This window comes from Suricata suricatta, chromosome 15 (genome assembly GCF_006229205.1).
Source record: "Suricata suricatta isolate VVHF042 chromosome 15, meerkat_22Aug2017_6uvM2_HiC, whole genome shotgun sequence".
Taxonomy (NCBI): domain Eukaryota; kingdom Metazoa; phylum Chordata; class Mammalia; order Carnivora; family Herpestidae; genus Suricata; species Suricata suricatta.
The window spans coordinates 22,069,285-22,357,642 of NC_043714.1; the positions used below are offsets into that span (position 1 = coordinate 22,069,285).

The 288,358-nt window shown below is 38.4% G+C and overlaps 4 protein-coding genes, 3 long non-coding RNA genes and 2 pseudogenes across 12 annotated transcripts in view; 4 read left to right on the top strand and 5 right to left on the bottom strand.

The window, feature by feature from the left end:
* Positions 1-12,145: 12,145 nt before the first annotated feature.
* Positions 12,146-14,597, bottom strand: LOC115279060. The gene is made up of 2 exons (XR_003903178.1): positions 14,349-14,597; positions 12,146-12,962 (listed from the first exon to the last, which is right to left on the bottom strand). It is a non-coding gene; the product is annotated as an uncharacterized LOC115279060 (long non-coding RNA).
* Positions 14,598-19,215: 4,618 nt separating this feature from the next.
* On the bottom strand, positions 19,216-90,637 carry UBE2W (ubiquitin conjugating enzyme E2 W). Of its 2 annotated transcripts, none has more exons than XM_029923413.1 (6): positions 90,536-90,637; positions 51,849-51,940; positions 46,305-46,407; positions 36,114-36,269; positions 32,148-32,223; positions 19,216-24,583 (listed from the first exon to the last, which is right to left on the bottom strand). In XM_029923413.1, the coding sequence occupies exons 1-6, from the start codon at positions 90,635-90,637 to the stop codon at positions 24,570-24,572; spliced, it is 543 nt and encodes a 180-aa protein (XP_029779273.1). In that variant the 3' UTR covers positions 19,216-24,569. The 2 variants fall into 2 exon arrangements, with proteins under 2 accessions (XP_029779273.1, XP_029779274.1); XM_029923414.1 differs by lacking the exon at positions 90,536-90,637 and adding an exon at positions 65,869-65,893.
* Positions 90,638-90,740: 103 nt separating this feature from the next.
* Positions 90,741-113,451, top strand: LOC115278902. Of its 2 annotated transcripts, XR_003903108.1 has the most exons (4): positions 90,741-90,848; positions 95,356-95,400; positions 95,556-95,742; positions 113,377-113,451. It is a non-coding gene; the product is annotated as an uncharacterized LOC115278902 (long non-coding RNA). The 2 variants fall into 2 exon arrangements; XR_003903107.1 differs by lacking the exon at positions 113,377-113,451 and having other exon boundaries at positions 95,556-95,898.
* Positions 113,452-126,635: 13,184 nt separating this feature from the next.
* Positions 126,636-147,624, bottom strand: ELOC (elongin C). Of its 3 annotated transcripts, none has more exons than XM_029923373.1 (4): positions 147,535-147,624; positions 139,597-139,650; positions 134,998-135,141; positions 126,636-128,482 (listed from the first exon to the last, which is right to left on the bottom strand). In XM_029923373.1, the coding sequence occupies exons 2-4, from the start codon at positions 139,598-139,600 to the stop codon at positions 128,292-128,294; spliced, it is 339 nt and encodes a 112-aa protein (XP_029779233.1). In that variant the 5' UTR covers positions 139,601-139,650; positions 147,535-147,624; the 3' UTR covers positions 126,636-128,291. The 3 variants fall into 3 exon arrangements, with proteins under 3 accessions (XP_029779233.1, XP_029779232.1, XP_029779234.1); XM_029923372.1 differs by lacking the exon at positions 147,535-147,624 and adding an exon at positions 147,359-147,481; XM_029923374.1 differs by lacking the exon at positions 147,535-147,624 and having other exon boundaries at positions 139,597-139,667.
* On the bottom strand, positions 136,072-138,403 carry LOC115279425 (annotated as a pseudogene).
* Positions 147,625-152,462: 4,838 nt separating the features above from the next.
* Positions 152,463-161,015, top strand: TMEM70 (transmembrane protein 70). The gene is made up of 3 exons (XM_029923371.1): positions 152,463-152,786; positions 153,952-154,057; positions 160,366-161,015. Exons 1-3 carry the CDS (start codon positions 152,580-152,582, stop codon positions 160,821-160,823), a joined length of 771 nt encoding a protein of 256 aa, XP_029779231.1. The 5' UTR covers positions 152,463-152,579; the 3' UTR covers positions 160,824-161,015.
* Positions 161,016-166,573: 5,558 nt separating this feature from the next.
* LY96 (lymphocyte antigen 96) lies at positions 166,574-195,893 on the top strand. The gene is made up of 5 exons (XM_029923830.1): positions 166,574-166,797; positions 179,625-179,714; positions 186,792-186,920; positions 194,553-194,605; positions 195,765-195,893. The coding sequence occupies exons 1-5, from the start codon at positions 166,635-166,637 to the stop codon at positions 195,861-195,863; spliced, it is 534 nt and encodes a 177-aa protein (XP_029779690.1). The 5' UTR covers positions 166,574-166,634; the 3' UTR covers positions 195,864-195,893.
* A 12,811-nt stretch (positions 195,894-208,704) lies between these two features.
* LOC115279203 lies at positions 208,705-209,691 on the bottom strand (annotated as a pseudogene).
* A 15,579-nt stretch (positions 209,692-225,270) lies between these two features.
* Positions 225,271-288,358, top strand: part of LOC115279000 — a 163,844-nt gene continuing 100,756 nt past the window's right edge. The window contains exon 1 of one of the 2 annotated variants that reach the window (XR_003903154.1): positions 225,271-225,355. This is a non-coding gene — a long non-coding RNA (uncharacterized LOC115279000). Of the gene's footprint in view, positions 225,356-243,785; positions 243,835-288,358 lie in introns of those variants that run through there. The other variant, XR_003903156.1, reaches the window with a different exon arrangement.

Consider the following 288,358-nt stretch of genomic DNA (forward strand, 5'->3'; position numbering starts at 1 on the left):
CTGTAACCACTCTGATAGGTTTCCCTTTGTATGTTAGTGCCCTTTTATCCCTAGATGCTTTCAGAATTCTCTCTTTATCTTTATATTTTGCCAGTTTCACTATGATATGTCATGCCAAAGGTTGATTCAAATGAGGTCTTAAGGCGGTTCTTTGTGCCTCTTGAATTTGAATATCTATTTCTTTCCTCAGATTCAGGAAATTCTCAGTTATAATTTGGTCTAGTACCCCTTCAGGACCTCTCTCTCTTTCTTCCTCTTCAGGAATTCCTATGATATGGATGTTGTTCCATTTGATTGTATCACTCAGGTCTCAAATTCTTTCCTGCTCCTAGATCAATATCTCTTTCTTTTTTTTTTTCAGCTTCCTTTTTTGATATAACTGTGTCTTGTAATTCACCTATTCTTCTCTCTGCCTCTTCAATCATGAGGTGGCCGCCTCCATTTTATTATTCATCTCATTTATAGCCTTTTTAAAAAAACGCACCACACCTATTTTCAAAGACCCTAGTCATTGTGTCAGTAGTTTCTCTGATGCTTTTTTCAAGCCCAGCGATTAATTTTATGACAATTGTTTTTAAATTCTTGTTCGGTTGTGTTGTTTAGAACTGTTTTGAGCAGTTCTGTGGCTGTGACTTCTTCCTGGAGATTCTTTAGTGGGGAGGTCTTTCGTTTTGTCATTTTGGCTAGCTTTCTGTCTCTTGTCGGTTTTAAAAGCTCATTGTACAAGTGCACCTGTTAGTATTGCTCTGTTAAAGGAGGCTTATTGACGGTCCAGGGTCTGTCATTTCAGGAAATGTTCTTTTAATGGTGTCTCTCAGTTTCTCTTGTTGTGCCTTTGATTATTTTATTTCCCTACTGAGCGATATTTGAAACTCTCCATCATGCATACTTTGGCTTGTTTCTTGGGGTAGCCCTGAAAAGGAAAACAGGCAAATACACAGGGAACAGAAGCATGCAAACGCACAGACAAATCAAACAAACAAACAAGTTAAAAGGGGATATGGAAGAAAAGAAAAGGGAGAGGAAAGAGAAGAAAAAATAAAGGGAGGCAGAGACAACAACGGACAATGGACAGTCTAAAAGTGTATAACCAGTTGAGGGGAGAGATAAGGATGAGACAAAAAAGTATATCTGGCTGGCAAGAGAAAAAAAAAGAGGGAGAAAGGAAAAAGGAAAATAAAGAATAAAAATTTTAAAAATTTAAAAAAGAGTAAAAAAGGTAATAATAGTAAAAAAATAAGTACAAAAATAAAGCAGCAGCTCCTCCTCTTGGATAGGCTGGTTTTGTGTATAGGTAGGTCTGGGGGCTGCTCTCGGGAGGCCCCACCTTGGCAGTTGTGGAGGATGAATGGCGGCACCTCAAGCTCCGCTGGAACTAAGCGCTGCAGGCCACTCTAATGAGTCTGATCTCCTTGTGCTGCAGATGAGCCAAGCTGTATTTTCCAGGCTCACCTCACTTCAAAATCCTAGTCCATGCACTTTTATGCTACCACAGATAAGATATACTGGCTTTGGCAGATCCTTAGCCAGGATCTCATAGAGGGAGGGAGCAGTTTCTCTTGGGCCGCTGGGATTTGCGCCTTGGCTGCCGGAGGCGAGGTGCACTGCAAGAGGTGAAGTGTGCATCCCTGTAGCCACCACCACCGCCGCCATTGCCACCAACTCCCAGCCAGAATCACATAGTGGGAGGGAGCTGTTTCTCTTGGCACTGGCCAGAATTTGCGCTGCTGGAAATGAGGTCACGCTCCCACAGCTGCAGCTGAAGTGTACGCCCCTGGGGCCACTGCCACCCCAGCCGCTGACTCCCTGCCGGGATCGCGCAGGGGTGGAGGCTGTTTTTTCCCTTGTGCCACTGGGTTTGGGATTCGTGCTGCCCAACAGTTATACATGGAGTGAGAGTTTTTCTTTCTGTGTGGGGTTATCTCTTCTCTAGAGACAGTACTATCAGCGTTTTCAGTTTCTCTTTCTCTTCCCTTTGTCTCTCAGGGGCTCTGCGCTTTTGCTGTGTTGGGCTGCGGCTCCCACCTCCCCTGTTTTCCAATCTCCCCAGTTCGCACTCAATTACTCAGGCATATTTGAGGTTGTCTTCTTTCTGGAGTCTGTATTTCCTCCTTCCACTCTTGCAGATAAGAGTAATGTCCTTCTCAGTTCAATAGATGGGGCAGACGAAGTTTACAGAACTCCCTTCTTCTCAGCCACCTTGGCTCCTCCCCGCCTGAATTTTTAAAGTAACATTTTTTTTTCTTCTTGAAAAAGAGAGAGAGCACGCACGGGAAGAGCAGAGGCAGAGGGAGAGAATCTCAAGCAGGTTCCACGCCCAGCATGGCACCCAACAACCCTGAGATCATGACCTGAGTGGAAATCAAGAGTTGGATGCTAAACTGTGTGAGTCACCCAGGCACCCCCATTTACTGAATTTTTTACTTAACAGGAGGCAATATGCAAAAAACTTGGAGTAAAGAAGTTAGAAAGCATACTTTTTAAAATTCAAGCTCAAAGTTAAGCAAATTTCTATGACTTACGTAAAATTTCCAGTTGTATTGTTTTGTTCATGACCAATTGTATGTATTGACTCTCAATTCTTCTCATGAACTGCAGAAGGCAATGTTCTCCAAAAATTCTCTTCTGAAAAAGAATCTACATTCGTATCTAGAAGTTATCACTAAAGAGCTTTAATAATAATACAAAAATAACTTTAATATTTCTTCTTGGGGGAAAATATGCTCACGAAAAATTAGAATGTATTCTTTTAGTCTAAATCCATAAGAGACTGCCTTGGGTCTATTTGCGATTCCTGGTCTGGATATCAGGGTCAATTATGCCAGCCAAGATGGCCTTCTTGCCAGCCTGTTCCTGAATACAAAGAATCCAAAGCACTAAGACAGTAGCTATAACTTAGAGAATCATGGGACTCATGCTGTGTTCCTGGGCAAAAATGCAACCCTTTGGATTCCAGGACCCACGTATTCTTCCTATCAGAGACGGATCCCCATACAGAAGTCTCTGTTTCAAGCGCATATACAAACATCCTGGAAGACGGCTCCCATCTTTGCAGACAGACCATTGCCTCCAAATTGATACACATCAGCTGTCCCTCCAGGAGGCTGCTGTAATGCACTCTCGGGTCAGTTACCTTTGGATGGTGCATCTGTGATACGGCCAGTTGATCCCACAGTCATGGGCCCATTCCCATACCTCCTCTGCTGTGAAGTGGGTCTCCTGATCAGATACCACGTTATCGGGAATCCATGCCTGTGGATCAGAGACTCTATGAGACACAAGGTAGTGATGCTGGCTGCTTAACTCTGCTGGCAGAAAAGGTAAACCAATACCCAGAATAAGTGTTACTCTGGCGGGAACAAATTCTTGTCCTTTGTCGCAGTTTGCTAGGGCTGCCATAAAAAAGTGTCAGCAATTGGGTAATTAAACAAGAGAAGTTGTCTCACAGTTCTGGAGACCAGAAGTCCGAAATCAAAGTGTCTATAGGGTTGGTTCCTTCTGAGGGCAGTGAAGGAAGGGCCCCTTCCCATCCTTTCTCCATGACTCACAGATGACTATCCTTATAGTCACATGATTTTCTTCCTGTGTCTTCTTTTAGTCTTCCTCCTTTGTGTGTCTCTCTGTCCAAATTTCCCCTTTCTCAAGAACATTAAAATGACCCTACTGTAGTAATCTTGATTACCTCTGTAAAGGTAATTTCTAAATCAGGTCACGATCTGAAGTACTGCAAGTCAGAACTACACCATATAAATTTAGACGGGACACAATTCAACCCATAACATTCTTCCAGGATGAAACGGGCCCAACTTAGTGATTTTCCCACCACTGGATTGTTGAGTGCTGGAGATATACACATACACACACATATGTACACACACACACACACACACACACACACACACACAAATATAAACATAACATTTATTTCTATAAATATTCTAAAGCTTTGTTCTGCAATGCAATTAAGTTACTTGGGAAGAGTTTGATTCTCTTGAAACTTACTCTATGCTTTTCGAGGTGGGTCCAGAGCAGTGTTCAGTCCAGTATTAATTTTTCCTCACTACTTAGGCAACATTCCTCTGAATATTCTATCCTATGTCCCATGAATGACAAGGCTTTCCACTCTTACTGGTGGCAACACAGACTCTTCCCAACTTTTTGTGATCTCTGCACATTGCTCCTTTTGGGTTGTTCTTTCCCCAGCCTGAGCATTTCCTCACATGCTGAAGACTTGTTGGACCCCAACTAGGGCTCCCTGGCATGCTCTCTCTGCAATGCTCTCTACGCACCAGTATTTGTACCTGAGAACGCCAGCCAATCCGGGCCTCCACGGATTTCCAGCTTTGTCTCCTCAACACAGGAAGATGGTCAGGCTCCACGTGGCTCCACCTCCGGGCACAGCAGCATGGAAAACCACACAGACAGGAAGTTCCAGCAATTGTAGGGCTCACCACATGTTTCCCTTCTTCCGGGGACCACTGTCCTTCCTTCCCTGATAGCCAATGTTTTGGAAACTGTTGTTTCATATATTTCATGTAGCTTTTTAGTTCTTTCAGTTCTTTTAATTCCTTAAATTGGTCCTTGTTACTCATCTTGGCTAGATATAAAAGATAGTAATTTAAAAAATATATATTCTGTTTTGGCAAAGCGGTGGGGACAGTATCAGAGGCTTCTACTTGGCTTTACCTAACATGATGGCTTTGGCCCCCAGTAGGCAGACTCAGTATGAAGTTTACTTCAACTGCCAAATATGTCAATCCCAGTCAATATCTGGATAGGGAATATCTATAATATCTATAATATCTCTCCACAGAGTGCAGACCCATGAACCCACTGTAAACTAGAAGTTGCCAAGGACCCTATTTATTGCCTGGCTCCTCATCTGTCTCCTCCCTGATAGGGGATCCAAGAAGACATTTTAGAACCCTTGTGTTCAACAGCCTGAGAAATGTACGACTATTCTCTTTTCTTCACTGTATAATCATCAGAGTAAATAATGTCATCTGAGTATGTGCTTGTGGGGCATTAGTGGGGAAATCACTATAGTATATAGTAGCCATGGTACTGCAGGGTTCCCTCTCCTGCAGTCAATGAGTCCTGGATCTAAATACTGTTTCTTGCCTAGAAACATGGCAAGATCATGTAATTTTGCTGAGCTGACCACACAGCCTGTTGTTCAACCATTCTTGTGTTTATTTCTTTACTGATATTAAATAAAAACTGTATAAAGTGTACAGTTTGCCATTTTGATATTTATATACATTGTGAAATGATTAACACGATCAGACGGATGAACACATCCATCACGTTTCACACCATTCGCATATGCATATGCATGTACACGTGTATGTGTGTGTGGTAACAACACTTGAGATCTACCGTTAGCAAATTTCAAGAATATGATACACTATTAACTATAATCACCATGCGGTGCATTAAGTCTAACTTTGCTTTCTTTTAATTATATATGCTGAGTACTATCCTCATTGGCTGCTTCTGTTTTGCCCCTTTGGGACTCTGTCCTAACCCTGTCCAGAACTCTCTGCAGGGCAAGACCCCTTGGGTGCGTCTCTGATCTAGAGTTATTACAGTTAAAACTCTAGCTTCTGGCAGTTATGCACTACCACCTGCTTTCTGTTGCTTTGGGGTTGCTTCTTTCCCATTGCCAACAACAAACCAAGTTTTGGGATAGCCTTTCCAAGGGCTTACCCTGGCCTGCAGAGGACACACCACTGAACTTCCTAATGATTCTAGTGCCTCCTTCATCTGCACCTTAAGATGATGGCCTTGTGATCATTTGTCCTCCAGGATGTCTCACGGAATATAATGCCCTTGGGAGTCTTCTGATCTCACATAACATCCACTCCACTTCTTTTTTATTTGTATTTATTTTATGCTCACTTCTTTTTTATTTTTATTTATTTTGAGGGGGGGAGAGAGAGAGAGAGAAAGAAGAGGTGGGGCAGAGAGAGAGGGAGACAGAATCCCAAGCAGGCTCTGCACTGCCAGCACAGAGCCTGACAAAGGGCTCGAACTCACAAGTCATGAGATGATGACCTAAGCCGAAATTAAGAGTCAATCTAATTGATTGAGCCACCCAGGTGCCCAAGCAGGCTCACTTCTTTAAATCTTTTACTTTCTTTCTCTACTAAATACTATAGTAATTCAAAGGAGGGCATTAAAGGCAAGTGGATCCTACTAATTGCAAAGCAGACCCCATCAAGAAGCCTGTCCATAAACAGCTGGGAACACCTCACAAGGGGTTCCCTTCAGCTGGACCGTGGATGCCCCCATACTCCACATACCTCTCACAGCCTCCTCCCTGCTGTAGCTGGGTCCTGCTGCACACTCTCAATGGTGGTGGTAAGAGCAAACTTTGGAAGACGGCTAATGAGCACATACAGAAATCTGGCCTGAATCGGATGGCCAGGGAGACACCACAAACTAGAGCTTTTGCTCCAACTTAGGGAAAACGAAAGAAATGCTGTCAGCACTGTCAGCATGGTGTACTGCAGGACTGAGAGAAGGCACACAAGCTGAAGAATTCTGCCACATTGCGAGCCAGAAGCCCAGAAGCGTGGAGCAGATGTATCTATAAAAGATCTGACAAAGCCTTAAAATCCCTAGGAGGGCTGATGGAAGGTATTTCTCTTCCAAGGAAAGTAAAGACTACAGGAAGTGACTGTTACTTCAAATACAAAGATGACAATGCAAAACTTAAAAGAGAATGAAAAACCAAGGAAACAATGTACTACCAAAGGATCACAATACTCTTCTAGTTACTGGTCCCCAAGTATTGGAGATGTGTAACTTACCTGACAAAAGATTTAAAATAGTTGTTTTAGGGGCACATGGGTGGCTCAGTTGTTTGAACGTCCAACTCTTGATTTCGGCTCAGGTCATGATCTTGCAGTTCGTGAGATCCAGCCCTATGTCAGGCTCTGCACTGACAGTGTAGGGCCAGGTTGGGATCCTCTCTCTCACTCTCTCTCAAAATAAATATTTAAAAGAAAATAAAATAGTTGTTTTATCCATTTATTTTTAATATTTATTTATTTATTTTGAGAGAGGGAGGGGGAGAGAGAGAATCCCAAGCAGGCTCTGCACTGTCAACGCAGAGAATCTCTCAAACCCTGAGATCATGACCTGAGCCAATATCAAGAGTCAGAAGCTTAACCCACTGAACCACCCAGGCGCCCCCCAAACAGTTGTTTTAATGAAGCTCAGGGGCACCTGGGTGGCTCAATGGATTATGCATCCGACTGCAGCTCAGGTCTAACGTCAGCTCAGGTCCAATTCGGCTCAGGTCATGATCTCACTGTTCCCGACTTCATCCCGCATCAGGTTCTGGGCTGTCAATGCAGAGCCCACTTTGGATCCACTGCCCCCTTCTCTCTCTGCCCCTTTCCCATTTGTGCTCTCTCAAAAATAAATAAACATTTAAGAAAATAACTAAATAAAGAAGTTGAATGAGCTACAAGAAAATACAGAAAGACAATTCAACAAAACCAGAAGAACTATACATGAACAAAATGAGAACTTTTACAAAAATGGAAATTATAAAAAAGATCCAAATAGAAATTCTGGAGCTGAAAAATACAGCAAATGAAATGAAAAAAAAAATGCAGTGGATGAAGTAGAAAAAATAATCTATGAGTTAGAAGACAGGAATGTTGAAATTATGTACTCTTGAGAACAAAGAGTGAAAAAAAGTGAAGAAATCCAATGTGATCTATCAGATGCAGTAGAAAGAAACAATTTGTGAATTATTGGAAGAGAAGACAGGGAAAAGGGTCAGAAAGCTAATTTAAAGAAATCATGACTGAGAACTTCCCAAATCTGGGAGATTTACATATCCAAGTTCATGAAACTCCTAGGTCACCAAAAAACTCAAATTACAGAGATCTTCTTCAAGACACATAATAAAACTGTTAAAAATAAAAGATGAAGAGAGAATCTTAAAAAGCAGTGAGAGAAAAAAGCTTCTAATTTACAAGAGAGCCACCATATAATCAGATTTGTCAGCAAAAAACTTATCAGGCAAGAGAGAGTGGGATAATATATTCAAAGTGCTGAAAGGAAGAAAGGAAGGAAGGAAGGGAGAGAGAAAGAAGGAAAGAAGGAAAGAAAGAAAGAAAGAAGGAAAGAAAAAAGAAAGAAAGAAAGAAAGAAAGAAAGAAAGAAAGAAAGAAAGAAAGAAAAAGAAAGGAAGAAAGAAAAACTGTCAACACAGAATAGTTTAGCTGGCAAAGTGGTCTTTCAGAAATGAAGGAGAGACACCTTTCCAGACAAAGAAAAGCTGAGAGTTCACCACCACTAGACCCGCTTTCCAAAAATTGCTGAAAGGAGTTCTTCAAGCTGAAATAAAAAGATTCTAATTAGGAGCATCTGGGTGACTCAGTTGATTAAGTATCTGACTCTTGATCTCATCCCAGGTCACGATCTCATGGTTTATGTGTTCGAGCCCCGCATCGGGCACTGCACTGACAGCAGGGAACCTGCTTGGCAGGAATTCTCTCTCTCTTTCTGTCCCTCCTCAGCCCGTTCTTTCTCTGCCCCCCCTCTCTTTCTCAAAAAATAAATAAATAAACTTTAAAAAAAGATACCAGTGATATGAAGACATATGAAAATATACAACATGCTGGCAAAAGTAAGTATATAGTCAAATTCAGAATATCTAATACTATGAAATGATGGTATGTTAACTCTAGGATAGAGGTTAAAGGACAAGAGTATTAAAAATGCCTATAGCTACAATAATTTGCTAATAAGTACACAACACAAGAAGATAAATTCTGACACCAAAAGCAAAGGGGGAGAATAAAAGGGTAGAGTACTCGCACTGACTGAAGTTGTCACCAGCATAAAACAGATTATAATATCTATATGATATTTTACGTAAGCCTCATGGTAATCACAAAGCAAAAACCTATAGTAGATTCACAAAAGATAAGAATGGAATCAAAGCATGTTGGGAGCCGCAAAGATCTCAGCTGCTTGGCCTTTTGCTAGCCGGATATGTCACTCCCTGTGGGGAGTTGCAAATAGGCAGGGGAGCGCCACTCCCTGTCAGAGGAGAAGCCAGAAGATCAAAGATCAACCGCCCGCAGGCAGGGTGGCATCAGCCCCTCAGGCTAAAACACTTTAGTCTGGTTCCTCTTTTACTCCAGTCTTAATCCCTTAACCCTGTTTCCTAGCAACCGACCTAGGTCAGCTGCCTTGTTTTCCCACCTTGAAACCTTTATAAGATAGGGTGTTTTCTCAATAAAGGAAAAGAGGCTTAATCAGATACCATGTGCTGTCTTCACTCTCTGTGCTCCCCTTTCCTGCCCTTTCTCTCCCTCCCTCAGGAGAAGAACCCATGAAGATTTTCCGCCCTGCTGGCTGGGGCAGGACACGACAAAAGCATACCACTATGGAAAATCACCAATTCACAAAGGCATCAAGAAAGGGAGAAAGAAACAAGGAAACTACAAAACAGCCAGAAAAGAATAAGATGATCTCAGGGTTCAATAATTATTATAAATGTAAGTGGATTACATTTTTCAGTCAAAAGATAGAATGTATTTAGGTAAGTAATAAAAAGAGACGCAACTACAAAAGATCAGGTACAAAAAAGAGCCACCTACAAAAGGATCATTTCAGGGGAACCTGGAGGGCTCAGTAGGTTAAGCATCTGACTTGGTTTTAGCTTAGGTCAAGATCTCACAGGTTTTGGTTTGAGCCACACTCCCCCCCTACCCCTCCCCAGGCTCTACACTCTCAGTACTGAGCCTGCTTGGGATTATCTCTCTCCCTCTCTCTGTACCTCCCCTGCTTACTCCCCCTCTCTCTAAATAAATAGACTCACTTCACCTTTACAGACACACAGAGGCTGAAAGTGAAGAGGCAGAGGGAGGAGACACAGAATCTGAAGAGGCCCCAGGCTCTGAGCTGTCAGTATAGAACCCAACATGGGGCTTGAACCCACAAACTGTGAGATCATGACCAGAGCCAATGTCAGATGCTTAACCAACTAAGTCACCCAGATGCCATCCTCAAGGCTCTTTTAAATGCTGACTTTGGTCTTGGGCTTTTCCTGCTCTCCCACTGCAGGAGGTAAGACCTCCTTTGGCAGTCACCAAAGAGTCCCTCTGGTGTTCAGAAGCAGTTTTCAATTGTCATCTGCCCTCAACTTTGCATTATCCCTTTCTAGGATATGCGATGGATTGAATTGTTCATCTTGCCCCCTCCCAATTCATATGTGGAAGCCCTAACCTAATGTGATGGTATTTGGAGATGGTGCCTTAGAGAGATGATTAGGTTAGAGGAGATTATGACAGTGGGGCCCTCATGAAAGGACTAGTGCCCTGATCAGAACGAGCTCCCAGGTCCCACTTGCACTCTCTCTCTCTCTGAAGTGCTGTGAGAATGCATTTCTGTTGTTTTAGCCACTCATGTATGGGGTTTTGTTATGCTGGTCCAACTGACTAAAACAGAGGATAACACAATTTATTAACAATCATCCAATTTCATTGTCCTTGTATTCATTGTTCCCCCATATTTTTCAAATGCTTGAACAATTGTACTGACCAAGGGAGTCCCCTCCAATGGAGCATTCTTCCAAATCACTTGTGTAAATTTTAGCCTCTGGGCCACATAACACCTGTGGCAGGGCCTGTTTAGACCCAAATGCCACCTAGGATGAGGTCCTCATTGTCAGGGAGACAGTGAGTGTGACTGGGCCTCAAAAATGCATGTCCTCAAATTTCTTCTTGACCACACTCAGTGCCAACTCTGTTGACTCTAGTGGTGAGAATCAACACTAGCATTAGGAGGGCACTATGGTTTTTGTGGCAAAGAGTATGTGTAATGTTTGTGAAAGATAATAAAGGCTTAGGCTAGGGGTGTCTGACTGGCTCAGTCAGTAGAGCATGCACCTCGATCTTGGGGTCGTGATTCCGAGCTTCATGTTGGGGGGGGAGTTTACTTAAAAAAAAATCATGAGAGGTGCCTGGGTGGCTCAGTCGGTTAAGCCTCCGACTTCGGCTCAGGTCAGATCTCACGTTCATGGGTTCGAGCCCCACGTCAGGCTCTGTGCTGACAGCTAGCTCAGAGCCTGGAGCCTGCTTCCGATTCTGTGTTTCCTTCTCTCTCTGCCCCTCCCCCTCTCATGCTCTGTCTCTCTCTGTATCAAAAATAAATAAAACATTAAAAAAAAAGTTTAAAAAAAAATCATGAAAACCAAACCATGGTGTAGATCTGAAACCTGTGAAGGGAAAGAGGAGGAAACAGATGTGAGTAGGCGGAGCTTCAGACCGAGATGCAGCTCTGTCAGGATCTCACTGACCTAATGGAAAAATCTAGACCAAGGATTATCTATTGGAGAAATCCTGCACTGGGCAGCAATGGCCAGTCCATGTTATTGGCTGGAGGCTGCTTAGGAAAAGTGTGATTTGGGCTCTATCTGTGGCAGATCCGGAAGAGCTACCATTGGAAAATACCAACCAGCTAACTGTACCGCTTGCAGCTGACCAGCAAGTTATTTCATGAAGGGAGATGGTACACTCCCACAGCAGCCACGCTCACCTGTGGTTACTGGAAAGAGAGAGACAGAGACAGAGAGACAGACAGGGAGAGGGAGAGACTGGAATGTGTTCAACAGATAAGAAATCACAAAACAATATGTAGAATTCAGTTCTTCAAAATAGAAACCAAAGGAACGACCATTTGGAACCAGCATAAATTCACCAAGAATGAGTCGCACCAGAATAACCAACATCTCCTTTCTTTGGTAAACTACATAGAAATATCGCCCGAGAGAGGATAGTTTGGATATTTGGTAGAAAAAATAGCAGATAGTAGTTAAATGGTTTAAATAACACACTGAGCAGCAGACAGGATGCTGTCAGACAGGATGTAAATAGTGTGCTGTAGGCTTATGTTTTTATTTGCTTTTTTAAACCTTGAAAAGGTGTAGAAAGGCTTTGAGGTGGTACTGAAAAGGAGGGAGAGAGAATATGGTACACAATGGAATAAAAAAAACAAAAAAGCACAAAGCTCAATAGAATTGCAGAAGTAAACAAAGTAAAATCTCATGGAAATAAGTAACATACTTTTTACATGGGACCCCCCATCCCCACAAACAAACGAACAAAAACAACCCTGTCAGAAAGGGTATTTTATTTACATGAAATACAGTCAAGTGTGCCCCTGGCATACCTCCAAGGAACTCCTAAAGCTCTGAGTAACAGCTTGAAAATCCCTGACCTGAACCAGACAGCAAATTCCATTATTTTTTGTAGATCAAACTGTTTCAAATAGATCAGTTCTGGTTATCACACTTTAGAGCATCTTTGAAAATCTTGGCGCTACAAAAGAATATTGAAAGGATTTGAAAATGTATCAGGTAAAAAACCAGGGAAGGAGATATTTTCCTGGAAAAAAAAATGTGTTCTCAAAACATCTGGAAATATCTGCAGAAGGGACCAGGACTTTTTCCATGTGTCTCCACAAGGCAGAACGAGGGAAAAAAAGAGATGGAGAGTGGATGATTAGTTTCCTAGAGCTTTTGTAGCAAACACCCACAAACGGGGTGGTCTGAAACAACAGACATCGATTCTCTCCCAGTTCTGAGCGAGAAGTGCAGCAGCAGGCCGCAGCAGGGTCAAGCTCTCCAAAGGCTCTGGGGAAGAATGCTCCCTTGCCTCCTCCAGCTCCTGGTGAGTCCGGGCAATCCTCGGTTTTCCTTGGCTTGTAGATGTATCACAGCATTGTCCCATGGTGCTTTCCCAAGCGCCTGTGTCTCAGTGTCTTCTCCAATTTGTAAGGCACCACTTATATTGAATTAAGGTCCACCCTACTCCAGTGTGACCTCAACTTAACTAATTACAGCTTCGACAACTCCATTTCCAAATACGGTCACATTTTGAGCTACTGGGAGCTAGGACTTCAACATATATTTTAGGGGGACACACTTTAATCTAGAACAGATCGTATAAGCAGACTTTAGTTAAAAAAAATAACTTTCTAATAATAAGGTTTGTTCAAAAGTGCAGTAATTCTCTGAGTTAATTCCCATCAGTGAAGGTGTCAGGGGTGATCACTGCAAAGATGCTGAGAAATAACTAATTCATTGGTAGGTTATTAGACTAGAAAATATTAAAATTTTCAGCTGTTGGTCAATAGGCAAGAAACTCATGAACTAAGTGAGACTGCATCACTTTTTCATTAATGTTGCCACATAAGACTTCAGTTCACATCTCCAGTCACTAATTGACTAGGTGAGTTACTGTGTTTGGTGCTACGAGGAAGTACAAACATATCCCTTCCCCCAAACCTGTCCCCCTCCTTGTGTTCTGGTGAAAGACATCAGCCTCTGTTCAGTCGTCTAAGTCAAAAATTCGGGGTCAGGTTAAATATAAGCATATTGACTTAGAGCGTGGGCTTTGAAGTCAGTCAGACTCAGGATTAAACTCCAGCTCCATCACTTTTAAGCTGTAATTTTGGGCATATGGTTGAATTTGCCCACTTTCTTATACTCCACTTTGGGCCATTATTATCCTTTGCCTTTATTGCTTAAAACCTCCTAATTTTGTTTGAGTTATAACATTCAGTAAAGTATTAGTATTTAAAGTATGGAATTAAATTTTTTAAAGTTTTGTTTTAGAGAGACAACACATGAGCAAGGAAGAGGGGCAGAGGGAGAAAGAGAGAATCTTAAGCAAGCTCCATGCTCAGTGCGGAGCCCGACTTGGGGTTCAGTAAACTTAGGGCTCAGTCCTACAACCCTGAGATCGTGGCCTTAACCAAAATCAAGAGTTGGATCCTCAAGCAACTAAGCCACCAAGGTGCCCCTAAACTGTGGAATTTAGTGAGTTTTCATATACATATACATCTGGGAAACCAAGATAATCAAGTATCTATCACCTTCAAAAGTTTGTTCCCACCACCCCATATCTTCAGGCAAACACTTCTGACTTTTGTCACTGTAAATTTGCAGTTTACATAAATAAAACCATACAGAGTATTTTTTGCATGGGTCTTTTCACTCAGCATAATAGACATTTGTCAATGTTGTTGGATACATTAACAGTTCACTCCTGTTTTATTGCTGAGCACTCCAATGTACGAATATCTCACATTGCCTATCCAATCACCTACTAATGGACATTTGGGATGTTTCCACTTTGGGTATATTACAAACTTGACACAAATCTTTATATACAAGTCTTTGTGTGGACATATTCTTTTTCTCTTGGGTAAATACCTTGGAGTGAAATGGCTGACTTGTATAGTAGGTACATGTGTAACTTTTTAAAGAAGTTAGATCAGTGGAACAGAAGGGAGAGTACAGTTTTCTAAAGTACAGCATTCTCCATCGCCGTCGGTTTTGTAGGAAAGTTCCCATTATGACACATCCTTGCCAAAACTTGGTATGGTCAGTGCAGTGACTGTGCGGTGGTATCTTGTGGGTTTAATCTGTATTCCCCTGATAGTCAGCAACTTTCCATCTATTTATTTGCCATCTCTGTATTTTCTTCAGTCAAGAATAATAATTCAAGTAAAGAAAAATCACTAAATTTGCCCATTTTTAAATTGGGTTATTTTGCTTCATGTTATTAAATACTAAGATTTAAAAAAAAAACTACATTCAAGTCCTTTATCAAGTTATATATTTTGCAAATACATAACCTTTACAATCTGTCTTTTTAAAAGCCCAAATTTTAAATTTGTTGAGTCCAATTTATCAATTGTTTTTAGTAATTTGTTTCATAGCTAAGAAATCTTTGCCTAATCCAAGATCTGTTTTCTTGAAATTTTATAGTTTTACTTGTTAAGTGTATGATTCATTTTGGGCTAACTTTTGTATAGAAGATTTTTATTTTTGTTTCTTTACAAATAACTTTCCAAATGTTCTAGTACCATTTGTTGAATACATTATTCTTTCCCCCTCTAAGAACCTTGGCCTCTTTTAAACAAGACAAGTTCTGTACTCTCCCTTCTGTTCCACTGATCTATCTTTATGCCATACTTTATAATAAGCCCAAGTCGTCGTCATCATTTGGCTCTGATAAGGGCTCTTATTTCCCCTACGGTGTGACCCTTCCAGCTCTCTCTCCAGAATATTAGCCAAGGTATTTTTCTTAAGTACCAATCTGAATCTACCAGTCCTTGTCACCCAGGAGATAAAACTAAAACTCTATTAATTTGGCCTTCTGCATGCTAGCTCTAATCTTATATCGATTTATTTTTACCACTTCCTCATCCACATTCCATGCTGTAGCACTGTTCTCTATCCCTGGGCTTTGGCCCTTGCTGTGGGCCTTATCTCAGGTGCCCTCACCTTCCCACTCCCACCTCTGCCTGGCAAATACTCACCACTTCCCCTGGGATATTTTCTTGGACTCCCTTAGACAGCTTTAGTCTCCTCTTGATGCTCGCTCAACACTCTGTGACTAGCCTATCACACCAACTGTCATACTATTTTAATTACCCATTTGTTTTCTCTGCCAGATCATAAGCTCCTTGGGATACAGAAAGCACCTGATATTTGAATGAGTGTAAAGATGAACAAGACTGTTCTTGTTCTTCTGAAGCTCTGAACACAATGTTGTATGCAGAGCAGTAAACTGTACCGGATCCTGCCGCTCCCCACCCCACACCTCCAGTGCTTTCCAGGTGTCATTTCATAGTGTCGTTTCCTAGAAGGGATAACTTATCTTTGTGTATTGGTCACTGTATTGAAATAAATCACGTTATGGATAATTTGAGACCTAGGAAGAGAATAGTTTCCTTCAGAACTTTCATTTGATCCTGACCACCTCCTGAGGACACTGCCAGACAGCATACCTCAAAACCCAAGTTCAAAGCTTCACATTCCCTGAACCACTCCAACATGCAAGTCTGATTCAGAGTTGTTCCCTCAGGTGACCTTTACTCTGGGGATGGAGCTCTGCTGGCTTCTGGCTCTAGTTTTAATGGGTGGGATGTTGGTATAGTAGCTCAGACTCCTCACTTTATTTTCTTGGCAACATTTCCTGTGATATTGCCTACACAGTGACTCAGCCTTGTAATCTCAATAAATGCCCCAAGGACAAAAAGAACTGAGTGCTAGGCTCAGCTCTGTTTAGTGGAAACTGAAAGATCAATTTCAACCTTACTCTCACTCCCAGGCTCTTTGGCCCTTGGCTGCTGCTCCCCGGCCCCTTACTCTGAACCAGGCACACCAATTCAGGCAGGCCCTCATACAAACTCTGCCCTAGGGCTTTTGCACTTGCCTAGAACTCACCTAGCCATTAGTTCTTTTTGCGATCAACTTGCTTCTGTGATTATCAAAAACTGCTATTTATCTACACCTTTTTGACATTTTTTCTTATTCTGCGGAGAACACAGACTCTTTGAAGATACATGCTTTGTCTACTTTTTTAAATCCTTTTAAAAAATGTTTATTTTTGAGACAGAGTGTGAGTGAGGGAAGGGCAGAGAACAAAGGAGACACAGAATCCAAAGCAGGCTCCAGGCTCCAAGCTATCAGCACAGAGCCCGACGTGGGGTTTGAACCCATAAACCATGAGATCATGACCTGAGCCAAAGTCGGGTGCCCAACCAACTGAACCACCCAGACACCCTTAGACATGCTTTGTCTTATCTGCCATCTTCAGCATACGAGGTACTAAGTAGTTGCTGAATGTCTGTTTTTAACCTTAATGAGCATTAGGTTTACCTTTATGATCTCAGGTCTCCTCAGATATATTTAGCTTAAAACAAGTACATTATTATTTTTTAATAAAATTTCTTAAATGTCTTATTTCTGAGAGTGCACCTGAGCGTTTGTGCATGTGGGGAAGGGGCAGGGAGCAAGGGGGACAGAGATCAGAAGCAGGTTCTGCACTGACAGGAGAGAGCCCAATGTAGGGCTCAAACTCACGAACCATTAGATCATGACCTGAGCCAAAGTCGTACTCTTAACTGAGCCACCCAGGCACGCTAAAACAATTATATTCTTGATTTGTAAATATATTCAAGGTAACCAATTTACCTCAGACATAGGGCAAAGACCTGAGGAAAAAAAATTTAATAAACTAAAGTAAAACCAGTCAAGAATGGTTAATGGTTTACTGCAAAGCGATTTTTTTCAAACTCTAGATAGGAAGGATAAGGTGTTCTGTTGTGATACTTCACACAGATGGTAGTTTAGATGTAGGTTTCAAAACTGTTAGCACTTGCATAAGTTTCTTTGGAAAGTTAGCATAAAAATACAACTACAATCAAGTTACTGTAACAAACATTTATTAAAGGCTTACATGATGTGTACTGTGCGCTACATGCGGGGGACATGTGCACCACTGAGACACCGCCCCTACTGTTAAAGAATCCAGGACAGAAGACTAGTACGGGGTGGGAAGAGAAGGACGCTGGTAATCTTAGAACTACATTTGAACTGGACCTTTCAGGTAGAAAAGCAGATGAAAAAGTCTGGGGACATGGGCAAACATTAGCAGCGTCCGGGCAGTCTTCTTCTGCTACCATTAAGGAACAAGGCATGTGGAGGGCTGAAGAGAGGCCTGGGAACACAGGACACAGGCAGGGAAGGGCCAGAATATGGCAAGGGCACTGGGAGAAAGAAGAGATTTGAGATTTTTTTAAGGAGAGGCTCAAAAGGACTTAATGATGAAAAATGTCAGAGAGGACCAGTAAATAGTGGTTAAGTCTTCATTTGGATAACTAGATTGGCTAGGAATGCCAATTATGACAGGAAAGAAAAGAGAAACACACTTTCTGGGGTATGAGGGGGGACAAACATTTTTTAAAAGAGTTTTATTATTATTTTAATTTGAGAGAGAGCGTGAGTGGCGGAGAGGAGCAGAGGTGGAAGAATTTTAAGCACGCTCTATGCTCAGCTCAGTGCAAAGTCCCAGGGCTCCATCTCACGACCTTAAGATCATGACCTGAGCTGAAGTCAAAAGTAGGAAGCTTAACCAACTGACCCACCCAGGCACCCCAGGACATAAAAAATTTTAATGTTAAGTTGGAAAGCTTTTCTGCAGGATATAGCCACCCTTATTAAGTTCTTGCCTGATGAGTTATATTTACAATAGGTCCTTGAAGGTCACGTACCTATGAGAAGATTTTTTTCTACCTTAGTTTATTTCAACTTTCCTTATTGAAATATTTCCAAACTCCACTCAACTGGGAAGAGCACACAGTACTCCCACTTATATATTTTGCCTTAAGCAAACATTAAAAAGAAATCTCATAAGCAATTTAAAAGATTTATTGACATGAGTTCCCAACAGGATAGATGTTGTAGAACCACTGTGGCCTTGGACCCTATTATCCAAGCACAGAAAACTCTAAGCTGTGTCATTTGACTTCTCTTCAATTCACATTTAATTTTGCTGTACGTTAGTTTGGAAAGTACTAAGGAATATAGAGAAGACTTCAAAAGACTCACTTATCCACAGTGGTTTAAACCATCTAAGAGAGGGAGAAATTATAAGGATTATAAAGGGAGGAATGTCATCAAAGTACAAAGAAAGATGGATCTTGCCTGTATGTAACCAGCTACTCGTCTATTACTGAAGGATGCAGAAACAGCATGTTGAGATAAGGCAAGTTTATGCCGTAGGGAGGAGTAAGGTGGTCCTGGGGCAGGCAGATCCCCCCGAATAGAAAACTTAGATTGTCTGCAGAGCACTCTTCCTGCTACGAATAACTGAGATTCGGAGACAGATCCCGATTCTTCTGCTTCTCCTCTGCTCTTCCCATAGCTTCAGGCATCACTCATCTACATAAGTTAGTTGATCTGTGTGTCTATTCAGGGAAAGTATTCCAAAGTTCTCTACAGTATGTCCTTATTAATCGAATACAACTTAAAGTTCAGCAGCACGAGACTCATGGTGGAACTCTAAGCAAGTGCCTGGGTCTCAATTTCCACCTTTTCTGAAGATACCCGTCTTTTAATCAGGACTTCTTTAACTAAAGCATGAAGAACCACTAAAATACACTAGGCTACACTGCTAGGTAAACATGATCCATTAAATAAACAAGTGGCGTTAGTGACTATCTTCATTCTGTTGCACCTATTTTTGGAAATGGACATGTCACTGTTTCCACAAACCTTTGAAGATCACAGTCCTTTGTAATGAGAAATTAGTACATAAGTAAATTTTTACATTATAAATTACAAAGAGATTGAATTACCCAATTTAATATTCGAGTCTACATAAAAAAATCAATGACAACTGCTTTATTAATAAAAGTTACTGAATTCCATAAAGCACACAATGTAATTTATATTCAACTAACAAAAGTCTGGTACATGTATTTAAAAATATATAATATATAGATTTATGTCTTAACATTTATATTCTATCCAAAAAGCAGCAGCTTTACATATTTTACAACTTGAATTTATAAAATATATACATCCACCCTCCATCCACAAATCCTCAAGCATGAGCTTCCATTCCTATTAATAAAATGCACAATCTGTATTTCTGAATATTGAGAAAAATGGTACCAACTAAAAAACAACAAATCCATTTTAACTTGAACATGGACTTAATTCTTGGCTACCTGATAACTGAAATGATAATCTATTCAGTTAATGATTTTACACCAAGGCTGACAATCAATTTGCATTTATGTAAATAACCTATGGTTAATTATTAAGAGACTTGCATTTATATTCATGGTATCTGATATTCTACCACATTCCTTGCTAGTCTTGTTTCAGGCTTTAGAATTAGAGAGGTGGGATAATTCAATCTTTCCATTTACCAGGAAATTTGACAAGTGAGGTCACACCAAGCCAAAGCCAAAACCTAGCACCATGCTTTGCCTTTGGGAAAACTGCTTAGAATTACTGCAGAAGCAAACTTTTCACAAAACCCTGACAAAGTATGCACCAAGAAATAGAACAAGAACCGTTTCTCTTTTTCCCTGTCAACTGCACTCAACTTGCACAACTACAGCCCATCAGGTAAAACATACCAGCTGCTAGTCAGGCATTCCTTCTACATATTCAAAATGTCTTCAGATGTTATATTGTTTTATAATTATTTTTCATAAAACAGTCATATAACCATTCTGGAAATTCATCCTCAATTATCAGTCCCAATAACTTTGAGAATTAAAGTCACAAAGAAAACCTCAATCATCAGGTCCATAGTCAGAACCAGAACTTCAACTTGAAGGATAAAGATTTAAGTTTGAAGTACATGTTTAGACTCCACAGGCCTCGAATGATGATGATGCATAAAGCCTGTCGTTAATGCAGTTTATGCTGAGAAAACAAAAGACTCCCACAAATTATTAAAAAAAAAAAAGTTCCAAATCTCAAAATGTCTTAAAAACTTAAATGAAAAAAAACCACTTTTACCAAAACAATTAATTCAATTCATTTGGACAATAATTAGGCTTTGGGAGAGTCATCATCCAAAAAGTAAACAAAGCTTCCTTAATATTAGTATTTCAGAACTAAATTACAATTATCATTTATCAAATAGCCAATTATTCAACAAAGTTAGCCACCTACTGTTGAACCAAAATAAACTATCAGAAATTCTACATATTTTATTTGTAGGAAGGAGTCTTCTTATTTAAGAAAATTTTCTGATGTAATTTCAATTATCTTCCTTCTCTGGATTCCCTAACCTCAAGGAAAGGAAAGAGGAACGAAGGAAGGGAGAGGAGAGGAAGATTTAGGGGAACTGAAGACTGACATACTGGACACCTGTGAGAAGACAGGAAGAAAGAAAAATAGGAGAGATAAAAGCAAAAGATGGCAAAGAGGATGAGGGCCAAGCGGTGCAGATGCAAAGCCACCTTCACAGATCTAAATCATGCAAAGGCATTAGCATAGCAGAGTCGTGCAGTAGCTGATTTTGGGGACAGTGAATCCTCAGAAAAGATCTGGGTAAGCCTCAGTTCATTTTGAAAACCAATTTATATACACTTAATAATCCTACACATTCAGCTAAAATATGTACCAAAAAACTAAATAAAAGTAAGATTAAGAAATATAAGCAGCAGTAACCATAAAGGCTTAGAACTAGTGACACTGATTTCTTTATTTAAAAAAATTTTTGAACACACAGTACCTCCTCTTCTCTTCTATTTTTAGGAAGAAGTTTTAACAAGTTTTAAATATCTCAATTTTCAAAAACAATAGGCTTTTTAAAAAATAAAACTTGGTTACCAGAAACAAGTAAAATATGTGGTTACATACCATTTTCATATCACTACTCATTTCCATTATTTGTCAATTCATCTTTGATGCAATCTGGAAATAATTAAGCAGTCACTAGATACCTGTTTTTAAAATCTGAAGAAATTATTATTCACCACAGGAATCTAATGATAGGCATTTGCATATATTTAAAATTTCAGAAGGGAAAAAGTAATAAACTATTCTAGTTATTTTATACCAAATATTTATATACCTAGTCAAAACAATAAGGATTAAGATCTTTCTCCAGATGAACCGTATATAAAAGGTATTATTTAGCATTTTCTGTTGGGGCTTAAAAAATGCTCTATTTCCCTGCTAGCTAAAAGGAGGAATTCATACACTACAAGTCAGTCCTTTAGAGGTGAATATTAAATTCCTTAAGAGAACAGCCATAAAATTTATTTTAAAAAATTTATCTTAAAAAACTGAAAACCATTTCTCTCTTTAAAATCTATGGCATTAATACCTACTTGACATAATATTTTTTTGAAAGGGCACCAAGTTCATGATATAAACATGCAAAATAAGGAAATGAATGTATCACTGTCTTAACAGAATTTGGCAAACTAGAAGAATGGCCTTAAAATAAATAAATAAATAAATAAATAGAGAGTACATATTGTCTAAATATGAAAGTATAATTCTGTAGGCCTATGTAGCAGACAGTGCCCCATAGAGCAAGGGAAGGGGGAAGTAGCATATTCCTATGTACATTTTCTTGGTATTCTTGTTGTCATTCAACATTACAGAGAAATATTGTTTATTATTACAAAGTCATTAAATGCTCTCTCTAGAGCAATGACTTAAGTAAACATCTTATGTCTTTTAATAATGTAACTTACATTTAAAATGAACTTAATTAAATCTAAGTGCAAAGGAGTTTCCAAATAGTTCCTAAGTTCAAGGGAGTAATGTAACGAATAAGGTGTTATCTTATTGCAAATTTTGAATGGTTGGTATTTCTATATTTTAGGATATTTCATTTTCTCTTTAAATCGTAAAATGTACTGAAATTATTTGGTTTCCTTTACTTTCCTCTACTTCGTTTTAATTTATTTTACGGTATCTCTATGTAGAGAGAGAGAGGTATGTTAAAATACTGCTATTTTTATTTTTAAAAACTCAACTGAGGCTATATATGACCTATTAATCTACAGGATAGCACTGTTAATCTTTGACGTGGTATATTAATTCCTTTGGTGAATAAACGCCACAGGTCATTTGTTTATAAAATAATTTTAGTAAGAGGACCAGCATTATGGAGAAAGATTTCCCCCACCCCCACCAAGGATCAAGTCAATCAGTAGTTTAGAGCAGTTGTGTAAAGTATGAAAAATATATAATTTGTCACTGCAATTTTCATATTAAAAAGCAGTTAAAAATAAAAACTAAGAGTAGCTGAAAGCATTCCATAAAACATTTTTTGTCTTGGTTAAACAGGGCAACTAATAAGACTGATAGAGACTATGGTGAGAACTTAGGTGTTAACTAGTGAAGAACAAAAATGCGTTAAATTTCAAAAAGTGGTAGTTGCTAACTATAGTATAAACAGTGTCCAAAATTTGGTGGCTGGCCATAGTTTTAATTTGTTTTCAAGTTATTTCTACAGCAGACATATATTTGAAGTCTACCCACCCCTGAGTTCAGCAATTATACTTTTAGAGTGTAAAATTATATGCCCTTAATTCACATGTACAAAGCTACAAAATGTCATCTATACAGAGATTAAAAACAATTTTGAAAATACTCCTCGCCAATTATTGATTGGATGGTTTTGCTGGGGTACATACTTCAAACCTTTCAGCCCATTGGCTCTTATTTTTAAGCTCAAATCGATTCATATATTCATTCACTGCAGGATATGTCAAAAAGAGTGCAACAACAGGCATTAGTAAAAATAACATTGTAGTAGAAACAGATTTTTGCATATGTGAAAAGGTAATTTATAAAATACATAATCGCTTTTTAAAAAGAGAACCTAGTTGCAGTATCATTAACTTACATGGTACTGAGAATTGGACGTTCCAACAATTTTTTTCTATAGAAAAACTTTATCTAGCTATAAGCAAAGTCTTTTAAACAACAAGAAAACAAATCAAATCCCTCCAGGAAAAACTGTATGATTGTGTGAGACAAATAAGCAAACATACCATTCTATAGTGTACTTTTGCCTAAATTTTAAAATAAAAATGTCCACACTCTTTTGTTAAAACATTAAGCCTCTGTCAAAAATGTATTTCTTATTTTAGGGTACAGGATTAAAGGACAAAAAATGATACTTACATGTAAAGAAAATTTACAGGAAAAAAACTTGACAAAAGTTTTCCAATTGAAGTGTTGTAACATTCAAACTTGACTTATAACAAAAGAAACAAAATTGCAAACAAAAACTGTTTATGGATTTTCCAAACATAAATAAATGAAATAGTGTTTAGGCAGTAGGGCTCATGCTGATGGCTAGCAGGAAGTAACAGAGTGTAATCTACTTGGAAAAACTATTAATGTACAAATAAGCCCAAATTATGGACTGCAGCAGTTGAATCATCACTGCCATTTTTCTTACTTCCAAAATAAAGCCTTGATTAAATCATTCATACCCTATATTACTTATACCTTTACTTCAGAGATTGAGGAACTATATACAACAAATGAATTTATTTTCACCATAGGGATAACATATTGTACCTCTCTGCCAATGTTACTTGAAAACCTTCCATGTCAAAACAATTTGACAGCAGATATAAACAATTCAATAAATACGCAATGATCTTTCATTACAGTCCTTTAAAGACGCATGTTAATTCATGCTTGTTAACCTTAGGATCACAGTGCATAGAATCCAAATATAAACAATTGGGGTGACTTTCAAAGTAATGTTGGATCCCTCACTTTACTTATAATCCCACTATAACCATTAAGTTCATTTCATAGGCCCTATCATGCATTAATCATTGGGTGGCAGGAGTTAATGAAAATTTTTCCTGTTAAACGTCCATTGCCGGCAATGAACGTCCGAAAACCGCCAAGGAAGTCATTGTTATTGCACAATACATGAGGACCTGGAACTTTTCCAAAAGCTTAAAAAAATAAAAATAAAAAATGGAATTATATTTGACATTTCCTGACACCTGCATTAATACTGTATGACTAATAAAAGCATGTCAGTTGCCTGGACTGAACCAGCGATCAACATGCGCCCAGAATGCACACAAGTAAAAATGCAGTAAAAGGAAGTAGTCTTCATTGCCTATAGGTCACTTCCAGTCAAAGGTTAAAGTTCAAAGACTGAATGATCAAAGTGCTCATTCTCTCAGTAGGACTATCTTCTGCTAGGAGGAGGGTAACAGTGGCATCAACAAGTATCATCTTTAAGAAAAGAAGAAAAAAGATAATTAAAAAAGTCAAGCACGCATAAGTAAAATCCACAAGTCAGTCTAAAATATAAATAACTTCAAGTAGCAAGAAGAACATGGTTTATCTGACTAACCTGCCTCCCCCAATCCTTGCAAATAAAAAGTCCAATTTGTGTTCAATTATATAGTGACAAACGTTATCAAATTCTATTCTTTCATGGAAATGTAGTTCACACAGATCTTAAATGATGTATTAGTGTGTTAGTTCTACTTAAAATAATAAATTGATATATGTTAGCATATATTCAGGATTTATCAGTCTCAAGAGTTCATTTAAGGGCCACAATTTTAAATTATAAGGAGACAGGAAGTAAACTGAGCAACAGTGTCATACTGTTTAACACACGATAATACAAGTTGTGCCTTTAGTCTATGAAGGAAATAACTTCACAAATAAGGTATGATCTCCAAACCAATTAATACATAGTTATTAATGTCTCTCTAGAAAATACATTTTTAAGCAAGTATAAATATATATGCAAATGAGGTTAAAAAACTAAAATAATTTAGTAATGACTTCTGGTAACTTCAACACATTATATTTGTTTAAGACATAATTTGGGGGGGTTTATAACCTATTTTACAAATTTTATTTCACAAGACACATCTGAAGGATTTATTTTGAGGACTCGTTACTCTTCAGAAAAGAGGCTTTAGAAAGAAGTAAGATTAGTACCAACTACCCAAGAGTTGTGAAAGCTCTCAAGGAGAACATTTCTGAAAAATTGGCCAAAATATTTTACAAAATATCCCATGTTAGCATCAATAAACTGCTAATAAAATCCTCATTCCCAATGATTCAATGAGAGCTAAAAACCAGTAAATCTGACTTCAATGCTAGGCAAACTTGTGGAATATTCCATTATCCTATATATTAAGGATGATCTAAAAGGTGAAATACAATGATTTTTAAAATATATCTTATCTAAATCATTAGAATTCTTTAAAGAAAAAATATCTTTAAGAAGGAAGTTAATTGGACAGTTTAATAGCTTCTAAGTGTCACATGAAAGTATGTTTCTGAAATTACTGTGGAACTTGGAATAGAGAGGAGATATAGATATCATGGATGCAGAACAAATTTAAGAGTATAAAAAATATTAAAACATCACTTTTCCAACAGAGTAATTTATAACATAGGGCTTTTGAAATTAATACTCAAACTAACAGCCCTTATATCTCTAAGCTAAGGGATGGCACTAAATTCTACCCTTTAAGTATCATACCATATGACAATGTATACAATAAAAAGGTCAGACAAAATTCAACTTGAGCATCTTTACCTAGTTAACAGCCAAAAATAAGCTTTTATTTCCAAAGACATATCATCTTCGATAAGTGATACTGTAAATGGATCTTCATCAGGTTGTTCATTTTGGAAGTTTTTTGGTATAGTAGGCTGTTGTAGAATGTGCTACAATCCACCAAAATGATTAAGAAATCCAAATAAAGCTATGCTCCCTATCCTAATCCCCATCTTGGATCAGAAGTTTAAAAAAAAAATTTTTTTTGAGGACTAATATGATACTCCCTGCCTTAAATACTCTATCTTTAGAGATAAATTTACTAAATAAGTTTTGAAAATGGAGATCCATAATCTGGTAGCTGGACCCACAGGGACACATGGACTTAAACATTATAAATCCATCCTAGCTGTAATAACCAAAGAGTCTATGAGCAAATACTTAAGTATGGAGACAATATGAACCAAAGCCATGGTTAACTTTTTCCTAGAAAAAAAAAAGACCATCACTAAGAAGCAAAAAAAAAAATAAATAAATAAAATCAAAAATCACTTGTTAGCAAAAGGAACACAGTTTCCTAGCTAGATGAAAAAGATTACTAAATACCAGGATGACTTATTAAAAAAAGATTGTTATAGTAAGATCAAGACAAATATAGGTGTATAAAACATGCTCAAAAAACACAATATATCTAACCTCTTGAATAAAGTATTTGTAGCAAGATGAAGGCCTGGAAAGAAAATCTTAGATTAATTCTTTAAATTTTCTTCTGGAACTGTATAAGCCCTTATTAAAACTATACGCTTAAATATAATACACAAATCACCAGTTCGAAAGAAGTGATATCTACCATGGCTAACCTCACTGGGCTTCTGGGAAATATGAGTGAGAGAGAACTGTATTAGAAGAAGGCCATTTCGTTTTCCCCAGAGTATAAGAACCATCACATTATATTGGAAACCACATCCTGAAATATTCCCAGGGACAAAAGACTAGAAGAAAAGGAACACAGTAATAAGTCAGTAGATATAAGTGGGATCCCAGTTCCAAAAAAGACAAAAATAAATCTTTACAGGTGGGTTTGTGTCTCAACAGTGTAAGGAATTAAAGTTTTCTTTTGATGAACCAGTTCAAGAAAGATTTGACAGTAAACAAGAGAACTGTTATCTAGCAAGAAATAAAGGGCAAAGGCTGTTAAGCGCAGTAAACATTTGGACTTAGGAATTCAGAAAATGATTTTGTAAGGTAGCACAAATAAAAAAAGTTTACACCTAACATCAGTAGTTCTATGGACAGCCAAAAGGCAGGAAGAAAAAGAGTGTATTAATATAAGTCTGAGACAATTTTATGTTCCTATCCCCTTGTAATTCTTAAAATTGTACAGAAAATGTTCCAACTGAATGGAACCAGAATGTAAAGTTTTATTAAAAAGAGAGAGAGAGAGAGAGAGAGAGAGAGAGAGAGAGAGAGATTCTTCTACTCCTCCCCAAATTTATAAACTCAACAGTTTATTGACATAACATCGAAACACTGTGCCAATCTATTTCCTGTAAGCCTAGTTTTCTGAAGCCAATACTCAGTACCAGTCTTAAGATCCACTGCTTGACTCTCTATCACCTATCCAGGAAGCCTCCTCTCAAGTGCAGAGATATTATGAAACTAAACCCAAACCTCTCTTGCCTCTGGGTTATAAACACTGACAAACACTCTGACCCATGTTGACCCAAGGACTGTGGAGCATGTACCTGAGGCCCACAATTCTGCATGCTTTCTAGAAATTGAAATGCTAAGTGTTTCAGTGAATTCATCCAATTCCAAACAAGTCTTTATTCAGTCTCTGATCTTTTTGTTTAGGTTTGCAGGTCATGTCAGGACACTGGCCTGACCCTGTAGCCCTTTCAGAATTAGATGATGCTAAGAAATAACAAGAGTCCATATTTCTTGGCAATGTGGTGTTATAAGGAGAACAAGAATGATCAATGAGCATCTTTTGGAACTAAAGCAGTAAAACAGAAAAACATATAAGCTGACATCTGAAAAACTCAAAACAAAGCTGATGTGTTCTGCTTTATGAGTGAATGTATGATTACCTTTTAATAAGATTTTTCCAAATTCAACTATAAGGTCAAGGTGAGCTATTTCTCACACTGCTTATAACTGTCACTCTGAAATACATAAAGGCAGAGATAATATATGCTACACTACTGAAAAGCTTTAGCTTATAAAGGTGAAGGAAAAGTTCAAGCAAGACTGTCTACACCCACTCGGACCTTTACTCAAAGCAGAACTAGTATTACCCTTTCTTGATTTCATATGATGGTCACTCATGAAGCAAAACTGTCGATTTAAAGAGAGATTCTGGGAGGGGAATGATTCAGGTATGCAGGGTTCAAGCATGAGAAAAAACATATTGAGATAATAATAGTCACTGTAAGTCAATAATCTGAGGATAAGTTGTAAACAGAATTATCTGTAAATGGAAAAAAAAATGTACCTGTACCTGGGACTGGAACTTTAACTAAAAGTCATAATTTAGTTGAAATACAATCCAGTCCTTTAAAGATGGCTAATTTGTATTTTGGGGACAGGAGAGGAGAGAGACACTTTTACTCTGTTTATTGGGAAAATGAATTCCTGGACTATTATACATTAAGAAGTTAATTTAGTTTGAAAAGCCTCCCTTTCTTAATACTTTCTGGCTAAGGTGGAGAATGTAATAGTTCAAGCTATTAAAAGACTTTTTCTACTTTAGTTATGAAAAGTATGAATTTCTCAGTTAAGAGATAAGACTATTCACTATGAAAAATAACTTCTATGAAGTGTATTTTATTTTAAATAATTTTATATTCCTATTTTCACAATGTGACTTTTCTTCATTTATTTTAAGTTTATTTATTTATTTTGAAAGAGAGTGGGGGAGGGGGAGAGAGGAGAAGGAGAAGGAGAATCCTAAGCAGGCTCCGCAGTCAGAGCAGAGCAGGACATGGGGTTCAATCCCATGACTGTGAGATCATGACATGAGCTAAAACCAAGAGTTGGACGCCTAACTGACTGAGCCACCCAGGCACCCCTCTCCCATGTCTTATTCAAAAGTACATAATGAGAAATTCTGGGAGTATTCTTAGATAAAGGGCTTCTCCTAAGTCCTTTTATCTTAAGGCAGCAGCAGCAGGCCTGAAAGATTGTATCTTTTTGAAATTTCCCTTCCAGGGAGTAAGGAAGGGAAAATATAGGAATGTACTTTCAAAATATATGTATTTTTAAAATTCATCACTCCAAGGCAATTTCTTCTCAAGTTTTATTAGAAAACACAAGTGGCTTAAAAACACTATGGAAAAGACAATGGTGCATTTTTTTTAATGATTACTGAATTTGAGTTTGAAAAAGGACTATAGTATCTGTAGAACTTTGACACCTTATAAAACGTCTGATTTAGTGTATTTGTCAATATTGATTGGCTAATCTTAATTTTTGGTGAATCTGGGATTTTCTAGGCTAAGATACAGGGTCTGTGACACTCAAGAATTTTTTTTTTTTTGGAAGGGCTCCAGAGAGAAGCACTTTGGTGTTTGGTCCTAGGTAAGAGGATGAAAAAGAATGAGAAGCCAGCAGTGTAAACTGAATTAAAGGGCTATTTACTTAAAGTAGGGTCTTGCTAAATGTTTTAGTACACCTTCAGTGCTCAGAATGAATTCCTTGTCTGATTTTTTAATTCATTTTATATGGAAACCTGTCCTTTTAGATCTCAGAATCCCCGTAACGATAGTCCTCAATTGACAAACTATCAGAATTATCTGGGGATATCTTAAAAACTGACAACCAGCATTCTAGGTACAGTAATAAACTTTATTAGATTCCTTAAAAGAGAAAAAGTAGTCAACAAGACTTTGCTGAAGGAGTTCCTGAGGGTGTGTGTAGAGGAAGGCTTCACTGAGGCAGGTGTGTGTGTGTGTGTCTGTGCCAGAATCATTCCAGGCAAACAGTACATGGAGGACAAGAAATGGTGTGTATTGTAAATAATGCTCCACTGAACATTCCATGTATAAGCACTTCATGTTTTAAAGATGGTATTCTTAGGACTGGGGCACCTGGGTACCTTAGTTAAACATCTGACTTCGACTCAGGTCATGATCTCACGGTTTGGGAGTTTGAGCCCCACATTGGGTTCTGTGCCAACAGCTCAGAGCCTGGAGCCTGCTTCAGCTTCTGTGTCTCCCTCTCTCTCTGCCCCTCCCCTGCTCACTCTCAGTTGCTCTCTCAAAAATAAATAAACATTAAAAAAAATTTAAAGATGATTTTCTTAGGATGGATTCTTACAAGTTTGGTAACTGAGACACAAGGCCTGATCTTAAACTTTGTTAAGATCTGGCTATAAACTTTGCTGAACTTGTTATAACTTCAACAAATACAAAAGCACTATTTTTTTCCTACTCTTTACTCTTTTCCAGCATTGCACTCATTTTATACAACTCTGCCAATTCAGTAATTTCCAAATATTAAACCTATAGTTATTTTACTGTGATGTTTTTGGGCCTATGCTTTTAATTAATTTTATTTATTATGTTAAGCAACTCTCAAATGGTCTTTATTTTTAATAAGCTATAAATGCTTTACACATTTTTAAATAAAGATTGACTGTGCTTTGAGGCTTTTCTAAAATGTTTTCTGAAAGGTTTAAATTTTCATATAACTCTATTATTTAATATTAATATTTGTGATTCCTCTTAATTTCATAAATTCTTCCTTCCTCCAGAGTTGATACCTACTTTAAAGAAATACACTTTCTTGTGTTAAAAAAAATAATTTTAATCTACAGGAAATATTTTATGTCTGAAGTAAAAAATGTAAATTTTTTTCACCAAAAGGATTACCAACTTTCTAACAGGATTACTTACTAAATAATTTTTCACCTTTTCAGTGGTTTGTGACACCTAATTCATCATATACTAAAATCTTATGTATAAAAAAGCCTAGGAAAGAGTAGTTCTATTTTGATGTCTATTCTCATATTAATATGTTTTGGAATCTGGCAGATCAACCCTCCTTCATTATCCTTTAGTTCAAAATCCAAACTGCTCTTCTCACCTATTATTTTTTCTAACTTTTAAACACCCACCCATCATTCTACCGGATCTTTACTAAATCATATTAAACCTATAATTTGAAAATTATATAATACTGGTGTGCCATCAAATATCTCTATTGTTTTCATAGCTCTTACAAGTTTTGCCATTTTTTTCTTCTAGGTCATCTATAATTGTCATTAACATTATCCTGAGTATTTGTCCTTCCATGACTCTCAGGAACGGCACTCCTCTTTCATGAGGCCTTCTAACTTGTAATTGTTGGCACAGTGTTATTGTACTGATTCTAGTCATCACTTATCTCAACACCTGCAGAACTTCAGGATTTAAAAAGTTTTTAATTGACTCATACTAACTCAGGTAACAGAAGGTTTCACAATGGATATAAAGGTAAGGGGGGAAAAGTCATATTCCTAGTAACTCGAATCAGATCTCATTTCTTACTAGGCTAACATTAAAAAAAAGAAAAATAAAGGAAATGCTCTGATGGATACAAAATCATGGGGTGGTTTTTGTTCATTCCCTTCAAAAAGTACACTGAAGAGTATAAAAATTTTGTTGTGAATTTCAAATACATACCTCTTTAAGGAAGTAGTGAGATCAGTTTAGAAAAGACTAGCAGTTTTCAATTAAAAAGCTACCAGCAGTTTCCCAATAAAATCAATAAAACAAAATAAGGGAAGAGTCCTATATTCATACAATTACAATCAGAAGAACCACAAATTTTTGAGGACTATTAGAATAGAAGACTTTTCCTTAATTTAATGGGTCATCTCTTACAATGTGATCCCATCTCCCACCACTAAGAACAGTACCAGAATTAAGAAATTACAAAAGACATCAAAATTTCCTACTTCAAGTAACAGGTTTCCAAATAACGAATCCCAACTTCACTTTAAGATTATTAAAGACCATTTAAAAAAAAAAAAGACCATTTTTTAGTAATAAAATGGTAGCATTTTAGAATGTTAAAGCAATTTTAGATTTTACTTATATGATAGCTATGATTTTATGTGCCCCATTAAAAATCTAGTCCTATGTGTCCATTAAATGTCTTAAATATTTGAAAGACTCTTCTCCATATTACAAAATTACATCAGTTATGTAATCCCTGCTTTTCCCCAAACAGATACATAATCTTTCAAATCAAAATGCTAAAATGTTAAAATTCTAAAATATAACTACTTACCATGATACCACCATTTTGTTTTCTTTGGATTCTTGTTACATGTTCGAACATAAAAAGAATTATCTGGTGGTCGTCTCTGAAACCAAAAAGAATTTAATAAATAAGAAGCTGTAAAATAGAAGACTTAAGGAGACAGTTTTAATAAAAGCTTTAGCAGAATTATTACAGAAAACATAAAAAATATAAATGCTTATGTGGCACAAATGAATATATTCCAGGAAAAGTAGATTCTTAACACTGAAGTTAAAAAATAAAATAAAATAAAGGTATGCATGTGTGATTTGGATTAGGTTCCAACTATTAACCCAAAGTGGTAGCATTAGGTTTTAAAGAATTTTGCTTTCATTTATTTTATCTCCCTAGAAATAATTTAGTAATTACTTTGCGAACTAATTAAAAAAAAAAACAACAGAGACATCTACCTAACTAGGTTTGTCTGAGAAACTAATAGCTACTTATAAACCTCCACAAAGAATTATGGTTTTCCTGTAAGGTAGTATCACCAAGGACAGACCAAAGGATTCAGTTTCCAAACAATATGTAAGAGGAAAAAAGGGGGAAAGCTATATTGGCATTTCTGCTATACATATGTCCTGACTAGCATAATATTAGAAACATATGGCAACTCTCCCAGGGAGGTATAGCAGAAAAACTGATGCCAACACTAAAGACAGATTAAAGAAAGAAATTTCCCTGAAAATGGTGGATACTGATTATACAAAACAAATATGTGAGTCTCTACACAGAAATGGAAACTCATCAAATTTGTACTAAAGGCACTAAGGGCAGGTTAGTAGGTAATACGATAGGTCCAACGAGAAACAAATGGTGAGCAGGACTGCCTAGACAACAGGAAGGGAGACAGGCAGTCCCCTTGGCACTTCTATCACTCAGGTACAGAACTCTGATCTTAGCTGAGTCTTGTAAACTTCTGATAATATAGTTAATATTAATGGTAATTTAACAAGAGGTAAGAGTAGAGCATAAAATGTTAAAGAGCTTTCCCAAGATTACTCTTAGAATACAGATGGAGAAAATACCTGAAAAATTAATATTATGAAATTAGATGCCTGACTACCTCAAAGAATAATGGTCTGTTGCTGTGTCCTACGAAGTCACAATCTGTGTTCGTTTGGAATAAACTATCAGTGCAACAAATTTCATAAATTCATTTTCTCTGTATATTGATAAAACCCAATCTTCAAAAAATTATATATATGTGTGTGTGTGTGTGTGTGTGTGTGTGTGTGTGTGTGTGTGTGTGTGTATATATATATATATATATATTTAAGGAAAAAAACCCACTCATTCTATTTGCTTAAGTCAAGAATATAACCAAACTGCTAAGTGATCACAGAGCTATGATTCTTACAAAAATAACTACACAAAAAGATGGATTACTAAAATTGTTTTAGAAATTGAATACAAACTGGAAAAATTTTTTTTAAATGGTATGTGGATTTTTTAAAAAATGTTTTATTTTTGAGACAAAGAGAGACAGAGCATGAGCAGGGAGGGGCAGAGAGAGAGGGAGACACAGAATCCAAAGCAGGCTCCAGGCTCTGAGCTGTCAGCCCAGAGCCCGATGCGGGGTTCAAAGCCACAAACATGAGATCATGACCTGAGCTGAAGTCGGAGGCTTAACCAACTGAGCCACCCAGGCGCCCCAAGCTGGAAAATTTGAACGATCTATATTGGAAGGGCATTGAAAACAAATGGTAGAGTACTGAAAAGTTTATCAATCTCATAAATTATCTTTAATCTACTAAAATCTACTGATATAATGGATTTAAATGTCCTCAGTGTAGGGAACCAATTTTGACTGTGAAAAAGAAAATGGAGTCAAAGAATTATGACTAAATCAAAGTTCCCAAATGCTAATAGTAAAACTTAAAATTTGTATTCAAGTCAAATAAAGTGAAACTCAGAGTACCACTTGACCACAGAGTAAAATTCACCTCTTTTAAAAGAAGAGCTTTGATGATGAATAGTTAGAAGACTTTTAAAAACTTGTTTGGAGGCAGATCCCTTCAGTGCCAAAGCAAGTTTCCTCTTCATCTTTGTAACCTCGTACTTAGCACAGCAAAAACAGCACCTAGTAGGTACCTACTAGACGGTTGCCTAATTTGTCTCATATTTCACAGAACTGATGTGGTTAGAATTCTATCTTCCAGATTATCTTATTTAAATATATTGAAGTTTAGTTTATATTATATAACATAGCTTACCAATAATTTAAATGGAATAATTAGTCATTTACCAACTATGCAAAAAAAAAAAAAACTAGTAATAGGAAACTGAAATGTGAAGGAAATGATGAGGATTTAAAAAGGATAAAGTAAAGAATATATTCATTTTCTAGCTTTTAATAGTAAATCATTACATTTATTTATTTTAAATCATTACATTAAAATGTAAAAAAGTGCTAATTAATTCAAGGCATATGCTAGAGCTATAAGCACACATCACTGGTGTTCATCTCAACTTTTCTAATTAAATTCTATACTTACTGCTTCACGCTTCTGAAGACACTAAACATTAACAAGGACGCAGAAACCCTTGTAACTACAAACTGCTCTGCTCTACAACCTAAAAGTCTTTATGTGTGCTGGGATTGGAACTGTGGGCTTTGAGAAAATATGGAAGCAATAAATGAGTAAGAACTGTTTCCAAAGCCCTTGAGGTTAACAAAAGCTCAAGTGTTGCCTTTATGTGCAATGTGGAAAAGTCCACAGGCAAAGAGGAAACTTAAATTAAAAAGTCATACAATTAGATCACATGTGCCTTATTTCCTCTCTTCTAAGATGTACACTTTTCTGCACATTTTAATATTCCTGAATGGGAGACACATACCTTTTAAGTAATGGGCTCACAGTTTTAATTGCCAGAAATTTCCTTCTTTCTTATATTAGGTATATGAAACTATTTATTAAGGGCTCATAATGCCATAATTTAAAAAATACAATTAATCCACTATTTCCCATACTTCTTTGAACAAAAAAACCTACTGGTTTGTTTTTTTTAAAACTAACACCAAGAAACATCTTATGGAACTAACATTCCAAGAAACTTACTTTGCAAACAGTGTCTTAGTGTTTCAAAGTCTTGAGGACCTACCATTTAAAAATGAACTACCATGCCTGAAGTTCTCTAAACACTAATTTAGTAAAAATGATAGTTGAATTTGGAGAACACAAGAAAAAATATGCTGAAATAACCCCACGACCCTAATACATAAGGTAAATTTGTTTCTCCTTTAAACTGAATACAATGGGAAACCCTTAGGAAGAAGAGTCTTTAAAACACAGAAATATCAGAGTATTGTGCTACACTAATCCTCAGCAGTGACAAGAGGGCCAGAAATGCACGTAGGATTTAGATACTTTAAAAGGGTATCCTAAATTTGACTCATCTGATTTTTCTTTCTGGTAATTTCTGCCTTTCCATCAGACACAGAATCTGTGGATTAGTAAAGGAGAATTAGAGGAAAAGTCCTAAAAATTCTCCTGGTAATCCAATCCGCTTCCTTCAACCTAGTCATTACGATGATCCTAATGATAGGAAAGCTCTGGCTCCTGGGAAATTCCCCTAAAAGAGGCTGACAGGGTGGGGGCCAGCAGAGTGGAGAAGGGAGCTGTGAAACTAGTTCCTGGGGCTTTCCACTGTGAAATCCACAAGTGAGAATTTCTTGTACACTTTTGCCCTATGCATGCTTACAGAAATAAAATTCAGATTATTTAAGAAAATTTGCAGAACTTTTCTGTTTAAGAAATATAAAACAATGTCTGACTTCTATGTGGAATGGAAGATAACCACAATAATTTTCTAATCTATTATGAAACATGATTATTACCTATAACTTCATAATAAAAGGTATTAAGTCTTTCAAATAAATTATATATTAAAATAGCTTCTCTACCTAAACTAAAAGGAGATATTACCTGGAATAATTCTGAAAAGTCCTACCTTTTCTTTGCAGCTGGAAAGCATGCTAATAATGCTAAGACAAACTGATTGAACTGAGAGCGCTGGGGACCAGTCTTCTGTTAGAATGGATAAACAGATATGACCATTGCTATAAACATGAGGATGGACAGGAATATTTTCACCAGTAAACATGACCTAAGAAAGAATAAAATTCCATTAACACTCAAATATTCTGTTAAAATAAAATATTCTCCACAGAACTTATTATTTTAAAAACCATTTAAAAACCAACAAAATCAGTGCTAGAAACAAGATAAAACAATTGTTTACTCTCATCAATTCATAAAGTACTGGTTTCGCTTTATGAATGATCACATAGGGAATGGTACATATGGGGGAAAGGCCCAGATCATCTATTTTTTATTTCAACTATTTTTCACAAATTTCTTTTTAAAATTCATAAATTACCATGCATTTTCAGTCTAGTGAAAGACTACTATGTTTATAAGAATGTTTTTTCAAATTCTACTCATTGCTCTCTGCATATAGAAACCATATGAAAGTATTCAATTTGGGGACAACATGAATGCTATAATGCTATCACCTAAGGTACTACATGCAAAAGGAAATCACTGCTATATATATATACCACCTACTCCAAACTCACTTGTCCATGATGACGAGTACACCATAGTACTTATTAATCAGCAAATAACTATGTGCCTACACACACACACACACACACACACACACACACAACGGTTGAATGAGTCTCCCAATCACTTGTTTTTCTCTGCCTTTTCTTCTACTCAATTCTAAGTTTCTCATTTCTCTACCTTTCCTTGCCTCAGCACTGTTTTTTGAAAGGTAATAAATCTATTATTCCTTCCTCTGCCCTAAAAATTCATTAAGTATCTCAGTAGTAATGCTTCTTAAGTGTATCTACACTGGTGCACCTGGGTGGCTCAGTTGGTTGAGCATTCAACTCTAGATTTTGATCAGCTCATGATCCCAGGGTTGTGGGATCAAGCCCCATGTGGGGCTGTACCCCGAGTGTGAAGCCTGGTTATGATTCTCTCTCTCTGCTCCTTCTACACTCACATGTACACTCTCAAAAAAATAATAATAATAAATATATTTTTAAAACAAAAATAAACACATAACTCCATACCTTCTGAAGAATCTCTAAGTACAGCCCAAAGTAGAAGAAAGCGGAAGTCTAATATTTAAGAATGCTTATATATGTTACTTCATAAAAATTACTTATTTTGGTATAAAAATTAATCCACCAATCTTTACATTAACTTTACGCTGCAGTATGATGTACCATTTTTATTCTGGTGTTTAGTAGTAATTGCTAATTTCTGACCTGACCTTAAAAAAAAATCACCTGAAGATCTGGTTAAAAATAAAAACTCAAGAGTCCCACTTTCACAGATACTGATTCAATAGGTCTGAGGAGATTTTTATAAAGATAAAATATAAACCAGTAGTTCCCAAAAGAGACTTACAGTATCTCTCTCAGCCCTACAAACTGCTTCACCCTTGAATAAAGCAAAATCTTACTACAGAAACCTTACCTTCAGTTATGCCAGAAACAGATGCAGTATTTATTACTCTAGGCATAGCCTATTTTCCCTCTGATAGAAAGCCAGTGAAATAGTGTGGCTAGGGTAAGGTATGTCATTATTTAATATGGGATGTTATGGAAAGTTACCATAAGCTGGGTTTTTGGTTTTATTTTAAAATATCTAACAATTCTGACTTCATTACAATTTCAGAAATATTTACATTTTAACAAAGCATTCTTTCATGAGTAGGAGTCCTCTAACACTTCAAATATGCTACTAACATATGGAACTCATTGCCTGGGCTGAAGCTAATATAAGACAACAGGAGGAATTTTTTTTTTCTGAAAGGAAAAACTTAACACATTTGCATATTTTTATTTCTTTAAATTCTGGTCATGCACCCTCCATTTCCACTGAAATGGAACTTTACTAAAGTAAAGCTGAAAACTAAAAATAAGTCTCAAAGTAAGAGACACCAAGTTACTTTTCCTGCCTGATTGCAGAAGACCACCCAATCCTGGACTTTGGCACAGCTGTGTTTCAAGTGTCTCAATTTTAGCTATCAGTGCTATTACTTTTTGCTAAAAAGTGGTGCCCTGAATAAGGAAATGACTGCTTAAATGGTCTTGCAGCTCCATACTTCTTGAGTCTATCCACAATTATTTAAAATTTTATTTTTTATAAACATGTAGTTCATTATACGTATTTTATATGCCCACAACGTGTTGCAGATTTCTAGAGTGGGGGTTTACAATCTCACAGAATATGCATCTGGTTTGGGGTATTCATTCTGCCACAAAATCCCATTTGACCAGTAGGGTATTTTCAGTAAGAACACAAACAATGCCCAAGACCTTATCCCCTCGCCATGAAATATTTTTTAAGGGCTATTTTTTTTCCCAGTAAGGTCTCCTTTCTAAAAAGTCACACAGAATAGTGCTCTGAAGATGCCAAAAAATGAAGAACTGCTAAGTTATCTTCTTTGGCAAAAATTAATCAATGCATCAGCAACCATCAAGGAAAACACACAGCAAAATACAAAGGTTATCACATGTTCCGAATAGCCAACCCACAAGTCAGAAGGAAAGCAGTATTCCTCTTAGAGAAAACGGATTACAAACTAAATCACTTGGCCTGAGAGCCAAGAAGTGCCCATGAACAAGGAAATTAGGAGAGAAGAGATGAAACGCAGAAGACACCTACAGCAGAAGCAGCAGACACTGATAAGCACAAAAGAGAGCCAGAAATCAAGACAGAAAGAGCTCTGAACTTTAAGGGAACTGAAATAATACAGTTAATCAGATCTCATAAACCTTAAAAAAAAAAAAAAAAAGCTGGGGCTTTTTAATATGGCAAATGCAGCCAGCCCCCAACTCAGCAACCCAACAGGGGAATCAATAAGCTGCACAGATTAAGACAGCCCCCAGGACCTAACCTGCCAGATCAGGACTTCAGAAGCTTGCCTAAACATGGAAAGGCTGACTTTACATGCGAGAGATGAATCCCTGAAATAAAAGAAAAAACTTTTTTCCACAGCTTACTCATGTAGAAATCTGGTAAGCAGCTTCCACAGAGAGTTTTAAACTTTGCAATTCTGGTTCTTTGCATGTGATGGGGAAAGTAACTAAGACTGAATGTCTTAAAGATGATGCTCTTAACCATCCTCATTTATTTAACACAGTACAATCCAAAGGAAGAAGGGGACATTTCTGTTATTTAATTGCAGCCAAGCAGGTTCTGAATGCTTAAGAGATGAAGAGCTGTTTTCAGAATTAACAAACGTTTTGTGGGGAATCCCAAGTAACTGATAAAACTGTAACAGATTTAATAAGACAACTGAAAACAACGAATTTCTTTATTTTAAAAGCTATTTTTTAATTTACTCAAATTTAGCATATAAACAGTTAATAGCCAAAGACTGCATACACTCCCTACTGTACAAAACAAACAAAAAAAATGGAACTACAAATTTTAAAGAATAAACTGTTTCATGGAAAAGAAAGACACAATTTTAGATCTAATGCACGTGAATCACATGAGAAGTTCTGAGTCTGCATGAGAAATCAGATGTCTCTAAATTTCCAAACATCCCTATCATTAGAGTGTGCAAGAGTAGGTGTGATCTAAGAATCCGTATAATTTCGGAGGTAAGTAAGCATATTCAACCTGAAGTTTTAAGCAAGCCAACCTCTGGGTAACTTTTGGTACCAAATGTAGTGTCTTTCATAAAACTACTAATCTGAGAATGAAAGCCATGGACAGTGACAAAATATAGAATGGACATTAGTATGAAATTCACGGTACTAGCATATTAGGATTTCCAAACATCAAGCCCAATATTGAATGAGCACACAATAGTTAGGTATGACCACAAGGAAGGCATACTACTGTGTTCAGACTAATGTTCTGCAACTAATTAGAAAGTGAGAAACCTAATATAGTGTCAAACTAGGTCAAAACACATATTATAAGAATAAGTAGTACAAAACAGGCTAAAAAATATAAAAGCCAATCTATAAAATAGATACCAAGATTTCCTTAGGGACAATATAAGAAAATGTATTCTCTTATTAAAACTGTAAGTAGATGATAACACTTAATGGGCAACTACAGAAATCGAACATAAAAGCAAAGTCTGTTGTAATCAGGTATCTAATTATTAAAAATGTATGATATAGGCAGTCTAGCACAAATGGTAAATTTTCAAAAAAGTAACTGGGAATTGGAGTTTTAGCAAAGTTTTTAATTCAATGCTCCTCTTTTAGCAATTTAATATGTATTAGTGGCATCAATATTAACAGTTGTTCTGGCCTTCTGTAATTACCCTTACTATGCACTGTATAAGTATTACACAGACAAAATTCCTGGATACAATGAAACTATACTTAGGTTCCCTGGATGGTACATTCTCTCTCCTTTACAAGCTGTGTTCTTCTAGCCTACCAGTCTTCCTCTTTATCTGCCCTCTGCTTTACCCCCAAGGCTTCAATGAACAGGGTTCACTGTTCACTTTTTCCTCATCAGATGTCCTAGATGCTAGACAATTTAAGGCAATAAAAATGGTAATTTAAGACTTTGGAAAGCTTAACCACCATCACATGAAAAAGCAAGGAGAATCACACTATGAGAACACTACAAAAATAGTTTCTGGATCTCTGCAACTTAGGAGTATTGAGCAACAGAAAGAAAGGGTCCATGTTAAGGGGGCATGAATAGGAAGGGGGTAAGGATGAGGAGAAAGCGACCTGCCACCAGTGTTTCTAAAGCTTTGTAATCAAGGCAAGTGTATTTCCAGCACCACTTTTAGCATCAATATGGTTTTAGGACTAAGTATAATGTCTTCCCTATAAGAAAATACTTCCCCACTTATTTCTAAATGGCTAAAATTTCTTCAACAAAAATTAGAGTTAAAAAGTTTAAAAACAAGGTAAAACCAGGACATTTACAAGATAATACAGATGTGTTTCAGTTTTATTGCATTCAAATGGGATGTTCTGACAGAGGAAGGGGGTATAAGATCATAGATATTTGGAAGGGAGTAGAAAGGAGAAGCAGCAAAATTGCAGACACTAAACTTGAGGACTTCACAGTTTGGAAGAAGAGGTGACTATACCTCTCAATACCTTTGAGATAAATCTCCAAATCCTCCATACTGCAAGACTCTTCCTGGATAAACCCCAAAACATTCTTCCTTTTTCATCTCCTCCCACAGTCCTCCATGTATCTATACATAAAACTATATTTGCTCAAAATCTCAGAAGAGGCCATGTCTTCTCATGACTTGCTCCACTTTTGAGGTAAATTCTTCTGTGCTTTAAGTCCCAGACTGGTTTTTCTTTGCCTTCTCATCCTAATCTAAATTGGTCACTGCTTTCTCTTTTGTTCCAAAACATACAATTTATACTTCAATTTATGGTCCATCCAGTTGCCTAGGCCAAACATTGTGGAAGTCTTCCCTGATTCATTCATATTCCTCATCAATTCATGAGCAAATCCTGTTGGCTCAACCTTTAAAAAAAAGGTCCAAAATATGGAAGGCCCACCTTCCATAGCCTCCACTGCTATCCTTCTGATGCAAGCCACCATTAACTCTCACCTGGATTATTGCAATAGTTGTCTGGTCTCCCTGTCCCTTGTACACCCAACAGTCAATGTGTCACAAAATAGCCACATTTTTCCTTTTACGAAGGATCACGTCATTCCTCTGCTCAAAATATTCAAAGGTTTTTCATATTCTGAGTAAAAGTCAAAGTTCTTACAATGGGCTATAAATGTCCTACACAATCCATGATGGACCTTCCAGCCCAAATTATCTCTCATACCTATGCCCCACTCCCCCCTGCCCCCCACTTCTATACCACTCCAAGACCTGCCACATATGCTCCAGATTCAGGGCCTTTGCGTTTTTTCTTCACCTGCTCTTTCCATACTTCTTTCACATGGCTTACCCACTCACCTCTCTTAGACTTCTACTCCAGTCTTCTTTTCAGTGAAATCTTCCCTACTCGTGCATTTCCATACTTCCCTACTAAATCACTAACAGTGCAGTGTCTGTTGTAGGACATGTGATAAATACTTACAGAATGAATTAATCTGTGTCTGCCTATCCACAGACCACACCAATTATTAAAGGCAGGCCCAATACCTTTCAACTTCTGTGCTCTTTTTTATCTCTCAAGTACAGAACACAGTATTTGGCATATAATTCATGTTTAAAAACACATTAATTCAAATTCAACCAATCATTTACCTGTATCCTAGCACCGAAAAACATCTAATACAGAAAGATATTTTATTTTCTGTATGGCTGATGGTTAAGTGCACATTAGTAGAAAACAGTCATGGGAAAGCGCCTCATCTCTGCTTCCAATATTAAAAGATTTTGTTGTTGTTGTTATTGCTTCTTTTAAAGCAAATGACAGGGCCAAACACCTTGTTTAGATAGGCAGCTTTTTCACTATAGTACGAGATACATGAGAAGTTAACTACAACTAGTAGGGAAAAGAAAACATAGCGGACTATAAAGTTTATTATGGTCTTAAAGATCTAACTTACAGATACAAAAGTACAAAGCTCACAACAAACTGGTCTATTTTAGGTTTATTTTCCCAAGTTCTACTTTTGTAAGTAGTGGTAAATTCAGTACTAATTACTGCACAGGAAGATCAAAAACTAATTTTCTAGCAAGTAACCAGTGTTGCTGGGTCTCATCAAATAAAATCTATAGTGAATGAGGAATTTTACTGCCCTTGAGTGGTTCTAATCCAGGGCAATGGACCAACGGAAACTTTCAGTTATTGGAAAAACTTCAAAGTTGATAATGCACAGCAAGCAACTGACTGTTAGACCATTATTATTATTTTATAACCATCTACAATGTGATTAATAAAAACTAAAAAATAATTTTAAAGTATTACTAGACTTAGAGCAGCTCTGTCATTTTCTCAATCAAGGATACCAGAATATACAGCTTATATACATGTACACACACACACACACACCACCCAGGACTACTACTCTGCAATCAAAAAGAATGAACCCTTGCCATCTGTAACAACGTGGATGGGACTAAAGTGTACTATGGTAGGTGAAATAAGTCAGAGAAAGACATATATCATGATTTCACTCATATGTGGAATTTGAGAAACTCAACAGATGAACATAGGGGAAGGGAAGGAAAAATAACAACAGAGAGGGAAACAAACCTTAAGAGACTCTTAAATTCAGAGAACTAAGGGATGGTGGAGGAGCGCTGGGTGGGAGGATGGGCTAGGTGGGTGATGGGCACTGAGGAGGGCACTTGTTGGGATGAGCACTGCATGTTCTATGTAAGTGATGAATCACTAAGTTCTACTCCTGAAACCAGTATTACACAATATGTTAACTTGGATTATAAATAAATAAATAAATATATATATATATATATATATATATATATATATTTTATAAATTGTTGTTGAATAAAAAACATGGGCAGAATGGGGAAAAAAGAAAAAAAGGAATCCTCTTAGTCTAAAAGATTGGGAACAACTGGCCCAGAGCTTTCAAAGTTATCATTCCACATATAATCCTTCACTTTTAGAGATAATATTACTGTCTGGATAAATAGGCATTTTCTCCTTTCTAGTAATCACACCTAACTGGCAGTATGGAAAGAAGTAACTTGGGGTTTGAGCCTTGACTATCCTACAAGCTAGCTTTTAAACCATGAACAGGACATTGTACTTCTATAAACTTCAATTTCTTCACTTATGAGAATGAATCCATCTCCCCTAACCACTTCATTAGAGCTATTACAAGAGAAAATCAGAACGGAAGTTACATTAGAAAGTACGATACAAATACTGAAATGGTTAAGTTTGTACTGGAACACTAAGCTATAGAGTTTTCAGACTTGACTCCACAGAAAATAAAGAAGCATTAGAAGTTTTATGGAGGAGGACAGGGATTGTGGTGGTGGTGCTGTAGTGTGCAAACCAAAGAGGTAACTGTGCCTTCTGAGAAATCTAAAAGCACTGTGAGAGGATGGTTTGGAGTGTAAAGAACTAGAGGCTATGATGTAATAGTTCACGTGAAAGAGAAACTTGGGACTACAGCACTGACAGTAAGAGTGGACTGACTTTAAGCACTTCAAAAGGACCTGAAAAGCTACATTTAACAGTGAAGGAAAGAGTTTCAACACAAGCAGATAGATGGACAATAACCCAATGGGAAAAAAAATATATTTTTTTTATTTTCTTATTGGAAAAGATTGAGTTTGGAAGTGTTAAATTTGAGACATCCAGAGGTATTCAAGTAGCGATATCCAATGAGGGTGTGAAATTAAACCTCAGAAAGAAGAGGCTGTACACGTTTACAGAAATATTATTTTCTTTTTAAAAATTTTTTTTTACTGTTTTTATTTATTTTAGAGAGAGAGAGAGACAGCATGAACAGGGGAGGGTCAGAGAGAGAGGGAGACACAGAATCTGAAGACAGGCTCCAGGCTCTGAACTAGCTGTCAGCACAGAGCTCGACGTGGGGCTCAAACCCACGAACCATGGGATCATGACCTAAGCCGAAGTCGGACACTTAACCGACTGAGCCACCCAGGCGCCCCCAGAAATATTACTTTCCTCTGACAAAACAATCTGTGGGGTCCCAGAGTAAGCCTTCTCAAACATTCCTCTAGTCAACATTTCAGAGTTGGTGAGTCACATTCTTCCATCATATACCTTCCACAAACTTAGCTGAAGTGAAGCAGAACAGGTTGAGAGTGGAAAAAAAGATACCTGAGACAATAATGCTTTTAAGCATTAACAATCTGAAATGATGCTGATAAGCCAAAAGGCAACAAAAGGTGAAGATCATTTTCTAGAGAGAGAAGATGTTTGCTTTGGTCTTGGTTGTAGTCTACAGATGCTTTTAAAAAAAAAAAGTTTTTTATGTTTATTTATTATTGACAGAGACAGAGCATGAGTTGGGGAGGGGCAGAGAAAGAGGAGACACAGAATCCGAAGCAGGTTCCAGGCTCTGAGCTGTCAGCACAGAGCTCGATGCGGGCCTGGAACCCACAAACCATGAGATCATGACCTGAGCTGAAGTTAGACACTTAATCGACTGAGCTACCCAGGTGCCCCTATCGGTGCTTATTATAGAGGCCTAAAGGCCATTACCTTTGGCTTTATTTTTATGAAAATGATAAAAATAAGTTTCCTAATCTTAATTTTCTGCTCACATAAAAACTGCAGAACTCAAGGAGTCCATTTCCATTTAATTCTGTGCCTTAAAACAATGACCTCTTTATTTATAGCATAATACAGTAATTGGCTTCCATCTGTACCTCTACAGGGCCAAGAGCACCGTTAGGTATATTTAAAGTGGCAATGAAATATGATTTTCCTCAAAAATAACATATTTTAGCACTTCAAATTTTAGGTATTAGGGAAATTTCATTATCCAGATTACCTAGCAATATTAGACAGAGTTGGCATTAAGTCTTACCATTTTGCCACTCATTCACCCATCTTCCAAGCCAGCAGAGTGGAAGTCATCCTAGAGGCTCCTTTTCTCTAACTTCCAATCATTCATCATTCACCACAGTTAAACAGCTTTCAAAACAGTTCCTCTACCACCATTGTCATTTGTCCGAGTATTAACCCATTACCTAAACTAACTGTGTCTCAAATTATAATGTTCAGATTTAGGGCTTGTGTTTTGATGTTTAACATCTTGTAACATACTACAATATCTTACAATACTAAAAGGTTGCAAAGACAGCATGTTAATGCAAAATCAAAAAAGTACTCCTTTCAACAAAGCACTGCCTCCTAACAATTATTCTATCATCATATCTAGGAATAATTGCCTCTTGATATTCCAAAAAGCTAAATTCTCCCACAACCCCTCAGCCTAGGTTAGATTTCCAGCCTCTTTTCTGCTGACATCTATGGATAAGAAATAATGTTAAGTTTTTGGAAGTACAAAAGCAAACCCCTAATTTCAATAAAATAAAATGTTCCTAAGATCTTGATTATATTACAAGTAACATAAAGGAACAAATCTACTCAAATAATTATAATGGATTTCTTTTTTAAGTTTGTATTTAGTCAAAAGTCACTAATTTAGTATTTTGCTATAACCTAAAAACAAGTAAAATGTTAAAAAGCAAGGCAGTTACCTGAGGAGAGTCAAAAGGATATCGACTACTAAACTTAAATAGAAGTTGAAATTTTTCTCCTTCATATAAGGTACCTGGTGCACCTTCCATGTCTACAATCCACCTAGAACAGGAAAAAAACAAATAAAAAAACTTCAGATAAGAGGAATTGGAGAAAGAGAAAAGGGAACACCAAAAACTTCCTTTATGCTGAGCATCAGGCTAGGAGTATAATAGCAGCTTCATCCTGCCACTAATTGTAAAAGTAGCATTGACGCCTTCACCCTATTCCCTTCTCTGACACTCAAGGGTTATTTAACCAGACCAAAGTCAAACGACTAGCAGAGGACAGAGCCTAATTTTAACCCAGCTCTAAAACACAAAATAAAACCCAACCCAATAAAGCCTGTGCTCTTGCTATTCAAATTATGCCATCTTAGTTTTCCAAAACACTATTTCACAATGACTGAATAGATTTTATAGATAACATTTTCTCATCAGTACTCTAGAGAAGACTAAACAGGAGAAACAGAAGTTAGGCTGACATCAGTCCACTTACTCTAATGGCTATTTAAAGGCTCTATAATGCCTTTCCTTTGAGTCTCATGTTTCAGCTGTTTAATGAAACTTAGAAGAGATGTCTATGGCCTCTTTACAAGCTTACTTTGTTTCCACATATAACAGTCATGAATACAAATCTGTTTATAATTATAGTCTGCACACCTATCTCTTGCTCTTTTAATTTAGTTTTAAGTAATCTCTACAACCAACACAGACCCAGAACTTACAACCTGGAGATTAAGAGTCGTATGCACTACCAACCAAGCCAGCCAGGCACCGCTATCTTTTGCTCTTTAAAAAAAAGGGGGGTGGGGTAGGGGGAACAGGAGTAGAGCAAGGATTATGGTGGCAAAGATGATGGGGTCACACTGAGAAGCAAAAGTGAACCAATCATAAAAATGAGTTCCTAATTATATCTCTGGCCAATTCTTTTCATCTTAAATTTTTTAGGTATAAAAATTTATTACTTTAAGTACAGGGAAACAAAAGGAAGTAATATTGAGAATACAGTGTTGGGGTTCTAGTCACGATTCCATATACTATGGACTTATGAGTATGTAAAATAATAAATGTGGCTACTCTCTGAAAACAATCAGCTCATACAAGCCCTTAAGAGCATAGTTATTCATTTTCAGAATGTGTGCTGAATACTGTACATGATAAAAAATATAAGCCAAGAGCCAATATTTTATAGTGAAATTACGCAGGTCTGTCCTTTAGCAGTGTGGCCTTGAATAAACTGCTATACCTCTCTTGTTTTAACTATTTTAATTGTAAAACTCATATTAAAAACAAGTTAAAATTTCATTAAAAAAAGATATTCACCTCAAAGTGTTGGGAAGATAAATGGCATTACATATGCAACATATAACACTTTCCTGACATCAGAACCAGTACACGGTAAATTAAATATAATGCATAAACTGTATTAAAAACAAAAACCTATTCTCTTTACAAACTGGGTCCTTCCTCTCTAGCCATCTATATCTCCTTTTTTAATTCCCCCCTTCACCCCGCCCCCACATCCACTATGCACAGTGATTATTCCAAGAAAAATCAGAGGACATCCTGGTGCCCTTTCATTCTATTTAAAGGCAAATTTTAGGACATGATGTACCATAAATTTACATGTGCTCTAACCAAACACAGCTTTTAAATAATAGCTAAGCAAATATCTCATTAATCCTTCTAATACCTGGGTGAAACAGGTCAAAGAAGGCATAATTTTCAACATTGTGCAGGGTCATTTTAAATAAACTTTTTGCTAATTAAAAAAGTAATGTGGGGCGCCTGGGTGGCTCAGTCAGTCCAGTGTCCGGCTTCGGCTCAGTTCATGATCTCATGATTCCTAAGTACGAGCCCCGCATCGGGCTCTGTGCTGACAGCCAGCTCAGAGCCTGGAGCCTGCTTCAGCTTCTGTTATCTCCCTCTCTCTCTGACCCTCCCCTGTTCGCATGGTCTCTCTCAGTCTCTCAAAAATAAACAAAAAACATTTAAAAAAGAAAAAGAAAAGTAAGGTATGTTTGTTCACCATACAAAATTTAGAAAGGCATAAATAAATAAATAAAAATCACCCAAAGATAATCACTGTAGAAATTCTTGGGGTTCATTACATTCTAGTCATTTTGTAGTTTATCTAGGATATTGACATCCAGTTGTTGAATTATGTGCACACTTAAATTGTATACATTCAAATCACCAGTGTTTATGATTCCAATTATGGGCACATGCCCCATAATATGGGAGAAGCTTCAGTTCTTAACTTCCCGTGAGTAGCTGCTGTTCTAGAATTCTAATGTTTAAACAGGTATTTTTCATGCATTCATAGCTCCTACTCATCAAAGAAACAACCAACTATTTCCTTCTGAAGGAAAAACCAGCTCTGTTGGATATATTTAGGTAGGATACATACCAATATTGCCTCTCTAAGGGATTTTCACAGGTAACTATGACTACAAAACTTTTGTGTTTCATGCTGACTATAAGCTATAACTGAGGGATGCCATTTCACAGTCTTACTTTGAGAAACCATTTCCCTATTATTGATATTTACATTGTTTCCAAATTGTCCCTAGAAATAGTAATGTTGAAATGAGTATAGTTAGTTCTAAGTTAAACATTTTTTTAAAAATAAGCTCTATATGCCCACCAACATAGGGCTTGAACTCATAACCCAGAGATCAATAGTGGCATGTTCTACTGGATGAGCCAACTAGGTTAATCTTTCTATATCTCTGTTCCTTCCTTAAGACAGCATTGGAGTTTACTTCTTAGGTCAAAGGATATGATACTCTTATTTTTAAATGTCTTAATATAGGCTACCAAACTGTCTTCCAGAAAGCTCTATGTGCTTTCCTTATAATTCTTATCCCATTTAAACACCTATTTTAAGACTGAATTTTTTAAGAGTACTTTTAGATTATGGAAGATAGACAAAGTTAATAAACTTCTGTGATTCATTTACAATAAATTATTTTAAAAGAAAAACTGCCTAACAAACAAATCTGCAGGTTTATCCTGCAACAAAGACAATACTGTTTAGGTAGTTATAATTTATGGTATAAATACTTGACAATCTATATAAATGTTTCCGTTTATAAAAATGTAAAACATCCCTTTAACATTTTATAAATCATTGTGTTGTATAGTTCCCCCACCAAAAAAAATAAAGATTGAAAGAGGAAGCACTTGATTATTACCACTGAAAATGAAACCTATTCTGTTTAATTATACAGGGCAAAAAAAAAAATCACTCAATTATACAGAACAAATGCCATACACTCCATTTTCAAAATTTGTTTGATAAAAACGAAAAATCAACTGAGAATCACAAAAAGAAACGAAAGAACCTTAAATGCATGTTACTAAGTAAAAGAGATCAACCTGAAAGGCTACCTACTGTATGATTCCAACTACATGACATTCTGAGAAAGGGAAAACTACAGAGAAGTTAAGAAGATCAGTGGCTGGGGGAGGTGATGACTAGCACAGGGGATTTTTAGGCTGATGAAAATATTCTGTATGATACCATAATGATAATACAGGTCATTGTACATCTGCCCAAATCCTTAGAAACATCAAGAATGAATTATAAACTACAGACTTTGCATGATTATGATGTATCAATCATAATTCACCAATTATAACAAATATATCGGTGGGAAGATGCTGGTAACAGGGGAGACTGCATGTGTGAGAGCAGAGGATATATGAGAAATCTCTGTATCTTCTGCTCAGTTTTGAGGGAAACCTAAAATTACTCGAGAACCCAGCAATGTTTTAAAAAGACTGTTATAGAGCTGTCGATCTATACTACATTTTCAAACATCAGTATCCATCCAACCATCAAAAGATCCATTCTTCATATCCCTGTTCTTCAAAAGTTTCACTTCTGTCTTAAGTACTGACTCAAGTGTCAAAGTCAAAGGTAACCAAATAAGGATAAATATGTCCATGATTTTTTTTCCATGTTTGTTTACTTTAAGAGAGAAAGGAGGCAGGCTCTGTGCTGGCAGCGGGGTTTGATCCCACAAACTAGGAGATCATGACTTGAGCCGAAATAAAGAGTTGGACACTTAGCTGACTGAGCCATCCAGGTGCCCTAGTCCATGAGTTTTGGTCACTTTTGCTCTCTGGACGTAGAATATCACTAAGTATTTGCCCTGTGACTTGGTCTATGGTATACTTTTATCTTGTTGCCCCCTATCTCTTCTTTGGTTTTAGAGGTTTTGTTTTTTGTTTTTAAGGAGAGGGTCCATTATTTTAAATTCCTCCCCTCCTCCCCAATTTCTGAACACTTACCCTTGTCTAATAAAACTATTAAATCAAGGAGTGGTAAAAATAGACTATACAGGGTTGTGAGATCTTACGAATATACTCTTGAAAATGTTTCAAACTAATTCAAATGCTCATTTTTACGAGAGAGGACACATCTCTCTCTACTCTTCTTGGTACTGTATCTGGGAAGAGATTTAATTTCTTTACCCCCAAGGAAGGAGCTGAATTAGACTACTTCTGTGTCTTCCTTCCATTCTTCACTTTTTCATCCTCATGAAGAAGTTTCTTATCTATTAAAAGAGGTTGCTGAAGGTCTGATATTCATTTAGATACCCTTCTGTACAGGGCAATTAATGTGTTTGTGAGATCGAGACACTTCTTGACTATTATTCTCTTTAAACCTTCACATGTAGTTTTGAAAAATGTGATAAACAACCTCATGCCAAATTGCTCTAGTTGAGATGAAGATCATTCATAAACAAAGTCAGACTTAAGTTTTTAAATGCTGCCTCCTTAGCAGGAGACATTTTAAAATGTTACTAATCAGAGGCACCAGGGTGGCTCAGTCATTTAAGTATCTGACTTCGGCCCAGGTCAGGATCTCACAGTTTGTGAGTTTGAGCCCTGTGTTGGGCTCTGTGCTGACAGCTCAGAGCCCAGGCCTGATTCTAATTCTGTGTCTTGTGCTATCCCTCTGCCCCTACCCTGTTTGCACTCTCTCTCTCAAAAGTAAAAATAAACACTAAAAAAAAATACTAGTCAAATATATGGTTTTCAAAAAGAAAGGGTTACAAATCATATATTATACATAATGTATGTGATACTATTATAAAAAACAAAACTGTATACATAAATGCATAGAATAAGATCTATTCATTTGCCTCTTGATGGAAGAGTGGAATGAAATATGAAAATTCTACATTAAAAAAATAAGTATATATTCATACATTACACTAATAATAAAAGAAACACATAATGCTTCAAAAATTAACTACCAGGGTACCTGGGTGGCTTAGTAGGTTAAGCATCTGACTTCGGCTCAGGCTCAGGTCATGATCTCACAGTTCATGAGTTTAAGCCCCACATCAGACGGTCAGCCCACTTCACATCCTCTGTCCCCTTCTCTCTTTGCTCCTCCCTGGCTTGTGTGCATGCATGCTCTCTTTCTCTCTCAAAAGTAAATAAACATTAAATAATTAAAATAATAATAACAAATTAACTACTTACTGTGTAATTGAATTTTGAACACTCTTTTCATTTAACGTCATTCCAGGAGGTGGGTCATTTTGCAAAGCCAACAGTTCTTTCTGCAGTCGTTTCTAGAAAAGAATATCAAAAATAATTTGTACTTTAAAAAAATGATAATAGGATGAAGGGCCTGAATGTGAGACAGGAAACTAACAAAACCCTCGAGGAGAAAGCAGGAAACAACCTCCTTGACCTCAACCGCAGCAATTTCCTACTCAACACATCCCCAAAGGCAAGGGAATCAAGAGCAAAAATGAACTATTGGGAAGTCATCAAGATAAAAAGCTTCTGCACGGCAAATGAATCAATAAATCTAATAGGCAACTGACAGAATGGGAAAAGGTAATTACAAATGACTTATCGAATAAAGGGCTAGTATCCAAAGTGTATAAGGAACTCACCAAACTCCACATCTGAAAAACAAATAATCCAGTGATAAAATTAGGGCAGAAGACATGAACAGACACTTCTCCAAAGAGGACATCCAGATGGTCAACAGACACAAGAAACAATGCTCAGCGTCATTCATCATCAGGAAAATACAAATCAAAACCACACTGAGATACCACTTAATGCCAGAGTGGCTAAAACGAACAAATCAAGAGACTCTAGATGCTGGCGAGGATGTGGAGAAATGGGTATCCTCCTACACTGTTGGTGGGAATGTAAACTGGTGCAGCCGCTCCGGAAAACTGTGGAGGTTCCTCAAAAAATTAACAACAGAACTCCCTTATGACCAAGCAACAGCACTGCTAAGGATTTACCCAAGGGATACAGAAGTGCTGATGCACAGGGGCACATGTACCCCAATGTTCACAGCCACACTTTCAACAATAGCCAAAGCATGGAAAGAGCCTAAATGTCCATTAACTGATGAATGGATCAATAAAACACTAAATGTTTAAAAAAAAAAAAAAAAAAAAAAGGATTCTCCTAAATTCCTAAATGGCTCTTCAAGTAGCCAAGAATGAAACCTTTTCTTAAGATCTTACAGTATCATAATTGCTAGTAAAATAAAAATAAAGTATCAACTACCTGCAATTTCTGATCTCAGCTGCCTTCCAAAATGCAAAATAATTACAAATGAACAGTAGTTAAGAAAAATGTTGTCTAAAATATAGAAATGAAGCTGCCTAGGTGACTTGTTTTGAATAAAGAAATATATTTGCAATAAATTTGTATGTTAGAACAAGGTTTTAATTCATTCCACTTATGTTAACAAATGCAGGTTATATAATCAAGTAAATTTTTTCAAGTTTTTAAAATTTAAATTCCATTTATTTAACATACTGTTAAATATAATATAAATACTGTTATATTAATTTCAGGTATATAATATACTGATTCAATGATCAAGTAAACTTTTAATATTTTTGAAAGAGAAAGAGAGCGCACCCACATGTGTGCACAAGGGGGAGAGGGGGAAGTTCAGAGACAAAGGGGACAGAGGACCCAAAGCAGGCTCTGTGCTGAGCAGAGAGCAGAGGGCTCTGTGCTGAGCAGAGAGCCCAATGTGATGTGGGGCTCAAACTCGTAGCTCAAACTCACAAACCATCAGATCATGGCCTGAGCTGGCTGACTGAGCCACCCAAGTGCCCTGATCGAGTACATTTGTATTATTTTTTTTAATGTTTACTTTTGAAAGAGAGAGAGAGCACTCAGACACAGGGGTAAAGGGCAGAGAGAAGGAGACAGAGGATCTGAAGCAGACTCTGTGTTGACAGCAGAAGAACCTAAAGCAAGACTCGAACTCACAAACCACTGTAAGATCATGACCTGAGCCCAAGCTGGATGCTTAACCAACTGAGCCACCCAGGTGCCCCTCAAGTAAAATTTTATTTTATTTTATTTTTAAATTTTTTATGCTTTTTTTATTTATTTTTGAGAGACAGAGAGAGATAGCTGGAGCAGGGGAGGGTCAGAGAGAGAGAGGGAGATACAGAATCTGAAACAGGCTCCAGGCTCTGAGCTAGCTGTCAGCACAGAGCCCGACGCGGGGCTCGAACCCACGAACCATGAGATCTGACCTGAGCCGAAGCCGGATGCTTAACCGACTGAGCCACCCAGGAGCCCCTCAAGTAAAATTTTAAAAGCATTGGGTGAAACAAGGAAAAACTAGTATCTTCAATGTAGGACTTCTCAAAGACTTCCAACAATGATTCTCCAAGGGGAAGAAGATAACAAAGAGGTTTCCAAAAAGTAATGGAACCCCATTAGTGTAGAGCATTTCTGAAATCTTATTTCAATAACCACGTTTTGGGTAACACTGCTGTAGAAATTCTCCAGATCTTGAGAACTTTACTATAAAACAGGGAAGGCAAGCCCTATTAGCAAATCAAGGATACATAAGAAAGTCAATTTGCACAGCTAATAACTGAAACATAAGGATATAAAGGTAAGCTAAGAAGAGTTTTATTGATATCATTATCCCTAGGTCTCATGAACATAATGATTAACAGTTCTATGAAAAAAGAAATGTTTTCCCCACTCTGACACTAATTCTTACATGTCCACAAAGAAAGAGACCTGTGATGACCAAACTCCCAAGACAATCTCCAATTAACCCTGCTTCCTTGTATTCACATCTTTGTGTAGTTCCTTCCCACACTGTCGGAATATAGCAGAAATGATGGTATGTTATTCCTAGATTAGGTTATAAAAGAGAATGGTTTACATTTTGGTCATTCTCTTTAGAATCACTTGCCATATTGTGAACAGCCCAATTCAGAAGCCTGCATGCTAAGATTACTGGCCTCCTGCTAATAACGACATAGGATTTGGAAGCATATTCTCCAACCCTAAGCCAATCTTTCAGATGATGGCAGCCCAGGCCAATACCTTGCTTACAAACTTAACAGAGACTATAAGCCAGAACCATCCAACTAAGCCTCTGATTCCAGACCCTTTGGGCTGCATAGGATTATACATACTTGTTCTTTTAAATTACTAAATTTGGAGATAACTCGTTATTTAGCAACAGATAATGCAGGATCTCTGCTCTCCATACTCCCCTCATGAGAAGGGGCTATAACCTACAACCAACTTTCCATTTTAGTATCACATTCTGAGGGGGTGAGTCACTACATAAAAAGACAATTCATTCCAATCCCATACTGTCTTAGCTACTAGGCCTTAAACTACTTTGACACATCCATATAGCCTCCAATAAAGACATAAAGCAGAACCAACCTTTTGGGGGCTAATGAATGTACTAAGCTCAACTAATAAAAGTAGTAATTCACCCATGCACTTAAAATCAAAACATAAATTATACACACACACACACACACACACACACACACACAGAATGGAAGGTCAAATGGTTTCTCTATTTGGCAGGTTCACAAAACAGGGTATTTACCCTTTGGTATATTCTTCCCAGAATAATAATTCACCGGAGAAGGCAGAACATGTCTTTAAATAGGCAATCAGTCTCCTCAAGGGCCTTTTGGATCTTCTAAGAAGTTAGTTCTAATGATGTATACTCAAAAACAAAACAAAACAGAACAACAACAAAGAAACTGGCCCTAAGCTAAAAGAGAAAAACCTAAAAATGTGATGTAAAAATAAACAAGAATTCACACTTACTTGAGGATGTATAAAGCTAGTGATCTATTTAGAGAACATACCATGTAGCATCAATTAACAGAAAGCTATTATCACATGAGGAAGCACTCAGCTCCTCCTATCATTGAAGACAAAGTATTATAAAAGTAGATGAGAAACACTAGCAAAAGCAATAATACCACCAGCTGTGAAAATCATCATGGCAACACAGCTTGCTTTCCCAGACAGTGCTGAAAATGGCAGCTACAGACCGAAATAACTGAAAATAGAAAGTAATTGCAGAAGATAACTGCCATAACTAGAGAAGCAACTACCCAGAAACCACTGGGAGGGGAAAAGGCCAAGAAATTTACAATGGTTCTTGGCCAAGTATCACCCTTATCTGTACCTAAATTGGTGAGGTATGGAAAAACTAATGATATATATTGCAAATGTATCATCATTCTCTAAATCTAAGAAACACCATCAATCTTAAGATGCACCATTATTTTATGTAACACTAGAAAAGGAAAATTGCTGCCAATTGAACAATAATACACCACTGGTAAGATATATCTTCATTTCACATTAAATATGAAAAAAACTGCATTTTAAAATCTATGACTATATTAATAAAAGTTTAATTTTCCTAATATTTAAATACCAAAATTACTTGCATGAATTACTTGCTAAATAAAATTTAATATGCCTAAGATGATTCTTATCTCAATATTTAATACCTAACCAAAAATACATGATTTCAGTCACTCTTTAAACATGCATTTTCTTTCCAGAATTTGCATAGCAGTGCAGACATCTTATCCTACCAGACAAAAAGGCCTAAAGCTACAGGCAAAAGAATTTCTTTTTCTCACCTCATTCATCAAAAATGGTCAGGCCCAGAATCTAAATGTTTGGAAGAACCACAAATCTAGAGTAATCCTGAAAACTCCAAACTAAGCCGTCATCTTATGTTGGCTCAAGTCTGGAAAACACCACGAATTTGAGCTCTGAAGAGATCCAGATGAATTTACATAATCAGTAAGAAAGATCCTGATACATCTAAATACCTTGAGAGAGAAATGATTAAACATTTTGGGAACTGGTTTGGCTTAGGGTACCTGGCTGGCTCAGTGAATCTTGATCTCAGGGTTGTGAGTTCAAGCCCCATGTTGGGCATGAAGCATAACAGATCTGGCTGTTCAGTAGCCCAGCTAGCACCTCCCTTTCTTTCCTTCCTCATAAAAGCAAATGGTTCAAAGTGATATGAGTCCATTCTAATTTATTACCTTTAATGGGGGGAAGGAAAGGGGAGTATTAAGAAAACCACTGATAAAATTTGCAACTATTATCAATGACAAGGTATTGGAACACACCACAAAACTGAAGGACACTCCAGTTATTTCATAACACTGTAGATGGGATCTCTGCTCTAGATTACTACTACAGCCTAGGACTTGTAATCCGGTACTTATAGTGACACCCGTTCACTTTTTTCCAACTCAATGCATGTGAGGGATTATTCTTGAGATTTACTCTTCCCTATGCCTGGGGCTTATAACTACAGGCCTGGGTTGAAGAAAGAAATTAATACAGTATGAAAAGGCTGCTCTGGAGCTTAACATACTCTCTCTCCACTACTACTTCTCCAAATATTACTACAGTAAGCTACATCACACCAAAGGTGAACTGTGGAAACACAACAGACACATTTATTATTACTCTTAACTTTATGAGATGTAAAGCCCTTGGAAGGCTCAAGTCACAGTTTTTATATGTAAGAAAGAAAACAATTGGAAAAATAATCACTTTAAAACTGTCATCACTGTATTCTAATCAGTCCTCTTCCATTTCCCCCAAATCAAAATGTAAAAGCTATCCAAATATACACTCATAATGTTAAATTAAGCTTGAATATACCATATGCCTCCTTGGCATAATCAGGATATGAGATAATGGATACATATAAATACTAACACTTTTAAATATTAAAAATTTTTAAATAAATGTGGGGATTGAGGGGATGGGTTAAATAGGTGATAGAGATTAAGGAGTGCACCTATGATGGGCACAGGATGATATATGGAGGTACTGAATTACTATCTTGTACATTTGAAAGTAATATAATACTATGTTAATTGAATTAAAATAAAAACATAAAATAAATTAGAGAGATATATAAATACACACATATATAAAATTTCAGACATCCAAAAAACTTTTTTAAATCAATGTGGTAAATCTCTATCCTAACAGAGTCCGGCCATTGTGTACTGAACATAATGTAGCCTAACAATAATGACTGCATTATTGTGACAGCCTTAAAGAACAATGAGATTATAAGCCCATTGACTCTGTAGCAAATTGTGATAGTTTGATATCCTTGTTTTCCACTTTTTTTTACTATCATCTGCTTTTTCCATTGTCAATAAATGATCACAACACCTAACTTCTACTCACTGATAATCTTCTTTTTCTTTCTCCTCTTTTTTCTCTCCTTCATCTGCTGTTTTCCCCTCCACAAGACTACCCTCATTACCTAGCAAAAGAGTTTATTTATTTTGGTAAATATATCACTTTATTTCTGTGTAACCATACTCATCTTCAAGGCTAGCATTAAGAGTGTCAAACATTTATTCCTTCACATGCTCTTAAACCATAATAAACTGTCTCAATGAAACCAACTGGAGAAATTAGGAGTAATTTCTCCAAGTCTTCATTAAATGAAAAGCATGGCCCAGTGACAGGTCTACAGATCACAGTGTGTACCATAGTGCTAAACCATGGAGTTACATCCCAATGATGTGACCTCTGCATCTTTAGCTACTGTCATTTTCATCAATGCCCATGGTCATATATTAGTCCCAGTTCTTCTTTTTCACACAACTAAGGATGATGAGTATGACAGTAATAAAAAAAGGTATTGTTACGGTTCAATTTTTATATTGAACATTACTCTTCAAGCTGAAGAATATATCATCAAATGAAACTTGGTGCCAGTTAGCCAAGTCGTAAATGCAACATAAGAATTCTTAAAGGAAATTAAAAGTGCTACTCCAATGAAAACATGAATGGTAAGAAAACAAAACAGCCTTTTATTGCTTATATGGACAAAGTCTGAGTGGTCTGGATAGATCAAACTAGCCACAAAATTCCCGTAAGCCAAAGCCTCATCCAGACCAAGGTCCTAACTCTCCTAAAATCTGTGAATTCTAAGAAAGGTGAGGGAACTGAGAAGAATGGTTTGAAGTTAGCAGAGATTGGTTCATGAGGTTTAAAGAAAAAAGCCGTCTCTGCAACCGAAAATGGAAGGTGAAACAGTAAGTGTTGATGTAAAAACTGTAGCAAGTTATCCAGAAGATCTAGCTAAGGTAATTAACAAGGGTAGCTACACTAAATAATAGATTTTCAGTGGAGATGAAACAGCCTTCTATTGGAAGAAGATGCCGTCTAAGACTTTCATAGCTAGAGAGAAGTCAATGCCTGGCTTCCACGTGTCAAAGAACAGGCTCTCTTGTCAGGGGCTAATGCAGCTAATGACTTTAAGTTGAAGACAATGCTCATTGGCCATTCCAAAAATTGTAGAGCCCTTAAGAATCATGAAAATCTATTCCTCCTGCGCACTGTAAATGGAACAACAAAGCCTGGATAGCAGCACATCTGTTTACAACATGGCTTACTGAATATTTAAGCCTACTATTGAGACCTTCTGCTCAGGGAAAAAAGATTCCACTCAAAATATTACTACTCACTGACAATGTACTTGACCTGGTCCTGGTCACCTAAGAGCTCTGAAGGAGATGTGCATTGAGATTGTTTTTCAGGCCAGCAAACATAGCATCTATTCTGCAGGCCACGGATCAAGGAGTAATTTTGACTTTCAAGTCTTATTACTTAAGAAATACATTTAGTAAGGTAAAGCTGCCATAGACAGTGATTCTTTGGATGCACCTAGACAAAGTAAACTGAAAACCTTTCGGAAAAGATGCACCATTCTAGACTGCATTAAGAACATGTGTGATTTGGGGCATCTGGGTAGGTCAGTCAGTTAAGCAGCCAACTTTTGACTTCAGCTCAGGTCATGATCTCACAGCTCATGGGTTTGAGCCTCACATAAGGCTCTGCACTGACAGTGCAAAGAGGTCAAAATATTAACATTAACAGGAGTGTAAAAAAGTGGATTCCAATCCTCATAGATGACTTTGAGGGGTTCAAGACTTCAGTGGAGGAAGTAATTGCCAATGTGGTGGAAATAGCATGATTTAGAAGTGGAGCCTAAAGATCTTGACTGAATTGTTGGAATCTCATGATAATTGTAACAGATAAGGAGTTCCAATTTATGGATGAGCAAAGAAAGTGGTTTCTCGAGTTGGAATCCATTCCTGGTAAAGATGCTGTCACTTGCTGAAATGACAAGAAAGGATTTAGAGTATTACATAAACTCAGTTGATAAAGTGGTGGCAGGGTTTGAGAGGACTGACTCCAATTTTGAAAGAAGTTCTACTATGGGTTAGATGCTGTCAAACAGCATCACATGCTATAGAGAAATTGTTCCTGCAGATTTCAGTGTTGTCTGATTTTACAGAATTGTCACAGCCACCCCAATCTTCAGCAACCACCACCCTGATCAGTCTAGTGAGCATCAACATCCAGGCAAGATCCTTCACAAGCAAAACAGATTACAATTCACTAAAAGCTCAGTGATGGTTAGCATTTTTAGTAGTATTTTTAAATTAAGCTATGCACACTGTTTTTTCAGACACGATGCTACTGCACACCTAACAGACTACAATATAGTGTAAATATAACTTTTATATGCATTAAGAAACCAAAACATACATCTGACTCATTTTACTGTGATACCTGTCTTATTGTGCTAGTCTGAACCAAATCCACAGTCCCTCTGAGGTATGCCTATATTCTAAAGGGTAAAAATCAGGGACTCTTGGGTGGCGCAGTCAGTTAAGTGTCTGACTCTTAGTTTTGGTTCAGTTCATGATTTCACGGTTCATGGGGTTGAGCCTCTTGTGAGGGTCTGCACTGGCAGCACAGATCCTGCTTGGGATTCTCTCTCTGCCCCTCACTCACTCGTGGCCTCTCTCTCAAATAAAAAAATACTTTAAAAAATAAAAGGGTAAAAATAAAAATTCTTATTTAGAGTAGGGAGAAATATAAATACAGGAAAACATTTAAAATGTAGAGATAAACGCCAATGGATGCTAATGCAAGTGTATATGAAATGGTCAACAATGTTTTTCTCTCAGTTCTTCTAACAACTGACAGGTGGAAGGTGAGCAACAGGGGAACACAATGGAATAAAAATAAGATTACTATGCACATTACTATCATTACACTATAAAACAACTACTATTTTTTCCCCAACAACATTAAACAATTATAACAATAGTTATCTCTCTTCTTTCAGGATGAGAGGCTAGGCAATGAAATGATTTTACCTTATTGTAAAATGAAGCAGATTTTGATGCATGCAAATTAAGGAAACATGTCCTTTCCTACAAAGTTCTAAATATACTTCTATAGCCCTTAGTTCCTAATTGTTACTTGTTGAAACTCTTGCCCCTTTTTGGAAATGGAAAATCTCCAACAAATAGAGGTATTCATTCTTTATTTTAAACTAACATTTTCAAAAATTAGATTGGAATGCAAAAAGTGACAAGACTTAAAGATTCCTCTTCTTAAAAAGAGGCCACAGTCTAAAAAGAGAGATAAATATGTAAATAACTTCTACATGCTTTCAGGGTATAGCAGTGCCTAAAAGGAGAGGAATGGTCACAGAAAGAAACCACGACCATGATAAACTGAAAACCGAAGGATGAATGTGTTCCAAAGACTAAACAATTTCATTTTCAGCACAATGGCAGAATAGATACTCTGAATAATTCTATAAAAAAACAAAAAGTGAGTGTAGGACTCCTGAAATAAAAGGATCATGTTTGGATTTACCTTGGAGATTTCTAACAAACCCAAGGTGGGCAAGACCAAAAAGTGAGGCTTCTAACAGAAGACTATGACTCTTCAGTGTAAGATAAAGGGCATACATAGAAAATTGCCTGTTTTGAACTCAGCAATGGGCAGAGGAAGAAAAAATGTCTTCCATGAAATAAATGTCTTAACCTCAACTGACACCCACAAGGGTTTATAATATGAATTCCTGTAACATTAGACAAGAATTTAATCAAAAGTGGTCCAGGAAGGAATGCTCAGGCAATTGGCAGAAGCAAATATAAGCCCCAGAGGAAAAGAAGTTCTATCCTTTGAGGCAACAATTTTGCTTATCAGAATCTAGAAAGATAAATTAAAAATTAATAAGGACCAAATGAGAACTTATTCAGAAGACAACAGCATTCAATTCCCCACTGTGATAAAAATCTATCTTCCCTAGCATTCAGAAGAGCACCAGATCCCCCAATTATTTTATGTCCTTGTAGGATTTATATAACTGTAAACAACTCTAAAGCAGACTGTATCTATTGATCTTTGTATTCCTAGCATTCAAAACTGTGTCTGGCACATAATGGTTTTTGCCCTAGTAAATGTTTAAAAAATTAATAAGGGTGTTGACCAATTCACTATTTGCAAGGGCAAAATCCAGAAATAATATGTGTGTTTATCAATAGCTAAATCACACAAATTATGGCATATGGAAATAAGACTATGCAACCATTAAGAATTTAGTACACATTAAGAATTATGTGTACTAAAAGAACCTCAAAATATACTGATGAAGAAAAAGCAAGTCTCAAAATACACAGAATTATTTTATACTGAAACAAAAGCAACAGATTATACCAATGTTATATAAATGCATACAAAAGAGGTCTGAAGGAAGCACATCCAAGTATTTTACAGTAGCACCCTCCTAGCAGTAACAATGGAGGAGAAAGAAGATATCTCTATTTGCACTATATACTTGTATACTTTAACTCTTTTACAATAAGAATCTAAAAAAATTTTTTTTATGTTTTTTTATTTATTTTTGAGAGACAGAGAGAGACAGTGTGAGTAGGGGAGGGTCAGAGAGAGAGGGAGACACAGAATCTGAAGCAGGCTCCAGGCTCTGAGCTAGCTGTCAGCACAGAGCCCGACGCAGGGCTCGAACCCACGAACTGTGAGATTATGACCTGAGCCGAAGGTGGACACTTAGCCGACTAAGCCACCCAGGCGCCCCTACAGTAAGAATCTAAACATGAAGGGCACCTAAGTGGCCCATTTGGTTAAGCATACGACTTCAGCTCAAGTTATGATCTCAGTTTGTGGGTTCGAGCCCTGCATCAGGCTCCATGCTGATACCTCAGAGCCTGAGTCTGCTTCGGATTCTGTGTCTCCCTCCCTCTTTCTCTGCCTCCCCCCCCCACATGCACACATTCTCTCTCTCAAAAATTAAATAAAACATTTAAAAAATTAAAAAATAAGTTACATAAAATCAAGGGCTCAATGGATGATGAAAACATATTCACATATGAACCTGTACACAATTATTGATAGCAGCATTATTTACAATAGCCAAAAAGAGGAAGCAGCCCAAATGTCCATTAACTGATGAAGAGGTAGGTTAAGTAAATGTGTCCCGACAATAGAATGTTATTTGGCCATAAAAAAGAATGAAGCACTGACACACCTGTAACATGAATGTACATCAAAAACATTATGCTAAGGAAACAAATCAGCCACAAAGAGCTACATATATGCTATTATTTACATGAAATGCCCAGAACAGGCAAGTCCATAGATACAGAAAATAGATTAGTATCTGCCTGAGGGATGTGGAATGAAATGTTAAAAGAGTGAGTGCTTGTGGGCAGGGGTACAGGTTTTCTTTTGGAGATTATGAAAATATTCTAATATTAGATTATGGAGACAGGTGCAAAACTGGGTAAATATACTAAAACCACTGACTGTACACTTTAAATGGTTTAATTTTATAGCATATAAATTATATCTAAACAAAACTTATTAAAAACCCAATGGTTAGATTAAGTAGCAGAGTAAAATAGGTGAAGAAAGAAATAGTACCTAGGACAATAACCTGAAGCATTTATCAATGATATAACAAAGAAACAGATATGAAAAGTATGAAACAAGAACACAGAAAATAATAATCAACACTTAAAAGAGATCATGCTTGAGACTTTCCCTCCTCAGGTCCAAGAAACCCAATGAATTCCAAACAGCTTAAATAAAAAGAATTAAAACACAGAATATCAATTAAAAAAGAACTTAATCCTAAAAACCACAGAGAAAAGACAGATTACCCACAAAGAAATGGAAGTTAGGCTGATGCCCTAAAAGTAACAATGGATTATCTTTAGGGTAAGTGAAAACAATGGACGATTTTAACTCCTATATCTAGCAAGATTAAATTTCAGGAACACAAGTGAAATAAAGATATTTTCAGACAAAACAGAGTTAACTACCAATAGCAACCAACAAACAATAAATCGTGACTTCCTTCTGGAAAAGGATCTCAAATGACAAGTTAAAGATGCAAAGGAGGGGCGCCTGGGTGGCTCAGTCGGTTAAGCCTCCGACTTCGGCTCAGGTCAGATCTCACGTTCATGGGCTCGAGCCCCGCATCAGGCTCTGTGCTGACAGCTCAGAGCTTGGAGCCTGCTTCCAGTTCTGTGTCTCCTTCTCTCTCTGCCCCTCCCCCTCTCATGCTCTGTCTCTCTCTCTGTATCAAAAATAAATAAAACATTAAAAAAATTTAAAAAAAAGATGCAAAGGAATGGGTGAGAAAAACACACAAATTATGTAAGTAAACCTATAAATCTAAACACTGGCTATAAAAAACATAGGCCCACAATTCCATATGAATAAACTCTTGAGGCCACATGTGTTCCAAAATTAGGAAATTTTGGGATTTCATAAAAATAACAATATCAGGGGCACCTGGGTGGCTCCAGTTAAGCATCCAACTCTTGATTTTGGCTCAGGTCATGATCTTAGAGTTTGTGGGATGGAGCCCCATGCCAGGCTCACTGCTAACAGTGCGGTACCTCCCTCTCTCTGCCCCTCCCCTGCTTAGTCTTTCTCAAAATAAATCACAGGGGCCCCTGGGTGGTTCAATCTGAGCGTCAGGTCATGATTTTCCAGTTCATGAGTTCAAGCTCTGCACTGGGCACACTGCTGTCATTGCAGAGTATGCTTCCGATCCTCTGTCACCAGCACCACCCCTCTACCCCCACAGCCCTCTCTCTGCCCCTCCCTCCCCGCACCCCCTCACACTCTCTATCTCAAAAAAATACACAAACTAAAAAATGTCACAAATTAGGCTTCAGCACTTAGGTTGGTAAATATTTTCAATACATGGGATTTTTTCAAGACTATGCAGTCTCATGTCCATTCAGGGCAGATTTTGCCACTAGAAAAATCTGTGTGGTCAACTTACACAGAAGTTTTGGTTTCTAAACCTTTTTTTAGATTTTGGATTTCAACAAAAGATAGGAGCCTAAAATGTCAATTGGTAAGATTAAAACAGGACAGAACCAAAATTCAGGGCAATTAACACATGAATTGGAAGACAGGTGATGGGATTTAGAACATTCTAAGATCACATTATTTTAGAAGAATGCAAAACAAGAGGCTTGGCTGGTCTGTCTATAAAGCATGCGACTCTCAATCTCAGGGTCAAGAGTGAAAGAGTGCAAACATACTCATAAGCTTTATACTGTATGAAAGACAATGATTGTTGTTTTATTATTTTAATTCCAGTACAGTTAACACTGGTAAGCTTTAGATGTAGATGACTATGCATGTTAAATTAGGTATCATAATGCCTAGAAGTCAGTAAGAAAAAGACAAACAACCAAACAAAAATTGGCAAGAGACTATAATACACAATTTACAGAAAGCAACCTAATGACCAATTTACATGAAAAAGGACTAAGCTTCATTGGTCATCAGAAAATGAAAATTAAAGCTACATTACTATAACATGTATCTACCAAAATAGCTAACATTAAAAACAACTGACAAGATCAAGTTGGCAAGGATGTGCAAGAGCTGGACTCGCATACAGCTGGTGGACAAACCAATTGGCATTTTGTAAACCAGAATATAAACCATGCTCTGACCCACCTATTTTATTCCAAGGTTTCTACCCAACATATTTATGTTCAATAAAACACATGTATAAGAACGTTTATAGCAGCATTATTTGTGAGAGTCCCAAACTAGAAACAAATGTCTATCAAAAGTAAAATGGGTGCAAATGACATATCAGATAAAGGGTTGGCATCAAAAATCTATAAAGAACTTAACAAACTCAACACCCAAAATACAAATAATCCACTGAAGAAATGGCATAAAGACATGAACAAACACTTCTCCCAAGAAGACAAGCAGATAGCCAACAAACACATGAAATGATGCTCAATGTCACTCATCATCAGGGAAACACAAATCAAAGCCACACTGAGATACCACCTCATACCGTCAGAATGGCTAACATTAACTCAGGCAACAAGAGATGTTGGTGAGGATGTGGAGAAAGCATCTCTCTGGCACTGCTGGTGGAAATACAAACTGGTGCAGCCACTCTGGAAAACAGTATGGAGATTCCTCAAAAAATTAAAAATGGAACTACCCTACTACCCAGTAATTGGACTATTAGATATTTATCTGAAGGATACAAGTATGTTGTTTTGAAGGGACACATGCACCCCAATGTTTATTGCAGCACTACCAACAATAGTCAAAATATGGAAAGAACCCAAATGTCCATTGGTGGATGAATGGATAAAGAAGATGTGGTGTACACTCACAGACACACACACACACACACACACACACACACACACACACACACGATGGAGTATTACTTGGCAATAAAAAATAATTGAAATCTTGCCATTTGCAACTGCGTGGCTGGAACTTAGAAGGTACTATGCTAAGCGAAATTAGTCAGACAAAGACAAATATCATATGACTTCACTCATACGAAAACTTTAAGATACAAAACAGATGAACATAAGGGACGGGAGGCAAAAGTAATAATAAAAACAGGGAGGGGGACAAAAACATAAGAGGGTTACTGGAGGGGCTGTAGGAAGGGGGATAAGCTAAATGGGTAAGGGGCATTAAGGAATCTACTCTTGAAATCATTTTTTTAAATTTTTTTAAATGTTTTATTTATTTTTGATACAGAGAGAGACAGCGCATGAGAGGGGGAGGGGCAGAGAGAGGAGACACAAAATCTGAAGCAGGCTCCAGGCTCTGAGCTAGCTGTCAGCACAGAGCCTGACGCGGGGCTTGAACCCACGAATGTGAGATATTACCTGAGCCGAGGTCGGAGGCTTAACTGACTGAGCCACCCAGGCGTCCCTTGAAATCATTTTTGCACTAATTGCTAACTAACTTGGATATAAATTTTAAAAAATTTAAAAAGAATGTAAAAGGTAAAACGGCAAATAATTTGTGGTCTATTCAAACACTTCAATAAAAATTATTCAGTTCTACACAGAATGTGGATCTTATGAAATAATGCTGAGTAAATGAAGTCAAAGAAAAAATATGTATCATATAATTTCATGTATATAAAGCTTACCAACAGGCAAAAACGGATGCAATTAGAAATCAATATAGGTATTACCTTTGGAGACTAAAAGGTAGTTGTTACTGGGAGTGGGCATGTACAACTATTATTCTATTTCTTTGTATGTGACAGCATTCACTTTGTGAATATATAAATTCTACATTTAGATTTCTGCATGCCATCTCAGTAAAAACATTCATCAAACTTTTCAAAAACTGACTGTGGTGACCAACTCTGTAAATATACTAAAAGCCAGCAGATTGTATACTTTAAACAAATGACCATAGTATATGAATTACTTCTCAATAAAACTATTAATAAAATTTTTATTAAACAATAAAAAATAAATAAAAGATAAATATGGAAAATGTTAAGTATTGAATCTACATAAAAGCTATAGATGTACTATTTTTATTGCTTTTCTGCACATTTGAAATTTTCATAACAGAAATTTGGACTAGGGGGAACCTGGAGGGGATTCTCTGTCTCCCTCTCTCTGTGCCCCTCCCTCACTTGTACTTTCTCTCTCCCTCTCAAAAATAAACATTAAAAAAATAATAAAATAAATTTAATTTTTTTAAAAGTTTGGAATAAAAACATGAATGACAACACTGAAAGAAATGCAAAAACAGCTAGGGTAACTCCTAAAAGAATAGGGGATATATCTTTTAAACAAGTGGAAGTAGGAAAAACAAAATGAGAAAAAGGAAAAAAAAAATAAATCAATCCATACTAAAGAAAGACAAACATACAGAACAAAAGCAAGACAAATGAAAAGCATTTTAAAAAATAATAAATCCACTATATCCATTACTCATTAAAAAAACAGATTAAATTCTTTAAATGGTAAAGATGGTGAAAATATATACTTACAATATTTTTAAGGAATATAACTAAAACAAAAGCACAAAAAGGTTCAAAGTCAAAGGATAAAAAAAAGATACAAAGCCACAAGAAAGCTGCCATAATTTACTTGTATCTGGTAAAACCAACTTTAAGGCCAAAAATATTAAAAAGAAGAAATCTATATAGTGATAAAAGTTTCAATTCACCAAAAGCATACAACTTGAATGTAGCCAACCTGGCCTCAAAAACTGATCAACTGATGGAATCAATCTACCTTCATAACAGGAAATTTTATTAACATATCTCAATGTAATGAACAAATCAATCACACAAAACAACCTGCAAACTACTTTTGCCAGACTCCCTTCTTGGTTTTGCCAATAGGAGATAGTGGGGTGAAAAAAAGAGTAAGAAAAATGCCATTCCCCACCCTCTGATTCAGATAATGCCTCCAAAATAAAGGTATCTCCTACTGAAGTCAAGAGTAGGCAGAGGGTTTCTACCAATAGCAGTAACTCAGAGTAGCTCCAGCAGCTTAGTATCAAGTGCAAGCTCTTTGGTTCCAGCCATTAAAGAGTACAACTCCCAGATCTTTTGGAAACAAAACAAAACAAAACAAAACAAAACAAACCTTTGTTCCTCTCAAAACCTTTCCCTTCCCTTTGGGGGTCTAGTCCTAACCACACCCTAGTAACCAATTACCTGCATTAAATCTCTCTGCCTGATAATACCTACAGTAGTTATTATATATTTTCCTACCTGCTCACTGATAACCATTTAAAAATAGAGCATTTTTAAAACACTGCCATTAATAACTAGAGAGAAAAAGGTTTTCAAGCATTTGTAAAATATCGTAAGAAATGACCAGTGTTAAGCCGTAAAATCTACTTTCAAATATCAAAGAATCGAATGATATAAATCACATCCTCTGACAATACAGTAAGTTAGAATTAGCAAGAAGAACGAGGAGACAAGGCATACATTTAGAAATCTTAAAACATACTCTTAAGCACAATGATCAGAGAAGAAATCCTAGTGGAAATAAAATATATTCAGAAACTAATTATCGTAAAAATACTACCTATAAAACTTACGAGGTAATAGCTAAAGTGTGCTTAATACTTAACATAAACTACATTATAGTTTTTTAAAAATGTTTTATTTATTTTTGATACAGAGAGAGACAAAGCATGAGAGAGGGAGGGGCAGAGAGAGAAGGAGACACAGAACCGGAAGCAGGCTCTAGGCTCTGAGCTAGCTGTCAGCACAGAGCCCGACGCGGGGCTTGAACCCACGAACGTGAGATCTGACCTGAGCTGAAGACAGAGGCCTAACTGACTGACCACCCAGGCGCCCCTACATTATAGTTTTAAATGTTTAAAGCAATGGCTCTGAAACTTCTTGGTCTTAGACAAGATCAGGCGCATTCAGAATGGTATGGCTATAGACTAAACTTTCTGGTCTTAGAAGCCCTTTACACTTACAAGATTTTTAGTTCCTCAAAAAGCTTTTGTTAATATGGGGCAATATACATATATATATACATATATATATATATAAAGAGAGAGATAACTACTAATTTGAATTGTGAAATTTTAAGTTTGTTAATCCATTTAAAAATAAACTTATTGCTCAATAACAAACATTTATTATTTTAAAAAATGTTTATTTTGAGAGAGTGTGTGTAAGCAAATGCAGAAGGGGCAGCTAGAGAGGGAGAAAGAGAATCCCAAGCAGGCTCTATGCTGTCAGCACAGAGCCTGAAGCGGGACTTGATCCCCAAACCATAAGATTTGGACTTGAGCTGAAATCAAGAGTCAGAAGCTCAACCAACTGGGCCACCCAGGCACTCCAACATACAAATATTTATGAATAACTTTACTTCTGATACAGAAATTATAAGAAGAATGGCTTTATTTTCTATTTTTGTAGATTTCCTCTAATGTCTGCCTTAAGAAAAGACATCTAGATTTGTAAGGTGGCAGGACTATCCCTGGTAAGTATCATGATTTCACCATAAACTGTGAAGTATGGACATATATAGACCAAATGTGGCAGAAGAGAGAGCCCAGATGTCAACCCATACTATTTGGAAACTCGATTGATGATCAAACAGGAAAGGTTCTTAGTAAATGGAACGGAGACAAACTGGATAGGAAGTACAAAAAAAAAAAAAGAAAAGAAAGAAAGAAAGAAAGAAATTGGATTTCTAACTTAAACCATAAGGCTTAAAAGACAAATATGTGAAAAGCTAAACCACAACACTTTTTGGAAGATAATGTTTTAGAACAAATTTTAGAGGAAAATTTTCAGGAGCTCAGAGTAGAAAAGGATTTCTTAAATAAAATACAAAAAATACAAACAAAAGGAAATGACTGACGTATTTTCTTTGGGGTTCATCAAGACACTAAAAGTGAAAAACAAATCTTGAACTGGGAAAAGAATTTAGCCATATAAAAGAACTATAAATCAATAAAAGACAAATGAACTGGAAACAGTCAATGGCTACTTCATACAAGAGGAAACAGAAATGGCCCATAAACAAATAACCAAGGAAATGTAAAACAGAAACACAATGAGATACCACCCAAGAAAATTATTAACTCAGACAATACCAAATATTAGGGAGTATGTGGTATCCCTGGGACTCCTGTACAACCAGCAAAAACACAAACTGATTTAACTACTTCTGACATTTAGTAAAACTGAACGAAGGCATGGTGCAACCCAGTAAGTCCACTCCTATATATACACCCTAAATAAAACCATACACACGTGCACCAGGAAAGAGGTATCACTGTATTTACAGCAAAATGTTCATAATAATTTGGAAGTAAAATAAATAACGACAGACTTTGTAACAAAGAAGTCTACTTAATCTTAAAAATGTACTACAGGGGCGCCTGGATAGCTCAGTCGGTTGAGCGTCCAACTTCGGCTCAGGTCATGATCTCATGGTTCGTAGGTTCCAGCCCCGTGTCGGGTTTTGTGCTGACAGCTAGCTCAGAGCCTGGAGTCTGCTTCGGATTCTGTGTCTCCCTCTCTCTCTCTCTGACCCTCCCCTGCTCGTGCTGTCTCTATCAAAAAGAAATAAAAAACATTAAAAAAAATGTACTACATCCATTAAGATGAATTAACCTTAAAATGCTAAAGTCAGAAATACTTACAGTATGATTCATTTATTTAATGTTCAAAAAAGCAAAACAATATACAGTGTAAAGTAAATCTACAATGAAGGACATAATGAGGTACAATTAGAAAGGGCAGATAGTAGGCTTCATAAGTAATGGTAACTTTTATTTAAAATATAAGTATTTTATTAATATTACTTAAAATATTCACCTACAATTTTTAAATTCTTTTGTATGTTTATTTCATCTTTTTTTTCTGGGCCACTCAAAGTTTGGTTGTGAAAGGAGGGACAGCAACAGAATGATAGTTGTGGTAGATGGAGATGTTTATTTTTTAAGGAGAAACTTAAGCACATGTAAACACAGAAGGTCGGTAAGTGATATGGTAAAAAAAAAAAAAACTTGTGAGAAAATGGGATTTAGAGTTCAGGATCAGGGACTGACTTTACAAAGGAATTGTCTTTTCAAGGGCAAATGTTGTATACCTAGGAAAGAAAAATATAAACCAAAATATTTAAAAATTAAAATAACCCCAGGGCGCCTGGGTGGCTCAGTCAGTTAAGTATCCCACTTCAGCTCAGGTCATCAATCTTGTGGTTCATGGGTTCAAGCTCTGCATTAGTCTCTGTGCTGAACACTTGCTCAGAGCCGGGAGTCTGCTTCAGATTGTGGGTCTCCTTCTCTCTCTGCCCCTCCCCACTCACAATCTGTCTCACTCTGTCTCTCAAAAATAAATAAATGTAAAAAAAATTTTTAATTAAAAAAATTAAAATAACCCCTTAATTTCAACATCTAGTGATTTTCTTGGGGTAGTGATTTTTCTTTTTGCCTATCTGTAATTTTCTATGATTTCAACAATAAACACATATAAGTTTTCTAATAAAAAATAATAACAATGGTGTGGCAGATATACTAAGAAGTTAAGACAGAATGAAGGCCAAGAAGTCAGACTGAATACTAGAAAAATAAGGGTTGGGACATTACTACTGAAAAAACAGAGCAATCAAAGGACTAAATTGGTATGCAAAATGGACTGGATTTAGTGGTAACTGGATGGGGGGAGGAAGAGAAGAAATAAGAATGACTCCAGGGTTTTAGTTTGGATAAACGGTGGTGCTATTAATCTGAAAGAAATACACTTAAGAGGTACAGGCAGGAATTGCAGATCTCTTTGGGGTTGGAGGCACCTGAGACAGAATTCAGTTTTGAACCTGTGGAATTCAAGCTTCTTCTGAACATTCAGACTGATGGATGAAAATAAGCCAATAAACCACAGTGGAAGAATGAGGCTCCTTAGGTTGGGTAGGCTCTCTACCAGAAACTCAATGTATATATACATCACACATACTTCTTTCCTTAAAACAGCTTTGCTTTATTCAGCAGGCAGTGAGTTTCCAATCCCAAAATCAAATATGAATTTCATAAGCTAGGTCAGAAATTATCTATCTGGTGTTTTTGAAATTATAACTCCAAATAAAAGATTTAAGTTACCCAAAAACATTGACTCCAGATGAAATAAAATAGTTGAGTCTACTTTCTCCCTTGATCACTATATTTCACAGTGTAGATGAAAACAGTCATCAGCATTAAGCATGATAGAGATGAGGTCTCATTTAAGCTAACCTTTTTAAACTTTGGAAGAACATTAAAAAAAAAAATTGGTTGGGGGGGGAGCACCTGGGTGGCTCAGTTGGCTGAGCGTCTGACTTCGGCTCAGGTCATGATCTAGCGGTTTGTGGTTTCAAGCCCTGCATCGGGCTCTGTGCTGACAGTTCAGAGCCTGGAGCCTGCTTTGGATTCCATGTCTCTTTCTCTCTCTGCCTCTCCCCTTTTCACGCTCTCTCTCTGTCTCTCAAAAATAAATAAATGTAAAAAAATAATAGTAATAATTTAAAAAAATTTTTTTCCCCTGTAAAGGTACAATTCAAATTTCTTACCTTCCAGTTTGCCAGGCTGGGTTATATCCAGAGACTTTGGTGTTAATAAAGAAGTTACTCAGTAAAATAAAATATCATAAAGCATAAAACATGCTATGTAGTGGAAAATGCATATTTTAGCCAGGGTTTGGCACACATCAAACCTTAAATAAATATGCTGAATAAAATGACTGATAACACTATCCTCAAAGAGCGGAAAGTTCCAAATCAAACTGCAGATCTATCACAAGAAACCAGAATTAGGATTTAGGAATAGTAGGTTCTGTCACTTATTTGTTCTAAATGTAAGCAAAGCACAAACCTTCAAGAGTATAAATAAGAATATGCTGAAAGGGATATATTTAATGGAAAAAATTAATATCTGCTTTCGGGAGTGTATACTATATATGTTGAATAACTAATAATTTTTATCTTAATTCCTGTATAATTAAATATCTACCTCAGACTGTTAATAGGGGAGAGTCAGATTGTCCAATAGATAAAACATTATTTTGAAAAGCTGAAATTTCCAAATAAACACACTAAGGTAATATTAAAATTCAAAGATGACAAAAAAAGAAAAAAATAAGATAAAAATAAAAAGAAATAAAAGATGACTATCCTAAAATTAATGTGTTTTCCCTAACCAACTTTATTAGAGAGCAAATAAAAATATGCATCAGCTTCATTTGCTTTGGGGAAATCTTTTTAAATAATGAACTTCAGCACCTCTCTCAGCTGCAATGTATAAATTTAGCCCCAAATGTTCTCCAAAAGTTATTAATGGAAAGCTTCCTCTTAGCAAAAAATACTAAAACATGCAAAGAATGCAAATCACCAACTTCTTTCATCTTCAGCCAACAACTAAAAGAACAACAACAACAAAAACACATGGTCCCTATAGTCAATCTCTGGTCCTTCACTTAAGTCCCAGACAAGGGAGATTCTTCTCCCTTTTCAAAATCTTCCCATCTGTCTCTCTCTGGATCTTATCAAGTCATCTAGGATCAAATTAATAATTTGGTTTCTAATAACTTCACCGTTTGCCATTCCATAACCCCTTCCCTTCAGTCATCAACTGGACCTCTGCCAGCTTTAAAATAAGCAAAAAGTCATCCTTTATCCTCTATCTCTGTCCACTTCCTCCTTTCTTTTCATGTCCCAACTCCTTGAACTCAGCCAACATCCACTGCCTACTTTCCCGCTAATACATTCACTTAAGCTTCAAACACTCAAAATTTCTCAAGGTTCAGTGCTACTTGCTTATTAAATTATATTGGGGTTCAGGGTGCCTAGCTGGTTCAGTCAGTAGAGTATGCAACTCGATCTTGGGGTTGTGAGTTCAAGACCCAGGTTAAGTGTGGAGCCTACTTAAAAAAAAAACAAAAACCTACTGTGGTTCCCATTTTGGTGACTTGTCACTTATAATTTTGCAGGTGAAAAGCTTTATCTTCTTTGACTCTGTTATACAAAACTTGGCTCTGTTCCCATTTCTGCTATGCTTATGTTTTACTTACTGGCCACTCTTTTTATAGGTACCCCTAAAGCAAAGTAGTTTTCTACCATTTTTAGAAAGCTCAACCCCATGACTTTAAATTCACTGCCATCAAATACTTCAAGAGCCAGAAGATACAGAATTCTATGACTCAGGAACACTATTCTTGAAATTCATAAATTCCTTGAAAATTTATTCTAAGGAATATTTAAAATTGAAGGATGGGCAGAGCAGTACACAGGAAAGCTCATAATGGGGAAAAAAGTGGAAACAATAAGAACACGACTAATTAGATCATAACACGCTGTTAGAACAAACACTGACACTCAACTCTATACCAAAAGACCGCTTCTAGGACCTTTGTCTTTTAAGTTTACAACTAATAAGATTTCATAAGATTCTTTTTAAGCCACAAACACAATGGATCTTAGTTGGGCAGATCTTTCCTTTTTACAGATTTAATCCCAAAAGAAGATACATCTGATGATTTATACTGGAATAACTATTAGAACATTCATATAACAAATACATATATTTTTAAAGGTGTGCTGCATTCTTACTATAATTTTTACTGTTCTTAGTAAAATCTAGTTTTGTAATGTAACTCATCTTGAACAGATACAACTGGTAATATGAACAATTTCTTTGAGATCATATCTGTTCTTTTTGTTAAGTAGAGTTATCTGAAAAGTATGAACCTAGCCAAGTTACCTCAACTTTGGGCCCATTTTTTTTCATTACAAAAAAAGTTGGATTAAATGATCTCTAAATTTCCTTTTAATTAAAATATCCCAGAACCCAATCTACTTGTTTTCACAAGTTAGAGTTATATACAGCTTCCTCTAGACATTGTTAAGTCTGATTCAATCATATTTGCCCACAATTCGTTTTCTGTAGTTTTAAAGCAATGCATATATTCTCATTGAAGTTTTAAGCACTTCTGTCCTATATAATATGTTCATCTAATGTGAACATAGTGTTATTTCTATATATCCAGATCTCTACATAACTACAATGATTTAAAACATGTTCCAAAAAACTAAATACAGCAATGCCCCCTTCCTTATCTGAGGAGGATATACCTGAAGACCCCTTGTGGATGTCTGAAACAACAGAGAGTGTCAAACCCTACATAAACTATGTTTTTTCCTATATGTACATACTTATGATAAGTTTAATTTATAGTCTAGGCACAATTAAGACATTAACAACAATAACTTATAAGAAAATATAGCAACTATAACAATATACTACAATAAGTTAGGTGAATGTGGTCTCTCTCAAAATATCTTTTTATAATGAAGTCACACTCCTTGTGATGACGTGCGATGTTAAAATGCCCACGCAATGAGACAAAGTGAGGTGAGTGATGTTGGCACTGTGACCTAGCATTAGGGTGTTACTGACCTTCTGACATATTTTCAAAGGATCGATATGTCAATAGGAGGACTGTTGGGGTGCCTGGGTAGCTCAGCTGGTTTAGTGTCCAACTTCAGCTCAGGTCATGAACTCATGGTTTTTGAGATCAAGCCCCACATCAGGCTCTGTGTCGACAGCTCAGAGCCTAAAGCCTGCTTTGGATTCTGTGTCACCCTCTCTCTGCCCCTTCCCCACTCACACTCTCTCTCTCAAAAATAAATTTAAAAAAGCAAAAAAAAATAAATAAAAACATAAAAATTAAAAAAAAAAAAGGGGGACTGTTTGTTTGCTTCTGATCCACAGAAGCAAAAATGCAAATAAAGAGAAAGATACTATACAAAGAACTGTTTTCAGTATGAACTTTTTTAGTTAACCAAATGAACAAATCACCACCATGAAACCAAACATAATTTATAAATCATATTGTATCTTGTCTAAAGCAAGCAAATTTCCCTTTTTAATTAATAACAGTATGGGGAGGGCAGCTGGGTGGATCAGGTAATTAAGAGTCGGCTTCAGCTCAGGTCATGATCTCCCCATTTGTGGGTTCGAGCCCTGTGTCGGGCTCTGTGCTGACAGCTCAGAGCCTTGAGCCTGCTTCAGATTCTGTGTCTCCCCCTCTCTCTGACCCTCCCCTGCTTGTGCTGTCTCTCTCTGTCTCTCAAAAATATGAATAAATAAAAACATTTTAAAAAATTCGTATGTAAAATTTCTGGAAATACAAGGCCATCTAGATTTAACTAAAAACCTGGGGGAGCCTGGCTGGCTCACTTAGAAGAGCATGCAACCTCTCATCCCAGGGTCGTGGGTTTGAGCCTACCACGGGTGGAGAGAATAGTAATAAAAAAATAAACCAAAACAAACAAAAAACAACTTGATTTTTTTTTCCAGAGAGTAACACAAAACAATCTATTTGAATAAACTCCAAGAGAACATAAAATGTATTTACACTAAATTTCATCCTAACAAAAATAAAGAAACATGAGAAGTATAAATGACTGAGTTATATAATCAATTTTGGCAACCAATGTTGCCAATTTAAGAAATTATCAATTTACCTTTAAATTTTTTTCAATTACAAAACTAGAGCTAAATTTTACTTAATTTTGGCCAGTTTATGAAAATGTAAAATATGATAATAAAAGATATTAACAACATTTTAAATCAAAACATCTGGTTTTGGTCAGAAACAGATAAAAAAAATAATTAATTTTAGAATAGGTGCTGGGAAAAAAAAAGGGAGAAGCAATACCTATTGAAACTATTTTTACTGTTTAGGATCACAGATAATGCGTTCCAAGCCTCTGTCATTAACTATCTTACCTTCCTCTGGTACTTCTATCATTGTCAACACAAACTTCTGAAAATTGTAAGCTTGCCAGGATTAAGCCAGACTTCTTTATCTTTTCAGGGCTGATTTTTCTGTTTTTTTGTTTTGTTTTGTTTTTGGTAGGAATATTCTAAACTGACAGATTTCTTGCATGTACTTTAAATTGGAAGAATCTGAAGTAAAGCTCTGTCACTATGCAAAACTTTAACTATGTTTAAAGAGAAAAAAATCTTATCGGAAGGGGTGCCTGGGTGGCTCTGTCAGTTGAGCTTCCTACTTCAGCCTAGGTCATGATCTCCCAGTTCGTGAGTTTGAGCCCCACGTCAGGCTCTGTGCTGACCCCTCAGAGCCTGGAGCCTCCTTTGAATTCTGTGTCTCCCTCTCTCTCTGCCTCTCCCATTTGCACGCTCTTTTTCTCTCACAAATAAACTTTAGAAAAAAATTTTAAAGGCTTATCAGAAACCAGTCTGCATTTTATAGACATCAACAAAGGCCCTATCTTCTGCAACATCTGAAGAAACCAATCACAAATCTCTATGCCAAAACACCCCCTCCCCTCACAACCTCATACCTCCACAAGCACACACAAACAGATCTATACCCAAACCACACCTAGACATCTGGATAAAGAGGGGTGCCTTTGTGGCTCAGTTGGTTGGGCAAGCAACTCCAGCTCAGGTCATGATCTCACAGTTCATTAGTTCAAGCCCCACATCTGGCTCTGTGCTGACAGCTCAGAACCTAAAGCCTGCTTCAGATTCTCTCTCTGCCCCTCCCCCACTTGTGCTCTGTCTGTCTGTCTCTCTTTCTCTCTCTCAAAAATAAGTAAAACAAAAAAAAATTCAAAAAAAGAAAGAAATGTATATAATTAACAGATAAATTACACTGATTTTAAAATTCTATATACTTCTCCCCATTCACCCCAATTCTGTAATTGGGCCAGGGCAGAAGCAAAAAACAGACATCAAAGGAGTAAGAGATATAGCAAGAAATCCATGTTCTCATATCACCTCTGACCTATGTTGAAAAGCATTTCCTTGAGTCTCTATTCTATTGAAACAGAATACTCAGAAAGCACCTAAGTGCTTATCGCTAATACAATTCTCTGTGAGTTAAAATCTAATAAAGACAAACTACCTTTACAATATATACAAGGCAGAAATGAAAAATACTATGAAAGAGGTAAAATGTGTTGAGTTAAGAAAAAGTGCATACGCTGTGAGGACTGAAGCTAAGTTTGGTGGATTCGTGAGGTCAGGTATAAAGTGAAAGGGCTCACTTAATAACTTGCTAGATAAGTTTTTTTTTCTTGATACAGAGAGAGACAGAGCATGAGAGGGGGAGGGGCAGAGAGAGAAGGAGACACAGAACCGGAAGCAGGCTCCAGGCTCTGAGCTAGCTGTCAGCACAGAGCCTGATGCGGGGCTCGAACCCACGAACGTGAGATCTGACCTGAGCTGAAGTCGGAGGCTTAACCAACTGAGCCACCCAGGTGCCCCTAAGTTTTTTTTTTAAATCCGAGGAACAATAAGAAGACAAGAAGGGGGGCTATCAAAACTACCAAGATTTCAAAATGGAAGTTCAATAGAAAAAGTGACTAAAAAGAATTGCTAAGTATTTCTAGCAAGTAAAGGGTATAGAATCTACATGTTTGCAGTAATGTCCAACTTCAACTAAAGGACAGGGGAAATAGACCCAGCACCCAGAATTATAAAAAAACCTGACTCTCAGCAATTTTAATGGACTGATAAAAAGTTCAGCATAGGCCTTAGAATGGGAGATGCAGGGGCCAGTAATAATAATGGCCAGAAGACCAAAGAAGAGACTAATATTCCAAGAGCTATTCAGATTTTAATACAAGACCCCTAAGATTATTTAAAATAACAAAACAACTTGAGATTGAAATTATTCAAGTTCAACTCCAAAGATTCGTGAAATAAAATCGGTAAGTTTGTCTAGGTACACAACTGGAATGGAAGAATCACTCAACTTATAACTGAGCCTAGAAGACCACAAAGCAACCACAGAATGTATTTTGTTCACAAAAGTATCCCCATCCACAAAAGAACTCTCCTGGCAGAAACTTTCTTTGTATAAAATAGCCACCAAACACAAAAATTCACTAAAATTAATAAAGCAGTCAACATTTGTTCTGAAACATACAGGAAATGGATGTTCTTTGATAGAACTGTACTTATACACACAGCCAGGAACACATGAAAACATTTTCAGTCTCAAATTTGGTTCTTAAAGTTCTGTACAGAGGTATCAAGTTTGAAATGTCTACTATTGGGGCACCAAGATGGTTCAGTTGGTTAAGCGTTCAACTTCAGCTCAGGTCATGATCTTGAGGTTCACAGGTTTGAGCCCCGAGTCGGGTGCTCTGCTGTCAACATGGAACCCACTTCAGATCCTCTGTCTCCCTCTCTTTCTGTCCCTTCTCCGCCTATGAGCGTGCACGCTCTCTCTCAAAAATAAACAAACATTAAAAAAAGGTCTAATTAAAAAATGAAATGTCTACTATCTTCTGAACTCTAAATCTGGTCCGAGGAGATGGATTACACCTTATCCAATTTACATCATTTGCACACCTAAGTTCACCCCTGTAGTAAACATGAGTTGTCAACTTACACTGCACATTAGAATTACCCAAGAGCTAAGAACAATTCCAATACCCAGGATGTATGCCAGACCAATTAAATCAATCTCCAGGGATAGCTTTTTTCCCTTTCAGAGCTCTCCAGGTGATTTCAATCTAATGCCAAAGTGGGAAACCACCAACCTGAATTGTATGGGTAACTCAAGGAAAAAACTAGAAGATATCGATCTACAGCAGAAAAAGTGAAAAAAGCAAACAAGAAACCTAGATGTAGCAAGGAGATTACATTTTACCAGTTTTAACCTGGTTTCAATATATTTTAAATCAAAGGCATACTGAAATTTAAATCAGGCAATTCTTAGTATTCACCATAGTTATGTTAGACTATAAAGTCACAGCATATACCCTATTAGCAAATACTGAACCACAATTCCTAAGGGAACCAGTTATGTTCCTGCATCCTCTGGTCACATTCAACCAATCAATAACAACCTGTTTTTGTGTGTTTATTTAAAGAATCTTTAATATATGTTATTGATTCATTAACACTGAACGCAAGGCCTATGCCTGAACAAAGTTTATCTAACACACACCTTGTCTACATAAGGTACATTACAGTTTTCTTGCAATTAGGAACACCAGACAGCACTTCAATACTATGCTTTAGCACCATTTTAAACAGTGAAATCTCAAAAAGCACAGAAATACAAAAAAAGCAAAAACAAAAACAAAAAACCACTAGGTACCAAATAGACTAAAAAAAGGGACACTTGTTTACAGCATGACAGCTGAAAACAAGGCAGTTTGTTTGACTGCAGTTGGGAATGGGCACATCTAGGTACTCCAATTTTTCACAGCTCTGCACGTGTGTACAAATCACCAAAAAAGCACCAGGAGGATTGATTTTAGGGTTACAAATACATTTTACCAAGTAGGCAGGTTCACAAATACAGAATCCATGAATACTGAAAATAATCTGTAGAAGTGTCAAGGTAGCTCAAACTGTTACAAATCAATTTATTAGAGTTCCACTAAGCAATATAAAGAACAGTGATACCAATATGCTCATCTATGTAATCTCCACTAGAATTCCTAAATTGAATTTCCTAAAAATGTGACAATTTTTCTCATATCAACTCTATATTTAAAAAAGAGACTTATATACTCAGGGTACCTACGGGGCTGAGAGGTTGAGGGTCTTCAGCTCAATTCATGATCTCACAGTTTGTGGGTTTGAGTCTAGCCCCACATCGGGCTTTCCACTGACAGCACGGAGCCTGCTTTGGATTCTCTGCGTCTCTTTGCACAACCCTCTCAAAAAAGTAAACGTTAAAAACAAAAACCCTATATAATCAATCTTCTTTTCATGTAGTACAAAAGTAAACAAATTATATTTTGTCAAATACTTCTAATCACAAAATGCAGCAGTGATTTAAAGAAAAGGTATGTTGGTTGAACCAGATGACCTCTAAAATGCCCTGTGGCATAAGGTTTATTTAAGTCTAAAAAGTTAAGTTGGTATGCCTATTTTAATTATGATAAAAGCAGATATATGAATAAATATTCTCAGTAACAGTTTATTAGGACCACAATCACATTTTTTAGTAGTAGGGCTGCAATACAAATTCTCATCTGAATAACAGCTTAACAGCTCCACTCAACTTAGAAAAGTAACTTGAATCCAGCAGTATACTATCAAATCTGATGGGTTCTCACCTTGGGCAAGTTCAAAAAGAAAAAAAAATCAAGCACCATATTAATGCTAGAAAACTAAATATGCCTCACCACATATGAAAGTTGACTCAAAATGAATGAAAGACCTAAATGTAAGAGCTAACACTGTCAGAAGAAAAAAAAGCTGTAAAAAAGTGTAAATCCTTAGATCTTCAATTGGGTAATGACTTCTTAGATATGATACCAAAAGCATAAACGACAAAAGAAAAAGTTAAATTGGACTTCATCAAAATTAAACATTTTATGCTTCCAAGGATACTATCAAGAATGTGCAAACATAACTCAAAAAGAAAATGTTTGCAAATCACTTATCTGATAAGGGGCTTATACTCAGAATACACACACAAAAAAACTTGTTTACAACTTGATAAATACTTTATTTTTTAAATGGGCAAAGGATTTGGCTAGACATTTCTCCAAAAAATTTACCAATAAATGCAAGATGCTCAACATCCTTAGTTATTAGAGAAATGCAAATCAAAACCACAAGGAGAAGGGCGCCTGGGTGCTCAGTCGGTTAAGCACCTCTCAATTTCAGCTCAGGTCATGATCTCCAGGTTTGTGGATGGAGCCCAAGTCCAGCTCTGCGCTGGGCACGGAGCCTGCTTAAGATTATCCTCCTCTGTCCCTCCCTTGCTCATGTACACATACATGCACACTCTCCATTAAAAAAAGGGAAACAAAACAGAAAACAAAAAAACAAGGAGGTATCATTTTGCATCCATAACGACAGATATAATAATAATAATTTTAAAAAAGGAGACATTGGCCAGAATGTATCGAAACTGGAACCTTTGCACATGCTGGCGGGAATGTAAAATGTAAAATGGTGCAGCTGTCATAAATGTCTGGCAGTTCCTTAGAAAGTTAAACACAGAGTTACCAAATGACCCAAAATTCCACTAGTAGGTATATACCTAAGACAAATACAGCCAAGTAAAAACATGTATGTGAATGTTCATAGTGACATTCAAAAAGTAGAAACAATTCAAATTGCCAGTTAACTGATGAATGGAAACAGGAAATAACCCAAATGTCAACAAACTAATGAATGGATAAACTGTGGTATGACCATAAAATGGACTGTTAGCCATAAAAAGGAATGAAGTACTGATACAAGCTACAATATGAATGAACCTCAAAAACATTATACTAAGAAGCCAGTTACAAAAGGCCACATGTTTTATGATTCCATTTATATGAAATGCCCAAAATAGGCAAAAAGAGAAAACAGACTAGTGATTTCCACCTGGGGGTTCGAGGAGGCGTGGGGGGGATCAGGATGGGGAGTGACTAATAGGTAAAAGGTTTCTTTTGAGGATGAATTAAATAGTAATGATGGTTGTAAATATACTAAAAATCACTGACTTGTACAGTTTAATGAAACTGCTAAGTTTTATAGTATATGAATTATATTTCCATAATAAAAGAAAAAATTGAATGTGCCATTTAAAACTTATAGAAAGCTCAAAATATTACTTTGCTATTTCTTTTCAAAGTTTGAAAATTAGTCAAGCACACGTGCTAATTAGAAACCATACTTCCTCTCTCCTTCCTATAGAGTGGAAATAGGAGAGATCTCATATGACACAAGATCATATAGAAAATCTGCTTTTTCCCACTTATAGCCAACAGAGGAGGAAGAATTAGATGATTTTTTTAATGTTTTATTTACTTTTGATACAGACAGAGACAGAGCATGAGAGGGGGAGGGGCAGAGAGAGAAGGAGACAGAACCAGAAGCAGGCTCCAGGCTCTGAGCTAGCTGTCAGCACACGGGGCTCGAACCCACGAACGTGAGATCTGACCTGAGCCGAAGTCGGAGGCTTAACCAACTGAGCCACCCAGGCATCCCTGATTTTTCTTTTTTAAGTCAGTATCTGGTAGGGGTAGTTTAAAATAAGAAGCCTATAGCCTCAAGACCCATAACATGAAGTGATTTGCAATTTTATCCCATATGATTATAATTCCTATTTTGTTTTGGGCAAAAAAGGTTACACACTATTAAGTGGCAAAGCTAGAATCAATTCAAACCAAGTTTATCTGAATCCAGAAGCTGCATTCATTTATTCCTTCAACATTTACTGGGGGCCTAAACACCAGGCACTGAGTCATGTTCAGGAAAAACAGTAAATATGTTAATAAATAGTATGTCAGGGCTCTGAAAAATTTAGCAGGGTAACGGGAATTACAGCCAGGGGTGGCAGAGCTATCTTACATTGGGTGGTCAAAAGAAGGGTTCTCTGAGAAAACTTCATATAAACAAAGATCTGAGAATAAATAAAGGAAGTGAGCCATCCAGATAGGTGAAGACTCCAAGAAGAGGAAAATGCAAAAGCCCTGAGGTAGAAATAGCAAGGAGTCGGTAGATAAGAGAGCAGGGGAGGAGAAAGGAGATAGATACTACAAGGGCTTCCATGCCTTGGATTCCAGATGACCCTGGAACATGGGTATGAATTGCACAGGTCCACTTACATGTGAACTTTTTTGATAAATACAGTAAAGTACTATAAATGTATTTTCTCTTCCTTCTGATTTTCGTTTTTTTTTGTAGCTTACTTTAAGAATACTGTATGGGGCGCTGTCTGACTCTGGCTCGGGTCATGATCTCACGGTTTGTGGGTTCAAGCCCAGTGTCAGGTTCCGTGCTGACCGCTAGCTCAGAGCCTGGAGCCTGCTTCGGATTCTGTGTCTCTTTCTCTCTCTGCCCCTCCCCTGTTCACTCTGGTCTCTCAAAAATAAAATGTTTTAAAAATGTAAAAAAAATAAAATAAAATAAAAAGAATACAGTATATAATGCATATAACATTCAAAATATATGTTAATCAACTTATGTTACTGGTAAGGCTTCCAGTTTAACAGTAAGTTATTAGTAAAGTTTTTGGAGAGTCAACAGTTATCTGCACAGAGGTCAGCACCACTAACCCTTGCATTGTTGGAGGGTCAACTGCATATTCTGAGTAAAACAGGGAAACCACAGCAGGACTGCGAGTGAAGTGACATTTGTGTTTTGAAAGAACCTAGACAATGGAAGAAAAGACAGTAAGGGAACAAGAGCAGAAGCAGAGAAACCAGTTATGAAATTGTTGATATGATCCAAATGAGGGATGACAAGGATTTACATCAAGGAGTAATTCAGAAGAGAGGACAAAAAGTTGGATTCTGGATATATTTTGAAGGTAGAACTGGACACAATTTGCTGATGTTTTGACTACGGGATACTATGAAACCAAGGTTTCTGGTTAAACAAATGGATGAATAAAGTTGTCATGTACCAATATAAAGAATACTACAGAAGAAAAAAACAGGTTTGGGAAGGAAAGTCAAAAAAACAGTTTCATACATGTTTACCTCTCTTTTATAATCTGCTTTTGTCTTAACCACTAACTTGATACACTGATTTCTGTGCAACACAATGTCTAAGTTGTAAAACTGATCCTCAATCCAGGTTTCTGATTCCAGAACCTGTGCTTTTTTCCTAATGAAGTTTTATTAGACCTACTGAATGAAATTAGTTTTTATCAGAATAACTCAAAGGAACGTTCCATCTGTTCCTGACCCAAAATCTGCATTCACAAATAAAGTCTATCAAATGAAGAGTTATTAAAAACACCTGACAAACAGGAACAAGCATTGTGTAGGTAAAATTAAAGCAGACAGCAACGATACAAAGAAATAAAATTCATGTAACGTTCAATTTAGATAAATACTATGCAGAACTATATTTTCAGAAATTTGCCAAAGCACCCCTACTTTAAAAATTCTCCTTGATAATACAGACTATCTTTGAGGCACCTGGGTGGCTCAGTCAGTTGAGTGCCCAACTTCAGCTCAGGTCATGATCCCGTAGTTCCTGATTTCGAGCCCCAAACTGGGCTCACTGCTTGTAGGCCTGTCAGCGTGGAGCCCATTTCAGATCCTCTGTCCCCCTCTCTCTGATCCTCTTCCACTTGTGCTCAACCAAAAATAAATACATATTTTTAAAAAAAACTATCTTTGAACAGTAAAGATTTGCCATAGTTTTACTCAGCGCACAAGTACACGCATAAAAAAATTGTTTTTAAAGTGTGATGCATAGGGGTGCCTGGGTGGCTCAGTCAGTTAAGCGGCCGACTTTGGCTTAGGTCATGATCTCGGTTGTTGAGTTCAAGCCCCGCATCGGGCTCTGTGCTGATAGCTCAGAGCCTGGAGTCTGCTTTGGATTCTGTGTCTCCCTCTCTCTGACCCTCCCCTGCTCATGCTCTGTTTCTCTCTGTCTCAATAATAAATATAACATTAAATTTTTTTTAAATAAAATGTGATGCATAAAGTAACTTTATGTTATAAAATATAGGGAATATTATCCTTTCATCTTAGCTATAGAAGCTATAAAATATTATCCTAGTAAATGTTTACTTCTTAACTGTAGTGTAATTGTCCCAATGATTTCTCTACAATGCCAAACCTGTTAACATGTTAATGACCTACAACTTCATAGTACCAACAGATCTAATCACAGCTTCACCACACAGTTGCTATGTAATTTTGGGTAAGTCACTTTCCAAATAAGTGATTACTCTCTGTGTCTACTGAAATGAAATAGGATTATCTGATTTTCCATTTTACAAGGTTGGAGTAAGAATCCAAAAAGGATTGTAAACCATAAGTATTATGGCAAATATATAAACCAAGAAAATAAGCCAATTTTTGAGGGAATACATACATATATATATAGATATATATATGAATTTAAAGTATTCCTTTATAGGGCCTCAACCTTACTATTACAGAATTGCTTTAAAAAAATTCTCAGGGTGCCTGGGTGGTTCAGTCAGTTAAGCCTCCAACTTCAGCTCAGGTCATGATCTCACGATTCATGAGTTCAAGCACTGATTTGTGAGTTCAAGCCCCGTGGTGGGACTCTGTGCTGATAGCTCAGAGCTTGAAGCCTGCTTCAGATTCTGTGTTTCCCTTTCTCTCTGACCCTCCCCAACTCGTGCTGTCTCTATGTCTCTCAAAAATAAACATTTTAAAAAATTAAAAGATTTCTGTAAAATAGAATTAAACTATTTCAGAACTTGCTAATTAAAAATGCTTTTTAAGTGCCTAGCAATGAACAGTTGCTATAATCATTATGTATACATTTAAGGGACAGAAAAAAATGCATTTTTCCCATTCTCAAGAGGTTTATGGCCCATGTGAGTGGAAAAGACCTGAAAAGTTAAATGAAACACCCAAACACTTTAGGATAAAAATAGAAGGCATCTCATTAAGCAGTAATTGATTAACAGCTAAAAGAAAGTATCACAATGACTGCTTTGAAAGTTAAGATGATTACCTTAGCTTTATCCTTTACTCAAGTAACTCTACTATCTTAGTTATGTTTATCATTCACACAAAATACCTTCAATTCTGTTCTATACTGTTCCCCCCTTTCCTTGGCTTGTCCCAACAGCTCCCTGACAGCCCTGTTCCTAGCCAGAGTATCCAATCAACCTTCTCAGATACTATGTTCTCAATACTCACTAAGCCTCAAGATCCAAGATAAGTCAATTTTCTAACCTTTGACTATGCTGTAGACCTTCACAAAATCACGAATACTCATATGGAGTCCATCAAGGCAATGTGACTACTAAAAATGCCAGTAAGAGCCCATATTCTACCTCTCAATCACTATAGCCAGATACTTGAGTAAAGAGCAGAGTTGTGAATAATCCAAAATAATTTATTCTTTCTAAGTCCTCTGAAAAGAAGCACCCATTCCTAATCCTCCTGTTACTAAATCTTAATCTCTTTCATCTAGCCAAATTAATAGTTTAAGTCGCCATTAAGTAAAAGGGAAAAAAATGCACAAAATCTGCAAAAGTAATTTAACATTTCTAGAACTATCAAAATTAAATTGTAGATCTACTTCTTTATTCTAACTCCTGCCAATATTAAGCATTGCCAGAAGCCCACCATTCTCTAAGAATGCTTTCTTAAAACATAATCTAACCATTATTTTGGTAACCTATGACTTTGTTCTGGGAAGAAAAAGTAGAAAAGAAAAAAAAGAAAAAATGAGAAAGAGCATCTCAAAGGCTCAAATAAGTTTGAAAACCACAACTCTGATGTGTATATGGAAGAACTCTATCAATATTATAGAGAACAGCATCTCCAGCATTACAGATGTGCCAGATGTACAGATACGTACAGATGTGATAGTGATACTCATCCCCAATGTTTTACCTCATCCACCTTAGTACCAGATTCAAAAATTATTTCCTATGTATGCCACCACCTGAGAAAAGGTTGGGAGGCACTGATAGGGTACAGTAAAGAAGTTAAAACCTCAACTTCAAAATACTCTCCAATGAGAAAATCAAAGTCTACTTGATGTTATTGATCCTAAAGACTTATTTCATTTTAATCAAATAACCAAATCCTACGTTACTTCTGTAAAATATTTATGTTTTAAAAACACAGTTCCTCTTACAGTTTGCATAATCTCTTCAGCAGCAATATCCTGGTGTGGGTTAAGATAAAGAAATCTGAAAACTTTTTAGATAAGGACATGGTAAGAGCAACATCTGTGTATAGCATCCTTTTTCCTAAGCATCCTAACTGAAACCCTCAAAATATCTATTTCCTAACTCCCTTCTATAGCACTAACACCTTCTAATAGACTATGTAATTAACTTAAGAACTTAAGATAGTTCTTATCTGTCCCCCCCCCCCAGCTAGAATACTATATCCACAAAGTCAGAAGTCCTTATCTGCTTTTGTTCATTGCTCTATCTCCAGCACCTTGATCAGTACCTTAAAAAAGATTAATAAATAAACAAATTCCATAATTTGGTTGCAGTTTTATATGTAATTCAGTTATTTTGAAGAGTTAAATTTTGCTCTTACAAGGCACTTAGCTGGATCAGTCCAGAGAACATGCAACTCTTAATCTTGGGGTTTTAAGTTTGAGCCCGACATTCGATGTAGAGATTACTTAAAAAAATATAATATTTGAAAAAAATGTTTTGCACTCGGGAAAAAATTTTGTTCACCAAAGACATAAGCACACTGAAAGCTGTAATGTGTTTCAAAAAGTTTGATTTATCTATATTAAAATTATTTTTCAAGTTACTACCAGAAAACCTCTATCAGGTATTTCAAAAATACAAACAAAAGGAAACATTTTACTTAAAATAGAAAACCTTAGTTTCCCATTCCTCTAATCAGAAGACACAAAGGAATAAAGGGTAATAAGAAAGTCAGAGGTAATGCTTGGGACACAGAGAAATACAGTAACAAGTATTTGTTTTTTTCTATTGCTTAAGTCACCTTGTAAAATTCTAGATTATCACCACTAAGTTCTGTACTGACCCAGTTCTGTACTTTTTTCTTTTAAAAACTGGTATCTGCCTTTTCCAGGATCCAGAAGTCTAAATCTAACCAACTAGTTAGTTATCCCTATAATTCTCCTATAAAATATAATCTCACAAGTGTTGTGGATTTAACCTTAATTTTTAGTCTTAAAACAAATATTTTAATCTTAATGCAAATAATGTTAAATTAGTCATATAGTCCATCTACTGTTCAACTAGTGTTCCACAGTTCCTTTTTTGGCCTCAAATGACGAAACTTCTCTAACGTCTCTGGGGAGACTAGTGTAAAGTATGTTTCCTCAAATTGTTCTTGTTTTTTCCCTGCACCATTTTTTGACAGTCCTTCAACTAAGAATGTTATATATATATTTCTGTTCAGCAGGAAAGTCCAGAGGAAGAAGCAAAAGCAAAAGAATCGCATGGAAAATAGGTTGAAAGAGAATAGAGAACACAAAAGCACACAAGTAAATGTGAGGCAAATATGTCCCACAAAAGAGGAAGATGCAGAAAAGAGAAGAAAAAGTGATCTCGCTTAGAAACGAGAGAAAAAAAGAGGGGAGTAGGAAGATTTGCTTATTCTTCTAGAAACAAAAGCACTAAATCCTTCTAAGAAAAACGTCGGTCTCTTTAAGATGATGTTAAAACTCGAAAAAGCACTCAGCTGACACTCCAAACAAGAGTTCTACCTTCCCTTCCTATGTTTTCATTAGAGCTAGTCTTCATCTGTAAAATTAAATGCAGGCTATAGATAATACAGTCAATCTTTACAAAACTGCAGTTATGGTTGCCATCTTTGCCTGGGAAAAAAACAAAACAAAACACCAAACTCCTTGGAATGGGAAAAAAGGAGTATATTAAGTTGGAAAGCCAGAAAACCATGAACTGCTAAGTCAGGCAGCTATGCCACGGGTTAATAAACGCCTCCTACCAAACTAAGATTTCACTAAAGATCTGGGGAAGAAGGGCAAAGGGCTGTAGCCTTACCGCGATCACAAGGGTGGGGCACCGTGAAAAAATTTTTGAGGGCGAGCTATCCCGGAGGTATAAGGGGGCTGGTGACTCAGATCTCGGGGAGACTCCATACTAGACGGCAAATGATGTTGATGGGCTAAGGGCAGCTTCGAGGAGAGCGACGAAGTGAGCTGCCGGACTAATGTTCGTTGACAGTGCGAAGGCTAGCAGGAAGGTACCCACGGGGCAAAGGATTAAGAGTCAAAAGAGAGGAGAGCCGAGGGGCCGAATAGTCCGGGAAGCTGGGCGTGGGAGGCCTGAGCAGAGGCCGCGAAACGCTTCTGCAGGCAGCCGCCTTCTCGGCTACCACACACTCGGCCCCTCGCAGGGCCGCCCTTGCCCCAGTGACAACGGCGAGAGCAGCTGTTTCCGCTCGGCCGGGGACCGCGAAGAAGGCATCCCTGCGGCGGGCGGACAGGCCAGCGTGCGTGGGAACGCGAGATGATTTCGAGACCACTGCCACCGAACCGACGCCAAACTTCGCCCTTTTCTCCTCTTAGCCTTCTTTATCCCCCAACTTCCCGGCCGGCCAGTGTCCGCTTCGACCGACCGAAGACCCCCCTCCCCCGCCCTTCTTCTCGCCTTCTCTCCCCCCTCCCCAATGTCCCGAGGCTGGGAAAGGACTGGCTACCAGGGCCGCTTCCGAGCCCACTCGGGTGCCCCAGAGTCCCAGACACCGCCCCCAACAAAACGCTTGCGTCCTCTCGGCGGCTCCCTCGCCCGCCCAGATGCTGCAAACTCCTCTCACCTGCATTGACGCCATGATGGAACCATCCCCCCAAGGCCGGCGAGGCCAGAGACGCAGGGGGCGGAGCTGCCGTGCTCGCGTCACGCCGCGGGGGCCCAGCATCCTGGGCGCGGGGGCGGGGCCTCCGATGGGAAGGGGACAGCGGGAGGGGATTGGCTGGCGCGCTGGGCCTCCGTGGGGGGGAGGGGCAGGCGGGAGCCCGGTAAATGGCGTTGGCGGTACTCAATCACATCCAGCTAGCCGGCGTCCTGGGAGAGTTCACCTGCTAACGTGGTCGTCTAAGAAACGCCGCTCCGGTTCTGATCTCGCCACGGTGGTTGTCTTTTTCTCTCTATACCCCTAGATCTTGATGATGTCCAGTCCCGTGGGGGTTTCTGGTTTTTTTCAACCACAGGTGTATGGTTTACAGATTATATTCCTTTCGCGTGTCTTTTCCACACCTCCATGCCCACGTTCACACCCTTGGGGCGAGATACCCTCGGGGCTGCTTTCTGGTCCTTATGGTCTGGAAGGCTGCTCATACTCCTAATTTGGGGGATAGAGACAGATTTTGTTGTACAATGGGATGAAAATTGAGAGCAAAATAGCACTTTGGTATTTTAAAGGCAAGGATAGATTTGTAGGGCTGAAACTTGCCTGAGAAGGGAAGATAAATTTTTGAAGTTTTTCTTTTGTGTGCTGTTGTCTCATTACCCATCCCCTCAGTTTTAAACTTCACGTGTATCAGTAACAGTTAACGGTTGTTACGGCATTCACATTTGTTTAGAGATTTGACCCCAGACATGATTCTTTTTAATGTACCAGTGCACTTTATAATTTACACTTATGCCTTTTATCACATCCTACTTCTCTTCAGTTTGTTTCATGGTGGACAGTTTTGTAGTCATTTGACCTAGGGATGTATTTGAATAGGGAAAGCTGAGCTTTAAGAATTTATTCTGGGAATGCACCAGTTCTGCCAACATTTATCAGAAGCCACATTTTTTTAAACTATCCCAAAGTTGAAGGTGTCATTGGTTTTTAAGAGGAAAATGGAAGCCAAAGGCTTGCAACTCATGTTTTTTTTTTTTAAGATTTAGGTGGCTGATACATTGAATAGAATGCTTTTTACTTTACCAGAAGAAATGCTTAATAACTTGGGCTTATTTTTACAAATTTCTGTAAGATTTAAATATAAAAGCAATGTAGGATGTTATCCTTCCCCCTCTAAAGACAGATCATTATGTTCTCTGGGAAATTCTCTAAGGTGTGTTCAAAAAGGAAAACGATCTTTAAAATAGACTGATTATTCTATAGTATAATATCAACAATTATTTTCATCACTAGAGATGAAGTTATATTTATTTGCTTTTTCCACTTAGAATTCCACCCTATTGCCAGAAATGGGCTGGTTTCCCTTTGTTGTGCAAAATGACTGTGTCCTTGAATGTTTGGAGGATCATGACAACCTGGAATCATCCAGAAGCATATCTGGTGTCAGCCCAGTTGTGTTGTCAACATTTCAACTGCGAGTAAAACCCATATATCCCAATGAAAGAAGAAAGCTTTTCCAGATAAATTTTCTTCTGGAGATCTTTAACCCTATGATCTCAGAAAATTGCTCCATAAGGTTGGGTTTTACCATCTAAAGTTCATTTTATTTAGCTTTTTTAAAAAAAATTTTTTTTGTCTTTATTATTTTATTGATTTAGTTTGAGAGACAGAGACAGAGTGAGCAGGGGAGGAGCAGAGAGAGGGAGACACAGAATCTGAAGCAGGCTCCAGGCTCTGAGCTGTCAGCACAGCGCCTGACATGGGACTCAAACCCACAGATTGTGATATCCTGACCTGAGCTGAAGTCGGACGCTTAACCGACTGGGCCACTCAGGCGCCCCTAGCTTTTTTTTTTTAATGTTTATTTATTTTTTGATAGAGAGAGAGCATGAGCTGGGGAGAGGCAGAGAGAGAGAGAGAGAGAGAGAGAGAGAGGGAGACAGAGCACCTGAAGTGGGCTCCGAGCTGTTCGAACCCAGGAACCACAGAATCATAACCTGAGCTAAAGTTGGGAGCTTAACTGACTGAGCCACCCAGGCACCCCAAAAGTTAATTTTATTAAAAAGCTGATTCTTCTTAAGGTATAAGTGACATCAGATGACCCCACAAACAAAACATTATGACATCAGCAGAACCAACAATCTGCCATGACATTCTAGTTAGAAAAAGAGTTATAGAATTCTTAACATTCCTGACAGTAAAATCAACCTCTGGTCCCTCGGGTTATATGTGTGTTATAAAGGATCTTCATGGAGGGAAAAGTCAGTCAGTACCAACTATATCTTTCCTGGGATATATGATATAGTATATGCTTACTATCTTTTTCATTTTTCTTTAATATGTAACAAAGATCCTGATGCACTCAGGATCTAAAACAGTGACTTTCAGATGGAATGGATTGTATAATATTTCCTGGGAGCCTGAAATATTTTTATCTAAAACATTTCATTATACAGTGATTGAAGACTAGGCTTATGTATCATTTCTTTACAGTTTGGGACTTAACTATCAGGCAGAAGGCAAAATGTCTGATAGTACCAAAAGTGGAGGAGGAACTCTATAGGAGTTAAATTGGTACAAACTCCTTGGAAAACAATTCACCAATATTAAAATTAAAATTTCCCATGCCCTTAATGCATCTTTTTAATAGTACCATTTGCAATAAAAGATATAAGAGACATGTTAAACCAATGTAATATGTTTAACCTTGTTGGAATCTCGATTGAAACCAACTGTAAAGAAGATATTTTTTGAGACAACTGGAGAAATTTAAACAGAAAGCATATTTGATAGTTTTTGAGTTCCTCATCAATTACAAATGACGATCATATTCAAGGAGGTGATTCTCCCTTATCTCACAAACTACCCCCACCTCCACCATCCTGGAATACACACACACACACACACACACACACACACACACACACACGACATAGGCAAGCTATGTATGTGCCTGAGATGTTCCCTACCAATGTAAAGGCAGACCCTATGACACAGCTGGACTTTCTGGCAAAAAAGGGGAGGAAATATGGGAAATCAAAGGGTCTAGTAACTTGAAGGACTCACAAAGTGATCACTGGGAAAATGCTGCAGTATTGATAATATAATGTGACTTATGAATGTTTGAGTCCTAGTGATGCACTAAACAGGTGACTTAGGAGCAGTCCTATGAGAATATGCTTGTTGGAGTGTGAAGAGGTAGAATTGAGGTGTCTTCACTTTGAGTCTGTGTCTCTACAGATGGTTTTTTCATAGTCTCCAACTGGCTGATCTCATCAAAGAAACATAGGTACTTCGGTAATCATTAGCTTGTTAATTGGATGTTGGAAAAGGCACCAAGCTGACAATCCAATGCTTATAGTCTTGTCCTACCTCCATCATTAGCGAGCTTGGTCAGGGCTCTTAATCTCTTTGGGTTTATGTATCAATAAAATGCGAAGTCAATCTGCATAATCTTGACGGTTTCTTCCAGATTTCAAATTCCACATACCTAGTAGAGATAGTCAATAATTTAAATGATATGTCTAAAATACTGTCTTTAGAAGTCTAAGATAAAACACAATGAGAACGATGCACTATTTTCAGTTAAAAATTGATGTTTATAAACATACTAGGATGAACTTGACTTCACTGTAATTTATGTAGACATACTGGGGGATCTTAGTTAACAATTTTAAAATGCTAGTATAATCCAATCAAGCTACAGATGGGATTTAATAAAGTAGCAAAAACTCCATATTCACAATTTAGAGTGATACTTTAAGATAAGCATAACCCTGGGGTTAAGTATCTGACACTTGGGGCACCTGGGTGGTTGAGTCAGTTAAGCGTCTGACTTCAGCTCTGGTCATGATCTCACAGTTCATGGGTTAGAGCCCCTCATAGGGCTCTGTGCTGCCAGCTCAGAGCCTGGAGCCTGCTTCAGATTCTCTGTCTCCCTCTTTCTCTGACCCTCTCCCGCTTGCACTCTGTCTCTCTGTCTCTGGAAAATAAAAAAACATTAAAAAAATTTTTTTTAAGTATCTGACTCTTGATTTCGGCTCAGGTCATGATCACAGGGTCATGGGATCAAGCCCATGAGATTCTCTCTCTGCTCCTCTCCCTTGCTCGTGCTTGCTCTCACTCTCTCTCTCTCAAAAATAAAAAAATAAAAATGAAGTTTTCTTTAAAAAAAGAAGTGTAACCCAAACTAGTCATTTCATCATGAAACCTAATAAAGGACAAAGAAAATTTGCAAAATAGCAAATGGTTTATATGTATGACCTAATATGTGTGACTTATTCTACATGTCAAAACTAGTGATTCACATATATATCTAGTTTGCAGACAAAATTGTGAATCAAGAGAACTTCATCTTGACTTTCTCCCCTTTACCTGTCCCTCTAGTTGGAATTCTTTTCCCCAGGTCTACACTTTTTGAGCACATTCCTTGTTTGCTTCTCCCCTAAACCTCTTATCAAGTATGTTCTTAGCGGCATCTGGGTGGCTCAATTGGTTGAGCATCTGACTTCAGCTCAGGTCATGATCTTGTAGTCCATGAGTTCGAGCCCCATGTTGGGCTCTGTGCTGACAGCTCAGAGCCTGGAGCCTGCTTCAGATTCTGTGTCTCCCTCTCTCTCTGCCCTTCCCCTGCTCATGCTCTGAGGTCTGTGTCTCTATCTTTCAAAAACAAATAAACATTAAAAAGCAAAACATGTTCTTAGCAAGTTATCCCTTTTTTCCCCTTTTTTTGGTCCATGGACCCACTCACAGAAAAATGTAAATACCTGTGAAATTTTGTATTTCAGGGAGTTACCTGACCTTCAGAAGTTCATCCAACAGTAAACCTCAAGGTAAGAACACCTTTACTGGAGAGGTAACTGTCATGATAGATAGCAGCTCAATCTCTTGACGTTTCAAAAACAGTCTATCCCTTATGTAGATAGAATTTCATAGCACTTGCTTTCTTTTGTTAACTTGTTTATTTTCCTGTCTTGCTGAAAAGCAGGGTCCTGTGTGAAAAGCTCCAGATTGGGAACCAGAGGAGTTCAATCCTGCCTTCATCCTTCCCAGGGGTGATACTAAAGTTACTTTACAACAGATGTGGCACAGATGTGGGAAAGGTTCCAACCATGCAGAACAGAAGCGGCTCAGTGCTGGGGCAGGGGCCTGGATGTTCCTTACTGGTGGACCAGGTATCTAGAATTAGATCTTAAGGAGATCTGGGGTGATTCAGAGGATTGAAGGGTGAGTCTTTTGGGGGTTTGAGGGAAGTGGCTATTTACTAACCACGACTGAAGTATTTCAGGTTTATTTTTTAGAGGCGGGTAGGAATGTGCTAAAACTGGATTGTGGTGATGGTTACCCAACTATATAAATTTACTCAACACTTTTGAGCCACTATGGGTGAAGTTTTTGGTATATAATTGTGCCCTAAGTAGTTTTTTATTTCAATTTTTTTTTAAGTAATCTCTATACCCAACATGGGTCTCAAATTCATGACCCAAAGATCAGGAGTTGCATGCTCTTCCAACTGACCCAGCCAGGTACCCCCCACCTCCCATAAAGCTGGGGTTTTTAAAAAAATTTTTTTAACACTTATTTATTTTTGAGAGAGAGAGAGAGACAGAATCCAAAGCAGGCTACAGGCTCTGAGCTGTCAGCACAGAGCCTGACATGGGGCTCAAACTCACAAACCACAAGCTCATGACCTGAGCCAAAGTCAGACGCTTAACCTACTGAGCCACCCAGGCACCCCTGTTTTGTTTTGTTTTAAATAAAAGCACTTCAAGATTTTAACATATCCATACCAGTAAGTCATGGTTGGTCTTTGGACGGCTCTCCCATTAATAGTATGAGACTGAAGACTGATCAGGTATCTCCCTGGGTCTGGACTTTTTCATCTGTAAAATGGAGGAGTCAATTATTTCTTCAAAGTTTTCCAGATAAATGATTTTCCTTGTCAAAAAATTCCATAATTATGTCATTATGATTCATACCGCCCTCTTTTCACCTGCTCATAAGGCCATTATTGCCCAAAACACATATTTATCCTTCCTCTGCTGCTTAGGAGGGATGGCAGCCCTACTGATTTTGTCCTTGCCTGATAGCTCTTTTTCATCCTATGACCTTCCCTACTGCCTAACTTTCCCATCTCTTTTTTTTGCCCCCTTTTGCCTGATCTCTGCTTACCATATGTTAGAAAAGGCTCTGGACTGGGAATCAAAAGGCCTATGTTTGAATCCTAACTAAGCTACTTTTTAGTTTCATGACCTGGAATTGGTCATTTAAACATTTCTGGACCTTGGTTTCATCATTGTAAAACAGGGACAAAAAAGCCAACACATGGTTTGTAGTGGAGTCTAGGTGAGATCATGAATGTGACAACGCTTTGTGAACTGCATAGCACCATCCAGGTGACAGGCAACACCTACTATTTCTCCTGAATTACTCTAAGTTCTCTCTCCAGATAAGAAGTGAGGTGTGTGTGGCAGTGACTGAGAAATACCTATGACAAGATCCCCAAATTTCATATCCCTTATGAACGTAGAACAGTCTGGTTCATAGACCAGACTGTGCTTTGAACTGAGCTTGCCATAAGCAAAGTTTCAAGGTTGGGATGTTGCCTGTCCCTGCCCCACACCGTGTCCTTCCCCACATGTGGCATCCTTCCAGACCTGCCTTTATTAATAATAATGACGCCGGCTCCTTGGGATTGAATATTTATGTGTGCCATATAGGCAGTGTGAAAGGCATTTGTATTTCTTGTATCATTTAATCTTTAAAACAGCACTAGGAAGTACATAAAACAATTCTTGTTTTACAGTTAAGAAAACAGGCCTAGAGAGGCTGGGTAATAATTTGCCAAAGTCGCATGCTTATCCATAGCTGAATCAAAATTCTACCTTGGGAACTCTAACTCTGTGACTCTACAGATTGAATTCTTTAAATAGTCCTTCCAAATCTATTCTCTCAAGGACCCATATCAATGGAGTTTTAAAAATAAAAGTAACTCTAATCAAATTGATTCATTTTAAATTATGAAACTTAATAAGCAATGTGGATTTTACATTTTACCAAGAATGTCTGATGCCCCTAAATATATCTAATTGTGAATTTTCAGACAGTTTGACAAAATAAAACCATTGTGGCATTTTGTCCAAAAAGCATATATTGAATGCCAAGCATTAGGGATCTAAAAATGAGTAAGAAACAGACCCCATATGCACATTGCTTACAATCAGGAAAACAGATGAAAGAGAGGATTTTGATAGAATATGGAAAAAGTGAGTTAGTTGCTCTTATGGGATCATAAGTGGGGAGCACTTGCCCTTGCCTAGGAGCTTAAAACCACTTTCTGGAAGAACTAAGGCCCTCACAGTGGTGTACAAAAAAAAAAAAAAAAGAAAAGAAAAGAAAAGAAAAGAAAAAGGAAAAGAGAAGCATTCTGGGCAGAGGGAGCAGGAACCATGTAATTGGTGTTGAAAGGGATGACAAGTTTGGTATTGCCCAGTTGAAATTGATGGAAGGAGGTGGGAGACAAGAAGTAGGCAAGACATGGCCTCAGAAGGCTTTGTTGGGTCATGAGGACCTTGGACTTTATCTTAGAAACCATGTGCCAAGTATGAGGTATTTTCACATGGGAAGTAGTAAGGCCAGATCAGTGGTTTGCCATGACTGCTCTGGTGACTGAACAGATTTATTCAGGTAAGATCAGAAAAGAAAAATCATATAAGGAGGCTATTGTAAGGGTTTAAAAAGTGGGGGATGTGTGCTTGGACTAGGGCATGTTAAGAAATAAAAGGAAGGACTCTCGAAATATTTAGGCGGGGTAACAGGACTGAGATTTGTTGTATGAAGAAAGAGTACAAGGAAAGAATATTTTGACTAGAAAATATGGGAGCTGGTAGATATAGAAGAAATAGAAGTAGAAGGGGAAGAAAAAATAATTCATTTGGACATGTTTCAGGATTTTAAATTAACTCTAGGACATCTGTCATGCCTTTTTCTAGTGAAAATTGTAAAATCTATCTCAAGTGAATTCACCAGAAAATCCTCGAAACAGGCTCAACTGATATGGAGGGCTCTTTTTCTGTCAGTCTTTGAGGTGAGCAAAATGGCTGCTAGTCTCCAAACTCATATTCATCCCACCAGCTAACTAGCCCTAGTGGATAGTTCTAGCAGCAAATCTCTGGGAAGGGCTTCATTCAGCTTAGCTCTCATCAGCTTTATCTCTCAACAAATCAGTGATGAGAGAGGTGAGGGACTCTGGTCGGTTAGGCATGGGATGAGTCTCATAGCATGGATGCTGGGGGGTCAGTGCCGCTCTCCCATAAGAGGCTTCTCATACTAGAATGAGGGGAGATGACAAAAGAGATGCCAGAGAGACAAAAAGGACAAACGTCACTACCATAGTTAAATGGAATATATTCAGCAGATAATCTTATATGACAAACAATCGGGGAGAAGGTAGAGAGAAGCTTTCATTTAAGTGAAGTTTTTGATTATGATATAACATTAGATGGCCTGAAAGTTATAATGAATGATACAAGCTTGTTCTTGTGACAGAGAAATTGGAGAAGTTCTGTCTCCTTCCTGAGAATTCATGGGGCAGGTTTGAAAGTAGAGTGGAAGACAGCACCTCATGGAGTCTAGCTCAATAAGTAAAATGATTACATTTGAAATCATGAAAATAGAGATTACCCCAAGAGAGAGTTTGGGAAGAAGATGTTGCTGAGGTCAGAGGCTAGGGAAGCACTAACATTTAAGAAGGAGAGAGTGGCCTAAAAGCCAAAGAGTCTTGAACAGGGAGTAAGTAATCCATAATGTAAATTCATCCAGGGGCGCCTGGGTGGCTCAGTTTGTTAAGCATCTGACTTCGGCTCAGGTCATGATCTCACAGTTCATGGGTTCGAACCCCGCGTCAGGCTCTGTGCTGACAGCTAGCTTGGAGCCTGGAGCCTGTCTTCAGATCCTGTGACTCCTTCTCTCTCTGACCCTCCCCTGCTCACACTCTCTCTCTCTCTCTCTCTCTCAAAAAAAAAAAAAAATTCATCCAAGAGGACTTATAAAAATAAAATAAAAAGTTCAACTGAACTGGCAATGTGGAGTATATATCAGTGATAGTCATCAGATTACTTTTGTTGGAATGAATTGTTGAGTGAACTGGTAAGGGAAGATACAGAGACAGCTTAGCTGAGAAGAGAAAAAGGGAGATGAGACTGTACTCCAGATAAATGCCAGGTGAAGAGTTGGGGGAAATTTTTGTTTCTTTTTTGTTATCAGAAAGATATTTGAGAAATTTCTTAGGCAAAAGACATCAATACAGTGGGAGATATTTGAAAATGTTACCAATATGAAGAGGGAAGACTATGTTGGCCATAATTATTTGATTTGATGTTGAGAAAGGCTCCTAACAGCTTCTTAAATCATAATATCATAGGACTGGGAGAAATGTAATCTTAAGATTATAGGGAACATGAAATCATAGGATATAGTATATCCTCTTAGAGCATGAATTTCATGTTGGATAAATAATTTAAAACAATGTTGAGGGTACACTTAAAGTTACTTATGTGAAAATTCAGAGAATCAGTGAACTTTATTTGGTTGCTGGCTCTGTTTGCTTAATTGTCTTTATCAAATGAAGTGAAAAATGAACAAAGTTTAAAATTATCAGAGAATCCAACTTTGAAGAGGATCTTCTGGCAAAAGTAAGATGGTTTGAGCAACGAAACAAGTAAGGACTGCAATAAACGGAAGTACGTAATTATATACATGGTATAGGTACACACAATCAAATATCATAGATTCATAACAATACTAAAAAAATCCCTCATTGGTCATCTTTGGAGTTTGCTATGTCACTAACTCATTGGAGAAAGAGGGTCAAGATTAGCATTTTTCAGCCTTTCCTATATAAACTGTATTTTAAAGTAACCAAATGGTTGATGAAAGGGAATTCTTTACAGACGAATTACAGATATTGTACATGAAAGCTATGATAAAAATAAGAATAATTGTGCTAGCCCTAGTGAAATAATGGAACGTGGCATCAATCATTAATGGGTGGCAAAGGAATCAGTTTGAACAAAAGTTGAAGAGGAACTTTGTTATGGATGGATCATGCTGATATACCTGAATGAACTGACCAATTTTAATGTCAGTAGTAATGGGACAACAGGTTTATTGTACTCCTCTTGAAGAAGATACAGTAGGAAGTAATGTGAAGTGGTCTTGCCAAAAAAAAAGAAAATCTTATCAAGATTATATCTCATTCAGTTTATAGGAAATAAGGATCAGAGGCTGCAGCATGAGGCTGCAAATAACTAAAGTAGATTATAGGAAATTGTCAGGACAAATGATGTTAGTTTCTTCAATAAATAAAAAAGAGACTTGAAGGAAAACTCACAGAATAAAAAAGGATATTAAATAAATGTAGTATGATAAACTTGTGTTTATCATACCTGATTCCAAAAAAAAAACTATAAACAGCTATTTTTGAGACAACAGAAAATTAACACAGAGACGGCACCTGGGTGGCTCAGTCAGTTAAGTTCCTGCTCTTGGTTTTGCCTCAGGTCATGATCTCATGGCTTGTGGGTTCAAGCCCCACATCAGGCTCTGCTCTAATAGCACAGAGCCTGACTGGGATTTTCTCTCTGCCTTCCTCTCTCTCTCCGCCCATCCCACCTTCAAAATAAATAAACAAACTTAAAAAAATACATAAACAATATTAATTCTTTTTAAAGTAGAGAAGAAATGATAGATATAGAAGACATTAAAATATTAATATATATAAATATATAGCCATAATTGATGACTTCTGAAGAAAAGCAACAAATGAAACAAAAAATATTTTAAAATATGTAGTATAACAGTATATATTTTGTCTTTGTCCCTGGTTTCTGACACAAAGCTCCTAAATCCCTTGGAATTGTCTCAGTATAGGAGCATCATATGTTAACTCTTGACAGACCCCCGTATATCTTCAGGATGGCAGCGGATTGCCAGAAAGACCAAGTCTTGATTAGAAGCCTGGAACTGTCAGTCAAACTTCCCAAACCCCTAAGGGGTGAGAGGCCCTGAATATGGAGTTAGTAATTGGACATACCTGCATGATGATATCTCCATAAAAACCCCCCAAATAGATTTTTTTGGGTTTCTGAACCATTCGTGTGCCAGAAGGACAGTTGTTTAAAGAGGCTGAATAAGTGTAAGACCTAGAGTCCGTACTCTCTAGGGTCCCTCCCCAACCCACGCATGCACTCTCTCTATCTCTCCCCCAAAATAAATCAACAACAACAACAACCAAAAGCTAAAAACAACAGAAAATAGCTGGAAAATCTGAAAATACTTGATTAATCAACACAATTCAGAATAATGCATGAGTCAAAGAAGAAACGGCAAGATAAATGTTTACAGTATTTTGAACTAAATGAAACTACAACTTACCAAAATTTATGGGATACAGTGTAAGCAGTACTTAGAGAAATTTACAGCATCAAATACACATATTAGAAAAGAAGAAAGGTCTAAAATCAATAAAATTTTCTACCTTTAGATACTAGAAAAAGACGAGTAAACTAGATCCAAGATAAACAGAAGAAAGAAATAATAAAAGTTAGACCAGAAATCAATGAAATTCAAAATAAGAGATCAATAGAATCAACAAAACCAAATCTGTTTCTTTGATAAAATAATTAAAATCAATAAGCCTAAAGTCAGGCTACCTAAGGAAAAAAAACATTACTATTATAAAAAATGAAAGAAGGAACATTACTACCAATCCCATGCACATTAGAAAGAAAATAAAGGAATATTTTTATGAACAAGTCTGTACCCCCAGATTTGATAACCAGGATGAAAGAGACCAATTTTTTGAAAGACATAATCTGTCAAAACTCACCCAAAAAGTAATAAACATCTAAGTAGTCCTACACTGGGGCACCTGGGTGGCTCAGTTAAGCGTTTGACTCTTGATTTTGGCTCAGGTCATGATTTCACAGACATGAGATGAAGCCCCACATTGGGCTCCACACAGGATGTGGACCCTGCTGAATATTTTCTCTCCTCCCCCACTCGCACATGCTCTCTCTAGGTAAAATAAATAAAAATAGTCCTACATCTATTAAAGAAATGGAATCAATAATTAATAACCTTACAAAACAGCACAGGCCCAGATGAATTCACTGGTGAATTATACCATTTAAGAAATAAATTACACAGGGGCACCTGGAGTGTCCCATTCTTGGTTTCAGCTCAGATCATGATCTCATAGTTTTGTGAGTTTGAGCCCCATGTCAGGCTCTGTGCTGACAGTGCAGAGCCTGCTTGGGATTCTTTCTCTCTACTCTCCCCCTGCTTGCTTGCTTGCTTGCTCTCTCAAAATAAATAAAATTTAAGAAACTTAAAAATAATTTTAAAAAAAGAAAGAAGAAATAGAAGCAAAGGGAATACTTCCTAACTCATTCTATGAGGCCAACATTACCCTAATATCAAAACCAAAGAAAGATGTTACAAGAAAGGAAAACCGGTATCTCTAATGAATATAAATGTAAAAATCCTCAATGAAAAATTAGCATGTCTAATCCAACAATATATAAAAAGAATTATACACTATGATTAAGGAGAAATTTTCCAAGATTTGCAAGACTATTAATATTCAAAATCAATTAATGTAATACATTATATCAATAGACTAAGAAAGAAAAATAACATGATCATATCAAATACAGAAAAAACACTTGACAAAATTCAACACTGATTCACGATAAAAACTCTCATTAAACTAGGAATAGAGGGGAACTTCCTCAACTTGTTAAAAATTATCCATAAAAAACCCCCATAGCTAATACCATACTTAATGATGAGTAATAAACTTTCCCTGTAAGATCTCATGATAAAAACCCTGATTAAACTAGGAATAGAGGGGAACTTCTTCAACTTGATAAAAATAATCCATAAAAAAACCTTATAACTAATATCATACTTAATGGTGAGTAGTAAGAATCTTCCCCTTTAAGATCAGGAACAAGGCAAGGATGTCCTTATCATTGTATTTCAACATATTATAGAAAGTCCTACTAATGCAATAAGACAAAAGGAAATAAAAAATATATTGTTTGGGAATGAAGAAACAAGACTGTCTTTGTTCACAAATGAAATGATCATCTATATAGAAAACCCAAAACAACTGACAAAATTCCTAGAACTAATTAGTGATTGTAGCAAGGTTGCAGGATACAAGGTTAATATGCAAAAATAAATGGCCTGTATACAAAGAGCAAGTGGAATTTGAAAATAAAAACACATTATGATTTACATTAGCATTCCCCCCCCAAAAGAAATAATTAGGTATAAACCTAATAAAATATAAGACCTATGTAAGGAAAACCACAAGCCTGATGAAAGATAGGGGCACCTGCTGGCTGAGTCAGTAGAGCATGGGACTTTTTTAATCTTGGGGTTGTAATTTTAATCCCATATTGAGTGTAGAGATTACTTAAAAATGTTTAAATCTAAAAATCTTTTTTAAAAAAACTAATGAAAGATATCAAAGAAATAATAAATGGAGAGGTAGTCCATGTTCATAGATAGGAAGACTCAATATTATCAAGGTGTCACTTCATCCCAATTTGACTTACAAATTCAATGCAATTTCAGTCAAAATCCCAGGGTTTTTTTGTGGTTATTGACAAACTGGTTCTAAAGTTTATATGGAGAAGAAAAGACCCAGAATAGCTGTGTCGCTATTGAAGGAGAACAAAAGCAGAGAATTGATACAGCTCATCTTTAAGACTTACTATAAAGCTACAGTAATCGATAGATAAATGGTACAGAAAAAAAGAGTCCAGAAATAGACCCACATATAGTCAACAGATCTTTTGACAAAGGAGCAAAGGCAATACAATGGAGTTAAGATAATCTTTCAACAAATGGTCCTTGAATTATACATCCACATAGAAAACAGACTCAGACCTTATATCCTATACAAAAATTAACTCAAAATGGTTCATAAACCTAAATCCAAAACACAAAGCTATAAATCTCCTAAACGGTAATATAGGAAAAATCTAGGTAACATTGAGTATGCAATGACATTTTAAGCATAACACTAAAGCCATGATCTAGAAAATAAATAATTGATATGCTGGACTTCATTAAAATTTTATTTTATTTTGTTTTTTTATGTTTTTGATTTATTTTTGAGAGACAGAGAGAGGCAGCTCGAGCAGGGGAGGGTCAGAGAGAGAGGGAGATACAGAATCCAAAGCAGGCTCCAGGCTCTGAGCTGTCAGTACAGAGCCCGATGTGGGGCTCGAACCCACGAACCGTGAGATCATGACCTGAGCCAAAGCCAGACACTTAACCGACTGAGCCACCCAGGTGCCACCTTCATTAAAATTTTAAACGCCTGTCTGTAAAAGATGATTTCAAGATAATAAGACAAGCCAGAGGTGCCTGGGTGGCTCAGTCAGTTAAGCATCCAACTTCCACTCAGGTCATGATCTCACAGTTTGTGAGTTCAAGCCCCACATCAGGCTCTGTGCTGACAGCTCAGAGCCTGGAGCCTGCTTCAGGTTCTGTCTCTTCCTTTCTCTTTGCCCTTCTTCTTTTCATGCTCTGTCTCTCAAATATAAATAAACGTTAAAAAAAATTTTTTTTAATTAAACAAAAGACAAGCCACAACCTGGGAGAAAATGTTTGCCAACGACACATCTGATAAAGACGGCTATCCCAAATATACAAGAAACTCAACAATAAGAAAATGACAACTTAGATTTTAAAAATGGGCAGAAGACCTGAACAGATAACTCACCCAAGAAGATACACAGATGGCAAGTAAGCATATGAAAAGATGTTCAATATCACATGCCATTAGAGAATTGCAAATTAAAACAGTGACATACCACTAAACACCTATTAGAATACCCAGAATTTGAAGTATTGACCATATCAAATGCTGGAGAGGATATGGAGTAATGAGAACTCTCATTTACTGATGGTGGGAATACAAAATGGCAGAATTGTTTTGGAAGACAGTTTGGGGTTTCTACAGAACTAAACATATTCTTATTATGATCCAGCAATAGTGCTACTTGATATCTACCCAAAAGATATGAAAACTTAGGTCCACACAAAAACTTGCACATGGGTGTTTATAGCAGTTTTATTCATAATTCATAATTGCCATGACTTGGAAGCAATTGAGATGTTCTTCGGTGGGTAAATGAATAAACTGTGGTATATCCAAACACTGGAATATTATTGGAACTCTAAAGAGAAATGAGCTATTAAGTCATGAAAAGACATGGAGGAAACAAGCACATATTATTAAGTCAAAGTAATCCAAAAAGGCTACATACTGTATGCTTCCAACTATATGACATTCTGGAAAAGACAAAACTATGGAGACAGATAAAAGACCAGTGGTTGGAAGAATGAATAGGCAGAGCACAGAATCTTATTTTAGAGCACTGAAACTATGGTGTATGATGCTGCAGTGGTGAATACGTATCATTATACATTTATCTAACACCCATAGAATGTCCAACACCAAGAGTGAAACCTATGTAAATTATTGACTTTGCGCGGTAATTATGTATCGATATAAGTTCATTGATTGCAGTAAATGTACCAATGTGGTACATTGTGTACAATTGTGTAAATGTACAATGTGGTGCAGGATGTCACTAAGTGAGGAAGGTGTACATGTTGGAGTCGGGTGTGTAGGAGAAGTCTGCACTTCCTGCTAAGTTTTGCTGTAAGCCCAAAGCTCCTCCAAAAAAATAAAATATATTAGTTTAAAAAATACCCATATTAAGTTAATATATAAATATAATGTGATTTGAATAAAAAGTAATCTTTTTACCTGGAACTATGTAGGTTGATCCTAAAGGGCATACATGAGAAAATACTCATGCAGGAGTAGCTACACAAAGAAAAAGTTAATAATGTAGATTAGCCTTACCAGACACAAGAAAACTTTAATTAAAAGTACATGGGGATGCCTGGGTGGCTCAGTTGGTTAATTGTCCGACCCTTGATTTCAGCTCAGGTCATGATCTCATGGTTCGTGAGATTAAGCCCCTCATGGGGCTTCATACTGAGTGTGGAGCCTGCTTGGGATTCTCTCTCCCTTTCTCTCCGCCTCTCCCCTGCATGTGTGCACATACACACTCATGCTTGCTCTCTCAAAATAAATAAATGAACACTTTTTTAAGTGCATGGTACTGGTCTATGAGTAGATAAATCAGTATAATAGAGTAGAAGATCCAGAAAATGTGTATGGAGATTTAATATGTGAAAAACTGGCATCTCAGTCCACCAGAGAAGAGATAGATGTTTTAATAAATGGTATTGAAATAACTAGACGGCCATTTGAAAAAACATAAAATTGGATCTATTCCTCACAATATATATCATAATAATTTGCAAATGAATCAAAGATCTAAATGTAAAAACTGAAACCACATATTTACTAGAAGTAAAGCACCATGAGTAAAATCAAAAGACAAATGACAAAGTGGGAGAAAATATCAATCCCAGATGAAAAGGTAATCTCCCTAATATGTAAATAACTTAAATAAAGGGAAATAAAAAGACCAAATACCTGACTGGCAGGCGGTCAAAAGACGTGGACAGCTTACAGGAAAAAAAAAGAGAAAGGACTTTAAGCTCATGAGAAAGTATTAACCTTTACTCATAATAAAAGGAATACAAAGTAAAACTGCACTGAGATACCATTTCTCAGCTCTCAGCTTGGTAGAAATTAAAACAGTGTGGGAAAACAGGCACTTTCATACATTGTTGTTGGGAATGCAAAATGGTACAACCTCTCTGGAGAGAGATTTGGCAATGTCTAGCAACAGTAAACATGCATTTACCCTTTGTCCCAGCATTCCTGCTGCAGTAAATTCACACTGACTCACCCTCCACAAATACAAAACAAAATTTCTGCACATTATTTGTACTACAAAATTACTGGAACAATGTAAGAATCTATCCATAGCAGAACAGTTCATAAATTGTAACTGTAAAAATAATGAGAGATCTCTTTGTACATGGAATGATTAAGTGAAAAAATGCAAGGCATAGAAGATGATACAACGTTCTGTTCTGTGCATATGAAAAAAAGGAGGGAAAGGCAAACACACACTTTGTCTTTCCCACTGAAAGGGCACAGAACCAATGATAATCCAGTAATAGTGAGCACAGCACTTGGTTTCAAGTACTATTCCTCACTAAAAGGAGATTTGGGGCAGTGAAAGCTCAAGCTTAGCCAAAAACATACCGTTGTGCCAAAAAGCAAGTGTTCACATAATAATGGACACAGAAAAAGGAACTATATCACATTTTGAAGGGATTCCCACTCATCATATTGGTATATTTGGTTATAAAAAAATAATGATGGTAATGAATCATAAAATATTTAGGAAATAAATCCACAAATCATAGTACTGCAAAGGAAAAGGGAAAGGGGAAACTTCTCTTTAACAGAAGAATGTTGGCTAATAAATGAGGAAGTAATGATCAAATTAGAAAATCACCATTTTGTAACTACTAGTGTAATAACTGATTCAGTCAAAGACAATCAATGGGTGCTAATACCATGAGATAAAATGTTGCTGAGGAACAGGATAGTCACAAACTACTAACCCTTTGAGTACTTATTAATTTCAAAGTGTAAAGCATATTCTTTGCTAATAGAGATATTTGGCTGATTCTACATCAAAGAGTATCACCAATGAAGAGAAAACTGATATTATATGCCTCCTAGTGGAATTTAATGGTAAATATACAGCATTCCATATGTAGTGTTCTTTGACTAAAATTTTAACCTTAATCTAATCATGAAGGAACAGTTAGTCAAGTCCAGATTGAAAGACATTTTATAACACTATTGGCCTGGGCTTTTAAAAAATGTCAGCATAAAAAAAAAAAGTGTGACAAGCGTAATGAGAGAAAAAATGGTAGAGGATTGTATAAGAATTAACAAGTAAAAAGGTGAGATGCCTAGCCAGCTTAAAAGAGCATGTGACTCTTAATCTCAAAGTCATCAGTTTGAGCCCCACATTGACTGTAGAGTTTAAAGGAAGGATGCGGCGCCTGCATGGCTCAGTTGGTAAGCATCTGATTTTGGCTCAGGTCATGATTTCACGGTTTTTGTGGGTTCAAGCCCCGCATCGGGCTCTGTGCTGACAGCTAGTTCAGAGCCTGGAGCCTGCTTCAGATTCTGTGTCTCCCTCTCTGACCCTCCCCTCTCGCACTGTCTCTCTCTGTCTCTCAAAAACAAATTAAAAAACATAGAAAAAATGTTTAAATAAATAATTATGACAATTGGGGAAATTTTAATGTAACTATATTGAAGTTACCGCATTGCACACTGTATTTTGGTTGTATGTGAGAATATTCTAGTCTCTAGGACAAACATGCTATAGTATTTATGGGTAAAAGGTATCAGGATTTCTGCAACTTTCAACTGGTCAATCAAAATTATAAATTTTACACACACATATGTGTATGTATTCTACATGGAGAGCTATAGCTACATAGAAAAAAGTGGAGATAATTTTTATAGCTAATTTCAAGTGTCCTCTCAGCTAGTGTATATAGTACCCAGTTATTTAATCAAATTCTATAACAGTATTTTGTAGATGTGATGAACATGTACATCCAGTTGACATTTAAAAAAATTTTTTTAATGTTTTATTTATTTTTGATACAGAGAGAGACAGAGCATGAGAGGGGGAGGGACAGAAAGAAGGAGACACAGAACCGGAAGCAGGCTCCAGGCTCTGAGCTAGCTGTCAGCACAGAGCCTGATGCGGAGCTCAAACCCACGAACGTGAGATCTGACCTGAGCCAAAGTTGGAGGCTTAACCGACTGAGCCACCCAGGCGCCCCTAAAAAAAATTTTTTTTAAATGTTTATTCTTGAGGGAGAGAGAGAGACAGAGTGTGAGTGGGGGAGGGGCAGAGAGAGAGGGAGACAGACTCTGAAGCAGGCTCCAGGCTCTGAGCTGTCAGCACACAGCCCGATGCAGAGCTCGAACCCACGAGTTGAAGTCAGACACTTAACTGACTGAGCCACCCCAGCGCCCCTCCAGTTGACTTTATATAGAAGATGTTATCCTTGAAAATCTGGGTGGGACCTCATCTAATCAGTTGAAGCCTTTTAAGAGCAAAAACTGAGGCTTTCCTGAAGAAGAAATCTTCCCTCAAGACCATAGCATCAATTTCTGCCTGAGTGTCTAGCCTGCCAGTCTGCCCTATGGATTTCAAACTTGCCAGCGCCCATATTGCATGAGCTAATTTCTTAAAACAAACTTTTTATATATATTAAGAGAGATGAAGCATATGTGGAAACTGTTAAGAACTGATAAATCTAGTAAAAGAGTAACAGGTCTTCATTGTACTATTACGTTTTCTCAAAGTTTGAATTCTTTCACAAAAATTGGGAAAAAAGATTAAAAATGTATTCTAGTGAAATTTTTTGGAAAGGTAATACAGGTCAATCAGCAGAGATACATAGCCTAATAGCAATACTGGAATTTAAACATGAAGAAAAACTCCTATAGATATTGCCTTACAAAATTAAGAGGAACAGATCAGCGTGGCATCAGAATTCTCCATTCTGGTACTAGGAAATAGTAGATCAGTATCTAAAATACCCTTGGGGAAGAGAAAATGTGGCCCCGGATTTTAGAACCATTGAATAAAAACTCATGGAATTTAGTTCTGAGAGCCCTTCAGCCAACTAAAAGTTGGATGAAGAAGCTGCTGAGAGATGAGGTTATTTGTGTTGTCCATTAGTCACTCCCTGAGTCCCTAGTATGCACCAGCTCTGGTGGTCTGCTGTCACCCAGATGGACACGGTCCCTTCCTTCATGGTACTTATCAGGTATAGAGGGAGACAGGCTGATTGAACAAATACATAACTAATTACACATTACCAATTGCTAGGAAGGAAACAGATTGGTATTTATAAAATTAATAGATTTAGGCATGGAGTGGTACCTCATTTGGATAGGGTAGCCAGAGGAGGTAACTGTGATTGATATTCAAGTTGGGACATGAAGCCTGAGAAACAGTAAGCCATGGGAAGAGCCAAGGGAAAAAAAACCCCATGCAGAGAGTACAGCCAGCCTAGATATAGAGCTAAGTCCTGCCAGTATGAATGCTCTAAAGCAACACCAATATCCAGCTTCCACAGCAGTTAATGGAAAATGTTCCATCAGTTAGAAATAATTTGCCTATCCTATTATATCCTGATGGAAATTATTTACTTATAGTCTCTCCAAATTTCCGTTCAGGTTGATGCTAAATTATATAAAACAGCATTTACTATTGGTATTTACATGTATGTAGTGAGGCCAGAGATTAATATCTTAAAATACCCTACTGTGATACTATTTGATAATTTTATTTATTTAAAAAACTTTTAATATTTATTTATTTTTGAGAGGGAGAGACAGAGCACTAGAGGGGGAGGGACAGAGAGAGAAAGAGACACAGAATCTGAAGCAGGTTCCAGGCTTTGAGCTGTCAGCACAGAGCCCGTTCATGACGAACTCATGAACCACGAGATCATGACCTGCGCTAAAGTTGGACACTCAACTGACTGAGCCACCCCGGTGCCCCAATATTTGATAATTTTAAATCAAACCATATAAAATGATGGGATTTCTAGCATAAGAACTTTCCAGTCATTTACTCCTGGGAAACTCATAATATCGGTTCTATTCTCCTTTTTGTGGTTAGGAAACTTTAATTAAAAGCAAATCTACTAGGAGTGCCTGGCTGGCTCAGTCAGAAGAGCGTGTGACTCTTGATCTTGGGGTTGTGGGTTTAAGCCCCACATTGGATGTAGAGATGATTTAAATAAGTAAAACTTAAATTTTTTCTACTATGAGACTACTATATGCTAAGTGCTCTTAAACATATTATGTCATTTAATAATAAACTGGCAAGGTATTTAATTATTTCCAATTTTGCTGCTGAGAAACTTAAAGAAATTAAATGACTTGGCCAAGGCCACACAGCAGGTGTGTGTGGTATCAGGTAAATAAGTGGTATAGCCAGTATTCAATCCTATCTTTTCCCCTACACCACACAACTTAAACTCAGTAAATATTTACAACTCTGTATGCACAAGGCCCAATATTAAGATTTATAGGGATTTAAAACATGGTACAGTGTTCCACAGTCTGTAAGGAAAACAGAAAAATGTAATTTTAGAATTATATAGACACATATAATCACTTATGATCTAAGGCTAGTTGTAATACATGCTAAAGTAGATGTACAAATAAAAGCAAATGAGAGGAGATTGGGAAGGAGATTATTTGAGATGGGTCTTAAAGGAGAGGTAGAGCTATGAGAAAAGAGAAAGCATAAGCATCTTTTAAAAAATTAATTTTTGTAACCAATATAACAGCATACAATGTTATATTAGTTTCAGGTGTACAGTATAGTGATTCAACATCATATACATTATTCAGTGCTCATGACAAACGTGCTCTTAATCCCCTTCACGTATTTCACCCATCCCTCCACCCACCTCCCCTCTGGCAACCTGTATTTAAGAATGCTTTTTTGTCCTTTTTTGGTCTCTTTTCTTTCTTGTTTGTTCTGTTTCTTAAAATCCACATATGAGTGAAATCGTATGGTATTTGTCTTTTTCTGACTGACTTATTTCACTTAGCATTATACCCTCTAGTTCTATTTATATTATTGCAAATGGTAAGATTTTGGTTTTTTATAACTGAGTAATATTCCATATGTGTGTATATATATTTATCACATGTATGTATATATATGATATATATGAATGTATGTATCATTTTCTTTATCCATTCCTCTATCAATGAACACTTGGATTTCTTCCATATCTTGGCTACAGTAATTAGTACTGCAATAAATATAGGGTGCATAGGAATACGCATCTTTTCATGGAGACAGGCAAGTTAGAATGTTTATAAGTAATGATTAAGATGGCATGGATGCTTGTGAAGGTAGAGATGTAGGTTGTATGTTGAAATACATACCGTTTTGATTAGGAAGCAGAACAGAATATGACTGCTGGAGTCCATGTGGGAGAGAAAGAGTCAGAGAGACAAAATGTAAGATAGGGGCTACGGGAAAGGCCTGGCTGTGGGATGGCCCTCATAGTCGTGATCTGTAGACATTACAACTTTCAAGAGGACACATGACCTGGGACTGCAGTCATTACCCATGGAGCTTACTTTAGAGAGTGGACACCGTGGCTGGGTCTCTTGGCAAAACCCACAAGTGAAGCCAACAATGGAGGTGCATTACACTTTGAAGAAATGTTTGAAACAGATCTCACTTAGTGGTTTGAGTTTCCACAAAAACCTTTTTAGTCTCCTTAAGAACATTTTGGCAATATTCAGGCATGGTGTTTGGGCCCCAGTCAAGCAAGACGTCCAGGTTTACACCATAATTGGTAAGGGAATTGAATTAGAATCAGGGCCTTGTGGTAAATGTATAGTCAGACCATTAAAGCCTGGAGTCAGAGATTAAGAGTCAAGCTGTAACTCCATAAATATATCCCAGACTCATGAGAGCCTGGGAGCAGCAAAGTTCATTCTAGTAACCAGGCAATAATGGAGATGGAGTTTTTAAAATACATGATTTAACCAAAATTGGACCAGGAACTCAGCATGACTCAGCTAGATCTAAAGATTCTTGTGCCAGGTGCTGGTGGGAGGTAATGTTAGAAATATAGGTTGGATTCAGACTGTGGCTGGCCTTGAAAACTATTCATTTTATATGTATGCGGAATGATGTCACAATATCTTTCAGAATCATCTGGATATGACAGAAGTGGCTTCATTTTTCATTAGTCCATAATAATAGAAGAAAAAGTCCAGAAACAGACCCATACATACACAATAACTTGATTTACAACACAAACAATTGTACAGTGCAGCAGAAGAAATAAAGGCCTTTTCAATCAATGATACTGGGTCAATTAGACCATTTATGTCGAAAAAAATAAATCTTGACTTCTGCTTAATACCATATATAAATATCAATTCTAGATGGATTGTAATTCTGAATGTGAAAGGGAACATAAAAGAATAGGTTTAGGACCTTGGGGGTAATTGAAAATTTCTTAACACAGTATTAACCTTAAAGGAAAAAATAATATGGTTTATATTAAAATTAAGAACTTTTGTTCATAAGAATCCAACATTAACAGAGTGAAAGGCAAACCACAGACTGAGAGAAGATATTTTCAGTACATATAGCAAAAAAGATGCATATACAGAATATATAAAGAGGTCTCATAAGTAAATAAGAGACAGGCAAGTCAATCGAAACTGGGCAAAAGAAGCACTGCACAAAAGAGAATATCTAAATAAATGCAGTACCACTATACTTCCTTGAGAATGGTGAAAATGAGGGGCACCTGGGTGGTTCAGTTGGTTAAGTGTCCAATTTGGGCTCAGGTCATGATCTACCGGTTTGTGAGTTTGAGCCCCATGTCAGGCTCTGTGCTGACAGCTCAGAGCCTGGAGCCTGCTTCAGATTCTGTGTCTCCCTTTCTCTCTGCCCCTCCCCTGCTCATGCTCTGTCTCTCTCTGTTTCTCAAAAATAAATAAATGTTAAAAACATTTTTTTTCTGGTGAAAATTAAAATGTCAATACTAAGTGTTTGTTGGTAAGGATGTGGAGTAACTACAATTGTCATACACTGCTGCAGAAAGAATAAATTGGGACAGACACTTTGGGAAGCCATTAGTGAGAAATTTGTAAAGCAAAACATATGCATATTCCACAATTTTACTTGTGTGTATTTATACAAATTGTGTATATATGAACACCAAAAGCCATGTACAAAAATGTTTGTAGCAGCATTATTTCTAAGAGCTCAAAACTGGAAACAACCCAAATGTCCATCAACAGTAGAATGGATAAATGAACTTATACAGTACAGTACTTTATGTCAATGATATGTCAATAAAATTGAAAAAAAAAAACCACTATCCCTTCCCTGAAGAGGAGCAACTCAGTGTCTTGTCAATTAGTGAATTTATTTATCTTATTTATTTTTAGGTTTTTTTCAAGTTTTTATTTAAAGTCTAATTAGTTAACATATGGTTAATACCAGTTGCAGGAGTAGAACTTAGTGATTCGTCACTTACATGAAACACCCAGTGCTCATCACAATAAGTGCCTTCCTTAATACCTATCATCCATTTAGCCCATCCCCTGCCTCCCTCCCTCCATCAACCTTCAGTTTGTTCTCTATAGTTAAGAGTCTCTTATGGTTTGCCTCCCTCTTTCTCCTTCCCCTATGCTCATCTGTTTTGTTTCTTAAATTCTACATATGAGTGAACTCATATGGTATTTGTCTTGTCTTTCTATAATTTATTTCATTTAGCATAACATACTCTAGCTCTAGCCATGTCATTGCAAATGGCAAGATTTTGTTTTTTGATGGTTGAGTAATATTCCATTATATATATATATATATATATATATATATATATATATATATGTATACACACACACACAAACACACACATACCATCTCTTCTTTATCCATTCATCAGTTGATGGACATCTGGGCTCTTTCCATAGTTTGACTATTATTGATAATGCTGCTATAAATATCAGGGTGCATGTGCCTCTTTGAATCAGTATGTTTGTATACTTTGGTCAAATACCCAATGTGGCTGGGTCATAGGGTAGTTTAATTTTTAACTTTTTGAGGAATCTTCATACTGTTTTCAAGAGTGGCTAAACAAGTTTGTATTCCCACCAACAGTGTAAGAAGTTTCCCCTTTCTCCATATCCTCACCAACATCTTTTTATACCCGTGTTGTAAATTTTAGTCATTTGGACAGGTGTGAGGTGGTATCTCATTGTGGCTTTTATTTGTATTTCCCTGATGATAAGTAATGTGGAGCATCTGTTCTTGTGTCTGTTAGCCATCTATATATTTTCTTTGGAAAAATTTTTGTTTATGTGTTTTGCCCATTTCCTAACAGGATTATTTCTTTTTTGGGTGTTGAGTTTGATAAGTTGTTTATAGATTTTGGATAATAACCCTTTATCAGATATGTCATTTGCAAATATCTTCTTCTATTCTGTAGGTTGCCTTTTAGTTTTGTTGATTGTTTCCTTGACTGTGCAGAAGCTTTTTATTTTGATGAAGTCCCAGTAGTTTAGTTTTGCTTTTGTTTCCCTTGCCTCCAGAGACTTATCTAGTAAGAAGTTGCTAGGGCTGATGTCAAAGAGGCTGCTGCCTGTGTCCTCCAGGATTTTGATGGTTTTCTGCCTCACATTTAAATCTTTCATCCATTTTGAATTTGTTCACATGTTTGGTGTAAGTGAATGGTCCAGTTTCATTCTTCTACATGTTGCTGTCCAGTTTTCCCAACACTGCTTGTTAAACACTGTCTTTTTTCCATTGGATACTCTTTCCTGCTTTGTCAAAGACTAGTTGACCATATAGTTGTGGGTCCATTTCTGGGTTTTCTATTCTCCTCCATTAAAAAAAATTTTGTTTAATGATTACTTATTTGAGGGGGAGAGAGAGAGAGAGAGAGAGAGAGAGAGAGAGAGAGAGAGAGAGAGAGAGACAGTGTGGGAGAGGGGCAGAGAGAGAGAGGGAGACACAGAATCTGAAGCAGGCTTCAGGCTCTGAGCTGTCAGCACAGAGCCCAATGCCGGGCTCAAGCCCACTGATCTCTGAGATTGTGACCTGAGCCAAAGTCAGACGTCCAACTGACTGAGCAACCCAGGCATGCCTATCTTGCTCCATTGATCTATGTTTTTGTGCCAGTACCATACTCTCGTGATGACTATAGCTGTGTAATATAGCTTTAAGTCTGAAATTGTGCTGCCTACAGCTTTGCTTTTCTTTTTCAGGGTTGCTTGGGCTATTCAGGGTATTTTGTGGTTCCATAGAAATTTTAGGATTGTTTGTTCTAGCTCTGTGAAAAATGCTGTTGTCCATTCCATTAAATGTATAGATAGCTTGGGTAGTATAGACATTTTAACAATATTTGTTCTTCTGATCCATGATTATGGAATGTTTTTCCATTTCTTTGTGTGTATAGAACACTATAAGTGTTCTATAGTTTTCAGAGTACAGAATTTTATTTCCTTCGTTGGGTTTATTGCTAGGCATCTAATGGTTTTTGACACAATTGTGAATGGGATTAAATTTTCTTTCTGCTGCTTCAGTATTGGTGTAGAGAAATGCCATAGATTTCTGTACTTTGATTTTGTGTCCTGCAACTTTGCTAAATTTGTGTGTCAGTTCTAGCAATTTTCTGGTGGAGTCCTTTGGGTTTTCCACATAGACTGCCATGTTGTCTGTGAATAGTGGAAGTTTGACTTCTTCTTTGCTAGTTTGGATGCATTTTACTTCCTTTTGTTGTCTGATTGCTGGGGCTAAAACTTCCAAATACCTTGTTAAATAACAATGGTGAGAGTGAACATCTCTATCTTGTTCCTGACCATAGAGGAAAAGCCCTCAGTTTTTCCCCATTCAGGATAATATTAGCTGTGGGTCTTTCATATGTAGCCTATACAATATTGAGGTAAGGTCCCTGTATCCCTACTTTGTTAAGAGTTTTTATCAAGAATGGATGCTGTATTCAAAATGCTTTTCTGTATCTATTGAGAGGATCATATGATTCTTACCCTTTCTTTTACTAATGTGGTATATCATTGTTGATTGACTTCAAATATTGAACCACCCTGCGTCCCAGGAATAAACCCCATTTGATCATGGTGAATGATTCTTTTAATGTACTGCTAGATTTGATTAACCAGTATCTTGTCAAAATTTTCTGCATCCATGTTCATAAGGGATATTAGTCTGTAATTCTCCATTTTAGTGGGGTCTTTGGTTTTCAAATCAAGTAGTGTTGGCCTCATAGAATGAGTTTGGAAGTTTTCCTTCCATTTCTATTTTTTAGAACAGTGTGAGAAGAATAGGTATTATTTCTTCTTTAAATGTCTGGTAGAATTCCCTTGGGAAGCCATCTGGTCCTGGACTTTTGTTTGTTGGGAGATTTTCTTTCTTTCTTTTTTTAAATTTTCTTTTTAACACTTATTTATTTTTGGAAGAGAGAGAGAAACAGATCATGAGCAGGGGAGGGGAAGAGAGAGAGGGACACACAGAATCCGAAGCAGGCTCCAGGCTCTGAGCTGTCAGCACAGAGCCTGACATGGGTCTCAAACCCACGAAGTGTGAGATCATGACCTGAGCTGAAGTTGGACACTCAACCGACTGAGCCACCCAGGCACCCCTGTTGGGAGATTTTCAATTACTGATTCAATTCCTTTGCTGGTTATGGGCCTATTAAATTTTTTTAATCTCTTCTTGTTTTAGTTTCATGTATATATTTTAGTATATATATTTTTAGGAATTTATCCATTTTTTTCCAGATTGCCCAATTTGTTGGCATATAATTTTTCATAAAATTCTCTTATAATTTATTGTATTTCTGTCATTATGGTTGTGATCTCTCTTTTTTCATTTATGATTCATTTATTTGGATCCTTTCTCTTTTCTTTTTGATAAGTCTGGCTAGGGGGTTATTGATTTTATTAATTTTTTCAAAGAACCAGCTCTTAGTTTTGTTGATCTGTTCTACTGTTTTGTTGTTGTTAATTTATCACTTATTTATGCTCTAATCTTTATTATTTCCTTTCCTCTACTGGCTTTAGGCTTTATTTGCTGTTCTTTTTCTAGCTCCTGTAGGTCTAAGGTTGAAATGTGTATTTGAGACTTTTCTTGCTTCTTGAGATAGACCTGTATTGCTATATACTTCCCTCTTATAACTGCCTTTGCTGCATCCCAAATGTTCTAGACAGTTGTGTTTTAATTTCCATTTGCTTCTATGTATTTTTAAGTTTCTTCTTTAATTTCTTGATTAACACATTCATTCTTTAGTAAGAAGTTCCTTAACCTCCATGTATTTGTTGGTTTCCAAATTTTTTCTTGTGGTTGACTTCAAGTTTCATAGTGTTGTGGTCTGAAAATATGCATGCTATGATCTCAATCTTTTTGTACTTGTTGAGGCTTGATTTGTGACACAGTATGTAATCTATTCTGGAGAATGTTCTATGTGCACTGAAATGAGTGTGTATTCTCCTGCTTTAGGAAAAAATGTCTGAACATTTAAATGCATCTGGTTCAGTGTCAATCAAAGCCACTTTTTCCTTGTTAATCTGCTTAGATAATCTGTCCATTGCATAAGTGGGTTGTTAAAGTCCCTTATTATTATTGTATAGTTGTGAATGAGTTTGTTACTAATTGATTTATATGTCTAAGGGCTTTTAAATTGGGGGCACAAATATATACAATTATTAGACCTTCTTGTTGGAAAGACCTCTTTATTATAATATAGCCCCTTCTTCATCTCTTATTACAGTCTTTGTCTTAGAATAGAGTTGTAAGTATGGCTACTCTGGCTTTCTTTCTATGTCCATTAGCATGGTAAATGGTTCTCCATCCCCTCACGTTCAATTTGGAGGTGTCTTAGGTCTAAAATGAGTCTCTTATAGGCAGTATATAGATGACTATTTTTTAATCCATTCTGATATCGTATGTATCTTGATTAGAACATTTAGTTCATTTATATTCAGAGTGGTTATTGATAGATATGAATTTAGTGCCACTATATTACTATAAAGTTGGTGTTTCTGGAGATTTTCTCTGTTCCTTCCTAGTCTTTGTTGCTTTTGGTCTTTCTTTCCCACTCAAAGAGTCCCCTTTAATATTTCTTGCAGGGCTGGTTTAGTGGTCACAAACTCCTTTAGTTTAGTTTAGTATTTTTGTCCAGGAAACTCTTTATCTCTCCTTCTATTCTGAATGACAGCCTTGCTGGGTAAGGTATTCTTGACTGCATAGTTTTCCTCTTCAGCATATTGAATATATCATGACACTCCCTCTGGCCTGCCAAGTTTCTGTTGATAAGTCTATAGTCAGCCTTAAGGAGTTCCCTCATAACTTAAGTATCTCATTTCCCTTGCTACTCTCAGAATATTTTCCTTATCTCTGTATTTTTGCAAATTTTACTATGATATATCTTGGTGTTGGCCTGCTTTTGTTGATATTGATGGAAGTTCTCTGTATTTCCTAGATATGGATGTCTGTTGCCTTCCTACTAGAGAAATTTTCAGCTATAATTTCCTCAAATAAAACTTCTGCCCCGTTTTCCCCTCTCTTCTTCTTCTGGAACTTCTTTGATACTAATGTTATTATACTTTATGGAGTTGCTGAGTTCCCTAAGTCTACATTTGTGATCCAATTCTTTTTCTTTCCCTTTTCTTTTTAGCTTCATTTTATTCCCCCACAAAATTTGTTCTTCTATATCACTTATTCTTTCTTCTGCTTCTTCCATCCTTGTGGTCATTACATCCAGTAGATTTTGCATCTTGGTTATGGAAGTTTTTTATTTCAGCCTAACTAGTTTTTAGGTCTTTTATTTGTGTGGTAAGGGACTCCCTGGTGTCTTCTATGCTTTTCTCGAGCCCAGCTAATATCCTTATGATTGTTGTTTTAAATTCTGGTTCAGGCATATTACCTATATCTGTTTTGACTAGACTGTTGGCCATGACCTCTTCTTATTCTTTCTTTTGGGATGAATTCCTTCCTCTTGGCATTTTATCTAGGTCTCTGTCTTCCATGTGTTAGTAACGCCTGTTATATGTCCTACTTCAGAGAGTAATGGGTATATTAAGAAGATGTCACATACTGTACAGGGTCTGGCGCTTCAGGAAGTGTTTCTGGTGTTTGTTGTGTATATTCTGTTGTTGTCTTTTGGCTGCTCTTTCCCTCAAATCAGTCCTCTGCAGAATTTCTCCTTGCTTGCAGTGAGGAGGGTTTGGACCCTGTCTAGTGTATGGTGAGTTTTAACTTGGTGTGTTTTGGTCTGCTTATTAAAAAAGCTAGATCCTATTTCCCCTAGAGCTAAAGCTCTAGAGCACTCTGGTTAGTTGACTTGGTATGTGTAGGGATTTTGTGCTGGTTTTCTGGGGCAGGGGCATGTTGCTGTTCTGCCTTTAGGGTACATTTGCCCTCTGTGGAAAAAAAAAAAAAACCAAAGCAAAACAAAACAAACAAAACCCTATAGAGAGCAGCTGGGTGGGTATAAGTGGCTCAAGCCTCGACTGTGATTATTGTGTCTCTCTCTGAAGTCCATGCCTGTTGATGGGAGGGGTGAAAAATGGTGTTACTTGTCCCTGGAGAGAGAAGTTTGTGCCCATTGCTGTTCAGGAAACCCTCACAGAAAGCAAACAATTTTCTCTCTTGTGTCTGATGCTTCTGTGAAATCCCTGCCTTCACTGTGTCTGTGTCCAAGTGTCTGCCCACCTGGCAACACATTACTGTGTTTTCTCTCAGGTGCATGGCTGAGTTCAAAACTCCAAACTTTAGGGACCTGGTATGGCACAGACCTGTGCTGATCCTCTAATGAAGATGGTCTCAGTGAGCTGTGTCTGGTGCTAGTTTGCCCCAGGAACACAGTTGCATGCCCATGTGGGGTTTGAGTTTATGGTAAAGGCAGCAAAAATCCAGCATCCAGGTTAGTTGCACTCAACAGGTGCCTCTGCTTCTATGCTAATGAGTGAGGCAGTTCAATGGTCTTTTGTCCCCTGGGAGGCAGTGCTACCACTCCTAAATGCACTCCAAGAAGGGGAACTGTCTCTCCCAGTGTGACCCAGGGGATCCTAAGACCAAGCTCTCTGCTTCTGGGCCACTGCCTTCCTTCTCCACATGAGCACTGCTATGCCAGTCAGGCTTGACCCTGGCAATGGCATGGACTTCCAAAGCTTCAGGTTTTGAGCTCTGCTACTTGTAAAAACTTGTGATTATCAGACCTTCTTGTTTTTCCTGTCAGTAATTTTAGTTAGTAATTTTCTTGTGTAATTCCCTGCATGCTGCTTTCTCTCTCTCTCTCTCCTCTCTCCATAATCGGGGCTCCCTCCCCTCCCTCACACCAGGGATTTTTTTTCTTCTCCAAATCTCGTCTCAACAACTCCTACTTTCTGTGGACTCAATATGGACTCTTTTCTCCCTTTAGTTGTGCAGTTTGCTCTCTCAGTCCGTAGATCCATTTCTTGGTGTTCGGAATGACTTGGTATTTATCTAGTTGTGTTTGAGGTATGAGGCAAGCAGAGAGTCCCCCTACTACTGCACTATCCTAATTTCTCTCACCACAATACCTCAATTATTGAATTTAAAAAACAAATCTGAGGGGCACCTGGATGACAGTCAGTTAAGCATCTGACTCTTCATTTTGGCTCAGGTTGTAATCTCATGGTTTGTGGTTTTGAGCCCTACACTGTGCTGACAGCATAGAGCCTGCCTAGTATTCTCTCTCTTTCTCTCTCTCTTTCTCTCTGCTCCTCCCCTTCTCTATCAGAAATAAATAAACATTTTTAAAAAATAAAAAACAAATCGATGATCTCTACATTATGTCTATTTATACTCCAGTTCTCTTGTGATTCCCTCAAGGACTAATTATAAAGTTAAACCAACCACAAGTTCTAAATAAAATAGTGGGGGGAGGGGGAGAAGAGATGGTAGAAAAAGAAGGAGTATAGTTAACACATATAGACACACACAGGACGAAGCAGGAAAGAATATGTTGTAATTAGATGTTATAATTGTCATTTTTACAATGGGTTGTAAGGCTGAAGCAGGTTTTTATGATTTCCTTCTTCTATTGTATTTACTTTGCCTTCAGTCAGTAAACCTCCTGGCTGTAAGTCTTTACCCAGTGGGGTGCCATAAACATTTATTCCTGGGGGGTCTGAGCTCCTAGTGATCCTATGTTCATGTAGTTGCAGTAATCTTTCATTAACATTGATGCTAGATCTAGAAAATCTCCAGGGATCAATTTATATTCCTCGTCTGAAACAGTGATGGGTGAGGTAAGAATTAGTGCTCCCCAGAGTGTATCTCAAGGTCTAAAGGAGTCCCTGCTTCTTTACAACTAGAACATGGTGGTCGAGAAGGGCCATGAGGGATTAGAAATGATCCTTGTTTAAATTTGTGGGTTCCTTCTCTTTTGTTAGTATCTTAAATTTCACGTAGTAGACAAGTAACCACCAGTGCCAACTCAACTGACATTTTAATTCAGTACCTTATTGGATCAATCTTCACATTTGGTTTTACGGTGATCAGAAAGCTGCCTGTGGGAGCACCTGGATGGCTCATTGGTAGAGTGTGCAACTCTTGATCTTGGGGTTGTGAATTTGAGCCCCATTTGGGCTGTAGAGATTATTTAAAAATATATTTAAAAAAAAAAACTATGGTGAAGAACATAATAATGGAAATTTCCTAGGATTCTAACTGTGCCTTGAAATGAAACAGGAATTTGTGGTGGTTCTCTTTCTTTAAGCTATTTGGTACCATTAAAAGCTATCATCCCACCTCTCAGGCTATAATTTTACACTGTTAATTCTTCCTATCTTCCATCTTGTTTTTTGATAGATGCTTTACAAGTATCCAAACCCCTGTCCTCAATGGGGAAGAAATTACTTGCATAGATATTTAATCCTGAGATCTTGACTCTCAGACTACCACTTATAAATACTATGGAATGGCCACTACTTTTGGCCCTAGCTAGGCAAGGTAATAAAAAAAAAATGTATATCAGTTTCCCCCTTTTTCCTGAGAGTTTGTTGCCTATAACCTACCTTTAACATCAATTTCTGTAAGAGTCATAGTCCTTAACTGAAGCCTAGGTAGAACACAAAAGACAATTATTGGAAGGATATGGAGAGTTCCTTGGTCATGTTCCAATGCATGGATAGTCAGGAAGCTGAGAAGAAATCTTTTTTTTTTTTCCTTTTGTAGTAGGATGTTGGGGCCTCACCTTCACTTGTTTCTAGATAATGGGTGTTTTCCAAGTTCAGGATGGGGACTTTTATGATATGTAGCTAAAATGAAGGTAAAGAAGCAAAACATCCCATAAAAATGGCCGCTATATTTTCAACTTCTTTCTTTGAGATTTCAGAATTTTTAAGTTTATACTTTGGGGTTTTTTTTTTTGAGACCTCACATTGCCTGAAGATATTATTGTCTGTTTTGTTCCTATATTTACACCTAATTTTAAAAAATTACAACTTTGCCTGGAAACTTCCAAGAAATACTATGTAGTGGGTTGATAGCAAGTGTTGGTCCTCACTTTTGTTTTTTAGAGATGTAATTGAATTGACATAAACACCACATTAGTTTCAGGTGAACAGCCTGACTTGATATTTGTATACATTGCAAAATGATTACCACAGTAAGTCTAGTTAACATCTGTCACCATACATAGTTAGAAAAAAATTTCTTTCTTGTGATGAGAACTTTTAAAATCACCTCTCAGCAACTTTAAAATATGCAACACAGTATTATAAACTGTAGTCATCATGCTGTACATTTTATCCTTGTGACTTAATCTGGAAGTTTGTACCTTTTGATCCCTTTTACCCATTACCCCCTGCCCCCACCCACTTCCCAACCTCTGGCAACCACCAATCTATCTGTTCTCTGTACCTATGAGTTTGATTTGTGTTTTTGTTTTGATTAGATTTTTAGATTCCACATAGAACCATATGGTACTTGTCTTCCTCTCTCTGACTAGTTTCACTTAGCATAATGCTCTCAGGGTCCGATATGTTGTTGCAAATGGCAAGATTTTATTTTTTTTTATGGCTGAAATAAATGTATTCCATTCTGTGTGTATGTATATGTATATATAAATATATTAAAAATATATATATACACACATATGACATTTTATCCATTCATTGATGAATATTTAGTTTCCATATCTTAGGTATTGTAAATAATGCTGCAGTGAACATGGGTGGGAATGGGGGTAACATATATCTCTTTGAGTTAGTATTTTTATTTTCTTTAGACAAATACCAGTAAATGGGATTGCTGGAACATAGAGCAGTTTTATGCTTAATTTTGTGAGGAACTTCCATATTATTTTCCATAGTAACCACACCAACTTACACTCTCACCAACACAAGTTTTCCCTTTTCTCCAAATCCTTACCACTTGTTATTTTGTCCTCATTTTAAATGAAATCGCATGTGATAAATATTTTTTAAGTGTGGTAACTATCAGCTTGATATTATTTTTTATTAAAAATTTTTTAATGTTTATTTTTGAGAGAGAAGGAGAGAGACAGTGCAAGCAGGCGGAGGGGCAGAGAGAGAGCAGGAGACGGACGATCTGGAGCAGGCTCTGTGCTGACAGCAGAAAGCCTGATGCAGGGTTTGAAATCACGAACCATAAATCATGACCTGAGCCGAAGTCAGACCTTAACTGACTGAGCCACCCAAGTGTCCCAGGTATTGTTTGAAAATAATGTACGAAATATTCTATTCCTAGTGTATTAGTTTAAAATCAGAAGTGGAGGGGCGCCTGGGTGGCTCAGTTGGTTAATAGTCAGCCAACTTCAGCTCAGGTCATGATCTCATGGTTCATGGGTTGGAGCCCCACATCAGGCTCTGTGCCAACAGCTCAGAGCCCAGAGCCTGCTTCTGATTCTATGTCTTCCTCTTTCTCTGCCCCTCCCCTACTCAGGCTCTGTTTCTCTCTGTCTCAATAATAAAATAAAAACATAAGAAAAAAAATTTTAAAGATAAAAAAATAAAATCATAAGTGGAAACATTTTACCAAATGATTTTTAAATATCTATAGAGATGATCCTACATTTTTCTTTGGTAAATTTATATCTATACGTTTTCTTGCCTTCAACCATCTTTGCTTTCTTAAAATAAATGTCAATTATGATGTAGTATTCTTTGACTGTAGTCTGGATTTGATTTGCCAGTATTTCATTTAGAATTGTTGCCTCTATATTCTTGTAGAAGACTCTCTGAATGGATGGATGAATGGATTTATTTATTTATTTATCAGAATAACCCAGGCTTTCCAAGAATTTTCCCAGTATTTCCAAGAGTGACTTGGAAATTGGCCATTTTTTTGTATGTGATAGAATAATTTACTGTGGGAATCATGTTCCTTGAAGCAAAACACTTAACTGTAAAAATAATCTAGTCTTAGGCCCCTTTGAGAAAAATATCTTGACAACAACTTCATTTTCTTCCATGGTTCAATGCTTAAACCCAGTCTACCGTGTTGCATTATAAGATAGCAATTTTATGAAATCCCTTTGAATTACAACGTTGATGCTGCTACATTTAAAAAAATTGAAGTTCTTATTTATTCATTTAGAGAGAGAGAGAGAGAGAGAGAGAGAGAGAGAGAGAGAGGGGGGGGAGAGTGAGGGAGTGCAAGAGCAGGGGAGGGGCAGAGAAAGTGAATCTCAGATCCCAAGCATGCTCTGCACTGCCAGCATGAGTGAGGTCAGACAGGGGCTCGACACAGGCTTGACCCCACCAACTACGACATTATGACCTGAGCCTAGAGTTTGATGCTCAACTGACTAAGTCACCCAGGCATCTTTTGTGACAGCCATGCTACGTGAAACAGATTACTGGTTACTTGAAAAATCCTAATTTCTTTAAATACTTCCTTCCTAAAACTGCCTGGCCTCTTACCTTTATTCTGTAGGTCTGGATCAAAAACCTTTATATTATTTCTCAAAATATTTGTACTATTTTGAAGGCAATAAATTTAGCAATATGGCTCAAATTAAGATGACCACTCCAAAATAGCAAGATGTCTCTAAATGTATTTCTTCTAACATGAGCTGAATTTACTGCTTACAGTAAACTGTATTTCTCAATATCAACGAGACTTCAAAAGTAAGGAGATTGTCATTTGTCAATAATTGCATGAAAGATAAGCACCTAAAAAGCATAAAATAATCTTAGTATAAAAATGAAATTATTTTACATGCAGAAAAATAAGTTGAGATTCGCCCATTTGAAAAGTAAGCTAATTATCAAGTCTCAGAAAACTGTTAAGATTTCAATGCTATGTTAAAGTATCTCGTTGATTTAGTCAAATAAAAATTGCTGCTATTCAATCATATGGCAAATGTCCTGAAGCAAGTGGTTTCATGAATTCTCAGGAAAAATGAGAAAATTAAAGTTAAAAAGATCCAACACCAAGTGTTCATCAAACCTTTCAGTCAAGAGCCTTTATTAACATGCAAGTATCATTTGCCACAAGATATACATTTTTCCTAATCTTTCAGTTCTATTTCAATATTTTAAACTTAAGGTTACTTCTGGATCTAACACATAAAGTAACCTACTAAAATTGGTCAAAGTTAAACTTTATTCTAGTTATCACTTTGACCTTTAAGATCATTTAGGTTTTTGACATTTGTCAGCAAGTAGAATATAATTCTTGTACTTGATAGTCTTCTATACTAAAATATGTACCAGTATGTCTTGAGAAGTTACTAAAATATATGCAATTACCATATTTAATTGCTTTCAGTAAGCTGAAGGTACAATGCTAGGTCTTCTATGAGGAAAAATTACTTATAGATCTTGGCTATGTTTTTGTAGGTTCCAGAAAAACTGGTCCATCTTAAATCAGTCTTAAAGAACTAAGCTGAAGGCTTAAATATGTATCTCCTATAACAACAGCTGTGTTTTACTACTAAGATAGAGATAATAATAAACCCTACTCCAGTGCTTCTTTTCCCATGCCTGAGCACAGGTGCTCTGGCATAGTTTTTCTGTTAAGTATAAAAGCTGAATGATCTCTTTGTAAGTCTGATTTCAGTAGAAGATTATGGGTATCATACTTATTGAGACATATTTTATTTAACAGAAGATAATTCATATACTATATCAAAGTGCATAAGATTTGCACTGTATCTCTCCACGTTTTCAATCTTTTACATTTCAGTTTGTTGGAGGAAGACTGGAATAGTTCAGAAAAGTCTAGCTTTTAAGAGCCTATTAAAGTCCAAATGAGTCTTTTAAAACATATTTAAATAATAAGAAGTGCAGTCACAACAAGGGACTATGTAAGAAGAATGAATATTGCAAAGGAAGCTTTATAGTCAATGCAAGTACAGTACTTTGGATTGGCCCAAATGCACAATGCACATGTAATCAGTCATGTAGTTTACTTGTTGACCATGTGGCGACCGGTTCAAAAAGTGATTGCTTAAAAAGCTGTGCCTAGTAATCTTCCAAAATTGCTTTTAAATAAAGTTCTTAAATTGCAGCAACGAACAAAAAGACAAGATACACTTAAACAATACTGCAGTTTATCAAAAGACACATAAGAAATTTCAACTCTTATGTCTTTAACAGTTATAAAAATCAATGTTTTGGTTAGGTTATAAACATGTTTATAATGCAATCATTTGCATAACTCTAGTAATGCTAACAACGGCTATAAGATCAGAACAGGTTTTCCTTTTTTTTAAAAAAAAAAAACCACTAGAAACACAAAAATACATAGCCCCCTTATTTACCTGTAGAATGTATTCATTTATGCTTAAATTTCAGTTTTACTATATCACCATTGCTCTAATTTGAAAATCACATCCAAAGGATAAGGCAAAACCACCTACGAATTGGCATATTTGTTTATTTCTCAATTTGTGAAAACGTCCTCAATTTGTTGATGTAGCAAACAAATATCAACTCTGATTGCTATGCAAAAGAACAGAAGATAATCTGCTTTGCAATGAACTTTAAAGTTCAACTGCACACAGGCAACATGCTATATATGAAAAAATTACTAACTGAACTACAGGTATTAAATACTGAAAAAAGTTAACAGTTTATTATAATTTATTTTATTTAACAATCTAGGAAGTTCGCAGCCATCAGCAGTTCCAGTGCAATTTCAGGTGCAATTGGGAATTCAGGAATCTCCGTGGAGCTGTTAGTGTAGCGAACCTTGTAGGTAAAATACATGCATACTTTTGATAGCACATGTGAAGGAATCTCTCTAAAATTGACTTCATTAGTTTCGTTCTCAGCAAACTGGCCTGTAAAAGAAAAGGAGTGTGTTTATTATGTGCTGAACTGTGTTCCTCCAAAATTCCCATGTTGGGAAGTTCTAACCCTCAGTACTTCTGTGACTGTGTTTGGAGACAGGATCCTTTTTTTCCTGTTCAGGAAGAATTTTTAAAGAGGTAATTAAGGCCAAACAGGGTTATTAGGGTGGGTCCTAACCTAATGACTGGTATTGTTCTAAGAACGGGAGGTCAGGTCAAAGACCCAGACCCAGAGAAGACAGCCGTCTACAAGGCAAGGAGAGAGGCCTCAGAAGAAACTAACTCTACCAATACCTTAATCTCAAATTCCTACCGTTCAGAATTATGAGAAAATAAATTTCAATTTCTATGGTCGAAATCACCCAGTCTATGGTACTTTGTTACAGCAGCCCTAGCAAACTGATACAACGTGAGAACAATAAATCTAACTAGCATCAAACAAGATAACTAACTCTGATTTCTGAGTATAAATATAAAAAAATCTTTGGGGAATGCAAACTGGTGCAGCCACTCTGGAAAACAGTATGGAGGTTCCTTAAAAAAATAAAAACCCAACTACCCTACAACCCAGCAACTACACTACCAGGTATTTATCTGAGGGATCCAGGTGTGCTGTCTCAGAGGAGCACATGCACCCCAATGTTCATAGCAGCACTATCAACAATAGCCAAAGTATGGAAAGAGACCAAATGTCCATTGGTGGATTAAATGGATAAGATGTGGTAAATATACACGATGGAGTACTACTTGGCAATCAAAAAGAATGAAATCTTGCCATTTGCAATTATGTGGTTAGAACTAGAGGGTATTACACTAAGTGAGATTAGTCAGAGAAAGACAAATTCCATATGATTTCACTCATGTGAGGACTTTAAAATACAAAACAGATGAACATAAGAAATGGGAAGAAAAAATAATATAAAAACAGGGAGGGAGACAAAATATAAGAGACTCTTAAAAATGGAGAACAGAGGATTGCTAGAGGGGTTGTGGAGGGGGGATGGACTAAATCTGTAAGGGGCATTAAGGAATCTACTCCTGAAATCATTGTTGTACTATATGCTAACTTGGATGTAAGTTAAAAAAATAAATCAATAAAAAAATCTTTATTAAGATAGTATTTGAGATTAATTAAGACTGAATTTTAAAATTCTAATTTCCGTCTAAGACTTTGGATACTTTAGCTTCTAAGAATCACAGTGGTATGATTAAGGTGAATAGGATATATAAAAAAAAAAAGGACAAATCTTAAAAAAAAATTTTTTTTAATGTTTTTATTTTTGAGAGACAGAGGGAGACCGCGCGAGCGGGGGGAGGGGGGGCAGCGGGGGAGCAGTCAGAGAGGGAAACACAGAATCCGAGGCAGGCTTCTGGTGCTGACCTGTCAGCACAGAGCCCAACGTGGGGCTCGAACCCACGAACTGTGAGATCATGACCTGAGCCGAAACCAATGCTTAACCCAATGAGCCACCCAGACGCCCCAAGACAAATCTTTCAGAAGATTCAGTTTAGGGAATCAAGTCTTTATGTATCGTCAGGAGCCCTGTGCTATACTGAACTGCCATATAAAAATACATAAATAATAAAGGTTTATTTCCCCCTTTAGTTCTTAAAAATATGATTATGTTAATGAGAGCTTCTCATAAGTTACTTCCCTTTGTTCTAGTAACATTTCATAAACTGTTTTTAATGATCGCTCAAAATTTCTTTAGCTATATAAAAGTAACAGCATTTAGCATCTACTGTAGGGATAGTTTCTTGCAGTCTAGCACTAGCAGTGTGCACTGAACATAAGTAGAAAAATGTACCTTCTGAGAATTTAGTATCAAAAAAATTTTCTAATAATTGTCTGTTGCTTAGGGGTGGAGTGGGAAGAAAAGAGAGCAGGAATGAATGCATAATTCACAGCAATGACATAAATTTTGGTTTGTTAATGACAAACTCTCTTTCTTGAATATATGTATGAAATACTATTAATAGATATTAAGTCTTAGATACTAGACAAACATTAGGGTGATTTTTTTTTGAGGATTCATGTAACATAGAACTAACCATTTTAGAGTATACAATTCAGTGTACATAAACAGTGTTGTACAATCACCACTGCTATCTAGTTCCAAAACATTTTCATCATCCCCAGATAAAATCCTGAACCTTTACGCAGTTATTCCCCATTTTCCCAAGCCCCAGCCTCTGGCAAACACCAAACTTTCTGTCTCTATGGATTTATCTATTTTGGATATAAATGGAATCCTGTAACATATGACCTTTTGTATCTGGCTCCTTTCACTTAGCATCATATTTTGAAGGTGCATGAATCAGTACCTTGTTCCTTTTTATGCAAACACTAGTTTTAGGCTGCAGACTTATTAAAGGAGATCACATTTACAAAAAGCAAATATCCTTTACTCTTAATTTTTAATTAAAATTTGTTGGCATCCATGATTTTGTTTTTCTAAAATAAATCTTAGTTAGCTCTATCCAGTAGAAAAGTCTAAACATAATTCATTCCATGAGCATTGAGTACTGCTAGCAACCTGATTGGGGTCCTTAAGGACCATTTCCCATTACAAGAAAATGGCTCTTCAGGACTGGAGAATAATGTACCAAATAAGCCTAAGTAATCTTGTTATTATAGAAATAGAGAGTAGTACAGCTATCCTAGATTACCAGAGCCGTGTCAAAAGGACACAGGAGCCAACCTGATGTGGCTCCTTCTGAATAATAATGGAGCTAAAGGGGCAATTTAATATCAGTGAGAACTGCACCAGGTAAAAAACCTTAAGTAATAACAAGGTACATGCTGAAAATGAAAGACAAAACAACAGAAGTAAATCTCAACAATAATCACATTGAATGCTAAAAGTATCATATGAAAGTCTGCCTGCAGAACTGTTCATAGATGAATCAGCTTCCTAGCGTGGAACCCACTAAACTAGCTTGACACTGTTAAAAGACTGGTACAACAGAAATACAGTAGTGCCGCCTATAAAGTACTCTTGCCTAGGAAAATGAACTGGGTTCTAATCATGCTTCTAGAGTTCTAATTTATAAGCTAACAAATGAAATATTAAGTTTAATCCCGATGTGGACACTTTACAAATAACTGGTTTCTCCACAAAATTCATGGTTTGATAAAAAGGAGAGTGCAGCAGGACTATCATAGATTGTGGAGGTGAAATGACATTGGCAGGATTTATTTCCCTGAAATACTCTTTTTAAAGAAGGAAGGATAATAGGGGCGCCTGGGTGGCTCAGTTGGTTAAGCATCCAGCTCTTGACTTCAGCTCAGGTCATGATCTCACAGTTCAGGAGTTTATGTCTTGCCTGCGTCAGGCTCTGCACAAGCAATGCAGAGCCTGTGCAGAGCCTCCTTGGGATTCTCTCTCTTTGCCCTTCCCCTGCTTGTACCGTCTCTCTCAAAATAAATTAATAAACAAATGTTAAAGTGAGGATAATAGATGAAATGAAATTGGCAAAATATTGATAAAATTGAAGCTGGAGATAGGTACATGCAAGTGTATTATACTATTCCCTCTACTTCGGTGTATGTTTTAAATTTTCCACAATAGGGGTGCCTGGGTGGCTCAGTTGGTTAAACATCTGACTCTTGGTTTTGGCTCAGGTCATGATCTCACAGCTTTTGAGTTCAAGCCCTGTGTCAGGCTTTGCATTGACAGTGCAGAGCCTGCTTGGGGTTTTCTATCCTTCTCTCTCTGACTCTACCCTGTTTGCACCATGTCTCTCTCTCTCTCTAAGAATAAAATAAATAAAAGTGAAATAAATAAATAAAATTTCCACAGTAGAAAATATGGAAAAGGAATTACAAGTAACCTCAATTAGAAAACAATCAACAAAACTAAAAGGCAACCTATGGAATGGGAGAAGATACTTGCAAATAACATATCTGGTACTATCCACAATGCAAAACTTACAAAACTCAAACCCAGAAACTGCATAATCTAAATTAAAAATGGGCAGAAGACATGAATAACATTTCCCCAAAGAAGACATACAGAATGGCCAACAGACACATGAAAAGATGCTCAACATCACTCATCATCAGGGAAATGCAAATCAAAACTACAATGAGATATAACCTCAAACCTGTCAGAATGGCCCAAGTCAACAACACAAGAAACAGGCTGTTGACAAGGACATGGACAAAGGGGAACCCTCTTGCACTTCTGGTGCAAATGCAACTGGTGCAGCCACTCTGGACAATGGTTTCCCCAAAAGGTAAAAATAGAAATACCCTATGATCCAGCAATTGCTCTTGTAGGTTTTTACCCAAAGAATACAACAATACTAATTCAAAAGGATACATGCACCCCAATATTTATAGTAGTATTATCTATAACAGCCAAATTATGGAAATAGCTCAAGTGTCCCTCAACTGATGAAGAGATAAAGAAGATGTGGTACACACACATGCACAGGAATATCAGCCATTAAAAAAAAACAAATCTTGCCATTTGCAACAACTTGGATGGAACTAAAGTACTATGCTATGTGAATTAAGTCCAAGAAAGACAAACACCATGATTCACTCATGTGGAATTTAGGAAAAAAACCCAAATGAGCAAAGGGGGAAAAAAGAAAGAGGCAAACCAAGAAATAGACTCTTAACTATAGAGAACAAACTGCTGGTTACCAGAAGGGAGGTGAATGGGGGGGATGGCTAAAATAGGCGATAGGGATCAAGAAGTGCACTGAGTGTTGTAGGAAGTGCTGAGTCACTATATTGTTCACCTAAAACAAATATTATACTGTATATTAACTAGAATCTAAATCAAAACTAAAAAGACCCAAAACAAGTGACCTCAAATAAGCCAAACAATCTTGAAAAAATAAAGTTAGAGGCCCACACTTCTCCATTCCACAACTTACTAAAAAGTTATAGTAATAAAAATACTGTGGTATTAGCACAAAAACAGATCAATGGAATGCCACCACCCTCTCCACCTGACTCAGTGAGTAGAGCACGCGACTCTTGATCTCAGGGTTGTGAGTTCAACCCCACGTTGGGGGCGGGGGGAACCCCGTCAAGTGTAGAAATTACTTAAAAAAAAATAGATCAAAGGAAGAGAGTTGAAAGCCCATAAATAAACCCACATGGCTATGGTCAACTGATTTTCAACAACGGTGCCAAGACCACTAAATGGAGGGAGAATAGTCTCTAACAAATGGTACCTGGATCCCCAAATAAGAAAGAATGAAGTTGAATCATTATTTCACATCATATACAAAAACTAATTGAAAATCAAAGACCTAAATGTAAGAGGTAAAATCAGAGCTGCTATGGGGTGCCTGGGTATGTGTCTGACTTTGGCTCCAGTCATGATCTTGTGGTTCACAAGTTCAAGCCCCATGTTGGATCTGTGCTGACAGCTTGGAGCCTGGAGCCTGCTTTGTATTCTGCATCTCCTTTTCTCTTTGCCCCTCCCCCACTCACGCTCTCTCTCTCGAAAATAAACATTAAAAAAAACCAAAAACCAGAACTGTTTTAAGAAAATATTTGCATATCATATCTCTAATAAGGGTCTACTGTCCAGAATTTATAAGGAACTCTTGTGGCGCCTGGGTGTCTCGGTCGGGCGTCCACCTTCGGCTCAGGTCACAATCTCCTGGTTTGAGCTCAAGCCCTGCATCAGGCTCAGAACTTGGAGCCTGTTTCAGATTCTGTATCTCCCCCACTCTCTGTCCCTCCTCTGCTCACACACTCTCTCAAAAATAAACATTAAAAAAAAAATTTGAGAACTCTTACAACTCAGTAACAAAAAGATACCCAACTGAATTGAAAAATGTGCAACAGATTTGAACAGACAGTTCTTCAAAGACAATATACAAATGTATAGCAAACACAAGAAATGATGTTCGGCACCATTAGGGAGTTGCTCATCCAAACTATGATGAGAAACCAGTTAAAACCCATTAGGATGGCTAGAATCAAAAAAAAAAAAAAAGGAAAATGTCACTGAAAATATGGAGAAACTTAAATACTCATACAGTGATGGTAGGAATATAAAATGGTGCAGCCACTGCGTAAAGTTTGGTGTTTCCCCCAAAAGCTGAACCCAGAATTACTCCAGAAATTCAAATCCTCAAGAAAAATTTTCTTAAGGTAAAATAAAAAAATAGTCTCAAAGGAAAAATAAACCAAGCAAGATAAGCAAGCAAGAAGAGAATGTTAAGAATAGATGTTTAGGAAGTGGTAATTTCTAAAAATAAACTTTATACGTAGTTGGGAGCACACATCACCATCAGAGTCCTACTGTGATGAAGAAATTAAACATGGAAACAAATGTAGGGAAATAATCCTTCTGATTAGGGTAAATAACTAAAATAGGAAATGGCAGAAACCAATTTTTCCAATGCAATATAATCATACAATAATGTTAGAAAAGTTACTGTTTCTTTCCTTTAATGTTATGAATCACTTAATTCAAGTTAAGGACATTTTCAAAGTAAAGATTTATTAACAGAAAATAAAGAAATGTACCTACCTGGGCCACTCAACATGGCTTTTATTGTTCCGGATGTTAGTGCGTGTTCTCTTTTTACAATAAACTCATGACCATCCGAAGATATCAATTTGACATACATGGCATCAGGGCCTTCACAGCCACCATAGGTTTTCTCTTCTCCATCTAAAGTAAGTAGTAAAATGATTTTTGAATCACAAGATTAAAAATAAAGAGGCTTACCATGGTTAATATTTGAATAGCCCAGACCAAAAACATTTCTGGATGGTAGGATCTACCAAGATTTTGTTTTTTTAAACTCCTTGTTTTATCATTCTCTAAACATTTTCCAATGTCAGAATAAACTACATCTAAGGATATTACTTTAGATGAAAATTTACTAGTACTTTTCAGAGAAGTATTAACAATTTTTTGTCAACACAGTAGCACATTCAAATTTAAAGGCTCAAATAAAACAATCAAATAGTAAAACTTTAAGTCACCTGAAATACTCATTTTAAAATAATACATGTTGTGTGTTTAAGAATGAATGTTTCCATCATTGACTTCAACTTCCCTGACAAGCTCCTAATTATAAAAGTTAGGGCTTCCTTTTACTCAGCATCTTGCTCTTGATCCATAATATTAATAATCAAAACATTTTATTGCTGAATTTACATTATTGCACGATTGAAGTAATGAATATAGACAAATACTAGTTTCTGAAAATTTAGAGCAGAGGTGAGGACACAGAGCATGTAGATGTTATTCTAGTCAGCTACCCTCATTGCTGCTCTGGCTCCCACCACAGTAGCCAGCTCAATTTGACTTTTTTGTGAGCATATATATTTTTGTATACCCCCTAAGGCCTTTCTAACATCTGTGATTCTCACAGTATTGTATTGACAGAATTATTTTTATGGTTACCAATATCTGAAAGAAAGAACCGTAAGTCTTATTCTAAAAACTTAGGAAACCCAAGAAAAAGAGTACAGAAGATAAAGCTGAAGTATTCAAGCTATAAACATCCATTTATTTATTCATTAATAATTTTAAAACACCTCCAATTAAGATTAATAAATAAAAAAGTAATTTATGTACTACTGTCCAAAATGTTTAATCTGAATCTAATCAGAAGTAAACACAAAAACAAAATTTTATTTTGTCATCAAAGACCTCACTCCTCATACCCCCAGAAGTAGTGAACTGTTTAGATGAGATTAAAGAGACAAAACAAATCAATGCAGTAAATGATCCTTTGTTTTTAATTTTTTTTTTTTGAAAGACAGTGGGAGCAGGGGAGGGTCAGAGAGAGAGGGAGGTACAGAATCTGAAGCAGGCTCGAGGCTCTGAGCTAGCTGTCAGCACAGAGAATAACGTGGGGCTCAAACCCACACGCTGTGAGATCATGACCTGAGCCGAAGCCGGATGCTCAACCAACTGAGCCACCCAGGCGCCCCTGCAGTAAATGATCCTTGACTGGATATAAAACACAGCCATAGCTCAGAGATAACTGTGGGTTCAGTTCCAGACCACCACAATAAAACAATGCAAAAGTGAGTCAAATCAATTTTCTGGTTTCCTGGTGAATATAAAAGTTTGTTTATGGTATACCATAATATGCAATAGCATTATGTCTAAAAAAATGTATATACCTTAATTAAAAATACTTTATTGCTAAATAAAATGCTAACCATTGTCTGAGCTTTCAGTGAGTAGTAATCTTTTTGCCGGTGGAGGGTCATGCCTTGATGCTGATGGTCACTGACTGATCAGGGTGGTAGCTGCTGAAGGTTGGGGCAGCTGTGGCAATTCTATAAAATCAGACAACGAAAACTGCAGCACTGATCGACTTCCTTTCAGGAACAATTTCTCCGCTGCATGTGATGTTATTTGACAGCATTTGACCCACAGCAGAACTTCTCTCAAAATTGGAATCAATCCTCTCAAACCCTGCCCGCTGCTATATCAACTCAGTTTATGTAATACTCTAAATCCTTTCTTGTCATTTCAACAATTGTCACAGTATCTTTACTAGGAGTTGATTCCATCTCAAGAAACCACTTTCTTTGCTCATCCATAAGATGCAACTCCTCATCTGTAAAGTTTTATCATGAAATTATAGCAATTCAGTCACATCTTTAGGCTCCATTTCTAGATCTTGCTGTTTCCACCACATCGACAGTTACTTCCTCCACTGTAGTCTTGAACCCCTCAAAGTCATCCATGAGGATTGGAATCCAGTTTTTCTACACTCTTGTTAATATTTATATTTTGACCTCTTTCCATGAATCACACATGTTCTTAATGGCATCTAGAATGGTGAAATCTTTTCCAAAGGTTTTCAGTTTACTTTGCCCAGGTGCATCAGTAGAATCACTATCTATGGCAGCTATGTGTTTCTTAAGTAACAAGACTTGAAAGTCAAAATTACTCCTTGATCCGTGGGCTCCAGAATGGATGCTATGTTTGCTGGCATGAAAACACATTAATCTCATTGCATGTCTCCATCAGAACTCTTGGGTAATCAAGGACATTGTCAGTGGTTTTGAAAGGAAATCTTTTCCCTGAGCAGGAGGTGTTAAGAATAATATTCAGTAAACCATATTGTGAACAGATGTGTCATCCACGCTTTGTTGTTCCATTATAGAGCACAGGCAGAGTAAATTCAGCAGGATTCTGAAGGGCTCTAGATTTTCAGAATATCAATGAGCACTGACTTCAACATAAAAAGTACCAGTGCATTAGCCCCTGACAAGAGAGTGAGCTTGTCCTTTGAAGCTTTGAAGCCAGGCATTGACTTCTCTCTACAACAGTCCTAGATGGCATCTTCTTCCAACGCAAGGTGTTACATCTCCACTGAGTATCTGCTGTTTAGTGTAGCCACCCTCATTAAGTACCTTAGCTGGATCTTCCGGGTAACAGGCTGCAGCTTCTACATCAGCACTCACTGCTTCACCGTACAGTTTAATGTTTCAGAGACAGCTTTCCTTAAATCTCATGAGCAGCTCCTACTAGCTTCAGACTTCTTTTACAGCTTCCTCACCCCTCTCAGCCTTCACAGAATTGAAGAGTCAGGGCCTTGCTCTGGATTAGGCCTTGGCTTAAGGGACTGTGTGACTGGTTTGAGCTTCTATCCAGACGACTCAAACTTTCTCCATCACCAATAAGGCTATTTCGCTTTCTTATTTGTGTGTTCACCGGAGTAGCACTTTCAATTTCCTTCAAGAACTTTTCTTTTGAATTCACAACTTGGCTAACTGTTTGGCACAAGAGGCCTAGCTTTCAGCCTGTCTCAGCTTTCGATACGCTTTCCTCACTAGCCTTAATCATCTCTTGCTTTTGATTGAAAGTGAGAGATGTACAAGTCTTCCTTTCACTTGAACACTCAGAGGTCATTGTAGGGTTAATAACTGGCCTAATTTCAATATTTTGTGTCTCAGGGAATAGGAAGGTCTGAGGAGAGAGAGAGAGATGAGGGAATAGCTGGTCGGTGCAGCAGTCAGAACACACACAACACGTACTGATTAAGTTCCCTGTCTTGCGTGAGCATGGTTCATGGTATCTCAAAACAATTACAACAGTAACATCAAAAATCACTGATCACAAAACAAATATACTAATAATGAAAAAGTGAAATACTGTGAGAATTACCAACATGTGACAGACGTGAAATGGGGAACTGCTGTAGGATAAATGGCACTAATACTTGCTCCACACAATGCTGCCATAAACGCAAATTGTGAAAAAACAAACCCACAAAAAAACTGCGGAATCTGTGAAGTGCAATAAAGTGAAACACGATAAAATGAGCTATGTTTATAATGTACCTGCTACAAAGAGCACTGCTGACACAACTGGGAAATTCTGACTATGGAATGAATTAGGAGATGCCTACTCAAGTGTCTGGTGTGACGTGGTACTGCACAACTACATAAATGGTACAGAAAAAAGCATACATATGTATATATACACACATACATACACACAGAGAAAGCAAATGTGGCAAAAAACGATCACTGAAGGCTATGTAGTGTATTATAATTTTCCATAATAAAAAGCTGGGACATCCATAAAGATGCAAGTAACTCCTGAATTATAGCCTACTCAAGCATACGGATATTAAGCAGGTTTTGCCAATCTCTTAGAACAAAAATAAAACAATTATTATTTAAATTTGTAATTCTTGTACTTTTTGCAAGCTAAGGCATTTTATATGCTTGTTGGAAAGTTTCTAAATGCTATTTCTCACTAGCAATCACAAACATATTCAGCACAAAACCATTACTTATTTCCCTTTCAAAAGTATGCACAGGCATACCTTGTTTTTAGCAGGTATTATGTTGTGTTTTGTTCTGTACATAGTGTTACCGCATACTTAACAGACCACAGTCAACATAACTTTTGTAAACACTGGGAAACCAAAAACCTCATTTGACTAGCTTCACTGCTGTGGTCTGGAACCAAACCCACAGTGTATCTGAGGTTTGCCTGCAATAAACAGACGCTGAAGATTTAAACAACTAGTCTCAGTCTATTCTGATTGTTTTTCCCGCCCTCACCAATGTTAAAGGCCTATCTTTGAGAAGAAAAAGCAGCTTCCACTAGTTGCAATAAAAAATTATTTTTTATGTAACTTACCCATTATGTTCTTATGAAATTCTACTTTACTTCCACAGGAACTTCAGTAGTTTCCTGAAAATATAACAATGCTATTTTAAGATTAATGATGGAATAACATGTTTTCACCCATTACTATTTAATATTTCCTTGGTATTACAAGTTTAAAAACTCTCTCCGCTATGCAGGAGTTTCCCAGCCCCCACAATACGGAACAGTATCAAATTTCTGAACATGGGAGAAAAGATGATCACCTTCAGAACAGTGGTCTAAACACAGATGTTTTTCCCCTCCCCTTTAAGGTAGCTATTCTGACAAAAGTTTTTAAATACAGACGTTGTTCCCTAGAAGTTGAATTGAACTTGAAGGAGATAGTTGGCCCTGATCATCTTTGTATACCTGTATCTACTAGACACTACCAGACACTAAAGCAGGTATTTGCTAAATGAATGAAAACATGATAAATTCAAGGACACGAAGTAGCCTTCAGAAAAATGAATAAGAAAAAGCTTGCCCTCATCTTATGTAGCCATGCACATTTATAATTCATTTCACTGTGGCTTCTTTGCTGCAAAGTCTATGAAAGTTCTGAAATGTAACCGTGAAATGGTAGAAAATCTTTAATATTCTGACAAATCTTAAATTTTACAAAATAAGATGAATGCTAAAGGAAAAGGGCTCATGTTTTGAGTAACTTTTTATTTTTGAGGGCCTGATAAGTGGTAAACATTGCACTACATACCTTACATACATGATTTTAGAACAACACTTCCACAAAGGTATTATTATTCTCATTTTAGAGATGAAGAAACACTAAGAGACTGCTACTTGCTTAAAGCTTCTACAGCTTAAATGGCAGCAAGAGGATTTAAACCTAGGTAGGTCTGCTTTCGGACCCACACTCCTTCCCGTTATTCCATGCTGCGACTGTAAAAAAATTCTGGCTCCCATTAAAACTTGTTTTCCACTGCTGCTGGGTAAAAACTGCTGATAGAAATCCTTAGATACTTATCTAAAATCTAAAAACAGTACTGTGTCACTTTATGGTAATAACAGTAGACAAAAATTCATTGGTCATTATTATTCTGTTCATACTGCTATGTAATCATTCTAAGAAAACAAAAAAGGAAAAAAATGCTAGAAAAGTTAGAACAAGAACTTCAAGTGCCAACTTTCTATCTGGAAACTCTCCAGAGCCACACGACTAGGATGTTTACTTAACCACCAGCAGCTAAGCAATCGTGCAGCCCCGCTGTAGAAGCCCTTGGTGTAGCAACAGCTTCTCTCCAGTCTTCTTAATTGAGCAAATCAATCTCATCATTTATTCAAGGGTAAAAAATGGGTGCGTCGGGGAAGAGAAACTACCCATCAGTAATAAAAAAAAAAAAATCCAATACATTAACAGTTAGGAGTAAATCCTAATTCTTAGGTAAAAGTTAAAAATATTTTAAAAGTGTGATTAAATTTGGATGTGACTGACAAATGATCTATATAAGTCTAAGTTTGGGTTTATAAAAATGTCAGGGTAAACATTTGAATATCTATTCCATAACTGAGCTGAGTTCTGAAAACATGAATAGGTAAAGACAAGGGGTTGAGCAGCAGGTTGAAAATATTTCTAGACAAAAGACACAGAATGAACAAAAAGTGCTCGGATATCATTGTGCTTTTAGTGTTATATATAAATATTACTCTTTTATAGTTTTTTTAATAGTAATTTTAATTTTTATTATTTTTTTAGAAATTCTAGATGAGCCTAGCACCCAAAATGAAATCAACTTTGAATCTAGTATTACTGAACACTGAAAAGATCTTTGAACAGCCCATCCTTCAAATTTGAAATGTTACCATGATCATTTGCTATATTACAGGAATTTCCAGACTATATTCTATCTCACTAACCTGTTTATACCTGACTAATATATCCAGTTTTCATTATAATAACTGTGATAAACACAATCTGCTAAATGGCCAGGCAAGGCCCATTTTATCATTATAGATTTCTTTTTAGATGGACTTTTAGATACCTTATAGTTTTTACTATGAATCCCATCTGTTTTCCTATTATACTTTCTGAAAGGTTATTACTGGTGTTTTAAAGAAAAGCTTTTAAATCCATTAAAAGTTGATTTGTATCCCATCACCTTTGTAGAACTCTCTTATTAGTATAGTTTTTCAACAGATTGGCTTTAAGTTATTAAGTAGATAATGGCAACAGCTACAAATATATATATTTTTAAATTTTTTAATGTTTGCTTAGTTTTGAGACAGAGAGTGAGTGTGAGCAGGGGAGGGGCAAAGAGAGAGGGAGACAGAATCGGAAGCAGGATCCAGGCTCTAAACTGTCAGCACAGAGCCCAACGCAGGGCTCCAACCCACGAACCGTGAGATCATGACCTGAACTGAAGTCAGACACCCAAACGACTGAGCCACCCAGGTGCCCCACAAATACATTTTTTGCATCTGTCTTTTTACACTGGTTATTTACTTGGAACAAGTAATAAGGTTAGATGTCTGACATCATTCATAAAAATATCCTCCAGACTAAAGAGCAAAATATAAAAAACTCACTGAACTCTGGAAAACTAGCAGAAGAAAAAAATAAAAATAGCTCATAGACCTGCACACACAAAAAAATGTTTGATCCTGAAAGTAATCATGGAAGACACAAATGCAAACTAAAACATTAAAATGTGCTACGAATCAAGTGTTGGGGTGGGGGGACAGGACAATACTAAATATATAGCACAACAGGTTTTGGAAGGCGGCAGCACAATTATCAGGAGGCTAGCAATAATCCTCCTTCCTGGTATCTATTTTAGAGAAACACTAGCATTGAGTGCAAAGGCAAGTAGAAGAAAATTGACTATAATATGTGTACAAATGAAAAACTAGGCAGTGAAAAGGAGTAAGTTAAAAAAAAAAAAAAGTTAAACCTATGTATGTATGAAATACCATCAAGAGAAACTTAATTTTTTTCTGCAGAATAAATAAGACACACAAAAATACATGCTCAAAGTATAAATAACTAGAAAACTAATTGTTTTAAAGAAAACTATGATTTAAATTTGTTTTTAAAAGTTTATTTTGAGGAGTGCAGTAGCTCAGTCAGTTAAGCCTCTGATTTTGGCTCAAGTCACAATCTCACGGTTCGTAGGTTTGAGCCCCAGGTCGGGCTCTGTGCTGACAGCTCAGAGCCAGGAGCCTGCTTCGGATTCTGTGTCTCCCTCTCTCTGTGCCCCTCCCCTGCTGGCATGCTCTCTCTCTCTCTCTCAAAATTAAACATTAAAACACTTTAAAAATATTTTTAACTTAATTTAAAACTTTTTATTAATGTTTAATTTTGAAAGAGAGAGAGAGAGCACGTGAGCAGGGAAGGGCAGAGAGAGAGGAAGAGAGAATCCCAAGGAGGGTCTGCCCTATCAGCGCAGAGCTTAACCTGGGGGTAGAACTCATGAACCTTGAGATCATGACCTGAGCCAAAATCGAGTCGGAAGCTTAACCAATTGAGCCACCCAGACACCCTAAATTTGATTTTTAAAAAGAAATAAATGTATAGAATCAAGCAGCTCATAAGGGAACAATGATCACCCTGATGATTAGTTCCTAACTATATATAAAAATGATCAATTTGGAAAACAAGGTAATACAAATTGACAGAAGTTAGGAGGCAATTCCAATTTGTAATAATACATCAAAATATTCTGCCTGGATGTGCTAATAGTGTCACCATACTTATGTCTGTCAAGAGGAGTTAAAATTTCTCATTCTAGCCTATTTAACTTAGATTATTAGCAAATAGTTCTCCACCCCCATATTTCCTCCATTGTGGAATTTATAGTTTTCTTCACTATTAGATGCAAGTGCTTTGAAGTGTGTCTCTTTAGATATATTTTGTCTTGCTTACTAGCTGTAAATTTCCACAAGGCAAGAGTCTCTCTTTATGATCCAGGTATTGAAAATGACGGTAATTATGTGTTAACATTAACAATGTGAGGATTCGATAGTGTATTTGGCCACAGACACAGATATTACTATTTTGACTTTTCTAACAGAATAAAGTTATTCAAATGTACAATCCTTTTGACCAAGATTGATTATTTTTGTTTTTCCATGATGCTGGCATTAAACAAACTTAGAGAACTTTTAGAAAACCACAGTGAAAACTGTTCTTTCTATTTAAGTTTATTAAAATATTTTGGGCTATACTGAGGGGAGGGAGCAACTAAGGAAGGAGATGGTATTCCATGTTTCACAATAAAATTTAGTCAATATGAATTCTTAAAACAATTTTTAAAGACTTCAAGGTCATTGCCACTTTTTATGAAATTATGATAACCAAAACACCAGTCTCACAATTTTGTGCTATCATAAATTATTAATTATAAATGCAACTGTAGGAAACACTATTTCTAGAATTTTATGTTTCCTGGAACTAATCCAGTTATCTGAAAATGTTGTTTTACAATGTCCTCAAATCTCCTAGGGTTAATCCCTGAGTTTAAGAACAAGTTTTGTTCTCAGTGGCTGTCTATACTAACACTAGGTCAAAGAGCGTAGTTCTTTGCTTTTATAAGGGAATCTACTAGGTCATTTAAAGTAAAAGCACTGACCCCAATTCTCCATCTATTTATGATGGTTAACAATTAGTCACGGCCTATTTGTTGTCCTAAATGGTCAAGTTTTTCCCATTAAAATAATGACTCATCTAACAATGCTCAGTAATCAACTGTATTATAATATTCCATCAGCAGGGCTTCATTTCTAGAAACAAACCCTCACAAATGCCTGCCCTGTGTTGTGCCTGTTGTGAACTGTGGGCCTTTAGGAATCTAGATTAGAGGAAATCTCTCTGATATTTAAGAACTCTATTTTAAACTTGCAACAAATGATCCATCAGAAATATTACACAGGGTGATGCAGACCACAGCAGTCATCACGGTGCTATCTTCGGGTCACTGCGAATGAAGGTTCTCAGGGCCTTCTGTTTGGGAAGTTGTAGCTGACCAATTTACAAGTGGCAAAATGCTAAACAAGACTTTCCTAAATCCTCACACTGGATTTCTAAGTATTTATCCAAGAAATAATTTGCCCACAAAAAAATCTTTCACAGGGCACCTGGGTGGCTCAGTCTGTTAAGCGTCTGACTTGGGCTCAGGTCATGATCTCCGGGTTTGTGAGTTCGTGCCCAGCACTGGGCTCCATGCTGACAGTGTAGAGCCTGCTTAGGATCCTCTGTCCTCCTCCCTCTCTACCCCTTCCCCTGCTCACATGCACGTGCTCTCTCTCTCAAAAATAAACAAACATTAAAAAGAAAAAAATGTTTTACAGAAGTGTTTACAGCAGCTTTATCCAAAATACATGAGAAACTACTCTGATGACACAGAAACTGTGATACATGTGCACAGAGAACACCATTCATAATAACAAGGGATGATCGACAGATACACAGGACATGGGTGAATACCAAAAATATTACACTGACTGGAAAAACAAGAGAGTACATACTGCATTATTCCACTTATATGAAACAGGCAAAATGAACTTATGGTGAGATAGATCAGTGGCTGCTTCTGGAAGAACAAACATGAGGCAACTTTCTGGAAAATTAAACAGTACACAGATTATCTCACAGTATGTCAATTATATCTCAAAATAAGGTTAGAGTAAGATTTTTAAAAAATTATTGATTTTTCTTAAATTTAGGCATTCTTTCAAGGTAAAGATATCATCAATACAGAATGCTTTGTCTCATTAATGTTTCAAAAGATACTGATGCTGATAATAAAACTACTCCAAATTCTCTAGATGTGCAGATGCTAGTAGAGGAGTAGGACTTTGGGAGTCCAAAAGTGAACCTCTTAAGTGAACAGCCACAAGAGGAAAGTAGCTTTTGATCTGGGTCTCAATGTATGGAGGTATTTTTACCAAGCAGAACTGGAAGGAGGAGATCCAGGCCAAGTAAACGGTATGAGCCAAATCAGGAGGACCTCTGCTTTCAGCAAGCTCCACAAGGGCAGGCCTAGTATAGTGCCTGGCATATAGCAGATGTTCAATAAATATCTCTTGAGTGAAAGGTACTATTGTTTTCTTGATCATCAAGTCTTGAAATTTCAGGTATCGCTAGATGGGCTTTTTCTGATCTTATTTAGTAATGAACAGTGGGGGGGGGGGGAGAAAGAGAGAATGAGAGAGCAACAATGGGGCTGGGAGGCAGAGAGACTCTTAAGCAGGATCCATCCCCAGCACAACATGGAGGCTCAATCTCAGGACCCTAAGATCACGATCTTGAGCCTAAATCAAGAGTCATATGCTTAACTGACTGAGCCACACAGGCGCCCCAGAAACAGTAAACATTTGTAAGTGAGGTAAAATGCATTTAGACATATCAGTGTAAATCCAAGGAGTTTTCAGAACCTGAAAAACCTATATTTTTCATATTTTTTTAAACATATGCAATTATTTTGAAAAATCTATTTTAAAAAATACCAAAGAGGTCTCGGTCAGTTAGGTGTCTGACTTTAGCTAAGGGCGTGATCACACAGTTTGTGAGTTGGAGCCCTGTATATGGCTCTCTCCACTCAGTGCCAAGTGGGCTCTGGATCTTCGGTTTCCCTCTCTATCCGCCCCTCCCCCGCTCACCCTCTCAAAGATGAATAAACATAAAAAAATAGAACTTGATATATAGGGCTGAATATAACCTCTGACTACTAACTACCAATTACATTACACAATTACCATACATTACACAAAAACCAGCAGCTGAACTGAAATAAACTTTAAAAAAATGTATATATATTTTGAAATCGTAGTTACTAGATAAATCTCATACTTAAGGGGGGGAAATAGCCATTTAAAAATTAAATATGACCCTTAAATCATTACTTGACAATAAGCAATAAATATCTACGATAACAAGGATACACCGGTTTCCTTACTATTGTATCTCTAGAATGAATGAATCCACAGGTCATGTTTCAACATCATGAATTATAACGTAAGCAAGATCAGCAATTTATCATCTTAGTCTACCATACACTAAAGGAAACTACAAATATGGGGGATCAAAAAGCAAATTCGGCAGTTTGCAAATAAGGATTTTAAAACTCGAACTAAAGGATTTCGGTTGTTCCCTACACTGAAGGTGATGCAAAGTAGAAATGCTCGCACTAACGACATGAACTCTACAACTATAGATTACTAAAGAGATTTTAGTTCCGTAAGAGAAACTCGAGGGCCACGGTACTAGATAGCTTTCAGACCAAGACTGGAAGGCAGATGCACGCCAGTTCCAAACTATCAAGTCGGGTAGAGATGTCCCGACAAGTTGCCCAGAAGGTAAACTTCTCGGGGTCCTGCAGCTGGAAAGAGGGGGATGGGGACTGTGAAAGACTATGTGAGAGTCACTCCTGTGACTGGGGACTGACAAGAAAAGGACTATCTGTGCACCCGGGGAAAGCAGAAAGGTAAAGCGATACGGCTACCATGCTCATAACTCCACCCTCCTCGCGCTCAGCTTGGAGAAGGCCCAGACTCGCTGGCCGCCGCCCCTCCTTCTCCCCTCTTCCAAACCCACTGAGAGGCGTCTAGAAAGGTCCCACCGCCCTCTTCTCCCCTCCCCCAAATCAGGAGCTGAGAAGGCCTGGGGAGGTTAAGAGCTTCCGTTCCTTCCCCGCCCAAATGGAAAGGGGTGGGAAGTGGGACAGTGAGCGCGCTCAGTACGAGCCTTCCTCGTTCTCCATGCGAATCCGGAGCTCCGTTCTCATCCCAGCCCGAGACTCACTCGTCAGCACTGAATCCACCGCAGCCACCGCGCCGGGTCCCCGCGCACCACCACAGCCCCTACTCCAGGGCCGCCCCCCCACCCCCAGCTGCCTGCCGCTGTGGGTTCCGGGGCGGTTGGAGGAATCACTTCCGCCGGGTCACTGACGCTTTCCACGATGCGCGGGAGATTAGTACCTGGTAAGGCGGGGATGCAGTCTACCGCCGGCTTTCGTCCACAGGAAGTGCGCACACCCCCCTCCCTACTCAGAGTACCACTGACCACGGTCCTTTGCAAATTTCAACCAATCGGATTCTGAGTCTTCTGATTCCCAGCATGCAACGTCGGCCCTGACCCGATTTCCGCACCGACATCATCCCGAAAGAGGCGCTCCGGGTTCCGTCGCAGCACTGCATCCTGGGATTTGTAGTTTTCCTGGCAGGTACGGTGTTTCTCCTCGGCAGCTCTACACCCTGGGACTTGTAGTTTCTCACGTTGGATATTAACTTTTTTAGTAATTTGAGAGGTTGTCCCTAAATTTTGGGAGTACTTGTGGGGGCTGGAGATTATCTACAGAGAAAAAATTGAAAAGTGGGAGTGCCGTTTCTATGTTAAGAAGACCGTGGTCTTTAAGAAGCAGCATGTGTCTTTTGTGAAAAGTTGCTAGAGTATCTCAACTGCTCAGGGAATCGGTTGGCCTCATTTCCTCTCTTCCAGACACTGATTACTGAAAACTAATCACGCCCCCACCCCTACTCCTCGCACCCCCCTCCCCCCAGGGTTGGGGCCTTTCCTCCTCCCTACAAAACCCTCCCTACGAGCCCCTCCCAGCCCGGGGTTGTTCAGTTCTTCAGGATTCTGAGATACTTCACAGAAATTCCAGGCGTCTGCCGTGGATACTGAATTCTGGGACCATCTTTGACACTCCACGCTCTCTCTTACCCAACACCCTTCCTGCCTCGCTCTCTGTGCCCCTCTCACGCTCTGTCGATCGGCCTATCCTTTTTACTTGCTTTGCTGTGGTTAAATCCTGGTACCCTTCCAGAAAAGCTGAAACAGCTACATAAAGTTTGCACGCTGTTTACGGGATCGTGGCACGCAGGGAATGTAGAGCCAAGACTCTCACCGCTGCAAGTTGCTCAACCTGGCGCTGTTGTGTTAACAAGGTCCACAAAAGGAAAATAGATACACGTGATCCCAAGTTTGTTGACCTAATTAATGACTTTTGGCTGAAAGATCTTTTTTGTTGATCTGGCAGATAAAAGTCTTGCTTTTTGCAGACAGATTGTTCTGCGTTACTTTTCAAAGCCTTTGTAAGAATTATTTCTAAAAGTTTTTGGTTTTAATGGTAGCTCAGAATACGATTTGGCGGGGAGGCGAGGCAATGGGGTGAGGAGAGGAGGCTGTGGGCTCATTTTCAATCAGACTTTTACTCCTTTAATTCAGAAGTGTTTTCTCCCGTTCTTTCTCTTTTCCTCATTGCATTATCACCCTGTAAAGGATCATTATATTCGTTGCTTAGAGGAAGATAGAATTTTCCAGATGAGGATACTGAGGCTAGCTAATGCCAGATTTAGGGCTAGAATCTAGTCTAGGATAAGTTTTTTTTTATGTAATCAATATAATATGCTTACTGTGCTTATTATATTGCTTAGTATGAAAAATATAGATTGCAGATAAGTATGTTTATTCCATGCATTTTTTACATAATCATACTCTGTATATATGGTTTTATATTTTAAATTTACAATTTAATTTCTCTGTAACCAAAATCTCAACAGGCATCATTTTTAATGTCTGTATAGAATCACATTGTCTAAATGTGATTTTGACAATCTGTTGACAAATTGCTTTCTGGAAAGATTCTTCTTTATATGTTGTAAACCAGTAATGTATAAAGAAATATTTAGGGTTCTTATCAGGATACTAGCTTTACCAACGTCTTTTTCTTTTTTCCATTGTGCCATTTTGTCCTTAAACTCACCCAGAAGGCAGGAAAGAGAGCTGGTGGATGGGGAGGAAAGACAGCTAAAAAAACAAACAAAAAGGACATACAATAATGGGGGCCATACATTCTACAAGTGATCATTGTTTTTCAATTTTATATCAGCTTCCATTTTTTAATGTTTATTAATTTTTTAGAGAAAGACAGAGGACGAGGAGAGGAGGAGCAAAGAGAGAGGGAGACATAGAATCTGAAGCAGGCTCCAGGCTCTGAGCTGTCAGCACAGAGCTCCAACTCAGGAGCTGGGAGATCATGATCTGAGCTGAAAAATCTGTGCCAAAGTCAGACACTTAACCAACTGAGCCACCCAAGTGCCCCTATTCAGCCTCCATTTTTTATTTTAACTTTTTAATTTTTTAATTTATTTTTTTAAATTTACATCCAAGTTAGTTAGTATATAGTGCAACAACGATTTCAGGAGTAGATTCCTTAATGCCCTTTACTCATTTAGCCCATCCCCCCATCCCCCCTCCCACAACCGCTCCAGTAACTCTCTGTTCTCTATATTTAAGAGTCTCTTATGTTTTGTCCTCCTGCCTCTTTTTATATTATTTTTGCTTCACTGTCTATCTGTTTTGTATCTTAAAGTCCTCATGAGTGAAGTCATATGATATTTGTCTTTCTATGACTGACTAATCTTGCTTAGCGTAAAACCCTCTAGTTCCATCCACATAGTTTGCAAATTGCAAGATATCATTCTTTTTGATTGCCAAGTAATACTCCATTGTGTGTGTGTGAGTGTGTGTGTATCTTTATCCATTCATCCATCGATAGACATTTGAGATCAGCCTCCATTTTTAAAGGGAACCGGATAGATGATATGAATGGGGTATCAAGGTATATTTTTAAAGTCCTAGTATCATTCTAAAATCTCATTCAACTAGTTTAAATTCAACTGCTGTCTCTATATTATTAGAACTGGGAAATCTATTTTAGCATAAGTAACACTTCAATGTAATTCTACAGCATAGAATTTTCAGAATATAATCTCAGTTTAACTATTTAGAAATCTTGATAAGTAAGCCAAATATTATTTTCATTTGCTTACAGTATCTGTGGGGTGGGGGTATCTAAGCTTAGCAGATGTTAAAATTCAGGTTCTCAGTATATTATTGAAGTAATCAGTCAAGGAAGCCATTAGACTGAGATGGCTCTAATAACTTGGTGGCCTATGTAAGCAAACCAAACCTAAACCAGAATTAATTCCTATAAATGTTTAAGAACAACTAGTCACAGATAGCCAACTAGATTTCCCCAGATAATGAAACTGCTTAAACAATAATAAATGAAAGAACTTCCTTGCTTCTTCTCTGTGAACACCTTGCCCCTAGTTCCTCTCAGTGGAGGACTCAACCACTTTCAGATTGATGTTGCCCAATTTGAATAAATTTTTGCTCAAATAAATGAAACATTTTTAATATATCTTAATTTATCTTTGTAACAATATTAAAACACTATATTAAAAGAAAATTTTAGACATAGATCAGTAAAATGGAAAATTGATACTTGTAGTGTCAATTACACTAAACAGAAGAGTTTTAAAAGTCTAAGTGGAAGAGGGGCATCTGGGTGGCTCAGTCTGTTGAGTGTGAGACTTGATTGGGGTTCAGGTCATGATCTTGCAGTTAGTGGGATCTGGCCCTCTGCACTCCCACCTCAGGCTCAGTGCCCTGACAGCACACAGCCTGCTTAGGATTCTATCCTTTTCCATTCTTTTGGTCCCTTCCCCTTGTTAAAGGTCAGTTTATGGAATATAATGGGTTAAACTACTTATGGAATGTATTGTATGATTTGTTGCAAAACATTCCCGCACCCCTTTTCTATGGCCCAGCTAAGACCACCCCTCCAGAAAAATGCTTACTCACTGACTAACTATGATTGGTTATCTTAGAAGAACAAAGAACTAAATTGATAGGTTCCCGCCAAAAACAAGTATCTGCGTGTCACAATGTAATTGGCTATCATAGAATCCTGTGTATGTCTATATAAGCTCACTGTAACCTTTGTTCAAGGCCATTCTCTGCTCCTTAAGACCAAGGAGATCAGGTTTGGTACTGCGGTGAATAAAGTTTTGCCTCGCTTCAATTTGGCCTTTGGTGGGCTTTTCAACATCAGCCTGCAACACCCCTCTCATGTGCACTTATGTGTGTGCACATTCTCTCTAAATAAATAAACTTAAAAAAAAATGTAAGTGGAAGGTAACTAAGAAAATGAAGTTATTCATAAAGAAGCAGTGTAATTTTACCCTTTTGGATACCCAGAGAGAAAAGTAAACAGGATCTGGAGTTGTCAAGATATTAGTTTAGACTTTCAGTTTGATCCTCTCATGTGCCAATCGCATCTGGAGTCGAAAACATTGTTCTGAAATAGTAAACAAAGGTGTGTTCACTAGTTGGATGCTCATCCTTCAAGACTCCGCTAACCTGAAGCCTTCAGATGGTCTGAGTCCAAAATAATTATGCTGTCTTTTGGGCTTCTGAAGCATTTTGTAAATTGGTATCTTTTAATTATATTGCACTACTACATTTTAGCTTAGTTTTATGGGTTTCCTCCGCTATATTAGCACAATGGATTCCTAATTTTATGCAGTATCTTTATATTCTCTGCTCACTGTCTTCACTGTAGGCCTTCAATATCTCCTAAACACGTAATAAACAAACGTGTATATGGATGTGATGGATTCCAGAAGATGTATTTGACAAGTATCAGCATTTTGTGAAGAGGTTACATTTATTGTCTACCAATTCAATGACTGGATTAAATTACCATTCATTTTTGTCCAAATCGCATTATTACTCAGTGATAACAGGCCAGAAACATTTTCCGGAAAGAAAATCATTTTGGAGTCCTAGAAAATGACACCAACGAAAATGAAAGATTTAACCGTGGCTTCCAGGCTAGGTCCTTCGCGCAAGGCTGTCCCCTCTGCCCTTCCACATTCGCGCGAAGAGCGCTAAAGTTGGGAAAGTAAAGCCGCGCGCACGCTGCCTGTCTGCGGATCCCTGCAACTAGACTCCGGTGGGCGGTGTTCGGAGCTCAGTCCGCAGGGAACGCGCGTGGCACGGAAGGTTGCAGGCAGGCCGTGTGTTCTGCGCACGCGCGTTAGTCCAAGCCTGCCCCGCGGACTTCTGGGGCGGGGCGAGCGTGTCTGGTCCCAGCTCCCGACGGCTTGGGAGCCGGGCCTCCCGGTTCCCGCAGCCGCTGTTTCGCTGTCGGCCGCCGCTTGTCACGCGCGGGATGCTGCTTCTGGCTCTGGGCAGCCCGTGGGCGGCCGGACTTCGGCTCGGCGGGAAGAGGACAGTGCGGTGGGCGGCCGCCGCGCTCCGAGGCCCTGGAGTGGCCGCCTCGCGGGTGGCCTGCAGCGGCTCCGCGGGGCTGGTTGGGGGTAGAAGTGAGGGGCTGCGGGGAGCGTGGCCACTGTTCGGCAGTCGAGTGCGAACGCAGGTCTGCGGTCTGAAAGCGGGATGGAGAGGAGGGTGTGGGTAGTAGACCGGGCCTGGGGAGCCCCATCCCCGCCTGCCTGGTGACTTTGGTGCAGAGGGAGCCAACCGAGGGCCGCGCAGAAGTACGCGGCCTCCTTGGGAAAGGGCCTGGAGGTCCTAGGGTTTACAGCACCCACGAGTCTAGGAAGATGCGTTGGAATGTGGTCATTTTCTGGGCGGGTCCAAGTAATTTACAGGTGGTTGCAAACCCAGCGGGTGTGTGATGACTCTTTTCTTTCTATCCTTGGGCGTAAACTCGGAGGGGTTGGTTTGCAACTAAATTACAGGCACCACCTGGAGACCTTACTCAAATAAGCGGACTTTTAAGGTTGTTCTAATTTTTATTAGGTGAGCTTATTGTAAGGAATTATTTTGCTCCTTGGAAAAGGGGGGTGGAGACGTTAATGCTCTCATTTTGTCTGAATAAATTGTCTCCTAATCCTGCCCTGTAATGTATCCAGATTAGCAAACAAGGTTGAAATTTGGAAATGCCTAATATGGACATTGGAATCTAATTAAACTTCAGGATAAATGGGTTAGACATGCCTTTTACATTTGAAAGTGTGTGTATACTGTGAAATTTTTAGATATTCGGAATCTCTTGTTCTGTGAAATTTGATACTGGATTTCAGGTGAAATATTTTAAGGGAAACAAGGTACAAGGAGATGAATAAGTAAAGAGTTGTTCTTTAAAAAAAATACTAGCTATAGTATAAATATTTTAGAAGTATTAAAAACAGTCTGGACTTTAAACAATTCGAATTTGCAGTGTTTTATTTACATTATATTGAGGATTTTGTTTTTTGAAAAGCTAATAAGTTTAAATTTTTTACGTTTTTATTAACCACAGAATGGAAGAGACTATTCCATTTAAGTTTTTACTTATTCAAAGTCATACTTTATCTAGACAGTCTTCACACTCCAACTCTGCATATTGTGACCAGAGTTCAGGAAAGCAATTTTGTTAATTTGATGTCTTTAGCTCTGTACATTATTTGGGGGAGAATTCCTTAAGTCACCTATGTGACAGTTCTCTTTTACTCTTCATTATAATTGAAAAAATAAATTAAAAGTTCATGTAAATGCACTTTATTATGTACTCACATTAATGGTCTCTGTTTCAATAGATCCCTCTTTGTTGGGAAAGATGTGTTCAGTGCTTACATACACAGGTTGAAAAATCAGAAGATGGAAGGCTGATTTATACTGGGAACCTGGCCCGAAGAATATTTGGTGGGTAATCAGAAGTGAGGGTAACTTACTTTGTAAAATGTACTACCTGTTATTATAACACCTCTTAATCACAAGATAAGAGGAAAAATTAGGTTATAATTTTTTTTTTCTTGTGGCCTCTTAATGCAAGATTCAGAGACTGAGTGAGACCTTTGTGTTTCTGGGAGATTTAAAAAAGACTCTTGAAGACTCTTGTGATCTATGGCTGGGTGATAAAGCTTCCATCCTTTTGTCACCTCCCAAGATGTTTAACAAAATAAAATGGAACAAGGAGTGTCTATTTATTTGTGTAATGGTTGAATATGTAGAGAAAAAATGTGGAATACCCCTTAAGAGTAGTTATTTTGAGAGAATACACATTTACTTAATATGTGGTGTTTGTTTTGGCCTTTATTATTTTATTTTGAGAGACAGAGATCGAGTGGGGGAGGGGCAGAGAAAGAGGGAGACACAGAATCCCAAGCAAGCTCCAGGCTCTGAACCATCAGCACCGAGCCCTGTGCAGGGCTTGAACCCACAAACTGTAAATTCTTGACCTGAGCCAAAGTCAGATGCCTAACCGACTGAGCCACCCAGGCGCCCCCATATGTTTTTAAATTCGGCAGTTAAAATGAGCACATAATACTTACATAATTTTAAAAAATATTACTTTTACAGCTTTTCAGTTCACCTTAGAAGTTTCAAGAAGCATGTTTATTTAGTGGCTTTTGTGGGTGGCAGAGAGTAATGGAGAGGAAAAACTGTATTAAATAGCTACGTGTTTGAAGCTCTTTCTTTAGTTCTTAATTTGGTAATTTAGTATGAAATAATTTATTAGGTAAGGTCAGAAGAACTTAGGTAAGTAATTCAAGTTCCTGAGATTGTATCTCATTTTAATAATCTTAAAATAAAGAATAACCTGAAATATCTGAAGGATTAGCTTAGAGCAGGTCAGCCACAGAATCTCAGCACCTGCATTTGCATTCCTGTTTTTGATTATGCTCGAGTCAACAGATAATCTAAACTATATTCTGGAGGGGAGCCTGGGTGGCTCAGTTGGTTAAGCTCTTGGTTTTGATTCAGGTCATGATCTCATAGTTGGTGGGTTCAAGCACCATCTCGGGTTCTGTGCTGACAGTAAGGAGCCTGCTTGGGATTCTCCCTCTTTCTCTCTCTGCTCTTCCCTGCTTGTTCTCTCTCTTTCTCAAAATAAATAAACTTCCAAAAAAAGTTTTTTTAATTTACTCTGGAAATCTATTCAGTTCTCAAGTGTGAGGCATCAAAATAGACTGTGTTTGGAGTACAGTTTTAGATATTTAAAACTTTGGCAATAAGGGCTGAGTATAATCACTATTGAGAGAGGTTGGGAAGTTGCTGGAAAATTTAATTTTGAGTGGGTAGCCGTTTCTTTAGGAGTAGGCCATTGAGCCTTTGTCACATATCTGGCCCAGGATATCTGGATTTAAACTACTAGCTCTGTTAACAGGGACACCCGTGATAACTCTTTGTTATGAACAGACACTCTTCCTTCAAATGCAAGGAAAGCTTACTAATTTATTTTTATTCGAGTTCATTCTGTGAAGATGAGAACATAAATGGTTAATTTTTGTGTGGTTAGGATGTAAAATTTGTGGAAGAACATAGCCATCCATGGTATTCAAAGTTCTAGAATTGTAACTTATATAAGAACTTAAGTGTTCTTTCAATATTATGGTAATAGAAAGTCACTATATATACTTTACAGGGATTCGTGTTTTATTTATTTCTTTACTTATTTTAAAGTTTATTTAATTATTTTGAGAGAAAGCACGTGAGCTTGAGCCAGGGAGGGGCAGAGAGAGAACCCCAAGCAGGCTCCACACTGTCAGGGCAGAGTCTGATGCAGGGTTAGAGCCGAAATTTAGAGTCGTATGCTTAACCAACTGAGCCACCCAGGCACCCTGATTACTAGTTTTTTAATGTAGAAACTGAGGGAGAAACATTTTTTTTGATGTGAAACTGAATGAGAGACATTAAGATAGAGGTGGCATTCTTGGAGATTATTTAAACTACCATATGGATCCTAGTTTAAAGACATTTGAAGAGTCTTTTAGTTGATCGCTCTTGTTAATTCATCAACAAACAATGAACTGATGTCATTCATAGTTGTCTCATTTTAGGAGAAGAATTTGAACATGAAGAGGTGTGAAAGAAGGGCATCCCAGGAATGGAAGTAGTAAGAGCAAAGACATGAAGCGGGGAAAGCCCAGAATATATTGTTTAGAAAATGGCAGTTATGGGGCACCTGGGTTTCTCAGTCAGTGAAGCGTCCTACTTTGGCTCTGGTCATGATCCTGCGGTTTGTGGGTTTGAGCCCCGCATCAGGTCTATGCTGACAGCTCAGAGCCTGGAACCTACTTCAGATTCTGTCTCCTCTCTGCCTCTCCCCCACTCATGCTCTGTCTCTCTCAAAAATAAACACTAAAAAATTAAAATAGGGCACTTGCGCAACTCAGTTGGTTAATCCTCTGACTTTAGCTCAGGTCTTGATCTCACGATTTGTGGGTTCGAGCCCTGCATCAGACTCTGTGCTACCAGCTTGGAGCCTGGAGTCTGTTTAGGATTCTATGTCTTCCTCTCTCACTCTGCCTTTCCCGTTCTCGTGTCTGTCTGCCTCTCTCTCCCTCAAAAATAAACATACATTAAAAAAAAAAACTTAAAAAATAAAAATAAAGAAAATGGCAGTTATGTCAATCCAGGCAAATAAAGTATATGGTACATTAGTTTACTCAGACTCTTGTAATAAGTTTCCATAAACTTAAAGCAACAAATTTGTTCTCAGTTCTACAAGCTAGAATTCTGAAATCAGGCTGTTGGGAAGGGCCGTGTTCTCCCTGAAGGCTCTAGGAAAGAATTCCTTGCCTCTTCCAACTTCTGGTGTTTCCCAGCAATACTTTGTGTTCCTTGGCTTGTAGACGCGTAACTCCAATTTCTGCTTCCTAATTCACACGGCCTTCTCTGTGTCTCTGTCCTGTTTTGTCCTTATAAGGATGTTCTCATTGGATTCATGGCCCACCCCATTCCTGGATGAACTCATCTCAATTTTTGATGGTCTGCAAAAACCATGTCTCCAAATGAGGTCACATTTGGAGGTTCTGGGTGGACATGAATTTTGAGGTACACTATTCAACCCCCTACAGAGTGACAGAAGTCCTGGGGAAAAAAGAGAGTTGGAGGGACTAAGATGGCTTTTCTTGGAGGTACCTTGGTCCCCATTGTAACCCTATTGTATTGTATGTGTGCCAGTGGCATAGCAACTACCTGTGGGAGGAAGGAAGGAATTATTTGTAAATTACTGATGCAAGATAATTAAGCCTTTAACCAAAGGAACGTATGAGACTGTTACAGCCTCGCCAACAGTATGTTAAGCTTTTGGGTTTTGGCAGTTTTTGGGAAAAACAGTATCTCACTGTGGTTTTAATTTCATTTTTCTTATGTTTGAGGTTTATTAACATTTCATCTGTTTAAGGGCCAGGTGTACTTTTGTTTCAGTGAACTGTCTGCTTCTATTTCTGGTGTGTTGTGGACAGGGTTATGATCATCTTCTCATAGCCTAGTAACCTTTTACATGTTGCATGATTTTAACCCTTTGTGATTTAAGTTGCAAATACTTTTCTCATTTGTCTCTACTTTGCTTATGTCCATGTACATTTTAAATCAGATTTAGGTGTCTTTCTTTTTGATTATTTCTCTGTTTTGAGTCATAATTAGAAAAGTTTTCTTGGGGCATCTGGGTGGCTCAGTAGGTTAAGTGGCTGACTTTGGCTCAGGTCATGATCTCACGGTTTGTAAGTTCAAGCCCCATATTGGGATCTGTGCTGACAGCTCAGAGCCTGGAGCCTGCTTCAGAGTCTGTGTCTCCCTCTCTCCCCCTCCCCTGCTCACGCTCTGTCTCTCTGTCTCTCAAAAGTAAATAAAAACATTAAACAATTTTTTTAATGTTTTCCTTATTTTCAGGTTGTAAAGAACTTCATGAATGTTTTCTTCTTTTATCTCTATGATTTTATTTTTTACATTTAAATATTTGGAATTTTTTTCAAAATTCCAAATTATTTGGATTATTTGGAATTTTCCTAGGAGCTGGTATGACAGATGGATTGAATTTTATCTTTTTATATATGGCTATACATTTGTTCCAACACCACTTTTGCCCACATATTTGAGATTTATAGTATATAAATATAATTTAAAATATAAATTTCCAGGGCGCCTGGGTGGCTCAGTCGGTTGGGCCTCTGACTTCGGCTCAGGTCAGATCTCGTGCTCGTGGGTTCGAGCCCCGCGTCAGGTTCTGTGCTGACAGCTGGCTCAGAGCCTGGAGCCTGCTTCCAGTTCTGTGTCTCCTTCTCTCTCTGCCCCTCCCCCTCTCATGCTCTGTCTCTCTCTGTATCAAAAATAAATAAAACATTAAAAAAAATTAAAATATAAATTTCCATATGCAGTTAGGTTTATTTCTAGATTTTCCATTTTGTTCACCTGATCTGTCTTATTGTGCACCAGTACCACACATTTATAATTATAGTCTTATGTTTTAATATCTATCTTCTCCCCACCCTTTTTTCTTATTTCGTTTTTCCAAATTAACTTTATAACCAATTTGTCTAGGGTCTCTTTTCTATTTTCTAGAAATTTATATTTTAAGTCATTTATTGTGATAAAATATATATAACATAAATTTACCAACTTAACCATTTTTGGTTTTATTAATGTTTTTTATGGTTATTTATTTTGAGAGAGTATCCACAAGTGGTGGAGTGCAGAGAGCGAGAGAGAGAGAGCTCCCAAGAAGATTTCACACCTCATCACAGAGCCTGATGTGGGGATTGATCTCATCAGCCACATGATCATGACCAAAATCAAGAGTCATTTGCTTAACCTACTGAGCCATCCAGGCGCCTCTTAACCATTTTTAACTATGTATTTCAGATGTCATTGATTTGTAAATTCTTTTTCCTTTTTTTAACATTTATTTTTGGGAGAGGCACACACAGAGTGTGAGCCGGGGAGAGTCAGAAAGGGAGACACAGAATGTAAAGCAGGCTCCAGGCTCTGAGCTGTCTGCATAGAGCCCGACGTGGGGCTCAAACCCACAAACTGTGAGTTCATGACCTGAGCCACCCAGGTGTCCCTAGATGTCCAACTTGAATGTCTTCCTTGTTGAAGAAGTTGAATATATTTCCCACATGTTTCCTTTATTGTTATTATTTTTTAAGTTTTTATTTTTTTATTTTTTATTTTTATTTAAAAAAATTTTTAATGTTTTTTTAATTTATTTTTGAGAGACAAAGTGTGAGCAGGGTGAATCAGAGAAAGGGAGATACAGAATCCCAAGCAGGCTCCAGGCTCTGAGCTAGCTGTCAGCACAGAGCCTGATGTGGGGCTCAAAACCAGGAACTGTGAGATCATGACTGAGCCAAAGCCAGGTGCTTAACCAACTGAGCCACCCAGGCGCCCCAGTTTTTATTTTCTTTTGAGAGAGCCGGGTTCAGCATGAGTGAGGGAGGGGCAGAGAAAAAGGGAGAGAGAATCCCAAGCAGGCGTGGAGCCTATTGGGCTCGAACTCACTAGCTGTGAGATCATGACCTGAGCTGAAACCAAGAGTCAGATGCTGAACCAACTGAGCCACCTAGGTGCCCTATTTCTCACATGTTTCTTAACTACTGGTGGGTTATTTTCGTGTGTGTGGTTTTTTTTTTTTTTTTTTTTTTTTTTTGGTAGTGTGTTCTTTTAATCCTGGGCACATAGCCTGATAACGTGAATTTAATTTAAACATTTAATGTTAGGTATGTGGAAGGGTTTATTAATAGTGTTACTTGACAATCTGCTGACTGAATTAACTTTTATAGTATTCATAAGGATCTTTGAGTAATATTGAATCTTTTATTGGGGAACTTAGGTAGAAGGCCAGTTAACCCAAAAGCAGATTTCTTACCCGGAGAGGCAGTGCAGTGTATTGGTCCATGGCCTGGACACCGTCAAATTGCCTGGGTTCGAATCCCAGTACTGCCACTTGGCAGCTTTGTGATATTAAGCAAGTGCATTATTTTTCTCATGTCTCAATGAGAGTGATGATGATAATTGTACATCTGTTTCATAGTGCTTTTTTGAAGATTTTGTGAGTAAAATATATAAAGTATGTAAAGACAGAGCCTAGGAAATAACAATCATTGTATGTGTGTTTTGATTTTGTTGTTTTGATAATGATATAAGAAGGTGGAAGTATTAATTGGATCAGTTGATTCTTTTATAATATGTATAAGTATTAATCTCCCATTTTTTTTCCTATGTAGGTGTGAAATGTTTCTCTTACTCTACAAGTATCATCAGCCTTGCATTTCTACCATACATTTTTGCACAAAATAACATTATATTTGGAAGTCTGCCTTTGCAAATACTATTTTATGGCATCATAGGAAGCTTTACAGTGATCACTCCAGCGCTTCTTCACTTTATTACAAAAGGCTACGTCATTCGCTTGTACCATGAAGCTACAACAGACACTTACAAAGCCATCACTTATAATGTTGTGCTTTTGGAAACAAGTACAGTGTTCCACCAAAATGACGTGAAGATTCCAGACAGCACACATGTGTTTACCACGTTTTACGCTAAAACAAAATCACTGTTAGTTAATCCAGCGCTCTTTCCAAACCCTGAAGATTATAACCATCTAATGGGTTATGACAAACCATTCACTTTTGATATGGAAGAAGACAGTGAAAAGAAACAGGTTAAAGATGAGAAATGAGTCTGCTGTTTCTATGTTTGTGCTTCAATGTGATTTATGTTCCAATGTGTAATAATTAAACTGTCTTTACTTTTGTTTTCTGTTAGTGAGTGATTGTTAAAACTAATTTGAAGTTGTATCAAACAACTTTTAATTAATTTTCTGAGAATTATGTTTCTGTATAATAAAATAAGCTATGTTTGAAAAACAAAACATGTAATATTCTACCGTTTATGTTTTTAAAAAGTGAGAGTACACATTCATGCTGGCATATGCATAAGTAATTTTATCTAAGTGTGGTTGCCTCTAACCTGAGGATCAGATGTCAGAAGCAAATAGAGCTGTTTTTCCTTTATGTTTGGATTTTTCTAAGTGTGAAGACACTTAACTTTACGCACATTACAATCTCTAATTTTAAAAATTCAAAAATTACAGGAAGCAGTGTTAATCTGCCTTTGGTTCAAAACACAAGTTTCTGCCTATCTTCTCTGGCGTAGTTGCCCAGAATAAGAATCTCCATGTCCAGTTGAGTGTGGTAGCTAGAGGAGAAATGGTAGCCTAAGTAGTGATGTCTTTGAAGTCCTGGCATTTTAAGATTTTTAACCTCTAATTATAAGATTAAAGTTGGTTCTTGTGAAGGATTTTCCACAAGGAGCAAAAGACCTCTCAAATCATGCTACTTAGGTCAGGAGGTAACTTCTTAGGTGCCTAGAGTGTGCCAGGTACTGTGCTGGGTGTCCGTCACCGTCCGGAACAAAGCACCCAGTCCGTACGGAGCTGCCACACGTCTCCTGTCATCTGCCCCGGTGGCACGTCTCATCATGGCTTACCTGTGGTTGAGGAAGGTTGATGGGGAAGCAGCAGAGGCATCACTAGTTGACAGAGAAAGATCAGGTCTGAAGCTGCTGGAGTCTTCCAGGAGAGAGTAAGGTAGAAAAGTGCTCTCATTTCTGAGACCCAGAGCCCGCCCTCTGCTAGGATCAGCCAGCTTATGATCCTCATAGCGGGCTCTAGGGCTCAGAAATGTGAACTAGCTGGTACCGTTTCTGTCCTCAGGTTGGGCCTCTGCCTGCTCCTCTGTCCTCTGTCACCTGGATCAATACCTGTTGCTATTTTTGCAGCTAATGTGATTTGTATATTCTGGTTAAAAAATTATTTCATGATTCAATGCTCATCAAATATCAGAAAGTAGACGCAAGAAAAAATAATCACTCTTAGTTTCACTCCTAGAACAAAAAACAGCATTGTTAATACGTTTCCTTCCAAGTGTCACTTCGTTCATAACTTGTTTTGAGTACCTCTATCTCTTTCTTTAAATGTCCTGTATCCATATAATTTTGTCACCTGTGTAGTGGAATGAAAAACCTAATTTTATTAGTATCATCATAATTCAGAAGACAACTTTGGGGATAAGAAGCCTAAAAACTGAGATGACTTCCCAAGTGCGTGGTCTGGAATGACACCCAAGAAGTAGAAAAGGAACAGTATGCGTAGAATGTGATTCGTCACTGAAATAAGTCTGCAGAAAATTCAGACCAAGGTGAGGAGGAGAAATTTATACATCTCTCTCTCTGCCACTTTACTAACTTCACCTCAGGTAGAATAACCTTGGAAAGGTTGGGAAGGTGAGGACTGTTCCACTATCTAGAGAAAGGGCATTGAGTTTGTTTTTTATTTGAATCTCGAAAGGCAGGATGTTCTTGGCTTACATCTGGGTTACATCAAGTAATAAAACCCACTGATAATTTATTTTGTAGTCCTTTTTTTAAATTTTATTTTTAACATTTATTTATTATTGAGAAACAGAGACAGAGCATGAGGATGAGAGGGGCAGAGAGAGGGGGAGACAGAATTCAAAGCAGGCTCCAAGCTCTCAGCTATCCGCACAGAGCCTGATGCGGGGCTCGAACTCACCAGCGGTGAGATCATGACCTGAGCTGAAGTCAGACACTCAATGGACGGAGCCACCCAGGTGCCCCAGTAATCCTTTTTTCAATCATCCTGAAAGAATTCAGCTTTTGGAAGCAAATGCAACAAAATGGCCGTTAAGTCTAAGTGATAAATTTTGAAAACTATTCTAATTTATTGCAGAACACTTTGTACCTTTGTTGTTAGCTTCCTTTTCATTGAGAATTTTAATCATTCAAAAGTAGGAGTACAATGCACCAACCTGACTATCATCTGGATTCAGTATTTACCAACTGATTTGTTGTCAGTGTTGTTTCATCTAGACCCTAACCACTTACACTCTACTTATTTGGGAGCAAAAACCCAGATATCATTACATTTCTTGACTAATTGTTAACACTGCCAGATAAGGACTTACAAAATTATAACTAATACCATTCTACCAAACTGCTCCCCTCTCCCAAAGTTATCAAATATTCAATCTGTTCAAATTTCCAATTTCCTCCCCACATTTTGTTTGGATTAAGATCTAGGAAAAGTTCCTACCTTATTCATACCAATTTATGAAATGTCTTTTCAGACTCTTCTTATCTACAGCCCCTCCATTTCTTTCACTTTGTTTTTTTTTCTCCCTCGTAAATTATCTGTTGAGGAAACGCTTGTCTGTTACATCTTTTCCTGGTCTAGATTTTCTGATTGTATCCCTGAGGTGTAGCTTTACATGTTTCTATATCCTCTGCATCTCCTATAAATTGGTAGTAGGACTTGAGGCTTCCTCAGATTGAGATTTGACTATTTTGGACAAGACAAAATCGTAGGTAATGTTGCTTGTATTAGTTATCTACTGCTGCATAACAAATAGCTTCTAAAAGCCAGAGGTTTACAACGTGATACCACACAGTGCCTGTTGGTCCAGTATCTGGGAATGGCTTAGCTGAATGGTTCTGGCTCAGGTTCTCTCATGAGGTGGCAGTCGAGGTATCAGCTGGTGCTTCTGTCATCTGACGGCTTGGTTACATGACTGACAAATTGGTGCTGGCTTTTTGGCAAAAGGACTCAGCTTCTCACCACATGGCTCTCTCTTTAGGGCTACCTGCAACCCCCAGAGCAAGGGATCTAAAGGGCAGGGTGGAAGCCACAATGATATGATCTACCTTGGAAGTTGCATGCTGTAATTATGCAATATTTTATCAGTTACACAATCAGCCTTATTCACAGGTGGAGAGGACTCCGACACAAGGGTTTGGGTACTAGGAAGCAAGGATTGTTGGGAGCCATCTTGGAGGCCGGCTACCATAGTGTTCATCTATCAAGAAATAACACAAGGTCTTTCTGTCTCTCTCTCTCTGTGAGGTTAGAAACCATTGATGCTCAGTGCCTGAGTTCAGTAAGTCCTTAGGTGTTGCAAAATGGTTGTATTCTATTTTTCCTTTTTAATATATTAGCTGATTACTTCTAAAAGTAGAGAAAAGAGTGGGGCGCCTGGGAGGCTCAGTCAGTTAAGCATCCGACTTCAGCTCAAGTCATGATCTCACAGTTTGTGAGTTCGAGCCCCGCATCGGGCTCTGTGCTGACAGCTCAGAGCCTGGAGCCTGCTTCAGATTCTGTGTCTCCCTCTTTCTCTGCCCCTACTCCACTCATGCTCTGTTTCTCTCTGTCTCAATAATAAATAAACCATTAAAATTAATAATAATAAAATAAAAGTAGAGAAAAGAGTATGAGGAGGCAAGGGAAACTTACCCCATCTCCTGTCTGGGTACCAGTAGTTGAGTTTCTATAGAGAAGTCAGGATAAATGTTTGATTCTTTCGCTTTATTTACCGGTTTTCAAAAGAGTTGGCTTCCTAGCATCATCTGATAATTAGACTTAAAAAAAAAAAAAGCTCATAGCTCATATGTATATATAAATATGTACACTTCATTGCAGTTAACTATCTTTGTTTAGGCTGAATAATGGTCCCCCAAGATGTTCATGTCTGGAAACTGTGAATGTCACATTATATGGCAAAAGGGATTTTATAGATAGATCTTGGGGAGATTCCTAGACTATCCAAATGGTTCTAGTGTAATCACAGTGTTCTTTTTTTTTTTTTATGTTTGAATTTTTGAGACAGAGAGTGAGTGGTAGAGGGGCAGAGAGAGAGGGAGACACAGAATCAGAACAGGCTCCAGGCTCTGAGCTGTCAGCACAGAGCCCAATGCAGGGCTCAAACTCAGGAACTGTGAGATCATGACCTGAGCCAAAGTCGGATGCCCAACTGACTGAGCCACCTGGGTGCCCCCACAGTGTTCTTATAAGGAGTCAGGAGTCAGGAGGCCAGAGAAGGTGATAGGATGATGGAAGTGGAGATGGGAATGCTGAACTTTGAAGAGGAGGAATACAAGGGTTGAAGTTCTCTGAGAAGAAAAAGTAAGGAAACATTCTTCTCCCAAAGTCTCCAGAAGGAACCAGCGTTGACTTTGGCCCCACGAAACTGATTCCAGACTTCTGACCTCAGAGCTGTAAGAGAACACGTTGGTATTGTTTTAAGTCACTAAGTTAGTGGTTATTTGTTACAGCATCAATATGAAACCTCTCTTTGGTCAGTGGGGCCTGTCTTCATGTTGGTTATCTAATGTGATAAGACATTCTAGACTCCGACTTGTACATTTTCTGCCCCAGATCTGGAGTCAGCAATTTCTCCAGTCTTTATTCTTCTTAGTGGGGAATGGTATTTTGAGACCATTAGGGGCATGCATAGGCTTTTCTTCTTGTTCTTTTTTAAAGAATTTTTAAATGTAAAATATATAATATAAAATTTAATATTCAACCAGTTTTAAGCATAAGTTCAATAGTGTTAACTTTACTTTGCTGTGTAACAGATCTCTAGAACTTTTTATCTTGCAAACCTGAAACCCAATACCCAATAACAACTCCCATTTCCCCCATTCTCCCATGGATTTTTGCCTTTCTAAAAGTGGGAAGCTTTTACCTACATATGATAATTTTCCTCTAAACTTGTAGGTTTTTAGGTCTTGACTCCCTGCTATTTTGGCTACTAATTCCAAACTATGTCCTTTAAAGGATTTCAAGTAGTGGGGAACCTAGGTGGCTTAGTCAGTTAAGTGACCTTGGCTCAGGTTATGATCTCTTGGTTCATGAGTTCAAACCCCGCATCAGGCTTTCTGTTGTCGGCACAGAGCTGCTTTGGATCCTCTGTCCCCACTCCCCTCCTCTCTGCCCCTTCCCTGCTGTGCTCCCTGTCTCTCTCAAAATAAATAAACTTTAAAAAGTTTTTTTTTAAAGGATTCCAAGTAGCAAAGTATCTAAAAGATGAGCTATTATTTCTAGAACAGAGTGAGAATTTTGAAATTCATGCCACATGCAAAATAATGACCATTTCATTATCAGGGTTAAAATATTCCCTGCACTTGCTTAAGTAAGTGCATTCTCAAGCCTGGTGTGGCCCCAGCCCACAGCGCAGAGCTATGCAATGTCCCGTGTCTGGGGTCTCATCTAGTCTGGCTCTGCCCTGTGGCTGCACTATTGCAGAGCAGAAGTAGTTTGCATAAGACTATTCAGTTCAGACCTACAGGGCCAGCTCCCTGGGCCAAGAGACACTGTTGTATAAAAACTTGTGGGAGAGAAGAGCCATACAGATGAAAAAGAAGTACCAGTCTGTTGGGATTCTAAGGGAGACCTACAGACTGGTTCTGTTACTATTGACTGGGAAATACCTTGTCTTGTTTTTAAAGTTCTGTGCTCTCATTTGCATCAAGTGTTCTAGAAAAGTATATTCTAAATCATTTTCCTTTCTCCCCTTGCCGGAAGTACTCAAATATTAAGCACATACACACAAAAGAGGAAACAGTTGGACAGGGAACTCAGAAATCATGTGACCAATGACTAAGATAAATCTTTCCTGCTTACTGAGAGAGGAGTCTGATGATTAGTTACATTCTCCTTGCATTTTTAAAGTTTTGGAGATACTCGATCATGTTTCCCTTTATACTTTTCTCCACTCTGTTTTCTTTCATATTCACTGAACCTGGGGAGCAACAGTGGATCTGCAACTCTTCTGATTCCAGTGTCTGGTACTCCCACTGTGGTAAGTAAAAGTGCAACAAGTGCTTCGAGGGTAAGTTTTTACAGGAACGAACGTCACTTTGCTGTCCCGGGAACACAGGAAGTGACAGTGTGTTCCAGCTGCTGCTGCCGGCTGCAAATGTGATGCCAGGCTACCATCCCCTGTGGGTGTTCTTCATCTTTCACAGACTTCCCAAGTCTCTAGACTGTGTTGAACTTGACTTCTAAGTGCTTCTGTCGTTCCCTGTGGTCAACTCTCTCCACTGTGAGCCCTGTTTCAGATTCTTAGGCAGAACTCTTTGCTTCTGAGCTTTTGCCTCAGACCCAAAACTTACTGGTTCTCCTTGAGAAGGTAGAATCGTCCTAGCTGCCTTTTGGAATTGATTATTGCTCTGGTATGTGATTTTTTTTCAGCAAAGCAGTAGGCACATAACAGGTACTTTTCAAGTGTTTCAGGCTGTGACTTTTGAGCGGTCTTGGAATTACCTCCCTAAGTGTATGTTAGCCTGGTTCTGTCAGTTACTAGCTGTGTGACCCCGAGCAAAAAGTACCTAGCCTCTCTGTGTCCCAGCTTTTTTTTATCTGTAAAATGAAAGTGATTTTAAAGCTGTTTTACAAGGATTGTTGTAGGTTAAGTTTTTAGCACATGGCCACATAGAAACAACAGTACTGATTACTTGAAAAAGCAGCCATACTCTAGTGTTATTTACCAACTGTATCATTGTTTTTTGTTTTTCCTCCCTATGTCTCTATAAATGTCTGCCAGACTGAATGCACCATATCAGGGCTTGACTGCTGTTTTGGTTTGGTACTTTCTATTGCGTTGCTTATCATGGGTTGGCTGGCCTTTCTAACCTATTAGCTGTATCAGGAAGGGTTGATGCTTCCGCAAATGCTAGCTTTTCGAAATTCTATTGGGAAAAAGGATTGGTGGTTTAATTGTCTGGGGGAGATTTACAAGCGTGCTCTGAGTTCTGAGAAGTTTTATAATAAAAAAAAACATACCCTATTTAGTCTCCAGATTTTCAGTGTTATTCTATTATGAGTGTGGCGACTGTCCTGAAAAGCACACTCTGACAAATGCTAATATAATAAAGTTACTTCCAGGGCATGAGTGTGATTGCCAGTATGAGAACAAGGTTGAACTGTGTGATCAGTCTTACACTTGGGGCTTTTTTCCTATGTGTGGATTATACTGAATTTCCTTTCACTTTATCTCTGAAATTTCTCCGTCCTACAAGATCAGTTTCCTCCTCCAGGAAGTCCCTCAGTGTACTCTGCTGCCAAGTCTCTCCTCTCCTTTGGCTTCTATGTGTACCACACATTGATTACATCACCTTTTCTTTTCTTTTTTTTTTTTTTTAAGATTTTATTTTTAAGTAATCTCTACGCTCAACATGGGGCTTGAATTTACAACCCTGAGATCAAGAGTTGCATGTGCCACCATCTGAGCCAGACTGGCACCCCAGTGAAGCACCTCTGTGCCATATTTCACATGCACCCTTACTTATCTTACATTTTTCATTATTCAGCTTTTTTGTTTTGTTTTGTTTAGAAAGTGCACACATGCCAGGGAGGTGCAGAGGGAGAGAGAATCTCAAGCAGGTTTTACACTGTCAACCTGTCAGCACAGAGCCTGATGCAGGGCTCGATCTCACAAGCCCTGAGATCATGACCTGAGTTGAAATCAAGAGTTGATCGCTTAACTGACTGCACCACTCAGGTAGACCCATTATCTTTCAGTAACAAAAATCCAGTTTGCCTTTTGATTTGATTTTTGTGGAAGATCTTGTGTCTTTCAGTCTAATGGTGAGAAATCCTGTGGTCTTTTCCTGCTATCTCACTGATGTAGGGACTGAGGGGCAAGCAGGGTACAGAACTACAGTAGTGCTATGCCCCCTGCCATGTCATCTTCTTCCCTACCATGGAGAATCTATCCCTATCCCGGCTGAGCCCAAAATCCATGTGTGGGAAGCACTGTTTCCTGTAGGTGGTCCTGTGAGGATGTTGGTAACAAACAGCCCCTGTCTTAGTCTTTCTGTGAGGATGATCTCCATTTGGTGAAGCTATGGGGTATTTATAGTGTTTTAGTTTGCTAGGGCCACCGTAACAAAACACCAAAGACTGGGTGACTTGACAGAAATTTATTTCTCACAGTTCTGGGTGTGGAAATCTAAGATCAAGGGTCATCAGTTTTGTTTCCTTCTGAGGCTTTTCTCCTTGGCTTGCGTGTGACTGCCATCTTGCAGGGTCTTTATATGGTCTTTTCTCTGTGTGCACTCATGCCTGGTGACACTCTGTGTCTAAATCTTCTCTTCTTATAAGGACACCAATCATTTTGGAGTACGGCCCACCCTAACAGGTTCTTTTTAACTGAATCTCCTGTTTAAAGACCCAATCTCCAAACAGTCACATTAGAATTTCCACATATTAATTCGGTGGGGGAAGGGGGAGGGCGAGGATTCAGCTTATAACCTACAGAAATGGCAAGAAGTAGCTGTATGTTCCTCAGCTTTGGAAAAGGCATAAAATGCAGGTGTGCGAGCCAGTCTATAAGACCCTGGGCACATGCCCCCTTATAACCTAAGTCATCAGACTCTGATTCAGTTCTAGCCTTCACCTTATGTATTTATTTATGTATTGCTATAAGTAGTCCAGAACACTAGAAATTAATGGATTATTGACTTAAACCAACATTCACTGAGCTTCTAGCATATGTCTGTTCTGAGCCCTGAGGAGATTTTTTAGTAGCAAACAACAAAAACAAGCGTCCCAGCAGTAAGTGGAGTTTTCAGCAGTAAAATATTCACATGTCAGATGGTGGTAATTGCTGTGTGAGAAATAAAGAGCAGGGGAGGAGGCAGAGCGCACAGATGGGGAAGCGGATTGCATTATAAAGTAGCATGGCCAAGGAAGGCCTCCCTGGGAAGGTGACATTTAGCAAGGGCCTGGAATAGTTGGGGGAGTGAGCCATGCAGCTGTCTAGGGGAAGAGGTAGAGCAAAGGGGGCACACAAAGGTCCTGAGGTGGAGACGTGTCTAGTGTGTTGGAAGGATAGCAAGGCGGCCTGTGTGGCTGTGATGGAGAGAGCCGGGGAGGAGGGGAAGCAGTAGAAGAAGAGGTCATAGAGGGAAATGGGGAGGAGGGGAGGACTTTGTAGGTCAGGTGCTGGTTTATCCTTTACTTTAAGCAAAGCTTGGTCTGGCTCCTGTGTGGACAATAATCTGTCAGGGGGCGAGGGTGGGGGGAGGAAATGTGTTGGGAGGCTGTTGTGCAATAACTCCAGCGAGAGGTAATGGTGACTCACATCAAAGGAGTAGTGGTGGAGGTGATGAAAAGGGGTCAGATTCTGCAAGGATTCCGAAGGTGGAGCCGACAGGACCTGCTGACTGATTGGGTGTGTGCTTGCAGCACGGCCCTCCCAGCCAGGCAGCAGGTATATCCTGGTATCGTGCATGATGCCCCACTCCGAGCAGGCCAGCCTCTTCTCTGGCCTTTAATCATACTTCTACTATTCTGTAACTTGAAATATCTGTGTCCATTTTTCTATTTCATGCAAACCTTTTGTGGTCCATCCAAAGTCTCATGTGCCCTACAGAGCCTAGTCAAGTCAGCTGAATTTAATGCAGTTTAACAAGCTTTATTTAATAGGCATTAAGTTTACTTATTTTTATTTTTTTAAACGTTTATTTATTTTTGGGAGGCAGAGAGACAGAGCAGGAGCAGGGGAGGGGCAGAGAGAGAGGGAGACACAGAATCCGAAGCAGGCTCCAGGCTCTAAGCTGTCAGCACAAAGCCTGATGTGGGGCTTGAACTCAAGAGCTGTGAGATCATGACCTGAGCCGAAGTCCACCGCTTACCCGACTGAGCCACCCAGGTGCCCCTAATAGGCATTAAGTTTAGTTGTTATGATAAGGAGCACTGAGAATGCAAAGGCTAGGTAAGAAAGAGCCCGTATCTCAAGGAACTTCTGGCTTTTGTCTTATGTGTAGTAGGATGAATAACTGTCTATGACCCGAGGATTCAGTCATTCACTCTATAAACTGAACAAACTGAGCATGGCCACTGCGAGTCCAATAGCCATTTGGAGCTGGAACTCTTGACTTATGCTGAGCTGAGCCTACTTCGTCCTACCTTTCCCATCTCATCGTTCACCTAATTCCTTTGCCCCCAAAGCAGGGGTATCTTTTTATTATCTCTTTTCCTTATCTTCTACATTCAATGTATTCCCATTTTCATTATTTCCAGAATATATTCTAAAGCCAACTACCTCTGACTCTCCTCTGCTTATCACTCACACCCCCTCTCTCTTTTGGCTTCTGTAGCAACCTCTCATATTCTTTCTCCCCTATAATTCTTGTTCCCATATAATTTGTTCTTGGCACTGGAACCAGAGAGGTCTTCTGAAAATGTAAATAAGTCAGACAATGTTACTCGTCTTGTTTAAAACTTTCCAGTGGATTTCCACTGCAATTAGAGTGAAATCCTAACTTTATAGCAAGACCTCCAAGACCCCTCAAGATTGCCCCTGCCTACTTGTCTCATCCCTATGATTCCCACCCACGCTCTTTTATAACTTTCCATTCACACTGGCTTTTATGATTGTTATTGTTTATATTACCAACATAACAAACATAAGAGTTACCCTTTTAACCATTTTTAAGTGTACCATTCCATGGCATTAAGGGCATTCACAATGTTGTATAATCATTACCACTATCCCATTTCCAGAATTTTCATAATCCCTAAGAGAAACTCTGTACCTATTAAACATGAATTCCCTGGGGCGCCTGGGTGGCTCGTCGGCTAAGCCTCCGACTTCGGCTCAGGTCAGATCTCACATTCGTGGGTTCGAGCCCCGCGTCAGGCTCTGTGCTGACAGCTAGCTCAGAGCCTGGAGCCTGCTTCCAGTTCTGTGTCTCCTTCTCTCTCTGCCCCTCCCCCTCTCATGCTCTGTCTCTCTCTGTATCAAAAATAAATAAAAACATTAAAAAAAATTAAAAAAAAAACATGAATTCTCTATTTCTCCCTCCCTCTAGTTCTTGGTTTTCCACTCCCCTTTCTGTCTCTGTGAATTTGCTTACTCTCATATAATGGTGTGTGTTTGGGTGTGTGAATGTGCATGTTTCTGTTGTTGTTGTTGACACATTAAAGTCATTTCACCTCTCTGAGTCTGCACTTACTAGAAATCCTTCTGATTGAAACACTCTTTCTCCAGTTTTCAGAGGCCTGGTTCCTTCCTGTCACTCCCTGAGTAACGTCGTGGAAGTAACTCCACCATCCCTAGTCCCCACTCCTCCGTCTCCCCTCACTTCACACATACTCTTTATCCCATGACCCTATTTGATTTTTTTATTGGCATATACATTTCTCTTTTAACTTTTTATTTTTCAAATGTTTATTTATTTATTTTTGAGAGAGAAAGGGTGTGTGAGTGGGAAGGAACGGAGAGAGAGATAAACAGAGAGAATTCCAAGCAGGCTCCACACCATCAGTGCAGAGCCTGATGCAGGGCTTGAACTCACAAACTGTGAGATCAAGACATGAGCTAAAATCAAGAGTCAGATACTTAATCGACTGAGCCACCTAAGTGCCCCTTGACATGTACATTTCTCAAGAGCAGGGCCCATGACTTCTTGTTCACTGTTGTTTCTTTAGTGCCTAGAGAGATGTTTGTCACATAATGGGTGCCAAGCAAAAGTGAATAAGCACACATTTCTCTTCTGCTGCCTGGCACTGTGTTCTGGGTCAGGGACATGAAAAACAAATGAGACATTTTTCCTTTCCTGATAGCTATGCATTTTCATGGAGACAGATATATAAATGAATAATTGTAATAAAGATTTACAAATGACCATTGAAGGATGGTCAAATACTATGAACGATTGTGTGTTTATGACTGCGAGAGTGAGGGGGTGTGGAGGAGTCAAGGAAGGCTTAACAGTGTTGATGATATTTGTATACACTTTGAAGGAGGAGAAGGAATTTCTTGACTGATGATGACAAGGACATTCCTGACCAAAGGGACTGCATACTTCTGTACTGGAAATTCCATTAAAGAGGTAAAATGAAGTGGTATGATGGTTCAGTTCCGGCCAACATTTCATCCCTAAACCTCCAACAATACTTACTGCCAGCACTCAGAGTGGCATTTCATTTTCTGTGCCTGCTGCTGCTGCCTGGAAGGATGGGTTAAGACAGATTTGAGAGGCAGAGCTCAGTAGGAAAAAGTGCAATGCTGGATTAACGAAGCTCACCTTACAGCTGCCGGTAAATTGGAGCCTCTTGCTCTGCACATTTGTTGAAACTGGTTACCACTTTCTGTAATAAACCAAATATAGAACTTGATCACATACATGGTGGCTTTAAAGTAATGAAGGTATCTTCCAATAGTTCCCAAATCCTTGTAAATAATAAAATCACATGCCATACAGAGTTATACAATCTTTTGACTCTTACATCTAATTATTTTCTGTAAGTTGGTCTTATCTTCCCAGAAAATTCATGAACTTCCTGATGTTAAGACTAAACCTTGTATCTCTGTTCTTCACTCTCTAACACCCCAGGCCGGTGCCCACCCTGCTCTGATGCCTAGCCCAAAACTGAGCACCCTCAGGGGCTCTCTAAACATTTGTCTGATCAGATTGAATTGTTGATGTTATCATCATAATCAGACAACTTCAGACATGTGGGAACCTTCGCTGGAAATAGAGAATTGCCCTTAGTAACATGGCTTTGGTGATTCTCTGCGTTTAACTTGGTCTTAGCTTCTGCTCTAGAGTCTGGTCTGCTTGCTCTGAGGATTTTCTACAAGGATATGGCTGTGACAGAAGATACTAGCTCAGGGCCTAGAGCCTGCTTCCGGTTCTGTGTCTCCTCTCTCTGCCCCTCCCCCTCTCATGCTCTGTCTCTCTCTGTATCAAAAATAAATAAAACATTAAAAAAATTTAAAAAAAGATACACACAGTACACTATGCTTGGTAATGCATATAAAAGTGCCCATATTTCAATGCCATAACAAGCTTTTTCTCCCTAAGAAAGGTAATAATGGATATTAATTATACAAATCTTTGAAAGTATAGCTGAAAATGAAGAAAATAAGGCAACCTAAGCCTGTCACAGTTAAGAGTTGACCACTGTCAATATTCTAATTCTGGTAAATATTATTTTAAATATATAAAGACATATCCTATAAAACTAGAATCGTACTGTTGGGTAATCAGGTTTTTAAAAAACTTGATTATATACCATAAATATCTATGTCATTTAATATTCAAAAAATTCATTTTAATGGCTTCATATTCATTTAATAAATAGGTATACAATATTTATCCAACTACCTCTATACATGTCTAATTGAGATATAATTGACATGTAACATTATATTAGTTTCAGGTGTACAGATAATGGTTGGATACATGTGTATATTGCAAAATGATCACCATACTAAGTCTGGTTAACATCCATCCCACACATAGCTATAAATTTTCTTTTACGATGAGAACTTTGAATGTCTATTAACAATTTTCTTTTTTTATTTTTTAACATTTATTCATTTGTGAGAGAGAGAGAGAGTACGAGTGAGGGAGGGGCAGAGAGAGAGAGAGGGAGACACAGAATCTGAAGCAGGATCCATGCTCTGAGCTGTCAGCACAGAGCCTGATGCGGGGCTCAAACCTAGGAGCAGTGAGATCATGACCTGAGCCAAAGTTGGACACTTAGCCGACTGAGCCACCCAGGCACTCCTATTAACAACTTTCAAATGTACAATATAGTTTTATTAACTATAGTTACTGTGCTATACATTACATCCCAGGACTTATTTATTTTATAACTGGAACTTTATACCTTTGGACCATCTTCAGCCATTTTTGTTCATCCTCACCCCCCACCTCTGGCACCCACCAATCTCTTCTCTGTATCTATAAATTTACTGTTTTGTTTTTTAGATTCCACATATTAGAGAGATCATATGGTATTTGGCTTTCTCTATCTGACGTAACATAATACCCTCACAGGCTATCTGTGTTGCAAATTGGGCATTTTTTCCCTTTGGTCATAAATTATTTAGGGATGAACATCTTTTGGCCAAATATTTGTGAACATCCATAGTTAAGTGAAATGACTATTAATATAATTCATTCCAGATAATTTTGTTGCAGATAAACTCAATTAATTGAATAAAAGATGTTAACATTAATTTTAAGGGCTGCATTCAGGGCCAATCCATGCAAACCTAGTATTGTCTCTGTCTCCTCCTCCTCAGTGCTTTTATGAACTCTTCTTCTACACCTTTCTTGAAACTCCTTCTTCAGGAAGACTGTTCATTAACGTATTCATTCATTTATTCACTCGCTTAACATTTACTAGATCTAAGTACTTGATGTATATTTTCTTTTCCGAAACAATGGAACATACACAAAGTGAGGAGAGTGGGGAAAAGGAGAGCAATGTAGACAAGAAAAGGTTAAGAAACCTCCAAAATAGAACAAATAATTTTATGAAAATATGTTTGGGAAGGTTTTTTTTCCTCCACACAGTTTAAAATAATTCAGCATCTTTGCCCTCCATCATAACCATATTAGGGCATTAAAACACTAATCCATTTACATTGTGGGGAGATTTATTTTCTGTATTTTTTTTTAGAGAAAAATTATTTTATGGTTTTTATTTATTTTTGAGAGGCAGAGAGAGACAGCATGAGCAGGGAGGGTCAGAGAGAGGGAGATACAGAATCTGAAGCAGGCTCCAGGCTCTGAGCTAGCTGTCAGCACAGAGCCTGACACGGGCCTCGAACCCAGGAACTGTGAGCTCATGACCTGGGCTGAATCCAGATGCTTAACCGACTGAGCCACCCAGGCACCCCTATTTTCTGTATTTGTATAATATTTTTAGATCTGTTTTACTGTGGTAGGAACATTTTGCATGAGATCTACCCTCCTAAATATTTTACGTGTACAGTACATTACTGTTGACTATAGGCACCGTGTCATAATAACGGCAGAGCTCTTTATGACTCTAACTTTATGCCTGTTGGGTAATAACTTCCCATCTCCTTCTCCCCTCAGCCCCTAGGAACTACTCTTCCACTCTTTGATTCTCTGAATTTGACTATTGTAGATATCTCATGTAAGTGGAACCATGCAGTATTTGTCCTTATATGACTAGCTTACTTCCCTCGGCATTGTGTTCCCAGGATTCATTCGTGTTGTAGCACGTTGCAAAATTTCCTTCTTTTTCTTAAGGCTGAGTAGTATTCCATTGTATGTATAGACCACATTTTTTTTTTTATCCATTCATCTATCTGTAGACCTTTTGGTTGCTTCCACATCTTGGCTATTGTGAATAGTGCTGCAGTGGACACCGGAGTGCAGATATCCCTTTGAGATCCTGTTTGAAGTTCTTTCAGATAGAATCATCTAGAAATGGGATTGCTGGATCATATGGTAGTTGTATTTTTAATATTGCATTCATTTTACATCATTTTGCATTCCCTCCAATGGTGTGCAAGTATTTCAGTTTCTCTATATCCTTGCCAACCCTTGCCTTTTGTTTTTTTTGATAGTAGCTCTCCTTACAAGTGTGAGGTGATATCTCATTGTGATTTTGGTTTGCATTACCCTGATACTTTGTGATATTGAACATTTTTTTATACACCTGTTGGCCAATTGCATGTCTTCTTTAGAGAAATACCTACTCAAGTCTTTAGCCCGTTTTTAAATCAGGTTATTAATTTTTTAATAATTCAATTATTATAATTCTTTATGTATTTGGGACATTAATCCCATATCAGCTCTGTGGTTTGCAAATATATTCCCCCATTCCATAGGTTTCCTTTTCACTTTGTTGAGTGCTATTCGGAAGCTTTTTTGTTTGATGTTTTTATTTATTATTTATTTATTTATTTATTTATTTATTTATTTATGTTTTTGCTGCTAGTACTTTTGGTGTCATATTTATAAAATCATTATCAATACCACTGTCTTGAAACTTTCCCTCTGTTTTCTTCTAGGATTTTTATAGTTTTGAATCTTTAAGTCTTTAGTCCATTTTGTGCTGATAAGGGTCCAATTTCATTTTTTTATTGAAAAGTTTTTACGTTTATTTTTTGAGAAATGGACACTGAGCTCTCAGCACAGAGCCTGATGTGGGACTTGAACTCATGAACTGCAAGATCATGATCTGAGCTGAAGTTGGACACTTAACCCACTGAGACATCCAGTTTCATTCTTCTGCATGTAGAAATTCAGCTGTCCCAGCACCATTTCTTCAAAGGACCATCTCTTCCCTATTGTGCATTTTTGGCACCCTGTCAAAGATCAGTTGACAATATATGCATGAATTTATTTTTGGGGCACTCTGTTTAGTTCCATTGGTCTCTATGTCTACCTTTATGCCAGTACCATACTGTTTTTATTACTGTAGCTTTTGTAATATAGTTTGAAATCAGGAAAGCTGATGCCTCCAGATTTGTTCCTCTTCCTCACAGTTAATTTGTCTATCTATGGGTTTTGTAGTTCAATATGAATTATATATATATATATTTTTTTTTTTTCCTGTTAAAAAATGCCATTGAGGGCCACCTGGGTGGCTCAGTTGGTTAAGCGTCTGACTTCAACTCTGGTCATGATCTTGTGCTTCATGAGTTCAAGGCCCACATCAGGCTTTACATGGACAGCTCAGAGCCTGGAACCTGCTTCAGATTCTGTGTCTCTGTTTCTCTCAGCCTACCCACCCCCACACACCTGTCTCTCTCTCTTGAAAATAACCATTAAAAAAATTTTTTTTATGCCATTGAGATTTTGATAGGGAATACATTGAATCTACAGATTTCTTTGGGTAATATGGACATTTTAAGAATATTAATTCTTCTAGGGTGCCTGGCTGGCTCAGTTGGTAGACATTATGACTCTTGATCTTGGGGTTGTAAGTTTAAGCCTTACATTGGATGTAGAGATTCCTTAGAAATAAAATCTTTTTTTAAAAAAGAAAGAATATAAATTCTTCCAATCAGTGAACACAGGATGTCTTTCCATTTATTTGTGCTTGTTTAATTTCTTTCATCAATGTTTTATTGTTTTCAGTATACAAGTCTTTACCCTCCTTTGTTTAATCCAAAGTATTTATTCCTTTTTTTGTGCTATTGTAAATGGGATTGTTTTCTTAATTTTTGTTCAGGTAGCTCATTGTTAGTATATAGAAATACAACTGATTTTTGTACATTGAGTTTGAATCCTGTAATTTTCCTGAATTTGTTGATTAGTTATAACAGTTTTCAGTGGAGTCTAAGATTTTCTACATATGAAATCATGTCTTGGGGCACCTGGCTGGCTCAGTCAGTGGAACATGTCAGTCTTGACTTTGGGGTTGTAGGTTTGAGCCCCATGTTGGGTGTAGAGATTACTTAAAAATAAAATCATTAAAAAAAAAGGGAATCATATCTGTATGCAAGAAGATACTTCTTCCTTTCTGATTTGGACGCCTTTTATTTATTTTTCTTGTCTAATTGATCTGACCAGGTCTATGGTGCTGTGTTAAGAGTGGGTATCCTTGCTTTGTTCCAGATTTTAGAAGAATAGCTTTCAGTTTTTCACCTCTGAGTGTAGTGTTAACTATGGGTTTTTCATGTATGGCCTTTATTATGCTGAAGCCATTTCCTCTAATCCTAGTTTGTTGAGAGTTTTTATCACAAAAGGGTGTTGAATTTTGTCAAATGCATTTTCTGCCTCTATTAAGATAATCATGTGATTTTTATCCTTCATTCTATTAATGTGGTATATTGCATTAACTGATTTTTGTGTGTTGAAACATCCTTGCATCCAAGAGATTGAATCCCACTTGGTCATGGTGTATGATCCTTTTAATTAGTTGTTGAATTTAGCTTGCTAGTAATTTGCTGAGAATTTTTGCATCTATATTCATTATAGATATTGGTCTGTAATTTTCTTGTAGTGTCTTTGTCTGGTTTAATATCAGGTAATGTTGGGCTCATAAAATAAGTTTGGAAATAGTCCCTTTCAATTTTGGGAAGAGTTTGAGGATTCGTATTAATTCTTATTTTCATGTTTGTTAGGGGGGCGCCTGGGTGGCTCTGTCAGTTAAGCATCCAACTCTTGGTTTCAGCTCAGGTCATGATCTCACTGTTTGTGAGTTTGAGCCCTGTAAGGGGCTCTGTGTTGCCAGTGTAGAGACTGCTTGGGATTCTTTCTTCTTCTCTCTGCACTTCCCCTACTTGCTCGCACTCTCACAAAATATCTAAATAAACTTAAAAAAATGTTAGCATTTCCCTGTGAAACCATCTGGTCTCAGGCTTTTCTTTGTTGGAAAATTTTTAATTACTTTTCAATCTCCATATTAGTTATAGGTCTGTTCAGACTTTCTAATTTGTCAGTCCTTTGGGTCTCCCCCTTGGAAAACTTGGATACAGGAAGCAACCACTTGCCTCCTGAGTGAAGCTGGAGGCCAGGGGACCTTTTCCTGATGGTGCTGTGCCAAGTGCAGGGTTTCTGGTAAAAGGACGTCCTCTACTGACTTCAGTGCATCTGATTTCACATTCTCCTGGTTCTCCTGGGATACAGGAAACTTTCAATTAGTTTCTGATTTCTCGTAAAGGGAATTTGTCCATGAGTTGTTGCTGAATTGGTATGTTTGTGAGGGGAAGAAAGGTCTTGGATTTCTTACTCTACCATCTTGCTGATGTCACTCCCCCAGGGAGGGAGATGTTTTTAACCACCCTTAATTTTTCTCATTACACAATTTTAATGGCATCTTTTTGGGAATGATATTCAGAATACTTACTGGAAATGATTTATAATAATTTATTGACATTATCTTTATTCTTCCATTTAGATAACATGAAAGTCCCTATCTCAATAGATATTAAACCCTGTCTAACAATGAAGGGAAGCCAAGGAAACTTGCATCTTTCCTTCGTTCCAAGTAAGTCCAATGTTTTGTTTTTGTACTTCAATAAAAAGGGTTCAAGAAGTATTAATGATAAATGATTGTGTTCCAAATGTACATGTATTTATTTTCTATCTCTATGTAACAAATTACCACAATTTTAGAACAGTACACACCTATTATCTTGCAGGTTTGTGTGTCAGTAGTGTGGGCATGGCTTAGTTGTGTCTGCTTTAGGATCTCCCACAAGGTTTCAGTTAAGGTGTCAGCCAGGACTGGAGTTTTTTCTAAATGCTCAAGTAGAGAAGAATCCACTTCTAGGCTCACGTGGTTGTTGACAGTGTTCACTTCTTGTCTGGCTGTTGGACAACACTCAGTTCCTTGCCATTTGGGCCTTTTCAGTATGGCTTCTTGCTTCATCAAAGCCAGCAAGAGGGACAGTCAGCTAACAAGATAGTCACAGTCTTATGTAGCCTAATCATGGAAATATCACTCTATGACATTTGCTGTATACTATTTGTTAGAAGCAAGCCACTAGACTAGCTCACACTCATGGGGGAGGGAATTACATGGAGGTAAAAATGGAAAAAATGTGACACTTCAAATAATCTAATAGATATATCCTTTGTCAACCATTAACTATTCAGCTCATGAGTAAAGTTGGGTTTCCACTAGTGAAAGATCTGTATATGAGCAAGCCACAACTTTTATACATATATATAAAGATGATCTTTCTAGAAAAAGCTATGATGATGAGATAAAAGAAGGCAATATTTTTTATTCTGTTTTGTGTCTTGTTTTTCCTCTCTATGATTTCATCTGTCCTCAGCTTTATAAAAACTAAGTTGGGTGATGGTGATAGCATCAGGGTGGATCTGAGTGTCTGTGAAAACACACAAAACTAAAACTTGCTTCCTTTCCTCCTAGTCCGCTCTGTTGTCTGTAAGCTTAGGATCCCAGGAAACTTGAGTTCTAATTATCATCATTATCATTATTGTTTTCATCATTGCCATCATTTACATCCTAACCTATATTTGGAGCTTACACTTTACAAAATGCTTTCACATAAATAAACTTAAACATTTCCCCCCTGATTTTAGATCTCAGTTTACAAGACAAAAGGTTGCTGAGAACCTAGAAATAATAGACAATAAACTTGTTTTATTTTTCCTGAATCTAATTGTTTCACCTGTATTTTGAAACTTTGTTTCCTCATTAAAAAATATCTCAAAATGCATAGTATATTTTAAGTAGTATGATAGGTATTGTGAATTCATTGATAAGTAAGACATTCTCTTGACCTCAAGAATCAGTGCAGTGGGAGAGAGAGAGAGATCTGTAGATAATATGGTATGGTAAGTGAAATATTAGAATTCAGGCTTCGTGGTAGCACAGAGAAAAGAATAATCAACTCTGTTCACTCCACTTTCTTGGACAAGGGTGAAAGAATAATCTAAGTTTTTACCTGGCTGGTGTTCTATAATTTCTTCCTCTTTTCTCAGGTTTTGTTTACTGCTTTAGTGGTGTGCTTTATCTACCACCCCCTCTGCCCACATTTGTCAGAAGTGATTATTTACATAACAAATGACCTTGTTTTCAACTGAACCTCTTGCCCTAACAAACAGGAAGCAGAATGAATCCTTCCAGGCTGAATTAATAATACAATACAGAGTCACTTGGTGTTCTCCGAAAAGCAGATACAAAAAAAGGAATTAGACATAGTAGAGATTTCTTAGGGGAAATTATGTGAAAAATAAAGTGAAGAGGAAGCCAGAGTAGGCACGGAGTGGATTCAGATTGAAATGCAGGTCTGATACCTTTGAAATGAGAGGGGAAAGGAAGGAGTATTTGGTAAGAGGGTCATCAGACCAAAATGCTTCCCTGAGATATTCTGAGCCAGGTAAATGGGGAGCCTTAAAGGAAAGATTGCCTGTCACATCACAGGTATCCTGTGACAGATAGGGGTAGTTTGGCTATAGTGTCCTTGTAGAGTCTGGTCCTTATAGGAGCATGTTTGGTCATGATAGGAGCTTCCGGTTTGGCTTCTGGATGACTTCTGAGATAGATCTGAAGGTGTAGCAGCTGAAGACTGTCTGCCAACTACCCTTCTCCCAGCAGGTTCTTTGGAAGGGAGGGTTGAGTACCTTGCCTCTGTGTCCACCACAAATGCCTTAATTGTTCACTAAATGTAACATTTATATAACATTATGTTAATTCAGCAACAAAAGAATTAGTCATATTTTAAAAATTGGATTAGTTGTATTTTGGGGGGTTGGTGTATATATTCTTTATATATTTTGCATATTAATCCCTTATTGAATATATCATTTGCAAACATCTTCTCCCATTCAGCAGATTGTCTTTTTGTTTTGTTGATGGTTTCCTTTGCCATGCAAAAGCTTTTTATTTTGATGTACTCTCAGTAGTTTCATTTTGCTTCTGTTTTCCTTGTCAAAGTAGACATATCTAGAAAAATGTTTCTATGACTGATGTTAAATACATTACTGCTTATTGTTTTCCAGGAATCTTATGGTTTCAGGTCTTACATTTAAGTATTTAACCCACTTTGAATTTAGTTTGTATGTAGTGTAAGAAAATGGCTCAGTTTCATTCTTTTGCATGTGGCTGTCCAGTTTCCCAATACAACTTGTTGAAGAGACTGTCTTTTTCCCATTGTATATTCTTGCCTCCTTTGTCATAGATTAATAGACCATAAAACTGTGGGTTTATTTTTGGGCTCTGTAGTTTGTTCCATTGATCTATGCGTCTATTTTTGTGCCATTACTATATTCTTTTAATTACTACACTGTTGTGGTATATCTTGCAATCTAGAACTATGATACATTTAGCTTCGTTCTTCTTTTTTAAGATTACTTTGGCTATTTGTAATCTTTTGTAGTTCTATACAAATTTTAGGATTATTTGTTGTAATTCTGTATAAAATGCTGTTAGTATTTTGATAAGGATTACATTAAGTCTATAGATTGCTTTGGGTAGTATAGACATTTTAACAATATTTGTTCTCCTAGTCCATGGGCATTGGAATGTTTTTCCATTTGTTTGTGTCATCTTCAGTTTCTTTCATCAATATTTTATAGTTTTCAGAGTATAGGTCTTTCATCTCCTTGGTTAAGTTTATTCCTAGGTATTTTATTCTTTTTGGTATAATTGTAAATGAGATTGTTTTCTTAATTTCTCTTTTTGCTATTTTATTATCAGTGTATACAAATGCAATGGATTTCTGTATATTAATTTTGTATCTTGCATCTTTACTAAACTCATTTATGAGTTCAAGAAATTTTTTGGTGGAATTGTTAGAGTTTTCTTTATATAGTATCATGTTAGCTGCAAATAGTGAAAGTTTTACCTCTTCCTTGCTAGTTTGGATGCCTTTTATTTGTTTATTTTTTGCTGTTGTCTGATTGGCTATAGTATGTTTCATAAAAATAGTAAGAGTAAACATTCTTGTCGTGTTCCTGATCTCAGAGGAAAAGCTCTCAGTTTTTCCCTATTGAATATGATCTTAGCCATGGATTTTTCACATATAGCCTTTATTATGTTGAGGTATATTCCCTCTAATTCTGTTTTGTTGAGTTTTTGTCATTTTGTTGAATTTTCAGATGTTGTACTTTGTCAAATGCTTTTTTGCATCGACTGGAATTGTCCTCCAGTTTTTATCCTTTCTCCTGTTAATGTGATGTATCATGTTGATTGATTTATGAATATTGAACCACTGCTGCATCCTGGAATAAATCCCACTTGATCATGGTAAATAGTTTTTTAAATATATTGCTGGATTTGGTTTGCTAATATTTTGTTAAGGATTTTTGCATCTGTGTTGATCAGACACCGGCCTGTAGTTCTCACTCTTATTATTATTATTTTTTTGGTAGTGTTTTTATCTGGTTTGGTATTGGAGTAGTACTGGCCTCATAGAATGAAGTGGAAGCTTTCCTTACTCTTCTATTTTTTTAAATAGTTTGAGAAGAATAGGTAATAACTTTTCTTTAAATGTTTGATACTATTTACCTGTGAAGCCATCTGGTCCTAGACTCTTGTTAGGAGTTTTTGATTAATGACTCAGTTTTATTGCTGATAATTGGTCTGTTCAAATTTTCTATTTCTCTCTGATTCAGCTTTGGAAGGTTATATGTTTCTAGGAATTTATCCATCCCTCTAGTTTATCTTATTTGTTGGCATATAATTTTTCATGATGTTCTCTTATAATCCTTTGTATTTCCATGGTGTTGGTTGTTATTTTTCCTGTTTCATTTCTGAGTTTATTTATTTAAGTGCCTCTTCTTCTTCTTCTTTTAAATCTCTGGCTAAAGGCTTATCAATTTTATTATTTTCAAAAACATTTTTTTTAATGTTTATTTAGTTTTGAGACAGAGAGAGACAGGGTATGAACAAGGGAAAGGCAGAGAGAGAGAGAGGGAGACACAGAATCTGAAACAGGCTCCAGGCACTGAGCTGTCAGCACAGAACCTGATGTGGGGCTCGAACCCACAAACTGTGAGATCATGACCCGAGCCAAAGTCGGACATTCAGCCAATTGAGCCATCCAGGCACCCCGGGTTTATCAATTTTATTAAGCCTTTTCAAAGAATCAGCTCCTGATTTCATTGATTATTTAGTCATACTTTTTATAATGCTTTACAATTATGACCTGAGTTTCCCTAGGATGCATTAGAATGTCTGTATAATGTTTGGGGCCATATTCATAGAAATCAACCTTATTTTTATGGGCCTATAGCTAATTAAATTCAATAAGATTTATAAGAACTTGAACCAAAAATAGGTTGGGGATGGAAATTACTTATTTTGAGATTCTATAGCTTTGCTAATGAATTATTTGTATACTATAACTGATTGGTAAAAAATAATAAAGCTGGACTTTAAGCCTCCTTCAAAGTTACATCTGAAAGTCCTTGGAGTTGTCTTAGCTGAGCTCAACAACAACAACAACAACAACAACAAAACTGAGTCTTTTTGTTTCCACATGTTTCTGGTCTCTCACTCTGATACCCACAATGGTGTCCCTGGCCTACTGAGCCATACAAGTGGTTCCTCATTTTGATCATTTTTCATGTACCTAACGTGACCACAGTGATGTCCAAGGGCAAAAAGCTTCTCAAGATGTAAACTGTTGAGATATCAAAGCAGCACTTCCTTTCTTGGAAAGACTGAAGACTGGAATCCTGCCGTGTTCCATGCAGAAATAAAAAAAGTTTCATTGTCCTGTGTCACCACTGGTGGCACTGCAGTACTGCCATATACCCAGGTCTCAAGGAATTCCCTATGAAAACATCTCTTCAACTTCTACACACATCCCTGTGCAGGACACAGTTCATGGAGTAGACCATGGAACCACTGTTTGAAACAGACCCTATGATGTTCTTTTCCACACTTTACCCTAAAAATAGAGAAGTGGAGACAAATTAGGAAGTTGGTGGTACTTTAGGCTCAGAGTAATGAGTGCCGGCATTAAGAGACTGGTGATGGGGAAAAAAGAGGCTATTGAGATTTACCCGGGTTGGGGATTCTAGTGCCTATATGGTGGTGAAGGCAATTTTTGGATCTGTTGGGTGAGATAATGAACAACATTTGAAGACAGATATTGAATGCATATGTGGGACAGGTGCTTAGGAGAAAAGTTGAGACTAACGATGATGATTTGGGAATTATCACCTTATGTGGCACTTAAAGCCAAGGGGAGTGTGCAAAGTGAAAATTGAGACATGAGGATACAACCCTAAGAAAGAGAAGTCAGTGAGGAGAAGGAGTCAGAGAGGTTGGAAGACAACTGGGAGAGAATGGTAGCACCAATGCTGAAGAAAGGAGTTTTGAGGAAGGAGCTGGCATGTCTGTTAAATATACCAAATTCAGGTTAAAGATGGAAAATTTTTCTTTCGATTATGGCTACAATGAGTCATGGTGACTTTATTAGGAAAATATTTTCAATGAGGTAGTGGTTTAAATAAATTTTTTAAGGTACTCTTTACATCCAATGTGGGGCTTGAACTCATCCCCCCAAGATCAAGAGGCACATATTCTACTGATTGAGCCAGCCTGGAGCCCATAATAATTGTTTTTATCATAAAAAAGATGGTACATATTTTCCAGTTGGGCCAACTGAATAATGTAGAAGAGTTGAGCAAAATGCAGTGTTTACTGGAATTTTCCATGTTAAATATTAATAGGGAAACCATGAGAAAACAAGATAACTTTTACATATAATTTTTAATCAAAAGGCTCAGTTTTATTCTCCAAGAAATCTTTCATCAAAACTCCTAAGGGGTGCCTAGGTGGCTCAGTTGGTTAAGTGCTCAACTCTTTGTTTTGAGAGAGAGACAAAGAGTGTGAGTGGGGGAGGGGCAGAGAGAGAGAAAAAGATAGAAAATCCCAAGCAGGCTCTCCACTGTCAATGCAGAGCCCAATGCTGGGCTCAGACTCAGGAAACCATGAGATCATCACCTGAGCCCAAGTCAAGAGTCAGACACTCAACTGACTGAGCCACCCAGACGCCCCTCCAACTCTTGATTTTGGCTCAGGTCATGATCTCATGTCTCATGAGATTGAGTCCCACACTGGGGCTTTGTGCTGACAGCATAGAGCCTGCTTGGGATTCTCTCTCTCCTTTTCTCTCTGCCGCTCTCCCACTCATGCTTGCTCTCTCTTTCTAAATAAACACTAAAAAAAACCCCAACCTCCTAAAATGTGGGCATGAGTTGATCATCCTCATTTCCCTTCCTTTCCCTTTCCTTTTTCTTGAACTTCCTAGCAGAACTGGGACTAGAAATGGAAGTTTTACATGCACACTTGATAGTTTTCTCAAAAACATAGGTTCCTCTATTTTCAGGCCTAGTGCACATAATTTTCACTGTGGAATATTCCTTTGGATTACAGTCTGTTAATTCCCCTCTCTGAGCTTTAGTGTTCTCATCTGTAGCACAAGGATAGCAATACTCATGTGGCAAGTTGTCGTGATGATTACATGAAGTAATGTAGAAAAAGTAAAGGACATATTCTAAGTGTACAACACATGTTAATTATTATTTATAAGATAATCTACTATTTGAAGGACTAATGTGATTTATTTTTCTTTTTAAGGAAGAGATATTAGAAAATTATATTTCAATCTCTATTTATCCATAAACCTCATGAATTTGCCAATGCGCAAAGAAGTTATTTGCCGAGGATCTGATGATGTTTATTCTTTTTGCAGAGCTCTGAAGGGAGGTAAGCGTTTGATTCATATTAGTTTCAAAATAGAATAGTTTGTGAGAATGTTCTGAATATTAAGTATACTTAAAAAGTGAAGTTTCTTTTCTAATCATTTTTTCATCCACAGTTTTAACTTTTAGCAGCATAAACAACATTTTGTAGTTGCTGAATTATTATTAAGATGGCACTTATTTGAGTGTGTTTCAAAGTATTCTGAAATTTTACCTTGTTCAGTTACATTTGTATGTTTACCCTTGGTTATCGATCCCTCTTTCGAAACATCACACTTACTATTTTTTATAGAAACTCAATAAAGCACAGCCAAGGGAATGAGCTTGGTGGAACCAGCAGGAAAAGAAAAAAAGGATTTTAAAAAATTTTATTAAAAAAAAGAAACTCACTTGATCTTTTTTACAGTGGTTTCCTCAATGTCTTCCCCTGCTTTTTTTCCTACCCTGATAATATTCACAGAAACAGAATATTTCAAAGTTGAAGGCCTTAAAGTTCACTTACTGGAAATCAAGTAATTTTTTCTTAATAATTTTTAAACTAGTATTTTAAATGTTTATAAATATTATACTGTCACATTACCAGAAATTGGAAAGCATAAATAATAAACAAAGTCACAGAATCGTATTTCCAAAAACATTTTGGAGTATTTCCTTCTGATTTTTCAATGTATGTACATTGTTTATATATGCTACACTATAATAGTTTCCTTTTCTTTTTTTATTTAAATATTTTATTTTTAAGTAATCTCTATACCCAATGTGGGGCTTGAATTTATAATCCAGAGATCAAGAGTTGCATGCTCTACTGACTGAGCCAGCCAGGTGTCCCAATAATTTTCTTTTTATTTATTTATTTATTTTTTAGTCATATTTTATTTGAGAGAGGGATGGGGCAGAGGGAGAGAGAGAAAGAAACTCAAACAGCACTCAGCTTAGCACTCAGCACAGAGCCTGATGCAGGGCTCCATCCCACAACACCAGGATCATGACTTGAGCCAAAATCAAGAGTCAGATGCTTAACCAACTGACCCATCTAGGCACCCCAATAATTTTCATTTTAAAAGTTAATGTATTTAATTTTTTGACTAGAAAATTCATGTGGTTCAAAAATTGAAGTATAAACCTTAAATAGTGAAACATCTCCCTTAGTGGGTATGCTTTGGTTTATTTAACCATTCTCCTATTGGACATTTACTTCCCTTCTGGTATTTTTACTATTATAAATAACACTGTAATAACTATATCTCTGTATATAATTTTTCCATATTTTAGATTTGAATATGTTTGCAGGGGGTTACATATAACTGCCAGGGAACTATCCAAGCTTAAGTGGGTTGACTGTATGTGTGGTTTTGTTTACATCAGGCCAAATCACTTTTTTAAAGGATGTACCATTTATGCATTATATCAACTTCAATGTGCATGTATTTTAATCTCAGCTCTTGTTACTAGTGGGCATTATCATTTAAAAAAAGTTTTAAAACAACTGTTGGGTTTAAAAAATTGTTTTATTAACATTTAAAAATTACTATCGTTGGGGCGCCTGGGTGACTCAGTCAGTTAAGGGTCCCACTTCGGCTCAGGTCATGATCTCACAGTTCCTGGGTTTGAGCCCCACATCGGACTCTGTGCTGACAGCTAGCTCAGAGCCTGGAGCCTGTCTTCGGATTCTGTGCCTCCCTCTCTCCGACCCTCCCCTGCTCACACTGTCTCTCTCTCTCTCTCTCAAAAATAAATAAAACATTTAAAAAATTACTATTCCATTTGCATATTTTCCTATACAATTAGTTACCATTAACATGTGCCCTCCCTTGTTTAAAAAAAGATTTTAGGTAGTTTACATGAATATATTAAATTTAGCAACATAGCATAAATTAGATGTAAATGGGACCAAAAAAATGGAAAATAAGGGCTGGTAATGAATGGGAGTAGCATAAAAATTCATAACAGGTTTATACCGGCTCTGACATGGACATCAGTTTGATTACACGTATCCTAGCATTCACTAAGAAAATTGTTTCTATGTACATCAGTATTTTTGCTATGCAAGTGAAACTTCAAGATATGGCTTCCAGTCGACATCTCTCCACAGCTCTGACTCCTCTGCCACCCCCAAGCCATATGCAAATAATGGAGTTGGCATTGCTTGTATGTCTCGGCTCAAAGTTGGAAAGACCTGAGCCTCTGTTCCAGCTTTTCCATCTACCAGAAATTGACCTCGTGTGTTTTATTTAGGCTCTATCAGCCTCCTTTTCCTCATCTATAAAATGGGAACAGTGAAAACTATTGTACATGATTTTAAGGATATAATTAGAAAATGTATATAAAAAAGGTTAGTGCAGGACTTAGAGTAAGAATTCAAGAATTATAGTTGTTAGGTAATAAATATTCATATGGGTGTTAGGAGTCCTTTTGTTTCTGATTTTACAGTCCTGGCATTTTTACAAGTGAGGGAACTGATGCCCGCAGTGGTTCAGTAATGTGACCTTGGCCATCTGGAGAGCTAGTAACAGAGTAGCCTCATAACTCTTAAGTCCCACTCTTCCTCTGTACCATGCTTTCTCTTTGGAAAACAAAACAAAACAAAACCCTTTTGGCAGATTACTTTTTTTTTTTAAGCAACTGTTTCACAATCCCACCTAATCTCTGATAGATTATGTTGACATTTTATCTGAATTTCAAAGTTTCACTTTCTTGAGATCTAAAATGTGTCAGACTCAACCCAGTCTGCTGGTTTTTCCCTCCCTCCTGCATTTCCTTCCACAAACATCTGTTGAACCTAATTTGAGCAAGTCATGATTTGGGCTCTGGAATCCAAGGTTGAATGATAGGGTCCTTCCTCAGAAGGTCTTTCTTTCTGGGAAACACAGTCATGGGAACAAAAATTAAAATGTCTTAAATGCTGATAGAATTATATGCTCCTAGTTTAACTAGATAGTTCTTAATTGACTATGACGGAACTCGGATGAGGTTTCAGAGAATATTTTAATAAAGTCTTGAATCTGAGAACATCAGAGAGGAAGAGGAAGGACATTCCTTAGAGAAGAAACAGCATATGCAAACCCATCTAGCCATGAAGGAATATGGTTTATTTGGAGAATAGTTTTTTGTAGCTGGAGCAGAATGGGCTGTGGGGATTGCTGGAGATGAGCCTAGGAAAGGGGGCAGGAGCGAGCACGTAAGTCATGCACAAAATATTGGCTTGCATCTTGTCATCAGTGGGTAGGGATGACCCACTGAGATTTTCAGTTTTGCAGATAACCAGTGTCCATATGGAAGGAGGTGGGGGTTGGCTGAGGTAGGAAGCTGGGGTGGAAGGAAGTGCAGCCAGGAGACTGTATGAGAGACCACAGGCCTGAACAAAGATGGTGGCCTGGGAACAGAAGTGGGGTGAAGAAAGAGGGCCTATTTGGAGACAGAACTGGCAAGACATTCTGATTGACTTGATGTGGCGGGCGGAGTTTAGGTAAAATCGAAGGGGTGGTGGAAGTCCAAGTGGGATTAGTGGAAGTGGCATTGTATGAAATGATGTGTGCAGAAGGGGCAGATTTGTAAAGAGAAAGCAGTGAGTTCTGGATTAGGCATATTGAGCTCAAGGTAATTTTGGAACATTCAAATAAACACGTCCATCTGGTAGCTGAGTATATGGGCTCAGAGCTCAGGACATTCTGATTTAAGAAGCACTGATGCTATCAAGAGACCTTTGGAAATTTGGGAATCAAATTAGTAAGTACCATACGAAACTACTTTAAAAATAGTTTTCCTTTTGGTATTTGTTACAAAAGTCATGTATTTTTAGGGTATAATATTTAGAAAATATGGCAAGCAAAAATAAAATAAAAATTATCCACAGTATTACCACATCTTACACACACACACACACACACACACACACACACACACACACACCTTTGTTTCTTTTAAAAACATATTTGAAAATACATAACACATTTGAGAATAGAACAGGTAGCTCATGGAGGTTATTACATGGAAGTTGCAAAACCCTTGAGGGTCACTCATGGGACAGTGGGCCTTTGGGAAGGAAAGAGGCCTAATTTATCTTCTCTGCCCCAAAGTGAGGCATGAAGCACCTGGCAGCACATGGGAGGGGGGACCTTGTCAGGCAGCCTGTTAGGGCCACGCTTTGCATAAGTGCCCCACTCATGGAGCAGCCCCCGGGTCTCCTTGAGCTTCTATACTCACCTTTCACTGGAGCCAAGGGAACATTCCCTTGGATCTTTCCATGCCTGGGGGTGGGGATGGAGGTACCTTCTCTTCTTTCAAATGTCTGGAGTCAGGCTGGTACTAGTTTTCTCTGGTCTGCTTGAGGTACCTTTGGGGGATGAGCCACCAAATACAAACTGTATAATTCCAGTGATGCTGCCTCAGAGTTAAAAGCTCTGATATTTGTATTTAAAACTGTCATTGTGTGGGGCACCTGAGTGGCTCTGTTGAGTGTCAGACTCTTGATTTTGGCTCAGGTCATGATATCACGGTTCATGAGTTCAAGCCCCACATCCGGCTCCGTAGTTGTCAATCTCCTGAGCCTGCTTGGGATTCTCTCTCTCTCCCTTTCTCTCTGTCCCTCATCCACTCACACCCTCTTTCTCTCTCAAAATAAATAAATTAACTTAAGAAATAAATAAAGCTGTCATTGTGCAATATAAAGATGAATGGTAATTTAAAATTTTGTTTTACTTCAAATGAGATTAATAGCAAATAAAAAACTATCATGGCTAGTCTACAGAGAGACTGTAGAGGAAAAGAAAAAGCTTTATATTTCAGTACTTTTCATAGGCTATCTGTGCCTTTTGAATAAGGGGGCCCCCATTTTCATTTTGCACTGGTGGTGTAAAGTATATAGCTGACCCTGAAGCCAGGTACTCAGGGACCAGGTACGAGCAGTTGGAGATTCAGAAGTGACCAAAGCAAAGCCCTGTCCTCATGGAGCTTATGAACTAGTAAACAAGATCATTGCTAAGTCATGAAATAAGACAAAAACAAAGTAAGATTCAGTTTATGGTAAGTGCTCTCAAAGAGAGCAGCAGGCTAATGAGATAGACCAAAATGGGGGAGAGCGCCTGAGCTGGTGGTCACGGGGGACATTTACCTCCTCTTCTCTTCACCACTGTCACCTCCTCCTGACCTCTAACTGGTCTCCCTGACTCTTAGTGCCACCCTTAAATCCATCTGTGATAATGGTCATGTGACCCACCTTTCTAAATAAAATCTGATCCTTTCACACTCTTGGAGGTTCTTTTATTGCCTCTATTCTCTTAAATGTGGGACCTGAGCCCATTTATGCTTACTTCTTAGCATAAGATGTAGTTCTTAGAACGCCTGCTTCTTCTTTGCTTTAATAACACTGAGCCTCTTTCAGGTGTATGCATTAGTCATACTGATTTTCACTTTCCTGCCTTTGCTCCTTTTTTTCCTGCCACCTGGAAAATCCGTCTCCTTCCTTCCCATCCTTTATGACAATTCAACCCACTTCCTTTCTTTTCTAGATTCCCTTCCCACTGGCATCTTTGAATAATAGTAATTATCATATCAATGATAATATTAATGACATTGTTATTCAAAGATGCTATGGAAAGAGGGTCTAGAAAGGAGAAGGAATAACATTTAATGATATAATAACTTAGATTTTAATGTTAGTAACATTAAAAAATTTTTTTTAATGTTTTATTTATTTTTGAGACAGAAAAGAGACAGAGCATGAGCGGGGAGGGGAAGAGAGAGAGGGAGACAGAATCTGAAGCAGGCTCCAGGCTCTGAGCTAGCTGTTAGCACAGAGCCCGACATGGGTCTTGAACCATAAGATCATGACCTGAGTGAAGCCAGACGCTTAACGGACTGAGCCACCCAGGCGCCCCAATGTTAGTAACATTTAATAGTGCTACATTCCAGGCATTTTTCTGAGCACTAACATGTATTTATTCATATAGCCTTCATGATCTTCCTATGAGGTAGGTGTTATTATCCATTGCCATTTTACTGAAGCACGAAGAAGTGAAGTGATTTGCCCAAGGCAAGTAGATGAGCTAGGATTCAGATCCAGAACTATGACTCTTACCAAAAATGCTCAATCCTTAATCCTTACTGGATCTTTTCACTGCATTGTATTTGGAATGCCTTCTCTGCTTGCCTATTTCCCCAGTAGACTTTAACCCTTTGAGGGAAGGGACAGCATATACTAGGCCTGTCTCCTCAGTCCCTGCTATATAGTAGCTTCCATAGATACCTGTTGAACTATTACATTTGAATTGGATTGACCTTGAATGAAAAACCAGAATATCATGAAGATACAATCACTTTACTAAGCTCAAGAACTAACATCTCAGTGTGCTAACAGCCCTTAATAAGAAGTGAGATGATTCATTTTCAGAAATACCAAATAAAAGCTATGCTGTCTAGTTAACAGTAGGTTTACAAGCTATTGGAAATATGTACAAACTCTTCCCCACCACACAATGGAGTCCTAAACCCTTAGACACTTCACTTCCTGGTTCTTCTTCCCCTCTTCATTTCCTGGGCTTATTTTTCATGGGCTTTGCAATGAGCATGTGCCAATGAACTGAAGTCTCTGCATCACCTCAAGGAATATACATTTGTTCCAGTCAGACTACTTTTTGGCCATATAGGGGCATAGGCAACTTCCAGGTAAGGCTGTAACCTGTAGTACTCAGCCAATGAGGAACCAGGGGAGGGACTTGCATGCTGGGAGATAAACTGTCAGCTGTGACTGCCCGCAGTGTGCCTGTCCATCAGACACCTGCTCTTGCAGGAACATTGATTAAAGCCTCGCTTCACTGTGCTCTAGGTCTCCGTGTCCCTTCTTTGATTGGGGCAGTGGGATTATTTCTCCCACTCAGAAGCAAATAGATGATTTTTTATGAATATAGAAGTATGCATGCAGGCATAATCTATTCATTTGCTATTAAGGATTATTTTTAACTCGTTGGGAGAACAAGAACGATTATAGTTTGTATTTGACTATTTATATTACTTTAAAAGATATTTTTGGCCACTACTGCTTTTGTTAGAGATTCAAAACATTCCTACTTTCCTATCCTTAACCTGTAAATTCAATCCTTTGGTGTTTCTGAGTAGGAGAGTGGAGTATGTTTTTTCCTGCACTTCTGACTCTGTGTCCACAACTTCTTTGGGGCCAGGTCCATGGCTGTGCATTTCAACAGTGACTGTTTAGGCCTCTCAGTGGTGGGATTAGAAGGAGATTTGGTATCCTGGTTGCCTCCCAACTTTCTTCTCCACCTTTATAAAAATCTATTTTACCCTGTTGAAGGAGCAGCAGTATTAAATATGCATATATGTAATTTGGGATGAAGCATATTAGCACTAGCTTATTCATTCATTCATTCACTATTGAGACAAGTAGGCTTTAAAGTTTTGTATCCCCCAAGGGATGAAATATAGGCTGATACTGAGAGATGCTTGGGGTGGTCAGGAAGCCATAAGAGACTCATAACTGGGGTAGAAAGCTCATTACTTCTCTACAATTTGCTTGGGACTACTTCTGATAGTAGCAGCATAAAAGGTGCACTCCATACTACATTAAAAAAAATCACCTAATGATGACCAATGTAATTTTTCATATTTTGTATTTTGTTTGTAGAGACTGTGAACACAGCAGTCAGCTTCTCCTTTCGGGGAATACGATTTTCTAAGGTATTGTTCAAGAGTCATTTTTTGTACTTTCTTAATCTTTTGCAGTAACAGATGTGTTAAGAATTTGACACAAGCCATTCACAACTTCAAAAATAACTATTCAACATTAAGGTGCTTAAGATTTTGTTTTTTGCTTTTATTTAGTTTGGGAGGGTTTGCTATTTCTTCTTTCTGTAGAATATGGAAATATAGAAACCCAAAAGAAAGCTCTTTTTCACTTCATTTTTTCCCTCTAACATCCATGGCTAAAAGTAATACAAATGCTCATAACTGATATGCTTAATATCTTTGGGTAAAAGCACTGTACAACCGCTGTGTATAACTCAGTAACTGCCTCCATGAATAGTAATGATGTAATTTTAGATATTTGCGTTAGATGCCTGGCAGTGAAATTTTGTATATGTTTCACTTTGGGTGACTTAAATATTTAAAGTTTATTTTTTGAGAGAAAGAAAGAACTGTGAGAAGGGGAGGGGCAGAGAGAGAGAGAGAGAGAGAGAGAGAGAAAATGCAAAGCAGGCGCCGCACTGTCAGCCCAGAGCCTGATGCGAGGCTCGGAAGCTTAACAGACTGAGCCACCCAGGCACCCCTTGGTTGACCTTTTAAAATAGTCATTTAAATGCGTATTTCCTACCTATTTTTTTTTAAAAAAGATATTGAATGATTGAAAAATCTTACAGACTAGGGGCACCTGAGTGGCTCAGTCTGTTAAGCATCTGACTTCGGCTCAGGTCATGATCTCATAATTTGTGAGTTTGAGCCTCGCGTCGGGCTCTGTGCTGACAGCTTGGAGCCTGGAGCCTGTTTCCGATTCTGTGTCTCCCTCTCTCTGCTCCTTCCCTGCTCATGATCTGTCTCTCTTTGTTTCAAAAAAACCCCCAAAACATTTAGAAAAAATTAAAATTAAAAAAAAAAGAAAATCTCAGACTAGTTTCCAAAAAACTGTTAAAAAATATCCCCTTATAATTGGGAAATAAATAGGTTTATGCTCATTGAATTCAAAAGGCATACAAAATTTCATCTCACTAGGAAACTGAGATAATGATAACCAATTTAATTTAAATCACTTCCTCCTACTAAGACAAAATTCTTATAAAAGTCTTACAAAATAGAGGCATCTAACATTTTATTTACTTGTATTTCTTATTCCTCATTTTAGGGAGAATACAGATGTGTTGCAGAAGCCATCGCTGGAAATACTGAAGAAATGCTCTTTTGTTTGAATTTTACCATCCTACATGACCCTAATTTCAATTAGAATAAATAGAGTATATTTTTGTTTTCTAAAGGTCTTATTGCTCACTTAAATTTTTACCCCCACGGTGTATTAGTGTGCTAGGGCTGCCATAACACAGCAGCACAGACTGTGCTGGCCCGAATAATTAGAAATTTGTTTTCTCACAGTTCTGGAGGCTAGAAATCAAAATGTGGATGGGTTTGGTTCCTTCTAGGGCCTCTCGCTTTAGCTTGTAGATGGCTGCCTTTCCTGTGTCTTTGCATGGCCTTCCCCCCGTGGGTCCTCATATCTTCTTATAAGGACACAAGTCATGCAGTCAAGCCCAGTTATGCTCACCTAGCACCTAGTACCAAGCACAGTAACTGGGCTTGGATTTGCTCTGAATCCATATTTGTTGAATGGATAAATAAACATTCTTGTAAAATATTCAAACAATACATAACTATAGAAAACAAAATATTCACACAATCATTTGACTGATATTTATTGAGAACCTGTCATATATCAGGCCCTGTTCTAATTGCTGGGGGTACAGCATTTAACCCCCCACCCCCAAAAGCCCTGCCCTTATGGAGCTTATGTTTTGTTGGGATGAGATTGACAAGTAAATGGTAGACTACTATAGAAGCAAAAGGCTATGTGAGTGCTATGAAGAAAATAAAACAAGGAAGCAGAGCAGATGATGATGGTGGCAGTTTAAAATGGGGTGGTCAGGAAGAGCTTCACTGAGAAGATAGTATTTGAAAGGGTTGAGGGAGCAAGCCATGTGGCTTGCTGGGGGTAAAGGCATTGGTGTTAAGGCCCTGGGGTCAGAGAGTGTCTGGTATGTTGATGAAGAACTGAGAGCTGTTTAGGAGAGATGCAGACAGGGAGGTATGTATGTGCATGGGGGTTAGGGAGGCACATGCTGAAGAATTTGATAGGCCATAGGTCATTATTAGGACTTTGGCTGTTTCTCTGAATGAGATGGAGATTTTTATGTAGGAGAATGGTGCCAGCTCACATTTTAAAATGACTTATTCTGCTAGCCAATTGCTCATGCATGGGAAAAAACCAGGGAACTTTTTTTGATAATCTAGGTAGAAAAGGAAGGAGAAAGTTGGGAGGCATTGGAAGTAAGCCAGGCAAAAGATGATGGAAGAAATTTTGAGAACTGATCTATGCTGGATATATTTTGAAAGCAGAGACAATGCCAAACATACTTTTGTTGATGAGTTGGATGTAGAATATGAGACAGAGAGAGGATGTCTCCAACCTTTTTGCTTGAGCAATGGAAGGATGGAGTTGCCATTACTTGAGATGGGAAAGTCAAGGAGGAACAGGTTTATAGGGAAAAGTCAGGAAGTTGCATTTGCACATGTTGAGATATCTATTAGACATCCAAGTGGAGACTTTGAAAAGGCAGTAAATATAGGAGTCTGAAGTTCAGAAGAGAGTTCTGGGCTGGAGGTGAACATTTGGAGCTTGCTACCATATAGAAAGAGTAAGTGTAGGCAGAGAAAATAACAGATTCAAAGACAGAACCCTGGAGTACTCTGTCATCAAGGCATTGGTGGTGAGGAGGAGACAGCAAAAGAGAAGTATCATGGGGGTAGAGGGAAAATCTGGAATGTTGGTCTATGAGAAGCCAATTTCAACTGTTTTAATCTACTGATAGATTAAATAAGATGAAGACTGAGTATTGATGTTTGGATTTAGCAATGTGGAGGTCATTTGTGATTCGATAATGTTTCCAATAGAGAGTTTCTAAATTTAGTAGCCTATTCCAATGTGGGCTACTCCAATGTGGAGGTCATATGTTAAGCTCTCTGAGGAGACCTGTGGAATCCCCTCTCACTAACGTTTGAAGTAGGAGGTCAGTTCCTTACCTAGTTCAATTTCCTTCCCTCTTTAAGGCAAAGGGTTTGGGGAGGCAGCTCACAGCAAAGCTTTCTCTAAAAGCATCCTCCACAAATCTTCTTAAAGATTTTCTCTTGGATTAAATGGTCTCAACCTTTTTATTTACTTAATGCAAATATGTTTTATTATTTATCATAAACACTTTATATACCTTTATGTAGTTTATATCTGATAACTCATTCCACATCTCTTGAATTCTTGAGGGGGCTTAAGAGTTGTGGAATGGGTTACAGACATTTCCCATTCCCTGATTTTGTTCCAGTGCATGTCACATCCCTAGCTCTAGGAAAGGATCCTGACTTGCTAGATCAGCTAGTGTGAGGTATTCCCCAGGGGATGGTTATTGGTCCAGATTGGATGCATGTCTAATGTTGGCCTAATCAGACTACAGTGAAGAACTAAAATATCTTGGTTGTTTCACTGGATGTAAACAAAGAGGAATGTGGCCTCATTTCTACTGCCAGTTATGTGATGACTGTAAGGGGTACTGTCCTTGGGATGAAGCTGATGTTGTGGACAGAAGGATGAAGATTTAGAAACACCCTGAAGGGCGCCTGGGTGGCTCAGTTGGGTGAGCACCTGACTTTGGATCAGGTCAATGGCTCACAGTCCTTGAGTTCAAGCCCCACATAGGGTTTACTGCTGTCAGTGAAGAGCCCACTTTGGATTTTCTTTGACCTTCCCCCCACCTCAAAAATAAATAAACATGTAAGAACCTGAAATTTTGTAGACACTGCTGAGTCATTGAATCAACTGAGAACTTGCTCTACCTCTGGACTTTCCTATTATTGGTTTAGTTAATTGGAGTCAGGAGTCTATTACTTGCAGTTAAAAACATTCTAGTTGATGTGCAGTTACGTTATCTACCACATGTCAGAAGTCAGGCTAATTTCCAAATCTGGCCCTCCCTCTATTTTCTTCTGACTTTTTCCATTGCTTTTAATCCTTCTGTTGCTGATACTTGTGGGCCTAACTTATCTATTAGGCACAGTGGGCACAGTGCTTATATTTATAAATATATATATATTTGTGCAGGATGGGACCCATGAAAGTCATAAGGTGGCCCCAGGTGCTTGGCTACTACATACTCTGTTTTTTGTTAATATTACAAGGTTGCTAGGTGAGTTAATTTCTTCAATATCTATTTAATGTCTATTGTTTTCCAGGCACCACGCTAGGCTTTGAGGATACAGGCATGCACAAAACAAGAACAGTTCTTTCCTTCACAGAGCTTTTCATCTAGTAGGAAAATCAAACATAACAAAAGATTATTGGAAAATACGATGAGGGTAAGTATGGAGTGATGAGGCAAGAGACATCATCTACAGGACCAGGAAAGGCTCCCTAGAGAGAGTGACATTAAGGGTGAGTGTTGGAGAATGAGTGTGGAATTAATTGAACAAAGCATATTCCAGCTGTAGAGAAGAGCAGGTGCCAAATTTAGAAGTGAGAGAGATACAGGACACTTAAGATGTTGAAAACATCTAGCAATGATATTCTTAGGTATCACTTATCAATGCTGATCATGTCAGGTGGTGGTGCTTTTCTAGGCATCTTGCTTGTCAAGAATCTAAGTAAGAAATACTATTATTATCCCCATTTTATAGATAAGGAAGATGGAGAAGATGAAGTACAGAAAATAAAAGTAACTTATTCAAGTTCGTATATGTAGCAAGTGGCAGAGCTGGGGTTGGATCCTGACAGTTGGCCTCCAGGCTGGATTTCTCATCTTCTTTCCAGGTACAAATGGAAGGCAGAAGGTGAGAGTTGTTGGAGGTGAGGCAGGGGATAGCACTGCATTACTGGGTAGTCCTCCTGAAATCCAGCCTCTGAGTACAAGCCCTGCTTCTTCTTGACCTCCATGTTCATCTCACCACATCCAACACACTCTCTCTTCTTGGACCCTGCAATTGCCTTCTTAGAGATGTCTACTCTTCTACTTTGTGTCTCATTCCCTAAGCCCTCCATTGGCCTATGTAATCATCCTTAGAATGAAATCTCTCAATCTGGCCCATAAGACCTGACACCATCTAGTCCCAAAAGACCACCTTTCAATTTGATGGCCGATTTCTCCTGGTATCTTCCATTTGGTTCCAACCACACGTTCTCCGTTCTCTTCCTTCAATATGTTTAGTACATTCTTATCTCAGACCCTTGCAATCACCCTTCCTTGACCATGGAATGTACACCTTCCAGATATTTGCATAACATTCCTTTTTTCACTCAAGTTTCTGCTCAAATACAACCTCCTCAGAATGTCCTTCCCTGACAGTATATAAAATAGAATTCTTATTACTTTCTGTCACCTTGTCTAGTTTATATATCTATTTATTTCGTTATTTTCGAATTCCTTCCCTAAAATGTATTCCCTGGGGAAGGGACTTTGTTTTGTTTATTTTTCTATGCTTGGGGATTATATCACCCAATAAAGCATCAGTACTTCTACCTGGCCTTGGGCTCTGTTTCCTAGGCTAAGACAAACACAAAAGGTGTCAGAGAGGAGGCACCATCTTTCAAGCTCTATGAAAGTCACAAAGATTGGTAGTTAAAAACCAGGAGCCTGACTCTCTGATATTGTCATTGACTTGGATGCCATTCCAGCTCCAGAATGCCTATTCCTGTCTTCTGGTTTCAAAGGAAAATATACTTGTATTTTGTTAAGCTGCCTTAGGTGGCTTATGCAGCCAAATACAGTCCTAACAAATGCAGCCACTGCTTATTATAGGAGAAAAGGAGAAGAATTCACAGATAACTCTGAGATTTCTGAAGAGGAAGCATCATGATGTCACAAAAATAAATAGGACAATATGAAGGAGGAGCTAACTTTAACGCAATAGTGAGGGATTTTATGAGGTACAATAGCCTCTCTTATCTGTAGTTTAGTTTTCCATGGTTTCAGTTCCCCACAGTCAAATGTGGTCCAGAAGCAGATGATCCTCCTTCTGGTTCAGTAACCTACGGCTACGTTGTGATGTCTAAGTTATTCCCCTCAGTTCTTCTCACCACACAGATAATTTGTCATCTCACATCATCACAAGAAGAAGGGTAAGTACAGTACAATACAATATTTGAGAGAGAGAGGCCACACATGCGTAACTTTTATCACAGTGTATTGTTATAATTGCTATATTTTATTATTAATTTTTGTTGTTAATCTCTTACTGTGCCTAAGTTGTAAATTTAGCTTTATCATAGGTATGTATGCATAGGAAAATACACAGTATTTGTAGGGTTTGATACTATTTTTTGTTTCAGGTATCCACTGGGAGTCTTGGAAGGTGTCCACTACAGATAAGGAGAACTATTGTACATATAAATGCTCTGTCTCATTAGCTGTATTTTAGTTTGATTTTTGAATGCTGAGGTCCATCCTGATTTCATTGACAGCACACTTACAAGCATTTCTTGAGTGTAGGAGATGGCTTTGGAAAGAAACGTCCAAGAGGAAGGCCACCTGACTAGATCGTAATGTCTTGGTGAGATCACCATGTTTTGGAGGTATGATCTTTTGTTTAGCAGATGAAAAAAAAAAAACCTCAACATTTGTCATGTCAATCCAACGTTATCAGTATTAGTCAGGATACAAATTTGGCTCCTGGGACAAAGACCCTATATAGCAGTGACTTAAGTAAAATAGAAGCATATTTCTCTCTCATCTGGTACTGATACCTTGAAGACCTGGAACCTTTTATCTGGCCTTGGTCTGGATGGTCAAAATGACTCTTCATGGTATCAGTGACCCAGAAAGTATCTTTCTATAGCACCACCACCTAATAGACAATTTTATAAAATTATCAGACACTACTCTTTTAGTTATTATTTATTACTAATCTTCCATTGTTCATAAAGTGTTAATGATAGAACTTTAGCTTAGATGTTGATCTTGTATTCTTTCTCTTGGAATAATTTCAGGATTTTTCAACATAATTGCACATTTAATTTCTTCACTGTATTTTAAATATCCTAACTGGCTTAATTAATCCTAGATTTTAATTCATTCCATACCATATAAAGAAAAAAAATTTATGGAGTGGAAAGTTTTTCTTGTGCCTGAATTATTTTATAATTTCATATCTCTCCTATCAATATATTTCCCTTCCCCCCCAAATGATTGGTTTCACCTTTCAATGAATTCCTCAATTGAGCTTTACAGAATTGTTCTTAGGGATTTCTACATTGCTTATGGAAGAATAAATTTCATTTGTGAAAGTGAAAAGTAATTTGCAGTTGTTACATTGTGCTATCTTTCTGAAGCTATTTTAAAATTACACCCTTTGGGGGCCCCTGGGTGACTCAGTCAGTTAAGCATCTAACTCTTGATATTAACTCAGCTCATGAGCTTATGGTCATGATCTCATTGTCATGGGATCGAGCCCTGTGTCAAGCCCCAGCACTGAGCATGGAGCCTGCTTGGGATTCTCTCTCTCCCGCCTCTCTCTTCCCCTCCCCTGCTTACACTCATCTCTCCCCCAATCTCTCAAAATAAATAAATAAACTTAAAAAACAAATAGAATTGCATCCTTTGTTCTTCTTAATTTTCATCTCTTTTACAAATGCTTATAGAAAGTATGTTAGTAAATATGTTTTTAGAAAGTTCTCCTTGATCTACACACATAATTCAAGGACATCCTGAAAATAGCAAATCTGATATTTTGACTAGTTTATTACACCATTATGAACATATAATGGAAAACCCCACAGTTTGTGGAATAGTCTTTTCACCTTACCATTGATTTCCTTTAGGAATTAAGAAAAGACCATGGGTGTAATGGTTTACTTGTATAGCCCTGGGCAGCTGAGGCTAAAAGATTTATGTGAATTGCTATTCTGTGTACGAAAGCTGGTGTGGCCAACGTTCATATGAGCCAGGAGCCTACACTGATAAAAGCCGGGGAAATGCAGAAGAAATGTATTTTATCTGAGATTGATTCTTTGAGGCCAGAAGGTTCAGATTGATCTCACAAGTTCTTTTGCAGAACTACACTAATGTAAACCTTTCCTTTATAAAAAAAAGAAGTTTATTTATTACTGAGAAAGATTAAGAGCACATGCAGGGGAGGGGCAGAGAAAGAGGAAGACAAAAGCTCCAAACCAGACTCTGTGCTGACTTCAGAGAGCCTGATGTGGGGCTCGAACTCACGGACTGTGCTGAAGTTGGATGCTTGACCAACGGAGCCGCCCAGGCATTCCTGACACTACTTCAGGACGAACATTGTTGGAAGGTTTTAGGTGACCTATTTGCTTTTGCTATTTTTAATTTGAAATTGTTCTTCACAAGGTGTTGTTAACTTTGAAAAAAACAAAGGTAGAAGCTTTGTAAAGTAGTTCTGTGATTTAAAGTTATTTTTTCTTTTTAAAGTTAGATTTCTCCTTAGATTTAAAAAAAAACTCTATCCATTCATCAGTTGATGGACATTTGGTCTCTCTCCATAGTTTGGCTACCTTTTTATTTTTAATGACTATAAAAATTTTTATTGTTTGACTATTCTATAATTTAGTCATACATTTCCCTATAGAATCTATAGCATAGATATACAATATAGTGCTACACTGTATCCTAAGTATTAACTCATTTGATTCTCACGAAACTTCCAAGAGGTAGATATTATTGTCTTAATGTTAAAGGTGAGAAAAATAAGGTTAGTGAAATTAAGTAACTTGCCACAGGTCACATCTTTGGAGGAGGATCTAAGATTTAATCTCTGTACTATAAATTCCTCCTATCTGTAATCTGTTACCTGTCATTTTGGCAGGGTTATAGATATTTTAGATTTACTCCTTGTATTTTTCTGCATCAATTTAAAAAATTTTTTTATGTTTATTTATTATTGATACAGAGAGAAACAGAGCATGAGTAGGAGAGGGGCAGAGAGAGAGAGAGACAGAACCTGAAGACAGGCTCCTGGCTCTGAGCCATAAGCACAGAGCCTGACTTGGGGCTCGAACCCACAAACTGTGACATCATGACCTGAGCCGAAGTTGGACGCTTGACCAACTGAGTCACCCAGGCACCCTCAGCATCAATTATTTTAATATTGAGTACATATTGATTTTTATATTCAGCTAAAATGACATTAAAAATAATGCTTGAAGGGATGCCTGGGTGGTTCAGTTGGTTAAGTGTCTGACTTTGGCCCAGGTCATTATCTTGCGGTTGGTGGGTTCGAGCCCCACCTTGCACTCTGTGCTGACAGCTCAGAGCCGGGGGCTTGTTTTGGATTGTGTCTCCCTCTCTCTCTGCTGCTCCCCCGCTTGCACCTTAACTCTTCCTCTCCAAAACAAATAAATATAATTTTTAAAAAAAAGAATGCTTTTATTATTAATCACTTAAGCCCATTGACTTATTTAAAATTAAAGGAACATTTAGAAAATTCCAGTCAAGGTCAGTGAAAATCGGGAATAATGGAAGTGACAGTCATTTTGGATAATGTTCAATGGAAATTGTAGTGCCATTAATACACATTATACAGCAGTTTAAAAGAATGAGGTAGATGTAGACGTATTTGTACTAATGTGGATAAATAAAGCAATACTGGTGAATTAAAAAGTTAAGCTGCAAAATTCATCCTAAAATTAATATGGCATCTCAAAGGACTTCAAATTGCCAAACAATTTTGAAAAGGAATAAAATTAGAAGACACACAGTGACTGATTTCAAAACATCACAAAGCAACAGTAATCAAGACAGTGTAGTACTGGCATAAAGACAGACAAGTAAACCAATGGAATAAAATTGACTAGGAATCACTCTTTGTGTATGTGGCCAAATGATCTGCAACAAGGATCCCAAGGCTACTCAACGTGGAAAGGACAAGATTTTCAACTGATGGTGCTGGGAAAATGATATCCACATGCAAAATAATTAAATCAGACATGTACAAAAATTAATTCAAAATATATTTAAGACTTAAATGTAAGACCTGAAACTATAAAGCTCCAAAAGAAAACATATAGGAAAAGCTTCATGAGATTGGACTGGGCAATGCTTTATTTGGAATGATGCCAAAACCACAGGCAATAAAAGCAAAAATAGACAAATGAAACTATATCAAACTTAAAAATGTTTTGTATCAAGGGACACAATGCACAAAGTGAAAAAGCAACCTAAGGAACCGTCAAAACTATTTGCAAATCATTTATTAGAAAAGAGGTTAATATCCAGAATATATGAAGAAATCCTACATCTCAACAAAAAGAACATCCAATAATCCAATTAAAAAATGGGCGAAGGATTTGAATAGGCATTTCTCCAATGATATACAAATGGCCAATAAGCATATGAAAAGATTCTCAACATCACTAATCATTAGGAAAATGCAAATCAAATATCATGTCATGCCCATTAGGATGGCTGCTATCAAAAAAAATAGTGTTGTTTATGGATGAGGAGAAACTGGAACTCTTGTGCACTGTTGGTGAGATTATAAGATGGTGTAGCTGCTATGGAAAACAGTTTCCTTTAAAAAATTAAAAGAAAACCACTATATAATCCAACCATCCTGCCTCTGGATATATATATCCAAAGGAATTGGAAGTAAGGTCTCAAGGAGACATTTGCATACCATGTTTATAGCAGCAGCTTTCAAAATAGTCAAGAAGTGGAAACAACCCAAATGTCATCAACAAATGAATGGATAAACAAAATGTAGTATACACATAAAATGGAATATTATTTAGCCTCAAAAAGGAAGGAAATTCTGCCAACTGTACAACATTGATGAACCTTGAGGATATGCTATGTGAAATAAACCAGTCACAAAAAGACAAATATATGATTTTACTTATATGAGTTACCTAAAGTAGTCAAGAAACAGAAAGTAGAATGGTAGTTACCAAGAACTTCGTCAGGGTAAAAGGGGAAGCATTTAATGCATACAGATTTTCAGGTTTGTAAAATGAAAAGTTTTAGAGATCTCTTTTAAATGTGAATCTACTTTCTTTTTAATGTTTAATTTTGGGAGAGAGAGACAGGGAGGGAAAGAGAGTTAACACGAGTGGAGGAGGGGCAGAGAGAGGGAGACACAGAATCTGATGCAGGCTCCAGGCTCCAAGCTGTTAGCACAGAGTCAGACAGAGCCTGACATGGGGCTTGAACTCACAAACCGTGAGATCATAACTTAAGCCAAAGTTATGAGCTTAACCAACTGAACCACCCAGGTGTCCCACAATAATGTGAATATACTTAACAGTACACTTAAAAATGGTTAAAATTATAATTTTTTAAAATATTTATTTTTGAGGAAGAGATAGAGTGTGAACGGGAGGGGCAGAAAGAGAGGGAGACACAGAATGTGAAGCAGGCTCCAGGCTCTGAGCTGTCAGCACAGAGCCTGACGCAGGGCTTGACCCCACAGACTGCAAGATCATGACCTGACTCAAAGTTGGATGCTTAACCAACTGATCCACCCAGGCGTCCCTGGTTAAAATGGTAATTTTATATGAATTTTATCACAATAAACAATTTTAGTCAAAACATTAGAAACTCTGCTGGTTGTAAGCATATAGGGAGATGGAAAAATATTAAAACAAATATCTAGTACACTGTAATTTAAAACATTGGAATCATTGAGGTATTAAAGTGTTTTACTTCTTTGTAAAAAAAAAAAAAACAAAATTAAGCCATAGATAGACATGTATAGTATGGTACATTGAAAAAAACCAAAACATACCAAAGTATAGGGTGTACTTTCTACAGGGACATATATTCGTATATAAAGACATTAGGTCAAAACTGGAAGAATATACACAAATTGATCACAGTAGTTATCCTCGGGTAAAGGAAAAGGGGACCAGATGGTGGGTGATGGTTAGCAGGGACTCGTCCGTAGTGCTTCAAGGTTTTATGAAGAGAATCAGTTCATGAATTATTTATATAAAATAGCCTCTAAACGTATAAAAAGATGTTCAAACTTACTTTAAAAAATCCAATTAAAACTGCACTGGGAAAAAACCTACACTGAAATTCCCCATTTCTTCTTTTGGATTGGCGAAGATTCGAAAGCTTGATGATATATTCTGTTGGCAAGGCTAGAAGGAAACATTGCTACAAGGAAGGCAAATTATGCCTCGCCTACCAAGGGGAATTTGGCAATGCCTAACAAACCCAGCCCCCTACTTCTAGAAATTCACCAGGAACACACGCCTCTAACAATACAAAAATAAACACCCAAGGCGAGTCATTGCAGCATTACTTGTAGTTGCAAAATATTGGAAAGTACCTTAATTGTCAAACATGGAAGACTGGTTGTATGAATTTTGTCACATACATACTATCAGGTTTTAGGGTAGGATGATCTTTACAACTGATAGGAAGTGGTTTCCAAGATAGAGTAAGTGAAAACAGGAGGTTGCTGAAGTATATGTGTAGTATATTGTTGAAGAGAGAAGGAGAAATTAAAGAAAATGCATATGTCTGCTGATTTTCACTAACCAAAATGTAATGAACTTAGTGAATGATGCAGAGGGTGTGTAGAGGAGACATGAAAACCATACAGGCAGTTGTAACATTTCTCTGACCACACCTTTTAATATACGTTTGACTTTGAGTTATGTTAATGTTCTAGATATCTTTTTAATTTTTTAATGTTTTGTATTTATGTTTGAGAGACAGAGGGAGACAGTGTGAGGAAGGGAGGGTCAGAGAGAAAGAGGGAGACATAGAATCCGAAGCAGGCTCCAGGCTCTGAGCTGTCAGCACACAGCCTGACATGGGGCTTGAACCCACGAACCGTGAGATCATGACCTGAACTGAAGCCGGACGCTTAACCGACTGAGCCACCCAGGCGCCCCAAATGTTCTAGGTATTTTGAAGTGAAAGAAATCAAGGATAAAAAAATTCCTAAAGTGGAATGTAAATAGAAACACACAAAGCCAACTATATTTTTAAATGAATGTCATATCCACATTGAAGAGGGAAAAAAAAAGAATGAATCCAAGTAACTTTTGACTATACAATAATATACACTGTTCTTCTTAGTAGTTTTTCCCCCCACAAAGTAGAGTACAAATAGCAATTCTAAAGCTACTGTGTGTGTATTGTAGGATTGACCAAAGGAATAAATATATTGGTTTGTTGGGAATTAGGGTCCCCATTACATAAGAAAGGATATATAAATATGGACAGTGAGAAGAATAGCCCTATAAGATATACTGGAATTGGCATTAGTTAAATTTTTGATTTCTATATTTTTCCTAACTCTTTTAGTTGAAGGGGCCTAGGAACAATGACACCCCAGCAGAAATTTAGTGCCCACAGTGCAATTCTCTACTAATAGGAATTGGTACTCTTTTTTTTTTTACTCCCTCCGCCCATTTCCTCCCCTCACCCCCCACCCCCCATTTCTAGAAACCACCAATCTGTTCTCTGTATCTATGCACTAGTACTGTTTTGTTTTTTGTTTTTTAGATTCTACAAATAAGAGAGATCATATGGTATTTGTCTTTCTCTGTCTGGATTATTTCACTTAGCATAATACTCTCTTGGTCCATCCATCTTGTCACAGATGGCAAGTTTTTATTCTTTTTTTATGCCTAAATAATATTCTATTATGTGTACATGGCAAAATTTCTTTATCATTCATCCATCAGTGGACCCTTAGGTTGTTTCGGTCTTGGCTATTGTGAATAACGCTGCAATGAACACGGAGGTGCAAATATCTTCTTGAGTTGGTGTTTTTGTTTTCTTTGGATAAATGCCCAGAGGTGGAATTGTGTGATCATATGGGATCTATTTTTATTATTTTATTATTTTTATTTTTCAGAAGCACACTATAATAGTTAATTTTGTTTGTACAAGGGCTCTCTTGGAAGTACTCAACCAAGCATGGGCTCTGATTCTTTGAGTCCAGCTTCATATATTTAGGAAGATAAAAGCAAACTGTGATTCATGTAAATGGATGAAAAACTAAAGGCTCACCATTAAGCACATCGTAGTTTTAAATTTCTATAGCCTAGAGGCCAGAACTCACAGGCCTTTTAGATCCTTCTGGATGTCCCACAGGTATGTGCACTTTACTTGAGCTGAATGACATCATCATTCTTCAGCTTCCAGTTGATAATACTGGTTAATCCACTATCATTCAGGATACACAGAAGGTTCAGGAAGACTTTGTTCTCAATGCCATACATTCCCTTCACCATTCTTGACACTGGAGGAATCCTGGGTAGATTTTCCAATATGGATTCAATGAGATTGGCCACATTTAGCTCAGTTGGTATATTCTTTTAGCTTGACAACTTTGTAGGCACTTTCAATCACCATCTTATGCACTTCCTTCCAATTTTCACTGTCATTGTCTGTTCCCATATCTGGATTTAGTTTTTGGAGAAGATGCCACATTCACTTGACTCCACACAGCTACACTTGAGTGACCATGTTCTCCAAAATCCATCCATGACAGCTTCTGGGATAAATACTATCTTTTTCAGCCATAAAACAGCAAAATCTAGCAGAATCTAGATTATACCTACTTCCAATCATGTGGTGCTTGGATAGTCCACTTAGTTTCTAGGTAACACATATGAGAATATCCACTGAGTTGGAAACCATGGTTATGATACAATCAGGACTGTGATTGACTATCTGAGGAATAATGCATTTGAAGACATTAACATTCCTCTGCACCAGACTGGGATGGCACTCTTCTTCCTGCAGGCCGACTCCTACAATTACTACCACAACCTTAGAATTGGTAGGCACAGAGTAATCTTTATCTCCCTCAATGTTTTGTGTCTGAAGAAATAAGCTTCTAAGCTCCCATGTTGCAGATCCATCATTTCTCCTCTGAGTTTATCTTCCAAAACATAGATAAGGGTAAGGTCATGAGCCACTGTCCCAGAATGTTGATGACACATGCCATACCAACTTGTACAACACCCATTACAGTGATCTTGTTTGGGATGGTTGCCTCTTCTACATTGGTGACATCAGTTTGTCCCTAAGAGTTGCCATTGTGTCCAGAGAGCAACTTCTGTAAGAATTGTGGGAAGAAGGCAATGCCAGTTATGTGCGACTCTGGCACAGGATCTGCAAGGAGTGTAGTTCTATTTTTAAGTTTTGAGGAAGCTCCATACTGTTTTCTATAGTGGCTGCACCAATTTACATCCCACCAATAGTGCATGAGGGTTTCCTTTTTTCCATATCCTTGTGAACACTTGTTATTTCTTGTCCTTTGGATAATAGCCATTCTAAGAGGTGTGAGCAGATATCTCATTGTGGTTTTGATTTGCATCTCCTTGACTATTCATGTAGTTTTGATTTGCATCTCCTTGAGCATCTTTTCATATGACTGTTTGTCATCTGGATGTCTTCTTTGGGAAAATGTCTATTCAGATCCTGTGCCAATTAAAAAATTTCTATTTCACAGAAATAGAAAACATCCTTAAAATTTGTACAGAACCACAAGAAACCTTGACTAGCCAAAGCACTCTTGAGAAGAAATAAAAAAGCTGGAGACATCATGCGCCCTGATTTCAAACTATGTTACAAAGCTATAGTAAATAAAGTCATATGGTACTGGCATAAAAACAGACACATAGATTAATGGGACAGCATAGATGGCCCCCCAAAAAACCCATACAAATATGATAAATTAATTTACAATGAAGGAGCCCAGTGGGAAAGGACAGTCTATCCGATAAATGGTGTTGGGAAAACTGGTCAGCTAAATATAAAAGAACAAAACTGGACTACTATCTTACACCATAAACACAAATTAATTTAAAATGAATTAAAGACTGGAAAGTAAAACCTGAAAGCATAGAACTCCTAGAAGAAAACATAGGCAGTAAACTTCTTGACATAGATCTTGCAATAAGCTTTTGAATCTTACTCTAAAGGCAAAGGCAATAAAAATAAAAAAACAGTGGGACTCTACCAAACTAAAAAGCTTCTGCACAGTAAAGGAAACCATCAACAAAATGAAAAGGCAACCTACTGAATGGGAGAAAATATTTGCAAATCATGTGTCTGATCAGAGGCTAATATGCCAAAATATAAAGAGTTCATACAATTCAATAGCAGCAAGCAAACAAACAATTCAATTTAAAAATGGAATCCATCCTCTTTACATAATGACTGATTTTAGGAATGAGGCAAGGAAAATCTGAGCCTAAGACATTGTATTATTCACAAAAGTAATGAAGTACCTCCTGCCAAACTCCGTTGATGTTGTGTTAAAAACACTCAGAAGCCAGCTTGAAATGATGCTAACTAGCCAAAATCTGGTCAGTTAGTGCATCAACATGTATAAGAACAGTAATAGATTACTACCCATTGAAGAAAAAAGAAACTCCAGGAGTCCTTACTGGTAATACACAGATTACACAAGTAAATAAGTCAATAAGTAAATAGGCAAGAAGGGAGTGTTCTTTCTTATATGCCAACTAAGAATGGAGTTAGGGGCGCCTGGGTGGCTCAGTCGGTTAAGCCTCCGACTTTGGCTCGGGTCAGATCTCACGTTCGTGGGTTCGAGCCCCGCGTCGGGCTCTGTGCTGACAGCTAGCTCAGAGCCTGGAGCCTGCTTCCGGTTCTGTGTCTCCTTCTCTGTCTGCCACTCCCCCTCTCATGCTCTCCCTCTGTATCAAAAATAAATAAAACATTAAAAAAAATTTAAAAAAAAGAATGGAGTTAGAAGAATAATGGAGTGGGGTGCTTGGGTGGCTCAGTCAATTAAGCATCTGGCTCTTGATCTTGGCTCAGGTCATGATCTCAAGATTTATGAGTTCAAGCCCTGTGTGGCTTGACAGTGTGCAGCCTGCTTGGGATTCTTTATCTCATTCTCTCTTCCCCTCCTCTGCTCTATCTAGCTCTCTGCCTCAAAATAAATAAACTTTTTTTTTTAAAGAAGAAGAATAGAATTTAAAAAACCACTGTTTTCATTTTTGCTTTTGTTTTGAGAGAAAGTTCTCATGAGCATGAGTGGGTAGGGGCAGAGGAAGAGGGAGAAAGAGAATCCTAAGCAAGCTCGATGCCCAGTGAGGACCTGTCATGGTGCTTGATCTCATGGCCTGAGTGGAAATCAAGAGTTGGACTTTTAACCAACTGAGCCACGCAGGTGCCTCCCAAACCTCCACTTTTAATCATCAAGGTCCAATTTCATTTAGGGAAGAATCATATATACATGCTAAATCTAGGGAGGCCAGGTTTGAAGAGAAATAGTAATTACAACAGGAAAGACAGTAACTATCCAGTAGAGAAACTGAACAACACCCTAACCAAGTGATCACAATTAACATCACCAATGAAGTGTAAATGCACATCATCATGGGCCTCCAGATGGGACTCCTTGAAAAGGATGCACTACCCTTTGTTAGCACTGCAGTCAAAAAGCACCAAACTTACCTAGAGAATGCATTAAAGAAACACAAATGAAGATTGTTCTACCAAATAACCAGCCTGTGTTTTTCAAAACTGTCCGTGTCTTTAGACAAGGAAAGGCCAAGTCATGGTAGCTAAATGAAATAAGTAATTATGGCCCAAATAACAATTGCTTATAAAAAAATTCTTAGGAGCTTTAATGAGACTGAAAAGTGCACTACAGATTAAATTCAAATTCCTTATTAAACTTTTTGAGTTTGATAACTGTACTGTAGTTATGTAAGAGTATATCCTTGCTTAAGGGGTAAAGGGCATGGTATGTGCAATCCACTCTTGAGTGGTTTAGAAGAAGAAAATATATGTACACACACATTTTTAATAAAAATATACACATATTACAGAGAGTTATAAAGCAAAGGTAGCAAATGTTAAAAATTGGTTAATATACATTTATGAGAGCTTTATTCTTGCAGCTTTTCTGTAAATCTGAAACTATTTGAATATTTATTTAATTAAAAGCATCGAAAAATCAGGGTGCCTTGGTGGCTCAGTTGGTTGAACATCCAGCTCTTAATGTTGGCTTAGGTCGTGATCCCAGAGTTGTGGTATTGAGCTCTGCATAGGTCTCTGTGCTCAGTGTGGAGCCCACTTAGGATTTTCTCTCTCTCTCCCTCTGCCCCTTTCCTCTGCTTGCACTCTCTCTCTCTCTAACATAAATAAAACATGTAAAATAAGATATTTTATTTAATATATTAATATAGTATAATTTATTATAATATATTTCATTATATATGATACTATAACATATAAGTTTATCATACTATACATTTATATTATATTATGATTTATTATAATGTTTATTATTTATAGTTTATAAAATATATGTATTTTATAAGGTATATTTATTTTTTATAAAATATATGTATGCAGAATACATATATTTTATAAAAAATAAATATATTATATTATACGTATTATAATATATAAAATATAGAATATAAAAATAAATATATTATATTATATGTATTATAATACAGATATTATATTGTATTTTATATTATAATTTATAATATATGAACACATTATATACTATATTATAATTTATTATTATATGATATTATAGAATTTATTATATATTATAATACATTATATGTTATATTATATTATTTTAATTTTTTATATTTTATTATAATATATTTCAATTATTTTAATACATATCAAACCATTAAATGTTTTATTATTTATTTTAAATATTATTAAATATTAAGAATTATTAAATGTTACTCTAACAATTATTTTATAATTTATTATAAAATTTAAATTAATATATAATATATTTGATTAAAAAAACAAAGGGGTACTGGCCTTATACCTTTCTAGTTGCACTAATAGAATTTGAGTTGCGGACTCACTCAAAATTCTGTTCCTTTGCACAAGCGCACCAGTATGTTCCAAAAGGAGTATGGCACTTAGCTAGATGAATGAGTGCTAGAATCTTGCAGAGGTAATTTCTTAAAAAAACAAAAACAAAAAAAAATATATATGTTATACAAAGGTCTAGGTTCTAGACTTTTGCAGTCGTTAACATTTAATATTGAAAATTCAGTCCTGAGATCTGGACAACTTTTGGTTTATTTCCTTTTAAAGAGTCAATGGCTTATTGGAGGGTTAATACAGAAATCAAAACAGTCTCATTCATCAGTGCCTAATGTTTGGCCACAGTAGGAGCCAGTGAATATATATAGTTGCAGATTAGGATCACTAACTCAGAAAAAGATTACAGGCTCATTCAGAGGGAAGATTGCCCTGAGGGGAGGGTGGTTGGAGCTGGTGAGCTGTAGAGAGATGCTGGGTGAAGTGGCTGCCAAAGAATGAGGTGACTGTCAGTGAAACTCAAGACCACATCTTGTGTCCGCAGCTGTGTTGGTGTTGGGTTCTCAGGGCTGTGGAGAGGTAAGATGCCAACTTAGACCCCAAAATACTGAAGTGAAATACTCAATGAGGGTGACTAGGAAGAGGCTACGTGGCAGCAGTGGCACATTGCCATTGACAATGACCTTTTTCTGGTTGGGATTGACTGGAATTTGCTCATGTTAGTTGTTGCTAGGTGACACGCACATGTTTGTCATTTGGAATTGGCCTGATGTGCTTCATTTTGCTTTTCTGCTTCTTATTGATTACTTATAATGTTTGTAATGATAAACAACACTCTGAAGATTTATATATACACATAGACATATATATATATATTTGGTGTGGTTTACTTTCTTGGTGTGTGTTTTTCCAAAATGGACAAAAGACATCCATAGTTTTATAGTTGTTTTTTTTAATATTACCAGCTAGTTTTCCAGAAAGATGAACTAATTCACATTGTTTTCTTCTTTTTTTGTTTTGTTTTGTTTTAATTTCCTAATGTTTTATTTTTTTAGTTCACATTGTTTCTTGTAACATATAAATATACCGGCTTTCTCACAGCCCAGCCAACCAGGGGATACTTGTAAGCACATTTACACATTACACATCTTAAACTGTCATGAGCAAATTTAATTGAGATGATAAAAATGGATGAATTCCTAATTATTCGAATTAGAAGAGGATGATTAGGCAAGATTAAAAACTAAAATTTTGGCATTCTAAAGGTTAAAATAATGACCAAGTGCCAGGCATAGTTTAGTGGAAATCAAATACGAAGAATATAATATATATGAATAAAGATGTTCTGAATATTTAACCTGTCAGAATTTTAGGAGATGAATCTCATTCCCAGTACTTGTCTGGAGACATTCACTTTGATATTAAACAAATCTTAGTGGAATTCTTGTTCTGCCATTAACTAGCTTATGACCTTAGGCAAGTTCTGTAATATAAAAAAGGTGAAGAGTTTACAGTTGTTTGAAATATTTTAATGTAATACTTGCATAAAACCAAAAAAATTTCCAGCATACAAAATAAATTAGGGGTAGATCTACTGACCTCAAAAAAGTGGTGCAAGGGTAAGATGAGGGAACTTGGAATGTGGTAGGTTTGCCATAAATGGTATTTGTCTCCCCTGACCTTGCTTTTCTATGTTTTCTTTTTATACTAACCTTTTCAAAGATGGAAACTTCCAGTGCTTTAAAACAAAAATTAGGGCCTGGCCCTCTAGGCCTGTTTATCTCAGTGGCCTTTGGCTGTCACCAATCACAGCTGCTTTTTTTGTGTCACCAATGACAGCTTTACTGTCATTCTCCAGAGTCTGGCCAGTCCCTGTCAGCTACTGGTTGTGCTTCAAAGGATGACTGGGGGGTGCGCAGGTCGGCCAGGTATTCTTGGACTAGCCCGGGTGCCCAGGGCCCCCATTTTCTAGTTGTTTTTCAGGTGGGCGCCAGGGAACATTGGTCCCAGACCTGGATGTGCCACCAATCTGACCTCAGGCCTTACTACGCTCTTCATCTGCCAAGAGAAGAGTTTGGACTGGATCATCTCTAATGTTCACGGCTTGATGAAACAGGAAAAACTATACTTAATTTACTCTGTCAAAGAATTTCATTGTTTTTTAAATTTTGTCTTGAGTGTTGTATGCTCCCATAGCTTAGTTAGAGCTGGATTGTATACTATGAGTCAAAAATTAGAGATGAACCCAAACTCTCACTTTTCAGTTTGAAGTAAATTTTTATTCATGGAGAAGAGTGGATTATTAGCAATGTAAAAAGAAATCTTTCAACTTGACAATTGCCGAGTATAAGATAGCTGAAATAAATGAGACAGAAACCATTTCTTCTTCTTTTCATTAGAAGTTAATGTGGTTAATTCATGAATGTTTAAATGGGATAATTTACTCAGAGAAAAAGAATTGGTCATTTTGAATTTTTGGAGGAGGGAATGATAAGGCAGCTTCCGATGGCCGTAAGTTCTCTGTGTGCTTTGCCTTCCCTGTCAACACTCCTCTCTGCCTTGATAACCAAGCGTTACTTCTTTTCTCATGTATGCTCTCTCAGGAGACAATTATCTGATGTTTTTGTTCCCTAATAACTGAGATCCAGAATAGGCATCATTCTTCATTCATTCGAAATATCTGCCTTGAATTCCATTCCCTGCCAGGCTCTGTGGCTGAGGGCCAGGATACGAATAGAAAACCACTTCCCTGTCTTTGAGGTCAACACACAGGCTTCTGAGTCAGAAGGTTAGAGGATAAAAAGCGAAGAGCAAATGGGAAGGAGCAGCTTCATGCCTTAACATTACATAAGTATAAAGACCTCTCAGGGAACAAGGGGTGGAAATACAGACACAAAGGCTATAAAAATGCCTGTGACAAGAACAAAGAGATGTTCAGGTCTACTCACAGCAGAGTGACTCAAAAATCAAACATGGACACTTGCATTTCTAGGTCTATTGTTTAAAAAAACTTGAAAAAGTGCTATCCACGTATCCAAGTATAAATAAATTAATGAGAAATTGTAAAAGGCTTTAGCTGTAAGGTATTATTACCGTGTCAGGCAGGGTCTCAGCAGAAAACAGATGACACATTTAAATTAGGATAATTCCAAGAGGGTTTAATAAAGAACTGTTTACAGAAGACTAAACGTAGGGAAACCCTGCAGAATAGTGCAGGGTTAGTATCAGTGGACTCCATTATTCCTCAAGGCTAGGGGGCCATGTAGAGGAACTGGAGACAGAGAGTGTTTGAGAGAGGCTGAGGCCTGCCCCCCATTCTTTGTGCAACGAGACCAGCTGGAAGTAGCCCCTCGGGGAGGGAGTGCACTCTGCTACCTCCCTCAGATCTCCTGCGGGGCTCTCCACTAACTGCACCCGATGAGACCAGAAGGCAAGGGGGCTGCTATCGGAGTCTCACAGGCCAGTGCAGGGCACGCAGCAGGGTAGGGAAGAAAGGGGTGAATGGAGGATGGCCAGAGCCACTACACAACCAAGAACATGAAAGTCAGTATTCACAATGACATTGGTAACCCCTCACAGCCAATGTTTGACAATATCCTACAATTGGTCATGTAGAAGTTATACCTTGGATGACAAACCTTCATAGCACATTCACAAGAATGTTTGCGATTTATAAGGGACACATTTTCCAAGTTAGTAAAGCAATGAAATTGAAGAAAAGTAGCTTCTTTATATGTAAAAACACACTTCCTTAGGGGCGCCTGGGTGGCTCAGTCAGTTAAGCCTCCGACTTCGGCTCAGGTCAGATCTCACATTCGTGGGTTCGAGCCCCGCGTCAGGCTCTGTGCTGACAGCTAGCTCAGAGCCTGGAGCCTGCTTCCGGTTCTGTGTCTCCTTCTCTCTCTGTCTCTTCCCCTCTCATGCTCTGTCTCTCTCTGTATCAAAAATAAATAAAACATTAAAAAAAACACTTCCTTACTAACTATAAATAGAAAGCTGGCCTGACATATATTTTTTGGTGGTATATGGTCAATAATAAAGACAAAGAAAGCATTACTGAGAACATCAGGCTATTCTTAAAGTAGGCTCTGCCAAATTGTGAAGAGTAAATTATGAATTTGTCTTCATAATCCTTTACCTTTTCTTCCAGCATTCCTCTTTCTCTTTCTTATATGGCTGTTTTCGTTTGTCATTTATTAGAATTTATCTCTCATGGCCTCTTGGGGGAGATGAGCATGTCTGTTTATTCTTTCATCCTATATGGATTTACTACAGGAAAGATTTTGTTCTAATTTCATGGAAGAACAAGTTCCTTGTACCATTCCCTTCCTTAATGAGCCTCCTGGAACAATAGCACAGAATCAGAGTTCAAACACCATTTAACTTCTGTATGTAGACAAGCCCCTCACACTGCTTCTGGCCCCTTGACTTATAGGCAAGTATGGAGGCTGACTGTTCAGGACCATTTCTCCACTAGAAATAGGTAGAGACTCAGGGTAGGGTGACTGAAGAATAGAAGATCTCAGAAGATCAAGTTGCTTGCTTCACTTTGATAGTTGGGTAAAGCACGCACCGAGTAACACAATCTTTGTGCACACAGTGGAAGGGAAGAGCTACCCTGGTCCTTGAATGCAGTGAGAGGGGACTGGTAAAGCCATGGCGGGAGTGCTGGTCAGACCTGGCTTTGTGTCCTGGCTCAGCCAGCAACTGTGCGATTTAAGCCTCAGTTTTCATCTCTAAAATACTGGCGATAACAATATTTAACACTTCAGATGGTTGTGAAGATTAACAATACTACACGTGCAGAATGCCATTGCCTGAAATGTACTTAATCTCTCCCCAAACAATGGCTATGAAGATGGTAATGATATTTAAGATTATGTCAATGTAACCATAACCCAACCAACCAATATATCTAGCCAGATCCAAGACCATGTTATGTTAAATTCCAAGCCTTTTTCCCATTTGCTCCCTTTCTTCTGTACTCATGCTGCTACCTAGGTCAGGCTTATATACCTCTTGGCTGGTCTTCGTGCTTCCAGGCTTTTCTTGCTTACCTGTCCTTCATTCTGCAGGCTTCGGTCTTTTGCCCTCACACCCTCCACCCTTGGCACATCCTAAATCAGCCAGTCCCTCACAAACCTCAGTATGCCATGCAGAGAAGTGTATAAAATCTGGATGCACAGTTTAGGGAGTAATCATAAACTGCTCTCTGGGTTAAGAAATTAAACACTGCTGTATTCTAGAAGCCTCCCCACTCCTGTATGCCCTTTCTTGATTACACAATCAGCCCTCTCTCCAAGAAGTATCCACCCTCCTGATTTCTGTGCTAGTGTTTTTGCTTTTATTTTTTTAATGTTTATTTATTTTTGAGATAGAGAGCATGATCAGGGGAGGGGCAGAGAGACAGGAGGACAGAGGATCTGAAGGTGCTCTGTCCAGTGAGCTTGATGTGGGGCTCAACTCATAAACTGTGAGATCATGACCTGAGCCGAAGTCAGACGCTCAATGGACTGAGCCACCCAGGTGCCCCAGTGGCTTTGCTTTTAAATTTTACCTCTTGTGTATGAATCTTTAAACAGTGTGCCTCATTGTAGCAAATCCAAGAGGATCTCTTTTTCATATTTTAGCATATCTGAAGTTGAGATATGCTTATAGTAATGGATTCTCATGGTTTAATTTACAGTATTTTCTTCTTTATTAGAAAAAGTACAAAATATAAATACAGATATGTAAAATAACAGCATGTTTTACGATCAGTGGCACCTTAGATTTAATGCAGGCTAGTTTGGATTGTTTCTGAACTGTATGAATAGAATTATACTGCATGTGCTCTTTTACCTCTGTCTTCTTTCTGGTCAGCACAATGTTTGTGAGATTCATTTTGTGGCCACATGAAGTTGCTCGTGTTTTCTACTACAAACAATGTTGCCATTTGTACAAAACAATCTTGTGTGTGTACCCTGTGCTCACAAGGCCCAGGACTGTAGACAAAGACACCATAATTTCTCTCTCTCTTCTGCAATATTATCCAAACCTAACCTTAACCCTCATCCCAACTAGAGCAATGTATTTGAAACACAGACTTGGTCATCTCATTTTCCTGATGGAAACATTTTAATGGCTTCCCGCTGTTCTTAGGATGAGGATCCATGTCTCGGATACACCTTCAAGTCCTTCCAAGCCAGCATCAGCTTCTGCCATTATTCTTACACATCCTTTCTCCAGGCTGAATAGCCACAGTGGCCTTGTATTCAGTTCTTTAAACAAGCTATCCTCCAGGACTCCTCTCTACCTCACCGCATTCTCCAGCCTGATCAAATCCATCCATTCACCAATCTAAGTTCTAGCCTCAGCCCCTCAGAGAAGCCCACTTTCTCACCAGCACAGGTCAGGACCCTTTACTGTATCTTCTTAAAGAATGTTCTTCTTTTTAGAACACAGATCTGCTGCTGAAACAGAGACCACGGTCAATTTAGTAAGACAGAAGTCTTTTCTTTTGCTGACAATATAATGTTGGCCTTAGCAACCCAAAACTTCTCTAGAGTGTCTCTGATGTTGGAAGTCCAGAATCCTTCTACCTTGTTGTGTGGACGTCACTAAGTTACTCTCACCAGCATGCTTTAAGACAATTCACCACCATATTCCCATTTCAGTGAGTGGAAGGCAAAAGGGGAAAGGGAGGGCATAACCACTCTTTCTAAGGGCATGACTTATTACTTTTACTCACTGGTTAGAACTTCATCACATGGCCACACCTTGCTGCAAGGGAGCCTGGGAAATTAGTCTTTACTTTGGCTGCCCAGCTTTAAACCTGATTTGTTACTATAGATGGAGTGAATGGATATGGGGACACCTAGTGGTCTCTGCGGCAGTGCATCCAACCCAGATTGCAATGATACATTCTTTAGTGTGATTATTTGATTGATATTTATCTGTCCCACTAGACTGTAATCTTTACAAGAGCAGGTTTCATATTTGTTTCACTCACCATCACGTTCTCATCATCTATTCCAGTGCCCAGTACATAGTATTGATGTGGAAACATTGGGTTTGGAGCCGATGGCCAAGAAAGGATTCTTGAGATGTGTTCAGTGCAAAAACAAGGTTTTATTAAAGCATAGAGAGACGACTCATGGGAAGAAAGAGCTGAACCAGGGTTGTGACAGGTAACTGATAATACACTTTCAAGTTGGGAGGGTGTTAGGGTAGCGTAAGTCACTATGGAATTTTGGAAGCAAGGTTTCCAGGACCTTGAGGGGGCTAGCTATTGTTAGGAAAAGGTCATTCATTACTGTCTAATAAACCTTTAGTCATAAGAACCTTCAGATATATATCAGTGGGCTATCTGCTTGGAGGATGATTGCTAACATTTATCTTTGAGGGCAGACATAAAGGAAGTTTCCAAATAAATTTTTGTGTGTTAAAGGAGACTTACAGGATCCTACTGGGGTCATGATAATGTTAAGCTAAAATTATCTTTTGCCTTTGGCTAAATATTAATATTAACATCAACGCAGTTGAGGTCCTAGAGGAAGGTCACTGCCTGTCTCAAGGACTTGTCAGTGGGATGGAAGCTGTGAGGAGACTTAATTTTTTCTTTTTACCTTTGCTTCCCACATCAGTATGACCTTAAAAAATACTTGTTGAATGCAGGAATGAATAGATTGGGTCTCTGACTATGTCCTGTGTTCCTGTCTCATGCTTGACCCTCCTCCTAGACCAAAACAGTTGTGGTTATCCAGTAAAGTATTCATTATCTATTAAAAAAACTTTGCTAATCTGATAAGCAAAAATAGTCATCTCACTGTTTAAATTTGTTTGATAACTTTTGAGATAATACAAATTTTCACATATTTCCATTTATACTTCTTGTTTTGAGATTTAATATGACCAATTCTATCAACATCCCTTGAGGTACACTAAGAGTTTAACACAGTAGATTTCAGTCAAATAAAATCCAAGTTAGGTAGCAACTTTAGGGACTTGCTTGATCAAAGAGTGGAATATAAAATAATGCTTGAATAAGGACACTCATGCAATTCTACATGGATGTTATTTCTCAAATTTGAGCTTTCCACAAGGGTTGGGAAGCAAAGAATTAAAAGTTATATGCTCTCCTTAGAATATCATTTGAGGAGGATATTGTGATTCATAATAAGGAATATATATTTGGTCTTTGTCCCTATTTCTGGTGCAGAACTCCTAAAACCCTTGGAATTCCCTAAGTGATAAAGTTTCATGATATTCCTAAGAAGCACCTTTCAACCACACCTGAGATTATGTTAATAAGATGACTATTGGAAAGCACCTGAGGATGGGGCAGGTTGCCAGGGGAACCAACTTTGTGACTGGTTTAGTCCCACCCCCTAACCTCTGGGATGGAGAGTCTCCAGGTTAAAATCAATTGCTAATGGCTAATAATTTAACCAATCACCCCTGTGTAATGAAGCTTTAAAAACCCAAAGGACAGCGTTTGGAGAGCTTCCGTATTGGTAAGCCAGAACACATCTACATGTCGGGTCCCAGACTTCACCGGGACAGAAGTTCTTGTGTTTGGGACCTCTTGCTGTTCGTTTTTATCCTTTGCAATAACCCAGTAATCTGGTAAGTAAATAGTTTTCCTGAGTTCTGCGAGCTGCTCTGGGAAATTAATGAAACTCAAAGAGTGGGTTGGGGAACTTCTGATTTTTAGCCAGTGGGTCAGCAGTACAAGAGATAACTTGGATTTTCGATTCACATTGGAAGTGGCTTTCTCCAAGTAGATAGTATTGGAATGGAGTCAAATTTGTAGGACACCCGGTCTATGTCCTTGGAAAATTGAGTTAATTGTTTGGCGGTGTGGAAAAGCACATCTGAGATTTTTTTTTATTGTTATTTAAGGAAATACCCATGAGCTCTGGTAGCCAGTAAAGATTAATGTTGTATTGATAAATGAATAAGTCTAGTTAAGACTTGGTGAGAATGATGGCTGTCTCACTCACAGTCACTGACATACTACCCACCACTAGGTACTTAAATGTATATTAAGTGATAAGAATATAAACATTATAAAACAATATATTTAATATGGACACACAGAATGAAGCTATGTGCTTAACCGACTGAGTCACCCAAGCACCGCTGAATGAAGCTATATGAAAAAAAACATGTAAGAGTAGTGGGATTTAGATTTTATTAACATTTCAACATTTTTTCTTTAATATTGTTGCTGATGAAGCTAAATCACAGCATCTGTACCATCACCACCGCCAATAATTCTCTTAGCAGTGTCCTTTTAAAGAGACATAAGGGGCGCCTGGGTGGCTCAGTCGGTTGAGTGGCTGGCTTCGGCTCAGGTCAGATCTCACATTTGTGGGTTTGAGCCCCGCATCGGGCTCTGTGCAGACAGCTAGCTCAGAGCCTGGAGGCTGCTTCAGATTCTGTGTCTCCCTCTCTCTGCCCCTCCCCCTCTCATGCTCTATCTCTCTCTGTACCCAAAATAAATAAAACATTAAAAAAAAATTTTAAAGAGACATAAGACCAAAAAGATATTATTGGTAATAGAGAAAAGTAGAGGGACCTGTTCTAAATATAAGCATACGTGTGGCCAGTGTGCGGAAGACACATTTTCCTGTATAAGATTCAATTTGCAATTCTGAAAGCCAAGAGAGGAAGCAATAATTCAAGGCAAAGGAAGTGAAGAGTTTCTACTTCCTTAGTGTTCATGAGCTGGCCTGTATGGACATTACTGCTAATGAGAACAGCGTGCTTTCAGACAAAGAGCATACACCAGGCTCCCCTGTGCAAATAACCCAGGATCAGTACAATGCCAGCAACCAAGAACTCCGCTGCCTTCCTTTTGGTATAAATTGAGCATAACTAAGAGTAGCCTCTTAATTTGCTCTGTGGCTGCTCAGAAATGCACTTGACTGTAGGTCCCTCAATGTACACAACTTCCTACTAATCATCTAGGTTAGGAAGCTTCTTTTCCTAACGCCAGCAGGGTTCAGTTTTACTCCCTTCTTGATTCAAATTACCGAGTTTTCAAGTTCAACCATTGTCTTGAGTAAAGTTTAGTCATGTAGATGCTTAGAGATGCTGAGTGTGCAAAAAGGGAAGAAGGAAAAAAAAAAGAAAAAGGAGTTGATAATAGGGTTGAGAAGAGAAGAGGTCATTTTGGAGGAAGGGAGGAGACTTTGGTGGGCCATTTTGGTCACCGGAGGGTACCCTGTGAACACGTTCATGTGAGTGTGTTATCACCTCTGGTTCCGTTAAAGTGGCAGCCCTGGCTTAAGCACATGTACCTGGGAGGCTGTAACCTTTAGCTTCCTCCAATTTAGCCCAGTTTGTCACAACTTAGCTGATCCATTTCTGACCTCTCCTTTTCTGTTCTTGACAGAGGGTCTACCCCCTGTCAAGGAAGAAGAGCTAAAAAAGACAAAGGAAGGGGGAAATGCTGGATGGGAGCTTAGAGGTATTGACCATGGGACCAGCTGTAGCAGCAAGCCTGACTACAGAAGGTGGTAGAATGTGGTAACCAGAGAGTTTGTTGCTGGAAAGGCCTCAGATGCCACTAGAAATGTACCTAGAATGCAGGGTACATGGGAGTGATGGAAACTTGATTCAGGGGGTGATACTCCCATGACCTCAATTGCATCAGTAGGAGGGGTTGCAAATTCAGATCCCTGCGGGGGGGGGGTGCAGATGGAGCAGGCTGGGTGTAAGACAGTGGGATGCTTGGTACAATGGTTAATGGAAGGGCACACACACAATCTAAGTTTACTGTGGGAATACTGGCTCAATGTGGTCAGCTCTTCTGATTTTTCAAGAGAAGGGGTAAATCTGAATTTTTATGCAAAAAGCATAATTACAAAATTGATCTTTAAAAAGCTAAAAGCACCATGCAGGACATTATTGCATCTGCCAAACAACACTTGCATATTTCATAGTTCCTGAAACTCAATCTGTCAAAAAGTGGAACTCATTAGTTTGTATTCCCCATTTCAGTAAATGATGCCACTGACTGCCAGGAAACTCAAGCTAGAAAGGTGGGCATCAGTCCCGACCCCTCCCTCTCCTTTACTACTCGCATCCATTAGGTGACCTAACTATGTGGGTTCAACCTTCTGAAATCTTATACTTGTTCCCTAATCTACATTTACTACTCTGCCTTTGCTCAGGTTTTCACAATTTCTTTCCTAGCTAACCCATTTCAAACCTGCTAGTGACCTGTCTCAAAAACTGAGACAATTGCTCTGCCCCCTCCAATTTCATTTTAAGTCACTACCTAGAGGAAGAAATCAGTGTGTTGTGGCATGGTACACATTTAGTCTCCCATTCTGACCCCGTCTACATTTTTTTTAATGTTTATTTTTGAGAGAGACAGAGGTGAGCAGGGGAGGGGCAGAAAAAGGAGAAGACAACAGAATCCAAAGCAGGCTCTAGCCTCTGAGGTGTCAGCACAGAGCCCGCGAGGGGGCTTGAACTCATGAACCATGAGATCATGACCTGAGCCAAAGTCAGATGCTCAACCCACTGAGCCACCCAGGCACCCCTCTTTCCTCCGAGTCTATGCTCAGATACTGCAATGCCTCTAGTTCCCCTAAGGATCATGCTGTTCTATTCCTCTCTACCTTTGCTCCTTCTGCTCCTCTTACCTACAGTGAATGCCCTTGCCTTTTTGTACAGGTGTATTCAGCTCTAAAAAATGCAAAACCCAACTCAAACTGGGTTTAAATGATAAGGAAGGTTTATTGATTTATGTAAGTACTAGGACAGGCTTTAGGGTTGGTCTGATTCAGTGGCTTGGTGATGTCACAAAGAACCCATATTTCTCCTTTTCCATGTTCTCTTGGGTCCTCTTCCTCCTGAGGCTGACATTACAAGAGAACTGCAGACCAGCCCTGCGTTACCTGCCTCCTTGTCCACATCTGAGGTGGAGGTGATTGTATGGTGGGGAGAGAGCAGATGGTTTCCAGAAAGTCTCTTGAAAGAGCAGGAAAACCTCTTCTCTAGAATCCTTCAGTTAGTGTTGCCCTCAATCCCATCAGCTGTCATAGGGTTAAGGTAGCTATGGCCAGAAGATGGGATTATGTGGTTCAGAGCGCTACCTGCTTTCCTTTGAGGGGATGGGATTGGGTTTTTTGGTAGTATATGGGCTTCACTCTGTACAGTTGGATACTTAGTCTGAAACTGGGATGGTTTCCTATTAGAGGGGTTTGGATGTCAGGAAGGATACAATAATATTCTCAGTACTTTTTTTTTTTAAGCTTGAAGCTTTAAAATTATCTTTTTTAATGGAAGTATAACTGGCATTGCATTATTTTAGGTGTACAACATAATGATTCAATATTTGCATATTTGCAAGGAGAGCATAGTTAATATCTGTTACCATAATTATAATTTTTTTTTCTTGTGCTGAGAACCTTTAAGACTTACTTTTAGCAACTTCCAAACATGTAATGTAGTATTATTGACTATAGTCACTACGGTCTTTACATTACAACCATTTTATAATGGAAAGTTTATGCCTTTTGATTCCCTTCACCTATTTTTCCCACCCCCACTTCTGAAAACTATCAATTTGTTCTCTGTATCTATGAGCTTGGGTTTTTCTTTTTCTAGATTCCACATGTAAGTGAGATCATACAGTATTTGTTTTTCTCTGCCTAGCTTATTTCACTTAGCATAATACCCTCAAGGTCCATCCATGTTGTTACAAATGGCAGGATTTCCTTCTTTTTATGGCTGGGAAAGAACATATATAATATACATACCACATCTTCTTTAACCATTGATGTGCTCTTAGGTTGTTTCCATATTTGGACTATTGTAAATAATGCTGCAATGAGCATAGGGATGTGCATATTCTTTCAAATTATTCTTTTTATTTTCTTAGGTAAACACCCCAAGTTGAATAGCTGGATCATAGGGTAGTTCTATTTTTAACTTTTAGAGGAAACTCCACCCTGTTTCCCACAGTGGCTGTACTTCCACCAGCAGTGTACACGTGTTTCTTTTTCTCCACATCTTCACCAGCACTCGGTATTTCTAGTCTTTTTGATGGCAACCATTCTAAGAGGTGTGAGGTGATCTCTCATTGTGGCTTTGATTTGCATTTTCCTGATGATTAGTGATGTTGAGCGTCTTTTCACATAATCAGTATGAGCACCTACTATGTGTCAGGCACTCTTTCTAGGCACTTGAGTTTCAACATTGAACAAAACAAAGAACTTCCACTGAGAACAGATAGAAATTAAATAAGCAAATTAACTTATAAATAAGGTAACTTGAGTTTGAAGGGAGGGGCTTATAACCTAGTAGATTTAGGACCAGCAAAGGGCTCCTCCCCAGACACAGAGGACTGAGCATCTGAGGCATTGGCAATAAAGAAAACTGGTGAAGAAAACTTTGCAAGTGTGGACACTGAACAGAAGGCGCTGGAGGCGGCTTATCATCTTATAAATGAGCTGTGTTGAGGTTCCCTAGGCAGCAAGTTTATGACTCAATAGGTATGGACCAAGTGTGCACTTTGCTGAGTAAGGTTTGATTAGCTATTATCTTGTAGGGCAGGAATGAAGAATTTTTTAGTGGGGGAGAATTTGAGAAGATTTCTATCTTTATGTAAAGACAGAAGAAAGGGAAAAAAATGAAGCAACTGCCATGAGAAGGAAAAAAAAGATACTTATGGGTTTTTTTTTTTTTTGAGGGGGAGGGTTTACTTTGTTATATAAAAGCCTACACCTTCATTTCTTTAAAAAAAACCTTGGGTAAAGTCTACATTCCATGAACAGACTACTTCACAAAAGAGGATAGCTTAATGGCAAAATGAAACATGAAAAAGTGCTCTGCATTATCAGGAAAATGCAAGTTAAAACCAGAATGAAGGAGACGCCTGGGTGGCTCAGTCGGTTAAGTGTCCAAGTGTCCGGCTCTAAATTGCAGCTCAGATCATGATCTCATGATTTGTGGGTTTGAGCCCCGAATTGGACTCCATGCCGACAGTGCAGAGCCTGCCTGGGATTCTCTCTCTCCCTCTCTCTGCCCCTCCCCTGCTTGTCCTCTCTCTTTCTCTCTCTCTAGATAAAAATAGATAAATAAATATGAAAACAACAACAACAAAACAGAATGAGGTACTTGGAAACTTTCACCAGAATGGCTGAAATGAAAAGACTGACAATAACAAGTGTTGGGGGAAGATGTGGAGCAGTTGGAATTCTATATTGCTGGTGGGAGTGTAAATTGGTAGAACACTTTATTCATTCATTTATCTATTTAGTTTTGAGAGAGGGCGGGTGAGCGCTGGAGAGCGCATGCGCATGCCAGAAGGGGCGGGCAGGTGGGGAGTGAGAAGGAGACGGATGATTTCAAGCAGGCATAGAGCACGATGCAGGGCTCGATTTCGCAAACCGTAAGATTATGATCTGAGATCAAGAATTGGGGGGCTTCACTGACTGAGTCACCCAGGCGCCCTGGTAGAAAACATTTAAAGTTAACCGTATTATCATTTATAATCCAGCAATTCTAGTCCTGGGTATAAACACAACAAGAATAAAGATTTAGCACATCAAAAGACATGTGAAAGAATGTTCATTGCAAATTTATAGTGGTCCCAAACTGGAAATAATTCAAATACTCCTCAACAGCTGAATGGAAGTGTTAACTATATTAATACTACAAATACATATTCATATACCAGAGAATCTCACAGCAATAAAAACTACAGCTATTGGGGTGCCCGGGTGGCCCAATTTTTTAACCATCTGACTCTTGGTTTTGGCCCAAGTCATGATCTCCTGGTTCATGAGTTCAAGGCTTGCATCGGGCTCTGTGCTGACAGCACTGAGCCTGCTTCAGATTCTCTCTCTCTGTGTCCTTCTATCCTTCTCTCTCTTCCCCTCTCCTGCTCCTGCTCACTCTCAAAATAAACTTAAAAAAAAAACCTACCTCTACTTGTAACAACAAAGGCAAATCTCACAGATACAAAAGTAACAAGTTATATGAACTTTGAGAACATACAGGGGGTGCCTGGGTGGCTCAGTTGGTTAAGCATTGATTTTGGCTGAGGTTATGATCTCATGGTTCGAGCCCTCTGTAGGGCTCTGTGCTGACAGCTCAGAGCCTGGAGGCTGCTTCAGGTTCTGTCTCCCTCACTCTCTGCCCCTCTCCTGCTCATGCTGGGTCTCTCAAAATAAATGTTTAAAAATTATTTAAAAAAAAGAACAAATAAGAAATCTAATCTGTGGTGATATAAATCACAATATTAAGTTTGTTTTTGGGGCGGGTGGGGGGAGTTTTAACTAGAGTGTATAATGAAGCCTTTTGGGGTGTTGAAATTGTTCTGCATTTTGCTCTGGCTAGTGGCTATCAGGGAGTAAGCATATAAAATCTTTTTAGCTATACAATTAAGATATCTGCCCTTTACAATATCTAAGTTACAACAACGTCATTTTTGAAAACTCTATATCACACATCAGTGCCTACTTAATTACATTTGTATCTGTACTTCCAATTAGATACTTCTGAGACTAAGCAGATGTCACCTAATAAGGCACAGTTGTGTAATTTTATACATAAATAATTATAAATTACTTTCCAGGTTTATCTCTCACACTTCCCGACATATACATTATATTCCAGCCAAACTGGATTACTCCTCCTTCCTTGAACACCCTGTTCTTTCCATTTTGTCTCTGCTCATGTTCTCTGTATATTAATTTTTCATAAGTTACATCATAATTTAAATGAGCCCACAGAATTTTCTTTTGAAAGAAACCAAATCTTGTTAGGCCTTTTGCAACACGAAGAATCTCAAAATATTATTACACCATTTATATTTTGGAAAAATTCAGATTGTCATATACCAAGCTTGTATGAAATAAAAATCACAAGATTCAAAAATATTTATAAAGAACAGCTAGGAAAGGTTATTAGCAATAGTGAAAACAGCTTAAAACAATAATTCTGTAAGGCAGTGTAAGGTAGAGGAATGTATGTAGTCCTTGATGTCAGATGGATAGGATTTTGATTTGTCTTTGCCACTTGCTAGTTGTGAATTCACCTAGGTCAGTTAGATTCTTTTTGGTAAATCATATTAGCTTCTAGAAAGTAACAGAAGTAATGGTTCTATATCTCCTCTCAACTTTTCAGTCAGTTTACAATGATAGCAAATTTTAGACCAACTTCATTAAAAAATGTTTTTCAATGTTTTCATTTATTTTTGAGAGAAAGTGAAAGACAGTATGAGTAGGGGAGGGTCAGAGAGGGAGACAAAAAATCTGAAGACAGGCTCCAGGCTCTGAGCCAGCGGTCAGCACAGAGCCTGATGCAGGCTTGAACCTAGGAACTGGGAGATCATGACCTGAGCCAAAGTCAGACGCTTAACTGACCAAGCCACCCAGGTGCCTCTAGACCACTTTTATCACACACAGATAAGCCAGTTCCTATGTCAGAAGGACACTCCAGCATGTCTGTGGAGAGGCCCAGATGCTGAGGAACTGAGACTGCTGACTACAACAGTCTCCTGGATGAGCCATGTTGGAAAGTGCTCCTTGGGCTCTGGTCAAGCCCAGCTGTCCCCTTGACTACAACCTCAGGAGAGACTCTGAGGCAGAACCACCCAACTGAGCCTCTCCTCGATTTATGACCTATGGAAAAAAATAAACATATATAATGTATTATTAAACTAAGTTTTGGGGTCATTTGTTACTCAGTAATGGATAACTAAAACAACTAGACTAGTATTCCACTGAAAAGTCCTCTAGTAATCTCTTTTGACCATATGTAAATCTTGGACACTAGAAACAGATTCCCTAACTTTTGGGGGCTATATAAATTATATATTATATAAATTAAATACATATAAAAATATATTTTAAAGCCAAACTTCATAATCTCTTTATAAACAATACATTGAAATGCATTTCTTAGGAAATTGCTTTTTTGTTTAAGTAAATGATGGGCTTTAATTTTTAACAAATGTCTTTCTCGGCAAGTTGGTTATTTGTAAGTGTAAGGTTGATGTAGATTTAAACAACTATTAAGAATTTAAGAAAACATGTCATTTTGTTGTATGACTATATGTCAGGAATGTATATTGGCTGGGCTGGGATAATTTTGGCAATCTGCACGACCAGGTGGCCGTCTGACGTTTTGTGACAACACACACTCCTGGCTGCAGAAGCAGTCCTAGAGAGGGAAGGTGTTGTACCAGTAAGGAGCACAGATGTGGGAGCCAGAGTCCCTGCGTCTGACGTTCCTCAGTGCCACTGACACACTGGGTAATTTTGTCAGCTCATTTCACCTTTTTTGCTTTCTTCCCCACTTGTAAAAAAGTTAGGATCCTCAGAGATTTTTGTGAAAATTGGTTGATGTATGTAAAGCACCCAGGATAGTGTGTATAAAACATACCATGCATGGTAGGCAGGTGACCCCCCCACTCCAAGGTGTCTACACCCTAATCCCTGGAGCCATGAAGCCCATCAAGTTATATTGTGTGGCAAAAAGGACTTTGCTCGTATAATCAAGGTGTCAGAACTTAAAATAGGGGCAATTACCCTGGACTGTCCATGGGGGTCCAAACTAATTACATGGGCTCTTTCTCTGGCTGGAGGCAGAGAGATGCAGAAGAATGAGAAGTCAGAGCATTCCCAAGCATGAGAAGGATTAGTGCTACCGTGCTGTTGATCCTGAGAGGTCTGGGGCCATATGACCACATATAGGAACTGCAGGGAGGCCACTAGAAGCTAAAAAGTAACACTGGCTGACAGGGACCTGAATAAGCTTGGAAGCAGATTTCCTCCCTAGAACTTGGATGAGCGAACAGGCTGGCTGACAGCTCAATTTTAACCTCGTGAGACCAGAGCAAGGAAACAGTTGAGCTCACCAGACTTCTGACTTCCAGAACTGAGAGGCGATAAATTTGTGTTATGTGAGCAATAGACTTCTTTATGTTAAGCAACTGAAATTTGGGGTTGTTTTATAACCACATCCTAGCTTAACCTAACTAATACAGCAGTTCTGTAACTATAAATATTTACAAATTTGGAGAAAATTAACTCCTACCCCAGAATGCCATCTACCTTTTTCCTCTTATGAAAACATAGCCTCAAAAACAAACACAAATGAAAATAAAAGTATGTGGCGAAGGTTATCCCATCCTGATACATGGAAATTCGTCATCATGTCTTCACCTTTTCAATTCAGTAAACATATATTGAATATCTGAAAAAAAATGGGTTGGGCAGAACTTGACAGAGATATACGTTGTGTAGTCCTTACTTTTGATGAGCCTGTGGCTGCGGGGGCTGCCTCCCTTACAGGCAAGGGTAAACTGACGTCTGGGCTATGTTTAGAGATAATAGGGTGATTAAACTTGTAATGGAATTCTGGATTTTGTGATACAGGATTTGTGCTATAAACATTTAGAGAGAAACCACATCAGGGCTAGTGTTTACAAAGATTCAAGGAGAAAGTACATGAGGAATGTGCTCTTGGCTCGTTGTTGCTGTTTCTGCTCTTCTCTCTTCTCTTCCTTGTTTTTATTTCTGGGTTGAATATTGTAATCCTATCAGAGATTATCTAGCTACAGATAAGGAAACACATGTATAATCATAACTAACTTTAGTAGGCGCAGAGTGAAAAATATTGATCATTTGGTGGTCAATAATGTGATAATATAATTATAATATATTGCAATTATGATTACTAATGATTAAAATTAAATTTATTGTTGACTGGTGGTTTCAGTCCAATAAATGATTAGTTTCTTCAATATTTTCTTTCCCCAAAGATAAGGAAGATGAGTGCATGTCATGTATTCATGGGCTTGCCTAGTAAACCCCTATAATATTCTTCATTCTGACCATGTCAAAACTTTCCATTCCCCTCCAGCCTAACCCAAATCCCATTCTGTGACTCAAAATCACTGAGGACCCAGCAGGAAACAGATGGCATTCTGAAACTGACTAATTTGAGAAGTGTTTAATAAGAGGATTATTTACAAAGATGTGCAAGATTTAAGGAAGTCGGGACTGACTGTCGTATCCCAGAGGTACTGACAGCAGGGGGCTACTGCCACCTTCATCCTGAAGACACAACAGAAAGGGGTGGTCACCAGAATATTAGGAAGGTGGTTACATGGAAACCCGACCTGCCAGTGTCTGTGGTCTCAGCTACAAGTGCATAGCCAGCCTGTGGTGTCTGAAGGGAAGAAGCTATGGGGAAAATGCCCAACCTCAATCTCTTCCATGCCCTGATCTGTCAATGTCTCCCACTGGTGAATCCTATTCTGATTTGGAGGCCAGGGTCTTACTGCAATAACTCATAAGTTCAGCCTCCCAGGTTCAGAGAAGGATAAAGGTTGGAAGTCAAACAAGATGTCTTCTCTTGATACAAAGATACCTGCTATTCTGAAAAGATTAAGACTTCCTAAGTTTAGATGTTTCACAATTTAGTGATTCAACACTTCTGTACAACACTCGGGGCTCATCACAAGTGCACACTTTAATTCCCATCACTGATTTCACCCATCCCCCCACCTCCTCTGTCATAACCATAAGTTTTGTTCCTCTCTATATAACTGGAATTTTGTACCTCTTAATCCTCTTCCCCTATTTTGCCTATCCTCCCCCCCACCTCTTCTCTGGCAACCACTAGTTTGTTCTCTGTATTTACTAGTCTGTTTCTCTTTCTGTTGTTTTTTGTTTGTTCCTTTGCATTTTTAGATTACACATATAAGTGACATAATATGGTATTGTTTTTCTCTGACATTTCACTTAGAATAATACCCTCTAGGTCCATTCATGACAACAAAGATTTCATTCTTTTTTTTATGGCTGAGTAATATTCCATCATGTACACACACACACACCCCAACTTGTTTATCCACTCATCTATCAACAGGTAGAGTTTGCTTCCATGTGAAGGCTACTGTAAATAATGCTGCAATAAACATAAGAGTGCATATGTCTTTTCAAAGTAGTATTTTGTTTGTCATGGGTAAATACCCAGAAGTGGAATGACTAGATTGTGTTGCACTTTTGGTTTTTAAGGAACATCATACTCTTTTCCATGGTAGCTGCACCAAATTACATTCTCACCAACAATGCACAAAGATTTCCTTTTCTCCACATCCTTGCCAACATGTGTTATTGCCTGTCTTTTTGATCCTAGACATTCTAACTGGTGTGAGGTGATATCTCATTGTGGTTTTGATATCCATTTTTCTGATAATTGGTGATGTTGAGCATCTTTGCACATGTCTGGCCATCTGCATGTCTGTGGAAAAATATCTCTACATGTCTTCTGCCCATTTTAAAATCAGATTATTTGTTTGAGTTTTTGTGTTTTTATTTTTGTTGTTTGCTGTTGAGTTGCAAAAGTTCTTTATTTTGATATTAACCCTTTGTTGGATATACCATTTGCATGTATCTTCTCCTGGTCAGTAGGTGGTGTTTTCATTTTGTTGATGGTTTCCTTCATTGTGCAAAGGCTTTTTAGTTTAATGTAGTCTTAATTGTCTATTTTTGCTTTTATTTCTTTTGCCTGGGAAGACAAATCTAGAAAAATACTGCTAAGGTTGATGTCCAAGGACTTACTGCTTATGTTTTCTTTTGGGAGTGTCATGGTATCCAGACTCACATTTAGGTCTTTAATTCATTTTGATTTTATTTTTGTGATTAGTGGAAGATAGTGGCCCAGTTTCCTTCTTTTGTATGCAGTTGTCCAGTTTTCTCAGCACTGTTATTGAAGAGACTGTCTTTTCCCCACTGCATATTTTGCCTTCTTGTCATAGGTTAATGGACCATATAAACATGGGCTTATTTATGGGTTTGTAATTTCTATTCTATTGATCTATGTATCTGTTTTTGTGTCAGCCATACCGTTCTGATTACTATAATTTTGTGAGATAGTTTGAGATCTGGGATTGTGATACTTTCTGCTTTGTTCGTTTTCTTAAAATTGCTTTGGCTATACAGTCTTGGATAGTTCCATACAAATTTCATAATATTTTGCTTTTTTTCTTAGAAAAATACTATTGGTATTTTGATAGGGATTGCATTGAATCTGTAGATTGCTTTGGATAGTATGGACATTTTTAACAGTATTCTTCTAATCCATAGCATGGTATATCTTTCAATTTGTGTTTGTTGTCTTCAATTTCTTTCATTAATCTCTTCTACTTTTCAGAGTATAGGTCTTTCACCTCTTTCACCACTTTTTAAACCTTTGGTTAAATTTATTCCTAAGTATTTTATTCTTTGTGATGTAGTTGTAAATGGGATTATTCTCTTAATTTCCCTTTTTGCTATTTCATTAGTAGTGTATAAAAATGAAACAGATTTGTGTATATTGAGTTTCATATCCTTCAACTTATTTATTCGTTTTAATCCTATTTTTTTAATGAAGTCTTTAAGGTTTTCTATGTATAGTATCTTCTCATCTGCAAATAGTAATGGCTTTCCTTCTTCCTAATCATATTGGATGCCTTTTTTGTTTCTTGTCTAATTGCTACAGTTAGGACTACTAGTACTATTTTGAATAAAAGTGGTGATAGTAAACATCCTTGTTGTGTTCCTGGTCTTATGGAAAATGTTTTCGGCTTTTCACCATTGAGTATAATGTTAGCTGTGGCTTGTCATATATGGCCTTGATTATGCTGAAGTATGTTCCCTCTCCATCCACTTTGTTGAGAGTTTTTATCATGAATGGATGCTGAATTTTGTCAAATGCTTTTTCTGCATGTTTGAGATGATAACGATTTTTATCTTTCATTTTGTTAATAGGATGTATCAAATTGATTTTATATAAAACCATCTTTGCATCCCTGGGATAAATCTCATTTGAGCATGACAAATTATCCTTTTAATGTACTTTTTATTTAGTTTGTTAATATGTTGAGATTTTCTTCATTTATGTTCATCAGGGATGTTGGTCTGTAATTTTCCTTTTTGTAGTGTATTTGTCTGTTTTGAGTATCCGGGTAAAACTGACCTCATAGAGTGAATTTAGGAGCATTCCTTCCTCTTCTACTTTTTTGGAATAGTTTGAGAAGGGCAGGTTTTAACTGTTTTTTAAATATTTGGATAAGATTCACCTGTGCTTCCATCTGATTCTGGACTTTTGTTGAGAGGTGTTTTTTTTGTTGTTGTTACTGATATAATTTTATTACTGGTTATTGGTCTGTTCATATTTTCTGGGTTTTTTTTTCTGATTTGTCTTGGAAGATTGTATGTTTCTATGAATTTATTGATTTCTTTTAGGTTTCCAATTCTTTGGCATATAATTTTTCATAAACTCTTAGAATTCTTTGTATTTCTGTGTTTTCAGTTGTAACTTACTTTTCAGTTGTGATTTTATTTATTTGAATACTCTCTTGTTGAGTCTGGCTAAAGGGTTATCAATTTCATTTATCTTTTCAAATAACTGGATCTTAGTCTCATTGATTGTTTCTATTGTTTTTAAATCTCCATTTCATTTATTTCCACTCTAATCTTTATTATTTCCTTTCCCTAATTTTGGGCTTGTGTGTGTGTGTGTGTGTGTGTGTGTGTCCTACTTTTTCTAGTACTTTTAGGTGTAAGGTTACATTGTTTATTTGAGATTTTTCTTGTTTCTTGAAGTAGGCTTGTATCACTATAAACTTCCCTCTCAGAACTGCTTCTGTTGTGTTTCAAAGATTTTGAACTGTAGTGTTTCCATTTTCATTTGTCTCCATATACTTTTTGGTTTCCTTTTTGATTTCTTTATTGACCCATTGGTTGTTTAGTAACATATTATTTAGTGTGCATGTGTTTTTGTTTCTTCTAGTTTTTTTCCTTGTAATTGATCTCTAATTTCATACTCTTGTGGTCAGAAAAGATATTTGATACAATTTCAATCTTAAATTTATTGAAACTTATTTTGTGGCCTAACATGTGATCTGTCCTGGGGACGGTTCCCTGTACACTGGAAAAGAATGTGCATTCTTCTATTTTAGGGTGGAATGTTCTCTTTAAATATTTAAGTCCATTGGTCTAATATGTCATTTAAAGCCGCCATTTCTTTATTGATATTTTGTCTGAGTAAACTATCCATTGATATAAGTGGGATATTAAAGTCTGTTTATGACTCAGTTTCTCTTTTTACATCTGTTAATATTTGCCTTATGTATTTAGGTGTGCTTATGTTGGGTGTATGGATATTTATAATTATTATATCATATTGTTGAATTGATCTCTTTATCATTATATAATGACCCTTTTTGTCTTTTGTTACAGTATTTGTTTTAAAGTCTATTTGATCTAACATGAGTATTGCTAACCCAGTTTTTTTTTCACTTTTATTTGCATGGAATATCTTTTCCCATCCTTTAACTTTCAGTTTGTGAGTATCTTTAGGTTTGACATGATTCTCTTGTAGGCAGTATATAGATGGGCCTTGTTTTTTATCCAGTCTTTCACTCTGTGTTTTGATTGGAGCATTTAGTCCATGTACATTTAAATTAACTATTGATAAGTATGTACTTACTGCCATATTGTTACTTGTTTTCTGATTTTTGAAGTTGTTTTCTTCTTCCTTTCCTTTTCTTCTTTTACTCTCTTCTCTTGTGGTTTGATGGCTTTCTTTAGTGTAATGCTAGGATTCCTTTCTCTTTATTTTTTGTGTACTGATTATTGGTTTTTGGTCTGTGGTTATTATGGGGTTCATATATAACATCCTATGGGTATAACAGTCTATATTGAGTTGATGGTTGCTTAGATTTGAACATATTATAAAAACATTAAATTTTTACTTCCTTATCCATTTTTATGCATATGATGTCATATTTTGCATTTTTAAATTTGTGTATCCCTTGACTAATTTTTGTATATATAATTGATATAACTACTTTTGTGTTTTAATCTCTTTACTAGCTATGTTAATGATCTGTTACCTTTACAATATGTTTAGTTTTACAAGTAAAATTTTTCTTAATTTTCTTACTTCTAGTTATGGCCTCTTATTTCGACTTAAATAATTCCTTTTCACATTTCTTGTAAGGCTGGCTTAGTGGTAATGAGCTCCTTTAACTTTGTTAGTCTGGTGGCAAATTTTTTCTCTCCCCTTCATTTCCGAGTGATAATCTTACTTGGTAGAATATTCTGGGTGTAGCACTTTGAGTACATCATGCCACTCCTTTCCGGCCTGTACAGATTCTGTAAAGCTGATGGCTTTATTGGGCTTCCTTTGTGTGCACCTGTTTGCTCTTCTCTTGCCACTTTTAAGATTGTCTTTTTATCTTTAATTTTTTTCCATTTAAATTATTATTTGTCTTGGTGTGGACTTTCTTGAGTTCTTGTTTGGGGCTCTCTCTGCTTCCTGGATCTGAATCTGCTTTCCTTCCTCAGGTTAGGGAAATTTTCAGGTATTACCTCTTCAAATTTTTCTGCCCCTTGTTTTTCTCTTCTGCTTCTGGGACCCCTATATTGCAAATATTATTTTCCCTAAGACGTCTTTTAGTATATTCTCATTTCTTTTATTCTTTATACTTTTTGCTATTTAACTTGGTAGTTTTCTATTACCCTGCCTTTCAGATTGCTGATCCGTTCTCCTGCACCATATGGCCGTTGATTTCCTCTAATATATTTTTCATATCTGTTATTGTATTCTTCAGTTTGATGTTTTTTAAAAAATATTTTCTTTTTTTAAAGGATATTTTAAATTTATTTATTTATTTTTGAGAGAGAGAGAAAGCATGATCAGGGAAGGGGCAGAGAGAGAGAGAGAGAGAGAACATGATCAGGGGAGGGGCAGAGAAAGAGAGAGAGAGAGAGAACATGATCAGGGGAGGGGCAGAGAGAGAGAGAGAATCCCAAGCAGGCTCTGTGCTGTTAGCACAGACACAGGCCTTCATCTCATGAGATCATGACCTGAGCAGAAATCAAGGGTCAGATGCTTAACAGACTGAGCTACCCAGGTGCCTGTATTTTTTACATTTTCTATTTCTTTGTTGAAGTTCTCACTGAGTCATCCACTCTTACCAAATTTGATGAGTATTTTTATCATTATTTTGAACTCTTTATAAAGCATATTGCTTATCTGTTTTGTTTAGCTCTTTTTCTGTGATTTTTGTCCTGTAGTTTCATTTGAGATCTATTCATCTGTTTCTTCATTTTGTCTTACTCCTCGTGTTTGTTTCTATGTAGTAGGTAGGTCAGCCATGTCTCCTGGGTTTGAAAAAGCAGTGGCACTGTGTAACAGGTTCTGTAGCGTCCCTGGTAGCACAGTCCTCATCACCAGAATCATGCATGCGCACCAAGAGTGTCTACAGTGTGTGCTGCATGTACTTGCCCCTTGTGACGGAGCTGCGACTATGTGGATACACTGGTGTGCAGACTTGCTTCCTGTGTGGCCGGCTGTGAGGCCCAGTTATAGCTACTGCGGGGGTGCTGATGGGCAGGGTTTGCTTTTCCTGCTGCTGGCTTAAGGGCCTGCCTGCCGCTGCCTCAGGATCACTGGTGAATGGGGCCCGCACTCAGCTAGACTGTCTGCAATTAGCCACCTTGATGGCTGTGGTTGTGCCGGTCGTGCTGGTGGGCGGGGTTTGCTCTCTTCCTCCCCAGGGCAGGAGTCACTTTGGAGGGCTGCGGGACCTGGCTGCTGCTGCCCACTGGGTGTGGTAGTCTGGGACCTGCTTTGGAGGGGTGTGGTGCTGCTGGTGGTGCTGCTGGTGGTGCTGGTGGTGGTGCTGGTGCTGGTGAGTGGATTGGATGGGGTGGGGCTGTAGGTGCTGGAGTGCTGCTAAGGTGGATGAAGAGTGTTAGAAGAGGTTCCCCAAGGCTCCAGTCATCTAAGCTGGCAGAGGGCAAGAAAAATGGTCCCGGCCAGCACTTCTGTTCCCAGAGAAATGTGCAGATCTCTGCTGCTCTGGCACACCTCTTAAAATTAGTAAATAAATCCCCTTCAAGTATACCCTAGGTGTTTTTCAAACTGCTGTTTTTGTCTGTGTCTCTGACCAGTTTATTTAAATGTGTGTTGGCTCTTTAAGAGCAGAGACTCAGGTTTCTTTTATCCTCTGGCTCTCCCAGAGGTAAGCCCCAGTGGACTTTTCAAAGCCAGACAATATGTGGACTTGCCTTCCTAGTGTGGGTTCTTAGGGCCAGGGGTGTCTTGTGTGGGGTCTGATCTCTCTCTTCTGTGCTTGTGCTATCCTTCCCACTTGTGGTTAGTCAGACTGGGGGTTTGGTTTCTGAACTCATCCCTGCCCCTCCTACCCTTTTTGATGTGGCTTCTCTCTAGGACTAGCTGTGGAAGATCTTCTCTGACAGTCTCAGATCACTTTCAGAGGAAGTGTGTCTGTGGGGGAGGGGAGCTCAGGATCCTCCTACTCTGCATCTTCCTCTGAGACCTCCTCCATGGTGAGCTTTCCAATGTTCTTCTGAAGAACTGTGTTGTCTCTAATCTCCAGTTCTTATGATATTCCTATTATCCAAAACATTCTCTACTGCCCTTTGCCTCTCTGTCCTTTCTCAGTTTTCATGTCTTACCTTAAACTTCACTACCTGTAGGAAATGTGAAGCTCCACTTTGTGTTTCTACATCACAACAATTCACTCTTTAAAAACAGTATTATTTATTTTTAAGAGAGAGAGGGAAGGAGGGAGAGAGGGAGGAGGAGGGGCAGAGAGAGACACACACACAGAATCTAAAGCAGGCTTCCAGGTCTGAGCTTCAGCACAGAGCCTGACACCGGGCTTGAACCCATGGACTGTGAGATCATGACCTGAGCCAAAGCTGGATGCTCAACCGACTGAGCCACCTGGGCGCCCCTCTCCCACATCAACATCTTAACAGAAATGAAAGTTAAAAGAAGATACAGAAAAATAGGTAGTGCAAGTTTACGTATTATTTATGTTTTTGTGTTATTCTTTTGAACTTTCAACTTGAAGTATAATACAAAAAAGTATCCACATCTTGGTAAATAGACACACAGTGAGCATGTCCACATTACCATCACTCAAAGAAACTACACTGTTTGCCAATTTTATGGAGAACAAATGGTATCTCGTGATTTTGGTTCCCTAATTTCTAATTAGGTTGAGCATCTATTTTTCCATTCACATTTACTCTTTCATGAGTTAATAACTGTGGCTAACACTTCTTGAAAGCTTCCTGTGGACCAGAGACTCTCCTTGGTGCTTTACTTGTATCAACACTCCCTTATTCTTCATGGTGGTCCTATATGGTGTGTCATCTCCACTTTACAGATAAGTACACTGAGGTTGTCACATGGCTAGTCACTTCTCATAGTCACTTGATTAATCAGCAGTGATGCCAGAATTAGGCTCCCGACAGTGTGGTTCAGCATTTGTGCTCTTGTTCGCTGTGCTGTTAATATACAACTGTCTGTATTTGTCCATTTGTTATAACATATTTCTCCTATGTTTATAAGAAGCTTACAAGAGCAAACATTTATTATCTCATAATTTCTGAGTGTTAGAAATCTGGGAGTGGCTTAGCTATATCATTCTGTATCAGGGTCTTTCATAATATCTCAAGACGTCAGTTGGGACTGTGGTCATCTGAAGACTTGACTGGGGCTGGAGAATCTGATCCCAAGATGGGTCACTTCTATATTTGTTGGCTGGAGTCCTCAATTCCTATACCTTGGACCAATCCTGAGGTCTGCTTGACTTTCTTGTGACATGGCAAGTGTTTTCCAGAGCAAGTAATCTAGACTTCATCCAAAAGTGAAGTTCATGTTGTCTTTTATGACTTAGTCTTAAATCACATACACACTTTCACTTGCATCTTATTCTGTTTGTTGGACGTGAGTTATCAAACCCAGCTCACTCTCAAGAAGAGGGGAATGAACTCTACCTTCTGAAGGAAGTGCAGACAGAATCTGTGATGTATTTTGAACCACAACATATAAACTGCCTATATGCCTATGCTATTTGTTTGTTTTTACTTTGTCTTCTGTGATTCTTTATTTAAAATTTTTTTTTTAAATTCCAGTTAGTTAACACAGTATAATATTAGTATCAGGTGTACAGTATAGTAATTCAACAATTCCGTACATCACCCTGTGCTCATCATGACAAGTGCACTCCTTAATCCCCATCACCTATTTTTTTATTTAAATGTTTTTTTTTAATGTCTTTATTTTATTTTGAGAGACAGAGCAGAGAGCGAGTGGGGAGGGGCAGAGAGAGAAGGAGACACAGAATCTGAGCAGGCTCTAGGCTCTGAGCTGTCAGCACAGAGCCCGATGTGGGGCTTGAACCCACAGACTGTGAGATCATGACCCAAGCCAAAGTCGGAAGCTTAACTGACTGAGCCACCCAGGCGCCCCCCATCACCTATTTAATTCATCCCCCACACCTCTCTTCTCTGGGAACCATTAGATTGTTCTCTATAATTAAGAGTCTGTTTCTCTCTTTCTCTCTCTCTTTCACTCACTCACATTTTTTTCCTTTTGTTTCTTAAATTCCACATATGAGTGAAATCATATGATATATGTCTTTCTCTGACTTATTTCACTTAATTTGTATGATTTTTTTATATATCCAAGATACAGATTCTTTGTTGGATATATGCATTACAAATATTTTCTTCCAGTTTGTAGTGATCTTGTAGGGATTGTGATTAGAAGTGCACTGAATTTACAGATTACTTTAAGGGAAACTTACATTTTATGATATTATTTTTACTTATTTACATCTATAATGCATCCTATAATTTTTTATCATTTCATTCATAAATAAAGGCCTTATATATCCTTTGTAAAATTTGTTCCTAATTACTTTTTATTTTTGAGAGAGAAAGTGTGAGTGAGTGAGCATGAGCAAGGGTGGGGCAGAGAGAGAGGGAGATACAGAATCTCAAGCAGGCTCCACGCCCCAAGCTGTCAGGACAGAGCCTGATGTGGGGCTTGGACCGACAAACTGCGAGATCGTGACCTGAGCGAAGTCTGATGCTTAACTGACTGAATCACATGTTTCCCCTATTCCTAATTATTCTTAAAACTTATACTCCCCAATTATTTTCTTGCAATAGTATAAGAATGCAACAGGTTTTTGAACATTAAGTATATAGCTACTTTTGTTGAGCTCTCATGAAATTCTTAGCTTATTAAATTTTGGAAATTTTAAAGATTTATTAGAGAACATATGAGTGGGGAATGGGGTGGGGCAGAGGCAGAGAGAGATGGAAAAGGAGAGTGAGAATCACAAGGAGGCTCCACATTGTCAGTGCGGAGCCTGGTGTAGGGCTGGAATCCATGAACTGTGGGATCATGACCTGTGTTGAAATGGAAGAGTCAGATGCTTAGCTGATCGAGCCGCTCAGGTGCCCCTAAGTTTTGGATTTTTACATAGTATATGAAACTAACTGTAAGTGCTGGCAGTTTAATTTCTAATTCTTGTGACTTTCCTTTTTTTATCTTACTCTGTCTGGGACCTCTATTATAGTCCTGTATACACTTAAGAGAAAGCCCACTCTACATATTTACTAAAGAGAAATTCTTGCGTGTGTGCATGAGGAGCCACGCACAAAAATGTTATATAGCAGCCTTTATTTCTAGCCAATAAGAGAACAAAACAAAATCAAGCAAAAAACCAAAATAAAACAAAAGCCAAAGCAAGAAACAAAAGCCCGGAGGTGGCAACAATATCCGTTAACATGAGAATGAATGAATTGTGGTATAGTCATTCAATGAGGAATGATACAGCAGTGAAAATGACTAGGATGACATGTACCAACATTGACTAAGTCTAAAACTACAATAGGAGAGAAAAATGCAAGTTGCTAACAAATACAGTACAGAAATAGTATGTTAAATATATAAAGTAACATTATACACTATATCCTACATATACAGAAATTAGAAGGATAAGCACCAATTGAACAGGGTGTGTACTGGGGAAGAGAATATTATCGAGCTTTGGCTTTATTTGTGTAGTCGTTTTTGTGGATAGTGGTACATGAGTCTTGGTCATATTTTTCTTATACTTTTCTGTAAGATGTCGCATGAGGAAAAGGAATAAAGAGCTTCATAAACTGCAAGGTACTATCCAAACATAAGTAGTTACCAAAACAAAAGGTGAATTATATAGGCTCTGCAGTGAGGCTATTTAGGGTTAAATTCTGGTGCTCCCACTTATTATATAATTTTGGCCAAGTTTTGTATCTTCTCAAGGCCTTGGTTTCCTCATTTATAAAATGAAATTAGCAATATTACCTTAAAGGATGAGTGAGATGAAAAGGCATACCGTGTATGAATCCCTTCGCCTAGTCTTAGCACCAAGCAAGGGTAGCTTTGAAAGCAGTATCTACAGTTGAGACAGACCCGCATTTCTGTGACATTTAAAGCAAGAGGCCACATTCTGCCACACTCTGGGGAGGGAGACATGTTCTTAGAGTTGAATGCCAACCTCTGAACTTTATTGGTGAGTAAAAGGTGAGATTGTTAACATGGATATGAGGTATACTTAGACCAGATCTCTGTGGGCATTCTAGGTTTTTATTTGCTAAATTTGGTGGCCTGGATATAAGGGAAGGGCACTCCAAGCGGAGGACTCACATGTACAAAAGCAAGGAAGCATGAAAGAGAAAGTTGTTTTCGAGATGCATCAGTTCAGTATGGCTGTAGCATAATGTGAGTGTGGGAGAAACAGGTGTGCATATGGATTTTGCTTGTGGGTGCAATGTGGAGAGAATTATGAAATAAAGCTGAAAAAATAGGTCGAGTCTAGGTTTTTTAAACCTTACATCTTATACTAAGGAAATAGCACTTTAACCTGTTGGCATTGGAAAAACATTGAGAGATTCAAGCAGGCAGGAAAGCAACTTAAGCAGATTGTATTTTAAAATATCACCGTGGAGGCAAAAGGGGGTGAAGGCAAGAGACTAGAGGCAGGTGGCCTAGCAGCTAGAGGCTAGGTAAGAGAGGACGAAGGCTTAACTAGGGCAGCTGGAGATGAGGAGTGTCCAGATGTAGATGCTCAGGAGCTGCCTCGGCGGGACGGGAGACCCTTTGGCTATGGCAATGGTGAGAAAGATGGAGGTACTGATTCTGAGCTTAGTGCCTTGGCATTCAGGTGAGCAGTGATGTTACTAAGGTAAGGCACAGGTGAAGGAAGAGGTTTGGTAAGAGAAAGACAGACAGTATGTTCAGTTTTGAACCTTCTGAGATGGCGTTTTCCAGGAGCAGAAGCAGGAGTCTGGCATGCAGGAGAAAGGTGGGGATTCAGGTATGGGAACCATCGCTGTGCAATGGAGGCTGCAGCCACGGGGTACTCGAGAATCCCTCGGGGAGAGAGAAGACTGGGGTGAAGTGTTCGAGGAGGTGGAGGGAGAATTAGGGAAGATGAGCATCCTCACGAAAGCTAAGTGAGCAGAGGGGTAACAAAAAGGGCCAGCTATGAAATTAGCTCAGAGGTTAGGCTGGAAAGAGACCACTGGCTACTTAGGGTACTGGTGACCTTACAGTGAAAGAAGAAGCCAGAAGGAAAGGTAAATGCAAAATTATTGAAGCGCAATAATTAGGCTCTTCTAAATAAAGAAGAGAACACAAAGGGCAGACACAGGAGCAGATTAACAATGTGGTTTTTCACGACACACTGAAGCTTGTAATTTTCTTCAATTTGTTTTAAGTTGTTCTCTGGTGAGAGATGCTGCCTTATATTTAGCCAGTCGCCTTGCCCTTTTTGTTGCAAAACCAATTGATCTTTGTTTTCTCCTTGTCACTGTTCTCTCGAAAAAAACAATTGTATGAGTCTTTATTAATAATTTATTGTATACCCTACACCAGAAGTACGACATGTCTTAGTTTTGCTGTGAAAATTCCCAATCTTTAATAAGCTTTTGAATTTTTCATGAGACTGTGCATTGGGAAACCTGTTCAATAATATAATTCTCGAATGATAAACACAAAACATAGAGAATAAAACATAATTGAGGAGACAATTTTACCTCTCTCCTGTATGACAAAATAAATCCCTAGAACATGACATGATTTCATTAAAAAAAAAAGTCTCTCAACTCTGGCTCATTGTTGTTTCTCACATCTTGTCATAGTGCCTTGCACTCAATAAATATTTGTCAGTGTGGTGCGTGGGTGACTCAGCTGAGCATCCAATTCTTGAGTTTGGCTTAGAGTGTGATCTCAGGGTCTTGAGATTGAGCCCTGGTTGGGTCCACACTGCGCCTGGAGCCTGCTTAAGATTCTCTCCCCTGCTCGTGCTTACTTTCTCTCTAAATATAAATATAAACATATATTTGCCAATAAATTAAAGACCTCACCCATTTGGTATTAATTCCATGTTAGTTTCCATTTAAAATGAATGTGTTTAAATCTCACTTCAAATGAATGAGTTTCTTAAATGCTTATGCTTAAAACTCCATCAACAGATTTTCTGTATCTTTGAAGTCAGGATCTATAAATTCTATCTCTTTGCAGCCCAGGTCTGGAGTTTAGTAGGTTCAGCGATGCTTTTTGAATTGTGGAGCAAGTCACATTAGCCATTAAATGGTAGCAACTGAATGTGTAATTATAGCTAATACTAAGTAAAGACTTCTCGCAGGCTTTTCATGGATCCCCTTTATCAGATAAGGATGCTCCCTTTCCGTCTTAGGTTGGCAAAGTAAAAAATACACATACTTATGAATGGTTGCTAAGTTTTACCTAATGCCCTTTTTATAGATGATTATATATTTTCCTCCTTTAACTTATTTATGTGTAGGTGCCATTAATTGTTCATCTAATACTAAACTAACCTTTATTCACAGAATAACCTAACTGGGTCATGGGAGGGGTTTTTATTGGCAGGGGATGAGTTTGTTTCATTTTTTGCAGTGCTAATATTTGCTAATATTTTTTATATTTTAAACCAACTTGATGAAGAATAATTTACATAAAATGCAGTCATGTTAAGTATATAGTTTGAGCACTTTTGACCAATACATTCATCTGTGTCACGAACACCACAATTAAGATACAAAACATTTCCATGACCCTCTGAAAAGTTTCCTGGTTTTCCTTCCAGTCATGTCCCCCCGGTGTCTGGGAATCCAGTGGTCTGTGTGTGTCATTACAAAGGATATTTTCCTTTTCTAGATTTCATATAAATGAAATCATATGGAAAGTGCTCTTTTGATATTCCACCACATTGTACGTATCAGGAGTTTGTTTCTGTTTACTGATGAGTCGTATGCCATTGTAAAGATCCACTACATTTTGCTTATCCATTGATGGGAATCAGAATATGTCATCTCAAAATATGCCATTTTGGCATGAGGATTATTTTGATGGAGAAATGGCAATCAGGAAATAGATGCAGAAAGAGCCTGAGGCATCCTCCTATCGCCTAAGAGCAAGGCATAAACCCTTCGCGAAGATGTACCCTCTGCCCTTTCTTGTACTAAGAGGGAAAAACAACTCATCACTGGAGACAGAAAGCACCAACTTGGGTCTGTATTACAAACGTTACTAAAATCATCTTCATCTTTCATTATGTTCCCCCACGTTTACCTTCCCACAGCTGATCACCTAGAAGTCCAACCCCTGTTCTCATGTCTAAAACTTCTCTACAGGTTATCACCCTTTGTCAAGATGGTATAAACCCCCCAATTCTAACCCCTTCTTTGACTCATCACTGACTTTTCTGTGTGTATACACATCGCACATGTAGATAAAGTTTTCTCCCCCTCCCGTTAATCTGTCTTTTTCACCTTAATTTGCAGGCCCCAGTCGCTAAATCTAAGACAGAACAAAAGTGTGTTTCCTTCCCTATGCCATTTACCTTTTGACAGACACTTGGTTTGTTTTAGCTACTAAAAATAGAGCTGCTTTGAGAATTCATGTACATATCTCTGTGTGAACAAATGTTTTATCTTAAATACCTAGGAATAGAGGTCCTGGGTCATAGGGTAAGTATATGTTTAACTTTCTAAAAAGCTGCCAAAATGTTTTCCAAAGTAGTCAAGCCTTACATTCTCATCAGCAGGGTTTGAAAGTTCTAGTTACTTCATATCCTCTCTAACACTTAATGTTTCCAGTCTTTAGTTTAGCCATTAGTGAGTATGCAGTGGTATCTCATTGCAGTTTTCATTTGCAATGATATTGAGCATTTTTTGAATTGATGCTCATTGGTTGTTTGTGTGTCTTTTATTAAAGGCTCTGTTCAAATCTTTTGTCCATTAAAAAATTGAGTTATTTTGTTACTGAGGTTTTTATTAAGCATTTTTTTTTACTGTTTATTTATTTTTGAGAGAGGAAGAGAGAGTGGGGCGGGGGGGACAGAGAGAGACTTGGAGGCAGGGTCTAGGCTCTGAGATGTCAGCACAGCTGGAGCTCCCGAACCCGTGAGATCATGACCTGAGCAGAAGTCAGAAGCTTAATGGACTGAGCCACCCAGGCGCCCCCCTGAGGGTTTTTAAACAAAATGTTTATTTTTGAGACAGTGTAAGCTGGGGAGGGGCAGAGAGAGGGACAGAGGATCTGAAGCAGGCTCTGCTGGCAACAGAGAAAGCCCTATGTAGGACTCGAACTCATGAACTGTGAGATCATGACCTGAGCTGAAGTTGGACGTTCAGCTGACTGAGCCACCCAGGCTCCCCTTTTGCTATTGAGCTTAATTAAGCATTCTTTTATACTCTGGATACTAGTCCTTTGTCATATAAGTGTATCATGGATATTTTATCCATGTGATTTCTTTTCTTTCTTTTAATGATGTCCTCTGAAGTCCAACTTATTATTTTTAAAAGTAGTTTGTGGCTTTTGTCTTCCCCAAGGTCATGAAAGTGTTCTCCCATGTTTTCTTCTGGATGTTTTATCATTTTCTGGTTTAGGTGTGGGATATACTTCAAATTAACGGTGTGAAGTGGACATTTTGTGGCTCGCACATGCGAGCAGTATTGTGGTGTCCTTTGCACACCAGCCTCAGGAGCCCCTGGGGGTGGCAGCCTGATCTCTGGGATCAACGGTGATCTTCCTCCCCTGTGACTGAGAAGACTCTGCGGGCTCTTTCAGCACCACGTGAATGTACGGTCCCGGTTCAGCTAAAAGCATTCACTGAATGCTTTTAACCTCCGTCAATCAACAGTCCATTCATCCTTTTGTTGAAAAACAGATCAATAATTTCACTAAGAGCTGTGGAACGAAGAGTTTTAATTCTATTATTCCTTCTGTATTTAATAGCTAGTATTCTTCTGTATAGTAGAGCCATTTGGCTCTCTTGAAATACATTTATACTACAAAGACAAGATAAATGCTTAATTCTTTCCCTTTACCAATTTTCAAAATAAGAATTTGGCTTAATAGCTTTAGATGGTGATAAATGAGTCCCCCCAGCTCCTCTAGCTATACGTATTTTTCAGTATAATGGAATTTTGCATTTTTGTATATTCAATGTATGTCATTCAACTATAATTATTCTTTTTATAAAATCATTATTCTTTTTGATGCTTCTATTGTCACTATTAGGCCACTTAGATCTCCTTCAATGGAGTCTTGGGTCCTTTTGTTACGACTCCATTAATCTTTGAAAGTGTCCCTATTTTTAAGCACTCCAGAATGTCCCAGGCTCCCCTTTTCTTCTTCCTGTTCTACCTCTGGAATCTGCTCTTTCTCCAGGGAGCCCTGACTCCCTTTTGTGGGGAATGGTACCAGAGACCAAAATTAGAACATAAGTAGTTTTTATTTTCTTGCTGATTTAGGATGCATTTAAAAAAAATTTAAAATACTTTATATGGCATATTTTTGAGTTTGAGTTTTTATTTTATTTTATTTTCTTGTGGGAATGTTGTCATGGGGACCTAGTGTACTGTATTTCCAGAAATGAAAAATTTGTTACTAAATATCCAGTGTCAAGCATTTTACTACACCATTAAATAATTCAATTCTCACATCAGTGAAATATGGTAGGACTCTTATTATCATCCTCATTGTAAAGATGACAGAAATGAGGCTGAGAGACTGGGTGACTTGTCTTAGGTCACATAGTCAGCAACTGGTAAGGCAGGTTCAGGGCCAGGCAGCTGGACTCGGGAAATGAGCTCATTACCACCACACTATGGCACTATTCACCTGCTCAGAAGCATTACTCAGAAACTTGGCAGAAATAACTTACACGGCATCAACTCCCTTGTAAGGACTTTTTTTTTGAGAAGCAAAGCTTGTGAAATATGCAGAAACAGGGTTAGATGAAACAGGTGGAAATATGTAGAAACAAAGAGTGGTCCTACAGTCTTTCCTTCTTTCAGTAATTTATATTGCCAACAGAGCTAACCCTTCAGCGCATGACGCCCCAACCAACCCTCCTCTGGCCACCCTCAAAATTGACTTCACTTGGGGCGCCTGTGTGGCTCAGTCAGTTGAGCATCCAACTTCGGCTCAAGTCATGATCTCACAGTTTGTGGGTTCGAGCCCTGCGTCAGGCTCTGTACTGACAGCTCAGAGCCTGGAGCCTGCTTCCAATTCTGTGAGTGTCCCTCTCTCTCTGTCCCTCCCCTGCTCATGATCTATCTCTCTCTGTCTCTCAGAAATAAATAAATGTTTAAAAATTGACTTCACCTGATTTTGCAATTAAAATGTCTTTTGTAACTAAAAAAAAAGATATATACAAGAGTTTATGTGTAACATCACTATTAGTTATCAAGCAGAATAATGAATACTGTGTACCTATCACTCAATCCAAGAACTAGAATATTACCCAAGACTTGTATCTATGTGTTCCTATCACAGTCTCCTAATCTTCACCCCAGGTCTACCTTTTTAAGTGAAAATATGGTTAAGCTCTAATGTATGTCTGCTTAAGTACTGTACTGTTCATCTTTGCTAATTATTTTGAGTGTGATACACATGATATGTAATCTGTCACTTGCCTTTCCCTCAATGTTGTTTCTAATATTTATCTACGTTATGTGTAGCAGTAGTTAATTTTCTCTGCAATAATACGCTGCATCATGTGGCCAGACCACAGTTGATTTATCTATTTTCTGTTGGTGGCCCCCAGAGTGCTTGTCAGTTTTTTCTCCAAAGCAGACATTGTCAGTGGTCTTATGGGTGTCTCTCATACACAAGTGTCAAGTGCAGACATTTCTTTGGTATACACAGCCAGGAATGGGATTCCTGACTTGGGAGGTATGTGAATGCTGAAGTTTGCCAGAAAATAGCAAATGGTTTTTCAAAGTGGTTATACCAGTTTACACTCTCCCAGCCATTGATCCACATTATGTCTAATAGGCGATCTTGTAAACCTTTTTTAAAAAAATTTTTTAAATGTTTAATTATTTTTGAGAGAGATATAGAGTGTGAGTGGGGGAGGGGCAGAGAGAGAGGGAGACACAGACTCTGAAGCAGGTTCTAGGCCCCAAGCTGTCAGGACAGAGCCCGACGCAGGGCTTGAACTCACGAACCATAGGACCATGACCTGAGCCAAAGTTGGACACTTACTTGACTAAGCCACTCAGGCTCCCCATCAAACTTCTATATTTTGCCATACTAATGGCTATAAAATTGTATCTTGTAATCCTGGTTCACATTTCTTTAAATCTTAATAAAGTTAGCATTTTTCATATTTTTTATTTACAAGATTTTTTCATATATATATATTTTTTAGAGGACAGAACGCATGTGTTTTTCTTTTTTTGTGTGTATTTATTTATTGGGTGGGGGAAATGGGCAGAGAGGGAGAGAGAGAATCCCAAGCAGGCTCTGAACTATCTAACAAACTGTGAGGTCCTGAGCCCAAATCAAGAGTCAGATGCTTAACTGACTGAGCCACCCAGGGGCCCCAGCAGTTTTCACATTTTTATGGGCTGTATATGTTTCTTCTATAAAATGCTTGCTCCTTGCAATTTATTTGTTCCTTTACCTCTTCTCATGGATGCATAATCATCACCATATGGCTAAAGTGTAATTTAATTGGTCCTCTGATTAATATTTTTCCAATATTTTGCCATTATAAAAATGAAATGGAAATAACCCTTTATGTACATCCAAGATTATGTCTTTCAAATCTTAAAAACAGAGCAGGTTGAGGCAGCAGATATGTTTGTATTGGAAAATATTTTAGTACACCCTGACAAATTACCTTCTGAAATGATGCCAGTCTACATGGAGGGGCTTTTCTTTCAAACCTGTGGAAAATCTAAGCAGTTTTATGGGCTTTGACAAAGTTGCTGTCAAAGAGGAAAAGCTCAAAGATCTAGGGAGTTCCTGAGATGAACTGGAGGGAGATGAAGCCATGATCTGGACCATTCTGAGGACAGTGGGGAGCACATGTCAGTCACGGTCCAGCCAGAGCAGCAGAACGACTAGCAGATGTGTACAAAGGGGTCTGGACTTATTCAGTCATGGGAACTAGTTACATGGTCATTGTTACAAGGCCCTGATCCCAGCGTCTGATGCTGGGGCTTGAAATTCATGGGACAGGCAGTCAGGAGTGAAAGACAGACAGAAACGTGTGGAGAGCAAGGGCACTAGACCCCACAAGCATGAGCTAGAGCCCATGGGACAATGTTGAAACCTGTGTTGGCTCTTGTCTCTGATCTTGCTGCTGTGGGCATTTGGTGGGAGCCCAGGGTCTTGATCAAGGACCTAAACATACACACCTGACTCGGTTCAGAGGCACTGGAGTAGGAATGGGGAGCCAGCTGAGTCAGCAGCTTAGCACCCCAAGTGTGAGATCCCCCCCCCCCAAGGTGGGGATCTGCAGCCATGGGTATGTAGCACTGACAAAGGTGCTTTCTCCATATTGTCTCAGGCCTCACAGCAGCCCTGTGAAGTTGGAAGTGTAATCTTTTCTAATTTGTCAGTGAGTAAAATAGATTCTAGAAGGAAGGTGGCTTGCTCAAATCCTTTATTTGAGATGTTGGAGTTGAGACTGCTTTGGGCCAGCCAATCTTTCATTTCTATGACTAAGTACTCTGGGACACATTTTGAATTCTAACTCCTAGCAGTTTCCCCATACTGTGCTATTACTTAGGTTGGCACTCACTATATTAGGAAAGAAAAAGACTGATACATTTATTATAACAAATATGACAAAAGTCTTTGGATAGCAATTTAGACCTCTTTCGTGGGTTATTTTGGTGATGTTAGCAATTTAACATTAATGTATATGAAACACTTTAGGTTAAAATTTTTTTTAAATGTTTATTTTTGTGACAGAGAGAGAGAGAGAGAGAGCGAGCGAGAGAGAGAATGATCTGCTGAGAGGCAGAAAAAGAGGGAGATAGAATCTGAAGCAGGCTCCAGGCTCTGAGCTGTCAGCACAGAGCCCCACGCGGGGCTCCAACTCATGAACAGTGAGATCATGACCTGAGCCAAAGTCAGACGCTTAACCAACTGAGTCACCCAGGTGCCCAGAAACAGTTTAGCTTTTTTAGAAAATAAAGTGGGAACATTAAGATATTTTGTACGTGTTTGATTTCTTTCCATCTTAGTTGATGGTTAGCTGGTCTCTCCTCGGGGTTCTGGGGCATCTGGTGGCATCTTGGGACAACACGGGGCGGCAGATTCTCTCTCCTGGAAAATGCGGGAAGAGCAGGTCCTCTCTTGGCCACTGTACACATGCCCCGACCGTCCAAACCCTGGCATCACCCTCCCTAATCATGAGACTCCTGCCTTATTTTCTGTAACAACAACAACAACAAAAATGAGAAGGCCAAGAATCTCTTCTGAATCTTAATTATAAGTTATGAGGTTTTCCTCTTCCTTGGGGGCTTTTTCTGTTTTTCATTCATCTGCGCATCTTCAGGTTTGTGATTTGTGTCTTCCTGAGACCAGTATACTTTGGTCTCCAGTAAAGGTAGTCTAACAACTTTGGGAGAGAGTCAGGGGAGAGTTATGTTGTGAGACAGCAGTGAATTCTTTTTTTTTTTTTAATTATTTTTGAGAGAGAGAGAGAGATAGAGAGACAGAGACAGAGAGCGTGAGCAGGGGAGGGGCAGAGAAAAAGGGAGACACAGAATCTGAAGCGGGCTCCAGGCTTTGAGCTGTCAGCACAGAGCCTGATGAGGGGCTCAAACCCACAAACTGTGAGATCAGGACCTGAGCTGAAGTCTGGCACTTAACCAACTGAGCCACCCCAGATATAGCAGCGAACTCTTAAAGACTGAGCCTAAAGACTTTGGGGAAAGAGGAGGAGTTGGTCCTAATTCCTCCATCAGGCTGTGGGATATGCAATGAGGGCAAAGTGAAAGAGAAAAATCAGCAGGGGGGGAGGCAATTTTCTTCCTCAACTTCCCATCAATGTTTGAGATATTTATAAGAAAAACTTTCCCCTTCTCCACTATCACTTTGTCTCAGTAATTTCTATTCCTCCCCTACTGCTAATTTCCTGCTCCCCAACATTCCTCCCAAACCCCCTTATTCACTTTTTCTTGCCCAATGAGAGAGCTAAACACTGATACAAAGTGTGGAAGTTCCCAGCAGGAGGTGCGGAGGCCCCACCTTACGGATGTGGTTTCAGCTTCTCCGAGGACCTCAGCTCTCTGCTGGCCCCTGTGGGTGAAGGCTAGGTTTCCCTCAATGTGCTTTAGTTCCCAGACTCCCCAGGAGGAGAGACTAAAGCAGTTTATTTTTAATGTGTTTGTTTATTTTTGAGAGAGGAGTGGGGGAGGATCAGAGAGAGCGGGGGACAGAGGATCCTAACCGGGCTCTGCATCAACAGCAGTGAGCTGATGTGGGGCTTGACATCACAAACCACAAACAGTGAGAACATGAACTGACCGGGACCAGACAAGCTCCCCAGGTGCCCTGAGACTAAAGCAGTTTAAAGTCATAAACCACATCCTTGGTTACTGTTTTTTTTTTTTTTTTTTTTGGTTTTCTCGTATTGGCTGTTATTTTGACTTTGCTAGATTGAGTGGAGTCTTGTACATTCACTGGTTCCAGACTGACTTCTTTCTCCCTGCTCTAGATGCCAGATTCCCCCACCCCCCCCCACTCCAGGCATCTGGGATGCTGCCGGGGCCAGGCTTCGTGCAGAGACCTGGGACCAGGGAGGTGAATACAACCTGGCGCCCCAGTCTTCAGCAGCTCACGGTGAACTGCGGGGACAGAAATACAGGAACTCATAGTGAGGGACTCTTCTCGCTGCCCTTTTCAGTGTGATTGGACCAGTTTTCTGGCTGAGCATGTTTGTGGACTGGCTTTAGTCAAAGGTACAGGTTATCAATAAATATTACTCATCATTACTGTTACTATCGTGCCTCATGTCAAAGGATTTTAATGTATCCAAGTAATGGAGCCCTTGGTAATCAGTGAAATGTGTGTAGAAGCACTAATCTTAAGGAAAACTATAAAGTTATTTTAAGATATTTCTGATTTCCTTAGTTCTTATTGTGTTATTATTAACCCCCCCCCATCTCCTTACTAGACTAACTTGAAGCAAATCCCAGGTATTCTATATATTATACATGTAAGCATATATAATCCTCTGTTAACAGATGTATGTAAATATGTAAGTGTTTCAGTATATATTTCTAAAGGATCAAGATTCTTTAAAAAGTAGCCATAAGGGGCGCCTGGGTGGCTCAGTTGGTTAAGCATCTGATTCCTGATTTCGCCTCAGGTCATGATCTCCTGGTTCAGGAGATTGAACTCAGTGTCAATCTTAAGAGAGCTTAAGATTCTCTCTCTCTCACTCTTGGTGCCTCCCCCCCCAATAAAAACCACAGTACCATCATCACATCTAAAAACTTTAGCAGCAATTCCTTAATATTATCAAATATCCTGTCAAGATTCACTGATTTTATCAAAGGTTTTCAATTTTGTAGTTGATTTATTTGAATCAGGATCTTCTGATCTGTCCATATGTTGCAATTGGTTGAGGTACCTCTTAACTTTTTTTTTTTCTTTACTTAAGTTTATTTTTGAGAGAGCACACATGCTCGAGAGTAGGGGGTAGGGGCAGAGAGAGGGAGAAAGAGAATCCCAAACAGGTTCTGGACTGTCAGCATGGAGCCTGATGCGGGGTTTGAACTCATGACCCATGAGATTATGACCTGAGCCAAAGTTGGATGTTTAACCCACTGATCACCCAGGTGCCCCATAAATCTTTGTTTATAATCTACAGATTTCCCCTCACACTCCTTGTTTTTCTTTGCAATTTATTTTGTTGAAGATACTGGGTGATTGATCCAAGAGAGTTCCCTGTGATGTTTAGCATGTTCTTCTGTTCTCCGTGGCTCCATAAAGCTGGTCATTTAATCTAAAGATGTAGGCTTGAGTTTAAGGCTGAAATGCTTCACAGCTGTTGGTGCTGCATTTCTATCAGGAGACACAAAACGCTTGGTTCTCTGTGATGTGAGCGACCCTTCAAGATCATTACCTCCATCTATTAGCTTGATAGGTTGCTGAATGGTAATATTTTAATTCTATCATTGCTTCTTTTTTCTTCTTCCCTTTTTTTTTTTTACGTTTGTTATGCACAAGTGGGGGAGGGAAAGAGAGAGAGGGAGACAGAGTTCTGAAGTGGGCTCTGTGCTGCAAGCAGACAGCCTGAGGTGGGGCTTGAATTCACAAACCCTGAGATCATAACTTGAGCTGCAGTCAGATGTTTAACCGGCTGAGCCACCTGCGCGCTCATCACTGCTTCTTATGGCTTAGCCAGAATGCTTTTTATAAAGAGAAACTTCTCTCATCAGTGTTTGGTGACCCTGAAATCGGTGTGTACCGGAAAAGCAGAATAAAGTCTTCTTTCCCTGTATTGTTTTTATTTATTTTTTTTATTAAAACAATTTTTTAAATTTATTTTTTGAGAGAGAGAGTAAGACAGCATGAGCAGGGAGGGTCAGAGAGAGAGGGAAACACAAAATCTGAAGCAGGCTCCAGGCTTTGAGTAAGCTGTCAGCACAGAGCCCGATGCGGGGCTCGAACCCACAAACCATGAGATCATGACCTGAGCTGAAGCTGGAGGCTCAACTGACTGAGCCACTAAGGCGTCCCTCCCTGTATTGTTTTTAAAGGGGGAGCCTGACTGTCTCAGTTGGTAGAGCATGCAACTCTTCATTTCTGGTTCAAGCCCCAAGCTGGGTGTAGAGATTACTTTAAATTCTTTAAAAGCTTTTTTTTTTTTTTTAAACACTGTGAAGATTTCAGAGATTATAGCCCTCCTTCCCCATCTAGTCTTCTCTGTTTTCCTTTGGTTCCTCTGAAATCTAAAAGTCCCCTTCCGCCTCCCCCAGTCAAATTCTCCACTCAGATCCAACTTGTTGGGGGCTTTGGAGAATTGCAAATGACTAATACCAACTTTCAGTGTGACTCCTCCAGAAAGATTTTCTGTTTAATTTGTATCAGCGTCTTAAGAGAAACTGAAAGGAAGCTTCTTGGATAAGAACAGCACTTACATGCACTTACCCTCATGGTATCTCCACATACGATCTGCATGTTATAGAATGCCCGCCGCAGTATGAGTAAGGTCTTTGTTACCCCACTTTACAGATGCAGAAAACAAGGCTCAGTGTGCTTAAACACCTTGCCTGCTAAAAAGTGGCAAAGGTGAAACTCCAACCTGGAGAGTGGAGGGCGCTAGGGGAGGGGTGGCTTCCCAAGCTTGAAATCATCCACCTACACACTTGCCCGGCGGCATGTGAGGCAGAGCGCGGCGATTGCCCGCAACACCCAGGGCTCGTGGCCACGAGTGTTCACGGGGAGACTGTTCTCTAGTATCATAGCAACAGTGGTGCCTTTGCCCGCTAGGATCCTGTTTACTTTTCCAGCTCCTCCTCCCTCTCGTTCGTGGGTTCCAGCCACAGCGGAATCTCTCCTGTCCCTCACCTGCCAGGCTCCTTCAGTCTTAGGGACCTGCATCAGCTGTTTGTCCCATGGAACCTCACGTGTTCGGTTCCTTCTTCCGGTTCAAGTCCGGGCTGTCTCGCAGAGGCCTTTCTCCCGAGCACCTAAAATAGCCGCAATAGCCGCTTCCTTCCTGGCAATTTCTCTCCCAGTTCTCAGTGTCTATTGACACTTTCATTTTTCCCTACGAAAAATCCCTGCAGGGGAGCCCTGAGGCAGTAGGCACTCAGGGAGGCTTTGTTGAATGAATCAGCTTCGGGCTCCTTTGCTCACTGCACCCTCCGTGGGGGCCTGACCGCAAGCCCGTCCACGGCTGGTTCCACGTAACCACAGGTCTGCTCTTCTGTCCACGGAAGCCAGAGCATCCTGCCGTATGTTCTTACGAACCAAAGCTTCACAAAAATGGTCAGGTTTAGTTCTAGCGAAGATTAGACTGAGGTCCAAGATGGTTCGTATTTTATCCTACCTGTGCGCTCAAGCTTTGCTCTTTCCGAGGACGAGATGGATGGTTCTGGGAAAGGGAAGAGGCTGCTTCTCAGGGCAGGACCGCTGCTCCTCAGTGTGGACTGTGGCCTTGCAGCTTGGGCTGCTCTAACAAAGCACACAGACTGGTGATTTAAGAAACCGACATTTGTTTCTCAGAGTTCTGGAGGCTGGGGAGTCTAAGGTCAAGGTTCTGGCAGGTTTGGTTGCTGGTGTGAGCTGTCTTCTTGGCTTGCAGCTGGCCGCCTTCTTCCTGTGTCCTCATGTGGCAGAGAGAGGAGAGGCACTCTGGACTCTCTTCCTTTTCTCATAAGGTAAATAAATAATCTTGTCACGTGGGTCCCAGACTCATCACCTCACCCTAACCCCATTACCTCACAAAGGCATCACCTCCAAATACTATTACATTGGGGGTTACAATGTCAACATATGATATTTGGGGGGGTGCACACAAATACTCAGTTTATAATAGCATCTCGCAAATTCTCCCTTGGTGTGAACACCAAATGCTTCTAGGGAAAAGAAAGTCAAGACCAGAATGGAGGCATCTCAGACATTCTGCCAAATTTGGATGGCAAAAGCTAGAAAGCTCAATCTGAAGCTTATGGCTTTGCTGGGGAGGCCGTTCATTGGGTAAGACAAAACCAGTCCTAGAATCACTTGTATCAGAATCACCTTGAGGGTGGGGACGTTGCTTAAAAGTCACGTTACCAAACCGGAGTCAGATCTGCTGACTCAACATCTCGGGGGATGGGGCCTGTGGGTCCACAGTTTGTCAAGCGCCCAGCTGTATGTATCAGTGCTCCCTCAAGCTTGAGGACCACTGTCATTAAGAAATGAGCTTGTACTTTATCACAACCTACTTCTCCCAAGGAGCCTGAGGTGAGTCCCCACAAAGTGGTCAGTCCTCATGTGTCATCGGCTTTAGTGTCCCCTGGGTCCCGCCCTAGAGGTTCTGATGTCATCAGTCTTGCTTCCGTTTAGACTTAGGGAGTCACACAAACGTGGGGGTGGCCAGAGTTAACTGTTGCTTTAAAAGGCTTGAATCCCATCACATTTTCACTCAGGGGGTTTACTTCTGGGCTGCCTACTTTCTTACTCACAGGAGTGTGAAAAGTGAGTCTTCCTAACAGTCCAACAAAAGATGCATCACAAGAACTTTTTTGTTCTTTTAGATGTTCCCTTCCTTTCTTTCTTTCTTTCTTTCTTTCTTTCTTTCTTTCTTTCTTTCTTTCTTTCTTTCTTTCTTTCTTTTTCTTTCTAGAAGAAAGGCATAGTTTGTTGTCACCTTGATGTAAACTGTGTTTAATATTTGAAGTATTAGTTGGCCTCACACATCTCTCTCCTCTGTTTGTTCTCCTCTTTTAGCTCTTTCTTTGAAAGCTTACCCTATCGCTAATGCTTTCCTCCCCCCCTGCTTTTCCTTCCTACTTGTCTGAATCCACTCAGTCCTTCGAGAACAAATTCAAGAGTGTCTTCAACCACTAAACTTCCATCCGCCTCAGGCATTTTTCCTCTTTTGAATTCTCAAAGTAACCGTACCATGTTGTATAACACTTCATTGTGTTCCCACTGTGATGTAACTGTGAATGACCATGAGCCTCAATGAATTTTTGTTACGCACCTGGTAAGCACCTACTAAGTGCAGGTGTGTTGATTGATTGTGTTAGGTGAACATTGCAGAGGAATTGGGGATGGAGGCAGTTCAGGAAGGAGGCAAGTTCCAAAGGAGATGTTAGAAAGTTTCTAGTATATGTTTAGACTATTGATAGAGAAGGGGTTTTGGCAGTTGTAGACTTGTTACTCTTCCCGTATATTTAAAAGCAGGTCTTGACCTAGAAGCATAACTATGCCTTTATTTCTTCAAGTTTCACAGTGAGGCAGTATCCATTTGCATTGGTGAGACTGTATTTTAGACCTAAAGGAGGCAAAGAAAACTTTAGAAAGGAAATGAAAATGAATTCTTCTGTCATAGGGTGATACAAATTTTCTTGTTCTGTCCTAAGGAGTTTTAAGCAATTTTCTGCAAAATTCTGTCCAGATAAATTTCTTTGAATCTAATGAAAATGAAATCTGCTTTTCCTCCTGCATTGACTATTTTGAAGGATGATGAGAGAATTTACTGGTAACCACTTTGAAAGTAAAAAAGTGCCTTTGTCTGTCAACTTCTCATGACTACCTTCACTTGGGGTGGGAGGAGAGAAGCAAACTGAGAGGCAAAGCAAACATCTTCAAAGTTTCATAGTTTTCTGTTCCGTGACTGCAGACTGCAGCCTCCTAGCCAGTGGTTCAGGATCTTAATGAGATGTGACTGCCTGGGATACTGTGCTAGCCCCTTTCTAGAAACATGCGCGGCTCTGTTCCCCTTTATGTTTCTCCACGGATCACCCAGTCATCACTCTGTTAAATGAAACAGGTGTGAAAGTGTCTTCTAGCACGTCTTCCGCTCCTCCCACTCCCAGGAATCTTGCTTGTTTTGTGTGATCCGCCATTCTGGAAAAACCCTGGGAGGGCTTGCCAGCACCACGTACACACGGACACTTCCTTGGAGAGCCAGCAGGGGTCAGCTGGAACCCCCGAGCTCCAGCTGGCCCCGCCTCCACTGTGCTCACCAGGACTAGGAGAGCACCAGCAGCCATTTGTTAGTTTCCGGGGCCGAGACAAAGTAGTTGCTAAGTCTTCAAAGACATTTCATGTCCCTTCCTTAACTCCGTGCACTGCTCTCTTGTTTGCACCACGCACCCCTAAACACTCACTCTTTCCTGGACTCAATACCCTTTCTAACCTCTTAACAGCATCTAAATGAAAACCATAAACCATTGCTTCTTTTTCCCACTAGAATGGAACCCTCCTATTTTATTTTTAAAATTGTTTTTAGTTTTTTAAAAATGTTTATTTTTGAGAGAGAGAGAAAGAGAGAGACAGCCAGCCAGCCAGAGTGTGAGCAGGGGAGGGCCAGAGAAAGAGGGAGACACAGAACCCAAAGCAGGCTGGAGGCTCTGAGCTCAGAGCCTGATGTGGGGCTAGACCTCATGAACCATGAGATCATGACCTGAGCCGAAGTTGGATGCTTAACTGAGTGAGCCACCCAGGAATTCCTTAATTTTTAATTTCTTAAATGTTTGTTTATTTATTTTGAGAGGGAGGGTGGGAGGGAGAGAGAGAGAGAATATGAATGAGCTGGGGAGGGGCAGAGAGAGAGGGAGAGAAAGAATCCCAAGCAGGTTCTGTGCTGTCACCACAGAGCCTATCACGAGGCTCAAACTCACAAACCGGGAGACATGACCTGAGCCGAAATCAAGAGTTGGATGCTTAACTAACTGAGCCACCCAGGCACCCCCTGGTCTATTTTAAATTTAAGCTCCACAATAGTTAGTTTGGCAATTTTATCTATGTTAACGTGCTATTGCCTCTTTTGCCATTCATCATTGACCTTGGTTGGAGGGGGAGACGGGGGTGAGCAAGGTGCTGGCAGAGAATTGCTGGGAACAACCCCATGACTTACTAAATGGTTTAGCTGTTTTAGACTGAAAAGTGTGAAAATCCCATTTACCTCAGGGGCCCCGCTCCCCTCCTTGAATTAGTGGTTGTGACTTATCAAAACAGTAATGCTCTGTGAGGACTTCATAGTTCTCAGAGAGCTATTTTACTCACACATCTCTACCCTGAGCCCTCAAAACAGGACCAGCCACATGATTTGTAGGGTCAAGTGCAAGATGAAACCATCGGTCCTCTTATTCAAAAGCTGTTAAGAATTTCAAGTCGGTGACAAGAGAGCCATAAACCAAGTATGAGGCCCCTCTGAGCATGGAGCTCTGTGACTGCATGGCTGTACAGCCGTGAAGCTGGCCTTGCCCCAAACGTGTGACAAGCTCTTCTTTGTCCTAGACCAGGGGCTAAGGAGATGGCTTTCTGCATCTGACCCCTTCCCTGTCTTCGGCAACCATGGTCCTGGAGAGTGAGAAGTGAGTGAGATTTTATTCAACAAATACAGGCCATATACTGTTTTAGGCTCTGGAGAGATCAGAAAATATGTTTTTGCCTTTGTCGAGTGTGCCATCTAATTAAGAAAGACAACAACAAATGAAAAGGCAGAGACCGGCACATAGGAGGTCAGATGGTGATAAGAACCATGGACAGAGGGAAAGCAGGGCAAGGAGAATAGGAATGCCAACAGGGACAGACGGGGGCTTTCGATTTTACGACAGATGCTCCAGATGGGCTATTTGAGCATGGACTTGGAGGGCGTGCCTGAGTGGGTCACGTAGGTAAGAGCATTCAGGTGGGGGGACTCGCAGGTACAGAGACCCTGAGGCTTGTCAGGTTTGAGGAAGAGCAGGGGGGACTGTGTGGTGGTGAGGATGATGGAGATTGTGTGTAAGGGGAAGGAATTTAGGTGGCGGGTCGGGGGGGGGCGGGTGAGGCTGCATCTCCTGCAGTGAGGACTCTGGATTCTACTCTGGATGAGATGGAAACTTTGGAAGGTTTAGAGCCCAGAAGACTTGTCATCTGACCCAGGTTTTAAAGGGTTCCCTCCGTACTCTGCTGAGAAGGGTTTGCGGAGGTGACACCAAACACCAGGGTGTTCACGGTGGAGGTGATAAGAAGTGGTCAGAGTCCAGAGCAGTTTGGGTTTAGAAGTGTTTGGGTCCACTTACATGCAGTTTTCCCCCTATTAAGTGCAGTACAGAACTGCAAATTTATTTTCTCTTCCTTGTGATTTTCTTTAGCTTATTTAAAAACTACAGTATATAATACATATAATATATGAAATATGTATTAGCTATATTATGGTAAGCCTTTTGGTCAACAGTAAGCTGTTAGTATTGAAGTTTTTGAGGAGTCAAAAGTTCTACGTGGATGTTTGACTACATGGGGGGGGTGTCAGTGCCCCTGACCCCCATGATGTTCAAGGTCTACTGTATTATTATCTTAAATTTTTTTAATGTTTATTTTTTAAGAGCCAGAGCATGAGTGGGGGAGGGGCAGAGAGAGAGAGGGAGAGAGAGAGAGAAAGAAAGACACAGAATCTGAAGCAGGCTTCAGGCTCTGAGCTGTCAACATAGAGCCCAATGTGGGGCTTGAACTCACAAACCGCAAGATCATGAACTGAGCCGAAGTCAGACACTTAACTGACTGAGCTACCCAGGCTGGATTATTATCTTCAAAAGGACAAGAGACCAGGTCGGTTTTGTTTACCACTGTAATCCTCTTCCCAGATACAGGGTCTGACACATGCAGGTACGTGATAAATATGTACTTCATGAATTAGTGATGTTCATTTATATTTGAATACAAATATTTGATAAGATGTCCTGTAATAGAGATGTAAGAAGTAACATTAAAAGAATGAAGTGAGGCCGAATACCTTGCCAGAGTTTTATAGTTTTTACCTCTACTTTGCTTCTATTAAATCTGTAAAAAAAATGTTAAAGGTCAGTTCATATGAAATAAATTATGTGACTCAAAACCTGACTATACTCTATAGGACCATAAGACTGTATTTTTAGTGTGCGGTCAACAGGTGGCGCTGTACTTTGTTAGGGTGTCATCTCTACTAGGTCATGTGTGCAGAGGATACTAATGTGGATCAAAATGTTAAATGCAGTTGTAACTGGAGTATATATCGGGCGCTTCAAAATTAGATCACCTTCCCCAGTAATTTGGTAAGACTCTCTTGGAATTATATGTAGGAAACTAGCATTTGGAAATGTCATTCTTCCTTATGTGGAACATTTAGATATTATTTAAATGATAGAAAATACATCTCAACATTGGGAATTGAGCAGTGCCCACATGCTGCAGATGTCTTCAATGCTTGAAGAAAATTTTATTTCCTTCTCTATGTGATTCTGGTATGTGTATTTTAATCATGTGCATACACACACACACACACACACACACACACATTTTAGTTCCTATTTCTAAAAAGACCACCCAAGGTATCATTAGATTTATTTTCCTTACTGAATTTGTGCAGGGAGGTAGTAGGGCAGGAAGGAGTGGTGTAGGAAGGGGCGTATTTAAAGGGGAAAGGAAGCTGCAGTGAAATTTAGGCGGCTGAGGGTTTTGTGGGAAATTCTATGAACACTTCTCAGATGGCGAGTTTCCTCCAGCCGCCGGGCCGTCATTCTCTCCCCAGAGAGCTTGCTGAAGGGCACCACCTTGCAAGATTGCTTCGGCCCGAAGCCTGGAGCAGGCTAGTTCTTTCTTGTCCAATACCCGTCTCCCTACCATTGGAATTGGTCCTTGTGGATGAAATCTAGCCATAGGCAGGCACTCTGAGATTCCGGTATTGTCACATAGCCAAGTGCAGAAGAATAAGATGAGCAGAGATGCTGGTTGATGCGTGGTTTTCCTCTGAGTCAGGCTGAGTCAACCTTGCCTTACAAGACGACTTGTGTCCCCCAAAGAGTGCCCGCATGGAGCTCTGCCCTGAGCTTCCGAGGGAGAGACGGCTCCCTCCCAGTCTTGAGGCTGCAGAGTGCCTGAACATAGTCTTCAGCGCTGCCTCTGCCAGTGGACCTGCAAGAAAAGTGCCCAGCCAGTATTTTGGCTCAGATGGTTTTCTCTCCAAGCTGTACTTCTGTCTGTCTGTCTCTGGATCCTGGGACCTGAAATGAGAGAGAGAGAGAGAGAGAGAGAGAGAGAGAGAGCACACACGAGCGCACAACTAGCCTGCTTTCCCCTCTTCACCTTCAGCCTATACCTTCTTCCCTCCTCGCTGTGATCAGAGACCTCTGTTCAAGGGACAAACTGCTCTAACTGGCCAGCTTACCACATCCCCAGGCCGCTCAGCTCTTTTTTTTTTTTTCTCTTTTTGTTTTTTTATGGAGGCCACCTTGCTTTGCTGGCCTTCCCGCAAGCCCTTCCACTAAGCTAGCCGCACAATACTGACTGATTTATCGAAGGCTTGGTGGGTGCTGGCCAAGCAGCAGTTCCTTTCCTCAGAATACATTTTCTTCTTCTTTGACCCATTTGAAGCCCGATTTTTCCCCTGATGATACTGCTTTTCTTTGGACTTTGCCTAAAAGTTCCTTATATCCCAGAGCTGGACAGTGGGGCTTCCTACTTCTTACCTCATCATCATTAAGGCCTTGGCTTTTTGTCATCTCACAGTGACAGGCTAGCCCCTCTAGGGGTCATTCCCTCACTCCAGGCAGACCAACTATGTCCTTTTTATCAGAGGAGCGACTGTTTTCCCCACTGGCTCCCAGCTCAGGGTCTGTTTGCCCGCATTGCCACCTCTAACTAAAAGCAAAATGAAAACAAAACCAAAATTCAACAACAACAACAACAACAAAAACAACTGGGGAAAACGAGGGCCCAGTTTCAGGAAGAAGAGGTTTGGCAATGACTTTGGAGTTAAGTAGCTGAAAACATCCACCCCCGACGTATGCTCCATCCGCTTGGATTATGCTCTTCCGTGCATGTTGCTCTGGCATCTCAACATCCAGGTCATTCCGTCAAGTCTGTTCACTTGCGGGCATCCATTTCTCTTTCTTTCTGGCTGACTTTAACTTCAGCATCGGTGATTCTGGGCCTCAGGGCTGCTTGACCCCCGCCCCTCTCCTTCTGCACTCTCAGACAAGCCACCTAACAGCCAGTGCTGAACTCACTTCTTCATGCACACGTGCTCCTCCTCCTGCATTTCCGCTTTTGGATCATGAACATCTGTCTCATCTGTCACTGTAGCTGGGACCTCTGGTTCCACGCGATGCTTCTGCTTCTTCACTCTGACGCCCAGAGGTCCCTGATTCCTGTTTGCCTCACCTCTGGGAGAGCTCTGGCCACCTCCTTTGCTCTGGTCCCTTTCACTCCTAGTCCCGATTTCCTCTTCCTGTTTCAGTCCATCCTCAAAACTGCCGCGATTATCTTTATATGATTTGATTGGATTGTTCTTCCGTGGTTAAAATGCATTCATGTTCATTACCATTTCAGAATAAAATTAAAGCATGGCATTCAGAACCCGTCCTGCTCAACCTGTCATTCCAGCTTTAAGCTCCTCTATGACCTTCCCCTGATCATTCTAGCTTTTCATGTTTCCAAATAGGTCTCACGACTTTGCTGTATCTGGAACTCTCTCCCTGTCCTTCTCCTTCAGTGAACTCCTGTTCATCCCTATGAACGACGCTTAAATATAACCTCATCAGTGTGGCTTTCCTCAGTCTCCCAGGCAGAATGAATCACGCTGCCTTCTTTTCTCCTATTGCACTGGTAGTGTCCTATTTGTGACGTTGTTTTTCCACATACACATCCATTTCCTTATGAGAGAACCAATCTTAGACTTAGCTTTACATCTTTAATAGCTGCTAAAGTGCCTGGCACATAGCAGGTGCTCAATAGATGTTTGTTGAACAAATATTTTTGAACTATTGTGGATAGCAATGGAGGAAATTTTCTGAATGTTGTACATTTGGTACACTCTTAACATGTGGTAGATCTGAATCCTAAAAGTTTAGTTAAGAAAACTTCAGAGAACAAATGTTTACTGCAGTGCAGAGTTCTTCAGTTCCCAGGATTGGAGGTGGTATATGTGTGGTTGATGTTTTTAGAACAAGGCGATGGCTCAGCCCCGTGGGAGCAGATTGTATGAGACATGCACCCAGAATGGGGGAGATAATGCCAGCCAATCTGTCAGGTTTCATCATCTGCTGGTCTTGGGCTGGGAAGATTCTTAATATATGCCTCTCAAACTTACATCTTGTGAGGAGCTGCCTTCAATTTTCATCTTCTGCAGGTTGCTTATACAACTCATCTAAAAATAACATTTTAAGAAAGCATATTATTTATTTTGAGTTTAGTAAATGACTCGTGGTATCGTTATTAGGCACAGATTCTGACAACTTCTGCTATGTGATATGTTCTACAGGCATGGAGAAGAGGCAAATCTTTTATAGGTTATTTCTTAGTCCAGCGAGAAATAACATTTTTTTCCTTTTAATTTTACACCGCTCAAATTGTAATTATATAACTATGAAAATGCAGTTTAGGGAGTAGTCCATTTACAACTCAAATATAGAGAGAGTTGTTATGGACACAAAAGAAAGGACCCGTGATTTTATCTTTTTAATCTGGGAAACCTACTTGCTGGTGGGGTGTGGGTGTTGGCAAATAAAAGGTGTGGGTTGGTAAGTTGTTTGTATAATAGTTACATGAATGTTGGTGAGTGTGAGTGTGTGTAGATCAGTAATTACAGCAGAAACAGTGGGAATGACACAGGGAACTCCTGAAGGCCTACCCATCATACATAAACGTACATACTTCCTTTCTGTACGAATAGTGTACAGATAACTTTCCTTTAACAAATACATAATAATTTAAGTGGGTTAAATATCTTTCCTGAACATTATTAATGGGTTAGTTAGTTTTGTTTGCAGTGCCCTCTTTTCAATCATGCTACGAAAGTCATCTTCAGTCAAGGTTGAATTATCGTTATTTTCGGGGTCGGATCTAAAATAATGAGATTTTTACCAAAATTTTCCCATTTTTTAGCCCTAGAAGATAATGATAGTTTTTTTCCATCAAGTGAAACAAAGCAGAAGGTGAGCAGTGTAACGTCTCAGGTGCTTTCTTAGGAATACATTTATCTTCAGGTTTAACTGGGGGAGTAAGCAGTTGGTAATTGCTAGGAGGGAGAAGGTACTGTTCAGGAATTTTTGAGGCAGATCTTCCATTTTTGAAATAAAGAAATTCTGATAGGTTTAAGTATATCATCTCTTCTGCTTTCCACATATGGCTTTGTGTGAAAAAGAAAGAGACAGTTCTAAATGGGTAACTTGGCAGGCATACTGGTGACAGGAGATGATTTTACGGGAGACGGGGTGTGTGATGATGGAAAGAGCAAGCTTGGCCTTGAACGTAGAAGTCTGGCCTCTTTGGATGGAACACTGAGAAAGGACAGCCTGCATTTCCCAATAGTGTGGTTCCAGGGGTGTGGCAACAATATCAAAAGCAAAACTCCATTGTGGGAGCAGTGAATCTCGAGGTGAAGGAGAATGTTGCAAATATCCCTTTTACGTAATGAATGAAGTCCAGGTTTCATCTGAGTGATGGCTTAATTGCTGGTAGGTGACCTTTAATTTTTTTTTTCTTCCACTTAAAAGATTAAGCTTATTCAGGACAGAGTTGAAGAGCGAACAAAGAGTCAGTAAATTAGCAGCATAATCTGTTGAGTCATGAAAAGGCTTATACACATACACACAGAACATCTCTGCTCGGTTTCCACAATGCCAAAGGCACTGTCTCTTCTTTCTTCTCCCCTCCCTAAACGTTTAGTGCCAGGCACTGTGCCTCTTTCTTTCCTCCCTCTCCCTCTCCTCTCCATCTCCTCTCCCTCTCCACTCTCTCTCCTCTCTTTTCCTTCCCTCTTTCCCTTCCTTTCCTCTCTCTTCCTTCCTTCATTTCCTCCTTCCCTCCTTCTTACTGAGGTTTTCCTATCCTTTGAGGATAAAAAAAAGTTCTCTCCCTTCTCCCCTAAAACTGCTTGTGAAGGTTACCCAGGGCCTCTGTCTTGCTAAAGCCAAAGCTCCTACCTCAGTCTTTGCCTTACTTGACCTTCAGGAAACTTGACATAGTTAATCCCCCTCTCTTTTAGCAAATGCTTTCTTCTCTTGACTTCCAAGGTGTCCCAGTTTCCTGGTTTTTCTCCTCCCTTACTGGTCACATCTTCCTGGATCCTTGCTCCTTCCCTCTCTTTTCACTGATCATCCAATGCTCAGATCTTAGATCTCTAGTTTTTCTTGACGTAACTCACTCCCTTGGAAATCTCCTCTGGTGTTATGGCTTTATATGCTAACAACTATCACATGTACATCTCCAGCCCAATGCTGTCTCTGATTCCAGACCCCTGTGGCCAACCGTCTATTCTGTGTCTCTACATTACCACAGTCATGTGTCTGAAACCCAACTCTGTGTATCTTTCCTTCAGGTTAACTTCCTTTGGAACCTTTTTCATATTAATTAAGGACAACTTCATTCTTTCATGTGTAGGAAGCACCCCTGACTCCTCTCTTTCTTCATAGTCCTTCAAGAAATCATGATATCCAGAATCTTGTTACTATTTCTCCCCACCTGTTACTGCTTTATTATTAAAAAATGTTTTTTAAATGTTTATTCAGTTTTGAGAGAGTATGAATGGGGGAGGGGCAAAGAGAGAGGGAGACAGAATCCAGAGCAGGCTCCAGGCTCTGAGCTGTCAGCACAGAGCCTGACATGGGGCTTGAACTCACAGACCATGAGATCATGACTTGAGCTGAAGTCGGATGCTTAACTAACTGAGCCACCAAGGTGCCTCATCACTATTACTTCTTTAGTCGGAACCAGCAACATCCCTCTCATGGATGATTGCAATTGCCTTTTATTTTATCTTAGTATTATTTTTAATGTTTATTTTTGAGAGAGAGAGGTAGACTACAAGTGGGGGGGTGGGGCAGAGGGAGAGGGAGACACAGAATCTGAAGCAGGCTCCAGGCTCTGAGCTGTCAGCACACAGCCTGACACAGGGCTGGAACCCACGAACCGTGAGATCATGACCTGAGCTGAGCTCAGTCGCTTAACCTACTGAGCCACCCAGGTGCCCCTGCAATTGCCTTTTAACTGGTCTCCAAGCTTCTGTCCAGGTCTCCCTGCAGCAGCTGCTGGTTTCTTCAGGACATCAGTGAGATCATTTCACTTCTCTGCTCAAACCCCCAGTGACTCCCTCTTTTCTTTAGAGTACAAGCCAGAGCCCTTATCAAGGCCTATAAGGATAAGGCTCTGCACGATCTTCTCCCTTCCTCCACCCGTTACTTCTCGGACTTGGTCTCCTGTCACTCTTTCACTACAGGTGCAGTGGCCCTGCTTTCCCTGAAACATTCCAGACGTGTTTCCATTTTCAGGCCTTTGCACCTGATGTTCCATCTGTCTAGAATGTTCTTCACTAGATATGTGTGTACCTCTTCATTCCAAGCCCTTTCTCCAAGCTCAAATTCTTCTGGATGACCCTCATTACCGTTGCAATCTGCTCTCTGCCTCCAGCCCTCCTGATCCCTCTGCCCTGTGATGGGTACACCCAAGAGAAATTGCAGGTTTGGTTCCAGACCACTGCAGTAAAGCAAGTCAAATGATTTTTTTTGTTTCCCAGGCATGTAAAAGTTGTTTACATTACACCGTAGTCTATTAAGTGTGCAATAGTGTTATGTGTAAAAAAAAAAAAGAAAAACAAAAAAAAATGTGGGGGTGCCTGGGTGTTGCAGTTGATTAAGCAGCTGACTCTTAATTTCAGCTCAGGTCATGATCTCCTGGATCATGAGTTGAGCCCCGCATTGGGTTCTGGGCTTACAATGCAAAGCCTGCTTGGGATTCTCCCTCTCCCCCTCCCTCTGCCCCTTTCCTGCATGCACTGTGTTTCTCAAAAATAAGCTTAAGAGAAGAAAGAAAAATGCAGACTCTTAGGCCCCACCCCAGAACTAATGACTCACAATCTTCAGTCTGAAAAGCCCCCCAGGTGCTTCCCACACACATTAATATTAGCCTGAGAAACACTGACTTCGCACAGTGGCCGGGACATAGCAACTACTACCTAATGTTGATTCCGTTTTAAAGTAGTTCCAATTTTTCGCCAGTCAGGACCTCTGAAACTTTTCTGTGTCCTGCAAGATTTCCTACTGTAGCTGTGGGGTGTCGGGCCAACCACTGCACGTCTCTGAACTCTGACTTCCTCACCTGTGATGGGAAAGAGTAAGAGAGGAATAATTTCAGGAGTATCCCACCAGCCCTCCTTCTCTGGCACTCACTGCTGCTTATCATCTCACATTTTACTGAGCAGGGCATTTTAAAAGACCAGAATTCCTTTTGGAAACTGGGTAAGAGTAAGGCTTTGGAAAAATGTTTGCAGATATTTCTTGTGGTGCAAGCTAGCCATACCACAGTTGTTATTGTTATTATTTTCTTAATTTCACAGGTATATCTTATTTTGTCAGAATGTCTGTTTGATGGAACCAAGAACTGGCAGAATCCTGGTGCTCTTGGGTGAAAATGCTCTATGTGATCATTAATCCTTTTAGAATAAAGAACAATGGCCCTTAAAAATTATCTATCTTTTGGTGACATAATTGCTTCATGGGCTATATATCAGAGAGAGCAAGAAATTCTAAGAAATTAATCTTCTAAGATTTAGTCAGTTGTCACAGGATATTTGTCTGGAAAATAGCTTCTAAAAAATAGCTCTTACCAGGAAAATGAAAAGGATGGTACTTTCCTTGGAAACATTTTCATAACCATTTTCAAGATCTAGTATCTTCCTATCATTGACAAAACAAAGGTCAGTCTCCTTGGCCTAGTTAGTAATCTTGACTCCTCTTGTTTTGGCCCCGGATCATTTGTAGTGGACTGAATTGTTTCCCTTCATATTCATTTATTAGAGCCCTAACCCTCAATGCAACTAGTTTTGGAGATAGGGCCTTTAGGGAAGTAACGAAGGTTGAATGAGGTCATTAAGGGTGGGCCTTGAAACCTATAGGACTCAGGTCCTTGTAAGAAGAGGAAGAGACACCAGAGACCTTGTTCTCTTTCTCACTCTGTGTATACACAGGAGTAAGGCCCTATGAGGACACCATGAGAAGGTGGCTGTCTACAAGGCAGGAAGAGAGGTCTCACCAGAAACCAACCATGATAGCACCTTAATCGTGTAATTCTAGCCTCCAGAGCCATGAGAAAATACATGGGTAAGCCAGGAGTCTGTGGCATTTTGTTATGGCAGCCTGAGCAAACCAATACATCATCCTTCTACTTTTCTTATAGCTCCCCTTGGGTGGTGCTTGCCTCCTACGTGCCTCGGACTGGCTTGCTTTTATACCTTTGCTCCTGAATCCTCTCTGGGTGGCTTTGCTCTCTCTTGCCGATATCAAAATCTTAGTAGGCTTTTTGCAGGGGTAATTAGTTAAGGCTATGAAATGATATCCTCCTCTATGTAGGGTGGACCCTAAATCCAACAATTAGCATCCTCATAAAAAGAGGAGAGGACATAGAGATCCAAAGGGAAAGACCATGTAAAGATGCAGGTGGAGGTTGCATTTATGCTTCCACAAAGCAAGGAATTCCAGGAGCCAGAAGGTGTGAGGATGATCTTCCATTAGAACCTTCAGAGGGAGCCTGGGCCTCCTGACACCAATTTTGGCCTTTTGACCTCCAGAGAGATTAAATTCTTTCTACCTTAAGCCATCGAATCCATGGTAATTTGCTAGCCCCAGGGAACTAATACCTCTTCTTTGATCCTCCCAGGGGGTAGTTCTCAGGGGCCCTCTACCTCCTCCCTGGACTTTCTACCTTCTGATGTAGATTGTTTAGGTGCATTCCATCATTTCACCAAGAATGGCCCCTGGAGGGGATAATCTTTGAGCCAACAAAGTGCTTATTAGAGTCTTGGATACTGCAGTGTTTGTGATCCACAGAAACAGGTTAGTACTGTCACATTTCCTATGGAAAATAATATTAACTGCCCAGGACAAAAATCTCCAAGTGATGACACCTGCGTGTGTGACACTATCCAGATTAATTTACATGGAAACATGTAGTACAGAACAAGAAATTCCTGTAGAATTGTTTTAGTGGTGGTTCATTGAAACATTGTGAAGACTATTATTATTTTTAATTTATTTTGTATTGTTTAAGTAATCTCTACACCCAAAATGGGGCTTGAACTCACAATGTCAAGATCAAGAGTCACATGCTCTACCAACTGAGTCAAGCCAGTGCCCCTGTGAGGGATGTTATTGTGTAGTGGGGAAAAAAAAAAAAAAAAAACAGACTGGAAATTAAAAACTTAGTTGGGATTCAAGTCAGGGTCTTGCTTATGCCTGGCTGTGCTACCTTGGCCACAGCCTACTGAGCTTAGTGTCAGTATTAGCTAAGTGAGGATAAAAGTGTCAATGCTACCTGCCTCACACGGATGTTATTAAACTTTTATGAGGTTGGTTATGAAGAGGGTTCTGGAAGCTGCAGAGCCTATAAGAATGTGAGCTGGGCTGACCATTATCTAGGTGGTCTTGTGGAGTGAGGGAAACAGAGTATTTAGACCTACAAGGGAATTAAAGGGTCATGTAGTAAGCTCCCTAATTTCACATGAGGAAACATGCCATGGGATGCCTGGGTGGCTTAGTTGGTTGACCATCCAACTCTTGATTTCAGTTTAGGTCATGGTCCCAGGGTCATGGGATGGAGCCCCACATCTGGCTCTGCACTGGGTATGGATGGAGCCTGCTTAAGATTTTCTTTCTCTCTTCTTCTTCTTCTGACCCTCTCCTCCACACTTCCTCTTTCGAAAGTAAAGAAAGAAAGACAGAAAGAAGAGAAAAGAAAAGAAAAGAAAAGAAAAGAAAAGAAATTGTGACTTTAACCATCTAATTTGAATCAAGGAGACCCATAGTGGGAGACTCTGTCCCTCCTCACTGAGCTGAGGTACTGTGTATACATAACAAAGGGCCACCGTGAGCAGGAAACTTGCAAAGTTTCTTTAAGAACTTTGTAAATAATGTTACATAATTATATAATAATATTATACCTATAGTAACTCATTTCATGAAATGATTCTTTGGAATTCATTTTGAAGAGTGATAAAACCTTTGGCAGTCACTCTCTGGTATGAGCACACTGTATGTGGCATTTATTCGGGACTTAGGTTATAGTGTAATATTATGCCCGAAATTATTTGACAGAGAAAGATGTGGATTTTTAAGGCAAATGAACTAGATGGAGATACCCAGAAAAGACACTGGCAAGTCAGCTGTTCTTGATGAAAGAGTAAAATGAAATGTTATGTCAATACCATTAAGTAGAGATTGGTAGACTAATTCTTGGACCTGAAACTATTAAAATGTAAATTCTGGTAATCTCAGCTGCTTGCTGAGGGAGGAAAGATAGAAACAAACTATACTGTAGATGCATGTGACCTGCCGACTTTAAAATATTCTTTACTGTGGGAAGACAATAACAATGGTCAGAGCAGAAATAAATGAAGTAGAGGCTAAAAAGACAATAGAAAAGATTAATGAAAATACCTTTGAAAAGGTAAACAAAACCGACAGACCTTTAGTTATTTCTCACCAAGAAAAGGAAGGACTCAAATATAAATAAAAGAGATGACAGAGCAGATACCACATCAAAGGATCATAAGAGACTACTATGAACAATTGCACTGACACATGTGACAATCTAGAAGAAACAGATAAATTCCTGAAAACATATAACAGACATAGAGTGAATCATGAAGAAGTAGAAAGTCTGAATAGACTGATTACTAGTAAGGAGATTGAATCAGTGATCAAAAACCTTTCAACAAAAATCCAGGACCAGTTGGTGTTATTGGTGAATTCTACCAAACATTGAAAGAGGAATTAATACCAATCCTTCTCAAACTCTTCCAAAAAATAGAACAGAAAGGACCATCTCTAAACTCATTTTATGGGATCAGCATTATCATGATACTAAAATCAGACAAAGGATACCACAAGAAAAGGAAATTATAAGCCAATATCTCTGATCAACATAGATGTAAAAATCCTCAATGTAATATTAGCAAACTGAATTCAACAATCTGTTAAAGGAATCGTACACCACGATCAAGTGGGTTTTGTTCCAGGGATGCAAAGATGGTTTAACATAAAATGAAGAATACATTTCATATAATCATCTCAATAGCCACAGAAAAATCAATGGACAAAAACTCAATATCCATTGATGATAAAAACCCAACAAAGTGGGTAGAGAGGGAACATACTCAGTGTAATAAAGGCCAAATATGACAAGCCCATAGCTAATATGCTCAATGGTGAAAAGCTGAAAGTTTTTCTTCTAAGATCAGGAAAAGGACAAGGGTGCCCACTCTTGCCATTTATATTCATCTTAGTGTTACAAGTCCTAGCTGGAACAATTAGGTAGGACAGAGAAATAAAAGGCATATAAATAGGAAAGGAAGAAGCAAAACTGACACAAATTGCAGATAATGTACTTTATACAGAACATCTTAATTCTCTATCAAAAAATTATTAGGACTAATAAATGAATTCAGGAAAGTTGCAGGATACAAAATCAATATATAAAAACCTGTTGTTTCTATACACAAATAACAAACTATTAGAGAAATTAAGAAAATAATCTCATTTACAATTGCATCAAAAAGAACAAAATTAACCAAGGAGGTAAAGACCTGTGCATATGAGACATTGATGAAATAATGGAAGATGACACAAATTAACAGAAAGATATTTTGTGCTCATGGATTGGAGGAAATAATATTGTTTAAATGTCCACACTATCCAAAGCAATCTGCAGATTCATGTCATCTCTATCAAAATTTCAAAGGCATTTTTTCACAGAAATAGAACCAACAATCCTAAAATTTGTGTGGGAACATAAAAGGCCATGGATAGCCAAAACCATCTTGAGAAAGAACAAAGCTAGAAGCATCATGATCCCTGATTTCAAACTATATTACAAAGCTGTAGTAACTAAAACAGTATGGTATTGGCATAAAAAGACACAGAGATCAACAGGACAGAATAGAGAGCCTGGAAATAAACCCATTGTTTACGGCAACTAATCTTTGACAAAGGAGCTAAGAGTATACAATGGACAAAGAACAGTTTCTTCAAGAAATGATGTTGGGAAAACTGGATAACCACATGCAAAAGAATGAAACTGGAGCATACACAAAAAGTTAATTCAAAATGGATTAAAGGCTTGAATATAAGGCCTGAAATAATAGAACTCCTAGAAGAAAACATAGGTGCTAAGCTACTTGACATTGGCATTGGGGATGGTTTTTTTGGACTTGACATCAAAAGCAAAGGCAGCAAAAGTAACAATAAGTGGGTGTGCATCAAACTGAAGAGCTGTTGCACGGCAAAGGAAACCATCAAGGAAATGAAGAGGCAGCCTACTGAATGGGAGAAAATAATTGCAAATTATATATCTGATAAGGGGTTAATATAAAAATAAAATGTATAAAGAACTCCTACAACTCAGCAGCACCACTCCCCCAATCTGATTTAAAAACGAGAATAGGATCTGTATAGATGTTTTTCCAAAGACTGAGAGATGGCCAACAGATGAAAAGATGCCCAACATCACTCATCATCTGGGAACTACAAATCAAAACTACAGTTGTCACCTCCTACCTGTTAGAATGGCTATTTTCAAAAAGACAAAAATTAACTAGCATTGGTGAAGAAGTGGAGAAAAGGCAATTCTTGTAAAATTGTTGCTGGGAATGCAAATTGGTGAAGCCACTGTGGAAAACAGTATGGAGGTTCCTCAAAAAATTAAATATAGAACCACCATATGATTTAGCAACACTACCTGTCGGTATTTATCCAAAGGATAATATGAAAACAATAATTCAAAAAGATAAGTGTACTCCCTTATTTATTGCTGCATTATTTATAATAGTCAAGATGTGGAAACTACCTAACTGTTCGTGAATGAATGAATGGTTGAAGAAAATGTGGAATAGAAATACATACAATGTAATCTTCATCCATTAACCAAGAATGCAATGTTGCCGTTTTCAACAATATGAATGGAGCTTGAAGGCATTATGCTAAGTGAATCAGGTCAGGAGAACATCCTGCATGAGGCCATATGTAGAATCTAAAGAAATGAACAAGAAGAAATGGAACTGATGGATGTGAACAGATGGGTGGTTGCTTGAGGTGGGAGCGGGAAGAGGGCAAAATGGGCAAGGGGGGGTCCAAAGGTACTAATTTTCAGGTGTATGAAGAATGCCACGGGGGATGTAATGTACAGCATAGTGACTATGATTAATGATACTATTGCATATTTACGGTAGCTGGGTGAGTGGATCTTGAAAGTTCTCATCACAAGAAAAAAACTTGTATGTATGGACTGCGGCTATTGTGATGATCATTTTGCAATATAGACAAGGATTGGATCACTGTGTTGTACACCCGAAACTAATAGTGTTGTGTCAATTATTCTTCAAGAAAATTCTTTACTGTGAGCAAGATTACATGGTTGGTTACATGCAAGAATGTTCCATGTGTTAGTGAAATACGAATAGGAAATGTGGAAGATACCATTTTAAGATAGGAACTTATTTTGTAGTAAAGAAAACATTTTGTGAAGAGGTTCTGTGATTGCGGCGAGGTATGTGTCTCAAGTTAAGGTTATGCTTTGCCAGCTATATGAAGAGCTGCATCTTTAAATGACTTCACAGGACGTTTTCAAGCAACTCAGCACTTGGCAGATTTAATTTTGATGAGCAGGAGCAGGTGGGTGGCTCAGGCTTCTCAACCTTGAAGTGATGACCCTGAATGACTCTGTTTTTTCCTGATAGCTGCAAGATAAAATAAGATTTAACTAAGGGACTTGGGAGAGGTGTATCTATTCACTGTTCAGGTGAAGGGAGAGGAGTGTGTGACAGACAACAGAAAGAAACAGGTGGGGTAAAAGCACAAATGTCAAGGAGTCCCCGGGCTTGGTGCTAACTTGGGAGAACGGTTTCTGTTTAGCATAAAGAAATTAAACCCAACTAGCAAGAGAGTCACACAAGCGCGCTTACTTCAGTGACTTCTGAGTGCGAGATCTCTTTTATGGTTTTCTACAGTTTGGGTGAGAGACCTCGCTGCCTGAAAACACCTCCATGAAGGCTTGTGCCTTTTAAGAGCTTTGAGAGGTTTTAAATGCTTTGAAAAAAATATATAACTTTTCTGAAACTGTTTCCGATGGTAGTCATTTTGACACCATCTTTCCCTTTTTCTAATGATTCTATTTTCTTTCTTTACCCCCATCCTGGTTCTGCTTCCTCGCCTCTCTTTCCCTCCCCATCTGGGTTAAGTTTCTGGCACCTGGCTTGTTTGCCAGGAAAAAAGACAACTGCATGCAGAGGAGCAAACCCTTTCCTGCTGGCTGGGCTGCACGGGGCGCCTCCACTGCTAGCTGGGATGGAACGCTGTGGCTACACCGTGATTCCTGTGCTCTTGGAAAGGGAAATGCCCCACCTCCTACCCCTCTCATCACAACGTGGGCAAGTTCAGGGTCTCATGAAAGATTTTGAAACCTTTGAAGTCGTAGTCTGCCTATCTGTCTAAAAGATGCTTTGGTAGGTTCATCATGTACTTAACATGTTGTACTTGGGAGCATGATTATGGGGACAGAACATGTTCAAGTGCATGACTTCTCAGAAAACTACGGCCTGGAATTTGGGAGTGCATGCAAACTGCCATCTGTAAATGCTGGGAGAATCCACACAGTGAGATAGGGTTAGAGTGAGGCATTGGATTTGGTGGTGTTTGGCATAAAGAGTCTATCAGTTTCTCTTATGTTCAAGTCTCACTGAACTCATAAAAGTTTGTAAGTCAGAATCAAGGTGTATTTGTTATTATGTCACAACCAATGTTTAACAAATCATGACTTCTATTCAATTTGTACTGTTCTTTCTTCTTTCTGAATATCACCTCCTCCCATTGTTACTATCAGATAGATATGTCCATGATTCTGTCTTCACCCATGAAATAAAAAGCTTACAGTATTTATATAACACAAATCCCTCAAAGACGTATACATGAAATAGTCAATGATTTAAAGATCATCACTCCAGGGGTGCCTGAGTGGCTCAGTTGGTTAAGCATCCGACTCTTGATTTCAGCTCGGGTCTTAATCTCAGAGTCGTGAGTTCAAGTCCCATGCTGGATGGGAAGATTACTTAAAAAAAATAATAAAAAATAAAGATTTTTACTCTAGATATTTCAAGCTTTCGTTTCCATTGTGTTTTGCTTCCTCCCCCACTCCTTCCCTTCTTCTCTCCTTCCCTTGGCCTCTCTCCCTCTCTTCATATAATATTTTTTGAAACCTTGATCATGTGATTAAGGTGGTGTTTGTCAGTCTTCTCTGCAGAGTACTAGTTTTTCTCTTTATGATTAGTGAACAATATATGAGAGGATGCTCTACAGCTATGCCAACATGCTGTTTCTTGTTAGATTTTCACCCACTAATGTTAGCGTCCACAGACAATTTCCTAACTCTGATCTGCCAAGTAATAAATGTGGAAGAAATAATATAAAATCAAAACATTTGCAACACTTCCTTTACTCTTCTGCAATGTGTGTTATAGATGATGCAAAATATCCACAAAATGACTTCAATTACAAGGGTTGCAAATGAAAGAATAGTGATTCATAGGAAAATCTGTATTTCAGTAAGCGAATGCTTTGACATTTCTACATAAGAGGACACACTGAAGGAGTCAGACTTGAGACGTCCTGGTGAGCGGTGATGGCTATACACACAGAGGTGGCTTACTCATGGCTCAGACTCCATCGGTGATCTTATGTTCAAAACGTGATTTTTGAAAACAGTAAACAACTCTTGGTAAAGTTTGGAACAAAAGAGTGCAAGATGTTCCCTCACTTTACCCCATAGGGGCGATGTGCCCCACCCCACCCCACAAAAAATCCCCATTTGTTTAATGCACTATTTGCATTAAAATAGTGCAAAAGTTATTTCAATTTAAATCTAAAGCATATGCAATGGTTTAGACAGTTATAAATAGGTTCTTTACCTACACAGATTTAGGGCAAGACTTTGGACAAATCATACAGAACATAGACTATTTCTTTGCACTGTGGCATCCACCTGTTTATTTCAGGACACCTGCCATCTCTGGCCCACACCCACTAAATGTCTTAGCATCTTCAGACTATCTAGATGATAAAATAATCCCCCAAAATGGCCCAAATGACCTCTGGAGGTGGTGTCATTGGTTGAGAAGCACTGTTTTAAGACTTCTCAGAAGCACAGATTCTTACCCATCCTCCCACCATACAAACAAACAAAACGTGTATTTTCTCTTGGCTTTCTGAAGTTATTCACTCCAACCCTACCCATTTGCTTTAGCGTTCCCTATTGCAAGACTTTTCTGTTTCCACAGATGCATAATGTGTTGGTTTGAGGTTTAGGAGAAGAATGTCAAATAGCATCTACCATCCTTACAACTTCACCAGGATGAGTACAAAGAGAATACCTTCTTCAGTTAAGACCAGAAATGTAAGAGACATTTCCTAGAACTCAAACCAAGGCTCCAAACATTCTGCACACATTTCCCCTCACATATTGTAGATGCCTTTACTTCGCTTATAAAAGGCTTTGCACCTCAATGTTTCTGAATTTAGATTAAATCTGACAGTTAGATCTAGTTTTGAAGGGCTGTCTTGCCACATTTGAGTAAGAAGCATCGTACACAAGTACTTGAGTGACCTGCAATCCACTCGTGGAGGTTTAGCTTGTCAGGAATCTTCTAAGTAATCCAGGATGTTTTGACAAGGGAGGACCTTGACCACCTGATCAATTAATCTGTTAGGAATGATGAAAAGAATTAGTCAAAGGAGTCTAAGGAAGAATAATTCAATTTGATCTGAGGGGTTTTTGTTGACTGAGTTTGGACAGAGATATTAACAAAAACATTTTGTTTCACTATTTGTCATCATTGGAGTATCCCAAATCAACTTTCTCTGTCTCTGTCACTTTTTCTCTTGTTTGCTTTCTCAGGCCTCCCATAATTTGCCTTCTTTAATACTTTCATGTTCCAACTTTTCATATATGATGAGTCAGACTTCTAACTGAGCTGACCAAATGGTTTCACTATACCCATGCTCTAAAATCACATTTACAATTTTCATAGGTCAGCAGCAGAGAAAAACTAGAAGTGCCTACCAAGCAAAGATGGGATGCATTAATTTTGTGGTTTTTAACTTTGTGGGCTTTTTCTTTGTTCTTTCGGATTGTTTCATGCCAACTTCCCTGCTCGACTTTTTCTCAGGAGTGTTCTGGATGCTTCGACTTTGGTTGGTTATTGCTTTGGTTTGTGGCAACATGACAAACTGGCACAACAGGACAAAAATGAGTTGATGATTTCAGCTGAATTTTCTGGGTGTTTCATTCACATTCATTCCAAAACTGGAACATGTAGCTCCTCAGTGTCCCTTTGTTTTTCACCCCTTCAGCAAATGTTTGCAGAATTCCCTGTACGCTTCATAGTAGGAGAAGATGAGGGAGACAGACTAGGTTGCCTTGGCTACGATACGAGCTGGTGAGGTGGCTCAAAGAATTCAGGATGAGGAGGTAGACAGCCGGGTTTCCCCTTCTGGTCCCACCTCTAACCAGCCAACATTGTCTCAACCTTGGATTTCTTAAAAAAAAAATATCCATTTTGTCTACAACCCAGTGTGATCATGAGGCTCAAGTAAAAATATGAAAATTCCAAGAATGATTAAAATAATTTTTTTAATACCAAAACACAAAGTAGCTTTTTTTGAGACCATATAGATGAGAATTAAGTTTTGGGAGTCTGAGGTCCAAGTCTGACCGCCAAGCATAGAGTAGCTCTGTCCCGTGCCTCCCAGAGCAGCTGAGAGGACTGTGTGTTATAGAGCAAACACTTTGAATGAGGGTGGAGTGGGCAAGAGAGCAAGCCAGCCGTCCTATTGTCTGTTCAACCTCAAAATGTCAACATTGAACTCGTCACATCTTCACCTTGGCTTTAAGCCACCATTTACCCTTTGAGATCCTTTCTGGCCCTGATGCCCCATGGCACAGAAGGCAGCCAGGTCCTCCCCCAGTAGGATCCTTGGCTGAGGGACAGAGACAGGCCAGAGCAGCCACGTCTGACAGCATGTGGTTCTTCCCGCGTCTGCTCACCACTCTGTTTTCCAAGTCTGCCCAGGATGGACACTACCTAGAGGTTTTCACTAAATAATGATCAGTGTGTTGAACAAAATCAAACAGCAATGATAAAAACTAGAGAAAAAGAACTGGATTTAGAGAATCCAGGTTCTAGTCTGGGCTCCCTACCTGCCTTTCTTGAGGTTTTGGTAAAATAACTGCACCTTTCTGCACCTTGGTTTCCCAATGGGAGAAAGAAGACTACTGACAGCTGCCAAGGTCATGTTACAGAGCTACTGTGAGGGTCAGGTGGAAGGGTGTATCTGGAATGTCATCCACTAAACTCCCTAGGGCACAATGAACACAAAGCACAAAACACAAAAATTTGGATTGCAGTCACTCCTAAAGGAAAGCAATTGAAAGGAAACAAAATGTATTGAGCATTTATTATGAAGCTGTCTTAACGTTAAGTATCATAGATGTATACGTATATGTGTGCATATAAATATATATGTGTATGCATCTATATATATTTACATACACATATTTACATACACACATACATTTTCACAACTTCACAGCAATTCTGAGAAGTAGATGATCTCTCGTTTGGGTCTAGGAGGTTAAGTGACTTGTTCAAGACTGCACACTGCCAAGTGGACTTGTAGGAGCTCAAAAAAAGCCAGGTTAGGCTTCCTCCCAAACTCTTGCTCTTCACATGACACCTGCTGCCTCAATAGAAGAATAGATAGTTTGACTCTAGGCAGAACATTAGTGATTTCTGTGCTTGGATATATAGAAGTGAGACCAAAAATAAATAAATAAACCAAAAGAGTCAGTCTTTGTATCTTAATCCAAATAGGATTTCTGCCTTTGAGAAAGGAAAGGCCAGGCTAAATGCATGTATCAAAGCTGAGAGTTCTTCAAACACCACACCTAAGTGTGTGTTTAATCTGGGAGCATTAGAAAAATGCCAGTGACAAGGCTGCCGTAGGATCCCATGGGGAGAGTAAATATCCATCGTGATATCCTGAAGCCAGAACACATGACATCAGCAGGTGGTTGGATTGACAAATCCGGCTGAATCTGCCTGCTGGGAAGCATTTCACATCATCCTTGCTGGCCAGAACTAAAAGTCACTCGATTTAAATGAAAACTACTGACAGGAAATGCAAAGAATTTATGAAGGAATGTGTTAAGTGGAAACTCAAGTGTAAATCTCCAAATGTTTTGTTTCTAGGGATCTATGGGAAGGTTTAAGAATCTGAGTGTTAGGGATATGTTTAGTCCACGGCCAGTTCATGACCTTATGCTTAGAGTCACATTTTAAAACTGGCCCCTGGATTGCAGAAAGACAGAGAAAACAATGCAGCCGTTTGGTATGATTGTTTATAAAACATAGCTAGTGCTTTTTAAAAATAGTTCCAAACCAAATTAGCTGGAGCTTAGTGTGTTTTCAGATAGACTTATTTGCTGTCAGACACACACACACACACACACACACACACACACACACACACCCTGACAAAAATGCAACCCAACAAAACCCTCCACCCACATGGTTTGTTATGAAACCTGACATTCCTAATGCTTTTTTCAAGTTGCTCCTCTTAAATCATTCAAATAAAGAAAACAGACATTTGACATACTGAAAGAATGGGGCAAGTTATTTGTTAGATATCGTCTCAGAGTCGGGAAGAAGGAAGGTAGGAAAGGTTCAATAATGCGATGCATTAATTATATTGTGAAATTTTCTAATTCCTTATGTAAATTTCAACACTGATATTATGAAATGGCTGGAGTTTTGAGATTCTCAATTTCACTGGATGCCTCAAGGCATCTTTGTTATCCTCCCATTTACACAAGCCATGAGTAGATAGGCGTTTCAAATGATTTGGACATTTGTTCATTTATCTAGTAGAAGAGCTATACATGGCATCTAAATAAGTGACAACAACAATTATAGCAACAAAAATGGCAAAAGTCATTTGATGGATAGTTTATATTTTAGGCAATAGTGAAAGTGGTCAGTTGCTCACAGAGGGTGCTAAAATCTGGACCAACACTGACAAATGAAAAACTAATTTCCGTAGAGCTCTGGGCCTGATTGAGGTGTTGCAGCCTTCAACGAAGTTCTCATCTACACTAGTCTCCTGACTGCAGTCGGGGAGAATTCTGTTTCATTATACATACATTTTGTATAGTAAGAAGGCTTAAAGAAGCCTATCATCACTAGGTACATATCATTGAATAAAATACACTGACTTACTAGTGACTCACTGCCTTACTGAATAATTTTGAGTAATTTTCCTAACCACTGCAGTTTTTTGAAATCAAATTTGTATCTTAAAAGTCCTGATGGGTAATCGGAATAATAGCAGCACAGATAATGGTGACTACCTTGCTGCTACCACATATTAAATACCTGGTACTGAAATGGATGCTTTACATGCATTTTTTTATATACTTGATAACAATCCCATAAAAATAGTTATTATTAGCCCAATGTTATAAATGGGGAGACTAAGCATCTTAGAATCTATACAGTGAAAAGAAAAGGGAATATTAGAATTTGAGTCTAAGTCAGCCTGACTCAAAACAATGTTGTCTTCATTATATAAGAGGGGAAAAAAATGTCAAGGAGAAGGTAAGAAGAGACATTTTCTCCAGGAATTGATCCACAAAATGGCAAACTAACTTTGCTTCTCTTCATTGGGTTCTGAAACCCAAGACATAAATATGATATAAAAAAAACATATTAACTCTGAAAGAAGAGATGCAAGTCAAAACTTGTACAAATTCTCTAGACACCCTTCTAAACAGGTGTGGTTTAAATTAACCCAGTGTATCAGAGTAACAAAAGCTGTTGGGCTGGCCAAAAGGACTGGTCAGATATAACCATTAAAATGCATGAGTTCTCTATTGAGTAATTCATTTTTTCCCCCATGGAAATCTTAAAATAAACTTTTCTTTATGAATGTGAAGGCTCACTAATTCTCTTTTCACTAAACCTCAAGCCCTATAATTTTTACTAAGCACCTGAGAGTTTCACAAATGCTAATATCAGAGCATTGTAGTTTAGTACAAGATTGTTTAAATGATCATTGCAGTATCAGATTCAGTATTTCTTACGAATATTTGAAATGAATGCACATTTACCAAATACAGATAGTTTAGTAGACTTCATCCCTGATCTGTCATACTGATAGCAATTTGGGTGAGTGTTTGGCATTAGTTATTTGTATTATTTACTTAAGGTAATTGAATGGGGTTGAAGCATAGCATTGCTATTTATGTATTTAATTATCTCATAGGGTTTAGATACTCTTTTAGCAAACTGAAAAAAATTTATTGGTTTTGTATTTTTTTCTTTTTTACTGAGAGAACTCAGGCTTTGTGTAAATCCTTATCTGCACACCTGTGGCCAAATCAGGACTTGATTTGTCACTATTTATTTATAGAGCCATGTCATGTGTTAAGTATTTGGAAGCATCTTCCACTACTAAGTTAGCTGTCAACTAATTGGATCAGAGTTGAAAAAAATCCTATTATGATTGTCTGAGGTTATGTAGGCTTGGCTAAAAATACCTTGTCTCATCATTGTGGTATGTTAAAAAAATTATAATGATCATATAAGTAACTAAATAGCAATGCATTGATCTCATGTTAAATGTAATCCTGAGACATCTCCTAGTTGAAATATTTTTTTCCTGTCTGATAGAAACCTTTTCCCTTACTGCCCAAAGTACTTAGGTTGTATCTTTTTCTTGTGCAAGACCATCTGCTGGAACATACCCTCTCTTTGTGCATGTTACCAAAATATACTCCTCTGGCTGGACTCATTATGAAAAGCTACCCCTTCCTCTGGGTCTGGGGTAAGGTAGTTCTGTGCCAGCTCCGGGTAGAGTGGATCTCAGCCCCACTTGTGTTTCCTTGTTGTGTGTGGTTCCTTGTTCTTAGGTATAGTCTGCACTGTCTTACAGATATTTGTATTTTATCATCCACTTAATCAATGAATGTTTAATAAGAACCTAGTATAAACCAGGCACTAGTTAAGCTCTGGAAAATACAACAGTGAGTTAGGCATAGACCCTGCCCCCAAGAAACTCCTGTTTTAGTGGGCATGAAAAGATAACTTGTGTCAGTCGGTGTCACAGAAGGAAGATGATGGTGTGTCCACAGGATAGAGAGACTATTCCCAGTCGGGGTGTAGAGAACTCACAAGGGATAGTGCAGGATCTAGGGGATAGTTATGCAGAGGTTCTGAGAAGTTGATGGGAAGAAGCAGATACTAGCTGGAGTGAAATCTAGATGGGGGCGGGGGACACAGGCAGGAACTCTACAGTGAGAGGGAGTGGAGGGAGAACATACCCTATCCTTGCTCTAATTCTGTCCTCTGATCTCCTGATTTTCTTCAACCAGAGGTTAGGAGGCAAGGAAGTTCACTGACAAAGTCCTTAGAGGTCAGCCTCCTGGAAACAGAGAACAGAGTGGAAGAGAATGGGGAATAGATCTGAGAAGAGAAGGGGGCAAAGAAGATACCCAATACAGTCCACTCCTTCTGTCTCTCTATATCCATGGTTGTCCTTCACTCCAGTAAGAGTGGGAACACAATCCCATCAGTTCATCACTGGTATTGATATCATCAATCTGGTCATCCTCTCAGCTGAAAACTAAAATTTTAGTAATTACCTGTGTTATTCATATGAAGCCATGAGGATGTGAGGGAGGAAGAGGAACAATACTTAATGTAAAATATCACAAGACATAATTGGTAATCATAGTTGCCTTTGTTTAGAAGCCATTCCACATTTCCTCTGCTAACATCTCACTTGGATAAAGGACTTTACCTAATGAGGTGGCCCAAACTCTCATTCCTATGGAATCTGAATCCTTAGTTGTTTGTCTTGAATTGCTGCAGTTTCCTGTTGGCCAGGGCTAATAAGAGAGTACCAAGTGAGTAAGAGAGTACCAAGGCGTGCCCTACTGGATCTCTGCATTTCAAACATGGTTCTTCATGCCTCTGTTTTGTACCAACAATCCAGTGTCCTTCTAGTAACTGGGATCAATCAACCTAGCTAGTGGAGTGAAATTCTTTTGTCTGTTGACTCAGAGGCATGAGAATTTCTTTCTTTCTTTAAATAGTTTATTGTCAAATTGGTTTCCATATAACACCCAGTGCTCTTCCCCGCAAGTGCCCTCCTCCATCACCACCACCTCTTTTCCCCTCTCCCCCTTCCCCTTCAACCCTCAGTTCATTTTCCGTATTCAATAGTCTCTCAAGTTTTGCATCCCTCTCTCTCCCTGACTCTCTTTCCCTCTTCCCCTCTCCCTGGTCCTCCTTTAGGTTTCTCCTGTTCTCCTGTTAGACCTATGAGTGCAAACATATGGTATCTGTCCTTCTCCACCTGACTTATTTTGCTTAGCATGACACCCTCGAGGTCCATCCACTTTGCTACAAATGGCCAGATTTCATTCTTTCTCATTGCTGGCATGAGAATTTCAAAAAGGCCAGAGGAGGGCCTCAGAATTCATCAGAATGTGGCTGTGATTCCTGGTAGAAGCATGACTTCCTTGGGTGCTAGAATATCTAAACCCATGAAGCACACAGTCAGGTTGGCAGGACACAGAATTTCCTTGAGTTGTGGGGACAAGATGAACAAACTCCCTAGATGTTATAGGGTGAGGGAATATTCTACCTCCTCCTTTTGGTTTCTTGACCCATGCATTCTACCTCTGGAGGAGATAGAACTACCTAGTAGAAACTGTTTAAGGAATATACTGCATCCTGTAGGACAGCATCCCAACTTCACAGTGTGTTCTCAGAGATTTTGGTGCTGGCCTCTACTATTGCTGGTTAGGCACTCAGCAGGGGGTAGTCCCTGCATAACCTTCTCCCTACTACCATAACCACTTGTTTTTTTAAATGTGTATTTATTTTCAAGAGAGAGAGAGACAGAGACAGAGAGCAAACAGGGAAGGGGCAGAGAAAGAGGGAGACACAGAATCTGAACCAGGCTCCAGGCTCTGAGCTGTCAGCACAGAGCCTGATGTGGGGCTCGAACTCACAAACCACAAGATCATGACCTGAGCTGAAGTTGGGCGCTTAACCAACTGAATCACCCAGGCGCCCCAGACACAACCACTCTTTATATGGGCCCATTTAGCAAACATTGTGGAGGCTTAGGAATGAGGCTGCTTGGCAGAAACTGAATAGGTCGTTTTTGTGTACCTGAATATTGAGAGTCATCTCCAAAGTGAGCACTTTTTATACTTCATATTTATTCTCGTGTCCATCTTCATATCTCCCCTCCACCTACACTTAGCACCAATCTTCTAGTTTTGTTCTTTTACGCTATTAATTGGCCAGCCAATAGTGTTAGCCCCTGCCCATAAGTTAGTGTAGATCCAGATTTCAACCATTTTCCCCTTCTTATGAAGCAAACAACCAGATGTACCTCCTGAAGGTCTGCCATGATGTGGGTTTACACGAACCAGTATCATCTGGGGATGGCCTGAGAGACATACAGTGCAGATTTATCTGTCACCAAGCTGAAGCATACTCCTCTCTTAACTGATCATGGGGAACGCCCAATGGCACCCTCGGTGGATTGAAGAACAGATGTGCCTTCCAAATATGCTGAGGCTGAGCTGTATTATACCATTTCTAATGTATATGTTGCTCTGCATAGTCAGATAAACACCCAGCTCATGATAGTTCAAATTGCAATGTCACTTAATGCCTTGTGGTCTGGTACTCTCCCTCCCAGGGCTTAGGGATGAGTCAGAAGCTACATTTCAGATGGAGAATCATTGTTGGCAAAGGAAAGCATGGCTTCCTGAAGGCTAATTTGTGGCACCAACCTGGAGATAAGACCTTGTTTCTTATGGAAGAAGAGATAACTGAGGCAGGTTTTGAAGGATAATACTTATTGGGTAGGTGTACAGGCTATTGAACAGCATGTGTAAAGATATGAAAAAGTGAAACAATGGAAATGCTAATGTTCTTTGGTCTTACTGAATTACGAAGTCTAAGAAG

What these genes read in the sequence shown, in the direction of transcription:
- UBE2W (XM_029923413.1), bottom strand. Translation starts at nt 90,637, where the DNA reads ATGCTGGGCCCCCGCGGCGTGACGCGAGCACGGCAGCTCCGCCCCCTG. An exon ending in GTTCAAAATTCAATTACACA is followed by an intron (nt 46,408 to 51,848) that starts GTAAGTAGTTAA and finishes TTCCTGTTCTAG; the next exon opens with GTGGATTGTAGACATGGAAG. An exon ending in ATCCTTTTGACTCTCCTCAG is followed by an intron (nt 36,270 to 46,304) that starts GTAACTGCCTTG and finishes ATTCTTTCTTAG; the next exon opens with GTCATGTTTACTGGTGAAAA.
- TMEM70 (XM_029923371.1), top strand. Translation starts at nt 152,580, where the DNA reads ATGCTGCTTCTGGCTCTGGGCAGCCCGTGGGCGGCCGGACTTCGGCTC. An exon ending in GCAGTCGAGTGCGAACGCAG is followed by an intron (nt 152,787 to 153,951) that starts GTCTGCGGTCTG and finishes CTGTTTCAATAG; the next exon opens with ATCCCTCTTTGTTGGGAAAG. An exon ending in CCTGGCCCGAAGAATATTTG is followed by an intron (nt 154,058 to 160,365) that starts GTGGGTAATCAG and finishes TTTCCTATGTAG; the next exon opens with GTGTGAAATGTTTCTCTTAC.
- ELOC (XM_029923373.1), bottom strand. An exon ending in AGCCATGTTGAGTGGCCCAG is followed by an intron (nt 128,483 to 134,997) that starts GTAGGTACATTT and finishes TTTCTTTTACAG; the next exon opens with GCCAGTTTGCTGAGAACGAA.
- LY96 (XM_029923830.1), top strand. Translation starts at nt 166,635, where the DNA reads ATGATTAGTTACATTCTCCTTGCATTTTTAAAGTTTTGGAGATACTCG. An exon ending in GCATCTTTCCTTCGTTCCAA is followed by an intron (nt 179,715 to 186,791) that starts GTAAGTCCAATG and finishes TTTCTTTTTAAG; the next exon opens with GAAGAGATATTAGAAAATTA. An exon ending in TTGCAGAGCTCTGAAGGGAG is followed by an intron (nt 186,921 to 194,552) that starts GTAAGCGTTTGA and finishes TTTTGTTTGTAG; the next exon opens with AGACTGTGAACACAGCAGTC.